Here is a 217,763-nt window from a genome sequence, read left to right as displayed (position 1 = left end):
CATGAAGAGACTCGTTCAAAATGTATTTCTAAGAAATTCATTGCGACCCAGTCTAAGCCATATATGATAAACCCCTGGGCCGTGGACCAAATGTGGCCCTGAGGGTTATCCGATGGGGCCTGGCCCCTCCTACCTAATTTTGTAAAAATGACCTAAGTGACACATTTACAGATCTCTTAAGTGACCCATGGCACAATTTCAGACAGAGCATTTAAGTGGCAGTGACACATTCACAGATCACTCAAGCGGGTCCGTGGCACATTCACAGATCACTTAAGTGACCTGTGGCAAATTAACAGATCACTTAAGTAACCCGTGACACAGTTCCAGAACACTTTAGCGATCCGTATCACATTAGCCCTTGAGTGACCTGTGGCACAGTTTTAGAGCACTTAAGAGCACCCCCAGTGCGGTTCTACATCACTTAACTTAAGTGATCCGTGGCATAATTACGGATCACTTGATTGATGCTTGTTGACACAGTTCCAGAGCAATTACGCGGCCCTGACACATTTCCAGATCGCATGGATCCGCGAAAAACATGATGTTGCTTGCTCTTTTCAAATAGACTGGAACTTCGGTTGACGAGCTTAATTCGTTCCGCGAACGTGCTCGTTATACGAACAGCTCGTTATTCGAACCAAACTCCTTAGGAAAACTATCTCCCCCATAGGAAATAATGGAAACACGGATAATTCGTTCCACAATTATTCATTCACATAAAAATGCCTAAGAACGGTATTTAATCAATAATACAATGCAATAATAATGATATATAATACAATAGAATACATATATAGGACGAGCTAATGAATTTTCAGAGATATTGACCTTGGCCCGCGCCTATCCTGGGAATGAATCAATGACCTTCCCTCTTGCGGGGAGGGTCTCCTTCCGCGTCTCAACATCATGAGCATCTCAGGAAAAGTGCAGGATCGCCGTAAGAGCCTCATCGGCTTCCCCCTCCCCCGAATACAGTCATTTTTCTAAGGCCCCCGTACTTGGATTGAAATTCCTGTTTATAGTATGCTATTCACATATTGAAGCTCTCGAAAACTTTGATCAAATATCGTTATCATGACCACTTCTTTCAAACTTCAAAGGGCCGTTCCAGGGTGGGCCCACGTATTAAGACGGCACTGACAAAGTGTTCTGGGGGTCACCCGTACTTGGCTGGAGAAAAGTAATAACTTACATCCAAAAATTGTAGTACCAGATCTCATCATGTGCCCTCCCTCCTATGGATATGAGGACCCGGACCCTGCCCATATGGGCCCGCGGATTTAGATGGTCCTAGTTCCATGCTGTGCTGGATTCAGAAAGTATTAACATTTTCTCCCACCGTAATTCACTTCAAAAATTTACCACCTCTCACGAGGGCCCCTCTTCAGCACTTGTCCTGGTTCCCTTCATCTGATTTTCAACTGTGTTCCCGACCCCAGAATATCCCAGAGACGCTAGAGGCACCATATTAAGAATCTCTGCAATCTATCTAAAACATGTTAATAACATAAATTATTGATCTAAAATATCTGCTGCCACCTAGCGAATAAAACTAATATGATTTTTCAACTGACATTAGTAAAAAGTTTTCCGATTGATTAGATATATTCAAAAAATAACATAACATGATGTAATAAAGTATTTTTATAAACAATAATATTTATTTAATTATCAAATTTTTTTCAAAATTTTAACGGTTGAAAGTTTTGTAAGTAAAGTTACATTAGTAAATTCGCAGAGCAGGACCGTCCTTGCTTTCAGGAGGACACATTTTAATTCTTGTTTACGTCCTCCTTGATCATTCGTTAAAGACGGCTACAATTTCTAAAATTTCATGATAATATATTACTGTCAAAAAATATCAATTGATAAATTTTTTTAATAAATTCGACAGTTTTATACAAATTATTATTTTCTAAAATATTATAAATACGATTATATATTTTTTTAATTATTTTATCACGCTATTCAGAAGCCGGTCAGAAACTTCAATCCGAAAATTATAACAGTTTTATTCGATAGGTGGCAGCAAAAGCTTCAGTGAAATGATTTTTCTTTGCATGTTATATAATACTGCAGTAGTTCGTAACCTGATGCCATATGGCCCTGGGGTATTCTAAAAGGCGGGTCACAAATGTAAACCACAAGTGCTGAAGGGGGCTACACACGGAAAAAGAGAGGTGAAGAATTAGAGATTTCACAATATGTACAGTATATCTAATGTAATAACGCCATAAACAAACATGCGAGATATATACGATAATGTATACAAATTAACTTACTCTAAACAACGAGAGAGAAGAGGACTATCTCGTGTTGGACGATTTACGGACTTCTTTGCATTCTTATTCTTTTCGTGTGATTTCGAAAGGAACGTATTCAATGATTTTTTTGCCTCCTTTTTTAGGATTTCACGGAGATGGGAAATTGCATTTTCGTTGAATAGATTTATTGCTTGCTTTACTGTGCGTCTATTTGATTTTTACTTTTCTACGGAATTTTGCTCGGATTCCCACATTTTACACATCTTTCTACTCAATATTTCCAGTGGGACGCGCTGACCGGACACTATATATATTACCTGCAATTCCATAGTACGTGTGTGTGCACGAAAGTGAAAAACCACCAGCTTAGTTGTGAAAACGTGACATTAATAATAAACAAAGCGCAAAAAATTTTTGCTCGTTATGCGAATTGCTCGTTAACCGAAGCTCCACTCTATGTGCTCAGTTTGCGTGTAAGTGTTTGCCGGAATCTTCACCAAATGCACGGTTTTTAGATTTGACACATTTTTTTTCCCACAATTGATTATCCACCATGACTTGAAAATGGTTCGGGATAGGACGGGGTCGGTAGGGCGTTTCATGTTCCACTTGGCATCGCCCCACTCTCCCCTTTCGATTAGGAGAACAGGTCAAGTTCACCCTGTGTACAGAGTGCATATATACATGTGCGAAAAACAAGAAAAAACTACATTTTTTGCAAAACGTTTTTGCAAGTCAAAACATGTGCTAGACTGTGATCGCAAAAACCTAACATGGACAAATTCTGGTATATTGTGTAAAAGAAAAAATTCAGGATTCTGGCAGTGTTTTCCGCGGGGACTCACATGTTCTAGACATAGGTACTTATATATACATAAAATGTGTGGTATATAGATGCAAGACAATGTGCAGAAACCATATTATGAGACATGTGCCAGATTGAATGGAAAATTATCTAACATCACGGGTGTTCAACCTTTAGGAGAATGCGGGACACTTCATTGGTTGGAGGGCGTGTCGCTAGCCAATTAAGTGATCTTGAACAACACCGCGGGTCACTTAGGAGATTTTGAAATGTGTCACGAACCGCTTGAGTGCTCTGTAACTGTGCCGTGGGTGACTTAAGTCATGTGGAACTTCATCACGGGCCGCTTGAGTGCTCTGTAACTGTGCCGTGGGTGACTTAAGTCATGTGGAACTTCATCACGGGCCGCTTGAGTGCTCTGTAACTGTGCCGCTGATTACTTGAACGATCTGTAAAAATTCCGTGGATCACTCAATTGATTTGCAAATTAGTGCCGCGGGTCACCAACGGCCCGGAAAGATGTTGCGGCCCATTTAAGTATCGCGAGACTGTTTCGTAGATCCATAATATACTACGGGTTCCTTAAGTAATCTGGAAATGTGCCGCTTGTTTAATTTTCACAAAAATCGGTTCGAGGTTACAGGTGACATCAGATAATTCGGAGGGCCACATGTGGGCTATGGGTTAAGCATGTACAACGAGATTTCGATAAGGGGACACCAGTATCAATTGTTAAGGGACAATTCCAGATTGTGGCGCATCGCAGGGAGTTTCTCTCTCTCTCTCTCTCTCTCTCCAAATAGCTTTAAAGAATGGAATAGATTACCTCATTTCTTTCGAATCATGGACCGCATTTGCGTGTGCCACTCGAAAAATGTCACCCGAACAGCACGGGTTTGCTTGGAAGTCGGCAAATAAACGTTTTTTTTTTCAGTGCCAAGAACAACATGTTAATTACAGAACGTGAAAGTCCAAGTATTTACCAGCTTCAGTTCAAAAACATTGAAGGCAGATGGCAGCACGAGCAAGAACACGATTCGAGCGCGATTCTGACAACATAAATACGTGTTGTGTGTGTATATACAAGGCTTGTACCGATTCATTATAAATTTCGTAAAGCAGGCACCTTCCACCCGTTGCTCGCGAGCACCACGTGCTCCCTCTACCAACCAGAGTGTTCGATGTTCGCGAGCACTTGATCAACAATTCCAATTAAACACATGAATTGAAGGATTGAAATCATCATGATTTCATGCATTAGTACGTCAAACTTGCTGTAAGGGTTCTCTTCTTTTTGATGATTAGTACACGCGCAGTGCTCGTGACTAGCAAAAAAGGTTGAATACTTCAGCCGTAAAGGAATGTGTAGGAGGTGCATGTAGTACATTCAAGTAACAGGAAAGCAAGAAATAACATCATAGGCGGAAATGTACTTGAAAGGTTAGGGGTATGGCAGATGCAAATTATAATATTTAATGGAAATGGCTAATGGCTAATGGTTTGGATTACGAACGACTCCATAATAGTGCGTTATACCGACCATTTTCACTAACGGCGGAGCCTATTGAGTCTATTGGCAACGTTCCCAAGCTGTAGGTCAGACATGGCATCGTATCGACATACTCCAGAATTTGAAACCGAGTCTTTTTTTTGTTTCCTCCAAAAAAACGTATTGTTTCGACTAATAATTGCGGATAATTCTGCTTATGATAATCATCATCATCATCACTGCTGCTCATATAGGAGAAGCATTTGGATGTTTCGGAAATAATGGGTTCCTGAGGAACTAGAATAACTTTTATCCAAGATACCTATACATTATTAGGCCCTTGATAGACACACGCTACTAAGAAGCACGAAAGCACGCCGCATTCGAGCAAATACAATCAATAAGATTATTGGTAATTATTCGCGCAAATGTTAAAAAGAATCTGATTGGGTTGCATATCCTCGACATGTGGCATGCTTTCGTACTATTTAGTAGCGTGTGTATCGGGGAGGGGGGGGGGGGGCTTTTAGCCGCACGTAAGGCATTCACTCTATTTGATAGTGAAAGATATATAATTTGAGGTCGCGATCGGTAATTATTGGTATAATAGCGTGCTGACAGGTTATCATTGACAACTTTCAGCGATTATGATTATCGGCGACCAACCGGTGATTACAGTCATGCACAAGAGTGTCGTGTGTTTGATAGTCATTTGTGTGAAAGGATATAATAGCGTACAGTGTGTCCGATAACCATCTTCATGATAGCGTATAAACACTACTCTAAACCACACATGTACCTCGTCCATGTTTCCTTTGCGGAAATTCTAACGAATTGGTACATAATGGAATGTGTGTGTCCGTGTTGTGAACCTAACGTGAAGCTTGTTTCTGTGTAATGCTTGCTATAGTGCTGCCATCTACCACATATTTTTCGAACTATGAACTAAGTGTAATGTTTAGCGTATAAACAGCAAGGTCATTGGGTTTGATAATGTTTTCATTGGAATAGCAGCTTGTACAAATACAAATACAACGCCACAACAGGCAAATTGCCCAACGAGGTGGTTGACTTAAGAACATCATGGATCCCCAACCCATTTTTTGGAGTCCCTACCTACTACTGCTACACCCCACATGCAACCCCCCCCCCGCGGAACCCCCCAACGAATCGGTACATGCGGGAATGTGCGTGTACGTGTAGTGCAACCTGACGTAAAGTTTGTTTCGGTGTAATGCTTGTTATGTGTAGTGCTGTCATCTGCCCCCAAATTTTCTAACTATGAGTGAAGTGTTATGGTTGAATGATTTACCGTTGTAGGACTGTTGCTCTCTGTGGCGAGACTTTTTAACGGGGAGATCGGCTCGCATTTGTGCCTTGAAGTTGGGAACCACAGAAAACCAACTTCAGCCGACCACCACTGTGGGGTTCGAACCCGGATCCTCGCATCACGAGTCCGGCACTATAACCACTCGACCACCACAGCGGCTACCAGTAGCGTATCTTGGAAATGCAACCAATAAACTTATCGGTTACATTCGAGGGAATGCAGCAGATAAACCTATTAGTTGTGTTTTTCAAGGCATTTTTCAAACTATATATGTTTGTCAACGCCAAAGCCCGAAATTGGTGGTGAGTTCGCGAATTGGCCAATTTCGTTGAATATTGACCCTTCCCAAGTACGAATTTCGGGCCTCGCCAGCCAGTTCACGAAGTGGCAAGAGATCCCCGGCCAAAGTCTGATAACGAAAAACGTGATTCGGGGTTCGCCACCGAAAGTTTCTCGTGATAATTATGTTCACGTTGGCTACGGCAACCGATCAAACTGCAGTCACGATGCGGGAACCATTTTTCCCCCTTCAAAATATGACAGAAAACTATATGTCTATATTATTACATAAATATAGTTTTTCCCTCAAATTTCTCTTTTTTTTCTAGTCACACGGAGCAATACAGCTACTATGAATAGCCATGCATCACACGTTGGCGATGAAAAAATGGATTTGGCGCTTCAGCAGATTAGACTTTGGCCAGAGATCTCCGGTCACTGCACGAATTGGCCGGCCAGAGTCCGAATCCCTTCCCCATACCGGACTTTGGCCGAAACTCTCGGTCAAATCCCGAAGTGGCCGGCTATTTCGCGAATTGGCCACACTTCCGGCTTTGCCACAGTAACATATATAATCCCCAAGAGAATGGAGTGTCCAGGAAATTACTGTGACATGTAAAATATCTCTCTGATATGTAATACGGGGATATAATAAATAATATTTATGCGGCCATAATCTAATAAAGAGCAAAGAGAAGGAGAAAAACGTAATAAAATAAAAGGCATTTTCATCTCGGTTTGATGACGTCATTTCGGCCGCAATTGATTATGAAAGCCGTAATTTACGGACCTGAAACTAAAAGGGCTTTTTCAATGTAGTCATTTCAAGGGCGACTCTGATTGATTTTTCTGCAGAAATCATAAAAGACCGTTTCTTTAGCACCGTTGACACGATTTTCTTTTGTCTATTCGAGGGTTTTTTACTTGATCCCTTTATTTGTAGAACTCTTTATGATTGGAAGGGATCGATCAGTGCCGTAATTAGCAACAGATGCACTCGCACAGGTCTCCACTCAAAAAAGAGGCCCAGAATGGCCTATTTAGGCCCATACGCTGCACCCAAGAATCGGTCAGTAGGGGACTAAACGCAAATTCTTCCAAAGGGCACAGGAATGGCCAGTTACGGCACTGGGATTGAGTAACGTAACCGCGAAAGAACCATGTAATTCACCCATCGGTTACCGCAATTCAAACTACAGCACAGTTTTTGTAGAGTATGGGTTTCTAGCTGGTGTTCCGAAGAACCCTGGGGTTCCGCGGAAGCTTTTTTTGGGGGGGTTTCGTATGATCAATCGCCAAGGAACCTATTAAAAATCCCATGATCCAGAGAGCTTTCAGAGAAGAAAACATTCTTATTACTAATACTTGCAAAGCTGTTTTTTTGCCCTCTTTATTTCAACGAGATAGTTTTTCTATTAAAAGGAACTAGATCACTCTTGCACAGTCATACAAGAGTGATTTAATGTAATTAGATAACTAACTTTTTAACGTAATCACCAGGAGAACCAGGAGCTCCATAAGTTTATGAATGCAATCCTTCGTTTCCTCAGCACATTATAAGTCGATAAAACTATGCTTTTTTGGGAAATTCTTCATCCACTAGTGATATTCTTGAGAGTGAGGCTCCTTTATGGGATCTTTACGAGCAATCTTAACGCATGAGTCCCACCCGAGAACCAGAGCCTCGCGTGCATAGGAGCTTCCACGAAAAGATCGGGCTCAATGATTTAAGACAATAAATATGTAAATGAAGAGGTGATGCCTAATCTCTCTTCTATATTGTCTTGGGGGGCTGTGCGATTCCATTAGAGACGCAATCCTTTTTTTTTTGGATGAATGTTTAAGAATTTGTTTGATTTCCGTGGAACAGATTCATCATCATCAAGGTTTGCTCGAGAAGTTTTACGTTGGAAGCACCGAACCTAGAGAGTGTGTGAGCATGTGAGTAACCAAAGGAATGATCTGGTGAGCGAAGGGCGAAAAGAGTGACGTAGAGAGAGTGAAAGCAAGTGAAGGACCAAAAGAGTGACATAGAGAGAGAGTGAAAGCATGTGAAGGACCAAAAGAGGGACGTAGAGAGAGTGAAAGCATGTGAAGGACCAAAAGAGGGACGTAGAGAGAGTGAAAGCATGTGAAGGACCAAAAGAGGGACGTAGAGAGAGGGAAAGCATGTGAAGGACCAAAAGAGGGACGTAGAGAGAGTGAAAGCATGTGAAGGACCAAAAGAGGGACGTAGAGAGAGTGAAAGCATGTGAAGGACCAAAAGAGGGACGTAGAGAGAGGGAAAGCATGTGAAGGACCAAAAGAGGGACGTAGAGAGAGTGAAAGCATGTGAAGGACCAAAAGAGTGACGTAGAGAGAGTGAAAGCATGTGAAGGACGCAGAGGTGTGAGAGAGGGGGGCTAAGCAAGCTATTGTCCAGGGCTGCTACTTTGGAGGAACGAAATGTCAAGAAAACTAGACTAGAATTGAAGGGTGACAAATTTTGTGTAGCTCACAGGCGAAAAAACTTCTGGAGGGAGCTGCTGCCAAAGCCCTAATTGAAGGGCCCTAAAATTGCGTGACCCTTGTCAATTGCTAGAATTTACACGAGGAAATAAGATGCATTTGTGCCCAGAGCCTCGGCCCCCCATCAATCATAGCACCTGATTCCATTATCGTGGAGTTCTCCTATGCACCCGGAAAAGCTATATGAGCGGTGCATGGTGGGCCCATGGGTTAAGACGGCCCAGAAGTAATTTACTCAAGAATCAGGAAATCTTTCCTTTTTTAATTCAGAAACAAACATAATGAGTGTGTGAAAACCAATTCCCCTAATAATAAAGCAATATCCTCTGTTGGAAAGCGCTGTTTTAAAAATGTATACATATTGAAGGTGGTTCTGTTCTGTTTGAAAAACTAATTGTCGTTCATTGCTGGTGTAGTGGTTCTTTCTGTTGTAAACATGTGCAAGGAAGAAAGACAAAGATGTGTGCGCATGCGTACTCATGTCCAAGTTTAGAAATACATCTCGTAACCCTACTTCAACGTTTTCACTCGTATATTGAGTACGTAAATTAATATCGCTACATTGGAACCCTTGCTGCCATCTATGAAATGTAAAACATACCAAACATCTCAGCTTGCTTACAAGTCTAGCTGAGTTGAATAAAAATACAGTATATATATTTCAGCGGTATGCAAAAACAATTAGGGTGGTGTACGCGGTATCCTTTTTTGTTGAGATGGGGGGTATATTCTGTTTTATTTCACCTGCACTGACCTGTTGTTTCTCTGTGCGCAGAATTTCAATATCTTTACGAAATGGCAAAAGAAAATTTTACATTGTACAATGTAGGGAATTTTTCTCTGCTCAGCAAAAGAAAAAAAAAACTGAACAGGAAAGAATTTTCATTCATTCCTAGACTCTAAACGTCCATGGTCTGTAAACTTGTTGAGAATGAAAATATGGTGTCTTTCTTTGTTACTTTTTCTCCATAACCAATAAACGACTAAAAATACAATTTTATGAGTGAAAATGTGTCTTCTAGAGAATATCGAAAATAACTACACAGTACAGTGTTATGTTACACGGTGAGAAACATGAATGAACTGGTACCTCTCTTCTCCCACCTATCAAATGTAAAACATAGGAAGCAACATGGATGGCCAATGCCATAAAAAGGCCGGAGCCCACAAAAAAAACTGATCAGACTTGTTATAGATTTCTACAAGAAAACCCGGACAAGGCTGAGATGATCGGACCGGACTTGGATGAGGAGAGGTCCACCACCATCGCTGTGGAGCCAAGACGCTCGGCCAGGCTGGGAGGAAGACATCAGCGATACGTCGAAGACTCAGACCCGCCAGACTAGGTCTGACTTGTGCCCTGACCAAGCTGGACCCAAGCAAGTCCTGCGCTGAAGGCCCCCGGCGAACGCTCACTGTGTACAGTTGTGTCTTCCCCCTCTTTATTTTATTTATCTGTCATCATGATTGTATTTTTTTAATGTATGTATTCTATGTACATGGAAAATAAAAGTCCCCAACACCACCTAGCCCCTTAACCGGGACAAGGGCTGAAAAACAGTGTTTCCCAACCGGTGTGCCCCGGCACCCTAGGGGGCGGCGATATTGGCTAAGTGGTGACGCGAGATATTGTGGAGATACGTCAAAAAATGTCACAACCCACTTAAGGCCTTAAAATAAATTAAGTGGAATTAATTACTCTCATGCGCGGCAGACTTATCGGATAAGTCGCCATCTGGTGGCAGTGTCAGCAATTCGAGCTGTAGTCTGAGTTACGTCTAGCTGTCCATATACGGCCCCGTTCTGCACGCACGATCTCTAAGGAAAGAGGATTCGTTGGTTTTCTAGTTTAATGGTCTAGGGTGCTCACCCGGCTAGTGAGAGGATGTGGGTTCGATTCCACGCAAGGCCAATTTTCTTTCTTGGATTTATCTTCGCATCAGCCAGCTGCCGAAACCTTCGAAATAATAACGGAGAGTGACGTTACACACACGCACACCTTCGGATAAGCTGATAAAACCTCATTTGTCAACACTTATCAACATTGCAAGATGTAACAGATATGTTAGTTTCCACTGAGAATTTTGACTGGGTCGTGTCCAGGGCTGTCTTAAGAACATCATGGGCCCCCGCGTCAATTGACTTTTCTGAGGCCCTACCTGGCGATTTCTCGAAAATTTGGACTGGTTCTCATTTTTGTGAAGCCCTTCTTTTCTTGAGGCCCCAGGCCGTACCCGGGTGGGCCCCATGTGTTAAGACGGCAGTGGTTGTGTCACCATTTCATTTCGCGGACAGTGCTGAGGAAATAGATTTCACTGCTTGCGAACGATATGAATATATGAATTTCTCTGCACCGATTCCACACTCAAAGGCAAGTTCACCAAGAGTGAGGCGTCGGTGGCCATTTTGTGGCTTGGACTCCTCACTCTTGGTGAACTTGCCTTTGAGGAGTATCTTAATCTAACGAAAAAAGCGATTTACGCACTTTTGTGCTTTTCAACATCATAACAATGCGAGCAGCAAGCCTTCTCTGCCATGGCGACAAAATACAAAGCAAAAAAAAAGACTACTACTACTACTCAACCATACATGCAGCTTGTACATACATTCCTCTAACGAAACTCTAACGAATTGGTACATGCCAGAATATGCGTGTATATGATATGAATCAAACGTGAAGTTTTTTTTCCGTGCAATACTGCCATCTGTCAAGAAATAAACTGCAAGATCTTGGGGACAATTTACTTGTTTCGTTCCCTACTGTAAGGCCTGATTTCAATGTATCCCGTATCTCTGCTCTAAACATCGATAACAAGTTCCATATTAATGATTAATCGAACAAAACATTATTGATGCATTTTTACTCGGTGATTTTTGTTGTAGTATAAACTGCATTCTGTATTCAAGGAAGGGCGTCCCGTGTTTTTAATGTTATTCCCAAGGGTGCCGCGAACTTCAAAAGGTTGGGAAACGCTGGTTTAAAAGGGGCCATTCAAGTATTACGTAAGCAGATTTTCAGCCATTTTTTACCCCCCTCCCCCCCCCCTTGTCAGCAAAAGTCAGCAAAACACTGACCCCCCGCCTCCCCCTTCCCCGTCAGCAGCTTAGAATATTTCACATCTTCAAAAAAGGGTGGTTGATGACGTAAGCAACCTTCAAACCCCCCCCCCCCCGCCATCAACAGTCAGCAAATCCAACCACCCCCCGGTGCTGACGTAATACTTGAATGACACCAAAGTAAAATAAAAAAAAAGTAGAAATCTGTGACCGGTTTCTGACTGATTTGCCGCATAGAAAAAGTCAATGCAATATGACATTAACAGATATTTCATGAATAATATTATCATCACAAAAATTACAAACTTTGCCTGGTTTTAATAATACAATAATTGCCACGTTTTCAAGACAAATAAGTCCAATTGGTCGAATGGTCCACGCGTTTCGGCTCTTCATGGCTCTCCATTGAAGAGCCGAAACGCGTGGACTGATAATATTGCTGGAATCGTCACGTTTGTTTCAAAATCGTAACTGTTGTTATTTGTGTACGGTAGTAATTCAGCATCAGTAAAAGGCGTAAAGACAACTCTTTATGCAACAGACATGACATTTTAACTGATATTGTTGCTTAAAAGATATTTCTTCAATGCCATAACTGAATTGGCTTATTGTATTCGACTCAGTCATCAGAAACCGGTCGCCAATTTCAATCAGAGAATTGCGACAGTTTCATTTGATAGATGGCACAGAAAGGGTTCATGAAGATGGATGCTCGAGTTCGCACTCGGGAGATGTCCACCGACATTTCAGATGAACACCCTATGATTCAATGATTCGCATCATGATTATCACAGTTTTCAGTCTTTCTTTCTTTCAAACCGAGCACAACTCAGGTCTATCACCATTTATGGGCGATTTACTACCTAGCGAGTTGTGCCGGAGGTGTAACTGCGTGTGTGTGTACCTAACAGTCATATATAGTGTTGTGTTTGATTTTTTTCAGTGCTGCCATCTATATTTCAGAAGTGAAGTGAGTGATGTGTTATGATTGAATTACATTTGTGCTGTTTGTAGGTCTGTGGCGAGACTTTTTTTAACGGGGAGATACAGTTTCAGCCTGAGAGAGAGAGAGCTATTGTACGGGTGGTTTTCTCCTGGTGATGGTTACAATCAAAGACCTTTAATATGCCTCCCAATAGGCTCTAACCTCGTGGCTACGCAACGAGTTCGGAGCCATCTTAAGAGGAACATGGGCATCCCGGATAAGTGTTGTTCAGATGCCCGTATCTGCTCAAGGGTTCCGCGAGAAACTGTGTGTGGAACACTGTTCTAGAGCAAGCGGTTCCCAATCAGAGGTGCATGAGCCCCAAGATTTTATATATTTTCTCTTCACATGTGTGTTTTCATATTATCATGGTTCTTTTTTCAGAAGTTGTGGGTCCATGGAAGACACCAAGATCGCTGAGGGTCCATGACTAAAATTTGGGAACCATTGTGTGTGCGGGTTCTAGAGCGACTACCACCAACCTCAACTGCGATTTCGACACGTCCTCGTAAATACGCGGACCAGTGTGCTGCATAGAAATGAACAAAATGCGGTACGATGCAATAATATGCTTTATCTTCATGCTACGTACCGACTTGAGTTTCATGCGCCTTATTATCTATATACTCGCTGCATAAATTTATAATACGGTGAACTGGAAAATAAAGTGACTGATATTATGGCGCATAGAATTTATACCAATATAAAGCATAATGACTAGGCATTTATTATAATATAGCATGCGTTATTTATGCCTCACGCCAGTTATGCCCCAAATGGGCAAAAAACTGTCGGGCAACAATGTTTTTTTCTCGGCCTCAACAATCACTTTCCGAACGTTTACCTTGGTTACCGTGGTTCCCTAGCAATGCGTTTCAGACGTGTATGTGCCTTCACAATGGTTTGTCACTTCTCTAATCCTGTTACGGTAACAGGATTAGAGAAGTGACAAACCATTCGGTGTTACCATATGTATAATAGTTTATGCCTTTATAATGGTTTGCCACTTTTTCAATCCTCCCAGTAAGTGAGAATTTTCGAATAGACGTCATAATCATCATCAGCACCACTTTGAGGGTCTGGCAAAGGATGATGCCCATTGAAATCAGTGTTAAAATTGCCGATTTTAATGTAGAAATGCGGGAATTTGTTGGGGTTTTCCGCCACATCAATAATTTGAAAAATTGTATTGAATTATAGATTTTTGAAATATTGAGTTCGCTTAGAGATAAACGAAGCCCAGTAGATTAAATATGAAGTGATTAGCCAGACCTACTTTCGAGTTGGATATCCATGCACTAACATTGATTTCAACTTTTTATTTACATCTTCTCAAGCATGAAAATTAATGTCTCCGTATTGTCTTTTGGTATTGAACTGCATCAATTCATGTAGTTTAGGATGTTTTAAAATTAATTATGGGCCCGTAAAGTACATCGAAGAAATTCCACAGCTTTAACTAAGCATTTTTGAAAGTTGGAATATGTAGATGTGGATAACTTAAAGTTCAACGGGGTGGTGGAATCGAAATACTTAGCGCCCTTAAAAAAGGAAAAAATATATATTCATTTCTACGTTTCTTTAAATCTAGATTTGTTTCTTTCATGAGTCGCGCTGGAAGTCACCATATTGGTTAACTTAGACACGGTTTGCATGTCCCTCAAAAAAAGAGGGAGATATGGCATGATCCAAAAAGCCTCATTGAAGAAAACCCGGGCAACGCCGGGTATTATAGCTAGTTATATATAAACGTGGTTTCAGCGATGTCCTTTTAGATATGAAGTGTTGTGTGAAACAAATATGGTCCAAAGGGGGCATAGGTGGGCACAGATTCCTCGACTGGAGTGGGGACGAACCACTGAAGGTGTGTGTGTGAAAGGGGTAGACGAATGACCGCGTTATCCCTCCCGCCCATGCCAACGATGCATTTTTTTCCACTGAACGTGGGGAGCGATCTCCCCCCCCCCGCCTCTGCTCCTGTATCCGACTATGATGGGGACATGGACGAAATAGTTTAAGAAAGACTGCACTAGACTATTATATTCCAAAACTTCTGAGTTATAATTAACCGTTTAAAGACCGAACTATGAACATAATCACTCACTGTTTTGAAATTTGGAATCTGAAGTCCTTTTGCATGCCTATGCATAGATCAACTTTGAAGAAAAAATTGTTTTTTCTTTGTTTTTCACGATGTTCCATTTATGGAACATTGGCACTTTGAGAGATGTGAAAGCGGAAACACTAGTATCGCCTATATTCTCGCGATTTTTTTTATTTCTGGAGTACAGTTATCTCACGAAATTTTCTATTTTGGACTACAATTTCAAATTCGCCACACATACCAATTTTTTTAGCATACAAATGAGGGAAGAAAATTCAAATTTTTTCATAATGTCCGTGATAAGAGAAGGAAAACATCTTTGATGGACCCGTTCGTCACATCGGTAGCATTTGTATATAGTGTTTTTTTGGCAAGTCGCACACCGTCCTTGCGTCTCAGACACAATAAAATGGCCATCAGATGACCTGACATCTTTTTTCAGTTGATAACGTGGACCTGGATGAATAATTAACACCTCCTTCTTTCGTAGAAGCTTCATTGTCACTCCTCTTCCAAATTCCAATAAGATCTGCTTCTCGCAACTCTGAATGAATTATCCCAACGTGCTATAATGGTTATATGGCAAATATTTTCAAATTAAATCCAGAGCTGAGGTTTTTGATCGGATTCTCTAGAAAGAATTTGTTTTATCCCATGCATTGTTTCCTTTTTTTTAGGATTGCTTAAAAAACTGCCTTTTCTTGAAACCTTCACATGAGTGTTGCACTTTCTTCTGCCCTACATGAAAACGCATTACGGGAATTTCTGTAACACCTCATCCTCGATGTTGCAAAATACATATCTAGCATTCCACATACATCAGTTGGAACTGTTGCCACTAGATCATTTTCAACAATAACATCATCATCCGCGATGTTCCCATTTTCATTAGCAAGTAATTGGCATATATATGCGAGTTGTAAATATCCTACTAATTCTGTATATATATCTAAATGTTTCTAAATATGCTACAGCTTCTAATGTGAGATATCTTCTGGACGTGGTTACGTACAGCTGAATATAAAAAGACTATCTACGATTACCGATCACGGTTTGATTGGTCTGCGGTTCACAAAAACACGTATTTCCAAGAATGCAAGAATAAAAAGTACTCAACCAATATAAATAAAACAATTCACCCCCCAGAAAGCACATTCCTCTCTTTCATATTACCCAGAATTCGCCCCCATACACATGTCGAACGATGACACCACCCTGGGGTTCGAACGGGAAAATCGAAGCAGCGTACTGCACGTTAGATATCGCTAGAATCGATCTCTCTTTGAGAGGCCAATGTTCCATAAGTGGAACATGCATATTAGAGCGCGCGTAGCTCTTCAATGTTTAACAATACAAAGAAACTAATTGATTTACTTTGATCGATGTGGTAGAAACACACAAAATAATTTCTCATTTACTTCAAAATTGAAATTTTGGCGAATTTTAATCGAAAAAGGGGGGAAAAATTCCCCAAAAATGTCAAATTTCCAAAATTCTGTCAAAAAATATTAAATCAACATAAAGTTTCCGAATTTATTTTAAAAACATACTTTGAACTTTTTTCTATTTACGATGAAAAACCGGAAATATTTGAATCAATTTTTATCTGATATTTTTGCAAATAAAAACTATGTTCCATTTATGGAACATTGGCCTTTACACGGTTAATATTTATCTCAAAAAATTAGGGCTGGCACAAACAATTTGACGGTACCTTAAGACAACTGCCTGCTTTCGGAGGTACTTTTATTTTAAAAAAAAGGCGATTTTTTGGATAAAACGAATGTAGTTTTTTGGATATGGTATAAAATTAATAAAAGAAATGTCATATATTTCATGAATGTTTTGCCAAAAACAATTTATTGCTGATTGCATATGTATAATTAGCATCTTTTCAATACTTCTACTATAAGGCATTACTTCAGGCATTGTACAATAAAAACTGCTGCTTGTATCAACATGTTCTTCACACAGACTACAGCTATGCCATTGTTCCGAGCAATGAACTAAACGTTTGAGAATTCTGTTAAAACGTTTTGAGATGTGATTGTTTAAGCGAAAAAATACACATTTTTCGTTGAAAATACTTGACATTCTGTAATTCGAAATCATTTAAACCCAAAGGTTTTCAAATACATAGCTTGATTATTAGTTCATTGCACAGTCAGAGCCATTTAAAATACAATGGGAAAAGAGTTTCATGGAGATATTTTCAAAAACATTTGAGAAGTTCGTAAATTGAAAAAGCAAACAAAACACAGATGTTTAGAAAATGCTTTCAAAAATTTAATTTTCAGACTAAACGCTTTAAATTTGTTTTACTTGGTCGGCAATAACGTTGTTTCTAGTTATTGTAGGGATGAAAATGAAAGTGTTTTGGATTCTGGAAAATAGCTGCTCTCTCTCTCTCTCTCTCCTTCCTCTCTCTTTCGAATGAACAAATACATAAAACAATTTTGAAAATTTCTGTAAAATTCGTCATTTTTTAACTCAGACAATCGCTTTTGACATTTAACGCTAATTCTTCTCCCACGCTTAGCGAATTCAAATTTCGAATAATTTTCATCAACTCCATTACTTAGACTTCCATGAATATTTTCATGTTTTTGATAATATTTTTTTCTCTCGCTCTCTCTCCCATTCGTATTACTGTAAGTCTTTAGCACCCATGAAGCGTGAGCCAAGAGGTGATCACACACCTATAAGATGACTCTGATCACGCGATTTCCTGAGATTTCCGCGATTTCTTCTATGATATCGATATTGGACTACCACGTCCCGTATCGTTAATTATCTCAATAGTAAATTATGGGACGATCCCCCGGCGGCAATGTTTGGGTCGCCATCGTCGCTATGGAAACGGATATAAATAAAACGGAGCATATTCTTCGGTTCTACGAAGACAGAGACTAAAGATGATGTGTAAGAGAGAGAGAAACTCGGTTTTCTTGTATTTATAAGCGCGTATATTTCCGTCATATTTTCACCATTTCATTTTCCTCCTATTCCCAGCAACATACGTCACGTGACTAAAAATGGCTTTCAACCGGCTCTGTCAAATTTAATCAATCCATCACGGGGATTGAAAAGACACATTCGATTATTACTTCACCAATACCCGTCAATATTTCACCACAGAAACCTCGGGTGATGGAATCCTTGACCTCAACGTATAGAGTGAATATTGAATGGCAATTTGATGTTTATGCCCACAAATTGTTTGACATATTAATATTTAATATGCAGTAAGGTCTAGAAAATAGTTTATATTAATAGAGATGACCATTATTATTAAAATTTGATTGATTTGATGGTCTCTGTAAGGACAAATTTTTACCACATCGGTAAACTCTCCCTCTAGAATTTTCTATTTCAAAGAAATTCAAGAATTATGGTTTATTCACGCACATCAGTGCAGTCAGTCGTTGTACCGTCCTTGTTCAGACACCAATTCATCCACCTCGTTGCAATGTGAGCTATTCACACACATTTGCTCAGTGTCGTTCAGGGGCTCTAGTCACCACCATGCAATTAACCCCGAGCAATTCCACGACTATAGCTAGTGAGTGGAATCACGGGAAAGTCAGTGAACAAAGTGTGCACTAATTTGCTGACTAATTTGCTCATTCGCTCACTCCTATGCTCCCTTGCGCACTGATTTGCTCATTCGCTCACTCCTATGCTCCCCTGCACACTGATTTGCTCATTCGCTCACGCTTATCCTCATTCGCTCACGCTTATCCTCACTTGCTCACTAACTTGCTCATTCACTACTTCTGTACCCACTTGCTCGTTAGCTTACTTGATCTTTCACTTCGTCAGGGATTTGTTCATTTACTCATTCTCATGCTCACATGCTGACTAATTTCCTCATTCACTCATTCCTGTGTTCACTTGCTCACTGATTTGGTCACTTAACCGACTGACGGTTTGAGGGTGTTGAGAAAATCTACTTGAAAAAGGTTCAGGTAATTGTCACAAAACTGCTTCGAAAAAAATCCAACCATTTTTCCTTCCCCCCGTACAAACTGCGGGATATCGGGATTTAGTGTTGTGTGGTTTAAAATTTTTGTTCCGCCCACTGTTGAATGCTTCTTTGTAGGAGAGGAAAAGAAAAGGTGTTTCTCTCGTAAAAGGATTCAAACTAAGTACAATACTTGGCTATTTGTGGGCTCGTCTTTTTTCCCATTCCTCTGCCAACGTATTTTTTACTTTTCAAGTAAAGATCTGGGCAAAATGGAAGTGATTACACACGAGCGCTGATTTGGACAACTACCAAATTATTTTACTCAAAAATTTTAATAAACTTACCGTATTCCCACGCATTGACCGGCATGCCGTAAAACACGAGGGGCACCAGCTTTTTGTATGTTGTGGTCTTGGCCACTTTCGGCATGCCAGAAAAAATGAGGTAATAATAGGATCACAGCATGCATTCAGCTGAATCAGTGGATTTTCCGAATAAAGTTGATACACTTATATGTATATATTTTTCTAAATCACACTTCCTCATTTTCAAAAATCGGTTTTCTTTAAATATTAATTTGTCTCGTTTTTCCTCAGGAATAAATTGAATCTATGCATTATCTTGTGTTCATAAAACTTTGAAAAGAAAGTATTTTACTTATTATAGTTCCTGAATTTTATAACTCTATGCCATCTGATATGAATTCAACTGTCAGCCTTCATTCATACACAGGGCCGCAACTAGGGGGAGCAGACGGGTCTCGTACCCCGGGCGCTGAACCCGAGGGGGTGCAAATTTCATTCTGAAACCTCTCCTTTACCATTACAAGGGGGGCGTAAAAATGCGCGCTTTCCCCGGGTGACCAAGCATCTAGTTGCGGCCCTGTTCATACACATGTATAGAAGACTAATAAAATTTTACCTTCTTTCAATTACAGTACCGACATTGAACAATATTTCTGATTCTCTCTGAAATGTTTCATTTCCTTCTTCCTCCCATCCAGTTATTCATTCTAATATTAAATATTCAACTGTTTGTTTTCACTAACATCCAGTAAGAGCCATCATTGTTGGCTCCGTGGATATGTATAATCTATTTTCCTGATAAGAAATTAATAAAAAATAAAAATATTCAAGAATTTTCCAGAATCCGTGAATCGAATTTATCGGCATTCCGGAAAATACGGATATTTTCAGCATGCTGGTCTGCCTCACTGTTTCCCAGCATGCCAGCTAATGTGGGGGAGTACGGTAATTATTTTATTAAGAAATTAGTTTTTCTCACTAATTGAATTCAATTGCTGTGGCCCGTTTTACACCCAGGAGCTGAACTGTTTTTGATCTTTAAATTTCTTCCTAAAAACATTATTGTGCAAATAAATGTTATGTTAGATTGTTTGACCTCAAGACCTTTCTATTATGTGGACAATGGTGCTATTGGAAGAGCCATAGCCAGAAATTTCTTGTGGGTTGGGGGAAGGGAACTGACAGTGCAGTACTTAGTCAAGATTTCATAATATATAAGTAAAATTCTGGCATTTAGGGGGATGACTGGCAGTGGGGGTGGAGCCAGAGGGTGCAGTGAGTGCTCGAGTACCTACAGTATTCTGTACCACTGATCTGAGCACCCCCAAAATTCATTCAGGGATCAATAGTTTCCATGTAAAGCTCAAGTCAAGCACCCACGGTTTCGTAACTCTTCCGACGTATCTAATGGCGGAATCGGTGGGTTACAGGTTTATCCTGCTTGAAAGTTTGAATTTACTCATGATCGGTCAGCAATTTGATAACATGCTTATATTTATTTCCACTTCCAAAAACTGTTTTTTTTAAATTCTTACTATAACCGATAAAATTAAAAAAAAAAAGCCACACACACGAGTGCCCTTGCCTTATTTATTTTTTAGACCATTGCTCAGCGAAGCGATGAACAATGATATAAAAATGTATATATTTGTACAGGTACTGGTATTTTGCTGTATTTTGCTGAAAATTATCAACTAAGCAATGAAATGTTGCAGAGATTGAATACATGCGTGGACTTAGGTATTGCAAATGAGCCGCATTCTCGATTTCACTGAACATTAGCATGGCATAGTTTGCAAAGCTAATAGAATTTCATACATGTTATGTACGCCTTACCACAAATGTGATGCGCATACGTTCCCATATGCTTTCTCTGTGTACGTTCGCCCAACTCTGGTTCACAAGTATGGGCTGATCCAGGCATAGTCCGGGGGGGGGGGGTATAATATCTTCATGGGGCCTACATGATAAAATTCTGGCACACAATAATTTTCGAAAGTATGTAAATATGTAAGCTGTTACTTCCATCGAAAAAGTGAACCCCCCCCCCCTTCTCGAATATCACTTTGCACGCGGGAGGGGGTGGGTTGGCGCGATCTTGGCATCACTGCCTAGCGTATAACCTTCACAAGAGGGAAGCTCGCTGGACTCTAGAGACAGTCTTGACAGACACTATGACAGTTTTTGTTTATAAAATTTTCGCTTTCACTATAAATTTTTTCAAAAAGAAAATAGTTTATATACTTAGAAATGTGGTTTAGTCTGCTGGGTGAGGTTAGGGGCCCAAGCAAAGGCGGGGCCAAGAAAGCAAGAAGTGAGAGGAAAACACGGTCCAAAGAGGGTTACAGGGAGTAGGGTAAAGGAGTTAAAAAACACTGGTATTAATTATGCTCTGCGTAAATAAACATGATATTCTTATGTATCTTATCTGTATTTTTGGTTTTCTGATGTAGGGCTTTCCAATCACATCGGATAATTGAGGTTCTGCCGTATCGTACTTGAGTAGTAATAAAGAGGTAAAGATAAACAAATGAAAAATAAAATTAAAAAATTTCGCCTATACAGTAAAAAATTAAAATCACTGGAAAGCCAGGATGACACAATTCGGGGGGGGGGGGGGGGCAATCCTGTTTATCTCTAACTTGCAGTGAATGAGTTTTAATACGAAGTAATTTTTTTTTTTTTTTCATGCCAAAATAAAAGTGAATGCCAGTACATATCCTACAATCAAGCGATAAGAATTTCTATAATAAGATAAAGATGTGCCTTTTAGGAGGGGCATTTCTTGCTGAAGAGCAGCCTTTTGTTATGCTTTCTGAAAATTCCTCTTCGTTTACAAAAGGATTAAGGCTTCTTTGAACTGACTATTCCAGAGCTGCTTGTCAAACGTCTATCTGCTAAGTTAATTGAAAACTGTCCCCTCCCGCCGAAGAGGCAGAAGCCATTTTGTCGTTTTCAACGCCCAGCGCTGTTGCGAGTACAATGGTCATTTTGTGGAGAAAAGAGAGGGGCGTATGCTAAGCCAGCTTAGTGATTCTTTATGGGGGGGAAAGCAAGGCAGTATATTTACGGCCAGGACCATTTGGAAGTCGAAAAGTTTACACGTAAAAATACGGCCTAGACCGTTTGGAAGGCATCAACTTCACACGTACATATACGTGCAGGACCGTCAGTCGGTTAATGACCCACTTGAATGAGCAAATCAGTGAGCATATACGTAATGAATTAGCAAGTTCGTGAACAAGTGGGCACAGCAATGACAGCAGGAGCAAATCGATGAGCAAATGAGCACAGGAGTGAGTGAACGAGCAAATAATTGAACAAGCGAGCACAAAAGTTAGTTGAATGAGCAAAAGAAGAACTTAGCGGTCACACACAGCAGACAGTCAATTGACAGTCATCGTTGACCGCAGATGTGTACGAAACGTCTGGAAATTCATGTTACACTGTACTAGTGTTCTTCAACCGCTGGTCAGAGGACCGGTGCCGGTCCGCGAATCATTTCGACAAATCCCTTATGGCTGTTACATAATTTTGTATTTATTTTAAAGATTATACCAACATTATATTGGTTTTCATTTCCTTCAGCAGGTCTGCGAAGTTATATTTATTTATTTTATATGCCTGTGTCTGTAAATTACTTTTCCAGTTTATTTATATTTCTCGCAAGCAGGGCCGCAACTAGCGGGGAGCAGGCCGGTCTCGTGCCCCGGGCGCTGGACCAGAGGGGCCGCAAATTTTATTTCAAACCTCTGCTTCAGCAATACAAGGGGGCGTCAAGATGCGCACTCGCCCCGGGTGACCAAACATTTAGTTGCGGCCCTGTTCGCACAAGTCAGCAAAAATTACTTCTCCCATATTTTAATTCCCATTTTTCGGGATCTGCCACTTGAAATCAAATTTTATACATCGAGAAACAGCTGTAAGACGTTATGGGCACACTGAAATTTTTTAAAAGTTTAAAGAAATTGAAAATATTGATGAAAATTAAAAAAAAAAACAAAGAATTTTCAGAAGACATGTGGAATCTAAGAATTGAAGAAATTAGGAAACAAAAAAATTGAGATTTTTGGTGAAAGAAATAATTTTAAAATTATTCAACATTCTGAAAGGATGAGAATAAATTAATAATCAATGAAAATTCATAATAAAAATGAGAGGACTAATGAAAACTTTAGAATCAATTAAAAATTAAGAATTGAAGAAAATTCAGCATCAATGAGAAAAATACATAGAGTTTAACGAAAATTCAAACTCATGATGGAAACAATTTTAGAATTAATGGAAAAAAATAATTTTAGAAACAACGGCGATTCATAACTGAGAATTAATTTTAAAAAAGTTGTTTCAGAGACAGTAAAAAATCTAAATTGATATGAGAGGTGATTTTAAAATGAATTGAAATTCGGATTTGATGAGTTAAATAATTTCAAAATGAATTGAAATTCGGATTTGATGAGTTAAATAATTTTAAAATGAATTGAAATTCGGATTTGATGAGTTAAATAATTTTAAAATGAATTGAAATTCGGATTTGATGAGTAAAATAATTTTAAAAACCAATGGAAACTCAGAACTGGGATGAGAGAGAGGTAATTTGGTATTCATTAAAAATCTCAGTTTGTGAGAGAAATTGTTTTTGAATCGGTAAAAATTAAGTATTAATGAGACAGATAATTTAAGACTTAACAGTTATCCAGAATTGATAAGAGAAATTATTTTAAATTCATTCGAAAATTCTGAATTAAGAGATTAATTAATTTCTTAATTTTGAGGTAAAATAATTTCAGAATCGATTAAGTATCAAAACGGATGGGAGAGAGAAATAATTTCGAATACAATAAAAATTCAAAATTGATGTTAGACATAATTTTAGAATCGATTAAATATCAGAATAAGCAAGAGAAATCATTTTAGAGTCGATATTAAATCTCAGAAATAACAAGAGAATTAGTTTCAGAATCGATCAACTGTCAGTATTAAAGAAGGACGTAATTTTAGAATCGACTGAATATAAAACTAATGAGATAAGTAAGTTTGGAATCGATAGAATATCAGAATTAGCAAAAGAAATAATTTTAGAATCGATTATATACCAGAATGAAAAAAGAGAAATAATTTAGAATCGATTAAATATCAGAAATAACGAGAGAAGTAATTTTTTAGAATCGATTAAATGTAAAATCAGCGAGATAAGTAATTTTAGAATCGATTAAATACCACAATAAACAAGAGGAAATAATTTAGAATCGATTAAATATCAGAAATAACGAAAGAAGTAATTTTTTAGAATCGATTAAATGTAAAATCAACGAGATAAGTAATTTTAGAATCGATTAAATATCAGAAATGATTTCAGATTTGATGAAAAATCAGAACTGATGAGAGAGATATGATTTTAGAAAGAATGTGAAAAATCTTCACAAATTTAGTGGTTTATCAAAACATTTCAGTTCTTTACTCGAAAAGGTCGCAAGTCGGAGGATTGATTGACTGTAAGCTTTACTTTAAAACTGAATACACAAGGAATGCTGAGAATGTTATTGCCATGTCCACAGAGACAGAAAGAGAGAGAGAGAGAGACCGACAGAGTAAAGGGATATCAAATTGGAAGTCGTAGAGAAGTCGGAATAAATTGAGAATTCACAAGTTATTGAACCGACGACATCTGAGTTCTCTTCGCGGACAGGCCATTTCCGGTTCCGTCTAACCTTATATCCGCTTGAAAACCAGAATAAACACATTCCACCAACAGGATTTGCATCAAACTCCCGGCAGATTTCAGACGCGGATTCTCTCTCTCTCTCTACGTTCGGCGTTTGCAAGTCGTGACATCATTTCCGGTACGTTTGCGGCACCGATCCGTTCCGCTTCCGGAATCCACTTGTCAATCGTAAATAAATCCGATTTTCTCCATGTAGCTGATGATAGATTTAAAATAACATGTGATGAGATGTGTGCGAGCTCAGCTGTCTCACTAGTCTGTTCTATCATCCATTAGTGTCCGAAAAAAATGAGAACGAACATGTTTTCTCAGGAAATATTGAGCATGAAATGATGAAATCTGACGTGACCGCAGTGTTTCCTCAGACAGACACTGATTTATACGATAATACGGAGTTTATTTATGTTGAAGGTACAGGGTGTTTCAAAAAGAATCGCCCGATTTGAAATGCGTATATTACGAAAAATATTAAACACATAGGCACTTAATATTAATTGTATATCACACGGCTAATCGTAAAATTGTTTTGCAAACCAAATTAAAGGTGCTCAACATGTCCACCTTGAGATGCCCGGCATGTGTCTATACGGTAGTCAAATTCGTCCCAAACTTTTGCTAGCATGTATTCATCCCCCCGCGAGTGGATTTCTGTGGACTACGTGCAAAACTCTGTCGGATGCGCTAAACATTTCCGTCTGACATGCGGGGACGATCAGGGGATTTCCCTTCACACAAACAACCCGTGTCTTGGAATTGTTTATACCATCACTTAATGCTTTGAGAGCGGTGGTAAGTACAATACCAGCGTACTGTCGACGCAAAGCACGATGAACAGTTGTTATGGACTCGCACTTCGTGAAGCTTAGAACACAAAACGATTTCTGTTGTGCAGTCGCCATCTTGACAAACACTGAACTGGCGGCTGGAAGAAGAGCGTTAACGCTACCTGTCGGCAACTGCATAAAACTCGAGATTCCCCTCTTTCTATCTATATACTATTCGATCAAAACGGATTAAAAGCTGAATAGTTATGATTTTTTAAAGTCGAATGATTCTTTTTGAAACACCCTGTATATCCAATCATGGTCTTAAGCATTGCTCACGAGTCAGTGCTCAAAACAAGACGTTCGCAGGATGGCACGCACACAAAATAACGTATTGTCAGTTAGTCGGATATGTTCATGATTACGGTCAATAACGGCTGAAAAAGGACCAACGGCAGCTCATCTACTTTGCATCAAAGTAGTTCTTGGATCCTGATGGTTCTCGGAATGATTCGCAACAACGATGTCAATACCGTCAGTGTCAGTTTTTGTGATAGGATATTTCAATCTCCAGCTTTGTACAGAAAGATTTGACCCCTTTACGATCAGCAGCGTAATATTGCGTTCAGACACCAGTGGAACAAATTTAATCCAGCTGACCGTTTCTTCAACCATTTCTTCATCGCGAGGGTTTATTGCGACCCTATGAAACAAAGTTGTGTGTTTTCTCACTCTCTGTTCTCCCACTCCTATCGTGATATCTCTACTAGATAGCGATCAATTGATGACGAGGAATTGAGATTAGGAGGGTGACGGATCTCCTCAGCTTTTCCCCCTCCTCGTTCTTCAAGGCATTCACACACATGCATCGTATCTTTCTCAGATATAATCCTTCTATTACATATTGCAAATAGAAGTGATACATAGAACAAGTAAAAAAACTACAAGACACGTTCGAATGTGAGGGCAAAAAAGCAAGGCACTGTATACCACTACTCTCTTATTCAATTATCTGTCTACTGTTCCTCCTCACCCTTATTTTTTTCTTTCCCTTTCTTTCTTTTTTTAACGTGGGGCAAGGCTACCACATTTATCGCATATATTTCTAATAAAGACCATTCAAATTCAACCCCCCCTTTTTGTACAGGCTTTTCGTGAAAACTTTAAACATTTTTAGTTGAAGTACCAACGGTAGATCTCCGAAACCTACATATTTGTTGACATCTAACAAAAATAAACACGTAATTAGGGAAAGAAAGATGAATGGAGAAGATATTACCTTCGTCATACTCTCTCTCTCATCAGATACTCTTCCCCTACAGGGGTTTTCACAAATGAACTCTTGGTGGGGTGGAAGCATTTTCACCTCACAAAATTGTGAAAAATATCATTCTCCGAAAAAAAAATTTGTGACATTTCGCAGAGGGTCGGTGATTTCCACTGTGGCAGTTGCACAGTTGGGAAACTGCCAACACACACTAACAAACTGGGCACACTAACAAAATTGAACACTTTCGCAGTACCAGTTTTCGCATTTTAACACTTTCGAGTACGACGGCGTATCCGAAACCAGTCCTACAGTGGAGCTCAGTTAAACCCGGGATTGCACCATAAAAGTTTGGCAAAAGATCTTTTACAAAACTTGAAAAAAAACAAGAACAACCAATAAGCTTATTGACTAAATGTATCCGATGCACTTATCGATTGTATTTTTGGAAATTTATAAAATAATTTCTCTAAAACTTTCATTGTGTAGTACCGTCGTAATTCGAACTTTGGATAATTCGAACTTTTAGTAACTAATGTTTAAAAATTCCTTGTTTAAGTCGAACTTTTTTCCGATTATTTTGGATAATTCGAAGTTGGAGGAAAAAGAACCATGATTACTGTATGAGCAAATTTAGTTTTGAAAAATTGTACAAGAAGCTAGATTTTGCTTTTCTCGACCAAGTTGTTAAAAAACAAATATTTAACCACTTTACGATCAAGGACGTAATATTGCGTGCAAACGTCATTGGGATAAATTCAAACAAGTCTATCTGTTTCCTTTCCTCTCTCCTCATCACCACAAAACTTTGTTGCAACCCTACGATAAAAAGTAGTTCTTTTTATCTCGTGTTGAGGAGGAAAAACGTCTATTCTAAGGTTAAATAGGTTATACTATATACTTGTACATAAGAGGTAAAGGATAACAGGTAGGTGAGGGTGAAAAGCGCACACGACCTCCAAGGAAGGATTGAGATATTCGTTACCTTTATAGTCCCCACAAAAGCATTTGAATTTTCTCTCTTTCCTAAATACAGGGTGGGCAAAAAGTCCTTAGATATTTTAAAAATTCATAAAAAACCGGAAAAATAACCGAAATAAAAAACGGTTTGTCCATTGTATGTGCATGGTTCCAGCCGACAGCCGGGGGTAGGGGAACCGCCTGGCATTGGGCGAAGCTGTCGTATGAAGAGTTGTTCCCGCATGCGCATCTGCCGTAGTAAGCTATCTTGAATCTTTGAAGGTTGGCACCGAAATGACCATGGTCGGTTATGACCATCGTAACCTCTCTCTCTCCTCCATTTGCTGTTTTTGGTCTTGATCCTTGGTAAAATCACCTGAATGGACCTTCCGGAGGCCTGGGGGTCATTCCATCGAGCTTGCCATCTGTCCAGGAGATCTCTCCACAGTCTGATTTTGGCTGTTGAGGCTGGGAGTAGAAGATCGTTATATTGATTCCCATTTATGGTTTTCTATTCGGCAAGTTTAACAACCTCTTTGTTTCCCAAAAAGCCGGCATGGGCTTTTAACCAAGCCAGTCTGATGATCTCAGGGTGCCGGTGGAGGGTTATAGAGATTCTTGTCATTGCGTGAGTGGTTGATGCAGTGATGCTGAGATTCCAGAACAGTCAAATATTGTAGCAGCTAAGATCAATTATTATATTGTAAATTATTGTGAAATTTGGGAAACTGTTTCGCAAGCGATGATAAAATTCTTATAATTGAAAATTATTATCCTATATGAATATTGATGTTTAAGTTGCAATTACTAGTCATTTTACAGATCCCGGATAGATTAATTGTATAATGTGAAATTTGGATTTTTCGCACTTTTTTGCAGTGATTTTGGACGTGACCAAGTTCTCACTGTATTATATATCTATTCGACAACATAACTTCCATTATTGATTGATTATTCTTTGAGAAATTCTGTGAAATGTGTATTTATAATTCTTAAACTCCCACGTACTCTCCACATGGGAGGAATTGAAAATATATATATATTTAATACATTTATTTTTTGGTTCCGGAATCAGACCCTTTGAACTTTAAATCGCCGGCAACATTGGACGGAACGTGTTCGGGCATTGTATTTGAGAATAGACGTTCTTCTTGCATAATCATATGCAAATTTTCCCATCCGGATCGTTGCGTTCTTTTATATGTAGAGTGGAATGAAATTCCTCGTACGTACTTCACATATTTACCGAAAAAAAAGAGAAGTTTTAGTGTGTTTGAAATGTTATTTCAGACACACATTCTGTAATACCTATTCCAACATCGTTCGGTTAATCCTTTGGAACTTCCGCGGAAATTTTTTTCCAGCATTAAATGCCGTGTTTGCATTCGAAAGCAAATACGTCGAAAAGGTTCGGCTATTTATCATTCAGGAAACTGGAACTACCCTATTTTACATTCGGAAAGAATATGGCGAAATGAGGTTGAAAATATATATTCTGCAATAAATGCGATAAATCGGTTGCTATGCATAATCGCCATCGTCTAGGTGAGTTTGATAGATTTATCAATTTACCCTGATTATGTGCGACACCCCAAGCGTCGTCGGTAAACTTGATAGATACTGAAAAAAATTATCTCTTCTACTGTATATTATGCGAAATATACAAGCGCAGTTGATAAATTCGATAAATACTAAGAAATTATAACTTTTACCGGTGGTTATGCATAACACCAAAACGTCGTTTTTTGGTAAATTTCAATTAAAAAAGATTGTACTAAGAAAATTTCTCAGTATAATTTTATTAATCACCAACGAATAAGGTAAATATACGGAAAATGCGAAACGCCTAATGCATTTCTACACACTATGGGTATCGTCTTCAGAGGAAAAGTACATACTTAACCCCCAATCACGCTGACTGATCCATTCGTGAGTCACGGTGGCAATGACTGATCCCACTTGGGTTGGATATCGAATCTTAACTCTTGCTTTGCTCAGGGGAAATAATTACGTCTCTTCACTTCTCAACAGAATTTTTTCTTCCGTTAATTCTGTATATATTTCATCCATTTTAAAATCATTTCCTTCCACTAATTCTCGATTTTCATAAATTGTGGACTCTTTCCTCGCCAATTCTGTATTTTAGTTCGATGACTCTGTGGATTCGTGCCTGTCAAGAGTCTCACGCTGAAAACCCTCTTTCTCGGTTCAAAAGAGTGCTATAAAGTGTTCAAAAGCCTGATCTAGGTTTACAAGGGTGGTACCGGTTATTTGGAATCCTAGTTCCGTTTCTCGAGGGTACCACCAAGTATCGGGAACTATATTCTCAGTTTCGAAGGGTCATAACTATAATCTCGGTCGCCTCATCTCGAACCGCCATGTACTATTTGAAATTCCAGTCTTGGGTTCCATGAGTGCCACCAGGCATTTGAAGTGATAATTTCAGGTTCGGAGAGTTCCATGAGATATACCAGAAATGATAATTTCGGTTTTGGGGAGTTCCAGCGAGAATTCAAATTATTAATCTCGGGTTTAAAGCGTTCTACCAGGCATTTGAGATGATAATCTCGAGCTAGAAAAGTTTCCCCCCATCCACCCCTAGGAATTTGAACGTATAATCTCGAGCTAGAAAAGTCACAACAGGTATTTGATACCTCTTATTCGGAGAGTCACACCAGGTTTGTAGAGCCCCCTTCTTTTTGTAAGGGTGTCGCAGAAGTTCGTAAGGAAAAGTGAATCCCTGGACTGTACAGTGATAAATTGACGAAAATTTATCACCCAATTGCCAATTTCGACATAAAAATAGATGGCAGCGCATCCTGAACATGCTGATCTCTCACAGAAGTGCGTACACTAGTAATCTGAAAGCACTAATCGTACAGTAATTTTACTAACTAGACGAATGAGCAAAAAGGTACTGAAATGGTTATTGGGTGTTTATGAGGATTAATTATCATTATAATCCCGGTCTATCGCCATATTTACTACTCCATCAACTAAGAACGCAGTGCACTGAATAGCAATTCCACAGAACTGTAATATAATTTATGTGAGTATGGGTTCCAATAGGCGCCGCGACTTTTCCTTAAAATTTAAAGCGAGTGAGTCTTTTAAATAATAATATACCCTTGTACAATGAAAGTACGCATTTCAAACCCCTAGTTAACGGAAACCTCTCTTTTACGGACGAATTTTTACGTCCCGCCGGTGACCGCACAAAGAGAGGTTTTACTGTAGTTCTCCGGTAGTATCAGATACTGCTTTGAGTAGAGCGCTATCTTCTGATAGTCATTAATTTTTAAAACAATACGTTTCTATAAGCGTGCGGAAAAATTATTTCTTGAAATATTTACGAAAAAATATGGAAATTAATTTTTTAAAGTGATTTCACTATAACATTCTTATAAAATTATCGAATTTTAATGTTGTGTGGGGGTGGCGAAATCATGTTTGCCCCCGGGCGGAAAAAATCCTAGTTACGGCCTTGGTGCCATCTATTGGTGGTCTATCTCGCCTCGGTAGGTAAAAACTTCATATACTCTTCTGTTATAACTAGACCATTTGGCGACTTTTTTTGTCTTGGCTAAATTTTTTTGGGAATTTATGACTCCTATTTAGTGTTAAATATGTTATTTAGTATGATAAATTTTTGTACCTTTTGTAAATAAAATATTTTTGTGTATCCATAAATTTGTTCTACTTTAAAACACGTGCAAAGAAACAAGCCATAACGCTACAATTTGGTGTCGAGAATGCGTGATATATGGTTTTAACGGGAAACTACAAACTACTCATATACTATTCTGAACAGTTTCACATCACTAAATTTCTCCGTGACTACTGTTACTTCTTAGACATTCCAGATGTAATGATGACGAGGTACCTGTGGTGCAATTAATTTGATGAATATCAGGACTTCCATAATTTCTAGACTACCATCAAGCTGTTGTGTTGTCATAGTGACGCACTCGCATCACGACGGCGGGGGGGGGGGGAAAGGAGTAATGAGTATAGCTAATAGCTGATCCCTATCCTGCTCTTTTATAATCACTGCGAGTAACAAACCATCTTTTTTTGTTCAAAGATACACAAACAATGAGTCCGCTTTTTTATGTAGGCGCCTAAGATGGGCCTGTCCTTTCTGAAGTCCGGTACACACCCGCTGAATTCCGCAGCGGAAAAAAAAAAATCTTGTTTTGAGGTGTTACTGGAACGGCGTGAGTGATTTTAATGGTTAATTTTGCGTAGCTACTCCTAGAAACCTGTTTTTACGCTGCGGAGCTTTGCGGTTGTGGACCTGGCTCAGTAAGGCAAATATATAAATACTAAGTTGGATATACACCCGCACAATTCCACAACGCGAAAATCCGTTTCGTGGACAAGGCTGGGCAAAATCGACAATTCAAATCACCTAGCCAATTGCTAGCCCCCATCTAAAAACCGGTTTTTCGTTGCAGAATTCTACAGAGTTCTGCGAGTGTTGACCCGGATTCGCGCTTTTGGTGGCATTCTTCACCATAAAATCTAAGCCAGGTCCCCCAACCGCGGCTCTGAGCAGTGGAAAAACACGTCAGTGCGGTTGACGTGGACGGTGACCGGCGCAAGATGGCAACTGAGCCATATAACAAGGGCTGCCTGCCTCATGAGGCGCTGCCAGTCGGTACCAGCTGACGTCAAGCGTGACATCATTTCCCCCTGTACAACCGAGTGCGCCCGCTTTTGCTACCTTGTTAACTACGGTAGTTTGCGCAACTGCCCAACTATACTGAATTCTTTCCAAAATTAAATTTTCGATTATTTTCATTAGTATTTGTTTGTTTATTGGATTCCTTCGTTCAGCCATTTAAAATAAGACGTTTAGCATTTGCTCTCTCTCTCTCTCTTATGAGGTAACTTCAACTAAAAATATTCTTCTCGGATACATTTCAGTTGAATCCCGTTCGTTAACTTTTATTGCCAACTCGAGAAAGATAATTTCAATTATCTCTTGAACTTTCTAATAATTTTTGATTATCGTTTTGTTTCTACTTGAATTGGGTGTAGCTTTTAGGAGCCTTGGACTCCGTTATTACCAATTCAACTACAACATAAAAACATGGGAAGCAAATACAGTCGAATCCCGTTATAACGAATGCCAAGAGACCGGAAAATTCGTTGAAACGAAATTTCGTTACAAAGGAATTCCAGGTTACCTAGCATTGTTCATTGGAAACTTATTTGGGGGATTAGAAAAGTGTTCCTTAAAACGAGATTTTCGCTATAACGGTATTCGTTAAAACGAGATTTTCGCTATAACGGTATTCGTTAAAACGGGATTCGACTGTATAAAGAGATATCCTAATATAGAATGTTTGAGGTTATTATCATTTCGGATGCCAAATATGAAAAGACATTATAACGTTCACCGACTGTTTCTTGCATTTAATCTATTTTTCAGCTTATAACATTAAAAGAAAATTATAAAAATACCTCTCCCGAATATTTGTGATACTGCAACAGCACTATGAACGAGAGATCACTCACTTAAAACAGTAAAATATGCAAATAAAATGTAAAAAAGAAAAGAAAAGAGGACGTTACTTTTTCATGTGTTGATGTCTTCGGCTATAACAGCGTTGAGCAGTGACGCCACGCGGTAGCTCCGACGCACGCCCACTACTGAACCACACACATACACCTCGTCCATATTCCTCCGCGGAACTTCTAACGAATTGGTACATGTTGGAATGAGTGTGTATGTGTAACGAACCTGTCGTGAAGTTTGTTTCTGTGTAATGCTTGGTGTGTGTGTGTAGTGCTTCCATCTGCCATCAATTTTTCTAACTGTGAGTGGAGTGCAATGATTGAATAATTGTATCGTCGGCCACGCTCACTGACCCAGAGTGGAAAGCGTGACTTCAAAGGGATAAAACAGCCCTTACTATATCAGCCCTGGGTTTTGGTAATCTGAAAATTGTTCGGCGATGTTTCCCCCATAAGATTTGAACCCCCTCATGAGCCATCCATGGGGGTTGAATTTTGAGAAATCCCGTCTTAGAGGTCCATATGTTATAAAGTACATGTTACTTTGAATCTTGTATTTGAGTGCATATTGTGTAAGGGCCCTCCAAGTACCCTAAAATAAGGCCCCCGAAACTCATTGTATAATTTGATTCTGTTCGTATTATGTCTCACCTCGCACGTGTTTTCTTGTAACTGTATTTCAATGCACATGCGTGACATTTTGGTCCCATGATATTCATAGGGACCCCAATTATTATTATTTTTTATTTTTATTTTTCCTTGCAACTCAGAATTATCTTCGGCACTACCACCCCCCCCCCCCGGGGGCAATGAGCTTTTATCGTGCAAGCGAGACAGAGCTTGGTCGTGATCGGTCCGTTCTGTTCTCTATATTATGAAATATGATACTGACCAAATTCCATATATTTGGGGGTAACAACTTTCTAATTGAAAGTTAGAGGACAAGAGGGACCGTATAAAAATTTATATTTATTTTTTGTTTTGTAGTACACTGTATTTCCCCTCTCAAACCTGGGTTCTGGGTAATTTTTGAACGCGTTTTGAGCACTTTTTAAATTGAAATCATTCCTCTAGAACGCACGATTGATGAGGTAAATGCCGCACATTAGCTATATTATCTACTTACCCTATGAACTTGAAGATAATTCATTATTGTAAGTTATTATTTATTATTATATCTGAAATAAACGGGAATTGAAACGATGATCAACATCGGAATGGAATTATTTCGTCCTCAATAGGAAAAAAAAAATGAAACATTATCAATCGCCCATTAACAAGCAAACTACGACCAGAGGCTCTTTGGAAAATGTATATAGGCCTACACCTCTTTTCTAAGAATTTATCTCGTGAGCGACGAACTCGAGTAAATTTGATTTAGTGTAATTTGATGGCACAAAAGATGGAAGAAAAAACGAATAGAGAGTTTTACGTAAGTAATTGAAATAATCTGGGCGAGAGATTTACCCATTATCTCATTAATGAGATCAGAACGAAACTCGTGATCATCATCAAAGTAGTGGACGTTTCCTATTATGAAGCTTCATGCAACACACAAACGGTTTTTCAAAGAATACCGTCGACAGGAAACAATCTCTTATTTTTAAGAATACACTGGAATGGCTGTGTGTGTGTGCTGTTTGTTCACTATTACACAGAATCAAAAAAATTATCATCGTCGGAGGAAGTAATTTTTTTCAATATGCGATAATTATTTTTGAAGGGGGAGCTCAAAAAAATAACGAAAATGTTTGGTTTTTGCTCCTTAATTACAGTCGATCCCGCTTATAATGTTCCCACTTATAACGTTTTCCCGCTTAGTAGGACTTATTTCCGTGGTCTCAACTCTAATTATCGTTAAGATATCTCGTTTAAAGGGCTTTTCCTCCTTACAACGTTTTTTCATGATTGTTTTATTTGGAAAACGATATAAACGGGATCGACTGTATTCGCTTGTAAATGACAATAGTCCGTATCACGTGGACAAGCAGTGCTCTTGAAAAAAGCAATAATGTTTATGGTCTATGGGGTTCTTTTTTTATTGCAGGCTTGAAAGAACGTGCCTCCGTAAAATTGTGCCAATTTTTTTGGGGAAGGAAATAAATTTATACTGAATAACTTCGAAAGGATTTTCAAGGAGACCTTTAAACTTGTATAGAATATTTTATGAAATTAATCCAAACGTGGTGAGACATTTCACTCTTTCAATGCGATCTTAAGAGACGTACTAACTGTTACCCCACGGCTTCGATCGCGTGGATTTGATCAGGGGAATATATTAAGGGGCTATTTCATGACTCGCCGGAGTCGGTATCGGCTGACGTCACGCCTGACGTCATTTCTCAAACAGAACCGAGTGAGCGCAGCACCTCCTAGAGATAGAAGTTCTCCGCACGGGTTGACAAGTTCATCTGTAACGTCATTAAGACTACCTAGCAAGTTTGCTACATTTTGAACCACGTCCTATTTCGTTTCCTCCTATTTTGGCGTAGAATCTTCCAAGTTGGATCACAGATACCGCACAGTGATTGGATATGAGGGCATAGAAATCGCCAATTCTGAGCTTTTCCGCACAGCGATGATACTGGCACGATCAAAGGGATAAAACAGCCCTTACTATATAGCCCTGGGTTTTGGTAATCTGAAAATTGCTCGGCGATGATTCCCCCATATAATATTATAACTCCATGGGGGTTGAATTTTGAGAAATCGTGTCCTAGTGATATTATGAAGTATATGTTACTTTGAATCTCGTATTGTGTAAGGGCCCTCTAAGTCCCTAAAATAAGATCCCCAAACTCCCCGTTAAAAAAAAGGCCCTCGCACGTATTTTCTTGTGACTGTATTTCAATGCACATGTCATGCGTGACAATTTGATTCCATGATAGGGACCCCAATTATTGTTATCACATATTTTTATTTTCCCTTGCAACTTAGAAGTTTCTTCGGCACTACCACACACTCCGAAGCAACGAGCTTATATCACTCAAGTGACAGAGCCTGATCCTGATCGGTCCGTTCCGGTTTCGGCTCGGTGGGGATAAATCATTGAATAAGTCAGTGAGTCACTCAGGACATGTTACTTTACATCTGTAGATTGTCAAAGTGTCGCAGTGGTAAGATACTCATATACCACGGTGAAGTCCGGTTCGTTCTTTGGGAAAGATATAGATCGCTATTTCTTTTCCTACAGGGACCTTCATTTCCTACCCAACTCCATCAGTTGTAAATTTTTCTGTGTTTACGCTAACACCGCGGACATAACTGGAGTTAGCATGTGCAATGAACTAGAAGGAGTAGAACTGGATGCAGAGAGAGACACATTCTGTTTAGTCTACCTTCAAGACAACGAAGAGACTGAGAAAGGCGTGAATTGGGCTTGGAGGTTGTTTCTCTCGAGGATGCTACTTGTTGAAATCATGCGTGATTTTATACAAATACAACGCCACAACAGGCAAATTGCCCAACGAGGTGGCTGACTTAAGAACATCATGGATCCCCGAGTCATTTTTTGGAGGCCCTACCTACTACTGCTACACCACACACCTAACATCGCCCAGCTCCCTCATCCGGGCAATGGCTAATATTGACAATGGTCGATAGAGCCTGGGTGGTGCACGGAATGAAATGAAATGAAATGCTACACCACACATGCACCGCGGAACCCCCAACGAATCGGTACATGCGGGAATGTGCGTGTACGTGTAGTGAAACATGACGTGAAGTTTTTTTTGCTTCTGTGTAATGATTGTTATGTGCAGTGCTGCCATCTGCCACCAGTTTTTCTAACTATAAGTGAAGTTTTATGATTGAATGATTTATCGTTGTAGGACTGTTGCTCTCTGTGGCGAGACTTTTTAACGGGGAGATCGGCTCGCATTTGCGCCTTGAAGTTGGGAACCACAGAAAACCAACTTCAGCCGACCACCACTGTGGGGTTCGAACCCGGATCCTCGCATCGCGAGTCCGTCACTATAACCACTCGACCACCACAGATATACATACCTTTCACCATAAATATACATGGATTCGAGATATCTTCAAGGTGCTGGTGGATAGCTTATCCTGATTTCCGAAATGATTCCAGCCATATCAAAGGTGTTGGAGTTGGGGGTATTCGAGCACCCACGGAAATTTGTAGAACGGGCCCAAGCACACTCCCAGAATTGAGTTAGAGATCAAAAATTTCCTACGGGAACCTCAAGACGAGCAACCACGGGTTCGAAACACTTCCGATGTATCCTCTTTGATACATGGACGATATCCTTAACTTTTTTTGTAGATGGTAATGTGAAATTTTTTTTGGGAGGGGGAGCGGGGCATTAAGGACGGGATTCTAGAGTCGCTATACTGTTCGTATGCGTCGCTCTTTCCCTGCGAAAGGTCAAGCTGGAGCACCATGTGTAAAAATTGGGGGAAATGTGCGATCTGTTCATGAGTGATTTCCTCAAGCTAAGCTAAGCTTGATATAACTGAATCAGAGGTTGGAGAAAGGGCATACGCGGCTCGTGCCCCGTCCTTAAGAAAAGAAAAAATTTTGAATACAGCAAAATCCATCTCATGCGGTCTCCCCTCTTTTACGGCCAAATAGCAATTTTTCCGTTTGTAATAAAAGTATGCTTTTGAAACTCCTTATTAGCGGTCACCCCCCCCCCCACCTTTTTTGACGGACGAATTCTTTTTGTCCTACCGGTGTCCGCAAAAGATAGGTTTTACTTATTTTTTGCGAAAATTAATAAATCGAAAGAAATTACATTTTATAACAAGAGGCTAGACAATTAGATTTCTATTAGTATCCATACTTTTAGCACTTTTTTAAATTTTTTTCGTCACACAATTTCCCAGCAAATCTATTTTCCATATGAACTAATAACCAAGAAATGGGTCGGTTCTTGAATATGAATTTGTCGCTTATGCGCATGCGCGCTGAGAATGAACACTCAATTTCTGTTAATTTAAATATTTTTTAAAAGTTAGAGTAACTCAAAACTTTTCTGGAAAATATTCATTACACCTCCCTTCGAGCATTTTGCTCCCCCTCACACTGTCCCCTTCAAATGTAGATCCTGCGTACGGCAAACAGAATCTCAAGAGATTCTCCGAGAAGATGAGCTCAAGTGAACTTTCTTGATAGCATTTTTGGTGTGTGTCTTGAAGTTGAAGCTTTCATCAATGGTGCTGCCGTAACACTCGGTAAAATTCGATGGCACGATATCCTATCGGTCTATGATGATCTTTGTGATTGGCGGGATATCACGTCTTGTGATCGTGCGCGCGCCATATCATCGCACATTCAACTTATTGTAGATATTCTAACTTCCGACATTTTTAAGAAGCTCCTGACGTGGTTACTTGGCGAATTCAATAACGTTTTCTTTCGATTGTAGTTAATATATATCGTCAGCGTATAAACCCAAGATGCCTTCTAATACCTTGGGGTAAGGCCGTAAGTAGGATTTTTGCCGCTCCCACAACTTTAAAATTCTATAATTCTATAACGCTGTTCCCACCTAAAACTGCCGCACCGTAAATTTTTTCCGCCCGGGGCAGTTGCCCCTCTAATTCCGACCCTTCCATGAGGTAATCATCCGTAAAAATATTGTGGATTAATGGTTAATTCATAATTTATACGAACATTTACTGATAATGAGTCGCTCAGTTTGACCAGTGAAGTCTAAAACGACAGACATGAACCTACTTTTAGGTTTTTCTGGCTATTGCGAAGATGCATTTTTGGGAAAGAGAAAATTCAACTGCCTTTGCGGGGAATCGAATTATGAGCTCCAATGAAAGATTCGGTGCCTTCGTAGTTCAGTGCGCTCACACCCGGAAAGGACGTGGGTTCGACTCCCCGTAACGGCAGTTGAATTTCCTCTCTTTCCAAAAATTCATCTTCATAACCTTTGTATGTTAGCGGAGGACGCGTCATGCACCTACTTATGACGGCGATACAGGAAATGGCTCATTTAGACCACCTTTCGAAGTATTTTCTTTAATAAGATAAATCCACTCAATCACGCGTTTTTTAAATCATGAGACAAATTACCCTGAAAATAATTTAATCATCATGTTTTGTTATTTATTGAAAACTATACATTTTTTTTTTCAATTTTTCTTGAACAGTTAATGGTATAGTTCGAAAATTCTGAAGGATTTACTTGAGTCAGGATTTTTAATATATATATTGTAATGCCTACTTGTGTGAAATGATTTATCGCAAGCTGGCGAGATACTAATATTTTTGTTTATGAGAGAAGGGCACAGTGATACTTTGGCTAGGGAATATTTTTCTCGTGATTTTCCTTTCTCGGCTAACGAAAATTTTCGTTGGTTTGTGAGCACGTGCTAATACAGGGTGGGCAAAAAGTCATGAATAAAAACCGACGAAATAACCGAAATGAAAAACGGTTTGCAGGGTTAGCATCGCTAGGTCACAGGATTTTTCTTTCTTTTTTTTGAAGACAGGAAGAAAAAATAAATAACTCTAAAAACAGCTGATAGATGGCACTGGTACGAGTGACTTCGGTGGAAATATGCAAATGAGACGGTTATAAGAACTTGCGCTCCTAATTCGCAACCAGTTCACCGTGGTAAACCGTGTATGTGAACCTACTGTACCCTGCCTTTGCTGCATTTGTGATTCGCCTGCAATGTGTTATCCCATGTGGTGGTGCTCATGTGGGACACATAATGCTGTAATACACGATTTGGAGGCATTCTTTTCGTTATTTGCGTTTTTTCCCTTTTGACTTGCGTACGTCAGCGCCACCTATCGGCTGTTTTTTTAGTCCCTCCCCCCGTCTTAAAAAAATTCCCGTCAACTTCCGGCACAACTCATTCGGTGCTAAATTGCCAGCGGCGATAGACCAGAGTTGCACTCGCTTTGAAAGTAAGAAAAATCGACGACAAACCCTTCAACAGTGCAAATGTTCATTCATCACACTTATAATTTGATACGTAGATGACAGCACTAACTTCGCATAGGACACTAGATGCGAACGCATGTGGTGGTCGGTTGACTATGCTTTTTCAGTATTATAGCCATAATGTGTCTAAGAAAATCTTGCTTGAGGAAATGTCTCCCCTTAGAGAGCAACCAGGCCTAAATTCAAACCGTACGTTGACATGTGACCCCCTGCAGGGGCATCTTAAAATATTGACTACGCTATAGCCTCTGCCCCATATTGTGGGGCCCTTCCGCGTTGCTGATGTCATTTTGGACTAAACCTCGCGGGGTTCTGATGTGATGTATGTAATTTAATTGTTAGTTAGTTTTTTTTCTCTACTGTTCCCTTGATTAACCCACCGGACTACCGACTGGAGTATGTTTTCCGGTACGACCGCGACCTCCGGGTCCCCTCAGCTCACATAACTAATTCGACAGAGCCTGGTTGTGCTCGGTTTGCTCAGTTGAGGCCGAAATTCAAATAAAACCCGTGAAACTAGTCATTCGTTGCCAGTTTTTCACTCTCAATCGGTAAGAGAGATGGCAGCACCTCGACATATCGATAAACCCCTTTTTTCTCACGCCTCGAATTTCCTTGACAACATCGACTGAAAACACAGCAATTCTACATTCCTTAAAGCTTTATCCCGTTAAAAATTTAGCAGCATCCCAGATTAATTCCACGGTACACTTTTTGGGAGTAACACTTCATATAACATCGAACAATATCCTCAAAATTCAGTTGTGTAGAAAAAACTTTGGTTCATTCATTTTTGAAAAATTTATTATATTTATATTCCATTTGTAGCTGGTCCCCTCAAAAGAGAGGGGGAAAAAAAATGTCCCAGAGGTCTCCTAAACATCTGGCTAAATTCAGCAGCGCCCTCTTGCGGGCAAATCGGTAAGCTCTTCCCGGTGTAGCACGCACGGAAATTTAGTGTTGACAAGGTCGCGAATATCCCGAGTTCTTCACTTCCCGATTCCCCCTTCCCTTGTTATACATACAAAAAAATATTTTTCTTTCCTCTCGCTTGCTTACTCCACTGCCGATGACTTTCCCATTTATTTAGCGGCGGCGGCGGCGGTGATACTTTGTGGTGGTGGTGTTGTATGTTGTTGTGCGAGTCTCGCCACTGCGAGATGCAGTTGCTGCGAGTGCTACTACAAACTTGCTCATTGTTATGGTTGAAGTGTCTACGCCGGCGACGGGAATTACTATTATTAACATTACGTTGCCAACTACAACTAAACACGTGAGTACAGAAACCATTCAACTTAAGTTTTACTTTATGGGATGACAGTGGCGTAAAGTGACCGGTGCACGTGTGAAGTTAGTTGCATTTACTTTGAAAATAGTCTCTCCGTTGAATAAATGCTTTAAAAAACCTTGTTCTTGAAGGTAAACGTAACTCATATATTGAAATACAGTGGCGTAGACGATGTGTGGAAGTTAAGTTTCAATCAAATATTGAGCTCTTCAATATAATTCAGTCATCAAACTTTTGTAAAAAAGAAAGTTTTCAACGCCTAATACAGTGGCGTAAGTAATTAAACTTCAATTAGTTTTTACACTCCGAATATTATTAAAATTTCTCACACCTATTAAATCTCTTTTCCTAGGAAAAAGTTTTATTACCATGCATTTTAGATACAGTGGCGTAAACGAATATCTAAACCTGCACAAGTTTCAATTTAGCGTTCCACAACTTTATATTATTCAATTACCCTTACTGTATCGAAACTTTTTTCATTAGGCAAGACGAATAATGCATTAAAATTGCAGTGGCGTATATGATTTAAGGAATGTATGTTTAAATTAGATATCAAGCTCTTCAATCATCTAACACTTATCAACTATATATATATATATATTGGAAAAGAAATGTATTAACTTCAAATACACTAGCGTAAGTGATTGCGTGAAGATAAACTTAAATAAATTATTTTATTCTCAATATTCAATTATCAAACTGGTATCAAATCTTCCTCATCAGGAAGGAAAGAAGTTTTATTATAATGGATTGTAACTACAGTAGCGTAAAGTATAATTTAAACCGGAAAAAGATTGTGTCAGCGTTTTGTATTTTATATTATTTAATTATCCAACTCTATCGAACCATTTCGGAAGAAAAGATAAAAATATGCATCGAAAATACAGTGGCGTATATGATTTCCGGAATAAAATGCAATTAAACATCAAGCTGTTTGATATTGTTCAATTATAAAACTCTCATCAACTTTTTTGTATTTGAGAAGAAAATACAGGAATTTTCTCATGATACAGTGGCGTAAGTGATTGCTAGCCAATATTTACTATAATTAAATATTTAACTGAATATTATTCAATTATCGAACCATTCCCAAAAAAGTTCTTAATGGGAAGACATTTTTAATCATCATGCATTGTTGTAAATACAGTGGAGTAAGCAGTTATTTAAACATACAAATGTTTTAGTTTATTTTTATTTTATTCAATTATCCTACTTTATCGGATATTTTTTGTTAGGAAACATGAGCAATGCATTGCAAATACAGTATCGTAAGTGATTTCTGAATGATAAATTTCATTTAATTATTTCACTCTGAATACTTTTAAATTATCAAAATATTATCAAATATTTATCATTAGGAAGAAAGTTTTATTATGATAAATTGTATATACAGTGGCGTAAGATACTATTTTAACCTGCAGAAGTTTTGACCTACTTTGTTTTGGTTTTACATTCTTCATTTATCATCCTCCTATCAATTTTTTTGTTGGGAAATAAGGTAACGCTTTGAAAATACAGCGGCGTAACAAATTTCTGAAAAGTTTTAAAAGTTTCACTAAAGTATTGCGCTTTTCAAATACTCAGATATAAAATCTTTCTCTTTTATAAAATATCACATGCATTGAAATACAGTGGTGTAAACGATTTCTTGCAGTTTTAAAAGATTTGATCTGGCATTTCGCTTCAGCATTCATTTATGGAGCTCTAACGAACCTCTTTTTTTATTAAAGGAGATAGCTATAACACATCAAAACAGTGGCGTAAGCAGTCCCCCAATCTTATAAGTTCTAATTAAGTACGTTACTCTTCAAATTATTATTCAATCATTATACACTACTTGAAACAAACATTTCTTTTTTCGGGAAAGTTAACTATTACATTGAAAATAAAGTGGCGTAAGTAATATTGGAAGTTTCAAATGAGGATTTGACCCTTCAATCGGTAAAAATAATGTAAAAATATTCAATCCCCGAAATGTATTATCGAAACCATCTTACAAGCAAATATTATTCGTACAGTGGGGTAAGCAGTAACTCAAAGATGTATGCATTCAAAAGAAAAATAATTTTGTAATCGAAAATTAAAATAATTGTATCAATAATTATATTATCAGAAAAGATATATCATTCATTGAGAATGCAGTGGCGTAGACACTTGCTTGAAAACGTAGAAATCGTAATTAAGTTTTCCCTCTACTCAATGATATTACTGCAAAAATTTTGAAAAATATCTCTTATAATAAAGAATAACTCATGAAGTGAAAATACAGTGGCGTAAGAAACGTAAACAATGATTGAAAGTTGCAAAAAAAATTACTAATTTTTAAAAAAAATCTTAATGTGTTAATAACCATGATATTATTGTACTGTAAAAATGTATTTACTATCGGAATACAGCGGCGTAGGCATTACTGAAAATTGCATTCAGTTTTATGCACTCTCCGTTATTAAATCATGAATCTGTTCTTACATACTGTTTTCATGACAATGTAGCTTTCCTTTGGAAAAATTCGTATAACATGATTCAAACATGGCTGGAACATCGATAGTCCGAAAATAATTAAGTGCAATGGTAACTTTTCAGTGCACTCCATGGTTATATTTAGTGATTATAATTCTTGATGTCACTGACATTGAAAATTATGTCTTCCATGTTTTTAGATTCATGTCATCATGTATTTTTGCAGTAGCCAAATCATGCTTGACTATGAAAAGGAGACTAATCGATTAAGATTTCAAATAAGCGTTTCTGAAGGACAAATGCTGACATTTTGTGCTAAAATATTGATTACAATTTCTTTAGTAAGGGTGTGGCGTGGTCCCCCGAAATAGGAGGCGGACACGAGTCCATCCGGGAGGGGGGCAGGACCAAACCGTCCATTAAAAAAGATTAAGTTATAAATTTACAAGGAAATCGACATGAGGGACCCACTGAATGTTTTTGCCTGAGGTCTGTCGGGGGCCGCGGGGAAATTGACCTGACAGCCTTCTGTAGCCATTTTGGATATTCCATAGAGATAGACGGCTTTTGTTCAGGCCAAGATGTCAAGGAAACAGACATTTTCTGCATTTCGTGACGAGGTGAACCAGGAAAGGAAAGTCACCTGGTCTCCACCGGGACTCGAATCCAGGCCCTCCTACATACCAGGCGAGCATGCTACCATCTACACCACTGGAGACGTGACCCCACCTCCCTTATTTCGTACACTGTGGCCAGGAAATACCTGTTTTCTTGAAATGCTGTTCACCGCGGCATAAAATCCAGAGAAAATGTATGTTTTCTTTGATATTTGAATTATTACATTAAATACAACTTGAAAAATATAGTTCTAATGGCCTCGTAATAGATCAGTTAGTTCATCAAAAACAATTTTAAAGTCATATATAATCATTTATAATTAATTAATGACGATAAATGAACCAAAATGCAGTTCGATCCCGCTTATAACGTTCCCATTTTGATGTTTTCTCGATTCCTATACGACTTATTTTGGCGGTCTCAACTCCAACTATATAAACCGCATTAAGATCTCCCGTTTAAAGCGGTTTCCCACTAACAACGTTTTTTTCATGACGATTTCTTGAAAAAACGTTATAAGCGGGATACACTGCATTTTATGAGTTTTTTCTAACATACCGTATTAATTTTTTGTATATTTGAAATAAATTCAAGAAATTTATTTTTTGTTTAAATTTCAAAAATTCAATAAATTTTTCATGTCAACTTGATTATATCCAGATATTCTCGAAGGATTTTTCTTTGATTGGAATTCTTTTTACTGAATTTAATTAAATGTCTCGTTTGAAACCAAAAGTATCTACCGTACACTCGTACAAAAGCCGACCCACATCCCCCCTCATCATCACACGAGGACCACCAAAGCGGCTAACAAATTTGGAACCCGTATGTAAGCTTATATTTCCATGCTAATTTTTAAGAATTTTTAATTAGCGTAATTGGCGTAATTTTTTTTTTTCATTTCATAATTAAATGAGGTTTTCTTTTACAGTCTCTACAAAAAATAATGAAATTATCTAGAGATTACTTGTATCGGATAATAAATCAATAAAATGAGATTAATCGGTTTCATCCAAATTGATTGAAATTGATCACCAACTCTATTACAGAAGTTTAATTTGAGGTGCAATTTGAGCACCACGTACCGGGCCATAAGCTCGAAATAAGCATTGCGACGCATATATTCTTCACAAAAAAAAGTTGTAATGGACTAGGCCAGACATCTTCAACCCGTTGCTCGCGAGCACCATGGTGCTCCCTGAAACACCCGGAGTGCCCGATGCTCGTGTCCAATTTGGTGCTCGCGAGCCCTCGATCAACGCTCCAATTAAACATTTTGTACAAATTGCATCTAAGGATTGGAAGTTTTCTGATTTCATGCATTCGTGTTTCAAACATGCCATAAGGGTGCTCTTCTTTGTATGATGGGCACAGGCAGTGCTCACGACTAGAAAAAAAGGTTGAAAATCTCTGGACTAGGGGAACCATATTCTCTCGAGAAAAGTACAGGACACTGGGGCACCATACACAGGAAAATGCGAACATCGCTAATCATTATCGCCAAAAATGACGCCGAAAGAAAATGGAAGGAGTAAAACTGCGAACTATTGCTTAAATCACTCAAAAACCGCCAATGGCGTGAATTGAAATGTATTTTTACAAAATAAAACGTTTAAGCATGGCAAATATGTGAGATGAATATTCGAGTTTATAGTCTTAATATCATATTATAATTAATGAATTGGTAAAATAATTCCGTTACATAATAATTCAAGTTTACTTCTTTGAAAATACATTAAAAAAACTGGACTTTTTTTGAAAAAAAAGTCGGGGTGATCAAAATTACACGAAAATACTGGAATGTTCCAGGAAATACGGGACATATGGACATATATTAATTCATCTCCAACGCGACCGTAAATTCGGACGAGAACATTTCTTTTTTGCATTTTAACAGTGAATGTTGGAGCCAAATTTGGAGACGTGTCGATGTCATTTGGCGAGAATCAGAAATGTCCCGTGTTTTAGTGCAAGATTACCCGTAATTTCCCGATAAAATATTGTCACCGTAATCGTTATGAAATTATATCTTCTGTGTAGTATTTGATTTAACCTGATTATATTTTTGTACAGCTGGATTCGCCGTGATATCCATTCATAGACCCCCGATAGTTTCTACTGTGTCGTTGCGACCCATCTCAGAATTCCTTGATCCAATATTTCAATATGACGAAGGCAATTTTACACTTGAAGCACTCGTATCTCAAGCAGTTACAGCCGTATTATCAGAATCAGTATCAGTCGTATTATAGAATCTATGAATAAAACTTGTTCTACAAATCCAACTCCCTAATCGGCATAGATACGCCTTCAAATTTGGCTCCTAACCCACCGCTCTGTCTTAGTGAAGAGATATAAGTAAAATATATATAAATTTGAATAAAGTAGGGTTCCGTGACAGTTTCTTTAGGGTTTCGCAATATATATAAATGTTGCAGCGACACGGATGTAATAAAATGGAAAAAAACCATTCACGTCCAAATCCATGGCCGTGTTGGAGATTTATGTATGACGTAAATCTCTCAAACTATAACGGCATAAAAGATTCAGTAAGTTTCTGTCGTTATAACCGAGTTGCCGTTACAACCAAGGTTAAATTTTTAAATCCCTTTCGAATATAAGAATATATTCAGGTAAAATCAAACACTACACCGAGACACAATTTCATGACTGTTAGGGTGACCATATTCCACAGAAAAAATACGGGACATTTCGAAATAAAACGCAGGACATCTCTGATTCTCGCCAAAAATGTTGCTCATCGTCAGCGAAATTGTAAATTGCTGTTCATAGATAGTTCTCAGCGTGAAACAAATCGTTATGGCAAGCCTGCAGTGTATTTAAATGTATTCATGAAAAGAAAGTTGAGCATGGCTCACATAGACCTATGTGTGATGAATATTTATATTTATAGCGCATTTATATGCATTATAAATAGCATATGTAGTCGTATGCATTATAAATAGCATATGCAGTCATATGCATGGTTAGTATTATGCAAATTATCTGAGTCCAAGATTTTTCAGTAAAAATTGTGAATTGAAATAAACTTCGTTAAAGAAATAGAGATGAACTGGTTATATATATATATATGTATAAGCAAAACAAATCATGCAAAAGCACTGGAAAATGTCCCGTTTAATGATCATGTGAATGTGCAAGTCAGAGTGTCAAAAATGTGATAAACAATTTTTTTATCGTTAGTATATATATAATAACATATGGACATTCTCTGAATGTGATCAACTGTAATTTTAGGAATTTCTTGGGGAAACACCATAAGTGACGAGAAATGTGTCGTTATATCCGAGTCTATTGCGATTTCATCAAAGCTATAAGCAAGTTCCATCAACGGGAATAATCTCGGACCATCAACAATTGACGTTATAGCCGAGGAGTCGTTACAACCGAATTCGACTGTAGTTCAATACAATTTTCACTTCGTAGACAATAGAAGCTTCACAATTATTATTTTGAGGTTTTTCCCTAGTACAAGGTGTACCGGAGAATTTTTTTTTTTCTGAGTATGAATTAAAACAATTATATATTGAATGGAAATAAATTGTGTTAAAATTTGGCCTTGAGAAACAAAAATTTAGAAAAATTGGCAAATTAGAAAAAAAACAAACTAGCAAGTAAACACAGGCTTATACACGGGTTTTAATTTTTTTTAGCGGTTTTGAGGGGGGTGGGGTTCCCGCCTACATGCTAGCATATACAGTAAATATTTTACATCAGGGGTGGCCAACAGTTGGCCCGTGAAGTGATTTTGTGCGGCCGGGTAAAAGTACCGTGAAAATTAAATTTGATATCATTATTTGAGGTATCGGTTTCAACAGCAGATTTCTTGATTAAAATACTGCTTACAAACGTCTCAATTGATTCAATAACTAATTATTTCAATTATTAAATAATGCAGCGACCGAAGTTGCACCACTGATGCGGCCCGCGAACAGAAAAGAGTTGGCCACCCTTGTTTTCTCATTTTAATGGCAACGTAACGTGTAACCGAATTCCGAAAAAGAATTCATTGAGAAAATTTACGTACTATTTTTTAAGAATAAGTTGTACATGTAATACATAAAAAAAATTCATGTTATTAAAATTTTTAAAAATCTATTAACGTTCAAAAATTACTGAAATTTCTGGAATTTATTAAAAATTTATTTAAAAAAATTATGCTGAAACAGTTTGATATATCAGTTACGATCATTTATTATCATTCATCATAAAAGAATCATATGTACAGGGTGCATAGATAGGGCGTATGTCATTTCCCCAAACTTCTTATTCCATCGCCCTCTCTTCTTCGGGGGAAGGGGGGGGGGGTGAGAGAATTTTTTTTCTCTCATTACCCCGTCCGCAACTCAAGCGAACCCATAGGATCTTATGTTATACCCGTGGAGACTCTATCGCCCACCAGGGGGCGATATTGCTAACTTCGAAGAAACTGTCCTAGAGGCGTACTTGCAATCAGGAAAAGTATCCAAATAACGTGTAGTACTGAGATATGGTCATTCATGTTGCAAAATGGGTTGTACAGCTATCAAAGTAAAAAAAAAAAAAAATGTTAACTTTTTATACCGTCCCCCGTGTGCCCACCTTTCCTCCGTTTTCTCGAATTCGAATATCTCAGCGAATATCGCACTTAGAAACGTGGAATGATTTTAGTTGGCAACAGAGGAGACATGGCAACAACTTTCTCTAATAAGGTTTTTAGTGCACGGGGACGGTAGGAAAAAACGGTATTTTAATAACTGAACAACCCATTGTAACATGAATGAAAGAAATAATTGAAAATGAATGAAAACTGTCATGAGAAATAATTTCAGAATTTATGAAAATTCAGAATTGAATTTGTGAAATAAATAACTTCAGAGTTGATGCAAACTTTCAATAATTCGAGGACACCCTCTCTCTCTCTCTCAGGGCCGTCATTTCAACTTTTTCCAGGTGGGGAGCAAACATTTTCCGGGGGAGGGGCAAAGCACATGTACTCAACGTATGTATATATATTTGTGCATATATATATATAACCATTTTTAGTCTATTTTCAAAGCTACCCCCTCCCCCAAATGACGGGCCTGGACGCCCTGTTTTTAACTCGTGCTCAGGCCCGTTGAGCCACCCGTAAAGACACAAGTGACTGGTTTTCAAAAATTTCAGAAACAAAACATTTTGTTAATGAAGAATATTCAGTAGCAATAACACCATTCAATTCAATAACAGTTTTTAAATTCGATATAGACGAGTGGGTTGCGAAGTTCATCGTGATTTTGGGTCGCTGCTTGAATTGAATTGAACAAACCGGTCACGACCAGGCTCAATCGCGTTAGAGATATAAGCCCAGTGCAAAGAGGGCGTGTTCGTGTCGGGAAAAACTCCAGAAGAAAGGGAAATTGCTGAAAAAGGCTAAGAAAAAATCCTTAGATTTCAAATACTCGTTGAGACATTTTTCCCGTCAGAAAAGTGCGTGACACTTTTGATGCGATCTGACATTGGATAAAATACACGTAAACAATGCTGTGCAGTCGGAACGTCTTTCCTGATAGCGTAACCACGTTTACAAAGGGATGAAGCTCAACCACCTGTCATCTGAGTTACGACAGATAAGGAAGACGACCCTTTCGGTAACTTCACACCTGCAATCAATGACAGTTGAATCACAATCGCCGGCGATTGCGGCGCTTATGGTTAACGAAATTTGTATATGTTATTGATACATAGCCTTCATTGAGCAGTAAGACTAGTGTTGCTTTTCTTCCGATGCGGAACGTACGCTTTAAAGCGGCAGTGTGGGGAAAGTTTTTCCAGAATCGGAAACATGCGTGCACTATAATCGCATTCTTAATTGAGTAGCCCGTGAACAGTTCCTGAATGACTGAAGTGATCCGCTGTTCTGCAGGAAATTGAGAACCTCTGGATTAGACCGCACAGCAGCTTCGATAAGCAATTTGCTTCGACACACATTCCAAGAAGTGTGGCTCTGTGGACCGAGATTTAATACCACAAAATGCGAAATCATTGATGGGAAAATGAAGGTTTTTTCAACGGGTGTCATGATGAAAAGACAGTTCCGTAACCTCAATGAGCCATTGTCCATTAGAATTTCACTTTTCAGATGTCCCGTTCCCATAAGTGGGGTGCATCATCTCAGTCAGTCGCCTTCGGGCGGCCGAGGAGATCACCGTGATTTCGCACCTGTCGACACTGAAGATGCTCCACAGAGATGTTGACGAAACGTCTACAAAGTCAAATTCTAATGGATCACGGCTCTTCATTCGAGAACCAACTTCTCAACATATGGTTATTACTCTGAATGCCATTTCTCATTATAATGCTCTATACCCATAATTTCTTCCGGCATTCCTAAAGGAATGGCAGAGCTCTCGTATATCACAGATGTTCAATCATTACACTTTATTTCTGAAATATAGATGGCAGCAATGAAAAATCAGACACAACACTAGATACACACTCAGACTCTTAAGCCGGGTTTTCCTAGGAGTAAAACCTTTGCGTTGTGTGCAGCGTGAAAACGCTGATTGGTTAAAAACCTGAAATTCAGGTTTTTTTTGACCAATCAGTTTTTACGCTGCGTGCGTTGAAGAAACCTGCTCCTAGGAAAACCCGGCTTTAGGTACACACGCTTTCGCCACAACTCACTAAGTAGTAAATTGCTCATGGCGATGGACCTTAGTTGTGCTCGGTTTGAAAGAAAGAAAGATCCGTAAAAAATATAATAATTGCATCAATTGCTATTTTTAAATTAATTTGATATCCAACTCTGATATTTTGTCTAATAGTGTCAATTGGAACTTCCATAGCATTCTGAACATATAAATTGAGGGATAATGCTGGTCGTCTACCGGAAGCTACTACGAGCGATAACAAGTCGCGTGCATGCGCAAGACTACTCTAGCGGTCTCGCATACGCGCGACTTATTCCGTTACTTGTTTTCGCTCTTAATAGCTTCCAAAGGACGACCGGTCCCAGACATTCGTTAAAATGAAATTAAGATTTCAAACATTCTACGGCACTATTAAACAATTTCGAAGATATTTAACCCTTTATAAGCGGTTTTTAAACTTTTCCTGATCGGCATTATTACAGCCACATTTGAAATTTCGAAACATTCCCAAATTGCCACGTATTTCAATAATTTTTTTTTTCCAATTGGGGGAGGGACGGGCAGAATAACTTCTCTCGTACCTCCCAACAAGAAAATTTACTCCACCCATCGCTTTTATTTCCCTCAGTATGGTAAAAACAAAGTGTGTGATTTTCCAGGAAGAGAAATACTTTTTTTGGGAAAAATGATTTTGTATTATTTGTACTGAGCTATATATTTCTTTCTCAATTTTTCTCGCTCCTTTTTCTTACCTAACCTTGAACAAGAGCTGACTCCACCCACTGGCAGTTGATTGGTTGGAGGAAGGGATGGAAAACATGTTTGACTAGTTTGACGATATATCTCGGGAATGCCGCTTAAAGGATTAAATAATTTCTGAAGTGCTATGATGTACCTGTATATGAAGTAAAACCCTCTCTTTTTCCGACACCCACGGGACAAAAAAATTCGTCGGTAAAAGAGGTGTGACCACGTCAGAGTAGTTCCAGTTGAAACTGTAAAATTCAATATTTACAATAACTGAAATGGTTCTTTTTTTGCAAATGAACGAAATTCTGACAATATAAGGTACATTTAAAGTCATGAAAACGTACAAATATTGCACAAATACGCAATCAAAATTACAAAAGAAATTATTGTACAAAGCTCGCACACTGCATTTATATCTTGTATTAAAACTTCTCAATTATTGGCCGCATGAAGTCCACGGACCAGCTGTTGGCCTCCCAATGCATATAGCATTAGCTGAATATTCCTCGATAATTTTTGGCAGTTTCTTGCTTCATTCTTCGCACGCTTCATCACTAGAATCTGCAGATTCACCGCACAATCTCTTAAATACCATTTCTTTACGCACACGAAAACTATTCAACCAAGCATTTGAGGCTTTGAAGTTGATGAGTTCCGAGTTCTTCTTCAACTTCTCATACTTTTTTCTTGTAGAATCAGGTCGGAAACAGGTAACTTCTCTTGTTTTTTATTGAAACAAACCAATCCTCAGAAATCACCAAAGAATAAGGAAAATAGATAATTTACAAAAGGAGCTTCGTATTTTCCGTATAGATGATCATATTTGTTAACTTCTGAGTATTATTGGGCAAAATTCATTAACTCTTCCAATAAACTAATCGTACACAACTGCAAGTCCTTCCCTCTTCGGAAATCCATTTTTTCTATCTTGATTTCTTTTTTCGGCCATTCTTGCCAATGTCCCTTTTGCTTCAGAATGGAGGACATCCGTGTCCTCCCGACTTTGAATTCATTTGCAAGAGCACGAGCTGCCATTTTACGTTTTTCATCGTATTCCATGACATCAATTTTCTCCTCTTAGTGATAGAGAATGACGATTACCCTAGAGCTGGCCATATTAAACAGCGTGAAATCATGGTAAAATACACGCGAGCACGATCAGAAAAATGACATCTGAGTTGCCAAACGTTAAAAATCTCCAACCCAAAATTTCATTGAAAAGTAGCCAAAAAAAAAAATGGATCAAAGACGCATTAGAGCATATGCTGTCATCTACTGAGCATAATTTGACTGGACAGCGAACAGGACTAACCCAGTCTAGTTCGTAGGTGCCCCGATCAGTTTGTGATTTTGTCAGCTCATTTCTGTGTCTGATACACGCAGATGGCGAAGGTAAGCTGTTAGAATGTCCAGAATGTCTAGTTTGATGCCAAAAGAGCCTTGCACTGAAAGAACACGTGCTCTGTATACATAGTCTCCCTTTTCAATGCATTCTCTATTAGCTGAATCTTTCACTTCACATGGAATCATTCGAGAACTTTGAGGAAGAGAAGTGGAGGTACCTCTTGGAAAAGACTCCGAGGCGGACGTGGGTTATTCGAGCTCGATTTACAGTAATTATGATGACGACTGAAGCTGAAATTCAGATCATGACGCGGCTGTTTTATGTTAGCGTGTGTTGCGTTATGTCAAGCGTTGTGCATATTGTATACCACTTCGTTTGAATCTCTTACTTCAATGTATGTTGTCAATGTGAATGCACATACATGACTAGGGAGTCATTTAGATTTTCTCCGGCACGACCACGCCCTCCGGGACAATGAACTTAAATCGCGAGAGCAACAGAGCCTGGTTGTACTATGTCTGTTCTGGTCTGTTTTATGTTGGCGCATTCATCCACATCAATGAAAATGTTCGTCAACCAAGGCAGAAAAGTCACAAAAAAAGTCTTCGTATTAATATTTCTATTTATTCAATATTGTTTGGTTGCGGCCTATACAAGGGAATGCGGTGGTGAAATTCGACCGAGAAGGCGATTGATGTTACAAAGTGCCCGAGTGGCGCAGTGGTAAGATGTTCGTGTTCCACTATGAAGGTTGCCGTCAAAGTCCATGGGTTCGAATCCAGTGATCCTGGGACGACCACCGATAGATGGCACCTTCATCTCCCACCCAACTCCACTAGTTGTAAATTGCCAAATGGCGATATATGATTGGAGATACACGTCGAGAAATCAGGGAGTTTATAAGCGAACGATTTCTAAGGTTCCTAGAAGATGCTAATTGTGAGGATGGGTCGTTCTATAAAATTTATAGAGCACAAAAACCACGTAGCCAAAGACTTATTTACATCCATACATGGCCCGCATGGAGTGGTATATACAGATGAAGATAAGGTAGAAGTATTTGCAGACACCTTTGAACTGCAATTCTCACCAAATACTAATACTTCAAATGTTCAGGTCGAGAGAGTGCTTAGAACTATTAATGAATATTTTGATAACCCTCCACCTGAAACACAAACAGCTCTCATTCTAACAGATATCAATGAATTAAAAACAATAATAAAAGGTTTGAAAATTCGGAAAGCATCTGGGCATGACCAGATGCTTTGAGCCCGAACAACATGGATTTAGAGATAGTCATTCTACAACCACACAATTATTAAGAGTTATAGAAACACTCCAAGAGAAGCTAGAATTTATCATGATACAGCTGCAGTTGCACTGTTGGATTTAAGTAAGTCATTTGACAAAGTGTGGCATGAGGGGTTGTTCTATAAAATGATTAGAATGGCCCTACCCTTTAGCATAATTAAAATTGTACGTCATTATCTATCAGCAAGAACTTTTTATGTAAAAATCAATGACACAATATCTACAACTAGACGAATTAGGTCATCTATAGTGCAGGGCAGTGTTTTAGGACCTTGCCTCCACAATTATCAAATGAATGATTTTCCAGTGGCCATTAAGGGTTTTACTTCGCTGTACGCAGACGATTCAATGATAATTTGTACAGATAGAAAACCACAGAAGGCATTAAGTAATTTACAAAAATTAATTGATCAATTCGAAACATGGTGCGAAACAACAGAGTTAAACTTAATGCAGACAAGACAGTATTTATGTGGATCACAGGAAAACTAGATCTACCCCCAGATGCCGGAATAGTGATTGAGGGGAAATTCATTGAACCTGTTATAAGTACTAAATACTTGGGAATAATAATTGACAAACGACTGACATTTGTGCAACAACGCAATTATGTAACATAAAGAGCAGACGTAACAAAACGCACTTTAAAACGCATACTTGCAAGCAAATCATTTAATATCAAGAACAAATTAAATGTATACAAAATGGCTATCAGATCCATACTTTTATATGCTGCACCACCAGTGTGGCTCTACTCGAGCAATCAACGCATGGCTAAATTAGAACAATATATCTACTTACCCAAAAGATCAGATATCAGCTTTTTCCAGACCCAAAAACTTCCTGGTTATGAAAAGACCGGAAGTACCGGGATTGTGAAAAATGTATATAAGAAACTATATACAGTGCAAATAATTAGAGACCAACTACAAAATATCAAATTTTGTAGATAATATATATTTAATCAAATAATCATAATTAACTGCATTTAATAACATACAATCGCATTTATTAGTATGATATACGGTTGACGCTAAATATAAAAATGAGAGTAGGTAATATATGCATTATGATGAATGATTAATGTTAAAAGAATAGCATTAATTAAAACTTAATGACGTCCTAACAGGCTGATGAAGTGACATTCTGTCACTGCCCTGTTGAGTGACACTTTCTGCTTTTTATTTCCCCTCCAGTTTTCTTTTCCCCCTATTGTAACACCTTATTGTAAACACCAATATTATTTTGTGGTCAATTTTTTCAAATATCTTTTAGTTTCTGTTTTGTATGTGATTTTGACGGTCGGTCGTGAATCTGAATAAAAGCTCTTTCTAGAACAATCGAAACTCATTAAAAATCATACAAGCCACTTTGTTTTGATTCTTCTTCCCCCCACAGAAGCATACAAACATACAAAGCGCACCATTCATCGTTACGAGAATCGCAATTGTTCATTGTCTACGCAACTGTGAGATCGACTGCTGTTTTGTGTTGTTTGATTTTTTTTTCCTCTTTTCCACTGTCTTTTCAATAAACAAGGATTCTTTTTTCTTTTTTGAGGAATCACATGCATATGAGAGAAAAGATGTGCGAACAAGAGAATCTGTCTATTTCGCAGGTGAGCCGCGGGAACTGTTCATTTCGTAATACAAATCGTTCTTTAATGGATAGTGTGAGAAATCGAGCTCGCTCTAGCGAAAAAAAAGAAGTCTCTAGAGAAAATTCCACGCCGATTCTCAGCAGGTCTCGGATAATCCACAACAGTAAAAATTTCACAACATTTTTCGTTTGGTTCTAATAATGTACCACGACGCAGTAGCCATCAGGTTAGATTTATTTCGATACTTGTCTATCTATTTGTTTCTGTATTGTTCTTTTGAGATGGGTTTTCCGTTTAATGTATGTACATTCTTATGATAGTTTGTGTTTCTTATTTTGTCTTGATGTGTGATGTTCCCCCACACCTCTTGGGGGACCCTTTCCATTCAATAATACTCGACTCAATATGCCATTGTTCTGTGTATACCGTATTTTCCTGCGTATAATCCGCGGATTCAACGTTGGAAAAAAAACCATAAGTATTTATTAGTGCTGGTTATACAGGCTGTCTGTCCTAAATTGTATGCACAGCAGATATTTTTGCAACCGTTGGCTTTAGAAACATACTTTTAAATGCAAAATGATTTCAAATAACATTATTTGAGACATTAACATTCATTTGAGGGGTCATCAACATAAAAAAAAATTATACAGTCCCCGTGCGCTAAAAGTTACAGAGAAAAAGTAAATTGAAAAAAATTTCACATTGTATTCATATTATAATGTTTATCGAGGTATAAAATCACTATGTTTTGGCGACTTTTCACTGTGTTCGCAAGTTTCCATTAGTTCAAAACTCGCCATTCTTAGGGACTGCACACAAATACAATGAACTGACCTACGTATTTATTTATTTTTTTTAACAATAAATAACAGTTACATATTTGACAATTATTTTGACGATTACAGAAGTGTAATAACTTTGAATTTCAACTACGTTTCGCAATTTCTGAGCCACACCTTTAATCATTGGCGGCAAATATTGAAAGCTTCGAAGTCAAATATCTTTATTACTATTCATTTAAAAATGTGCAAAGTTTTTGTAAAGACTTCTCAGAGCCGCATTCTAATTCCCCCATCATTGAATGTTTTAGTGTATAGGGTCGATTTAGAACGCTAATTTTTTCTCACATATACGACACCTGTGAAAATGTGAGACAATTTGAATAACTGCATGTCATTTGAAATTTTTTTCTAATTCAAAGTGTTTCTAAAGTCAACGGTTGTAGAGATATCCACTGTGCAAACAATGTGGGACAGTCTGTATTATCTGTAGCTTTCTTTTCCGACAGGCTGGATTACAAGTAAATATTATCACAATAAATCTGTAAAAAATATTCTCTTAAAGATTTATAGATGACGTGAATAGATTCTAGTAGAAAAAATAAATTTTTCCCTTGAAAACCCACTCACTAACATTCTACCATTTCGTATGGTTTCATTAGTGATGGATGAAATTTTCACATGTAGAGAGAGAGAGAGAGAGACACGATGGTATGTTTTTTGAAACAATGGAACTTGCATCTGCGGATTACGCAAGGCAGATTGAATCACATTCTACTATTCCGTAAAGCTATCTGGAAAAAAACAAATACCGGCTCCGTAACTGGCGATTAGTTTAGTTGGACCGCTAAGGGCGGTATTCACCGACATGGTTTAAGCTATAGTCACAATTGTTTGATAAGAGATCGACACGGATTGGTTAAATTCAGTGTTTTAACCAATCTATGTTGATCTCTTATCCAAAAATTGTTTAAACCATATCTGTGAATACGGCCCTAAGCCTCCCACACACGCACCTTGTAAACATTCTTCTGGGGAACTTCGAACGAATCCGTGCATGTCGGTATACGCCGTGAATGTGTTGCGTACCTAACGTTGAATTTGTTTGAGTTGTAGGAATACCTGTGTGTGTGTTTTAACAAGTTCTGCTATCTGGCTTTTCCGTCTTTGGAGGGAGAGAAAGTTTAGTTGGACGTATTTCTGCATTCGAATGGTTGAAATTTCATTTAATTCATTTAAATAAATGAATCGTTAATTAAAGTGTCATGATATGTTCCTGGAAGTCAGGGCCGCTGAAAGTAATTTGGAATCTGTGTTCTACAAATAATTTCGCAAAAGTTTGGGTGGGATATCTCCAATTTTTAAACAAATGGTATCGTAGAATTAACGAAACGAAATCAGCGGCCTTATGCCGACCTATCAGTGGCGTCATGAGGTTAAATAACACATCCGACTACCTTTCTTGTCGCTTTACCATAAAATGTAGTAACTGGAATAAACTTTAATAACATTTTCTGACAGAAAGTGTCTCAAAATGGTGAAATCGATGATACATTTTGGACTGTAGTTATGTTATTTTCGATGAAAAACTAATTTTTATGTCACATTTTAAGCGAAATTCATGTAATTTTCGAAACGCGATTGCCAAAAAATTCTATGAATGGAATGTTTTACTATTTTCACATTACATTTACATGGTAACGGTGCAGGTTATGAACTAATATTAAAAGGACCGTGTGGTATATTCATAAGTTACATTCAAATATGTTAATAAACGTGTGGATTTTTTGAAATTGGATTCATCATAGCGTGTATAAAATTGCATCACTGTAGTTAGACAAATATATGTCATAGACCTTCGATTTTCGTTCATACCCTCACTAATATATAGCAGAATATCATATTAAAATTCCGTAATGATGCAATGAATAGATTTTAAGAAAACGTGTTCAAGCTTCAAGCTCAAGTAAAATGCCAAAAATAGCATTCTTACGAAACATTAATGTGGACGTAACTTCAGTTCTAAGCATCATATAAACAAAACAAGGACTGTTTTCGAATCAAAAGAAGTGGGGCTTTCATAAAATATAGCAAAGTAGAAATTAAAAAAAATTGACGTTTTCATCCAAAATGACGTCTTAAACGCAGTCGTATGCTTTAAAAATGCGCCCAGTCGACACATGCAACTCTAAATTTCGTCTGATAAAGAGTCACGTGGTCGCAAGTATCGGATCCTTCAGAAGGAGCAATACTTTCACTAGACTGTTGCGCAACACCAGACGCATAACGAACAAGAAGATACAAAGGAATTCAATCCCATACAGAACGCGTAAGCATCACGAGTAGATGCACCATAGTCAATATACCACAGCCAGTTAATCCAACTTCCTTATTACTGCAATAAACAAGAGTGTTTCCTGCCGGTGCGTGACGCGGGAATTAGTAGCAAAGCGTACCGTGCTCTTCTTCATGGTAACCCCAGAGCAGTACCAGACGTCTAAAACTTCGAACATCATCGAAATAACGCGTTCATCTAGGTAACTACTGCCTCATATAATCAATTTACGATAAATTCAATAGAAAAAGCGTCCATTACTTCGATGAGTTTGCTTCGTCATATACATAGAACACTGGTAAAGCAAGAATATTGATCAAAGAAAACACATGATCGATACATCGAAGGTCACCAAGCCCATGAAGCTCATCAACACACATAATTCGATATGATTATTGAAAAGAAAAGAAGGTCAAGCAGGATCAAACACGATTGTTATCGATCTAATAATCGAAAAAAGCTTTTATGACAGTGTCGTGGTGAGAAGACAGGTTAATGTTAAAAAGCTGTGCCCTGATGAGTTTGAACTTCCCGATGTGTTTGCTGTTCACATCTTTGGAATGCTGCCCTTTCGGGCTGAGGTTTCGTTAAATTCTAACTTCCAGAAGTTATTCTATAGTTTCCTTTTGTTTAGTGGTTCCTCTCGCTCACCATTCAGTGCATTTTGATAGACAATTTGATAGTTTTGTGCCTCAATATATGCTCTCGTCGGAATTCCCCCATCCGCTTTTCCCACACTATCGCGGGGCGCATTTAGAGGCTGAATGAACGCCAGAACTTTGACACGGGACTTATCCCGTTGCCGAGATCTCTTCCAGCCCAGCTTCGTGACAGAGTCCGCAACACTTTATTTTGTGATGCACATTTAGAGGCTGTGCACCCCTTATTCACGGAGTGTGATTATTCTTATTATTCTTATTACCCCTTATTCTTCATCCTTTCCAATATGAGCACCGTTTATGCACATGTGCAGAAGAACAAATTCCAAGCAATACTTCACTGGGCGTTTGATTGGCGTGTTGATCTGTATCTTACAAATGAATAAGAACTGGGCATACGCAAGTGTAGTAGACTCTCGGATATTCTTAGCACCCTCTACTACACTGCCGCGAAAAATAAAAATAATTCACAAATTCAGATATATCCGTGGCCGCTGTGGTCCGTGGTCGACTGGCCGTAACGGTGGACTTGCATCGCGGGGACCCGGATTTGACCCCCCCCCCACCGGCATTGCAGTGGTGGGCGGCTGAACAGACCTACAGCGCTACAAATATTCAAGTATTGCACTTTATTCATAATTTGAAATGCAGATGGCAGCACTGAACAGAAAATTGCCGCTTTGGTGGTCGAGTGGTCATAGTGACGGACTCGCATCGCGGGGACCCGGGTTCGAGCCCCACCATCGCCACAGTGGTGGTCAGCTGAAGTTGGTTTTCTGTGGTTCCCAGTTCTCCCACGGAGAGCAACAGGCCTACAAACAGTACAAATATTCAATCATTAAACTTCGCTCACTCCACTTCTAAAATATAGATATAGCAGCACTGAAAAATCAGACACATCACTAGATACGCACTCAGCCTGTTAGGTACACAAAATTAAATTTCCAGCACAACACACTAGGTGGTATATTTCCTATGGCGATAGATCTGAGTTGTGTTTGGTTTGAAAGAAAGAAAACACTGAAAAAATCAGGCACAATACTATATACGCAGTCACGCTGTTGGGCTCTTACACTATCTGAGCTGGAAGTGATCTCTTCCACGGGATAGGTCGGGTGGCAGAGTTCTCACATTCATTCATTCATTCTGTTCTGGGACAAGAAGTGATTGTCTAGGGAAATTGAAACTTCCCGACGTTTCCTGTACATCCGCGGAATGATCTCTTGCACAGAACTCAAGATGCGTGATCGAGTGAAATTTGAAAATCCATTAATTTCGTTCACAATGAAAATAGGTGGTTCCGCGCTAATAAGGAGCTCATAGTCTAGTGCAGCGGTTCTCAACTTTTTTTCACTCGCGGAGCCCTTTTAGTATATAATTTCTATGGCGGAGCCCTGTTTGACTCGAGGAGCCCTTTTCTGTACATAATGTTTATGGCAGAACCTTGTAGGCTTCTGTTATTTACTTATCCATAAAATTTACTGATTCATTTTGTTTTCCTCGAGTTGCCGTGGAGCCCCTGGAGGGGGGGGGGTGCACACGGAGCATTGTCTAGTGCATGTTTTTCAACAGATATGCCAAGGCACACTAGTGTACCGTGAGATAATCTTAGGTGTGATGCGCAAAAATTTAAAGGGAATTAACAAAAAAAGAAATCCAAAACACGCATATTAATAAGTTAGAATTTTATGATAATAAGTAAATCAACCGAACAAATAATGATAAGGAATATCACTAGAGGCTATAATTAGTTTATTGATCATACGAGTGTAATAAGATGGAGGACAGCATATACCATCCAGGGATGGAGATGTATTACACAAGCTCCCCCTTCATTATGGAGGGTTTGAATTTTCAACGTATTCACGCAACAGGCTGATCCCCTCAGTCCGATTTTCGTCATTGTAAATGATCGAGGAAGAGGGAAGGCAGGCGGCCGCCGCAGGTGATGTCCGGGCCCGACATTGAGGAACTAAGCAGGACCGTGACTAGGATTTTTGCCGGCCGGGGCACAAACATGATTCAGCCACCCCAATAATTTTTTCCGCCTCCACAACATTTTAAAATTCGATATTTTTATAACGGTGTTCTTCGTTCCCTCCTAAAATTGTCGCCGCTAAACTTTGCCTATTAGGGCAGTTGCCCCCCCCCCACCCCGCCTCTATTTCCGGCCCTGGGGCTAAGTAACCAGTGATCGTATGTGAAAATCATGTGTAATATTTGGTTGAGAAATTGGGAGAGAGAGCGATCACAAAAATGTGTTGATTTGTGTGCCAGGAAAAACTGTTTTACTGGCGTCCTCTGTTGTTGACTTAAAATGTTAATTTCTGAACGCAGGACTGGCTAAGCCCTTAGGGATATATTCGTCTTTACTTTTTTTTAATTTTATGTTTAAGTCATTATTTTAATCAAATTTATTTTGATTGAACTCAATTATAGAGATATTTTATGCTGTGAAATAATGGTTTTAACATTTATAAAATAAAAAGTTATTTATATATTTTTTTTACATAATTTTGAAATGAAACTGTTGAATGAGTTAATATTCTTTTTATACTCTAGGTGGCCTCAAGCCGGGTATTCCGAGGAATAGGTGTTTCATAATCACGCTGCGCGTTTGTGTTTCCTAGCGGAGCGCATCAGACCAGGGCGGCTATGTTATACAGTAACATAATTATAAAGTAAAGGGAAAGAAAACATCGGCCCGACGCATTTGACTCCTCCAGAAGCAGTCTGACAATCACGCCCGACGTAAAGCGCTGTCGTAAGGCGTATTGCGCTCTGTAGGGAAACAGTCACGCTGCTATTCTTATTGGTGAGTGGATGGCGTTTCGCGCTGGGCGAATCACGTTGCGCGCGGCGCAGGAAACCTGCTCCTAGGAAACCCCGGCTTTAGTTTCGATTTTGTATCGCCATCTATCTTTGACGTTAAATATACCTTTCTAAGTTTTGCACGTGCAAATTTTTGATCATATTTTTCCCCCACTGTCCATGGTTCCTTTTATTCAAGAAATAAACTTTTCAATAATTCACAAACTACGTGATCACTTTCATAAGTTGTACTCTGTTACAAAATAATCGGATGCAGTGAAATATTGTTAATGCGATGTTTCTTCTGCCTTCATTAGCCAGAACTATTAAAAAACTTGGTCCTCCGTTGCAATATATTTCGTACTGCTCATTCATTACGTTTTGAATGATGAAAAGGGGGCTGTGGACGAATCTATTGTCAGGGTACGTAATCTCATTAGGAATCGCAAATTGGTCTGGTGAGATTTTGAATTCCTGATATTTCATCCACACCGAGAGTAGACAGTTTTGGACAGAAAAGCCCATGGTCTGGAGAAATTAGAAAATCCAGACTTTTTTATAGCCATCTGTGTGTAATAATCTCCTGTGCTAAGGAACCCTGGTTTAGTAAAATTTGAACATACTGATGTTTCGCCCACATCTGCGGTGGAAATCTTCAATTTCGGGAGTTGCGGAGTCGCTATGACCTTCTTAACTGTCCAGAAACGACTGGCGCTGAAACTACGTTTATAGGAATAGTGGCTCTGTTCCCGTCATCACTGTCGGGATCGAGGGTCATCACTGATCGAGGGTGTTCAACCTTTAGGATAATGCGCTTCACTTGATTGAGTGACCTTGAAAAGAGTCACAGGTTACTTGAGCGATCGGGGAATGTGCCGCGGGCCGCATGAGCTTTGATTGTCTGCCCAATGGCCAAGGAATATCAAGGATATTGCTCACGCGGACGACATTTCAGTCGCAGTTTCTGGTCCAGCATTGGAACGAATGAACGATCGAGCAACGTCAGTACTTTCAATGATAGTTACATGGCTTCGCGCTCATCATCTAATCATTGCATTTGGAAAACCAATTTTATTTGGATTTCTTTTCACAGACCTCCTACCATCAGAGAACTCTATCAAAAGAACGAAGGTCATGAAGCTTCTGGGAGTGTTCATCGACGGAGGACTTAACTGAAAACGACTTGTCCTTGAACAGACCACCAAGGTCAACAATCTGTTGATGAGATGAGGAGTACAGCCGGTCGTTGTTAGGGCATCAACGACTCAATTAGGCGAATAATCTATGTATCGGTCATTCAACTCATTGCTGTTTACGCGGCGGCCATTTGGGGAGACCATCTAACAAGAGCACTAAAGTCTAGGGTCAATTCACTTCAACGAAGTTTTCTAAAACATATTTCAATAGAATCTTCAACAATTCCAAATAATGCCCTTCATGTTATTCATGGCCTCCCTCCTCTCAGCCATTGGGTAGAATTCGAGGCCAAGAACGATCTACTGACCAGCCTACAGACGCCAATAACCTTGAACAATAGCAATATACTCCGAACCGAAGATTTTAAATCTAAGGATTTTGGATGATCTCATCAACCCCGCAAACTTGATTCAAAATCAAATTTCCTTGGCCGAGAAGGATCGTGTCCGGAAAATTCACCGCCATGCAATTCACCGCTGGAAAATCCATCGCTGGAAAATTCACCGACAACAGGTCGATGCGAGGGAGTAAACGATTGAGTTACTGAACTGAGTTAGTGAGAGAGGAGTGACCGAGTGAGTGATCTAGTGAGTATGTGAGTGAGTGACCTAGTGAGCATGAGTGAGGCACCTAGTGAGAATGTGAGTGAGTGACCTAGTGAGCATGAGTGAGGCACCTAGTGAGAATGTGAGTGAGTGACCTAGTGAGTATGAGTGAGGCACCTAGTAAGCATGAGTGAGGCACCTAGTAAGCATGTGAGTGAGTGACCTAGTGAGCATGAGTGAGGCACCTAGTGAGAATGTGAGTGAGTGAGTGACCTAGTGAGCATGAGTGAGGCACCTAGTGAGAATGTAAGTGAATGACCTAGTGAGTATGTGAGTGAGTGAGTGACCTAGTGAGTATGTGAGTGAGTGAGTGAGTGACCTAGTGAGTATGTGAGTGAGTGAGTGAGTGAGTGAGTGACCTAGTGAGTATGTGAGTGAGTAAGTGAGTGAGTGAGTGACCTAGTGAGTATGTGAGTCTAGAGATCATTAACTCCCTCATTTACTCACTCACTAGATCATTCACTCACTCACTTGATCATTCACTCACTCACTTATTAGATCATTCACTCACTCACTTACTCACTAGAACACTCATCCACTCAGTAGCTTACTCACTCAGTCACGGATTCAGTAGATCGGTCACGCACTCGCTCACTCCCTCGCTTTCTGGCACGCATCGAACTGCTGAATTTTCCGGCTGTGAATTTTCTTTAAACCGAGAAAAGGATGAACCACCACCATCTCAAACTAAGAACATAATCACAGATGTGTCCAGAACCATTGGCGGTATCGCCGCTGCTTTTTTTGTGGTTAGAGACAATACTATTTCAATGGTCTAGAACAGTGGTTCTCAACTGGTACTCCGCGGAGCCCTTGGGCTCCTTGTGCACTCTTCAGGGGCTCCGCGGCCACTTGAGGGGAAAAAAACAGTAAAAATTAAAAAAAAAAATGATTATAAATATTTTCAAATAGTAAAACTAAATCAGTAACTTCGATGAATAATTCAGAAATGGGCCTACGGGGCTCCGCCATATAATTTCCGCGAGTCAAAAAAGGTTGAGAACCACTGGTCTAGAACGATGTCAATTTCCAATAGCGTATTCCAGGCCGAGTTCCTGGCATTCTGGGAGGCCACTAAATACGCCGCGGGGACAAGAGAAGTAAAAAACATCTATACGGACTCTCTTTCTTCGCTATATACTATTCTGAACCCTCAGTCATCCCACTCCATGGCCAGGGATATTCGTCTGGTTTGCTCTGAACATTCCCACATATCCCTATCATGGGTCAAGACGCATGTACAGTACTGGGGAAATGAGGCAGTGGATCGACTGGCCAAAGAAACAACACAGAGCGAAGCGATCAATGTCTCATTGCCTTCCTCAGTTTCGTGGGCCAAAAAGCTGTTGAAGGAGGAACTATTCAATAGGAGTTCACGAAATCGTTTCAGCAATGGCCTTCCGGAGTCTCGGATGGACTAGGGAAATAGTCTACTTTTTCACATAGCACGGACCATTTTCCTCGTACCTTCACTGGTTTTTACCGCGTGACCAGATCTAGGAAAGTGTGGGGGTGGGGGGGGGGGCGTCCAATTAACTTTTACTAAATTAGGTTTGAGGTTTCGGGCCACATCAAATGACCTGGCCACATCTAGCCCGCGGGTCATAGGTTGAGCACGTATGTGTTATAGATGAAACGTCTCCAAATTTAATCGTCGAAATACCTTCTTATCATGATCCATGATCACATCTACGTTAAAAGGAAAATTGAATTGATATTAGAAATTATATATACAACGATGATGCGAAGGGGAGACAGTGTATTCTGAATTTAATAAAATTCATTACCACCGAACGAAGACAGCCTGAATCAATAATGTTAATTTCATTTTTGAATCCATAATACAGCAAGGAAATCTAATTAATGAATCTCAGATAAATTTAACGTGGAACTATGCACAGCATTGGTAATGTTTTCTCCGACGGGACATTTTTCGGTTTACCGACAGCCGGTCAATCGATAATCCAATATTTCCTTCTCATTATGACATGTCCGATACTTTCATTGATTCCAACACCGGTTAAAACGAGCGATAATTCAATCGTACTTTCATTATTATTACACATGCATTTTCGAAAAGAACGGAGAATATCACATGAATTATATATATAGCTATAAATTCAATTAACGTTGCTTTTGAGCACTCTCACAAATGGTAAATGTGTATTATACTTAACGCGAGAAGGTACTTTGGATGCATTAGTTGACGGTTGAGCTGGGAATCGAGTTGGAAGCATTCGGTATAATTTTGATCGGCGCTTTGAAGTGTAAAATATCATGTCATCGTCCACACATCAGCCAAGAACGTGTCTTAATGCGCCTCACGTACGGAAATCCCATTAGTAAATTAAGATTGAAATAAAAATCTAGAGTGGATAACATATATGTACGGTCTTCTATAATCTGGGGGCAGTGAATCGGACACGGCGGCACAATGGTTGCTTCCTTTATACAGCGTATAACGTTATGTTGTATGAAGAAAGTACCCATGCAGCCTGTACAGGGTGTCTCATAAATCCGTGAGTGGTCTAAAAATTTATATATATGAATGCGGTTTGTGAGAAAAGTTATTCTCACGAAAGGAATTTTTTTTTTTTTTCGCACAGAAAAATATTGGCTCAAATTTTTGTCATTAGAGGGTGTCGCGCCGAAGAAAAATCGGAAATATGCAAATCAGAGTCCTAATAAATTGATGGTGTATGATTAACATCTCTGATTTCTGAATTTTCCTGTTACTGGCGCATGCATTAAGTTTACATTGTGATGTTGACCATTTGTAGATAAAGCACTATTAATGAAGTTGTTTTACCTCAACTCCAAAACGCCGGCTGAAGTTTTACGAACGTTTCGGAAACAGAAGAGATTGAAGAAATGTTCGGGTCTAATCACTCCTGCCGGACTGGTCTCCTTGGTATGCCTGTGCATAATTGTCATCCGTATCATGTATAACTGTCCGCATGCGCCAATATATGTAACCGTCTCTTAGTTGGTGCACGGCGATCATAGTTCCTCCGCTAATATAACAAGGGGACCCCAGGCATGCGCATCTTTTGTGATTGAATAGTCTATATACTATGGATTTCTCACTATGTATAACTATTTCACGTTTGTCTTTATATATAACAGCATCCAGGCATGTCGCACATTTAATTGTATTTTCCCTCGAATATACCAAGGGAACCTCTCGCTGTAGGGTTACAATTGTACCCCTACAAGTTGCAATCACTGTAACAGCTCATACCAAATTACATAGCTAAGAGAGAGGAATTCGCAATTTGGGCTTTGTCGAAAATCGACGACGATCCACAACTACTGTTCAATATCTTGTGGACAGATCAGGCTCATATTTCACAACATGGAACATTTGATGCCCATAACTGTAGAATCTGCGCAAAGGAGAACCCACATGCCTGCATTGAAGAGACTCTGGGTTTATTATGTGTTTATTACTGTTTGGTATGGTATCACAGTGTCCATTATTATCGACACTTTTTGAAGTGAAACTCCTATAGGGACGTAAGAGTGAAAGCGGCATAAGAGTGAATTTCTTTGAGAGAATTCACTATTATGCAGAGAAAACCATCACAAAAAGTGAAACGTTTTCTTTTCCTCAAAACCCGTTCCGTAGAATGACTGTGTGATAAAGCATATGGGTTGTTGTGGTGGTGGTAGAGAGGATATCAATATACACACAAACACATTAGGCCGGGGAAGGAAATAAAGGTGGGTGGGAGGGTAGTAGCAGACACGGATTAGGGTAGGCTGACATGGCTCTAGCCCAGGGGCCCGGGACAGTTCTCCTCATTTTTTGTTTTTTTTCACGCTATAAATTAACTGCAGAAGGCGCCTGTAAAACGTCTGACCGGAAGGGGGGGGGGGTTCGCAAAAGATTCCAGCCTGGGGCCCCTCTCCAGGATGTAGGGACCATGGGTACGGAGCAATGAATATCCTAAAGTGCGTGCGCGGAGCAAGCTATTCTCCCTCGCTCTCGGAACCTATCCGTATAAGGAAGTAAATATGGGTAGAGTGGGAGAGAGGGGGGGGGGAAGAGTAGCAGCTGTAGATCGGAACACGGAACAATGAATATCTTAAAGCGCATGCGTGGAGCGAGCTACTCTATCTTGTGACGTCACAGTGATAGCTCCGAATTGGCTGCGCTGTGTTGTATATCCAGAGCGCTTCACTTTCTTTCTTTCTTTCTTTTTTCTTACTCTTGCTGTAATATACTAGACATCATTCCCGATAATAAGCACCCCCTCCTTCTGATTTCGTATGACGACAAACTCGTTAGAACTCTACGAGGGGGAATGGTGTCTTGGGGTTTAAGGTGTCAATTAGATCAAATGAGTCCAGTTTAGAGGGGGGCGGGGGCGAGGAAGTTCAAGAAAAATAAGAGGTCAACAAGATCAATCTTATTTAGAATTAAATTTGAAATTTCTAAATTCAATTTTAAGTAATTAAAATTTAATTTATTTGAGGCGAATCTCTAGTCATGCGCCAAACCTGGAAGTTTCACTTCTATCGTGCGAGATTCTCACGCAGATGTTTTGTTTGAAGAGCCCTGTGCAAAAGTAGTGAGGCAGCCATGCTCATTTGAGGGAACACGCTCCTTGCAAATGGTACTGGAGAAAGTGTACATTACAGTTGCAAAAAGCTGTAAAGCTACGGGAGAAAGTGATATCGTGCTTGTTGGAACATAATATTTTCGACACTGAGATATTCATGTGAAATGGGACACCTTCTCAAATCCAATCGATGTGAAGATTTTCCTCAGAAGAACTAGCCAGCTTAAACAGCCACCACTGTAAAAATGAATGGATTCCCTCGCTCACCGGATTTGCTACATTCTGCAGTTAACGGTGTTGTCACTCGATTGCAAACTGTCATTCGTGGTAACGGTGGACAAATAGATCAAGTACTGTAGTGCTGTAATATGCATGTAAACATTTGCCTGCATTCAAATAAACATAGTTTTCGATGGAATTCAGTGATTCGTTTCCGTGTAGCGCTTCCTATTGATAAAAGTTTGAACTAAAGTTTTTTGCTACACAAAAAAGAAAATCATTTTGTGAGAATGAACTTTTTGCAAACGGCATTTTATATAATTTACTAATTTTTCTCCATTTATAAACTATTTGCATACAAAGGTTTCTAACACAGCTGGCTGATGCGAAGATATATTTTTGGAAAGAGAGAAAGTTCAAGTGACACTGTGGGGAATCGAACTCACGTCCTTTCACTTTCCGGGTGAACGCACTAGACCACTAGACTACAGCGGCAACGCATATCGCAATCTTTCCTAGGAGCTCGTGTGCACTGAACGGGACCGTGCATGGACGGTCGGACTTAACTCAGGCCAATTGGTGACAATGCCAAGGAAAGGTTCTAAAGGTCTAGGACGTTCACCGGAAAGTGGAAGAACGTCGGCTCGATTCCCCGCAGGGGCAGTTGAATTTTCTCTCTTTCCAAAAATATATCTTCGCATCAGCCAGCGGTTAGAAACCTTTGTATGGATAGCGGAGAGTGACATCATCTTCAGATAAACTACACTGCTCTAAACAATTAGGGGAGCACATGGTTTTAACAAAATTACGCAAAGATGTATACCGATAAGTAACATAAAATGAATCATCCATAATTTAAAGCCTAGCAGGAAACGGAAGAAGAAAACTTCATATGCAAATCAAAGTTCATGACGTCAAAAACCAGAAAAAGGAGATAAGGGCAGAAATCGGGATGTCGCAGAAACGTCTGTTTTACTGCCGTAACTGTGAAATTCGATTGTGCAGTACTTTTTTTTGAGACAAGGTGACTTGAGGATGTCTCAACAACGTGATTTACCGGAATCCATGGCATGGCGTGTTATAGGCAGACTGGAATCCGGGCAAACACAACGTAGTGTCGCGGACGCTGTTGGAGTCGCCAGAAGTGTTGTTGCAAGGCTGTGGAATCGATTCCAAGAAACAGGAAATGTTAGACGTCGACCAGGGCAAGGTCGGCCACGCGCCACTACAGCAACTGATGACCGGTATGTACGGTTAACAGCCCGTCGAAACAGAACAGAGAATGCTACGCAGCTGCAAAGACCGTTGCTCTTGGCAACAGGACGAAGGGTGTCCAGCCAAACAGTACGTAATCGGCTTCATGAGGGAGGGCTCTATGCACGTAGGCCAATGGTCTGCATTCCGTTGACCCCACGCCACCGTGCGGCCCGAAGAAGATGGGCTGCTGAACATCGAGATTGAGCGACATGATTGGAGCCAAGTGCTGTTTACAGACGAGTCCCGATTCAGTCTGGAGTGTGACACCCGACGTGTTCTGGTATGGAGGGACAGGGGCACTCGAAATAACCCCGCATTCGTTCGTGAAAGGTCACAATACAGACGAGCTATTTGGATGGTATGGGGTGGAATCAGCATAGGCGGACGTACGGACCTGCATATCATTCGGGCGACCTCATGTCATCCCTTACGCTGGAGCCATTGGAGATTCCTTTGTTTTCCAGGATGATAATGCCCGACCGCATAGAGCTCGTCTGGTGGAGAACATGCTTGAAGCTGAAACAATACAGCGTATGGAATGGACAGTGTGCTCTCCTGACCTGAATCCAATCGAGCATGTTTGGACGACGCATTGCTGCGCGACCAAGGCCGCCTGTTACTGTCCGAGACTTGCAGATTGCACTTCTTGAGGAGTGGAACAGTATTCCCCAAAGTCTGATCGATAACCTCATCGCATCCATGGCAAACAGGTTTTGCAGCAGTCTTAGCTGTTCGAGGAGACCACACGCCCTATTAAAACTCATGCATCATGTCTAAACAGTACTTTTTTTTATCGTTTACATGTAACCAAATTGTTGCCCTAAATCATCTTTTCATGTTTTTTCCATATTTTCAAAGAATTAAAGCTTAATTCCAAAATTTTTTACGTCTTTTTTCTGTATTGCGCATTGATACGCGTGTACTATCCATTGTATGCCAATACGTGGCTGTCTCGCACGGTTTTCTTAACTTTTTGCTTGCTCCTCTAATTGTTTTGAGCAGTGTATTTACGAACGTATGGGTCACCTTGCATATGAACATATGAAGAAAGTATTTAAGTTTCGTACACTCACAAAAAATATACTGTTGTTTATGCTTTCACGCTTTTAAGCCGCGATTTCAATTCCCCGATATGCCTCCGGTAGGGAGTGTCGGATAGAATTTACTGCATACGTCGTCGGTCCATTAGTGAGCTAAGAGATGAACATGCCTGATCTTTATCCAACCACTCACGGGTACTGCTACGGGACCCTTAATAGACTCGTTACATGAGAGTTAATATCATGACCTTCCTTCGAGAATCCCCCCGGTTAACAGACCTATTCGTATCCTGAAGGATAACGTGGACTAATCGATTATTTGTGTCATCGTATCCATAATTTATCATGGTTGAAGATTCACGTTGTGAGATTGATGAGTTGCCCCTGTTAGGACGGATCAATTTTCTGGCTGTTTAGATCGCGTTAAGGAGTCTTTTCCAACTTCCCTGGAGACATGTTTCGTATGTATATGTATTACGCCTATTACATATCACAGCCGTTTATTTATTTAGTAATTAGACTTCTTGGAACCATCTGGTATTGAAAATTTCATTAGCAAACGAGCAGGAAAAGATGGTGGAAACGTTTGATATTATGTCAATTTACTCTGTCAGGTGTGAAATTTATACTATTACAGATACTTGTCTATGAGTGCCTTAATTCTAGATAAAGTTGAGAAACATGGCTCATGCTTTTGGTACACGTCAATTTTCCCTTTCATGTCATGATAGCATGACAGAAACTTGTCTATGTTGTGCCTTAATATTAGATTGAGTTGAAAAATATGGCTCTAGCTTTTGACACAATCCCAGTTTTCTTTGTCGTGGTACATCACTTCCAGTGAGACAGCAACTTGTCTATATAAGAAGGTGTCTTAACAACTGACTGTTAGGAAGATGAATTTTTTTTTGGGAAAAAAAGAGAAAATTTAACTGCCTTTGTGCGAGGAATCGAACCCACGCCCTTTCACTTTCGAGGTGAATGCACTAGACCAGCGTTTCTTAATCTTTCTTTGCCCGTGGCCCCCTTTGAACCATATGTTTTTTTCTCGTGGCTCCCGTCTTACCCAGTCTTCGACCCTCATCTATAAGCAAGATCCTTCATACGTATTAAATTGATTTTTTCAGTGAATTTATACTGAATGAAAATTTTGCAAATAAGATTGGCCTCGAATTTATTGAGCTAATCTGAGTTTTATTCAGGACCGTCTCAACATCATGGGCCCCCTATGCAAAATGATGCCATGGCAGTCCCATTCTTAACCAGAAATAAACAGCCTACATATTTCCTACTTATTTTCAAAATTTATTGTACTATACAAAATATCATAAGGTGGGGTCACTTATGGACATGAGACCCCGGCATGATTTAATATAGAGGAGGGGGGAGGGCGGGTCTGAAAAAACCCCATCCTATAGGGAACCTGCTGCAAAATGTAGGCAGTGAGGTCCGGGTGGGTCCATGCTCTAAAGACGGCCCTTGTTTTGTTTGATTCTGTAAGTGTGTAGTCACTAATATAAGAGCTTTATTTCTTCACACCTTAATTTTTCTTCTCGGCTCTCTGCAGCCCTCCAAACTGTCATGGCCCCTTTCTAAATTTTCTTCCGTGGCCCCCTTGAAGTATCCCTGTACCACTAGGGATGGCCCCCTGGTTGAGAACCACTGCACTAGACTACAAAGGCAACGAATCTCTCAATCTTTCCTTGAAGTTCGTGTGCACTGAAAGGGACCGTACACGGACGGCCGGAGCTGACTCGGGCCAAACTCACAAATGCTGACGCTGGTGGAAAGTGAAAGGACGTAGGTTCGATTCCCCGCAAAAAAGGCAGTTGAATTTTCTTTCTTTTCGAAAAAAAAAATCATCTTCGTAACAGCCAGTGGTTAAAAACCTTCGCATGGATAGTGGAGAGAGACGTCATCCTTTCACTTGTCTATATGATGTCTTAGTGTTAGCTCGGGTTGAAAAAGATGACTCATTGTTGGATGGCCCGGATGATTTTCCCTGTCACGAGTTGGCGCTTCCACTATGAAAGACACGTGTTGATGTGGTATTACTATTGCTTCAATTTTAGATTGAGCTGGGAAAGATGGCTAAAGCTTTTGACACTATGCCGATTTCTTCTGTCAGTATATGACACTCCAAGTGTAATAGTAACTTGTCTACGTGGTGCCGTAATTTTATATTGAGTAGAAAAATATAGCTCAAGCTCTTGATACTGTGCAGTTTCCCCTGTTATTGTATGACACGTGTAGTGTGACAGAAATGTGCCCATATGGTGCTTTAATTTTAGATCGATCACAAAGAGATGACCCAAACTCTTGTCACAATGTCGATTTTTTCCTGTCATGGTTTGATACTTGTAGTATAATAGATTCTTATTCATATCGTACTTCAATGTTATATATAGACTATCCTAACTATATTTTAAAATTGTCCAGGCTGGGGATGGTGACAAGTTATTGCCACGATGCTACTATTTTTCCTATCACTAGTTGACATTTCTGATATGACAGAAACTTGGCCTTACGGTGCTTCAATTTTAGATTCAGCTGGAAATGATGGCTCGAACTTTTAATATTACTTCCATTTCCTTTGTCATGGTAAGGCACTTCCAATGAGACATCAACTTGTTTATAAGGGGCCTCAATTTGAGATTGGACTGGAAAAGATCGCCCAACTTTTTGATACTGTGTCAATTTCCACTGTTATGGTAGGACACTTCATTATGACAGAAACTTGTATACATGGTGCCTAGATGTAACTGAGAAAGATGGCTCTAGCTGTCGACTATGGCTATTGTCTTTTTCATTGTCTACTGTGATATGACATGCCTCACTTATATGGTGCCCTAATTGTAGATTATCCTGAATATTTTTAAATACTAATATAATAAAGGCTGGAAATTTTTTTTCTAACGATTATGAAGCAATTTTGCTTTTTCCTGTGTAATGTAATAATACTTGGAGTAGGATGAAAATCTATATGATGCCTGGATTTTAGATTATCTCGGGTATTTTTAAATACTGGGTTGTGCTGAACTGGTTGTTGTCACCATGAACACTTTTATTCATGCCACTGGCTGATTCTTCTGTTTAAATGAATGTGTTCTGAACATAAACATTAATTTTCTTTAGTTCTTTGGAACCGCAAGAAGCAGAAAAAAAAAATAATTTCTTCGGTGTGTTTGGGTAAACACAGCGAACGCCACCTTGGGATTCCTCGATTTCCCTTCATTAGAAAGAAAAGAAAAACATTACTTTCTTACTTGTTCAGTAGTTCCTTGGTGTGTGTGTGTGGCTTATCAGCCATGTTTGTTCTTGCAGAGATAAACATTGTGCCAACGTAAACTTCCCATCATCTTTTATTATTCTTGTTCTTCCCCGCGAGATTTATGAGCTTGTAGCGAGAGAGAGCTTCTCTCAGCTAGGAAAACATTAGGATGGCGGACCGGAGTGTATATGGACGCGGAGCTGGGCTTATCCGATCACGGAAATGTCGTACTGGCAGGTCTGACAGGAATTCTGAGAGATTTTAAAAATTTAGCGGGAGATTAATGATGAATTTACTGACTTCCTCAACATGTAGGAGTTTTTTTTTTGGGGGGAATCAACAGTTCATGTACAGGCTAATTTCACATGTTCAAAAACCTGATATGCATTTTTGGATTTCGTAAGTTTGTCTCGACACATTGAAAGTGAACTTGTAATAGCTTAGAAAGAGAGAGAGAGAGAGTATTTGAAATAAAATCGCTTTTTACGAGTGTGAGATTCACGATTGGCCAGTTGTGATTGTATTGTTCCGACTTGAGCCAATCATCTCTTTCGATGCTTAGTTGGTTAACAATTTTTCAATTTAGTGTGACTACAGCATTGATGCCCAATTTCACATCTGAAACTTATTTGGTGTGATCCTAGCCATTTATAAATTACCTGACGGCTTAAACAGCTTGACTGAGATATACTGGATGATTTTAGTGCTAAATCTCATCCAAGAACTTATATGTATGTCTGTTGGAGTCTGCGACTGCACTTTAAATTGTAGGTCTTGAATATGGTTGTATTATCTGAGCCCCCCACCCCGGGCATTGATCAAAGCCTCTTAATAATGGGATCTGGTTCTGCAACTTTGGGGAACTTTGAAATTTTTATACTGATATTTCCAGTTTTAAAAGCCGCGGTCTATTTTGTCAGAATTCCCAATAGAGTCGCAGAAGTGGTTTTGGTCTTGAATTTATTTTTTCAGTCAAAAACAAGCAGCTTACATGCCAAGCATCATATATTGAACAGCCAAAGGGAGCCCATCAACAACCAGCATCAGACAAAAAGCACCTGACACGGCTGAACATCAAAGGACACGTTCTACTCCCGGCATCAGGTGACCAGCACTTTCAATTACAAACATCAGACGAAGATCACCTTATACCACCCAGCATGAGATACCCGTCTCTTTCTACGGTCTTGTCCTTTTAACCAGATCATGAAACGCCCGAAATCAGGCACAGATAACACTTTCTACAGCCCAGCAGCAGATCAAGAGCACCTTCTACGCCCAGCATCAAACGAAGAGCACCTTCTACGCCCAGCATCAAACGAAGACCACGCTAAACAACCAGCATCGGACAAAAAGTACTTTCTACGTCCCGGCATCACAGACAACAAGCCACTTGATATCATACCTTAAATACCATCTCTTCAACAAGCACCTTCTACAAAAGCTACTCAAGCATCTGACAAAACAAAACGTCTTTAACGAACAGTATCAGACGAAGAGAATCTTCGCCCAGTATTAGAAGATTACTCACATGTAAATCTGCTCCAAGCGAAATTATTTCATTCCAGGGGAGATATGATGAGATAACTAGGCTGACCATATTTCCTCAAGAGAAATACGGAAAATTGGGATTCCAAATACGGGTTATCGCCAAAAATGACGCCAAATGGCAAAACAAAGTTGCCAAATATTCCTGAAATTACGAAAAAGTAACAATGACGGTAAATGTATAGTTGTAATAACTATAATTGTAATTGATGAGTTGAAAAATAATTTCAATCTTTGACTTGAATATAGAATAAAAATTCAAGTAGATGTCGTGTAAAAAACTGGAAAAAAAAAACCCGGGAAACTTATGCCAAAAAGTCGGACGGTCAGAAAAACAAACAAACCGGGACTGTCCCGGAACACACGGGACGTATGGACACCAACACAATTGAGTAGCATAGTGCTTCAATCAATTCCTTGCGAGTACGAATTTAACCTTCTCTTTGGCAGTTACGAAATATCTCGCCCAACTTGATTATCCCTTAACTTGCGTGGTCGGGTCATGACCCCACGCATTTTTCATCTCGTCACCCCCTTGAGAAAGAAATGCATCTGGACTATCTTATTTTAAGATGGTTGTTTACACGTGCTTGACAAATTTGTGATGTTTTTTCTACTTTTCCTCCCCTCTATATCATTGATCGTGGTTTCGGTGGGCGACCCCACCACACCATTTGCGTAAGTCTTTTCTTGTCTGACGGCAGGAGTGTTCAGATTGAAATGGCGTATCGGAAGAGCACCAGTTTTACCGATAACAGTTTCAAATTAGTCGTGAACAAAAATAAAGTTTCCATTTCTTTTGAATGTATGTGTTAATAAAAGACCATTTTGCGAAAATAATTAAAGAAATTCGGAAAATTATTTAGTGAATTAATTGATAGATGAGTGAGAAAAGTCATGTAAATCATGCTTTTATGAAAATTTATTTTGCTGATTTCTAAAATGTATTAATACTTGCTGGGGCAAAAATGACACCACGACGCCTGTTACGCACAGAATTTTTACCCAATGCCAGTTAAGGTTTATTTGTATTTCGGGAAGATTGAGATATTTCGCATCCTTAAAACTCGGCAATGACGAGCCTTCTAACCTTTGGAAACCAAACACACCCCGAGTGGCGTAGTGGTAAGATGCTCGTTCACCACCGTGAAGGTTGCTATCACGGTCCTACTTCACCAAACACCAACTCTGGCCATATCGCTATATTGAAATTTACTGCCATTAGTGAGATGGGTTGGAAGTGAAGGCGCTGTCTATAGGTGGTCGCCTCGAGTTCGTTAGGGAAAATATCTTATCTATATCCTCCCTTGGGTTCGAACCCGGGACCCTGACAACAACCTTCACGATGGTAGACGAGCATCTTACCACCATGCCACTCGGTCCTGGGTTCGAATCCAAGGGAGGAGGATATAGATGAGATATGTTTTCCCTAAAACGAACTTTGAGGCGACCACAGATAGACAGCACATTCATTTCCAACCCATCTCATTAATGGCAGTAAATTGCAATATGGCCAGAGTTGGTGTTTGGTGAAGTAGCCCCTTATCGTTGCTTCTCCTAAGAACATGTTTTCCATGCCAACCAGATCAACTGCCAATGGGTGTAGTCAGTTTTGTTGTCATTCTGATGACAAAAGAAGAGGGATTGTGTTCGGGCGGAGCATATTACCACCTGCACTAAGATAGTTTTCATCTGAGGGGAAAAAAATATGACACTCTACATAGAGGGATTATTTATCGTTCGTTTATTTCCATTATTGTCATTACTTTGCTTATTGTTTATTGTTTGTTATTTCCCGTTGTAATGCGACTCTTTCTTTTCCTTCAAACCGAGCACAACTTCGGTCTATACCGTGGGCAATTCACTACCGAAATGAATTGTGCCCTAAGTGTGCATGTGTACCTAACAGTGCGTGTCTACTGTTGTGTCTGATATTTCAGTGCTGTTATCCGTGATTCAAATGTTGATCGAAGTGTAATTATTGAATATTTGCGCCGTTGTAGGCCTGTTGCTACAATGCGAATCACTAAAGTTTTTTAAACCACGGAAAGAGTCAAGCACAAACATTGATCTTTTGTAGTACTTCAGTGAGTACAGTGAAGCTACCTGTGACCCTTTGCTTCTTTTTGAAACATCGTCCATTCCAATGTGGTACTAATACGGTCACCGTCTTGTAAAGAAAATCTAAGTCTCACAACAACTGTTTTGTCGATTTGTTTTGACAATTTGTTCTATCTGTTTTGACAATTAATAACCTTCTCTCATAAAATACGTTTTTACCACCTTTCTGTGCATTGTATATGCGGGATCTCATCACTTCTGGCGTCGACACAGACTAAAGTGGTTTTCGTAGCAATACAAATATACCATAAATCTATGGCATATTTTATTACGTGACAAGAAATGCATTGTTCTCTCCCTTTGTATCTCACAAAGCTATTTAACATTAGCCAACAAAACAGAAAAGATACCCATCAACTCCCGCCTGCAAGAACCATGAATTTGGTCCAACCCATTTGCCCGCCGTGCATCTCGCCCCGGAAATCCCACCAATCGTAAAAACATAATGACCATCGCCATTTATCAAAGATGGCTCGTATATTCCCTTATAAACAGCTTCCGCTTCAAATGGGGATTCATTCCACAAAAATATAGCGGACACATTACTCTTATTATTCTCCTCTAGTGTGGGAACGGGAACGATATCACAGGTGCCCGTGATGGACGTGGGAGAGATTCCATCTTTGTTTTTACCAGAAAACTCTCTCTTTTCTTAGATAATCTGGGAAATATACACAGAGAGATAAGAGGACTCTTTTATAAAACAATTCTTTTGAGCGGGAATCCACGGGAAACTTTGAAGGATTTCCCAAGGATCTCTTGGTGGCTTGCGTATCTAATCTCCAGAGCAGCACGTGGATAATAAAAATATATACATGGTGTCCTGTAAGTCCTTACTCGCCCTTAACGTCATCAACCGTTTGTCGTAGAGCACGGGTTCAAAACCTTTTTTGACTCGCGGAGCCCTTTTTCAGTACGTAATTTTTATATCGGAGACCAGTTTGACTCGAGGAGCCCTTTCTGTATGTAATTTTTATGGCGGAACCCTGTAGGCCCTTTTTTCCCCTAATTTATCTGTCAAATTTACTTATTTATTTTACTTTCCTTAAGTCGCCGCGGAGCCCCTGGGAAGTGCACACGGAGCCCTAAGTACTCCACGGAGGACCGGTTGAGAATCGCTGTCGTAAAGGTACGGTTATAAATTACAAAAATATTCAAAATGTGCGTTCAGGTATTATTACCATGTAGGCCTACCAGTTTTGAAAGTGAGTATACAGTGTGTAATAAAATAAAGAATCTGAATTTTTGTACGGTTCCCCGTCCTCAAACTTCCAGTTAGAAAGATCTGACTCTTCTGAGTACACAAAAAAATTTCCATGTATCCTAGTGCAATGTCCTCCGATATGTTTGAATTTGAGAAAAATTGCGGGAAAAACAGCGGAAAAAAAACTAACGGACAGCATATTTTTTTCGCCTCAGAAGCGAAAGGACAATTCTAATTGGCAGTTAGAGGACAGGGGAGGACCGTATAAAAATTTAAATTTATTTATTCATTGCACACACTGTATTTTCCACTCTCACAGCTGGTTTAGGGTAATTTATGAACTCATTTTGAGCACTTTTTAAATTTGAAACTATACCTCTACGACGGACTGTTGATGAGATGATGACCGAATTAGTACTCACATGACACTTTATAAAGTGACACTTCAAAATTTCATTGGAAGTAGAGAAAGTCTCGCTCCTGCATGAGGGTAGGGCCCTGGAAAAGATTATGGGTCGCCACGAGAAGAAAGTTCCAAGGCAGGGCCCATGGGTTAAAAAGTTCGAGAACCATTGATACTGAGAAGTCGGTTAAAATTGCGTGATTCCGTCACATATTCCAACCCTGAATGTCCTCGAAATAAGTTTCCACGAAAACGAAAAGGCAATTCCCCCCCACCCCCAATAGTGAATAATAGTAGTTATTACGGAGTTTTTTACTCTGTGGTAAAAAGAGTTTCCATTGGAATAGAACTTTGTGTGTGTGTGTGTGTGCGTGCTTCCAATTCGAGTAATAACTCTTCTCTCCATACTTTATTAATGATAACCTTGCGCGAGTCGTTCATTCCGACGACGACGACACACACACACACACAAGAAACCGCTGCTACACGGGATGGAACTTGCCACGTGATCGACGGCACACCTGGGATATCGATTTTAGTTGTTTTGGATTTCGGAGATATATCGGCTCCCATTTTATGACCTATTTTTCTTCGATGCAGCTAATAGATAGATAAGTTATGGGAGGAAATCGGCGGTGTTTTTCCGATTGATATTGCATTTTGCTAAAGCCGTATTTTCCTCCAATCGATGGCTTTTTTTTTGTTCATTCCTTTCACTTATACTTGCGGGCTGCCGGAAAAGGAGGATTCCTATCCTTGAACTTTGATCCCTTGAAAGGGATTCTTGAACTTTTTTAAAGATCATGGCACCCACGTTAATGAGATTGAGTGTTTAATTATCTCGTGTCACTCTTAGGAATGAGTTGTTTTTTAAACTTTTGTCACAAAAGCATTTCCTTGTGAGCCACATTGTATAGCGTAAGACCATATGTAATGAAGGATCAGCATTCGTATATACATATGTGCCAAGGAAAATACACAAAAGAAAATTAATAATAATATAAAATATTAATAATTATAAAATAAAAAATAATAACACAGTAGAGAACCTCCCTTAACGGACACTCTCCGTTATTGGACACCTCCCGTTAACGGACACTTTTTCGAAGCGTCGGTCCCGTGGAAAAGGGCTTTAATGTATTCTACTCCCCGTAAGCGGACGGTAAAATTACTTACTAATGATAATTTATCATACCATATGGTGATTATTTATAAACGCAAGCTCGTATTGGTAAATATGACAATCCGTCAATTAATTACTTGATTAACTGAACATAATGCAGGATGCTGATTCCGAATGGTAATGTTGGTTTTGTTTGCACATCGACATGTGCGTGTGAAGAAAGCCAACATAACTGATAATGTTGTTATGGACGTTCATTTCTTCTTCTTCACTCTTATTTTAATTCAATTTTTATTGCAAAATATGTTAAGTGCACGTACCATGTACGTATTAATGGGTTAATAAATAATTAATGGGTTTAATGAGGAGTAGAAAGGTTATAAATTTTTCCATGTTTATCAGACTTTATTAGGGAATCATTCATAATCACCGGCAAAAGTGATATAGATGTAGTAAGATTTAATCAAACTTTCTTTATCGAGACAGTTGAGGATTATGCATAATCACCAGTGTACCACTTTTGCACACCGTAACATATAGGAACCGATTGCAACCGAATCCAAACGTCATACAAATGTGAAAGTCGTATGAACGAGGTAAAAATAATTTTAATAGATATATTTCAATAGAATATATTTCCCGATGTGACTTGCGTGTGGGTGTATATTTTATTATGCACCCAACATGTGCCATTCAGAAAATACAGCGAATTTGGAGCTTAAATATTGCAGAATACGAAATATTGGCAATTTTCACCAAAAACTTGGTTGAAAGACAGCGAAATCAGCAGTTATTGCTCATAAATTATTAATTAAAGGGTTATGGAGAATTTACTGGAAATCGCAATGTAGTCCACGGGGTATAAAAAACTTAGAACACAACAAATATATTTAGATGAATATTTATATTTATACATAATTATATATATCATAATATAATTTACAAGTGATGAAAATTATCTTCATTCATAATTTCAATAGAGAATGCCGCTACGTTGAAAAAAAAAAAAACAAACCAGAAAATTCTACTGAGAAGTGAGAACGACCAAAAACACAGGAATATCACTAAAAATACGGGACATTCCTGTGTAATATGGCCAAGTATGAATTGTTTCAGACATTACGCTGGTACGTCAATCACTGGCCTTTCTTCTCAGTGTGAAATCACGGGGGGGGGGGGAGAGGGGGTTATCTTGATTGACAGTAATCCAGGGAAGTTCGAGGGGAAAGAAGAGATCGGATGAAACGGGACTATTTTGACCTAAGAATGAATCGGGAAAGGACCAAACGGTACCTAGCCCATATGATGTATCCTTCGACTATATACACATAAGAGTAAAAGAGAACAGATAGGTGAGGATTAAAAAAATCTTCGTACATATACTACTCTATCTTATATCTATCCTCCCATCTCTCTCTTTTATCTGTACTTATGCTACACTGTTTTCCTTTGATGTTTTTTCTTCTCCTACTTTTTTTCTCTTCAACTTCTGTCCCTTCTTCTAGCTTGAGGTTAGGTTAGGATGAGACTACCATATTTATCGCCCATTCGACAAAATAGAGATCGTCCTAATTTCTTGCCAATACGTTGTAAGCGAAGCGGTTAAGTGATCCACTGAACATGTTACAGATCACCTAAGTAACCCGCGATGCAGTTACAGAGCACTTAAGCGGCCATTGGTGCAGGTCCACGTTACTCAAGCAGCTGGCGACACAATTGCAGAATACTTAAGTGACCTGAGAAACACTTTCATAGCATTTGAGCTACCCGCGGTGACGTTCCACCTCACCTATGCTAGCCATCGCACAGTTGCAGATCACTTAGGCGGCGCTAGTCACATGTTCAGGAATAATTTATGGATCACGTAAGTGACTTGCGGTGATGTTCCAGAATACTTAAAGGGCCCGCGACACGTTTTCGAACCAATAAAGTGTGACCCACACTCTCTTAAAACTTGAGCACCCTTGTTTCAGATAACTAATGGAGCTCTCGGTGAGAAAATGCTGGTCTCGAAAATAATAAGTATCGTCATATGCGCAATGTTATTGGAAATTTCGGGTGAGTCTCAGAATTATTGGGGTATTGGGGTGGGGGGGGGGGGGATCAAACCTAATATTTTCATAGGCTAACTATGGAGATAGTGACAAATGTTGGGGGCTCGGACCCATGGGCCGGATACAAGTTTACTCCTATGAGTATCATCAAACTCAATTCAAAACGTATACACCAAAAAAGTAGCAATTCATTGTCCAGTTGACTCGACCTTCATCCGTAGTTTGTATTGTCACTCAAGAAACCTACCATACAACACAGAGAAAACGATAATATTACATTGCGTGGTGTCATTCAACTAAACCAACCGGTTTTTATTAACGTCGACTGTACCATCCGGGATTTACATCACCGTGGCGTAAGACCCACCGTGCACCAGAGGTTTGTGCAAAGGTCACAATGCTGCCATTCTACTTTCCTCGATGACTATTGGCATCGGTAGCCATAACGGCAGGCACTATTAAGCTTTAATCACGTTATAGAGAGACCGGTTTAATTACGGCCCATTAAAGAATTCATCTTCGGCGAATTAAAAGCCTCGTAAAGTACCTGATGCAGCAAAAAAGCAGTGTCTATATTTCGCATATTGCAGTTCGAAAAAGCTGTTGTTTACAGTGACGTGCCTGGACGATCGCCCAGTGAATTTTACCGTGAAAGCAAATAGAGCTGTTTGCTTCTCTTTTAAATGCCTGCATGAAAATTCAAGGATAAGCCACGTATTGCAAGTTTTTCTCGCTTCGTCTACTAATAGATACGTTCCATTTCGCGCAATCTCAATACTGCTGCGGAATGCAAAAACTTATATTTCCATTCCATATACCCACTGTTTTCTTCTTTGAATTCACGCACTGGAGTAGTGTTTACCCGCCTCATCAGTGTTTACTCAAACTGAATTGATTAGATATGATTCATCAAATTTGCGTTTTCGGCTAGTTTTCATTGAAGTTGTTACAAAAATGACGAGTAAAGATCTGAGAAATTATGAGGTATTTTGTCGAGCTATGGCTCTGGGATATTCTTCAGTGTTTCTTTTATCTCGGCACGTTTTGTGCGAGAGACCATGAAAATGCATTGATGAGTTGTTTCCTCTTGGAAGAGAATACATTTTAATGAGTGACTTGTTCTCATTATATACGCCGAGATTATCGAAGTAATGATTCAGGGCATTGTCCAAATTCATGCACGAAAGTACGTGAGTTATGAGCGTAATTACGGGGTATTGAGACGGAAACGGCTTGTTAGTGTCTAATTTCTCCTTCATTTTCTTAGACGGAATAGTTATTAAAACGTTCAAATTTACGTATAAGACTTGTAGAGGGTGTCCCAAAAAGGACTGACGGCTTATTTTGAAATGTTCTAAATCGAATGGCATTTAACTAGATAATTTCAGATAAGGCACTGAAAACATGTGCAATTTTCTTGTAAATATGAATTTATAAAAATTTCAAGGCACTTACCCATTAAAGACAGACAAATTGGTTTAATTCCTGGTGGATGAGTAACGTTAATTTTTTTTTTTCCTGTGCTTAAAAAATTTCTTTCAGCGCCATCTATCCTCTCTAAAATGAGATAAGAAATCTCTTAACTACCAGGAGCTCTCAAAGACGTCGAGATGGTTTGTAGCCTACAAAACATGTTTCTACAGCTAACGGACGGCTATTACAACGACCATGAATATTGAAAAAAAAGAAATAGTGAAGGTAATTCCTGTAAAATATTAAAGTGAAATATGGCTAACAGCATTTTGAACTGCTGCTATCTGCATAAATCGATAATTCCAAGTCACAAGAAATCGTAGCTAGTATTATCATGCAAATACAAGATTTTTGCTGATCAAGATTCAGATACCAAGGAAGCCGTAGAAGAAAAGACGGACATAGTAGAATCCGTGTTGCGTCTTGTCAAGTCGCTATCTGCTGATGCCGTCATCATATCGGACATTCCACAAACAAGAAGAACATGCAGGGACGATCTACTGTTCAGGAGGACCTTCGAGATTGCAAGCCACATGAAGAACCTGGAAACACCCAAGGATAAGGAAAGGCTCTCTGATTATGTCTTTGAGAGCTTCCTGACACTAACGACTGTCTGCCATGTGACATCGTCCGGAAGAAGAATCCGAAAATGAAGACGAAACCTGCTAAAAAATCGGTGGCCCCGATTTTTTCTCCAGTCCCGTTTCCTTCGCCAGGAGCAATTGAAGCAAGTGAAAGCGATCTAACCATCCCTCTTCAGCCTCTGGAACAACCTGCAGTGGTACCAGATCAAGTTGCGGCGAAGAGTGATGAAAAAATCGCTGATCCAATTTCCGTAATAAATCGAGGTCAAAGAAGGAAGATACCCCCAGTTCACATCTCCAGTCAGGGAAATTGGAGAAGAATTTCCAAAGACTTGGATGCCATATGCCCCTCTGGTTTTCAAGCGAAGATCGTGAACAGCAGAGTCACGGTAGTTCCAGGGTGTGCTAATAATCACCGCCTCATTACCCGTTACTGTGAGGCAAATAACATTGCCTTTCACACATATCTCTTGGATTGTGACAAACCTGACTCATACGTCATCAAGGGCCTGGAAATTGACTCCTCTAACGAGGACATTTTGCTATCATTACAGGACTTAAATTTTCAGGTATCCAAGGTCCAGCAGCTGAGACGACGTCGTGACGGGAGGAAGCTACCCATTTGAAGGTGGACCTCCCCCAAGTCCCGTAGTCGGCGAGGATCCTGGACCTAAAGGTCATAGATCATCTCAAGATAAGGGTCGAGAAGTTCAAGAACAGAAATGCACAGAAGAATATCATCTGCTACCGCTGTCAAAGATGGGGGCACCACAGCTCTGGATGTGAGGCGCCGGAGAGATGCGTAAAGTGTATTCTCCCACACCCGTCCCGTCTGTGCCCGAATGTACGCGGAGTGGATACCTTGCAGTGCACGAACTGCTTACTGTTCCATACGGCGAACTACAGAAAATGTAGGTTCTCACCGTACAGCAGGCAGTACAAGCAAGCCGAAAAAGAAGCCCAGTTTAATCAGGGACTTTCGAACAAGCCTAAGGCACGTATTCAAGACAGAGCGGCCGCAACCCTAACCCATGTGACAAAAAAAAATTGAAAAGGAGCGTAACTGCCCAAAGAAAAATGCATCTCCTAGTTACTCACCGGGTACAAGCTTGGACAGCGTTGTCGATCCAATCGACGAACTGGCTACAGATATTCAGCCCTTCATTATGAAGTTTATAGGGGCCAACAGTGGGCCTAAGCCTAACCGAACTCGTTCAGCGGTTGCAAGCCAGCGTTGGGAGATCGGCTTCGGTCATCGAGAAGTCGTTCTCAACGATCAAGAAGGACTAATTTTTAAGAACTTTGGGGTCTTTTGCGTTACAGCCCGCAAGAACTATTGTTTTTCCCCCAATTTCCACCCTGAACAATCGATAATTTCGACTTGTATCATGTTTTTCAAGTGAAAGTGCTCCTCAGCCAATGGGGAACAAGCTGCAGTTTGGACCAATGGGAGAACTCCTGCTGTGACGTCACAGGCTTAAAGATGTGTTGTGGCGGCATTTTCGTGTCTCCGACCAAAATTTGACCAATTTCTACCGGATTTGACAATTTTTTTTCTTTTTCTCACTTACATGCACGCATTTACTCTGACATCCACTTTTCTCCCTTCTTCATAGGCTCGTCTTGGGCCCGTTCTTAATCCCAATGCCCGAGTGGCATGGTGGTAAGATGCTCGGCTACCATCGTGGAGGTCGTTGTCAGGGTCCCGGGTTCGAACCCAAGGGAGGATATAGATATCTTCCCTAACGAACTCGAGGCGACCACCGATAGACAGCGCCTCCACTTCCAACCCATCTCACTAATGGCAGTAAATTGCAATATAGCGATATGGCCAGAGTTGGTGTTTGGTGAAGTAGTGAGAATCCATGTCTTTTTCGCAGTTCAATTATGAACTTCTGGAAAGATTCAATTCTGTTTTCCAATTCTTCTAAGAGTTTTTGTGCGATCTTTGTTCGCTGGCGCAGGCACAGGTCGAAACGGTTCATGAAACGAGTGCACCAACCTGGGAATGCATAGAACTTTTCTGGATTTGTGTCTTTGAATTTAACACTCATCTAGTTTCGATGATTTTGGACGAATGACTGTCCTTGTGACGATTGTACCTTTCAGTCTGAGGTGTAGCACCCATTCATTCAATTCCTTCTCAAGAGTTCAGGGAACACCGATACTTTTCCTCGAAGAGCCTTTTTTGTCTTCCGCATGGCTGAAATTTTCTTTGATTTTCCGCCATTCTCTCACTTGTTTCTCATTGATGTTATACGTCCGAGCTGCAGCACAGTTATTGTTTTCTTCGGCAAATTCGGTAACTTTTCGCATCATACGCAAATCTTTTTGCTTTCTCCATTTCTGATCGTTGATACTTACTGATACAACACTAGATCAATGATTTTTCTGTGGGTTATCACGACTTGTACTGCCCGGAAAAAAAATTACCACGTGGATTTAACCTGGAAAGTACTAACACTACTAACACAACCGCCATCTATAGCTACAAAAATCACTCTGATGATTGCAACACCATCCATCGCTACTAATCATTAGCGCCATCTATAGTTACAAAAATGACTACTGATTGCGGGGGTCAATATTTTCTCCTCAAAAACTGACCCGTGTATAAGCCGACCCACCCCCCACTGGAGAAACGAATTTTTCCACATAAAACTCGGCTTATACACGAGTATATACAGTATATCTTCGCATCAGCCAGCTGTGAAAAAACCTTTGTTCTTTGCATATTCCACTCTCAAAAGTTGTGTTGGGTGATTTCTGAAGAAATTTTGAAATAGAACCATACTTCTACGACGAACGGTTGATGAAGTAAAGCCCGAATTAGGACTTATAGGACACCCTGTATATTCGACCATATATCAAGTAACTGCGCCCAACAGAGACAAGCCATTGGTTCTGAATCATTGAAAATAGTTACTGAAATAAAATCAAAATTTTTCAAGGTAATTGTTATCCATTAACGATTCAATTGCACACTGATTCTATTCCATGTAGATAAGTTATGCCTTTTTTTTTTTTCGTTTGCTGTAAACATATCGAGTTACAGTAAAACGTCGATCACCGTCTAGTTAGGCCGTTAGAGCATGTGCCGCGCACCACAAAAGTGACCTGGGACTGTGCGATGGCTAACATAAGTGATGCGGAACTGCACCGAGGGTAGCTTAAATGCTCTGAAACTGTTTCGCAGGTCACTTAAGTGATCTGTAATTGTGTCGCCAGGTGCTTGAGTAATGTGGAACTCCACCAAGGACCGCTTAAGTTCTCTGTAACTGCATCGCGAGTTACTCAGGTGATCTGTAACATGTGCTGTGGGTCACTCACTTAACCCCTTCACTTACAGGTATTGGCAAGAAATTAGGATGATCTCTATTTGACGAATGGGCGATAAATATGGTAGCCTCACCTTAACCTAACCGCACGTTAGAAAAAGGGACAGAAGTTGAAGGGAAAAAAGTAGAAGAAAAAAACAAATCAAAGGAAAACAGTGTAACATAAGTACAGATAAGAGAGAGAGTTAACTGTCGTCACCGTCCGGACCGGAGCTGAGACAGATAACCGAATAGACGGATAACAGAAATCTCTTAATACACATGTGTACAGCAACGTGATTTCACTGTGAGCTTGGGACGAAAATGAAAATAAAATCATTTAAACTGTGAATATTACATGCGTATTGTATTTAATTTTACAAAGCGATCGATATAAACTCCAATATAAGAGTAGTAATGTACAGAAATGTATTGTAATACTATAAACCTTCGTTACAGTACTTTAAAATAATTTGTCACCTCCTTCTTTGTCTTTGAGGCTCGAGCTTTCTACGCGGTGAAGTTCCGTATCTTACGCAGAAGTATGATCTATGTTGCATTTGATTCTTGCATTTCAAACCAGTCGATTCACTTTGGTAACCTTGTTTCTGCTTCTGAGTGGCTAGTTGTAGGCTTTCGGTTAAGAACTGATCCTTCATCCTTATCAGTTTCTTCTTCAATGGTAGTCACACTAGAAACAATTTCATCATGCTTCGAAATTACAGGCCTCCATTTATTTTGTCACATTCCAACCAATCTGTTACTTCTGGTGTAATGTTTTAACTCTGTAGTCCTACATAGTTGCACAATTCTGTGGTGTGTGGTTTGCGATCTAAAAGTAAGTCTTGTTAATTATAACTGATTAGAAGTGAGATAAATTCACAAATAAGTGCGTACGGCTAAAGAGCATGCCGATGTATGATATTTTCATTTGTATTTGGGTTTATGCTGTATTTTTGATTTTTAAATGACAGTGAAAATGCTTGTATCCCAAAAATGTGGTTTTGGAGTTATCATGTTCTGACCAAACACCACAGAATTTCGTCAACACCAACAGTATCAATTCCTTCAGTTTCGTCAATAGGTTCAGGCAAGAGTTTATTCCACCCATTCTTTAGGTTAGGCAATGTAAGGTGAGCCCAGGCAGCGGCGACATTGAAAACAGCTTCCTTTATATTGTATCTCTTCCAAAATTCTTTGGTAATCATGGCATCATCAGATGAGAGCAAGACTTCGATAAAATATTTTCTGTAACGCCGGCATAATTTTGAATTATGCCCTGGTTATTAGGAGTTGTATTCGCTAGGGAAAAAGAGGCGTGCTATTTTGCCATCATCACTTTTGATTTCACAAGAGGGCTGCGTCGGGCATTGTCGATAAACAGCAATGCTTCCCGCGGCGACTGACGATGACGGATAACCGAAACTGAGGGTTAATCAAAGTTTTACTGTATCGCCGTCTATCGTCTATAAAATGGGTTGGAAATCTTCCAGCTGTGAAGAGAGAGAACGTTAAAAACGCCGAGAGTTGGTTTTGAACCTACGAAACAGATATCTCTATAGATAATCGACGGCTCCTAAAATGGTAATGATTACTCATCAAAAGAACCGCCTAATGTTGACATGAGTTGTACTTTTTCCCAGTTTCATCTATCTTATTTCCCTTGAATTCATAATTCATCAGATATGTCAGAAATCTATATCTGTCATGCTCTCCGGCCTTTTACTTCAGCCTATTCTATGCGAGAGGTAATAAAAATTTAGTAATGAGTTATTTTTTTCTTGGAATTTGAAGAGAATACATTTTAATGAACGACTTGTTCTCATTACGCTGAGATTATCAAAGTCATGCTTCAGGGAATTGTCCAGATTCATTCAACAATATACGGGGATTACGAACGTAATTACACGGTATTGAGACGGGAACAGCTTGTTAGTGTAATTTTTCTTTGATAGTCCTGAAAAGGATAGTTATTAAAACGTTCTTATAGAGTACATATAAGCCTTATACAGTGTGTCTCAAAAAACACGGATGATTATTTAAACCTTTAATTGGCAAGCATCGAAATATACAGAGGGGAAAAAAAGTGTTATATGAAGCAAATGGGGGACCCAGAATACTATTCAGGGCCGTCTTAACAGCATCGGGTTCCAGTGGGCCAACTGATTTTTCTGAGGCCCTACCTGGCGAATTCTTGAAAATTTGAACCGGTTCTCATTTTTGTGAGGCCCCTCTTTTCTTGAGTCCCCCGGACCGTCACCGGCTGGCTCCATGTGTTAAGATGGCATGTATTGTCAGTATTTAAAAATATATGGGATGTTGCACTTCAGGGAAAGCCCTATATTTATATGATTTACATAGATTTGAATAGCATAAAAATGTCCTTTATTGTTGTGAACTTATTTCTCTATTATTGTTGAAGAATGTTCTCAGGGATCCGCAGAAATATGTATTTTCCACTCATGGCATTTCCCTCCATATTACGCAAGAGTCAAAAATCATTCTTGCTTATCTTGCCAATAAATAGGAGAGACGTGTACCTTTAAGCCATTCCGCTGCTAATTATAGGAATTCCATTAACAGCTGACAAGCAGAAATCTAATACAAGATTCATCGAAAGACTGGTTACTTGTGGAGATGAAGATTACAAGGAAGAAAATTCATCACTGCCGCCACGGGGACTCGAACCCCGGTCTTTCGCTTGCCGGACGAGTGCTCTACCATCTAAGCTATGGAAGCAGATAGAATATTTCAACCTTGGAGCGTATATATATATGTTGAAAGGAACCGTACATGGACGGCGTCAACAATCAACTAATAGCTCGTGAATGACAAAGGCCAACCAGATGGCCACATGCATATAGACACTCCCCACTTGTCAATACAAGATTCATCGAAAGACTGGTTATTTGTGGAGATGAAGATTACAAGGAAGAAAATTCATCACTGCCGCCACGGGGACTCGAACCCCGGTCTCTCGCTTGCCGGACGAGTGCTCTACCTCTGAGAGTGCTCTAAAAATCTAATGTTCAGAATTTGTTTAGAGGCATCAAAATGCTGAAACGAGCTCAAAATATGCAATGCCTTTATTTGAAAAATATAACAAACTCATGTTGCTTGAGAGTGTTAAAATGAAAATAGCAAGCAAGCAAGTGATAGCTATTGTAGTTCTTCTTGCTGGAGATAAATTCTTGATGTCGGGATTATACAGGGTGTCTTGTAAGTGATAATGCGACCTTTATCTCTTCAACCGTCCGTCGTATAAGTATGATTCCAAGTTTGAAACAAAATGCTCAAAAGTCGTTCAAAAATTACCCTGTACTAGTTTTGAAGGTGAAAACACAGAGTGTAACAAAATACAAAACTCTAAATTTTTTATATGGTCCCATTGTGCTATAGCTTTTAATTAGAAAGTTGTTGCCCTGTTCTCCTGAGGCAAACAAAAAAAAAATCCAGGTTTCCAATTGCAATATTCAAAAATCGGGGATAACTTATGAAAGAACAGCAAAAACTAATCGACACACACAACGCTCCTTTCCCTCATTTATGCTGCGCTTTCCCAACTTTTCTCCGATTTTTACATATTGCAAAAATTGTAGAATATTTTTGGGAATATAGCATTTTTTTTGAAAAATCGGAATACTTTTGGGAATATCGGAACATTTTTGGGAATATTACATTTAGAAACTTGGATTTTTTTTCACTTGGAAGAGAATTCCAGAGGCCATAATTTGTAAAACTTATTGGTTTTTTTGAGCATTGAGAACAAAAGAACTATTCCTTCAAAAATTTTCCAACTCGCAGTACTAATTATCATCACAACCTACCCCTCCCCCCACCCACACATACACACACACTCCCTCCAATCCAATTTAAACGCAAATAAGGGAGATGTAGGGAACTTGGTGTTGCGATGCACTAACTTTGCTGTGACCGGATGGTGTTAGACGTGAATGATTTTGTTTCTGAAGATCTCAGCCCATGTTAGAAAAGCAGAAGAAAATTAGGAAATTTTCTTTTCTTCACATGCTCCGTCTTACATCTCTCGCTCAGGTATTGGACTGCCTTATATGTCTAGCTGCCTTATGAGTTGATGTCACCATCACAATTTGGGATAGGTGCAGATAGGGCTCTGGGGCCTCATGTTGTTTTGATTTTTTTTTTACACCATAAGCGTACTGCAAACAACCCCATGGCTATTTATTTTACATACATATTTAGTATACGGTTAAATTGACCATAGTTGCCCTCAGGGGTGAGTGACGGGTGTGGCCACGCGTGCCCCCGCTCTTGAAGGAGTCTAGCATGTGTAATAATATAAAAAAGTTAAATTTGTTTTTACTACAATATAATAAGGTAGCTATGTTTCAACTATAGAAATAATAATTATTATTTTAAATACTACAACAAATAGACGAGAATAATTCCCAACTCGAAGGAGCCCCCACATATAATTTTTTCTACGAGCTCCGCGTCTGGTAATGGTGGCCGTGGAATTAACCTAATCCTGAGGTTCTACTGACATTTTATTTTGGGCTTGAAATCGATTTAACTTTGACAAAAATTCAGTTATTTTAAACAATAATTAAAGCAGTAGCTGGATGTGTGCAACCAATTTTTTAGCTACAGTTTTTAGAACCTTAATACTTTGGTTTTAGTTTTAGTTGGTTTTTCTTTCCCCATTTTCTACCTGCATTCTAATAATAAGTGCATTTTTAGTGCCTATTTTAGGTGTTTTTAGTGCTTTCTTTGCCTTTCTATTTCGACCATTTGTAGTGCTTAAACTTCCAAGCTCTGGTGATGAGACTTCTCTTTTATAATATCGAAGAATAACATACGCCTGTCACCAAGTGATGAACTGCAAGTCAAATATTAACAGAAGCAATTTCCAGGTCCCGGACATGAAAATTTTTTTTTTTTTTTTTTTATTGAAGTGATTCCGATCGATATTCTTCTCGGTATATTCCTCATATATATATTGGCTCATCTTCGCATTGAATAAAAGACTAGACACGGACATAACTGAAGATAAGACCCAGCCGTTCGCGTTCAAAAGCGAATTTGTGGACTTTTAATGCATTCCATGTCATTACTGTATAGCTATTGATGTTTTGACATTCTTAAAGCTGTCTCGACGATATTGCTCAAGATCGGGATTGAATACAAATACTACTGCAAAGGCGACAACAGGCAAATTTCGCAACGAGGTGGCTGAAAAACTACGCCCGTAAAAAATACGGATATCAAATATGACAAAAATGTCCAATATAAAAGCACATGCCACCAAAAAATAATAAGTGATGATAATTAATAATATATAATGCACTGCCCATAAAAAAGATTATAGTTGTCTTATTTAAGCATGAATAGCTTCTCGATTTATCCCACTATGTATACCGTACGTCTACTATAAACACCAGAGATATATGAAAACCGCGTTAATCTAAATGCTGTGCCTATGCAGGCTGGTTCAAATTGTTCATACACAGGGCTATTCCTGCAACCATTCACTTTAGAAGTGTACTTTCCATTACAGAAACTTTTCCAATATTGCTCGGCTTCTAAAAATGGCTAATTTATTTGACGGGTCGTAAAAATAATAGTAATATAGTTACAAAATTAATCCTATCTGAATACACTTAGATAATAATAATTCTATAATTAGATCAAATGATATTTAATAACAAATAATATCATATTTAGATCAAATAATTCTATCTGAATGCACTTATTATTAGATCCCGAGACCCAAAACTCCCAATAAGTGAAATGCCGAGCCTTCTCCTAAATGGCATTTGCAACAAACTCTATATTTTTAAATATGATCTGTCTTCACATCTGCTGTTGTTAAAGCTCTAGATGAAATTGGGGTAGAGAAGATATATATGTCAGTGATTCCCAACGTGGGCGTTAACGCCCCCTCCCCCTGTGGGGCGATGGAATGTTCCGGGGGCGGTAGAAGCTAAGGGTATAACATAGGATCCTATGGGTTAGATTGCGTTGGGGGGTGATGGGAGAAAAAAATTTCTGAAGAAGGGGACGATTTTGGACAAAAAAGGTTGGGAAACTATGATATATATATAGATCAATATGCTATGTATAAGAAAATATAACACAAAGCAACTGCAGCCACATTCGTTTGGAGAAATAATTAAAAAAGTTCCACATCATCAAGAAAACATCATTTTTCAACATAAAATTGCAAATAATTCTGAATAAACACTTACCCAAATGTTGTATAAATATTTAAAAATGGTTTTTATTAAAAAGAAATATCATCTCTTGTAAAATTTGTTTCAGTATGGTACACTTCAAAGCACATCTCCGCACAAAGCAACACCCCAAGTTTCGCAATAAGTTCGAGCTTTTTTCCTGAATCTTTTTCCAGTTTCTGCCTTTGATTTGCTCCGTTACTCCTTTTCATCATCTCTAAAATGAATAATATATATATCTATGTATACTATATATATAAAATTGATTTTCTGTGTGTGTGTGTGTGTGTATGTTCTCTATACAAATCTACAATTTTAGATCGATCGTCGCCAAATTTTGCATATATACCAAATGGGACCCGACTTGAGCGATAGGCTACTTTAAAATTTCGTCAGCCCAGGGCAAATAACCCAAATGGGAAAAAAACTGTCCGGCAACAATGGTTTTTGGGCCTCAACAATCACTTTCCGAACGTTTACTTTGGCTACCGTGGTTCCCTAGCAATGCGTTTCAGACGTGTATATGCCTTTACAACGGTTTGTCACTTCTTTAATCCTGTTAGTATATGTATAATAGTTTATGCCTTTATAATGGTTTGCCACATTTTCAATATACTCTCAGTAATGAGGCTTTTTGAATAGACGTCATAATCATCATCAGCATCGCTTTGAGAGTCAGGAAAAGGGTGATCCTCATAGAAATCAGTGCTAAACTTGTCGATTTTAATGTAGAAATGCGGGAATTTGGTGGGGTTTTCCGCCCCCATCAATAATTTTAAAAATTGTATTGAATTCTCGATTTTTGAAATATTCAGTTCGCTTAGAGATATACGAAGCCCAGGAGATTAAATATGAAGTAATTAGCCCCGGACCTACTTTTGAGTTAGACATTCATGCAATAACATTGATTTCAACCATTTATTTATGTCTTCTGAAGCATGAAAATTAATATCTCCGTATTGTCTATTAATATTCAACTGCATAAATTCATATAGTTTAGGATGTTTTAAAACTAATTATGGGCCCATAAAATACATCGAAGAAATTTCACAGCTTCAATTAAGCATTTTTGAAAGCTGAAACAGGCAGATGGATAAATTAAAGTTCAGGTGGGGGGGAATCGAAATACCTAGCGTCCCTTAAAAAAAGGAAAAAGTCGCTCAGGAAGTCGTCATATTGGTTAACTTAGACACGGTTTGCATGTCCCTCAAAGAAAGAGGGAGATATCACGTGATCCAAACAGCCTCATGGAAGAAAACCCGGGCAGCGCCGGGTATTATAGCTAGTATATATATATATATTAAATATAAGTCCTAAATCATTTGAAAAAAATAAATAATATACGCAAAAATGTTTAAACGTTCAGAAAATCGAATATATTTACCGGTGCTATTGTCGTCATCTGAGAACTGCGATTTTGAATCTCTTATGCAAACGAGCTGGTTATTCTGGATCATCAGAATCTGATAACTCTGACAAAGAATCGTGTGCTAAATATATCTCTAAGTTCGGCCAAATCATCGGCATCGGATAAGTTCTGCTATTGTTTCTCTCTTAATACAGTGATACTTTAACTATTTTTTCACACATTTAACTACACATTTTCATAAATTATGAAATAATTTTTTCCAACAATTCTGAAACTATTTCTTTCATTAAGGTGTTTTTTAGCATTGCTTTAAATTCTGTAATTACGTATACCTTTTGGATGATGAATTCGGCATCTAGAAAAATACAGGGTGATTATAATTAAAGTTCCGGTGTACCCTGATTGGTTTTTCTTCAAAAACTGCTCAGTCAAATGCAGCCAAATTTTTAGGATATTTTAATGAAACCATGGGGGAGAGATTTATGAAATTAAAAGACATAAAAAAACTTCGAGTTTTGACCACTAGGTGTGAAAAAGTGGCTCTTTTTCATTGCATTTTAAATTTTCGTATAGACCATATTGTACCAAGTTTCAATGGATTAGCTCCATCAGAACGGGCTCTACACAGATCGAAGTAGTGTCAGTATACTGAAATTAGTCAGACCTATATAGCGCCCGTTCTGGTAGACATATTCCATTAATCTTGGTATGTACGCTATACGGACCATGAGAAAATATAAAATGCAATGAAAAATAGCCACTTTCTCACCTGGTGGTCGAAAATTGAACTATCGTTTTTTATTGCATAAATCTATGCAATAAAAGCCTCATGTTATAGCCTCATTTAAGATATCCTAAAAATTTGGTTGTATTCGGATAAGCATTTTTTAAAGAAAAACTACTCAGAGAATACACGGAAACTTTCATTATAATCATAGGCCCCAAAACTGTTTTGGCTCAGGGTCCCCCGACGGCTATTTCAATAATCCAAATGCAGAACTTTACTATTGAATAATGGAAAGTATTTCACATCGCTAGATACAGCGGTACAGATTTCAGTAACTATAATACTTCACACCGTCCGCCAATTCCAGTCATATATCGCAATTTCCAACTAGTGGAGAAGGGTGGGGGAATGAAGGCGCCATCTATCGGTGGTCGCCCTATCCTCGATGGGTGTAGAGAACTATTTCTCGTGATCTTTCAGCTGGATTCGAACCCATGGACCTTGACCTTCATAGTGGAAGACGGGCATCTTACCGCTGAAATAAAACTTCAATTTTCGATCAGAAGGTGAAAAAGTGGCTTTTATTGCATTTTTCCCTCATAACTACAGAGTTTGAATGAGATACGTCCAACTCTGAGCGTGCGATTTTATTCGGGTACATCCAGTCCGAGCTATATAGGTCTGAGTAGTGTCAGTATACCGACGGGCGTTACATTGTTCCGAGCAGTGTCATGTCAGTATACTGAAACTACTCAGACCTATATTGCGTCCGTTCCGGACACATTCTATTGAAACTTAATATGCACGCTTCATGGACCATGTCAAACAGGAAAATACAATAAAAACCGTTGCTTTTTAACATTTTTGCAGAAAAACATTAACTATTTTCTATTGCATAAATCTCTGTCCTATGGTCTCATTGAGATATCCTGAAAATTTGGCTTGTATTCGGGTGAGTAGTATTTGAGAGAAAATATTCAGTGTACTGGAACTGTAATTATAATCACACAGGTTATATAAAAAAATTAAGAAAATAAATCTGTACAGTGGGTTTTTTCGACCATGTATTTGATATTTGTTTGTTAAAATATACAGGGCACCGTAGAGGGTTAAAACCAAAGATGGTAATCGCGTGGTATTGCTATGGAGAGAGAGTTTGTGCTTATTCAAACACAATTTCACTATGATGGTACTGTAAGGACAAGTTAATTATAAAACGTTCCAGAATAGGTTTAAATCGTATAAGTCAACCCCATCTGGAAGCCATTTCCGAAAACAAACGAAAACTTCACTGTCCGGGACACACGCAAACACAAAATAAATTTCTCGACACGTGTAGTCGTATTCGATTAGCGTATGCTTCTGTATGGTGTCCTTGTAGGACGTGTGTCTCTGAAAATAGACGTAGAAAGTGAATTCAAACAGACAGTCACGTGTTTTTTTTGCAGTATCGTAATATACACAATGTTCGTGATGAGAGTGATTCCTTGTAATCGCAAAGAATAACACGTGTCGATGCCGTCACCAAGTGACGAACGAACAGCTAGCCAAATATTAACAGAAGCAATTTCCGGGTTCCTGACATGGAAAAAAAAATATGCATCTTATTTTCTCCGAGAAGCGAATATACGATCGATATTCTTCTTCATATTTATTTATTATATACAGGGTGTATAGGTGACAGGGCGTATAGTATTTTACTGGCGAACCGTTGATCCTAAAGGCATACTTCCAATTGGATAAAGTATCCAGATAACGGATAGTACTCAGACATGTCACTCATGTTGAAAAGGGTTGTGTAGTTATTAAACTAAAAACATTAACGTTTTATATAGGTCCTCTGTTCTCTGACTTTCAGTTAGGAAGTTGTTGCCCCCCTAGCTCTCCTGATGCCGACAAAAAACATGCCATGGTTCTAAGTGCAATATTCACTGACGGCCGTATTCACCGACATAGTTTGAATCGTAGGTTAAAGGATTAGCGATCGACACGAATTGGTTAAAATCCGTGTCGATCTTCAATCCTTTCACCCGCGATTGTAGTTTAAACTCTGTCGGTGAATATGGCCGTGAGATATTTGAATGCAAAAAGAGGGAAGGAAGTTGAGAAAAAAGAGCATTATATGTAGTTAAGCATTTTACTCACATTTAATGCTGTTTTCCCAACTTTCCTCCGTTTAGAATTCAAATACCTCAGTGAATATTGCCCTCAGTAACAGGGTAGATAGATAGATAGATAGGACCGCTCACAGCCCCGGACTGATGCAAAGCACCTTACTTCCGTTACCTCAAAAGAGGCTGAGTTGTGTCGGAAAAGTTAGCAAATATTTATAGTGGTGGCTCCCCGTGCTCGCAAGTTTCGAATTACTCGCGTCGTTCTCCCCATGAAGACAGCCATCAACTCAATGCAACATATAAGCCATTTGACAAAAATGGGTGACTGAATCCAATGCCTACGGAGAAAAATTGCACGTGCGCCCAGTGGCACATAAGGACCGAAGACCACAGCCTGGGATTTCGAAAGAAGTGTGGAAAAGACTTGTGGGCAAGAAAGAAGAAAAAGAAGCTGGCATGTTGAAGTGGGAGAGATTTGAGAATGGTCTAAATACACAATGCATACAAATTACATATATACAGCGCCTCGACTGTGACGGGAAGCGAAGAAACAAAGCCTCCGTCCACAGTGCTGAGCAGTTCTGCTCTCCCTTCCCCTTACAGAACATGCAATATATACACACACACAGCCCGCATTGCGAGGGGAACAATCAAGCAGAGCCTCCGTTGGCAGTGCTGGGCATTCACCGCAGTGGTGGTTTTCTGAAGTTGGTTTTCTGTGGTTCCTAGCTTCGAGGCGTGACTGTGAGCCGATCCCCCCCCCCTTTTCACTCATTTATGCAGTTCTTGTGTAATTGTATATTGTTTTAATTTTTTACATAAATACAAGATGAAACAAAAAATCAGCCAGGGCGTCACCCTGGATGAAATGTACTAAGTTTGAGTCGATGGCACGACATCTTGTCGCTCTATGATGATCTTCGTATTTTGTGAGGGATATCTCGGTTTGTGAGCCACATCATTACACATTTCTTTACATTCAACTTGGCATTGTTGTATGAATTCTATCTTTCGACATTTGTGATCAGCTCCTGGAGGTTACTTGGCGCTTTCAAGGGCTTCCTGTCGGTTGAAATTAATATAACATCGTTAGCGTATAAACCCAAGATGTCCTTTGGTACCATGGGATAACACATAGAAATCTTCAAATCTTCGTGCAGATCGATGAGGCGACAAAATTTTGGTGCTCGAGTGAAGCGCCTGCGGATGCAATTCTGGAATCGTTGTATTTTGTAATCCATGAAAATATTGTGTATCGTCGGGCCCAAGCTGGAGCCTTGGTTAATTCCGGCGGTTATTCCGGCTTCTTTCTGATAATGAGTCGTTTGTCTTGACCTGAAAGCATCATTACCCAAGATTTTCTTTTGGACGATATGGTAGAGGAATGCCTTTTCGTCATCCTCGCTACCAAGCCAGAGAACAGAAAAGCGCCACTAGAGGAAGCTCTTTTAAAGGTCCTAATTTGCAATATGGGGATCACGTACGTGGTATTGCGATCGAAGCGACTTGCTATTAAAATAATGATTTATCCACGATGGTCCTAGAACATACGTACTCAACCCAGCACCCCCGCGGGCGAAACGCGACCCTCAGAGTCATTTGATGTGGCCCGCGATGAATAACCAAACCCAAGAAAGATTGCGAAATCATATTAGCACATTTCTATACTACTTCAGTGGCTCGCGGTGTGTTTCCAGATCATTTAAGCTGCCAACGGTGCATATCCAGATCGCCTAAGCGGCCCCAAGCACATTTAAAAATCACTTGAGTGACCCACAGCCCACTTACAGATCACTTAAGCTTCCCGCGACTTATTTACAGCTACTTCACTTAAGGGCCGTATTCACCGACATGGTTTAAACTGTAGTCACAATTTTTGGATAAGAGAGCAACATAGATTGGTTAAAAACCTGAATTTAACCAATCCGTGTCGATCTGTTATCAAAAATTTGTGACCATAGCTTTAAACCATGTCGGTGAATACCGCCCTTAAGCAACCCACTGCACTTTTATAGTTGACTTCGGTGTCTTTCGACACATTTCCAGATCATTTGCATTGCCTCAGACACATCTCACAGTTCAGTTAAGTGGCTCACTGCATTTTTATAGATTACTTATTTGGCTTCACGCACATTTTCAGCTCAGTCAAGCGCTCCCCGTCACACTTTCAGATAACTCGAATGAATCCCGGTACATTTACAGATTACTCATGTGGCTCACAGCACACTTCCAGATCACCTAATTGGCTCCTGGCACACATTTCTAGATTATTTTAATTGCCCGAAACACGTTTCCAGATGACTCGAGTGATCCGCAGTACCCTTTCAGATCTGATCTGAGTTTCTCGGGGCTCTTTCCAGGTAACTCAAGTGGACCGCGACACGTTTGTAAACGGGCGCTCCCAGGGAAGTACGGGGTAATTTGTCCCCGCACAGAGAGAGAGCCCTTGTACTAGAAGGACTGGTTTTTAAAGCGTTCCGGAATATGTGTAAACCGTGTAAAATAACAATCTCCAGAGCAGAAGCAATTTCCAAAAACAAACGTAGACTTCACTGTCCAGGGTAAACGCAAACACACACACACACACATTAGATAATTTTTGATGTACTTTTGATTAGTGTATGTTTATGTACGGTGTCCTTGATTTAGTTACGAGATATCTTCAGTATTGCGGGACGTGCGTCTCTAGAAATAGACATACAAACCCGGATGTTCCACAGTCACGTGTTGTTTCTAGTATTGGGATCTACACAATGTTTGGTGATGAGACTTCCCCTCGTAATCGCAAAGAATAACACGCGCCGATGCCGTCGCCAACAGCAAGTCAAATATTAACAGAAGCAATTTCCGGGACCGGGATTCAAAAAATGATTTCATTTACTGGAGCGGATGCGATCGATATTCTCTTTATATAGATTCTTCCACAATACATATTGGCTTTTATCACTTTTGATAGAAGAACTACAGGCCAATAGAATTGAAGATACGGCATATTCCCGCTAAGAGTCGCCCTTAGGGAACAGGGCCCTGCACTCACGGTAAAATTGCAGGGTTTCGATAATCCTTAACATATTTTCCTCACCAATTCTGAATTTTCACCCATTTTGGATTCATTGCGTTTATCGATTCCTAATTTTTCCATTAATGCTGAAATGATTTCTCTCATCACAATTCTGGAGTTATTTCTTTCATTAATTTCTGATATTGCCTTTGTTTCTGTGTAATCGATTTCTGAACTAGTTCTTTCATCAATTATCGAAATGTTTATTTCATTATTACTAGAATTGTTTCTCTTTTATCAATTCTGTAATTTTTTCCCATCAATTCTGTAATTATTTTTTCATCAATTCTGGAATTATTTTTCCATTAATTCTGTAATCATTTTTTTTCATCAATTGTATAATTATTTTTTTTCATCAATTCTGAAATTATTTTTTCATTAATTCTGTAATTATTTTTTTTCATCAATTCTGGAATTATTTTTTCATCAATTCTGGAATTATTTTTTCATCAATTCAGGAATTACTTTTTCATCAATTCTGGAATTATTTTTTCATCAATTCTGGAATTATTTTTTCATAAATTCAGGAATTACTTTTTCATCAATTCTATAATTATTTTTTTTCATCAATTCTGGAATTATTTTTTCATCAATTCTATAATTATTTTTTTTCATCAATTCTGAAATTATTTTTTCATTAATTCTGTAATTATTTTTTTTCATCAATTCTGGAATTATTTTTTCATCAATTCTGGAATTATTTTTTCATCAATTCAGGAATTACTTTTTCATCAATTCTGGAATTATTTTTTCATCAATTCTGGAATTATTTTTTCATAAATTCAGGAATTACTTTTTCATCAATTCTATAATTATTTTTTTTCATCAATTCTGGAATTATTTTTTCATCAATTCTATAATTATTTTTTTTCATCAATTCTGAAATTATTTTTTCATTAATTCTGTAATTATTTTTTTTCATCAATTCTGGAATTATTTTTTCATCAATTCTGGAATTATTTTTTCATAAATTCAGGAATTATTTTTTCATCAATTCTATAATTATTTTTTTTCATCAATTCTATAATTATTTTTTTTCATCCATTGTGAAATTATTTTTTCATCAATTCTGGAATTATTTTTTCATCAATTCTGAAATTATTTTTTCATCAATTCTGGAATTATTTTTTCATCAATTCTGGAATTATTTTTTCATAAATTCAGGAATTACTTTTTCATCAATTCTATAATTATTTTTTTTCATCAATTCTGAAATTATTTTTTCATTAATTCTGTAATTATTTTTTTTCATCAATTCTGGAATTATTTTTTCATCAATTCTGGAATTATTTTTTCATAAATTCAGGAATTACTTTTTCATCAATTCTATAATTATTTTTTTTCATCAATTCTGAAATTATTTTTTCATCAATTCTGGAATTATTTTTTCATCAATTCTATAATTATTTTTTTTCATCAATTCTGAAATTATTTTTTCATCAATTCTGGAATTATTTTTTCATCAATTCTGGAATTATTTTCTCATCAATTCAGGAATTACTTTTTCATCAATTCAGGAATTACTTTTTCATCAATTCTATAATTATTTTTTTTCATCAATTCTGAAATTATTTTTTCATCAATTCAGGAATTATTTTTTCATCAATTCTGGAATAGTTAATTTCAATAATTCTACATTCCCATCATACCTGAAATTATTATTAGTTTCGTGAATTTTTAATTTTCATCAATTCCGGAATTATTTCTTCTAACCATTCTAAATTTTCGTAATTTCTGGGACAATTTTCTTAATGCTCCAGCGCACGATCTCCGATTAAGCGTCGTATTCGTATATGCGGGTAAAAATTTTCAATTGTCATTTAATACCGTAGTTTATACATTGAAAACTGATGAAGAATCAACATTAATAATGCTTCTTTGATAAATAGTACATCGAAATGAAATGAAGATTACAATGAATTACAGAGATTTCCTTAACTATATTCTTTGTCAAGATTATCTCTCGCGCGTGTATAATATTCTAAATAAGTCTAAAATACAGGGGCGTAGCCAGAAATTTCGTTCGGGGGGGGGGGACCACTTTCATTTCGGGGGGGGACCAAAGTGACAGAACAATAGATTTGGCCATCTTTTTCCTTTTTTCGGTCATTTTCTCACATTTCGGGGGGGGGGGACAGACCCCCAAGTCCCCCCCCCCTGGCTACGCCCTTGCTAAAATATAATGTTGTGGTTATACGAAATTCGTGGAAATGTTTTGTTTTTGCAACGGCTCCGGTCTGTGGACCGACAAACCAGTCACGACCCAGGCTCTGTCCCTCCAGGGATATAAGCCTTTTGCCCTTGCGGGTTGGGTCGCGCCGGTCCGTGGACCAGCAGTTGAAGAACACTGTGCAATGTAGCTACTGGAATCTCATCGAATTTACTTATGATAATACATGTAGATAGACTAGCGGTTCTCAACCTCTTTTTACGCGCAGAGCAATATTTACTTTAAAATTTCTATGGCGAACTCCTAGGTCATGGAACTTGGATCAATTTTGTGGCGGGGGGCTGGGGTGGACCTTCCCAATAATTACTGTATAAACAATGCAACGCATCCCTCCACTCCCCACCCGTGCTTGAGACCTGCATGTAAGGGACGCTATTAACTTTCAGCTTCCCATCCCCCCCCCCCTATTTCATACTGGCGCCTCTCACCCAAAGGCCGCTTTTTTAGAAATTTATTTATCTTATCCGATGATTTAGTTTATTGTCCTTGTCCGGCCACGGAGTCCTTGGAGAAGCACACAGAGCACTGGTTGAGAACCCCTGACCTAGAGAGTTTGCAAGCATGTGGACAAGGGCGTCGGAAATGTTTCGAAACTGTGGGTGCTCGTCTTTAGTTTTATATCAGAAATTTTAATTTATGGATCAATTCTGGGGGTGCTCGGATCCATGTCACAAATTACCGTGGGTGCTTGAGCACCCACAGCACCCCCGGCTCCGACGCCACTGCATGTGGATGATTGAAAGAGGGACCCAGACCGTGAGGTACCAGTTCGGTGAATGAGCGAAAGAGTGACCTAAAGAGCATATGGGCAGGAGAGTGACCAAAATTGTTATCTAGAGAACGTGTAAGCATGGGAGTGACCGACAGAGCAACGGAGCAGGTCAGTGATAAAAAAAATAATGATCAAAAACCTGTGCAAGCATGTAAGTAACCAAAACATCTAAGGTTTGTAACCTTTATTAACTCGTCTTTTTATTATAAGATTTCTATTGCGTAACAATCCCCCTCCCCCCCGCCACGTAGACCTTTCTTAAGAAACAACATTTACTAATTTATTTTGTTTTCCCCGAACGGCCTCGGAACCCCTGAGAAGTGCTCACGGAGTACCGGTTGAGAACCGCTGATGTAGACTTTACCCAGTAAAAAAAAAGCGTCTTATTTTGATACGAGTTATCTTCAATAATCAATCAATCTTATTCCTCTTGGGCACCTTACCCATCAGATGCGTCCGAACAGTGCGTTTGAGACGATGATGATTTATGCCGGCACGTTCCATGACTGACAATGAAATACGATGATAACTTATTTCTATATTGAGAATACTGTATTTAGAGATAGACTTGATATCATCATCTAAATTATTGCTTCGGCATATATATAATCCCTCTCATCTAATCCTCGTACACTGTCAAGTCGCATCGATGTGACCATTTATCACCAGCATATATCTAAAAAAACGATTTTATGCAGTCTGGGCAAGTTGGTCTGGAAGAAACATAATAAGATGCTTGGGAAAGTTTTCACATTTATCTAGATCAGGGTTTCTCCACTTTTCTGAAAACAAGGGCGAGTAAAATGTCTGAAACAATTTGACGAACCACTCGTGTCCCGTATTACGGGACATTTATGTAATTTTCTTTGTCCCGTTTTTTTTCTCACGATATTTATTTGATTTTGTAATAGTTATACCAAAGCCGTAATATAGACAGCGTATTCATAATATAAGTTATATTATGATGATTATGGCAGAAATTATACATATTATGTGTGAATATTTGTGAGGTCTAACTTTCAGTCGTGGAATTTAAATTAAGATTGGTGATTTTGCCTACTTTTGACGATGTCTTTGATGACAACTGGCGATGTCCCGTATTTTTAGAGTTATTATTTATAAGATCTCAGTTTACCGAATTTTTATTTTCTTCAATGAAATATCGTGGTCATCAGATCATTCCAATATTTCTTTCATGAAATACATTTTTGTTTGCTGCGATTTGTAGTAGCCCCTTATTTTCCGTACCCTTCAGCAATTTTAGCAGCAATTAGCAAATTTGCATGCAAAGCTATTAACTGCATTTTTTTTTTTACAAATTTTAGTGTTGAAATCGTATTTAGGATCGCAACTTCTAGCATTCTCCTTGATGACGCATAGGTGAAACTATGTATAAAGGCGTAATTTTATTCGAACCAATATGGATGCCATTAATATCAATTACCAACGGATCAATAATTTTATTAACGGCAGTATTCACCAACACAGTTTAAACTGCAATCGCAGGTGAAAGGATTGAAGATCGAAACGGATTATTTAAATTGAGGATTTTAACCAATCCATGTCGATCGCTAATCCTCTAACCTGCGATTGTACACTGGAGAGCCAAAAAAACTGGTTCACCTGCCTAATATCGTGTAGGGCCCCCGCGAGCACGCAGAAGTGCCGCAACACGACGTGGCATGGACTCGACTAATGTCTGAAGTAGTGCTGGAGGTAATTGACACCATGAATCCTGCAGGACTGTCCATAAATCCGTAGGAGTAAGGGGTGGGGTGGAGATCTCTTCTAAACAGCACGTTGCAAGGCATCCCAGATATGTTCAATAATGTTCATGTCTGGGGATTTTGGTGGCCAGCGGAAGTGTCTAAAGTCAGAAGAGTGTTCCTGGAGCCACTTTGTAGCAATTCTGGACGTGTGGGAATGTCGCATTGTCCTGCTGAAACTGTTCAAGTCCGTCGGAATGCACAATGGACATGAATGGGTGCAGGTGATCAGACAGGATGCTTACGTACCTGCCACCTGTCAGATCGTCGTATCTAGACGTACCAGGGGTCCCATATCACGCCAACTGCACACGCCCCATACCATCACAGAGCCTCCACCAGCTTGAACAGTCCACTGTTGACATGTAGGGTACATGGATTCATGAGGTTGTCTCCATACCCGTACATGTCCATCAGCTCGAAGCAATTGGAACCGAGACTCGTCAGACCAGGCAACGTGTTTCCGGTCCTCAACAGTCCAATTTCGGTGTTGTCGGGCCCAGGCGAGGCGTAAAGCTTTGTGTCGTGCAGTCATCAAGGGTACACGAGTGGGCCTTCGGCTCCGAAAGCCCATATCGATGATGTTTCGTTGAATGGTTCGCACGCTGACACTTTTTGATGGCCCAGCATTGAAATCTGCAGCAATTTGCGGAAGGGATTCCCGATATTCACGGTACGCTCGTGAAATGGTCGTACGTGAAAATCCAAATTTCATCGCTACCTCGAAGATGCTATGTCCCATCTCTCGTGCGCCGAATATAACACCACGTTCAAACTCACTTAAATCTCGATAACCTGCCATTGTAGCAGCAGTAAGCGATCTAACAACTATGCCAGACACTTGTTGTGTTATATAGGCGTTGCCGACCGCAGCGCCGTACTCTGATTGGTTCCATATCTCTTTATTTGCATACGCATGCCCTGTACCAGATTTTTTGGCTCTTCAGTTTAGTTTAAACTCTGTCGGTGAATACGGCCATTAGTCTGCCTACCTATGCCATCGTAGCGGACCACCTATTGGTTGTTAAACGCTGATCTAGATTCATACCGACTGCTGTCCGTTGAGAGGCTGCAGGAAAATACTTGTCGGAATATACAGGGGGTCAGGTAAGTCCTAATGCTACCTTCATCTCATGAATTTTAAATATATATGTTACGGTAAAACCCCAAGACTGGCAAAACCTAGGTTTTACCAAGGCGAGTTGGTAAAAGCCCGAAAAAAACGTGTAACCGTTTTCACTTCGGACTTCCACCGAGTCAAAGCCTGTTTTTAATGAATCACTAAACCATCATGAACTAAAAAAGTTTCCTGATGCTTATCAATTTATTATTAATTCTAATTATTGAATGATGTAAATTAATTAATAATTAAAATTTTTAGTAACTTTCTAACAAATGCTGCTTATAAATAGATAATTATAAGTATTTAAGTGAAACTTATTTTGTCATGAACCCATTTAACTTATTAAATAAATTAACTAAATAATTGGTCATTAATCAACCCTTAATTATAATTAATTATTAATTAAGTGACAACAACTAATAAATTCATGATGGCCAATTGATTCATTAAAAATGGGCTTTCTAATTTAGTCTCAACACTATATATATATATATATATAACTTTAAATCAATTAATTAATAGAAAAAAAATTATGGCAATTATTACTTGCATAGTTAGCGTCAAGAACTGAAAAATTCATGTTGATTAATTAATATATTTGTTAATTATTAATTAATTGTAATTACTAAGCAAATATAATTATTAATTAATGAAGGACAGGAACATGATGTAATCAACTGATTAATTAAGAACGGGCTTTGACTTGGTAAAAGTAAAAATGACAACGTTTACAAGTTTTTTTCGGGCTTTTACCAGGTAAAACCTAGGTAAGAATAATTTCACAAATTTAACTACAATTTGTATCTTTTTCGGCAAAAAACCTTCACAGTTAATCATTGTGTAAGGAATCCATACATGAGATTCCCGTCTCAGTATAGTTTCTGTGTGTTTTCATGCGTGTGTATATATTGCATATTCCTTAAAAAGTAAGGGAAGCAAAACTACTCAGCTCCTCCTCCATCTTTACTTCCGAAAATGGAAGCCAGATGGCAGCATGAACACGAAACAACCGCAACTCAACAACATAAATAATACATTAGGGCCACACATTCACTCAGAACACACACACACATGTGCCGATTTGTTAGAAATTCCATTGAGGAATGTATATGAGGTAAAGTAGTTTTAGTAGTAGCATTTATGTGCCGCTGGTTGCACGGTTTCTCCCTGGTCATTGGGTTCAGATATCCAATTTCAGTCAAAATTGCTTGTACGTTACATCGACTTGATAGCTGTCTTCATAGGGAGAACGACGCGAGTGATTTGATACTAGCGAGCAAGGGGGACCACTACTATTAATCTTTGCTTTAGTTGCTTTGCATCAGTCCGGGGGTTGTGAGCGGTGCTATCTATCTATCATATCGGAGATTGTGATCAGTAGATTTTATTGGACATCTTGAATCATTGATTTAAATATTGTTTTTACGATTATCGTCTCATTAGTGATGAGGTAAAAAAAAATTCTTAATAATTATAACTCCATAGTTGGGGCTTTATAATTAATCATCCATGAAATAATTAGATATTCGTGAACGTCACGTCGGATTTTGTTGTTAATCTTTTTCCGTCCAAAATAAGATTTAATCGATTTTCTAAATTTTTCCCCCAGTTATTCATCCTTCTGGTCATTTAGTTCAGGAATAGATGCCAACCAGAAAAATGTATGAATGTTTTCTGGACTTGGGCCTTGTCCATAGAAACAACATTGGAATCAAAAACCAGAAAAATTAAGTTTTATTCTCCCTTAAAAATAGGTTATTTCAAAAGCAATTAAATTTATGACATAAGTAAAGAAATGAGTGAAATTTTTGTTTTGTGTGAATTAAGATTGGAATCTCAGACATTTCTTCAAAATAAAATCACTGCTTTCATGTAAGGAAACTATTTTTTTACAAACTAATAAAAAGGGATGTTCTCGATTGTAACATTCGCCTTTAAAAGATTAATACAGAGGAACCTCCCATATAACGAACGAACCTTTTCTGATTCGCGGTCCAGTGGAATAGGGTTTTAATCAGGAGCGTAGCCAGAAATTTCGTTCGGGGGACACCACTTTCATTTCGGGTGCGGACCAAAGTGATAGAACAATAGATTTGACTATATTTTTCCCTTTTTTCGGTCATTTTCTCACATTTCGGGGGGGGGGGGACTAGATCACCGAAGTCCCCCCCCCCCGCTACGCCGCCCTTTTTATTAATATATTTCACTGCCCATTAGCGAACACTCTCGATAGCGGACAGTAAAATAAGAGGAAAACTGAATTTCTATTTTCCAAACTATAACTTATAAATTTTTGGTCAAGGGGCCATTCAAGTATTACGTAAGCAGATCTTCAGCCAATTTTGACCCCCCCCCCCCTTGTCAGCAAAAGTCAGCAAAGCACTGACCACCTCCCTCCCCCAGTCAGCAAAATTTCGTCAGCAGCTTAGAATATTTCATATCTTCAAAAAGGGGTGGTTGATGACGTCATCAAATCCAAACTCCCCCTCTCCATCTTGTCATCAAAAGTCAGCAAATCCGAAACCCCCCCCGATGCTGACGTAATACTTGAATGACCCCCAAACACCGAGAATTTATCATATTCAGCTAAGATTATGTCCAATCCCAAGCTCGTGATAACCGTAAATCAATTACTTAATTTACTGAACATAACTATGGTCCAGGATGGTAAATTCGAATGATGATGTTGGTTTTGTTCGTTGATAACGTGTGAAGAATGCCAACATTTCAAGACTGATAATGTTGTCATGAATGTTTTTATCTTCTTCACACTTATTTTAATTTAATTTTCATTGCAAAATATATGTGTAGTGCACGTATCATGTATGGGTAAAAATAATTAATTGGTTTAATGAGGAGAAGAAAGGTTGTACACACATTTTACCATATTTGCCATTTGGGAATCATGCATAATCGCCGGTAAAAGCGATAGATGATGTGGAGTTGAATCAAACTTTCTTTATCGAGATGATTGGTGCACCTAATTAATTAGACGTAATCATGATCATAACCACCGGTGTATCACTTTTACAGTAACAGTAATATTTCAACATTAAAATCTATAGAAACCGATTGCGACCGAAACCAAATGTCGTATAAATGTGGAAGTCGTATAAACGAGGTTCCGCTGTATATCACACCTCCCCATAAGCGCACACTCTCCGTTAGCGGACAAAAATTTTGGTTTCATGGGTGTCCGTTATCGAGAGGTTCTCCTATACACTCCAAAAACCTAAGAAATTGCCACAATAATTTATTAAATGGTGAAAACATATTTTAACATATGCAATTAACATGAGAAAACATATTTTAACATACGCAATTAACATGGGAAAACATATTTTAACATATGCAATTAACATGGGAAAACATATTTAGTTATGAATTAAATACTATTTTTTATGTAAGTCCTAATAGGTTTTAATTAATGTAATTCATTTTGATGTTTCATTGATTTCAAACAAATTTTGATGAGGAAGAGCATTGTGATTCAGAAGATAATGTTTATTCTTCGATAGTGTTAACTTTATTAGGCGATAAAACCCCTCCGGAAGATCTCATCCAATCGGCCCGCTTCTTCCTTTTTGTTACATTGAACATGAGTCATTCTCATGTCAATGTTTCTTTTATGATGTAAAAGATCTGCAAACTTGAATGTTCTGTGTGGGCTAAGTAGAAAAGATTAACTACCAGAGTACCTATAACATGTGTTTTTCCTCGTTGTCTAAATTGGTCGTTTCTCGAGAACTGATCCAGTCCGGATCAGAACTCGTTTCGAAGAACCTTGACCTTCAATGAACGGAGGCTGCTTTCTAAATTTCTATCACCGCAGTCCTCGGAAAATCGCCAAAAGTCACAGCCAAAATCATTCATCATTGTTACACACGCTAGTTATGTGAATGTGAATTTTTTTAAAAATAGAATACTGTTATTTCAGTCATTATACTTTTTTATACCAAATTAATCGTAATCTTCATTAAGCGGGTATATAACACAGGGATTTTATTGAATACAGGTATCCCTCGCTTTACGAGATTTCGCTATAACGCGATTTTGCAAGTGTGGGATTAGAAGTCGTAACCTGCTAAATTTGACCTGGAGTTTGATGTTAATCTTGGGAATGGGCTTGCAAATGACAAAATCCATTGGATTTTATAATTTAGATGAGACAGGTGTGGGACTTCACTCAAATCCAATTCACCACATTTCATAAATCAACACCCTTTGATGACATTGACAATGCTATCAGAATTTCAATCAACGCAAAAGATGCCTAATGAGACTAGAATTGTCGCATTTGCGAAGGGTATTCAGAATTGTCTGATAATTCTATTGGTACTGAATTTTTCATAGACACGAAGAATGCAGCTTGTCACCTGAATCTCGACTGTTTCATCAAAAACAGTTATCAGTCCATCATACTAGACTCTCTTCAGAAAAGAAAACATACACACTTAAATCAATCAAAAGTAACGACTAAAGACACCAGAGGCGCTGACATGAAGAAAACATTGGGGAGGGATGAAATTTGCATGTTGTCCCGCACATACTGACCCGCACTGAAATGCGTACACAAGAGAGGGAAGAAGGAAAGGATGATGGGGAGAAACTGTTGCATCGCTGCCGATTAATCGTAACAAAAACACGAAAACGTTTTAATTTCATGACTTTTTTTTACGTGCCCGCGTCAGGCAAGTGTGTGAAAATAATACATGCCCGGAAAGAATTTTTATATGCTCCGGGCATGTCGGGCCCATTTGTTTTCAGCCCTACTTCTTCATGTATTTCCTAATAGTCAAAACTATATTATATTCGTATAGGTGACAACAATAATAATTTGCATTTTTAATAAGCTCGGTAACCACTTCATCATTTCCAGATGACTCCTTCAGTACATCAAATATCCTACATCATTTTTACCTAAAAGGAAAAAAAAAAACAACAACATATTTTCTGGAGTTCCCAAGAAACAAACGAAAATACGCAATTATCATTCAGCGATAATCAATTACGAGCATTCATGAATATTTAATCATTATAGATTATCTTTATATGATAATAGAAAGAAAGACAGATAAAGACCATCAATCATATTTCGTGCGTCTCTTATTTAGGAACATAAAAGACACTCCACGTGTTTTGTTTTCTTTCCGCGACGCCCATTTTACTGTAAAGAAAAAAAAAAAATCTTAGCACATAGCTGTCCTCACATGTTGCATAATAGTCAATGGTGAGAATTGGTATGTCCTTGGGAATATGTGCCCAGTTGATTCGCGTGGACCGTGGCCTCTGGCTTCGTTTCAAGGGTACGCACAGCAACAAGGACAGAAAAGAAACTGAAAGTGGTCTAATGACTACTGAATAGACCATATTTAGACATTTTCGCTTGACATTTTATGGCTTGACCTTCGATGGAATCCACTTTTCACCAGACATTTCTCTACTGATTATTGGACGGAGTTGCGCAAGGTTTGGTTCTCGCTCCGGTGGAATCGCTCTCATTTCGGAATAATACAATTGGGGATGTTAGAGAGGAGAGATAATGTATTCCGAATATTAATGAAGATGGTATTGATATGGTAATTCGCTTGGCATTTAGGGAAAATTGAATTCAAAATTATTATTTTTTTAAAGTATCGTAAAATTTGCTATTAGAAGATATTCAGCCTTTTCAAGAATTACTATCCAGAAAACAATAGATAACAGCAATGGTATACAGTATTAACAGAACTATTTTCTCTTAATTTCCAACATATTTATTACTTTTCCAGATTCAAGAGTTTACTTTAGTTGCACCAGTGGTTATTAATCACCCTCTAGGCTTAAAAATCACGCAGTGAGAAAAATACACTAATGCCTCTGTCTATGATTGTCCATTCTAGGTCAGCGTTTCTCGACCTGTGGTCCGCGACAATGGCATAGGTAGTTCGCAGACAGACTTTATAAAATTATTTACCCGTTGTAATATTGATATTAGTAAGGCCGATATTACACTATAAAAGTTCTCTAAAAGACCTTCTATAAAACTTGAAAAATTCAACCAATTAGATTATCGGTTGCATTTGGTCGAATGTAACCAGTGAGCTTTATTGGTTGGATTTTTTGAGTTTTATAAAAGGGATTTTATCAAACTTTTATAGTGTAATATCGGCCTAATATCCATATTCTGGGTTCAAGTAAAATGATACCTACATACATCATCGAGGAGTATGCAGGAAATTGCGATCTTAAATATACGAGGTATCACTAAATCTTGCGTCAAATCGCAAGTTATTTCTTTTGTAAGAATTGCAAATTATTGCTATCAATAAAATTTGCTAATTACTTCTAAAATTTCTGAAGGGTGTGGAAATGAAATGCTAGTACAAATCGCAGTAAACAAAAATTTATTTCACGAAAAAATATTCAAATGATCTGATGACCGTATTTCATAGAGAAAAATGAAATTCGGTAAACTGGGATCTTAAATAACAATCCCTAAAATACGGGACATCGCCAGGTGTAGCCACAATCACCCCAATCGTGATTAAAATTCCTCAAAAATCTGAGTTCGAAACGTTAAACCTGATAAATATATGAGATGTGTGAGTGAATGTTTATAGTCTTCGCCATAATTTTCATAACACAATCTGTATTAGGAAAACGATGTCAGTGTGTGTGTGTGTTCCAGACTTTAATAAATATATTTATAACGAATTCAAATAAGTATCGTTGAAAAAACAGGGAATATATAAAAAAAATCGGAATGAAAATTACAGGAATCTCCCGCAATACGGGACACAAGTAGTCCGTCAGATTGTTTCAGAAATTTTACTGGTTCTTGTTTTCAAGTTTAATAAATGTATTTTATTCACAAATTTTTTTTTAACAATAGGAATATTCAGAAAAGATTAAAAAATTACAAAAAAAGGGAAAAAAATGACATCAAATGAGCCCCTCCGGGGATAGGATTCGCATCACAAAATTATCGTATACTTTGTTTCAACTTTACCAGAGCTGGACACTGACGGTCTGCTTTTCTGACCAATCCCGTACCATTTGGGTTGTCTTAAACAATGATGATACACGCACCATTCTAATATCAGGCTTGTCGTCCTTTATAAATGACATTCACCTTGGAAAAAAATGTCGTGCTTGTTGCTGATAGTGGTTGGGAATCACTAATTCAAGTCCTGTATCGTATGGTATATCATTTTTGTAGGATTATAATAGGGACAATGTGTCTTCATATCCAACTACACTGAAGAGCAATCGAATCAGATACAGCTGTCAATGTACAGAAGAGGTGTTGTGGGCGGCCCCTGAGAGATCAACACCATCTATAGCAGAAGGCCCCCGCGCGAAGCTCGTGACATCTCTGAAGAAGGTCATCTCCTATAGCCATCTCCTATAGCAGGCCGACGCATGAGGCATCTTTACCTTTTTTTTAGTATATCCAATGGCTATAGGCGAGATTACCGTCTTCAGTGACGTCACGAGCTTCGTCTGCTGCAGATGGTGTTGTAGCAGAAGAACCTACAGACACGGACATAACTTAAGCAACACTCCGGCAATAAAAGGAACGCTACTCACAGGAGCAGTCATAAATGAATGTATTATAATTTATCATAAAGACGGAGGATCTAAGTGCATTTGGTGGTGGTCAAATTGTCCGGCCTCACTCCTCGGAACGCGCAGACGCTGGGATTTTCACATTTCAAGGCGTCGAGGGTCAATCGTGAGTACATCGATTTCGGTAAAAGAATCCCATGCCAATGCCACCTGCCGTGTACATCAGCGTCTGAATGAGTACGGTCGACCTTAGCTAGTTTGCATTTTAACTGCGGGTACACAGCTCATGGTGTGCAACGAATCACTCTCAGCTATACAACGCTGACGCACCAAAACGAGTAAACAATTTCATCTTAAAGACCGATCTACTTGCCATGTGATAGAGAAACCGTCGTTCCATCCTAGTATTTTTGCCGTCGTCCACACGTCGCAAGGTACAACGATTCGCCTGGGCACGGGGACATTGCCACTGGACCCTAGAAACCTGGAAAAAAGTTACCTGTGGATGAGTGGAGTGCATACAGTACAGGTACAGTTCAAATTTCATAGATTTATGGTTCACTCATACCAGCAGGGTAACGTTGAAGCTAATGAAATTCTTGTATGGGGTATTGTTTACGTACACCGAAATGGAACCTCTGATGCGAGTGACGTCTGAACATCTTTGACAATGATATGCCCTGTTCGTAATGCTGCACAAATCCATTGACGGCCCTGTTCCTTAACAGGACAATGCAATAGGACTAGACATATCGCAGAAAAAATCTATCCGCGAGAAAAAAAAATTTTACCAGAAGAAAAGAAGTCTAAAATAATGTTTGTTTTGACTTTTGCAGGGCAGAGTGACCGTCTTTCGTATTGACAGATAAGCTACTATGAACTTTAAACATATTTTGTGATGCTATCATCTTCAATTTAAATAACTGCACAAGTAAAGTTTTGTGTAGCTAGTTTTTTAGTCGCCATGGTGACCTGGCGCCTGGAATTTGTCCAGCCCTGCAATGCACCATCTCATTACTCCTGCATTGTATCCGAATGGTCGGAGAATTACTCTATGGACGTTATGTAGATTCCATGGTTAGCTTGGTCACCAGACCTATCGGACACATTTGGGTTGCCTTTGAGGCCGACATTATACTATAAAAGTTTCATAAATGTTCATTTATAAAACTTGGAGAATTCAACCAATAACGTTACCGGTTACCTTCGAGCAAATGCAGTCGATGCCCTTATTGGTTGCATTTGTTAAGTTTTATAACTTTTATCAAATAAAAGTTAATACTGTATATTGATAAAATAACTTTTATCAAAATTTTACAGTGTAACACCGGCCTAACAGAGATGTTTAGGCCGTGCATGCCCCTACGCATTTCAACATGTCTTCTTCACGCTCATCTTTGTACAATGTTGAAGACTTTGTAAAATACGGCATTCGTACGTCGCCCGGACACTTCAGGTGCCTTGTCGACAAGAGCGAAAGGTGGAGATCCACAATAGAAAAAGGAAATATGGTTGATTTTATATATTTATTTTTTTCTTTAAACAACTTCCATTAATATCAAATAGAACAATATTTAATAAATGAATAATTATTTTGTGCTATACAGTTAGCATAGTTAATTGATTTTTTGATTCGAATCAGAATATCGTGAAACATTTCAAATAATAATATTCGCTACCAGATGGCACAACAAAAACTATACAATTTTCTTAACCTGTGATTATCACTATGACCAACACAAAATCCGTAAAATTTAGAGAGAGAGAGTCTACTATTTAAATATTTATTTGACTCCTCTCACTATATATTCTCTAATCTTAAATCCGATTCAATTTCATTCAGTGATTCGATAATAGAGGTTCTCTTCATGTGATCTTGGCCTAAAAATTTTATCCTCGTAATTGCACCAGTTGTGTTAATAGAAAGTCTAAGACTTGGTGCCAAATGATAAAAATCGCATTTGCCCCGTCGTCACCATATTTATAACGTCTGCCGGGATTCATTTTCCCATCTTTTCGCACTCGTTGTAGTCTTTCTTTTTTTCCCGTCTCCTGGCTCGTTTACAATATGATAGAGATCAAATCTATTTCAAGGAGAGAATAGCTTGGAGTAATGTCTCTGAGAATAACGTTGCATGACACGTTGGTTGGTTGATTGGTTGCTTTATATGTTGCGAAGTATAATCATGCGCGTGATATCGTGACAGCTTTTGAGAATCATCGGTTATGCCGCAAGGATTGAAAAGACTTCAATGTGGATCATTGTTTCGAAAATTGCGAAATCTCACAACAAGTCAGTAGTTCCAAAACATTTAAATAGTTTTCGAGTGAATCGGAGGAATCTTGGGAGCCGAAGGAAACGGTCAGAGGTTCGGCTGGTCAAAGTCCAAGTTCTTGCTGATAATACGGTTGTGATATTTTCTTGCGTCCAGCCGTACCCTTCAGAACCATTCGTTGAAAAAGGATCCATTCTAGACCACAACTCCAGTTGTAGCAATGAGCATAGAGGCATAACATCATTCCTATACCTCGCAACATATAAAGCAACCAATCAGCCAACCAACTTGTCATGCAACGCTATTCTCAGACGTTTCAACTGCGGTGGTTTAATCCTTCAAGCAGCGTAGTAGAATTCACTAAAACCATTGTAATGTCATCTGATGAAAAGTGCATGGTCGCTTATTTTCGTTCGAACAACCCACGTTTCTCTCACGACTTGAATGATGTCACTATCCCGGATGTTACCAGGGTCACCGATTTGGAAATTTTCATTCACGAGCGGCTTAGGTTTTCTGAAAATTGTTCAGCGGTGGCCAGAAAATTGAACAGAATGCTCGGTTTCATTCTTGAAAAGGGTGTCTTCGCGTTCTCCTAAAGTTATTATTTTACTTTTCCAGGGCTTAGTTTGACTTGGAATGGAGTATACCGTCAAGTTATAGAGATCATAGCTACAGAGAGAGACTGATTTGGTCGAGGGAGGAGGGTGCAGAGCATGTCTTTGTTGGCACATGGAGCTTGTGTTATGAAGGGAGAAGATTTTTTTGAAAATATTTACATTAGAGTGGCGCAGATGTCTGGGGGATGTGATCGAAGTGTTTAAAAATTTCAACGGCATTGATAAAATGAGCCATGAGTTATAACTATTACACTGTGAATCAACTGTTTCGTCAAGAGGACACCCGTGTCGTTGGGTGAGGGACAATTCTAGATTTTGCTGTCGCGTCGTTGGGACATTTTCCCTAATATAACTGTTAATTACTGGAATTGCTTACCTCGAGGCTGGACAAATCGCAAAAATTTCTATGCATCAGAACAGTTTTTTAGGCGTAAATTTTTTTTTTTGAAATCGAAAAAGAAATGTCTAGAAAAATTATTATTTTTTTACTTTTTGAGGGCTTAGTGACCATCTTTCATGTTGGCAGATATGCTGTTGTAAATTCCAAACATTTTGTGCTGTGCTCTGAGACTGCAATTTAGTAACTACACACAAAAAATTTCCGTCATAAATACCAGTTTTTCATTCGACATGGTGACCTGGCGATTGGAATTTGTTCAGCCCTAACTTTCCTCCGGGGATCGTGAATTCTAACACAATTAACACGTTCAAAACGAATACGATAAGCATATAGGGGTGAATCGAGAAGCTATCCATACTTAGAACAAGACAACCATTTCCTTTTATTTTATACTTTATCATAATTATTGTTTTTGGATATAATTGCTCTTTTATAGGGTTGCTGTTTGGATATATTTGACGTCCATATTTTTGTGAGCATCTCTTTTCAGCCACCTCGTTGGCTATTTTGCTGTTGCGGTCATTGTGTTTGTATATCTTCATTTTAATGAAGTAGCTTTTCTTCCGACTTTCATCAGGTACAAACAATTGGCTAAAGGGAAGAGTGTTTCATTGAGAAATACACTCTACTAAATGTCTGGGTTTGTTAATGCTGAAATAAGAGACTTCTGAGGAAGCGAGACGCCTTGTCAATGCCCTGGGGTCAATTAAAGGGTTAAGTTGGGCTGATGATTTTACGTATTGACACCTGCTTGGTAAGTTACCGTAGTCTATTGTAGGGAATCTCACCCCGGAATCGTATAAAAATGTATAGGCTATTTCGCGAAGGACATAGATGTGAAGCATTAACTAGGTGATATATGGTGGGAGAAAGTAATTGCAACACAACAAAGAAAGTTACTTTCTGGGTGAATAAGAATTGAAATGAACTTGAAGAAAGACAATACTGTTGCTTCCCCTCTGTTCATTTTACGATACGGGCAAGAGCGGCAACCAACATACCAGAAGGACACACAGATACTTCTTTCCTCATATATGCACAATAACGTGATACGCTGAGTAGTAGCATAGTGGTCTCCCTTATCCGAATGACAGGCCTGGAGGCACGTGTAAAGCACTACTTCTGTTCCAGCCCTAAGGCCACGTGGCTAAAGAGGCGTCAGTGGATCTGTGTTTAGAGTATCAGAAATCAACTTTATTCAAACAAATTTTGATTCATACTACACTCATGTTCATAAATTAAGGATAATTCAGAATCACACGGAAATTGAAATCTAAAGTAAAAATTTCACCTGTAGAATTATCACACACATCTGCAAGAATGATATGCAAATTTCAGGAAGCCACCAGATGATGCCGATAGTACGTCACAATGACGAGAGTGTAAGAGGGGGGTATATAAGGAATGGTGGCAAAGAAGTGAAATTGTTCACAGGAGTTCTGTTAGGCGCTCAGTGCCATAAGCGAATAGTTATGACACAGAGGACGCATGTGGATGATTTTTGACGTGGTAGAATTATCGGCCGCCTGGAATGTGGGCGTACTCAGATGGAAGTATCCGAGGAACTTGGAATTGCCCAAAGTGTCATCTCTAGGCTTTGCCAACGATTCCAAGATAACGGAAATGTCAGTAGACGTTACAGTACAGTCGCCCCCGAGTTACAACGCCGAATGAAGACCGGTATTTGGCGGTAACTGCCAAAAGAAGCAGACGGAGCACAGCATCCGACCTGTCTCGTCAGCTATCTGCAGCCACGGGTACCACAGTTTCAAGGCAAACCGCGCACAGACGTTTGGGAGATATTGGTCTATATGCTCGCAGGCCTGTCAGATGTGTTCCGCTCACGGCAACTCACAGTCGGCAACGATTAGCCTGGAGTAGAGAACATGCAATGTGGACATCGTCACAGTGGGCTTGTTTGATGTTTTCCGACGAGTCCAGGTTTGGCTTGCAGTCTGATTCACGTCGGACTTTCATATGGAGAACGCCAGGTACCCGTTACCACCAAGACAACATCACTGAACGACACCGTTACGGTGGTGCAGCATTGCTCGTTTGGGGTGGAATTATACTCTTGTCAGCTACTACAGTAGAGTTATAGACACTTACTAGGTTCCAGAACAGATCTGCATGTTCAAACCGGAACCATGAAAACCCAAATTTATCGGGACATCATTCTGGAACAACATGTACGTTTGTTTAGGGGTGCCATGGGCGCCGAATTTGTGTTTATGGATGACAACGCCCGTCCTCACCGAGCAAACATCGTAAACGAATGACTTGAATCTGATGATATAACCCGTATGGAATGGCCAGCATTCTCACCTGACTTGAATCCGATAGAGCATGTGTGGGACATGCTTGGCCGACGAGTTGCAGCCCGTCAACCACCTCCTACATTTGTACCAGAGAGCATTGCTTGCTGAGTGGAGTGATCTTCCCCAAGATCAGATCGATAATTTGATACTCAGCATGCCTAGGCGTTGTACGGACTGTATTTCATCGCATGGGAGACATACAATGTATTAACAATCATACCAACCATGTAATAGTAAGTTTTTGTAAAGGAAATATTTTTTACAATTGCTCCAGGGAGCAAAAAACTTCGTTTTTTATGAATGGTATCATACATACACCATAGTTTTTGGTCTTTATCTTTTGTTTAATAAATGGGCTTTATGAATAAGTAACGTTTGTTTTGTTTCTGAACCTTTATTTGCCGGAGCTGGCATTATCCTTAATTTATGGACATGAGTGTATTTTAAACCTCCAAGCGGAATGAGCGAGATGTCTCGTCTCATTGAAGAGGACTCTTACTGTATTTTAACATTATCAAGCCCAGGTATTTTGTAAACTTTATTTCTTAATTGAACACCTTCCCCGAATACCTCTTAATTTGCACCTTCTCTTATGCCGCAGTATTAGTTAAGAAGTACACAATGTCTTAATCCTGAATAGCTGAAAGTCCTGGTTGAAGGTGGGGGGGGGGGGGGGGCTCACAAAAAGGAAATATGGCAAAAAAAAAAAGCCATGAATGAAAAAAAAAAAACAAAACGAAACGTATTTCGCTTTTTCTGGTGGGGTTTTGATCTCTTAAAATGAATACTTATATCACTAGCCGCTCAATCAGCTTCATAGATATATATACCTCACTCTATCTGCATATGAGAAGCATCAGAATCAAATAATCCATTATAGACATTTTAGAAGTGAATTCTTCAGTGGCGTACAGCATTGCGAACTGCGTAAATATAGTAAAATCTCTCTAGTTCGGACACCGGCAGGATGGGAAAAATTCGTCCGTCAAAGACGGGGTAGGCCGTTAATCAGGGGTTTGAAATGCATGATTTTATTATATCCGATGAAATTATAATAATTATAATAGGAGTGACCGCATGAGAGGGGTATGTTAAGAGGGGTTTTAATGGACTAGAAGTTCAAAGAATAAAGGAAATGCATAATAAGTATATACAAGGTGGAGCCTCAAGTCCCTGGAAACTGGAGAAAACGAGGGGAAGAAGAAATTTCATCGTAATTTAAAACGGATGCACGTGAATAGAATTAATTTGATAGGAAGAAAACGCTTTTAATGGGCTTGATGCCATTTCGAAACCACAAGGGAAACGAAACCAATTACTTTAATATGGATTCAATGCAAAATATTAATAGAAAAACTGATTAAAAAAATATTTATTATTTTCAATAATTAATATTTGAATCTCGCTTTTATCCAGTTTGCAAAATGTGAAATTCATCCAGTTCACATCGCGTAAGCTTGTCTGTTTCGACCGTCATCTTATAACATCAGCGTTCGTTATACTACGAGCTGCATAAGTTCCGTTAGATGTGATAACACGATGAACCCTAATGAGGAAATCACAAACCAAACGTCCTACTCAAGCTAATCAAAAGCACATTCAATGGAATCATATTTAAGCATCGTAAAAGCCTCAGTGTAGGCATCAAATGCTATTTGGGCCATGTAGTAGGATTTCACTGTATTAGTGTCATTACGATGCGTTATCGCAAACGTGAAATGTTATAATTAATGTAAATGCAATAGTCAGTAGACAGTTATTTTCGAGAGACCACTTTCCACCCCCCCCCCTCAAACGTATGAGGGAACCATGTTATTGTATAAAATTCAACATGCGATGACAGTATTGCGTGTTATTTTACTTCTCTTTCTGAAGAAAAGTTTCTCTTTGAAGCGATATATTGATCTTTAGGTCTGCGTCCTTGAGATGCTCATTCTTTATGAATAGTATCATTAGGATATGGGTTTGAAAAAAAACGCAGACTTGTGACTTTAATCCGTAGTTTGCGCAGAAAAAAAAAAGGCTTATGCTTCGGACATGACTGGATTTTCAAAAGGAAAACCCTTTCGAATATTAAATGAGGAGAGAGAATTCCTTAATCTTTTGATCTCAGTTCGGAAAGCTTTCGTCATTGGCTGTTTTCTGTAGAAAAAAAAAAGAAGCTCAGTTCGCGGAATGAATTTCCGCAGCCTGTGATTGATGTTCCAAGTAGTGCGTAACATCATTAATTCAAATTTTTCGGAATCCGAAATTTCACGGAGTCCAAACTTTGTGTTGGAGAATGTAATTGCATATTTGGATCTTTATTTGATAACTCAATGATTGGAAAACCGGCAAAATCAAGTTGTTCTGAATATATAACAACTATCCAAGAGATATGAATCCGACAAATAGGTTTGGGGAGTTTTATTATCTAATTTCGCAAGGACAATTTCAATGTTTATCGGCAAGTTCGTGCCAATTTCAACTCTCATCGGTCGAAGTGCATTGATAATTTATACCTCCAACCTGATACAACATTTGTTGTTCAGTCTGCAGATGAGTGCACTTGGTATAATCCGAAATCTAAAATGTTCTTATCGCAGCTATGAATATGTAAAATGTTGGATATCATACCATGGACATAATGACCATTTTTCCTCTCCCGGGTTGAAACTAAGTGTTGAGACTTCCCTACAAGCCTGACACAGTTAATATTAATTGATATGGAAGGTCATGATATGTATAAGCCTTCTCATGCATCAAAATTCCACCCTGTGCATGTCTGGGTAAGCCGATGCGTTAATATTATCCTGACCATGGCCCCAACAAAGTTAGTGCTGGCAGGGCTCAAGCTCAGAGACCCTCGAACTCCATCGTTGACATAGTGGTGGCCGGCTGAAATAAGTTCCCAACTTCGAGACGTCAATGCGAGCCAATCTCCCCATTAAAATGTCTTGCCACTGAGAAGACCATCAGGCCTACACAACGGTACAAATAATAGATCATTACACTTCACTCACAGTTTGAAAAACAGATGTCAGCGCTTAAGAATTCACACAGGGTGCTAGATACTCGCTGACACTGTCAAGTGCACATGCGCCCTTCTGGCACAACTCATTCCGTAGTAATTTCCCCGTGGAAGACATTTCCCCGAAAGAAAGAAAACATAAAAAGCTATAAGGCAATTCTTACTTTTTTTGTTATTAGCAATTCTTATATTTATTCACACTTTAAATTCACTAGGGGGGAAAAAAAGCTCAGCCTATGAGGAAGCCCTTTCCCAGGATATGGGGGGCAGAGTCATGGATATATGACTTTGACTAAACACGGGCGCCAGAACTATGCTAGCGAACTCTTCCCGTTGCCGAGATAACGCCCAGTTCGATTTCGTGGAAAATTCTCCAATACTATGGTGACCCCGACAAACATCGTCTCTGAATTCTACGTGAATATCGAGGATGACGATATAATTTTGATCAACTATCGGCTTTTCTCTATTGATGAATTAAATGACAGTTTTTTTTTTTTTTTTTTTTTTTTGCACACACACACACAGTGCCCTTTAGCTTCATTTTATCTGCATATGACAGACGCGGCGTTTCCAAAGCATTCTGCAGTGTTTAACAGCAGCCGCTGTGGTGGTCGAGTGAAGTTGGTTTCCTGTGGTTCCCAAATTTGAGGTGCAAATACGAGCCGATCTCCTCATTGAAAAGTCTCGCCACGGACAGAAACAGGCCTACACACACAACGATACAATTATTCGATCAATACACTTCACTCGTAGTTAGAAAAAACTGATGGCAGATGGCAGCACTACACATGACAAGCATTACACAGAAATAAACTCGCGTCAGGTTTCACTACACATACTCGCACATTCCAACATGTACCAATTCGTTAGAGGTACCGCAGAGGTATACGAACGAGGTACATGTATGGTTTAGTAATAGTGTTTAACAGCAGTAATTTCTTGAAAATGATAATGAGATCACGACGGTGGGAAATTTTCACCATGTGATGATGATTCCCCAGTTCGTGTACGTTTTATTAACCTAGAAGCTGACTTGAAAGTAATATTTACCACGAGTAGGCACACGAAAAACTGCTATTTCAAGCGTCTGCGTCGAAACAGTAAAATATTGTTCAATGCTGCCTATAAATAAAGGAAGCGTCTCCGCGTCATATTAACATAGTAAGTAGACATTGCTGACTCGAGTCTTTTTTTTTCCCCCAACAGAGCTCCCGCGGATTTGGTGTTAGTAGTTTGTGGTCTTTACATAGAACAAATTCGACCCTTGCCTATTCATCACGCGTCTACGAACAAACTCGTATTCAAAAAAAACAACAACAACAACCATAATCATGGCTCGACTCCCCCGCAAACTTAAAAAACTACAAGCCGGAATTATTTTTAGGGATTCCTTTTCTTTCTTTCTGTGCTGGCAGTCATACAGTTGCCAGAAAATAATGAACGACCACTTAACAACTCGCACCACGTTCTTCCGTGTGTATGTCCTTGAAATACGAATAGGAATCTTCAAACAACGAGGAACTCAGAGCAGTAGTTTGTTAACCTCTTCCTGAGAAATTTTGTTTCTTTCCGCTTAGACTGTATTTCTTCGAAGTAATTTCCATCTCGAGTATTATTCTGGTTAACCCAACAGCGTGCACGCGAATGGGGTCCGAAAGATCGCGATCCTTCTGGAATCGTCCTCTCAATCCATGCACGTGAGCTTCTTCGTTTCTTCAGTGGCTGAGTTCAACCTTTTGCCGTCCTATGTCGAGGTGGACTCGATATAACTTCGTTTTTAAAACGGCCCCTTACGATTACAGGAAGAAGAATTCGGCTTCTCGGCAGAACTTATGAGCAACTGTATTCGAAACTTGCGGGAGCTATCATACACGGGGCCTTCCGTTTTTGTGGAAAGAGGCTCCACAAAGTACAAACTGCCCCAACGAAATACCGGAAAGTTTGGATAGTTAAAGGTTAACGACGTTATCTTCATAGTGCTGTTGAAAAACGTGTCATTTTGGTCATAAATTCGTTTTTCGATAAAGTAACGAATGCAGGTATCTAGAGCAAATTTTTGCGCAATGCATAATGTGTCTCGAAAAGATGCTTCATAACCAATTACTGTGGAGATGAAATAAGGTGGTGAAAGGCCATTTTGCTCACCAAAAATGGTGCAGAAGAAGAACTTCTTCCAAGCAAAGGAGAAAGTAAGTGATGAAGTAATTTTTTTCAGCGAGCATGAGACTCCCCTACAATTTAAAATGTGATGGAGCAGTGTTTGAATGCGCGAGCTGCCAGGCTGGCAAGTCTCATTCCGTATAGAAGAGAGGGTGATAAACCCGCTTGCGCGTGTACCACAATTAACATGTCATGTTATCAGGACTGTGACACGAGAATGCTTTTAAGAAGTTAAAAGAAATTTTATTTCATTTTTCACACGATCAAACTAATTCTCTCCTACTCTTAAACAATTATTTTCTTATAAATTACGCTCTTGTTCGCTGCCAAAGCTATATTTTGTATGGTAGGTACTCCTAAAATAAAAATTGTGTGATGACTTACTGTTCGATGCGAATCTGTTCAATTTTTCATGGGGCGAGATTCAGGATCGTACACATGATGGACATGCATTCTATGAAACAATAGTACTTTGTATATATATCCATAAATGCTTGCGGAGATGTTTGGGGGAAGGGTCCAAGCTCTCTTAGAAAAATTGTTGGTGAGCCGAAGCACCCTGAGTCCTCAGGTTCCGGTGTCTATGCCCAACATGGTGTAGGTAAGATGGACTTTTCTACCGATACAACAGTACCTAAGCTATACATACACAATCTACATTGCAATAATCGAATTCATGACTCGAAAACAAAAACAATTTGGAACTCAAAACAGTGACAAATTGGACATTTTTTACAAAAATAAGAACACAGCTGAACAATATTTTGCAGAAACGGATAGAATGCTAGTTTCCCGTAAAAACGGGACCCATGATCTGCTTGCTAAAGTTTGTAGAGTGGCATGCATATCGAAAATAATCTTGATTTTGGCACGGCTTGGAAGAAGGTTGGCAACTCCTAGTATAGAATTCTCACCTCAAAATGCTGAGCACGTTTCTAAGGCATAAAAATATTCTGGAGCTTACCATGTGCTGCCAAAAGCTATTAAATAGCTGTGCATGAATATATTATTGGCATTGAAGACACATTTCTTTCGAAAGAAAACACCTTTATATGTTGATAGAATCAATTTCGGTTTATTGCAATGCTATTTTGAAGGGTGAGTACTCAAAATTTCTCTTTAAGAAATTCATTGCAACCCACCCTTTAAGCCATATATGGTAAACCTTTGACCCAAGGACCAAATGTGGCCCTGAAGGTTATGTGATGTGGCTTGCCACCTCAAAACCAATTTTGTAAAAATGAACTAAGCGGCGCATTTACAGATGGCTTAAATGTCCCATGGCACAATTCCAGAGCATTTAAGTGGCCCGTGGCACATTCAAAGATCACTTAAGTAACTGACACAGTTCCAGAACACTTAAATGATCCGTGGCACATTTAGAGATCCCTTGAGTGGCACGCACAATTTTGGAGCTCTTAAGCGTCCCCCCCCCCCCAATTCGGTTCTACATCACTCAAGTTACCCACGGAATATTCCCAAATTACTTAAGTGATCTGTGGCATAATTACGGATCACTTACTTGAGTGATACGTTGCACTGTTCCAGAGCACTTAAGCGGCCCGAAAACATTTCCATAGCACTTAAGCAGCCCGGACACATTTCCGGAGCACTTGAAGGATCCGCGGAACATTTAAAGATCGCTGAAGTGGCTCTGTAAGGGATCTATCATTAGGGAGAATGTTGGTGCAGGTGCCCACAAACTATTGAACGATTTTTCTCGTTTCTGGCACACCGAGTAAGATGTCATTAAGAATATTTCATATTTCCATAAAGGGTGGTTGATAATGTAAGCATCATCCAAATCCCCCCCCCACTCTCCCTTTTCTCATCAAAAGTCAGCAAATCGAAAACCCCTTCTTCATCGATACTGACGTAATACTCGAATGATCCCTAACCCCACACACACACACATAAAGACTCAAAAAGTAGTTACAACACGACACATATACGAACGAATACTTACAACGTACATGCTCCACTTCTGTTGTGCCCTAAGGGACCATCGCGATCCGTCCAGGGCAAGCTATAAAAATTATCTATGCTGGTGGCAAATATTTATGTAAAGAAGAGTGAATAGCATGGTTTTCGCAATCACAAGCCAATTCCAATTTCAATATAGTTTTAAAAAGTTTCCGAATCTAATTATTTTTGATTTAAAGTAAATAAATTTCATGTTGTTAGTAATTTATATAGTTGATAATAGATTTCTTAAGAGTTTAAAGTTTTTAATAATTTTTTAGATCACCGTTCAAGTTGTTGTAGTTCCTGGGAGCGAGATTAATAGACTGCTTTTGGAAAATGGTTTTCTTAAGTTTGTGATCGGAAATTCCCCGTCTACTCTCCGGGTTTGAAATAATTTTTATTTTGGACCATGTATAAAACGTTAATATTTTTTACTATATGTAGTTTTCTGAGATTTAAAATGAAGAACATATTGATAACGAGTTTCATTTGAATGGATGTTGTGCGATGTCATTGTTCCTCCTTTTACACAGAAGTCCTCAGCTTTTCAAAGGTTAATCCGTTCCTTGACTATGCATTTCGTTAGCTCTGGAATACATTTTTCTACGTAAAAATTCAATTTTTATCAATTCTGTGATTCCCTTTACATTAAAAATGATTTTTATCGATTCTTTAATTTACGTTAATTGTGAATTAATTACGTTAATTACGTTAATCGCGAATTAATTACGTCAATTACGTTAATTGCGAATTAATTACGTTAATCGCGAATTAATTACGTTAATTGAATTAATAGATAATTAATTACGTTAATTACGTTAATCGCGAATTAATTACGTTAATTACGTTAATCGCAAATTAATTACGTTAATTACGTTAATCGGAAGTTAATTACGGTAATCGCGAATTAATTACGTTAATTACGTTAATCGCGAATTAATTACGTTAATTACATTAATAGATAATTAATTACGTTAATTACATTAATATGGAATTAATTACGTTAATTACGTTAATTGTGAATTAATTACGTTAATTACGTTAATCGCGAATTAATTACGTTAATTACGTTAACCGTGAATTACGGTAATTACGTTAATTGCGAATTAATTACGTTAATTACGTTAATTGTGAATTAATTACGTTAATTACGTTAATCGCGAATTAATTACGTTAATTACGTTAATCGTGAATTACGTTAATTACGTTAATTGCGAATTAATTACGTTAATCGCGAATTAATTACGTTAATTGAATTAATAGATAATTAATTACGTTAATTACGTTAATCGCGAATTAATTACGTTAATTACGTTAATCGCAAATTAATTACGTTAATTACGTTAATCGCAAATTAATTACGTTAATTACGTTAATCGGAAGTTAATTACGGTAATCGCGAATTAATTACGTTAATTACGTTAATCGCGAATTAATTACGTTAATTACATTAATAGATAATTAATTACGTTAATTACATTAATATGGAATTAATTACGTTAATTACGTTAATTGTGAATTAATTACGTTAATTACGTTAATCGCGAATTAATTACGTTAATTACGTTAATCGTGAATTACGTTAATTACGTTAATTGCGAATTAATTACGAATTAATTACGTTAATCGCGAATTAATTACGTTAATTGAATTAATAGATAATTAATTACGTTAATTACGTTAATTGCGAATTAATTACGAATTAATTACGTTAATCGCGAATTAATTACGTTAATTGAATTAATAGATAATTAATTACGTTAATTACGTAAATCGCGAATTAATTACGTTAATTGAATTAATAGATAATTAATTACGTTAATTACGTAAATCGCGAATTAATTACGTTAATTACGTTAATCGCAAATTAATTACGTTAATTACGTTAATCGCAAATTAATTACGTTAATTACGTTAATCGGAAGTTAATTACGGTAATCGCGAATTAATTACGTTAATTACGTTAATCGCGAATTAATTACGTTAATTACATTAATAGATAATTAATTACGTTAATTACATTAATATGGAATTAATTACGTTAATTACGTTAATTGTGAATTAATTACGTTAATTACGTTAATCGCGAATTAATTACGTTAATTACGTTAATCGTGAATTACGTTAATTACGTTAATCGTGAATTAATTACGTTAATTACGTTAATCGTGAATTAATTACGTTAATTACGTTAATCGTGAATTACGTTAATTACGTTAATCGTGAATTACGTTAATTACGTTAATCGTGAATTAATTACGTTAATTACGTTAATTGTGAATTAATTACGTTAATTACGTTAATTGTGAATTATTATTTCTGTAATTATTTGTTTGTCGTCAAAAAATGAATTTTTATCAATCGTGGAAATATATCTCTCTTTAATGCGACTTTATCCGTATTTTATTCATTTATGTTTCTTTGAATACGAATTATCTGATATGGAATTATTTAATTTTCATCATAAATAAATTTTATCAATTCAGAATTGATAAAATTTCAATTTCCCTTCTTTCTAAGGGCATATTTTTCTCAGCCACCTCGTTGGGCATTTTGCCTGTTGTGGCGTTGTATTTGTATTTATGTGAAGTTATATAAAAATAAAACGTAATAAAAGTAAATTTTATCACTTTTGAAACTGTTTCTTCCATTACATATGAATTTTATCAATCCTGATATCATTTATTTTTCCTTCCCCAAAATTGATTTTTATCAATTCTGTAATTATATCTTTTTGGGCGGAAATTAAATTCTATCGATTTTGAAATTTATTTCTTTTTAACGAGATTTTATATCAATTCCATTCATTTATTTTTACTTAAATACGAAATTCTTATTTTAAAAAAATCCGATATTAGGTCTATCCTTACTAAAACATAAAAAAAATATTAATTGGAAAATAATAATAATTATTAAGTTCTTAAAATTACTTTTAATAATTCTGAAATTATTTCTTTGATAAAATTCTGAACTTATGTCTTTCATTAATTCTGAAATGTAATTTACCAGTAATTCTGAAATTTGTTTCTCATTAATTATAAAATTAGTTTCTTATTATTCCTTGCATGGATTGTGGGAATTTCCTTTTTTTCAGAATAGTTTTCGGGCTTCGGGAAAAAGCCCCATATGTATCACGGGCCATATTATGTTAGAGGCTCCTTAATTTCCAATACGAAAGGCATTTTCTTGCTCCTTTTATTTTTGGCGTCTCTGCAGTAGTGTTGCCACATATGGGAAACTAAACCTCGTTCTTCTTCACATCCGCGTGCATCTCTATAGGCTTTGTACAGAAGGGAATGCATTTCTCTGGCTAATGTTGGTTTCTTGGCGCAGACAAAACAAAGTCATCATTTGAAATGGAATTTTATCGTCCGTGAAAAATCACTATTTTCAAATCATGTCCCCTCCCACATCAAAATAGAGGTCATAGAGCATATTAACATCTGCATTTCATGCTGCAGACAAATAGTGACTTCACACAGTGATGCGTTTCCGTAAATCAAGCTTCCGCATCCGGGTTATCGCGTCCTAACCCAAATGGGTCTGTTTTGAAGAAGTGATGAGAAAGGAAAAGGACTTGGATGTGATCCAGAAAAGTTACAGAACTGCTCTTTCTGGAGTTTTCATAGATTTATTTTTTAGTTGTTGTGTTTCGTGAGAGTGGGTCAAGGGCAAGGCCTGAATAATTCGTTAGGATACATATATATACGTATATATTTTTGTTTTCTTGTGGGGGAGGGGGGGGGGCCCCCTCGACGGGACTCACCGGCGACGATCCGAAGTCGTCTCGAGACGTATTGAGTGTTCCGCTCGATTCTGGGACGAGTAACGTGGCTCCTCTCGAACGATTTCTCTGGCAAACAGCTACATTTTTTTTTTCCCGCCACTCGAGCCATTTCTCCTCAAGCGGAAGATGGTGTTAATTTATGTGCCAATGTGAAACACGGCGGCCTTCAACCACAATAAGAAATAATCCATCAAAATTTATCATAATCATCGCATCGATTCAAACTTCTTTCGGTATGTCCTGATTCACGATAGCGCCACAATGTGTCATTTCCAGGGATATTCGAATATAAATGATCAGTATAGTCATTGATTGGTTTACTGAAATGAACATTTTTATGAGATTATTTCGATCAAATTAATGGCACATAGAGAGGCATCAGGTCCGTGAGCAATGGAAGTAGTGACTGGAGAGTGTGCAATAATTTGAGTGACCGAAAGAGTGTAAAAGCATGGTAGTGAGCAAAAAAAAAGAGTATGTAAGCATGAGGGTGACCACAAGATGACCTAGAGAGCGAGGAATCAGGTCGGTGAATGGCAAAAGAGGGACCTACAGTGCGTGCAAACATGAAAGTAATTGAAAAGTAAAGGAACTTGATGTAGAGTGACCAAAACAGTAACTTATAGAGAGGGATCAGGTCAGTGTGCAACAAAAAATATGACGCATAAGAGAAGGGATTAGGTCAGTTTGAAACCAAAACAGTGACCTAGAGAGCGTGCAACTATGGGAGTGACCTATAAAGTGTGCAAGCATGTGATTGACCTAGAAGGTGTGCAAGCACGCTAGTGACAAAAACAGTGTACAATGAATGAATGAATGAACGCCAGAAATTTGCCACTGGACTTATCCCGTTGCCGAGATCTCTTCCAGTCCAGCTTCTTTTGACACAAAATAAAGTCTGGAACACTTTATTCTGTGTCAAAAAAAAAAAAAAAAAACATACGAAATTTTTACAACATATTTTCCCCGGACAATTGGGTCAATGTCGCGATTAACAAATTTTGTGGTGATTACAGACGAGAGGGGATTGGGAGCAGGAGAAGTCACGGGGTTTAGTTAAAATAAATGTACACATATTAGGATGGAGGTATGTTTTAAAAGCAATTGAGAGCCCCCCCCCCCCCCCATGGCATCTCATCTGTTATCTTACACTTCCCATATTATATATACAGTATACAAAAAGAAAAATGAATGAGAATCTTATTGTGTGAAATAAAAAAAATATATATACATATATATATATATACAAATACAAATACAACGCCACAACAGGCAAAATGCCCAAAGAGGTGGCTGATAAAAAGATGCCCATAAAATATCTATGGATGTCATATATTTAAAAAAAAACAGCAACCCAATCAAAAATGCAATTAACACAAATTATAAACAACATATACACATGATAAAATATTATACAATGCACATAAAGAATACTTATGGTTGTCTTATTCTAAGTATGGACAGCTTCTCCATTTACCCCAACATGTTTATCGTATTTCTTTTTAAACGTGTCAATTGTGTTACAATTTACTACCTCAGGGGGTAAGCTATTCCATTTATTAACAACCCTATTAGAGAAAAATTCCCTGCGACACCATAACCTTGCATTGTCCCTCACCAATCGATACTGGTGTCCCCTTGTACAAGCAGTTGATTGGCGGTGTACTAAAAGTTTATGGTCCATCCTATCCATCCCATTGAAAATTTTGAACACTTCGATCATATCTCCTCGACACCTGCGTTCATCCAATGTAAACATATTCAAAAAATGAAGTCTCTCTTCATAACTCAAGGCCTGTGTGCGAATAAGGACACGCGTAGCTCTTCTCTGCACCCCTTCAACCAAGTCTGTGTCCCTCTGTAGGTATGGTCTCCAAAACCTTACAGCATACTCCAGTCCAGGACGAACTAAGCCTCGAAAAAGCGGAAGAATGACTTTAGGAGAACGCGAAGAGACTTTTTTGAAAATGAGACGAAGCATTCTATTCGCTTTTTTGACCACCGCTCAACAATGTTCAGAAAACCTAAGTCGCTCGTCAATGAGAATTCCCAAATCGGTGACCCTAGTTGCATCCGGGATAGTGACACCATTCAACTCGTAAGAGAACCGTGGGTTGTTCGAACCAAAATGAGCGACCATGCACTTATCTACGCTAAACGTCATGCTCCATTCATTTGCCCATGCTGCAATCCTGTTTAAGTTGGTCTGGAGCAACTACTATCGCTTTCATTCCCGATTACCCCCCATTAGCTTCACATCATCTGCGAATTTGCTAGCAATCCCATCGATACCCTGATCGAGTTTATCGATAAAAAGTGAAAAAAGTATGGGGGGCCAAGGACAGTTCCCTGAGGAACTCCACTTGTGACGTCTGTCCAACCAGAGAATTCCCCGTTCACCATAACTCGTTGCGAGCTATCTCTTAACCACGATTCTATCCAACTATCCAATTCAGCAAGTTGCCCCCAATTCCAATCTCGTGTAGACGCTTCAAGAGTTTGCCATGTTGGACCCGATCGAATGCCTTCTGGAAATCAAGGTAAACAACGTCGACATTTTTGCTCTTACCCAAAGCCTTAGTCACGTAATTATAGAAGCAAAGGAGGTTACACATGACTTCCCCTTCCTGAACCCCTGCTGATTATCCGACAATACATTATTCTCGTCTATCCACTTCACAAACTGCCTTTTGATGATAATTTCCAAAATTTTCGAGAGGGAGCTCGTCAAACTCACTGGACGATAAATCACTACTACCCTTCTTAAATATCGGAACAACGTTAGCAAGTTTCCAATCTCTTGGGACGATACCTTCAGCAACACTACTCCTGTATATCTGTGCGACTGGCCCCAACAATTCATTAGCACCTTCCCTGAGAACCCTGGGATAGATATCATCTGGTCCTGGTGCTTCGCTTGCACATACATTTCTTAGAAGATTTATGACCTCCACGTCTCCTACTTGAATATCGTTGAGGGTTTTATTACCCCATGCAACACCCCGTATATCGAATATCATTATCTCCATTAAAAACCGATGCGAAAAAGTCATTGAAAGCACTACACATGCCTACATTGCTCTCTAGCCTAGAGCCTCCTATCGAGAGGGGGCCGACTGTCCCCTTACATCCATTATTGACGTATCGAAAAAATGATTTTGGGTCAGAGCCAATGTTATCTGCCAACCTAGATTCAACTTCCTTTTTACTATCCCTTATCGCTTTCTTCAACAGTTTTCTTTTATCAGTAAACAATGATAGGTCACCTCGTCCACTTTTATACTCTCTGAATGCTCTTTTCTTTTCAAGATAAAGGTTCCGCACACTATCCGTGAACATAGAGGGTGCGATGTACAAACACGCTTTTTTCGATATATATCCATCGGAGTGAGTCTCAATAAAAGAAATTATTTCTTTTATTGATTCTCAAGTTATATATTTCTCTAATTATGAAGTTATTTGTTTCAGTAGTTATGGATTTCCTCTTCCATTAATTAGAATTTTTTATGAAATGATTTAAATAATTCTGAAATTATGTCTTTTATTAATTCCGGAAGTTGTTTTTTATATACCTGGAGATTATTTTCGATTTTCATCAAGGTATTTTTCGGCATTTCGGAAATTTCTGTAATTACGTAGGCCTTTTGGATGCAGGCATTCCTGTCCTAAAATATATGTAATCTCAGGGCCCAAAGCATTATTCGGGCTTCGGGGACCCTTAACTTTTTCAGTAACTTGCGGGATTTATCAAAGTATTTTTTGATTCAATCTTTTTAACGATTTCATTAATGTTTGGCGGGTCGTAACAAAAAGCTCCGAGGCCCAATTGATGGTGCTCAAAGTTATATAATTAAAATGCTCAATGTCAATGCACATGTTCAATCAGTATGGTCGATGGCGGAACCATAAATCGCTTTTGCATAAAGATCATAGGTCACTAAATAACAAAAACAACGACCTGGGCGGCGTGCAAGAATGTAAGTTATCAAAACAACGTGCAAGCATGGTAGTGACCAAAAACAATGAGTGTGCAGGTATCAAGGTGACCAAGAAAAGTGACCCGGGAAGCGAAGAATCGTGTGAGTGCCAAAGGAGTGACTTACAGTGTGAGCAAGAATGAAAGTGACCAAAAAATCGAGGAAACGTGTTATTGAGTGACCAAAAGCGTGGCCTAGAGAATGTCCAATAATCTGAGTGACCACAACTGCTAGAATGTACGGTAGTGACTAAAAACGAGTGTGTAAACACCAAGCGCAGATCCAGTGAGGAGCGATCGCCCCAATCGCCCCGAAAAATACGGGGTGATCCAATGCTACAAAATAAGTCACTTCTCCAGAACGCGTCGCCTTGTGTGTGGATCCGCCTTCCTCCACTTATTCGCTGCTGAAGATGCTTGTTTTCGCCTCCATTTGAATCCGAAGATGCCTGATTCTGAGCTGACGATATCTAGCTTAGCTTGATTCGTGAACTAAGATGCCTGCCTTCGCTCAGGCTATGAGCATAGGTACGGGAGAGCACGGGGAATGCCCCCTTCCCCGCGTCAATGATGGAGTTGACTGATCTAATGAGTATGCATATATATATATATATATGTAACTTGGCGTGTTCACCATCATGGTCCCCCAAGCTTTCATTATCACCCTCCAAGTCTTTCATGTCTGACCTCTTTAATGTCACAGGAACGAATCTAGAGGGGAGAGGGTGATAGGAACGAACACCCCTCCCAGCAGACGAATAATATCGGACAATTTGTCTGTTCCGTAAAATACGGGACGATCCAACCGACTTACAAAATTCGCCCCTGCCGACACATCGTCCTGGATTCGCGCCTGATAAGTATGGAGATGACCAAAAGAATGGCCTAGGGAGGAAGTAATGAAGTCGTTGAGCGACCAATTGAGTGACCTAGGGAGTGAGGAATCCGGTCTTTGAGCTACCGAAAAAATTGACCTATAGTATGTGTAAACATGAAAGTGACCTAAAAAGGAAAAATAAGCATGTTAGCAAGTGACCAAAACAGTGATATATTGAGAGGGATCAAGTCAGGGAGAATCCAAAAGAGTGATCTGGAGAATGTGCAACTATGTGAGTGATCTAGAGAGTCTGCAGTCTTGTGAGTGACCAAAAGAGTGTGCTAGCGTAGGCGTGATCAAAAGAGAGAGAGAGAGAGAGAGAGAGAGAGCTTGAGATTTTTGCAAACATGTGAGTGACCAATAGAGTGACTGAAAAGTGTGCAAGAATGAGTTTGGCCGAAGGAGGGACAAAGCAGTTGCAGTGAATGGCCAAACGAGTCATCTATAGAGTGCAAAAGCGTAGTGATTTCTTTGATATTATTTTGCTTCCCAATGAGAAACATGGCCTTCACCCCCAATAAGAAAGAATCCATAAAAATTTATCATAATTATCATAACTTCGGTCGAAACTTCTTTCGATATCCCCTGATTGATTTATGATAGTCACAATGACACTTTCAGGGATATTCGAGTATAAATGATGAGCGTAGTCATTAGTGGTTAACTTGGATGAATTTTTACGAGATTATTTGCAGACGTAACCTGATACTATGGCTATCATTGCTTCGACAAAATTTGATAATGAATCGTATATATTTCGATATAATTCTTCAACAAAGAAGATGCTCCTAACCCTTTTTAGACCACGCACCACCAAAGCATCTCTGGAATCCTCGTACCCCCCTCCCCCGTCAGAGAACCATAACTTGAACCTTTAAACACGTGAAATTTCAGAAGCTCTCAAAAAATGACACCAACAAGGAATCAACTCTTACTAGGGGAAAATAAATGTGTTGCACTTGTAACAGTATTTTGCAATGAGATGGCAGAAAACGATGCACTTTCTAAAATTTCAGAAAAAAATCGAAAAATATGTTTGTATAATGTAGATGTTGTTTTTTTGACCGTGTATAGTCGAATACCAAAGTCAAATATACGAGAGACCATATAGAGCAGGTATTTTCAACCCGTTACTCTCGAGCACCATGGCGCTCCCTGAAGCAACCAGAGTGCTTGATGCTCGCGTCCGATTTGGTGCTCGCGAGCATTTGATCAAAGTTCTAAGTAAACCACCTTGTACCAATCGCATTCAAGGATTGAATTCATCCTGATTTCATGCACTCGTACACAATTTTTCACAATCTGCAAAAACCTCGTGCATTTGATAGTTGGAAATGATGTCTAAATGCCAAAGATTTGGAGTTCGACTCGAAATGAAAATGTCAAATAATTTGAATTGTGCTTCGTATAAATGTAATATTTTAATATTGAAAGCTTCATATAGAGATTAATCGTGACTGTAGTCATACGTCTCATAAATGTGAAATTTTGTCATAAAACTGAGAGTGAGGCGCGAATCCCCTTGCGCACAAGTGGATTTTCAAGGCATTTACGCACAAACGAGCCCCTCTTGGCCATTTTTCTTTTTTTCTCCCCACCCTTTCTTTCTTTTGTTTCCTTCTTAAATTTATAAAAGTAAAATGACATAATTATTATAAAAAGGACTGCTTTCACATCAAATTGCAGATTTTTTTGGTGCGAATACAGTCAACCCCATTATAATGAACTCCAAGAGACCGGAGTAATGAAGAAATTTCGTTACAAGGAATTTGAGATTTTTATATTGTTCCTATGTAAACTTATCCGGGGGATTAGAAAAGTTTTCGTTAAAACGATATTTTTTTCCGTTATAACGGTATTCGTTAAAACGAGAAACGACTGTATTTCGTCTCAAACTATTTTTTTACGTGTATATGCAGGCTGCATGGGTAACGGGGAGTATGACACTTTACTGGTGAGCCATTAGTCTTAAAGACATACCCAACTAGAAAAAGTATCCAAATCACGTGTCCAACTCAGATATGTCATTCATGTTGTAAGGGGTTGTCTAGTTATAGAATTAAAAAACAACTTTTTATACCATCCCCGTGGGCCAAAAAACCCAATTAAGAAGTTGTTTAGAGAGATATAGATGGCTTCTTTCTCAGCCAGAGATATCAAGGAAACAGTTATTTTTCGGATATTATGCTGAGGTGAGCTCGGAAAGAAAAGTCATCACGTCTCCGCCGTGACTCGAACCCAGGCCTCTGGCAGCATGCTTGCCCGGTATGCAAGAGGCCTGGGTTCGAGTCCCGGCGGAGACGTGATGACTTTTCTTTCCGAGCTCACCTCAGCATAATATCCGGAAAATAACTGTTTCCTTGAAGAAGTTGTTTCTCTGTCTTTCCCGATGACAACTAGAATAATTTCTCGTTTCTAAGTGCAATATTCACCGAGATATGCGAATTCGAAAAATTGAGGAAATTTTGGGGGAAAAAAAACAGCATTAAATGCGGGTAGAATAGTTTCCTCGCATTTAATGATGTTTTTTTTTTTCAACTTTCTTCGAATATCTCAGTGAATATTGAGCTCAGAAACGATGAATGTTTTTGTTGGAGACCGGGAAACAACTTTCCAATTGGGTTTTGGGGCACAGGGTGTACGCATAAAAAGTTAACATAACCCCTATATAACCCCTGGAAACGTGAATCAAATATCTGAGTACTACACATTATTCGAGTACTTTTTCCAACTGGAGGTATGTCTCTAGGACCAATGGTTCGCCAGTAAAATGTCATATGCCCCGTTATCTACGTGCCCTGTATATTAAATATAGTACGGAATATTATGTGAAATATTGTGTTGTGTTTAAGCCAACAAGCACGTTGCTTCGTTTGCCTGCGAGGGAGCGGCCACATTTTGAACCAAAAAGCCACTTGAAGGTAGCTTGTCACATCCAAAGAAATATCAGATTTTCACCGTATCGAAATTGAAGTCAACAAACTGATAATTTTATTATTTGAAAATCTGATTATTTATATTATCCGATGGGCTTGAAATCCAGATAATGAATCATTATTATGATCACATGAACAGTTTTTTTCACTGCGTTACGCAATGACAAAACCCATATATACCGGGTGACTCGAAATATTACGCCGTCCGCTAAAGCAGTTATTTTTTTTTGTTGCCTTGTAGCATTTGCAGCGAAATCACAATGGCACTAACAATTTTAAGGGAATTAAAATTACTTTAATACTCCAGAATACTTTAAGACATTCATTTTTAAAAATATTTGACATGAATGTCGCTCTCCACTTGTTAATACAAGATATACGGAAGACTGGATGTTGTGAAGATATTTATTATTTCAGATGTTAATTTTTTAAGGAAGGAAAAAACTCATCTCTGCCTCTACCGGGAGTCGAACCCGGGTCCCTCGATTGCCGGACGAGTGCTCTGACCACTAAGCTACAGAGGAGATAGAGATTTTCCTTCGCTAGAGCGTATATAGTTCAGAGTGTTCAGAGCACTCGTCCGGCAATCGAGGGACCCGGGTTCGACTCCCGGTAGAGGCAGAGATGAGTTTTTTCCTTCCTTAAAAAATAAACATCTGAAATAATAAATATCTTCACAACATCCAGTCTTCCGTATATCTTGTGTTTAAAAATATTGTTGGTACTGCTATCTACTTTCAAAATCAGAAGTTTGCCTTATGTAGTGATGACGAAGCTCAGGTATAAAAAACTAAAGCCTTCATTCAGCTTTGCTCCTTATAAACTCACCTGAAAGATCAAACTTCCAGTTCGGTTTTTTCAAGATCCAAGGAGACATCCAAAACACAAGCAGATGACAGTTAAAATCGTAAAAAGTGAATTTTTCCACACTCCACTTTATAGTAATGTGCTTCCATCTAGTGTCAAATTTAAAAGTGACTCACGTGGTGATGATGAAGTTCAAATTAAAAAAAATATATTCTTTATTCCGCTCAGTTCCTTATAAACAAAGCTCGTGAACTGAACTGGAAATTTAAACTATACGTTCGGTTATTTTATTTGAGCGTAAGGAGGCGTCGAAAACAAAGAGCCTCTTAATGAGCAGACGACAGACAAAAAGTCGGTTCCCTACGAGCTAAAGCTCACAAACAGAACTGGAAGTTTGAACTGTCAGTTCAGTTATTTTTTTCAGGACACAAGGAGACGTCCAAAACAAGTAACCTGGGGAGAAGCAGACGACAGAGATTATATTACTGGAGGGAGCAGCATCCAGCCATCGCGACTGCAGCGACATCAAATGCAACGAAATGACGTGACTCGGTCAAAACAAACTTCTTGCCTGGCAATTCGTCCATAGAAATGTACAGTTCGGTCTCTAAATATTGGGTTTTAAAGATTTAAAAAAAGGATAGAGAACTCATCTAATGATGAAAAAAGATTAAGTTATTTATTTCATTAATACTGGAATCATTTCTTTCATTATTTCTTGAATTTTCCTTCATTATTTCTTGAATATTCTTTCATTAATTCTGAAATTTTCCTTCATTATTTCTTGAATATTCTTTCATTAATTCTGAAGTTTTCCTTCATTATTTCTTGAATATTCTTTCATTAATTCTGAAGTTTTCCTTCATTATTTCTTGAATATTCTTTCATTAATTCTGAAATTTTCCTTCATTATTTTTTGAATATTCTTTCATTAATTCTGGAATTATTGCCTTTATTAATTATTATTTCTTTCGTTACTTTTGAAATAATTGCTTTCATCAATTCTGGATTTGTTTCTTTCATTAATTCTGAAATTATATTTCATTAATTTCGGAATTATCTGTCTTTCATTAATTTTATTATTACATCTTTCATTCATTATTTCATTAATTTTATTATTACATCTTTCATTCATTATTTCATTAATTTTATTATTACATCTTTCATTCATTATTTCATTAACTTTATTATTATATCTTTCATTATATCTTTCATTAATTCTTTCATTAATTTTGGAATTATCACTTTTGCCTATGCTGTAATTATCTCTTACGTTAATTCTAGAATATTTTCTTCCATTAATGCTGAAATTATAACTTTCATTAATTTTGGACTCATCGAGATGCTGAAATTATTTTTTAATTTATTGTTTTAAACTCCTATATTCTATGCCATAAGAAAATAACGGGGGATCGTGTTTGTTTCCTCCGAGTCACGTGATGTTCCGACGAAAGATGTTGGGGGACTCAGCACTGCTACTCAAGGCGGAGACCGCTGACGTCATACTCTCTCCGGAGGCTTGATTTACATACTGTTGGTGCTGCCATTTAATCTCGAAATTTATTTGTACAAAAACATTCGGACAATATGGATGATCGAACAAATAAGTGAAAATACGGATTATGTGGCCTTCAGATAGGGTTACCAGATTCAAAACTGAAAAAGGAGGACGCCTGGTGCGAACCTTAGGCAGTGCCGTCTTAACGCATGCTTCTCGCACCCCGGGCAGTGCTCGAGGGTCCTCAAGAGAAGAGATGCCTCAGAAAAATGAGACACAGTTGAATTTTTTGAGAATTTTTCAGGTAGGCCCTCCAAAAAATCTCTTGGCTCGGGGCCTATGATGCTATTTCGACGATCCTGCCTGTCAGCCTTATTCTTGCTTGTGGGGGTCATGGAATTCCAGTACTTGATTCCTTTACTTCTATTAATTTACATTAATTATAATGTTGAAGATATAATAAAAATGATCGAAGTTATCGAATTGCAACGTATATTTGATAAAGAGATGATGATGAAGCGCTTTAAAAGTATGACAAAAATTGAAAAATCTGTTCAATATGGTTCGAGCCACGATGAAATGTCAGCAGGTGGACCACGCGCTAATTATTATTAATAATTTATGAATTTTGTTAAATTAATTTAAATGTCATTCCCTCTTAATGGATCGTGTTTGATTACGATCCAGACTATCGACGCGTTCCTGAAATAATGAAAAAAAATGAGAGTAATAGAAAAAAAAAATTCCCCTGCAAGATTTACATCCGTAACTCGAAAAGTTTGTAAGTCGGGAAGCAACTACATAAATAAAAAAGTTTTATAGGGAACCCCAAAAAAATTTTTTTTGCATTGGGCCGCAAAATTCTCCTGAGCCCGGACCTGTCTGAGATTTTGAATTTAAATACCTCAGGGAATAATGCAGTTAAAAACATGTAATTTGCTTGTTAGGCTCAGAAGAGAAAAAGCAACAACTGTCTGATTGGAAGTTAGAGGACGGGGGGATCGTATAAAAATCTTCATTTTGTGTACACTGTATTTTCATCTTCAAAACTTGTACTGGGTGATTTCTGGTCACATTTTGAGAATTTTTAAAATTAGAACCATACCACTACGACGAACGGTTGATGAATAAAGGCTGTACCAGCACTCCAAGGAGAAACCATTGAATCTTAGAATGGCCATATAGTGGGAAGGGGGGCGCAAATTTCACCATTCAACCTATCCTTCAGCATTACGAGGGGCGCCTAAATGAGTAGTTGCCCCGGCTAACCAAGTATCCAGTTGCCCTGCCAGTAGGTATCTTATTTCTGACGAATCACCCCGTTATATATCGGGTATTTTTTCTTTTTAGATACATTGTCAAGTTCGTAATTTACACCTGGTAGCATTTCTTTTACTTCTATAGATCAAAATACATTGTTGATCCACTAAAATCATGTCCTTATTCTGTAGAACTTGGTTTACTGCATGGGGGCCCATCTGGTCTCTTCTGGCAACCAAGTGACAATTAGATCTGGTTCCGATTTTCAAGAGTAAATATGCAAACAGGTAGGTAGGAATTTTTTAGCAAGGTAGTAGTGCCTCTTTCAGAAAAGTCACTTTGTATGTGGGCATATGATGATGTTAAGACAGCCCTGGGCATACTTTATGAAAATTGTGAAAAGCTAACAGCAAAAACTTGGCAATAATGTGAAGTCTAGTTTGCAATATTATTAGTTTCTCATCTTTCGTGCCATTCTTGTGATAATGATCTTCAACTATACAACAAAGTGTTCTTTAAATTTCAGGATCTTTAATTCGGAAAATTCACCGCCAACAATTCACCGCCATGCAATTCACCGCTAGGAAAATTCACCGACAACATTTCGATGCGAGTCAGAAAGCGAGGGAGTGAGCGATTGAGTTACTGAGTCAGTGAGTGAGGGATTGAGTGAGCGAGAGAGTGATTGAGTGAGCGAGCGAGCTACTGAGCCCATGAACGAGTAAGTGAGGGAGTGAATCAATCATTTGTGACACTACTAGGTTAAAACTAATCAATTCACTCACCCCCTCACTCACTTACTCACTAGGTCACTCACTCACATACTCATTAGATCACTCACTCACATATTCACTAGGTCACTCACTCATATACTCACTAGGTCACTCGCTCACATACTCATTAGGTCACTCACTCACTCCTCTCTCACTGACTCAGTAACTCATTAGGTCACTCACTCACTCCTCTCTCACTGACTCAGTAACTCATTAGGTCACTCACTCACTCCTCTCTCACTGACTCAGTAACTCAATCGTTCACTCCCATGCTAACTGACTCGCATCGAACTGTTGTCGGTGAATTTTCCGGACACGCCTAAGCACGTGCTTATTTTGCTTAATGGTTAATCCGGCCCTGACTGCGTACATGATTTCTCTGGAGTATGAATGTTTCAAAAAAGTATTTAAACATTTTTCACACGTATTTTAGTTCATTTTTTTTTTTTAATTCATAGTAGGGCTACAACATAAACCTATATCCTTCATATATGTATTATCGTTGAAAACGATGTGAAAGGTTGGACTTTTCAATTGTGATTCATTTCTGTGTGGCTACTCCCTCATTACTACTTTTATCCGCATCAAGAGAATAAAACTAATAAAACTGCTTGCTACCACTTTTTGTGATTTTTATTATAAGAATGCGTATTGTGGAAGCTGCACAACTGACATTTTCTCAACGAAACCATAATAATTTACACAAAAATAAACTAATTTGAAATAATACAAATTTTCCATCCAGTACAGTGACTTGATGACATTGTGTCGTCTTCAAGGGCAGAATTTACATTGATTAAAAATAATTTATTCTATTTTTTTCACTGTATTCTATTACGTTTATTTTGCTCTTTCGTAATTTTCATAAATTAAAAACTAATCAAATTAAATTCAAACATATTTATATACTTCAGACAATTTTTGAATAACTATCTTCTAATGGAAAAACGGGCGGGATAGAAAATTATTCATGTTCGAAAGAGGGGGGCCACAGGAATGAGAAATGGTTGAAGCGGGGCCATGGACAAAAAAAGGTTGAGAACCACTGGTCTAGAGCAGTGGTTCTCAACCTGGGGCCATAGGGCCCCCTTGTGGTCCTGGGATATTCTAGGGGAGCCACGGGAGAAAATCAGAAGAAAGGTGATCCACGGTAGGTGGTGAAGGGAGTCATAGAAAGCTGTGAAGAGAAAAAAAGCTTTAAAAGTGAAACATGGTTGAAAAAAATATTACTACTTTCAGAATTCATCAGATCCGTTCATAGAACCAGGGTCATCTTAGCCCTTGGGTCTATGTGGGCATGATCCGGGTCTTCATGTCTATAATGGAGATAGGGGAACTGCACTACATGGGATCTGGTACTATGATTTTCATCCATTACTTCCAGCTAAGTGGTCGATTTATCGTGCATGTTCGTTGGATCGTACCATATTTTACACAGACTGTTTTTTAACATATAATTTGACTCCTGGGAGAGATGATAATCCGTCATTTTTGAGTCCGTGCCTAGCCAGGATTCCAGAGATTGATCTGATTTATTAAAATTTCACTCATAATAAAAAAATAGAAAGTATCTCAATCTTTGATGAGGGTAGAGGGGGGCCCTGGATAGGACAGGGGGGGGGGGCCACGAGAAAAAAATGTGATCCATAGGGGGCCATGAGCTGAAAAAGGTTAAGAAACACTGGTCTAGAGTATGGCGATCAGAATTCACCTCCATACTTATTAATTGCGTATGGATGAGACTTCGCATAGTTCGCAGTAAGGAATTATTTCGGTTGGATAGTTGACGCTGTAAGTCAGCCATCTTCGCCCTGTTGCTCGCGAGCACCACGGTACTCCCCCGAAGCACCGAGAGTGCTCGATGAGCATGCCAGATCTCGTGCTCGCGAAGACTTGATTAACTCTTCAGTTAAATACCCTGTAAAAATTGCATTAAGTAATTACGATTATGCAGATTTCAAGTATACGTTTGTAAACGTTGTTGCCGTAAAGCGTAGATAATCGAGTCGTGGCCCGTGGGAGTAATGTGATGTGGCCCGCAATCTCGGACCCTAATTTTTTGACAATGGACTAAGTGGCACATTTGCAGGCCACTCAAGTGACCCGCGGCATATTTACAGATGACTTAAGTGGCTCGCGGCATATCTGCAGATCACTTGAGTGGCCCGCTGCATATCTCCAGATCACTTGAGTGACTCGCAGCACATGTACTACTATAGTCACTATAGTCACACAGTGATGGCATTGCTGTCGTAACGCATGGGCCCACCCGCACACGGCCCGGGGGGTGTCAACAGAATAGGGCCTCACAAAACTGAGACTTGGTTGAAATTTTCTAGAATTTATCTTTTAGGGCCTCACAAAAATCACTTGGCCCGGGGGCTCCACGATGCTCTTAAGACGGCCCCGAGTGATGGTTGGCCGAATTGCCTTTCCTCTCCCTGAAAAAAAAAGGAAAATCTACGCAGAAATATCTCGTAGGCGTGGAGATCACTTTGAACACTCCAAGTCCCCCCCCCCCCCTCAGAAACAGTGGCGTTTACTGCGACCAAAGAGGCAGTGACCAAAACAGTGTGTATGGTAGTGACCGAAAGAATGTAAAAACATGGTAGTGACCCTACACCGAAACAGTGTGAAAACATGGCAGTGACCAAAAATAAAAATGAAATAATGTGTAAGTAGAGTAGTGACAAAAATATTAGTGGCTTAGAGAGGGTGGAATTTTGTCGGTGAGCGACAAACCGAGTCACCAAATGAGTGACCTGGAAATAATGTAAGCATGGAAGTGACCTAAAAAAGCAGAGACGATCTTAGTTTGAAAGCGATGTTAGTAAGTGACATATAAAGCGGAATCAAGTCAGACCAAATCGGTCAAGAGTGACCTAGAGAGTGTGCAGGTATTTTAGTGACCTAAAAAGGGAGTGTGCAAGTATTTGAGTGACCTATAGAGTGTGCAAGTACTTGAGTGACCTAGAGAGTGTGCAAGTACTTGAGTGACCTAGAGATTGTGCAGCTAAGTGAGTCACCGATAGAGTGTACAGCTATATGGGTGACATAAGTAGTGTTCCACTATGTGAGTGACCTAGAGAACTTGCGACAATGACCTAGAGAGCGTGGAATAATGTGAGTGACTTAGAGAGTGTGCAACTATGTCTTGGTCTTCAACTTTTCGGACACGGCGGTTCAAATTGAAACTCCTCCACGAAATCAACACAAATTTCTTAGATATGCCATTTTCAACAGCTGCAATCGCGAGTTCTATAATTGGAACACCGGTCTATGTCGCTATTGCGTCTCAATTACATTCCCAGACGGATAAACGGTCTATGTTACTCTCGGGGGAGGGGGGGGGGGCGAAGATTCCCCTTTTTAGTGATAACTTTAGTCGCATCTCCTTTGAATGAAGTTTGAAAAAGTAGTGCAGACCGTTACTCGTCCGAACCCTTCAATTAATTATTTCGGCAATTCTTAAATTAAGGGGAACACAGGACCCGTGAAAGTAGAGAAAAAGCAGAAAACTGTAGCATATACAGGGCCGTCATTTCAACTTTTTCTGGGGGGGGGGGGGAGTCAAAGAACATGAACTCAATGTATGTATGTGTATATGTATAATTATATACGGCGATTATGCATAATACCAAAGCGTCGCGTCGTTGGTAAGAATTATAAATCGTACTACATATATGATAAGCTCATGCATGTATTGTATCAATATATCGGGGTACGATCGCGAAATTCGTTATCGCTATCAGAACTGTCTAAAGAGCATCATGGGTAGCCCGGGCCAGGCCAAGTTATTTTTCTGAGGTCGTGTCTGGCGAATTCTCGAAAATTTCTGCTGGTTCTCATTTTTGATGGGCCCCGAGCTGTGTGCGGGCGGTCGGGCCCATGCGTTAAGACCGTATTGATGGTTTTATCGGGGTTTCCGCCTATATTCATCACACACTAGATTTATTTGGATTTTTTTTTCCACATTTATCAAATTCACAAATTATACATGGGTGTTATGCATAATCACAGGTAAAGGTGATGATGTTCAAGTATTTATCAAATTTATCAACGACGATTGGGTATTATGCATAATCTCTGGTAAAAATGGTAATTATTTTAGTACTTATCAAACTTACTAACGGCACTTGGGTATTGTGCACATTCGCCGGTGAAAGTGATAAATTTATCATACTTTCACCAAGACGATTGGTAAGTATGCATAATAACCGATTTACCACATTCACCGTAACATACAAGGTGATTGTAATTAAAGTTTCCGTGCTCTGAGTAGTTTTTCTGAAAAAGTGCTAATCCGAATATGTACAAATTTTTAGGATATCTAAATGAGATCATTTGAAAATAATTTATGAAAAAAAAGTTCAGTTTTCGGCCACCAGGTAAAAATATTGCTTTTAAATAGAATGTTCCTATTTCAGAATGAATCATACAATGTATATACCAAATTTCAATCAGATATATCCTCCAGAACGGGCGCTAAATAGATAGGAGTACAGTATTTTCAGTACTGACAGGCGCTACATTGGTCTGAGCAGTGTCAGTCTACAACACTACAAAAACATTATAATGCATATTTGGGATGAAAATTCGCTAGTTTTCTTGCAATACACGGTTCGCAACAAAAATTACAAAAGGAATTCATATTTCCTTTGGTAAAAATTATTTCAGCGTTTCATCGATTTTCTCTCCCATGGCAATCGACTTAGATCGTGAATTCCTGAAGTTTGAAACTTCGTGTTACTTTCATACACCTAATGGAAATTATGAATTCAAATATATCGAAAACGAAAGTCAAATTCAATGGTTGTTTTTTTTATCTTTCGCGATTGACCAAATTGCGAACGATTTCCGCTCTGACGATCACGATCGACGAGTTGCCGATCGCTTCTCCTAACCTCGCGTATTAAGAGAAAACTCTGGAAGGAGTGACCGGTATGCCTGCCGTTCACTTAGCTCAGTCAGAAGAAAACCAAGAAATGAATCCAGCCGTCTTCTAAGGGCAAGCCCAATACCTCCGAACACTGTCAACCTAACGATCCCGATAGGCTGACACGAACCTAATTTGTAATAGGCCTTTCGTGGAAGAAGGAGTCCTTCTCACCCAGACATCGCATACAAAGAATTTGCACTAAAACATTCTTTTTTATAATGTTTGTATCATTCTTCAACAATGGACGCGATGGGTTCAGAGTGCTTATTGTTGATAGTTGAGGAATGTATTTCAACAATGTAGATAGAATTAATTTCCTTGGCATTGTTGAAATTCTCTCATTCTTAAAAGTGAAACTTTTCTTGATAATTCAATTCCGTTTCATTCCCGAACAGGTGAGTTGCATCGGAGTATTTTATTGTGAGATACGGTTAGCAGATGTACTCATTTCTGACGCCGACAGTGGTGCGTTTTGCGAAAATCGTGGCCGTTCTTATTTGTCATTTACAAAATCTGTAAAGCCAATTGGTGGGGAGGGGGTAGGAAGAAGTTACCTTGCGATGGGCATGTATCCTGAAAAAGATAAATGCTTATTTCGTGCTGCCTTTTGTCTGCCTGTCGATATATATTACTATTTTCTTTTCTTGTGATTCGTTTCCAACTACGTTTCTGATACATAAAAAGGATTTCCTTATTTAAGAATTTAATTTCCGTGCAGAACTCTCATCGAATGAATGATAAATTAACATGTCGATTATCAAATTCAAATTTCTCGAAAAAATCGCAATCAAAGAAACGCATAAAATTTTCTGAAACTCAAAGGAAAAATTGAAATCTAGAATATGTTTACGAAGAAGAAGAATATATCTCGATGGAGAATACGGAAGAAAGTATGAAAAAAAAAAAATCAAGGGCGAAATCTAAAATGAACGAAGGGAGTGGAAAGCGAATTTAAATTTGATTTTATATTTGGTTTCTCTTGAAACTGTCCACATGAAGCTTCTTGTGTTGACGGCTACCATTTGTTCCTGGATTTTTCTTTCATTTATTCCATATTGGATTGCCACCCTGGTATGAAGAACACCATTTATTTTTTGTGTTTCAAATACTTATGGCGATCTATATAAATTCTTTTGTGAAATGTATTCTCCTGAATATAAAATACATATTAGAAATAAGTTTCTTAAGAAACCAATGGGGACCGAAAAGAAAGCAATAGAATATAGAACGTTTCATTTTTCTCATAATCACTTGTTTTTTCATTAAAGCGAAATTTGGGCTGATTCGCGTCATCTCTCTAACCGTAACGTACCGAAAGAAACGGGGAGTCGATAAATTAGAATTAAATTTAAGAGTTTTTTTCTGGTTTTTTTTGGCCGACGTGAAATACAGTTTTTGTCTTCCGACGTTTCGTTCGCACGAGTGGCGGGCATTTTCAAGAATTGCGAATAATGCATAGGGGTAGAAAGAGATCTCGAGTTTCACGCAGTTGCCGACAGGAAGCGCTGACGCTCTTCCTTCGGCCGCCACTTCAGTGTTTTTCAAGATGGCGACTGCACAACACAAATCGGTTTGTTTTCTGAGCTGCGCTCTCTCTTGAGTCCGTAACAACTGTTCATCGTGCTTTCGTAGGCAATATCCTGGTATTGTGTAGCATCCTACTGCTATTGTTTAACTTCCTACCGCTCAAAGCATTAGGCGATGGTATAAACAATTCCGAGACACGGGACATCTGTGTAAAGGGAAATTCCCTAGCTGTTCCCGCATGGCAGACGAAGCTGTGGAGCACATCCGACACATTTTTGCACGTAGTCCGCAGAAATCCACTCGAGGTGGATGCAAACACGGTCGCAAAAGTAAAGGACGAATTTGACTGCCGTATAGACGTATGCTGGGCATCCCAAGGTGGACATATTGAACACCTTTAATTTGGTTTGTAAAGAAACTTCATGATTAGCCATTTAATATGAAATTAATCTTAAGTGTCTATGTTCAATATTTTTCGTAACATACGCACTACAAATCGAGTGATTCTTTTTGAAACGCCCTGCATTACGTTCAAACACCAATGGAATAAATTCAAGCAAGTTTTCTCTGTGTTTTCTTTCCTCTTTTTTCACCATTGCGAAGCTTTATACTGATCCTATCTTAACGGAAGTTGCACTATTTCTCTATCTTTTCACGCCTTTATTTGTATGCAACTGTTATTGATTTGCTTTCCACACATATAATGTATCTTTCGACTTAATACATATATGTACGAAAGAGAGAACATGGGGTGAGGATAAAAGAGGACTCTAAAAAAACTCTCTTATCTACCTTATCTATTATTTATTTTTCTCTTTTATATATATATATATATATATATATATGTATATTTCCCCCCCTTTTTCTGACGTACGGTTACGCTAGCACAATGTAACCATATTTATTACCGATTCGTAAAAAATAGATAATCCGAATTTCTTGCCAAAACCTTGTAAGCGAAGTGGTTGAAGGCAAAGAATACTCACCAGGCCAAGAAGAGAATATAAAAAAAAAGGACTATTTTCCACACCACTCAGGAGGTATGGTGCCAGGCGCGTTACCCCTTTGTGTACGGCGGGTTCCCACGTAGGCGTATTTCCGTCTTTATCCTGCGCAACCCATCGAAGACCTCTCGACGGGCCCGACAGCAGCAACCGCAAGTTGGTTGGGTGCCCTGGTAGAGGACTCGCCCGTACACCACATTTCGGCCGAGCCCCGGTTGAGGTCGTATGGTTCGGCCCAACGATGGAAAGAAGCCTTTCGACATGGTTTGCTTTTCCTCTGCCCCGGCTTTCTTGACAGTCGACCATCACGCCCGCGAGTGAAATGTCGACAGACCAGCTGCACACGGAGCCAAACTGAGGAATTGGTCCTACAAACTCGGCGTCACGAAGATGGGACGGGCAAAAGCCGTGGACCGCTCCTCAGAGGCGATGGATGAAAATGAAGCAATCTGGAAACATAATGTTTCCAATCAAAACAATGGAATTTTTACATTGTTTAAGAAATTTGTTCTAAAAACTTCAAAAATAGCACTTCATTACTCATTGTTCGATTTCTAAACACAGAAAAACAGAGTTGGGCTTCAACATACATGTACTACGCAGGGTTTCCTTCACCTATGGGTCATTGCTGTGCTTCCGAGACGAGTCGTAGAAATTCATTTACGGTCAGGGATTCTTGAGCTATGGGGCCATGATCCAAACTTAATCAGGGACTTCCGATATGGGTCGTTCAAATCGACTAATAGCCAGTGTTTTTTGACCTATGCATCGTCACCAGGGCCGCAACTAGAGGTACAGAACTTGAGTCTGGTGCCACGGGCGCTGGACCAGAGGGGGAGGGGCTCAAATTTCACCATTTAACCTCATCTTCAACCTTACAAGGGGGCATCAGAATGCGTGCTTCCCCCGGCTGACTCAGCATCTGGATGCGGCCCTGCCTTCGGATAGCTCTTTCAAGACTAATCTGATTATAACTCATTTAATATGGCAGCAAAGGATTAAAAGTAGAGTCCAAAGTTCATAATTCCGTGTGTTATTGTTCAGGTTACCCAAATTGAGGGTTTACAAACTAATATTAAACAGAAAGAAAATAATTATCTTTTGCAGAAGATATTCGTGTTAAGCTAAATCAAGGGTTCCAATTCAACCTTAAAGACTACTCCATTCATTTGAAAACGTATCGCGGGCCAGATGTAGATGTGCCGCAGAGAGATAACTGCAGTGAACTGGAAATGCGCTGTGGATCACTTAAGTGATCTAGAACTGTGCCGCGTGCCGCTCAAATCCCAGCAGAACTGTACCGTGTGTCGCTTAAATTCCACAGAAATATGGCTGCAAGTAACGATCCTCCCTCTTCGTGGTCGAGTAACTGAACACGTACTCATTGATGAGTCGTCTTTCAAAACAATAATCATATTTATTTTGATTAAGGAGGATAGAAAAAAAATGCTACACAACGAGCACATCACACCTTACAACCCCACCCTCATAATAATAATGAAAAAAAGACCCCAGGGGGGAGCGTTTCTCTTTTCTTCTCCCTGTGGCTCCCGCGCTATTTTTTTCAGGGTAGTTTTTCCCTCTTTTGCTTCTTCGTTTAGCAGCTTCCCTGACGATTCGTCCCGGAACCTTACTCGTCCCCCCTTGGGAGCTCATTGTCTATTTTTTTTTTCAAGACAACTGAGCTTACCACATTTAGGAAAAGAAATGAACAAAGAAAAACATGTTCAAGCACACATACAAAAAAAAATCACAAAATCAACAATTACCATCGTGGGATCAATGAAAATACCATACTGAGTACACATTAGTAATACATATGCACTGAAATGCATTCACATTTACAAACATTTTCCGTGTACTTTCCTAATATATACATTTCCCGACTTTTGCTTGTCCAGGCGTTCTGCTGAACACGTCTAAAAATTCTTTCGGTTTCGAATAATTGCCGTTGCTGTGAACTTCCAGCTTATTAGATAACCCCATTACGTGGTTCTGAATGTCCTGGACTGATTTCATTTTATGTGAACAGGAGCGTAGTCCACATCTCCAAATTCTACGTCCTGATCAAATATCAGTCCTACGTGTTGTACTCTGGCAATGTATGGCCTCTGCTTGACTTGGGTTCTAAGAGTCCAATATAGTCAACGCTCCAGACCTCGAATGGGTTTTCGGGTCTCACGATTGGTTGGATGGGTAGGCGATCTCTATACGTGACGGTGCGTCTGACTTGGCATTCTCGACGACTCCTACGAAACTTCTGAACATCCTTTTTGATGGTAGGCCAGTAGGACGAATACTTCATGCGTTGTTTCGTTTTGCGCTCCCCTAGATGTCCTGCCAAAGGTATTTCATGGGCCATCCGAAGCATTTCCATTCGTGTGCAGGTGGGAACGACAACCTGTACGATATTTTCGCCGTTTACGTTCTCGGAGTGAGTGAGAACACCATTCCTTACGCCATAAGATCTTTGGCCCAGACGTACGAAGTCCCAGCCCTCCTCGAGATCGCCATCTCCAATTTCCAAACCGATAAAGTCTTTGTCTCCTTTATCGGGGACTTGTGATGCATCAGGGATGCAGTTCCCTCCTTCCACGTTCGAATCCAGGAGTTGTACGACCGACATCGTTGAGTCTCCGGTATGCCGAATGGACCCAGTGAGTTGCACACTTTCTGACAGCGCCTCGTACGCAGTTGAGCATATTAACATGTCGTTAACAAGTTTCTTCGACACGGCACAAGTTACACGAATGTCGCTGTGCATACCATCATCGATTCTCATCGGGATAACTTTCAGTGCCGCTACCTCAGTTTCCCCGAACGCAGATATTATTCGTATAGTACCTTCTCCGTCGCAGTTCAAAGGCACCAAATCCTCTCTCAGTACTGATATCTGAGCTCCATTATCAATAATCGCTTTAAATTTTTTCGTTCCGCATTTGATGGGTGCAATTTTAAGTTCATCGATTTTCCCCGTGACCTTCGCAGAAGACACAGGAACCGAAACCTTCACCGTCAAAATATTCGAGGCTTCACTTGGTTCCACCGTCATTAATTGACTCTGTGCATTCACAACGGCATGCCCTTTCGCATTATGGTTGCAAACCCTCGATATGTGCCCAACCGAGCCACAAGAATAGCAAGTTGGCTTCACAAAGGTTCTACGCGTTTCGGTTTTGAGTCCTGGCCTGGAATTCGGTGCTTTAGGAGGAAAACTTCTACTGTTACCATATTTGCCTGCTTCATCTTTCACGTTATCATTGCCTGAGACCACCTTCTTGAAGTTTGACCGCACACTTTCGTATTCATCTAGCTTGTCAGCTAGGATAGACGGAGATATGAAAGAGGCCCATTCGTCCACGAAATGGTCACGTATATCGCCGGGAACTCGTCGTTTTAGTTGGTCAGTAATGACAAGGCTCTTCAGTGTCTCGAAGTCACCAACGTCTAGACCCCGGATCCACTCTTCGAAGAAATTCGATATTTCGAAGACAAATTTTCGCCATGATTTCGCCGGGTTGCGTTGATGTTTGGTGAATTTTTGCCGGAAATGTTCCGCACTTAATTTGAATTTCCTAAGGAGGATCTCCTTAATGTACTCATAATCATCAAACTTCTCTTCCGATTCTCGGGCGATTAATTGGGTTATATCTGACGGCAATAAGGTCAGCAAAGCTGACACCCAGTTTCTTTTGTCCACCCCGATTCTGTTCGCCTGGCGTTCAAATATTATGAGAAATAAGGCGATGTCATCCTCCTTGGCGTCAAATTTTGGAACAAGCCTCGTCAGTTCCGTACTGAATGAGATTAAATTCTGTCGTCCATTTGTGGATGCGTTCGTCCTTTCCATCTCCAGGCGGAGTTTTTCCATTCGAAAGAGGTGTTCTCGTTCTTCACGCATCCTTCCTTCAGCTAGGTCACGCTCTTCTCGTGCTTCCCTGTCTCCCTTGATGACGGCTGCTCTCGGATGAACTCCTCGTCATAGCCGTCACATTTGAGAATGCTATTCCTCAAGTCCAATATGTTCGATCCGTCCTTGACCACCAGACCCAACTCCTCTGCCAAAATCACCAAATCATCCCTCCTTGCACGCCCGAGATATGCCATGTTGCTTGGTATATCGTTTTTTTTGTTTTTTTTTTTTCGCTTATAAATGTTCACACTTAGTCTACGTGTATACGTCCACCGTCATATGTTAATGACTAATCATTCGTAAAAAAAAAAAATATACATATATAGATAGATATATGCTCAATAATACTGACGTATTTCAAACAAACCCAAAAAAAATTAAAAAAAATAAAATCGTACATTCAAAGATAATTGTAAAAAAAAAATTAGTATGTGCGATAATACCGCTGTTAAAAAAAAAAAAAAAAAATCACATTCTCAATAATAAACTGACGTTTCAAAAAAAAATATCATTTTCTGAGCGAATAATACTGACGTATCTTTCCAAAAAAAAAAAAATCAGTACTCGCGTAATTACCGCCGTTTCAACACACAACAGAGCAATGATGCTCTCACTTGATAAACAACAGAGCAATGATGCTCTCACTTGACACACAACAGGGCAATAATGCTCTCACGTATATCACTAGAGCTGATGCTCGCCACACGAACCGCCGGAGCAATGATGCTCGCTGAATACGCCACTGGAGCTGATGCTCGCTGAATACGCCACTGGAGCTGATGCTCGCTGAATACGCCACTGGAGCTGATACTCGCTGAATACGCCACTGTAGCTGATGCTCGCCACCTACGCCTCTGGAGGAATGATGCTCGTCAACTATGCCGCTGGAGCTGATGCTCGCTCAATACGCCACTGGAGCTGATGCTCGCTCAATACGCCACTGGAGCTGATGCTCGCTCAATACGCCACTGGAGCTGATGCTCGCCACCTACGCCTATGGTCGCTGAATACACCACTGGAACTGATGCTCGCCACATACGCCTCTGGAGCAAATGATGCTCTTTACCTTTCAACTGCAGAGCAATGGTGCTCTCAGGAACCACCCGTCATCAGCAGTCCATGCTTTCTCTTTCAGCTTGACAATGGAGGAACGCTGTGACCATTTTGTCCTTCTTCATAAGTGTTATTCTTCAAAATGTTCCCCCGATTTTTTTTCAGTTCTAAATCCTACCGACTGCGCCAGTAACGATCCTCCCTCTTCGTGGTCGAGTAACTGAACACGTACTCATTGATGAGTCGTCTTTCAAAACAATAATCATATTTATTTTGATTAAGGAGGATAGAAAAAAAATGCTACACAACGAGCACATCACACCTTACAACCCCACCCTCATAATAATAATGAAAAAAAGACCCCAGGGGGGAGCGTTTCTCTTTTCTTCTCCCTGTGGCTCCCGCGCTATTTTTTTCAGGGTAGTTTTTCCCTCTTTTGCTTCTTAGTTTAGCAGCTTCCCTGACGATTCGTCCCGGAACCTTACTCTGCATGTCGCTTAAATGCCACAAAACTGTGCCGTGTGCCACTTAAATTCCACAGAAATATGGCTGCGTGTCGCTTAAATGTCACACAACTGTACCACGGGTCACTTAAGTGATCTGTAAATGTGCCATGGGATGTTTAAGTGCTTTGGAAATGCACGATAACCTCAGCACTAAAACATACCAACTCAGGTGATCTGTAAATGTGTCGCTTAGTTCAATTTAGTTTTTACAAAATTAAGTTTGAAGTCGCGGTCCACATCAGATGAATCCAAGGGCCGCAACTTTCCCGTGGGTCATGGATTACGCGTATATGGTATAGACCGTTCCAAAAGAGTGGGTAGAGGGTCGCGAGAGATTTTATAAAATAAAAACAAAAGACCGGAAAAAACAACCGCTAGGTGGCGCTGACGTACACAATTCAAAGAGAAGACGCGCAAATAACGAACAGAATGCCTCCAAATCGTTAATTACAACAGTATGTGTTCCACATGACCATCAATAGCAGACGAGGCACTAATCTAGCAACGGCAGAGTGCAGCAGGTCCACATACACCCACGGTTTATAACGGTGAACTGGTTGTGGATCAGGAAGCGCAAGTTCTTGTAACCGTCACATTTGCATATTTCCACCGAAGTCACTCTAAACGAGCTCCACCTATCGGCTATTTTTTGAACTTTTTTCCTGTCATAAAAAAAAAAAAATTCCCGTGACCTAATGACGCTAACCGTGCAAACCGTTTTTTATTTGAGTTATTTTTCCGGTTTTTATTAATTTTTAAATTTTTTACGGACTTTTTGTCCGGTTACATTCGAGAAAATTCAACCGATAGTCTTTCTGCTAAAACTTTTCGAGTTTTACAAATGAAATTTTATGAAACGTTTATGGTGTGATACCGTACTTAAAGCCCAGTCTGGTGTCGCGGTAACCCCCTTTCCCCCCCCCCCCCCCACAAGAGATCTTCTTTCTGTGAATAAATATTTTTTTCATGGAGATCGAATAAAATTGCTTGAATTCACGAGAGTTTAGTCTGGCTTTTGACGAGGTTTCATGTTGAGGTACATTTTCGATCCGTTTCGTGGATAAGCATGTCTGGAACATGACAGAAACTAATCTTGACTTCGCGGTGATTTTTAAGCCAACGAAATCTTTCTCTAAATAGAAATTGATCAATTTCTTTCTTCGAAAAAGAAGATTGTACCGTGACATTTTCCCGATGTAATCATCGATTGATCCGTTCTTTACGATGTGGACACTTTTCCGTGTGAAAACATGATGATCGCAACTGCGGTGTTGCCGGCTGTCCCGTACGTTGTATGAAGTTATTCTTACAGGGTGGCTCAGAACCGGAGACCGTACGCTAAAATCAGGGGAGGTCCTGGTTATTCGACTTGGATGACCCAGAGTCATGCTCCCATTCAGACACGATTTCAAAAACTATATGCGAGGACAGGCATAACGAAAATAAACAGGTTATACAACCGAGTTCGGGGAACTCTTTGAAAATCATGTATTCAAACTACAATTATAAAATATAGACTGCACAAAAAACTATAAATAAATTAAGTGCCCTGGAGTATAACCTCAAGGACACCGAGTCATGTTCATTCATTTATAATTTCAATACGAAAATAACCATGTAGTATAAGGATTTCGGGTAGGGGCTATTTTTGGGTGTTTAGAGGACCTATTGACAATATAATCGCATTTGAATCTATATTATTCTGGTACGATTTCCTGATACAGCAAAACCCATCAGTTTGGACACCGTTCTACATTGGGCGGTATCGAATGGGAACATAATCCTATTACACGGAGCTCTCACAAAATTGTACCCCCATTTCGTGGACGCCTCTCCAACTTAGACAGGGGTTTTAATGGCACCGTAGATGTCTAATTTAGATAGGTTTTACTATACATGTGCTCAGATGCACCAGACACTCGTGCTTCACGAGTTTCTGTGTAACTAGCCCCACTAGCATTTCTTTTACCAATCTGCTACGGAAATACATTCCATCCCGTGTGAAATGCATGTAATTGAAATATTAGTTGAAAATTTCCATTATCCTAGTACTAATTGTTTTCCTCTGATTCATGTTTTTCAGGTACATGTGAAAAATACATTGTCATGTTTCTACATTCCTTAGCAATCGTGTGTTTGGTGTTCGTTGGTATATCAGCATTGAGTGACCACACCCCTTGGAGTAAGTAATATTAGTAGTAGTAGTTGTAGTACACGATTAGGGGCCACATTCAAGTATTACGTCAACACCCATGGGAGTGGCGGGAGGGAAGAGGGTTCGCATTTGCTGATTTTTGATGACGAGGTCCGTTCAAATGATGATTACGTGAGCAATAGTGTATAAAAATATGAAAGTGGAAAATTATCTATGATCACCGGTAGTAAAAAATTAATGTAAATTGGAAAGCCTTAGAGCACATAGTAGGCAACCCAGGTCGATAAGATACTCGCCTAAAGTACCGAAAGGGGTGTTTAGAGGTGTCGCAAGTTTGATGACCGATTCCTCCTAGCCAGCAACTTTCCTGACGCTAGGGTACAACAGAAAAGGTAACAACATGACCGGTGAGTATAAAAAAGGGCGAGAAAATCTAACGCTGCCGTTCGGAATCAGCAATAAATTGTAGATCCTGGTCTACTTGGTCCTCGTTCGTGCAGAAAATGACCGTGATGCTACAAATCGATTGGGAGGTCTTGTCTTTGTCGTACATGCAATCAGGTAGAGCTGCCCCGTTAATCTCGCCACAGAGAGCAACAGGGCTACAACAGTGCAATTATTTAAGCATTAAACTTCATTCATGGTTTTAAACGTTGATGGCAGATGGCAGCACCATACAATCATTACGCAGAAACGCATTTCACGTAAGGTTCACAACACATACACGCACATTTCCCGACATGGCCTTGGTCTTCTTCGACCGCCAGCTTATATCTCTTCATTGATACGTTGAGGCGGGCCGTGATCCGGTTAGGATGTGGAGATGCCGCAGAACATAACTTAGCCTGGTTGCCCCCATCCTGTTGAAGGTTTACAGGCATGGGTTATAGGAAGATCGAGGATAGACGGGGGGCAATAGAGGTTACATGTCGTGGATGGCAATCTTGGCATGGGAACGGAAAATTTTAGGGGGGCAGGACTGTTTTCAAGTTTTTCTTCTGGGGGGGGGGGGCACTGGTGGATCGGAGGTTTGTCGGAGATGGGGAGTAAATTTTACACAGAATTTATCAGTTACAACCTCTAAATAGGTTTTTAAATGAACAAAAAATGATTAAAACAACTGATAAAGATATATTTCTTCGACAATATTTAACTATTTGCAACATAAATAACATTTTTTTTTGTCGTAAGGCAAGGACACGTACTCCTTTGGGGGTGGGGGAGTCAGCGAAAATTTTACTAGATGGGGGCCAGTACCAGTCTACGAGGATTTGGACCAGACTTATTGCAGATGTGAGCCAGTACTTTGCTCACAATTGCTGACAAGGACAGGGGGGGGGAATGGGCAAAAATGACCAAAATTCCGTTGACGTGATACTCGAATGGCCCCTTAACGATTGGAATAAAAAATTCCGAATCTTAAATACAGATAAGCGTTTGATTTTACATTTGAAGATGACCCGAGTGAGAACGAAGTCCTTCCGACCTACACATTGGCTGCGGAGTCTGCGAAGTACCTCAAGAAAGAAGTGGTCACCCATAAGGAAGGTCTTTTCGAAGATGAGGAAGAAGAAGGGGCAGTGGGAGGAGGAGGGAGTGATCCCCACCACGAAGACGTGTGGGACCGAAACGTCGACGCCAACGCTTCGGACATCAGCACGCAGAAAAAACACCACGGTGACGAACATTCCACTATTCACGTTGCGTCCTGGCAATGGGATTACGTGAAAACGCCGCTCATCTACACGGTCGTGGTCATCGTGGCCGGACTGTGCAAAATTGGTGAGTACGTTTCATTAACAGTTTGTTTCGAAATTCATGCCATTTCTCGAAGATTCAGACACTCGGGATACTTATCCCATGGATTGGAGAGTGCTATCAAAGATTTATGTATCGATCTAACTAAGGGTCGTATTCACCGACATGGTTTAAACTTCAGTCACAATTTTTGGATAAGGGATCAACATGGATTGGTTAAAAACCTGAATTTTATCAATAAGTGCCCCACAAACCTTAAACGAATCCACTCATTCCACGGAATCTTCTTGCATTATGTCAGCTATTCGCAAACGTCTGGTGCCTTTGCACTAGTGATAATTGAACCGTGGCTCAACTGACTTCAACCCAAGGGGGCACTTAAATTTTTCTTTCTTTGAGTCGTGAAATATCGGCAAAAAAAGAGCAAAAATACTGTAATTTCCGAATTTGTGATGCCGCTTACGGAATCAAACACTACGCGATGCCTCAGAGAACACGTTGCCATGTTGAACATGTCGTGGAGAGCAACAGTTTAGATAAAGAGCTTAGAGTCACATATATACTCACAGTGCTCTCGGGCAGGTAACGGTAGGGAGAACAGTGATCTCCTCACGGGGTGACTCTATATTCATTCTGAATTTTTTAGTGTGCGCATATCTCTGAGTAACCATTTTTAAGTGGGTATTCTGAGTGCCCCTTGATCCCTGCACAAACTCGTAGAAACGGTCCTGCTGGTATATCTCGTACAAAAAAGCGTACATATATATTCTAGTTATCTTTTTTTCTATTTTCCTTCTCTTCCAGGTTTTCATCATGCCGGTTTCTTGTCGTCCATTTTCCCCGAGTCATGGTGAGTGAAAACATGAAACATTAGTCGAGAGTCAGTTTAGCAATTACAGCTGCTTTATTTAATTGAAAATAAACATGCTTGTAACTATATTTAACAAACATGTTGCAGATAAAAAGGAAATCATTCAACACACCCATGTGTAATTTTCTTTTCCCCCTTTTTTTTCCAGTATGCTCATCATGCTCGGCATCGTTGTTGGAACGATTGTCCAGTAAGTTCATGTTAAATTGCTCATTGTTCAGTAATTGTTCATTTACGGCCAAACCTCGCCAATTCGAACTAATTATAAATGTTCGAGTTTGAGCAATATTTCTAATTAGTTCTGATTTTGCTTGTTAGATTTGAATTAGCGGCGTTCAATTCTCAGATCATGATTTTTTTAAAGTGTCTATCTATGTGTGGGTATCTCAATTTGTAAGATGATAGTTACAAATTTTAATAATTCTGTTTGATAGGGGGCCGTTCTAATGAGATGAAGGAGCCAGGGCCACAAGAAATGTTTAGCGGCTACTTTTCAAGTTTTAGCAAGAGTTACTTTTGAATTTATTTTTACCAAGATCCTTAACAATTTGCTTAGAAAGTCGGAAAGAATGTGCCGGGTAGCGTTATTCCATCCTATACGTAGGATTTTAGCATGGGATTATGCTCATTGGCTAAGATCATAATTACGTCACTAAAAAGCGAGTTTTTTTGTGTATTATAAAAGCGTCATCTGGGCTGGGGGGTCAACTGAAGCCTGCTTATACTATTATAGCCATACAAGTTGTAATGCATAATAACCGCCTACTTTTTGGTATTTTATAAATTTTCATTAGGCAGTGATTATGCATAATGCACAAGCGTCGTTGATGAACAGGATAAATCGTTATAAATTCCTCACATTTGATATAAATTACGAGTATTTATCAAATTGTACGCTTGGGCATTATGCATTACCGGTAAAAATTATGTATTTTTTTGTAGTACTGTATTTATGAAATTTACCAACTATGCGTGTTATGTCGGGATGACTACACAATAAAAGTTTCCTAAAAAGTTCTTTTATAAAATTTGAAAAATTCAATCTGTAAGATTATGGGTTGCATTTGCTGGAATGTAACCTATGAGCTTTATTTGTTGGATTTTTCAAGTTTTTTTAAAGGGATTTTATCAAACTTTTTTATACTGCAATCTCGGCCTTGTGCATAATCGCCGGAATATGTGGAAAAATGGTCAAACTTACGGAGGCGGTCAGCAAATAAATCTACTAATCATACGTAATAACTGATTCATTACACATTTGTCAGTGTAACATTTGTTTGATAGTGTAACACACTATCACATACTAAAATATTTCGAGTCCCTTATCTCTTTAGCCCCGCTTTCTCTTTTAGGTGACGTAATAGTGATCTCGGTCAATGAGCTTAACCAGCACCTTCAAGAGATGGAAGGCCTCCGCAGTCTGCTTGTGACGTCAGTAAGTAGTCCATTTTCCCTCAGAATATTCAGAGAAAAAAATCCCCGCCGGTATCATCGTTGTGAGGAAAAGAAATGATCGGGCTCAGAATTGGCGATTTCTATGCCCCACATCCAATCACTATGTGATATTTGTGAGCCAATCAGGAAATTTCTAAGCCAAAATAAGGAGAAACGCTAATAAAGCGATAAACGCTAAACGAGAATAGGATGCGTTTCAAAATGTGGCAAACTTGCTAGGTAGTATGAATGATGTTTAAGGCAAACAGTGCAGCCTTCTATCTCTAGGAGGTGCTGGTTTGGTACATTAACTGCAAAAAGTAAAGAAAAAAAATTGAAAGCTATGTTACTGATTCTTTGATACTCGTAGTGATCAGTAGAACGAAGAATAATTTTGTTTATACAGTGAGTAATGGTTCAAAACAGTTTACACTGCATAAAAACTTTTCATTATCACATTAGTTCGCTAAAACTAATGTTGCTAAACAATTTTAGGGCATATTTTCCGTTTTATTGGGAATATTCAGTTAGTTAAGGGCGTTTATATGCATTATTTAGATGTTAACCAGTTACTATGAAGTTGAGATCCCACAAGGACTGGGTGAAGGCATCGGCGTGGGGGAAACCAATAATTTAAGGCTTTTAATACAAAGGCCATAGAATAGGCATCTTCAACCTGTTGCACGCGAGCACCACGATGCTCCCTGAAGCACACATACTGCTTGATACGAAAAAAAAATCCCTGTCAGTATCATCGTTGTGAGGAAAAGAAATGATCGGGCTCAGAATTGGTGATTTCTATGCTATGCCCCACATCCAATCACTATGCCGTATTTGTGAGCCAATCAGAAAGACTCTACGCCAAAATAAGAAGAAACGAGATAGGCTGCTGTGCTTCAAAATGTGCCAAACTTGCTAGGTAGTCTGAATGACGTTTATGGCAAATAGTGCAGAGGCCTTCTATCTGTAGGAGGTGCTGCCTAACCCCATGTGTAAATTCTATGTATAGGAGTGCATAACACTGCCATGTAGCCAATATCAAGAGAAGCGCATGGTGATGATATCTTATATATAGTGTACCAGATCTTGAAATTTTTACGCGACTGTACTTCGAGACGCCAGGCGACATAATGATGGACGAAATCATTGAGACGTTGTTGTCGGTGAATTTTCCGTGAATCCATTCAAACTGGACTCACACCGATCAAAAGAATTACCTCACATATGCGTTTACGGGAGCGGAAACTTCTAATCATGCAGCGTACATCACTTTCCGATCGATATCTCAAAGATAACGACGAATATCGATAGTCCCGTGCATGATATTCACTCGCGATATCGATTCAATGTCTACCAGGAAAACGCATTAATGCAATTGCTTCGAATGTTTTTCAAACATGTATATATATTTTCGAGATTGAAGAAATAATAATCTCGAGTTGTCATTTCATTTCCCAGGACTTTCCTTTTTTTTCCTGTTACCAAGACGGTAAAAAAGCGTCGTATGTGTATTATTTCTTCAAAGGGCGAAAAAACCGCGATCCAATGTAATAGATATGGCAATACCCCGCCCAACGCTGTTTGCTTTTTCTTGCCTACGTTTGGCAAAATGGAAGTAACTGTGTCATAGCGTTTTATTTTTCGAGTTCCTTTTTATGTGATAGGATTTATCATGGCTTCGCCTTTTTCCTATTATTAAGAGAATCGTTTTTTTTCAAACCTCTTTTTTTCATTTCTTCCCCTGAGATGGGTCAGAAGCTTCTTTTTTTTTTTGTGCGAGGAATGATGGATTCCACTCTATTTTAATAACTAGAGCCCGGATTATATGCACTAAAAACTCGAGAAATATGCTCCGAAAATATGAAAACATACACTCACAAAAATATGCAAATAAGCATTTAAGAATGTGCACACATGCACTTAAAAATGACACAATATGCACTTCAAAAGTTGGAAATATGCACTTGAGGTCGCAATTAGAGCAAAGGTCACAGAGGTCAAAATTAGCACTAAAAATGACAAAATATGCATTTGAAGAAAGGTCCAAATTAGCACTAAAAACGCCGAAATATGCACTTAAAAATGCCAAAGTATGCACTTAAAAATGCCAAAGTATGCACTGGAAAATGCCAGGTAGGCTTTCCCAACTTAAAACATGAGTACTTCTAGAAATGCGTAGAATGCTTTGCATTCCGCTTGAAATGTGCAGTATGATTGTTTACCCTTCAGAGCCATGTAAAAACGTAGGAGGCTCCTCAAACATAAGGAAAAATGTGTTTTTTCTCGGATCCTAAAAATACTAATTGAGTTTAAAAATTAATCTTGTATACCGTTAGAGACAAACAGGAGGCGTGTATACCTTCAAAATACTCTGAGGTTCAACTCCTCAGAAACACATAGCAGACATTTTCACCCATTATTTATGTTTGCACAGTCGACGCTCGTTATAACGACCCCACGTTACAGGATCCTCTTAATATGACGCCTGTTTTAACAGCACGAAGGGGGATCGTTATATCGAGTGTTGACTGCATTTGTATATCTTTTCGTATACAGTGCCTTAATTATTGTTTTTTTCCTGATTTGTTATTACTTCGGTTTTTTTATTCCACCATCGCTGTTTACTTTTCATGAACCCCCCCCCCCGGATGGCTCATAACGTTCCTCGAGAAGTGCACAGACCACGTACCGCATGTTAGAGACCTCTGCGTTAGGGCAATTATATCGAAAATTCTCGAAGTAAGGTTCACGAGGAGCATGTTAAGCCAAAATTGACAGTTGTTTATTTTTTTGTTTCTTTATCAAAACGCAACTCTCGCCGCATCTCGTAGCTATATTACGGTAGTATAAAGTTATACTGACGGACTCGCATCGCGGTAATCGGATGAAGTTGATTTTTTGTGGTTCCCAACTTCGAGGCGCGAATGCGAGCCGATCTACCCGCTAAAAAGTCTCACCACAGAGAGCAAGAGGCCTAACAGTGCAACTATGCAATCATTTTACACTTCACTCATTATTAGAAAAAATTGATGGCAGATGGAGGCACTAAACACAACAAGAAAGCATTACACAGAAACAAACTTCCCGTCAGGTTCACTATACATACACACGCATTCCAGCATGTACCAATTCGTTAGAAATTCATAACAGGAATACGAGGTGCATGTGTGGTTCAGTGGTAGTAGTATATAAATTAATTAACGCTTGAACGACCACGAGTGGAAGACATAAATATTACAATCGTTACCTTCGAAGGTACCGATATCAAGTAGACTAGATATCAAGCCATAATAAAAGCTTATTTATTTCTTAAATATATTATTAATAAATTTGTTTCAAAATATGAGTGACTTACCATATTAATTATCTTAATTTATTGATATTATAATAATATTTTTAATCAATTTAAGTTCAATTATTTGGTGAATAATAGGTATTAATTATCAAAAAGAAAGAAGATCATGAGAATATTATTTACTAGATGTCGCTAAATATAATCCCATGAAATTTCAATTTTGCTATTTATTCACTTATTTATTCATTCGTTTTTCATTTTGTTAATTATTTTACGCGGATAATCAAAGATGGTTAAATTTTTTAAATCATTATAACGAATTTGGGTGCGGTCGGCTGAAACTGGTCTCATGTAGTTGAATAAGGGCTTCGTTTTTGAAAACCTACGGTGCCTTATCCGTCATCTGTGAGCGAAAGTGTGACGTCAATATTATCACTACAATCAATCACATTTTTTTTTCTTTTTTAATGATTTGTGTGACATCACTTTGAACAGAAAATTGGTATATGCCATTCAAAGATCGAGGACGCCACTCTAGGCGCCTTAGGCCGAACACATACTGGGGAGATGACAAAGAGAGTGATTTCAAAAGAGAAAATACATCGAGATCAGCATCGATGTCCCGTAACATACTGAGGAGGCAGAGGAGAGCGAAAATGACCGCAGGCGTTCTGAAGGGTAAAGAAGAAAAGCCTTTGAGCGGGAAACATGACATCTCGCCAACTAGTAACCCTACCAGCCTGTTCATGCCAAATCAATCAGTTTGGCAATATTGGAGGATTCCGATAAACCAGCGGTTCTCAACCAGTGCCCCGCAGATCCCTTAGGGCTCCGTGCAAACTGCCAGGGGTTCCGTGGCCACTCGAGGAAAATAAATAAAAAAAACCAGTAAATTTGAAAAAAATAATTAATATTTTTGAATAATAAAAATAAGTCAGAAACTTTGATGAATAAATAAAAAAAATAGGCGTCTGGGGCTCCGCCATAGAAATTACATACCGGAAAAGGGCTCCGTGGGTCAAAAAAGGTTGAGAAGCGCTGCAATAAACGCGTTAATCCTCAAAAGACTACAAGTCCTGTTTATATATGTTTTTAATGACTTCTTGTATCAAACCGTTGTTTCGAAATTGCATAATATGTATAAAGATTGAAATAATTATACTTCAATCAAGATAGAGAGACAATACAATTAGTTAGACACTACATGCCTACAATCCGCAGAAGCTAATTTCGATACTTTCAAAATAAAATATCACCGTTAATGAGATGAAGTGAGAAGTTATCCATACACCTCGATGATGAAACCGTAATTTTTTTATGGCCAGCGTATCATTATGAAAATGATTGTTATTAGCGATAAATGTATACGTGGTGGTTAAGCACAAATTATCAGTGTGGATCCATTATTTATGAAATCCCAGAATTACAGATTCCTCCTATATGCAGGGCCGTCTTAAGAGCATCATGGGCCCTACAAGGCAAATTCCCGAAAATCTCAACCACATCTCACTTTTGTGAAGCCTTTTTTATCTTGAGGTCCCACGGTCCTTGCCCTGGTGGGCCCCATGCCTTACAACGGCACTGCTTATAACCGGCATGTTCTGTGCATAACCAATTTCAATGAACGCACGGATGCTGCAATCAACTGGTTTCGATTTTTTAAGAAATACAGAAATATGTATTGTGTGTGAGATGTTCATTATTTGCATCAGAAAAAAATCTTGTGTCTCTTTCATAACACACGACATTCCAATTCAAATCCACGGAAATAATAGATACAGTATTCAGTATAATAAAATAAAAGAGAAAAACCAGAAACCATGTTTCGACAATGTTAGTAAGCGATGAGCAATCATCACGGTGTTTATTCGTTTTCCTAAAAAACGGGATCTCAAACATTTTCCACCCGCGTCACCCATTTCCCTTATGAAGAGCCATTGGCATACGCAAAGGGGGGATTTGGGGTTCTAACCCCCCCCCCCCCACCTAAGCCAAGATTATAGTGTTATTTTGCCGGAAAAAACGTAAAACCTCCAGAAGGAAAAACAAATTTGAACCCCCCTCCCCGAGAAAATTCTGCCGTACGTACGCCTATGTGAAGAACAGTTGTAAGCAAAGCATTTCTTTGAAAAACCTTTGTCAAGACCACTGCGAAGCTGCACCCCTGACGAAGGTTGGCGCGCACAGTTTGAGAACCCCTGCTAATCCATCAATGTATTGACAAATCCAGGGGCGCAGTTCGAGGGAAGGGAGCTTTTGAAAATACAATAAAAATTTTATATGTACATACAAATATATATATATACTAAAATATATATATACTAGGGGCTCTGTGCCCCTACAGCCTTTGGCGGCCACCCCCCCCCCCTCTCATCACAACATGTCTTGTTTATTTCGTCCCACTTCATCAGCGTTATGGAAAAGGACATGTGAAAGCACCAGCTTACTGAAGAAGCGAATTTTACAATAATAAAACAACAGAAAACAAATGTGATTCATCAAGTACCCCCGGAAAACTTGCCTATGGGGTCCCCAGACTCCAATTCGCTGAATTTTAGCGGGGCCCAGACTGGATTTATCTCGGGCTATTGATGTGTTGCAAATTTCACAATGTTAAACGACAGAAAAGAATGAGATTCATCCAGGGCCCCCAAAATGAAACCTGTAAACATGGGGCCCCGACTTGGAAGCTTGTTGGTCATTCCCCGCTGCAAGTGCCATGAAAAATTTTCATTTGTATTCATTTTACCAACGAATAAAGTCCAAGGCCCCCAACCAATTACCTGGGACACCAGTTCGCATACTTTTAGTGGGGGCCCCCAGATTGGCTTTATCTCGGACTTTCGCTGTTGCAAATTCTAAAATGTTAAATAACAGAAAAAAATGAGATTCATCCAGGCTCCCAAAATGAAACGGTCCTCTGACTCGGAGCTTGTCATACATCCCCCCTGTGAGTGCCATGGCAAATGTTCATTTGTATTCATTTTACCAACGAATAAATTCCAGCCCCACCCCCCTCAGTTACCCGTGACCGAATTCGCAAATTTTATGGGGTCCCCAGACTGGATATATCTTGGGCTTCCGCTATCGCAAATTTTTCAATGTTAAAGCAGCAAGAAAACAACGAGATCCATCAAGGGCCCTGGAAATCAAACCTTTTAACTTCCCCATTAAGGTATACGTGCAATCCCCCGGATACCCCGACCCTGTGTGTTGGGAGCACTGGTGTTATATGTATATTATACCTCTCGACATGCCCCCCCCCCCACACAAGGGCAGGGCTGACAGGGGCCGGAACGATTCTTATCACTTTTTGATTTTTCACACTATAAATTAACCATAGAGGGCCCCTGAAAAGCTGGTTTGGGGGCTCGAAATCTATTCCAGTCTAGGCGCCCTACTGTAGGATGTGGGAGCCTCTCCGTAAATGCACGTAACTTGGTCCCGATGGGTTAAATGGGTCCCGAATATGCTAGAGTTAAATGAATACTTGACCCAAAATCGTAACAGATTTCCGCCACTCAAAAAACGTCACCCACTTCCATAACATAGAATCGTCACTAATTTCGGTTGCTTAGAAACAGGCACTTTTCGAGTTTGTGTTTTATATTATAGAGTAGATATACATACATTGAGTTCATGTGTGTTTTCTCTCTTTGCCTTCCCCCCTACCCTGGAAAACGTTGAAATGACGTTCATGGAAAAATCTCTACAAATTTTTTTGTTGAAATTCTAAGAACATGTTCAGTATTGAGTAGAAAATTAGTGTCGACCAGCAATTCTCAACCTTTTTTCTGAGTCACGGAGCCGTTTTTAGTATATAATTTCTACGACGGAGCCCCGTAAGCTACGTTTTTTTTTTTTTCATTTGGTCATAAAATTTACTGGTTCATTTTACTTTCATCGAGTGAACGCGGAGCCCCCTCAACCAGTGCACGTGGAGCACTGGTTGAGAACCGCTGGTATAGACAGTACATAGATAGTTTTCTTTGTAAAAGATTTTTGATGTCTTTGTGGGGAAGAAATGATTTTTCCGCCCCAGTGACTGCATAATGATTTATAGTGGTATATAACTTATGATCTTTTAGTGGTTTTCCAGTTTCCGACAAAAATTTGCCACCCTTTACATTTTGCAGCCCAGGGCAAAGGCGTGGGAAGGGGGTTCTCAGCCCCCAACACAAAATTTATTGGGGGGTTGAAATAGCCCCCCCCCCCCGCCATGTTCTGGTGCCTATGTCCCATGGCAGTACGTTTGTTATTAAAAACTATTCAGGGACAATTGAAAAGATGAAATTTAAGTGATGGAATTTGCGCCCCTTCTGATACTACGCCCGGGAAACCATACCCCACCCCCCCCTGCCCCTTTCCTAGTTGCAGAACTGTTCGTTCGTCAGAAGGAAGTTCTCTTGCACATAGTGTAGTTTTCCATGCAAAAAGCGCAATGGGATGGGCGGAAATTTGCGAAATATCTATCTCGTAGTCCCAGTAAGATTTTGAAAAATATTCAAGTCTAAAAAAATGACGGGGTAATTAATCCGTAAAATGCTACCACAACAATCGTCAAACTTTTAAATTAGGATAGATTGGGTTAAGCACAATGGGAATCGAAAAGAAGAGAGAGCGCCAAAAGTGGAAAAACATCCGAAAACCCCCTCCAAACCAAATGGGTGATGATGATGATGATCCCCCTCAGAAGTTCTCTTTTTTTTCCAAGAGAGTGAGGAGAAAAAAAAAGGGGAGAAAACTGACCAATCCCCAAATAGCGTCTGATTTTACCTCGCGATGAAAACAAACCGGCTTGAAAGAATCGCGTACCTCTTGAGCCGCCTCTTTCTCCTCCTCGTCTCGCTGCCCGAGTATGTGAGGCGCAGAACAAAACAGTACATTTGTTTTCGCCGCTATTTCGTACCTCTCCGCTCACATCCCCAGTATGTGTTCGGCCTTAGACCGTGCACACAGTGAGACGACCCAGAGGTACCGGAGTGCATAATAAAGACTAGCGACGAAAGTCTTGTTTCGTTGTACACCGCACATAAAAGAGGAGCGAGAGGAAGGGGCCCACACACACACACACACACAACGAGGTGCGCGACTTCAAGAATTTGGTTTGTTTTAACCTTGATCTGCTAGAATCCAGAATTCCCCTCCTCTTCTGCGAAAAAACTGGATAACAGTAGATCCCAAATGCATAGATCCAGTTGGAAAAATTATCCAAACAAGTATTCGGATACGTTATTCATGATGCGAAGAGAGTTAGTTGTACAGTTATTAAAACATTTAAAAAAATCATACGGACACAGTGTCCTCAGAAACACATGACACATTTGACTTAAAAAATTGGGGAAAAAACACCCTCGACGAGGAGAAAAAGCATTCTTCATCATATAGAAATAGGGAGGTTATACTGACAACTCCACTGGAAAAGCTGTTAGCATGCAATTCTTAGGCCCCTAGTGTTTTCCGCTGGAGAGAATAACTTCACGTCATCAGAGCGAATTGCAATAGAGAGATGGGTAACACAGCCTCGGTAACATCGTAAGTGTAAAAAGTAAATAAGATCGAGATTTATTAGTGGTGAAATATTGTTTTCTTCTGAAGAAGACACCCTCTGTGTGTCGAAATGCATTAAGAGTTTTGTGTTCTCCGTACGTTTGCCTTAATTGTTGTTGATTTTTAGTGCAACTTCCCAATGATGCTAATCATAAGAGTTGACCTAAAAGGTTGAGAAGAAAATGGTACAATTTTCTCAAAAAGTACTCGTACCAACAACTGCCTTTGGCCGAGAAACTCTTTCAATTGACGGATCTTCCCAATCAAATTTACCGTCTGTACCAGTTTCTCCCTGGTACATCAGGTTTTATAATACATACATTGAATTACGTATATAAATCCCGCTTAAAACTATAATCTAAAAACGTCAAATCTTCAGAGACAAATCCTTACAATATTTCAATCCCATTTTCTTTACTACGAAGTAACGCATGTCGCAATTTGAATTCCAAGAAAAGTAAATATTTTCCTCGAACATATTCTTTTTCTTTCGATACTTTCCATATCTTATCGCGGTAAAAATGTTTTTTCCTAAAGCTGTAAAGTGCATTGTAGTTTCTTAATGCATCGAAGGGTAAAAAAAAAAAAACAACAACTAAAAATGCTTTTTGAAAGCATTACCGTGAGGATCGGGATGAAAGAAAGGAATAGCTGGAGGGTAATAACGTTCCTCTCACAACCCCTACCACGGCTTCACTGTTCCACGAATTTCTACGGATTTATGTTTACCCTTCTATTATGAAGCAGTGGATAGAGCTCTGGCATCGCGTTAAAATTATGCTATCCCATGCGCGGCGGTGATATCGAAGCTATCGCCATATACAAAAGGAATTTATCGAGCCCTGTAGAATGAATGCCTCTCTCGTCTCTCTCTCCATTGAAGAGAATCTTTTAGCTTTCTGTCAACTTTCGTGATAGAGTCTTGGAAATGTTACAGTGTGTCAAAGTAAACATTACGTGCCGTTTATATTTTTAACAAAAGAAGGGGAAAAAATGCTTCCGAAGGAATACATATCTTTTCTTAATCAATATTCGTCCTTAACGGGATGATTTGAAGTTTTGATAACTCGTTATTTTTCGAGGTAATGAAAAATTAATCGTTTCACGATGCAATGTGTGGTTGTGATCAGAGTCGCCCTTAGAGAGATGGGAGACAGGTGCGGTCGCACACGGCCTTAATCTTTATACGGCCCCGCACCCATGGTAAATTATTGGAGGTTTTTCTCACCAATTCTCAACTTTATTTTCATTAATTCTGAATTTAAGACTTATCCTTTTAGTGTCTAGTTTCGATTCAGTGTTCCTTTGTAGGATTTTTTGTGGAGACCTGGAAGATTTTTGGTGAATCTTTCTAGTGGCTGTTCAAGCATTTTAATGTCTCCAATCTGGTAGCGCGGATCGTCAAACCGAAAGATACCCAGGCCACATCGCCATATGGCAATATCGGCTCATTGTCCTCACGGACTGGATACCTCTGGCAATTTATTTATAAAAAAACATACATTACAAAATATACATTACAATCATAACACAACTGTAAAATCATAATCTAAGTGTAAAATCAATTGCGAGATCACGACATCTATGTACACAATCGGAAATCAAGCATATAATCCTATATTCCATATTTAACCTTAACTCGAATATAAAATCCTAAATCGCATATTGAAATCAATAATAAATCAGATATAAAATTAATAATCGATTTTATTCTCAATTCAAATCGTTCGATTTCCACGGCATTATACTGTTCTAGTGTCATCAGCCAGTTTTGTTTATAGTTGATGAGTTTTCTTTGTGAACGGCGAGGTGGTGCAGTTTGTACTTGTGCCATTGGTTGATATGGCGTCTGTGGGATCACCCCTTGTCTTCAATGTCTTCTATCCATGTAATTATTTTCTCGCATTTTTATTTACTCTACTTTTTTTAAAAAAATCTCTCTGATCCAGAGTGTGGCATTTTTAGCAGCGGGCACAGCCATGTGCCTTAAATGTGCAGTTAATTTACATGTTGTCAAGTAATGTGGATGGGAGTGCTGATTCACCAAAATATCTGTTCCTCGTCCTCGTTTTTTGAAGCAGCGAAGGTAATTTGGAAAAGGTCCGTGATTGGTTGTAAAAAATACAAGTTCTCCGCTCCAATTTTTTGCGTTGTATGAAACTTTTGGTACTATTTTGTGGACACTTCTTCCAGTTTCGGCATCGTTCCTTCGGGTTTGCCATCAGATTAAGTGTTTCTTTTCTTGCCTTTTGTTTGGCTATAGATGATGGTAATAATAATTTTTATTGATTGCGTGCCAAAAAAAAAATTATTATCGCCGCTTTGGCTATTGCGTCTGCTTCTTCGTTCCCCCACTCACCCACGTGGTAGTGGGGACCGTACGGGAGAAGCATATTCTAAAATAGGTATTATACAAAGATGTTGAATGAAAATCGGAGTCCCAAACAGCAAAGTGGACCACCCCCGCCCCTTCCCCTAACTTACACCTCCGTTAGCGGACAATTTTCTGATCTCCGGTCCAGTGGAATAGAGCTTAATGCATTTCACTCCCCGTTAGCGGGCACTCTTGATAGATGATATTAAAATCCGGCAAACTAATTTTTCCCTACTCTAATTTATAATTTTTTGGTGATAAACAAGTATTTATCATATTTAACTGAGATTATGTTTAATCTCAATCTCGTGTTGGTAAATAATCAATTACTTAATTAACTAAAGGTAACTGTGGGCCTGGATTTCGAATTCGAAGAGTAATGTTGGTTCTTCTTCACACTTATTTTATTTTAATTTAATTTGCAATATGTTCAGTACACGTAACATGTACGGGTAAAAATTGGTTTAATGAAGCTACCGGAGAGAAGGAAGGTCTTTCCAACTTTATTTGGCAAGTATGCGTAATCTCCGTTAAAAGTAAATGGGGTGAAATTTAATCAAACTTTCTTTATCGAGACGATTGGTAATTATGCACAACCTCCGGTAAACCACTTTCACACAGTAGCATACAGAGCCATTGAACGTTTACATTTATACGACGTTTGGCTTCGGTAGCGATTGGTTCCCATACATTTTAATACAAACACAACGCCACAACAGGGAAAATGTTGGAAAAACGCGGTGGTTGAGAAAAAGATTACCATAACAATTATGGATGTCATATGTTTCAAAAAACACAGCAACCCACTTAAAAATGCAATTGCAAACAACATATATAGATGATAAAATATTATGCAATGCCCATGAAGAATACTTATGGTTGTCTTATTCTAAGTGTGGACGGCTTCTCGATTTACCCCAGTATGTTTATCGTATTTCTTTTTAAACGTGCCAGTTGTGTTAGAATTTACTACCTCCGGGGGTAAGCTATTCCAATTATTAACAACCCTATTAGAAAAAAATTCCCTGCGACACCATAACCTATAATTGTCCCTTATCAATCGATACTGATATCCCCTTGTAAAAGCAGTCGATTCACGGTGTGCTAATAATCCATGGTCCATCCTATCCATCCCGTTGAAAATTTTTAACACTTAGATCATCTCCCCGACACCTGCGTTCATCCAATGTAAACATGTTCAAAAAAAAATGAAGTCTCTCTTCATAACTCAACCATGTTTGGTGTTTGCATAACTCAAGTCGCCGTCTGCCAATAAGGACACTCGTGGCTCTTCTCGACACCCCTTCAACCATGTCCATGACGCTCTGTAGGTATGGTTAAAATATATTTTACCAGAGTCCTTGGAAGTTTCATGCGCCTGTGGGTGCTCGGCTTGAGCTTTATATGGCTAATTATGCTTTTTGAATGAGTACTGGATGTGTTCACACAGGTGGAACACACACACACACACAAACTACTGCGGGTGCGCCTCCAGGTAGCATATATATATCTTGACATTAAAATGTATAGGAACCAATCAGCACCGAGGCCAAACGTTGCATAAATGTTAAAGTCGTATAAACGTGATTCTAATGTATTTTTTACCTCCCCATCAGCGGACAAAATTTGTGATCCCGTAGGTGTCTACTTCTACATAACTCAATAGGCGTTTGGTAACCACTTGCCGAGTATACAGGCAAAGTAATCTTAACAAGGTAGTCTTGATTCAACTTACATTAAAAATATGGTTATTTTTTTTAAATTTATTTAAACTTCCTTTAATTTTCACTCACTGCAAAAGAACTTTCTATACTGAAAGATGAAACAATTTTGATGTCAATAAACTTATACGCTTAAAGATTTGAGGAATAATCGATTCATTATTTGCTCATGCTTTTCGGTTGTTCATATTTTAAAATTAGTCACGTAACTGCCCAATAGATAGCGCTAAAGAAAGCTGAAAAAATTTAGTTTTTCGGAACTACGTGCATAGAGAGCCTTTTCGAAAACCCTTCTATGTCCAATGCAATAAGGGAGCCACGTTAATTATGGATAGCTCAAGGGAGAAAAACCAATTCAAATTTTTCTACATTTTTCCCGATATTCCCGATCCAAATTTATGTCAGTAATTGGCCCAAAAAATTGGTGTATTTTTTTTTTCTTTTTTAAATTCTCTTATTTTTTTTTTTCTAGTTTTACTAATTCCAGGGAAATGTTGCCACAGTTTACGCCAAAGGCATTTTTCCTGTTCCTTCTTCCACCGTAAGTAATGTATTTTCCATTCATTTTGCTCTTTGAATAATAATAATAATTCTATTCAATCCTCAGAGGAAAATACACTCGCGGCTCTTGTTACGTATTTCCAAATCACATAAATCATTGAACATGGAAAAGGAGGACAGGAGGACAAGAATATAACTACCGCAAAGGAGAAATAGAGGACAAGAAAAGAAAAATTTATGCGAAGTTTTCTAAAACTTCTACTCTTCACAATTATACCGTTCACCTCTTTAAGACTTTTATTCCATATACACATATCAACCTTGAAAGTAAGGCTGTATTCCTGGAGCAGAAAAGAGCTTATCCGGCATATTTTGAAGTACAAGAAATCTATAACTTGGCTGAATTCAAAGGAGAATCCATGACTATCACTTGCAAAATCTTTGTAATAATGAATGTAGTTGTGTTTGCAATGATCTTCTCCCCAACTCGTTACGAATGCAAATCTCTGGAGAAGTTTTACGGAACTCTGTTTTTTTTTGCACTAGGAAAATATCTCTAGAGATATTCTTAAATTTTATATCTGCAAACCGGAGTCGCCCGTAACTAAAAGAGGTGGAATATTAGATAACGAAATCGGGATTTATTCGTGGCTGTTCAAAGTTCTTGTCTGAATATTGAAGTGAGTCGTAAGTTTTGAAATATTTACGTTCGACTATATACCAGGTTGTCTTCTAAGTGCTAATGCGACCTTTTCCTCATCAACCGTCCGTCGTAGAGGTATAGTTTCAATTTAAAAAAAAGAGCTCAAAAGGCATTCAAAAATTACCCTGCACCAGTTTTGAAACTGAAAATACAGTGTCACGTAGTAAGAAATGTAAATTTTTATACGGTCGCCCTACTTCACCACGCACCAACACAGGCCATATCGCTTTACCCAATTTACCGCCTTAACGAGCTGGGTTAGAAATGGAGGTGCCGTATATCGATGGTTGTTTCAAGATCGTTAGGGAAAATATCTCATCTGTACGAATCCGGAACCTAACGGCAACCCTCGCGGTTGTCGACGAGCGTCTTACCACCTCGCCACTCGGGCGTTCGCCCTATCCGTTGACTTCCAATTAGAAATTTATTGTGCTGTCTCTCCTGAGCCATACAAAAAGTGTTCCAAGTGCAATATTCGCTGAGGTATTCGATGTCAAATATCGAACAAAATTTGGAAAATGCTGCCTAAATTAGGGAAAGGAGCGTTGTTCGTTAGATTTTTGCTATTCTTTCATATATTTTCTTCGCTTTTTTTATTCAAATATCTCAGAAAAATTTTCTTGAAAACATGGAATTATTTCTGTTGACCTCAGGAGAGACGGTGCAACAACTTTATAATTGGAAATTTGAGGACAAGGAGATTGTGTAAAAATTTAGATTTCATTTTGTTCCATTCTGGAAATGCTCAAAATGTATTTTTTACGCTGGTACAGAGTAATTTTTGAACGTCTTTTGAGCATTTTTCAAAATTAATAATGCCTCTACGATAGACTGTCGATGAGATAGAGGGCCACATTAGCAATTACAGGACACCCCTGTATATATGATTCAAAGCGTGCATGTTATGTGATCCAAGTAAATCACACGACTGTGGATAGAATAGCTGACTATCGTGATCGATTATTTAGGCCCATGTGAGATTCGAGTGGTGAAAAAATGAACTTACATCGACACTAAAAACTATTTGTTTTGGGAAGTCGATGATTTTGCTGAAATGCATTTAGAAGCAGCGTATATCTTGAAATGAGTAAAGTCGTAGTATCTCTAGAAATGCACGGGTGGCGTGCGTATCTCATAAAAAAGTGTAATCGGCTCACGTATCCGTTGAAATGAGAAGATGGCTAGCTTATCCGTGTTAATGAGTAGGAGGCATGCCTACACCCTTGGCATGCGTAAGCCTAAAAATAATTGAAAAGGTGCGTACAAGGTGCAAGAAAAACTGATACACCCACCTAATATCGTATAGGGTAGGCTTCTCATCGAGCACTCAGAACTGCTGAAACACGACGTGGCATGAGCTCCACTAATGTGTGAAGACATATTAAAGGCAATTCACACCATGATCCTCTCGTGGCAGTCCAAAATTTCACAACGGTGCGAGATAATTTTGTACTACACGTTGCAAGGCATCCCTTTACGTGCCAATAATATTTATGTCTGGTGATTTAGGCGGACAACAGAGGATGTTGAAATAAGAAGAGTGTTTCTGGAAGCACGCGGTAGCAACTTCCGACGTGTGGGGTGTCGCATTATACTTTTGCAATTGTCCAAGCCCGTCGGAATGCACACAGATCATGAATGCTTGTTAGTAATCGGAAAGAATGTTTGAGCACTGTTCTTCATTCAGAGTTGTCTGTATGAAGTCATTCAGAGTTGTCTGCTCTATCAGGGAATCTATAGATTTGTCGTTCCAAATAAACACGTCCGATACCATGGCAGAGCTTCTACTAGCTTGAACAGTCTTTTGATGATCTGCAAGGTTCATGGTTCTATAAGATTTCCAGTCATCAACAGGCCAATTGCGATGCTGGGGAGGCGCATAGTTTTGTGAAGGGTACTCGAGTTGATCTTGGCTCGAAAAGCCCATGTCAAGGAGGAACCTATTTGCAGTTCACACGCTGACACTTGTTGATGCCCCAACATTGTAATCTGTAGTGATTTGAGGTAGTATTGCTCGACTATCTCACGAAACGATTCTTGTCACCAGTGGTTCCGTTCCCTCAGGGACTTTTTTAACCCTCACCTTTGTCGGAGATTTTATGCTTTTCCGGACTCACGGTACGTTCTTGCGATGGTTGAGTCGAAAAATTCAAATTTTCATCTCTACCACGGAAACGATGTGACCCATCTCACTAACGTGACATTCAAAGTCACATAAATCGTGATAACCGGTCATTTTAACAGCAGAAACCAATCTAGCAGCTTCTCTAGCCTCCTGTTGTTTTATATATAGACACTGCAAACCATATCAAGTTACCGTTAATTGGTTGCATTTATCTTTTGTTTCCAAATATATTCCGTATATTCCATTTATGCTGCAAAATTATTCTCGAAAAAATTGAATACTTCAGGTACTACAATTATCAGCCGGGCATTATCAACCGAGCTTAATATTCCTTAAAACACACACACGCACACACAAACTAATGTTAATTACTGGTGCTAGCCGAAAGCTATTGTCAACCTTACACCAGAAATAGACCCGTGCAGAGGAGCCTTTCTCCTCGCTGTGTTCGACCGATGGAAAGTCAGTGGTGCCGGGTAAGTGTACAAAAAAAAGCATCTCTTATCTTTGACAAGAAGCCACGGAACGCGTGTGAAATTTTAATTGCGAGACATTCCTTCCTAAAAAAACAAAATTTTTTCATAGTCCTGCCAAGACTTCAATTTTTTCAGAGATTTTTTTTCGTGATAATTAAATGTAATTAATCAAATCATTTTTTTTTTCTCGATTTTTAAAGGATAGTGCTTGAATCTGCATATTCTCTTCACGATCGAGCTTTTTTCAGTAACCTGGGCACAATTATCTTGTACGCTGTCGTGGTGAGTTTAATTTCTTCTCTTTTTTGTAATTGTTGAGAAAAAAAAACAAGGATAATATAAATTTTTTTAATTATTCTTATAAATTTTATTATGTAGAAAAATCTTAATACATTTATATTCTCTACATAATGCACTTCGTAATCGGATGTTTTCAACGCGCCATCTAGTACGTCGGCAGTGAAACAAAAACCGAAGTCTGATCTTGATGATGACTGTCATGATTGAGGACATTTCAGAAGATCATTGATAAATAAGACGTAGAAATGCAAAGTTTAACGTCACAATAAATTTTTATAGCTGAGTTTGATGTCAAAATTGTGATTAGTAGTTTTTCAAAGTATATATTTTTCTGTATATAATAACAATGAAAAGTTTATTTCGGGTGTTAAAGCTCTAATTAATTGCTAGCATAACGCTTACAATATGTCTGTAAGTTTGTATCCATTATAGTTCGAAACTTCTCCTGAAGAACATCTGTTTTGTATGTCATGGCTAATATCCGAAAGTAGGGCAATTCACTGAAATGAAGATTAACGAACGTTTCAAAATCTGCGTATATACAAGGTGAATCCGACCTATTCTGCGAAACGAAAGGGGGTGATAGACGAGCCGAAGTGGATCATGAGACAATCTACCAAACTTTTCCTATACCAAACAATTAGAGTTATACTGTATAATAAAAAGCGCGAAGTCTGAAAAACCCAAAATTGTGAAGTTTCTGAGAGACCTACACGCAAACTAAGCACATATTTGGAAAGCACAATCCTATAAGGTCTCCCCCAACTCCGTTGAAATAGCTGGTTTTAATTGCGAGGTACAGAGGCTGAAAGATTGGTCAAGTTCAAAATCAAATTGTCGCCAAATATTTCAATTGCCAATTCCGCAAACACCTTTCTAGCTAAAATCAGTCAAATTAGACAAGAACTTGTCCATTCTACCAGCTTTCGAAAGAACCTTGAATAAACTAAATTGGCCTTCTAGTTCAGGAGCGTTAGTCGTTTGCTCGCAATACATCACTGAAATCTGCGTTCGTCGAAGTACATAAGTTTAGGAGGTTACGGCGACAGTTTCACTTCACCGATCTCTCAGCGTTTGTAGCTCTCCATTAAATACGGATATCCTGTAGATAATGTCACCATATAGAATTTTTTGTGAGAAATCGACACGATTGGTAGTGTTTGATGACCGACTTGGGCTCGTCTATCAACCCCCTCCCCTTCGTTTGGCAGAATAGGTCGGATTCACCCTGTATATACAATACAAGGCTACAACATGCTAACTACCTTACGAGGAAATGAGAAATAGCAATTCTTCTCTTCAGCTTATGCTTTTTATGCAACTATAAGGCCACCCCTTGTATGTTTGACTAGTAATTCTAAACAATACTAGATAAATACTTATATATTCATAAAACAGGAAAAAAAACATGTGCTAGCAACAAAATAATTCAAGACAGGGTAGAAGACTAGATACAAAGACTAGGTAGATTCAGTGGTGTACCGCGAGGATGCCTACTAACCTACGACCCAAGGGAAACACCAGTTGGATCTAGTAAACTAAATATGCAGTGCACGCCCCTTGTCAATTAATGCTGGGAACTGGAAGGTATATATTGGAAAGAAGACTTTCTTTCCTTGAAACTGAGCACAATTCCAATTGTCTCTCAGATTTCTGGCTTTATATCGCATCACAAATTAACGTTTGTAATCCATATATATGAAAGTTCACTGAAAAAATTTGGCGCTAAACGGGGTTAGCTTTAATTCGGGGGGCACTACAACGGGGTTTGGCTGTACTTCTGCGACAGACTGTAACGATTACTCAAAAGGAAACGATGAGACTGGCTCAACCTTAGTTCCCAAATGTGCAAGAAGAAAAAATTCCCGATGAAAATAAATTGATAACATAAACCAAAGTCTTTTTTTTTGATAACTATAAAATAATTTTTCCCATATTATGATATTGGTCCATTCTGTACTCAGCAAAAGGGATAAAATACAAGAATGATAACATTAGTCGTGATTCTAATATGCGGCGTTGACTGTATCTGAAAGTATTTGCTTTCGTTACTAATATTGTAATTTCTCATATTATTTCTTTGGATTGTGCTCGATCTGACTTTAATGTCTCTTTCTTCTATTTTCATTTCTCTTTGCTACTGCGGCTGGTCTCCTAACAATGTAACAGGGAACTCTCATTAACTGCTTTGCTATAGGTAAGTGTATTAACATTGCCTATTGTTACAGTACTATCATGTACAACTAAAACATAGTTTTACCGGCTAGGCCTATAAGAACTAAAACAATTCTCCGAGAGCCAAATATCAAAACAAAACACTGGCAGAATACATTTGATTATGATTGTTTTTCAAATTGCTCCGCGAGCTGGGTCAAGTTTCAGAATAAGCTGTCGTTTGTGCACCTACGAACTGTATAGTAAGATAATTATATAGTAAGGAACAGTATCTCTTTTCTGAATGCTAAATCTGCGATGCGTCATCAATCGACAAGATGGTCACAAATCTAATAATAACTGACCAATTAACTACGCATTGCAGTTTCGCGGCCTCCGGCAACGCCTTCTATAGCAGAAAGCCTCCACGCGAAGCTCGTGACGTCACCCAAGTCGTCAATTTCACCTATAGTCATTGAATATAATGCAAAGAAAGGTAAAGATTTCGCATACGTCGGACTCTATATTCAATGGCTATAGGTGAAACGGACGACTTCAGTGACGACGTCAAAGCTTCGCGCGGAGGCTTTCTGCTACAGAAGGTGTTGCCTCCTTAAAGCTAACCAACGACACCCTAATGCTTTGCGGCCTCATTATAACTATTTGGTTTGGATATTATATAAATGCACTTGATAACTAATAAATAAATCAATAAGTTAACAATATATCAAAATTGCACATTAGGGCCACGCATATAAATACACACACACACAAGTTTTCGGCATGTGCCTGATCGTCAATACTTCCCCCAGAGGAATGCTCAAGAGCTGCATGTATGGTTGAGTAGGAGTAGCAGAATCTGTGAAAATGTATAATAACGTTTTGAAAGTGCTCGTTCATTGTTCTATTTCAGGGTTTTCACTGTACGGTCTGGGCGCGGCCGGTGCTGTGTCTGGTTCATTTCCATTGATCGAGTGCCTTGTCTTCAGTGCTCTTATATCTGCCGTGGATCCAGTTGCTGTAAGTACCAATACACATTTTCATCACAGAAAAAAACAAAACGAAGTAAACATTTATACAGGATGCACCTAAATCTGTGCGACCGTGTCCGGAAAATTCACAGACATCAATGAATGAATGATCGAGTGTGGAAGTGAACGAGTGAAACTGCCTGTCACTAGAATTAACTCGCGCTCACTCACTGATAAGGTCACTCAGTCACACACTAGGTGTAGCTCATTATATCATTCATTCATGGGGTCGTTCTCTTGTCTCTCACTTTATGACACTCTCTCACTATATCACTAACTCTCAATGTCCTTCACTATGTCACTTGATCGCTCTCATTGGGATGGTCACTCACACTCACTTTGTAACTCATTCTATCATCAATTCTCTAGGTTGCTCACACTATTATACACTCAATCACATGTCCGCTTACTCTGGCACTAACTCACCATGTCGCTCATTTTGCCACTGCTCACTCACTCAGCAGGTCACGCTCTTAATCACTAGGTCACTCATTCTGTCACTACTTTACCGCACACCAATTCCTGTCATATATCGCCACAAGGAAATTTCCAACCGGTGGAGTTAGGTGGGAAATGAAGATGTCATGTATCGGTGGTCGCCCCAGACTCGGTAGGTAAATAAATTGTTTCTGGTGTTCTCGACTGCATTTGACCTAGGGACCTTGATGACTACTTTCGTAGTGGAAGATGAGCATCTTACCACTGCGCCACTTGGGCGCGCTCAGTACATCCCTCGGTCTACCATCGGTTCGCTCATCACGACACTCATGCACTAGGTCGTCCACTCACTCACTACATCACATACTCTTTCTCAAGGTCGCTGCCTCTGTCACTCGCTCACTCATTAGTTTGCCCCCAATTACCCAAAACTAAACAATCTGTCACACACTCACTAACTACTGCTTCATTTACTAATTCACTCACTCGGTCATTTCTCGCTAATTTACTGGCCCATTGACTCGTGTCGAACAGTTGTCGGTGAATTTTCCCAGCAGTGAATTTTCCGGCGATAAATTGTTGTCGGTGAATTTCCCGTAAGCACTCTGTAACATTGCAGTTAAAATTTATCCCGGTTTCTTGCACTGCCCTCTCACGCTGTCCCCTAAGTGGGATTGTGACATAAATCTACCAATGTTTATTCGATGCATTAGAATGTATAGTGAGATGTTTTTTGATTCCAAGCTTTTTTAATTTTATTTTCAGGTTTTAGCAATTTTTCAAGAAATTGGGGTTAATAAAAATTTATATTTCTTAGTCTTTGGTGAATCTTTGCTAAACGGTGAGCACTATTTATGATCCCGATCATGATGCACACGTTGATGAGTTGTGTATCAAGGTGGGTCGAAAGAAAAGAATAAAGTTCTTATTTTCAAATCGCTATAGAGCAAAAAAGTTGCCTCCTTTAATGAGAAGAGAAACGACGTAAAAAATATTGAAATCGGTTGGTATCTTCCGGTCGCGCATCGTACGGAACTGAAGAAATTGAACACTTTTCTTATAGAAAATTTTAAGTAATATTAAAAATTTTACGATCGACACGCAGTAGTTTGTCATGCTTATTTTATGGTTGAATTAAAGTAAAAAAAAATTAAAACGTCATTATTACTTCAATGTTTATTGGTCGCGCAACGTGTTCGAAAAACAGGAATTGATCAAATTTTTGCGTTTCATTGTGCAGCTCATCGCCCGTTTTGTCAGAGCAAAACGACTCAGAATTCATTACAACGAGGTGCTACTACTACTTAACCGAACATGCACCTCGTACACATTCCTCTACGGAATTTCTATCGACTCGGCACAAGCCGGGGAATGTATGTCTGCTTGGTCCTAACGTATTTATGTTGTTGAGTTGCGCTTGTTTCGTGTTCATGCTGCCATCTGGATTCCATTTTCTGAAGTAAAGATGCAAATGCTTGAAATTTCATGTTTTGTCAGTATCGTGTTGTAGAAACACCACCTATAGAACAAGGCCTCCGCACGAAGCTCGTGACATCACTGAAGAAGGCCATTTCACCTATTACCATTGGATATAGCAGGCTGACACATGCGATATTTTAAATTTTTGCAGTATATCCAATGGCAATAGGAGAAATGGCCTTATTTGTTTTTGTGTCAAGCTTCGTGCGGAGGCCTTGTCCTATAGATGGCGTTTGTTGGTTGTAGGAATGTCTGCTCTCTGCGAAGAGACTTTTTCAAATTGGGGACTGGATTCGTGTCTCGAAGCTGAAAAACCGCCTTTAGCCGATCAAAACTGTGCCGTCAACGGGGTTCGAACCTGGATTCTCAGGGCGAGAGTCCAGCACGATGCCCACATGCCGCTGGCACGTCGAGTTCCAACCACACCCTACCCAAACAACCATCCAAAGTAGGCGCGCGTATGTAATTTACATTATATTTGAAGACTAGTTAAAAGAATTGATACTTTCAAAATCTGACTTTTGGTAGGAATCAGGCCTGATCGTGATAATAACGTAGATCTGATGTAGCCAATCTCTAGCTTCTCGTCTACAATAGTTGAGGCATCGATAACAAGTTTGATACAACTTTGGACTGTCTGAGTAAGGCCGGTATTACACTATAAAAGTTTTCTAAAAGTCCTTTTATAAAACTTGAAAAGTTTAGCCGATAAGATTATCGGTTGCATTCGCTCGAATGTAACCTATGAGCTTTATTGGTTGGATTTTTCAAGTTTTATAAAAGAGATTTTAGAAAACTTTTATAGTGTAATACCGTCCCAAGATAGGAAAACGTTTTGAGTGTCGGAATTGATGAATGATATAATATCATCATCACGTACATCATTCGCATATTAAATCGTAGCATTGGGGGCGGGGGGGGGGATCAACAGGCCAGCATTCCAGTAAATAATCTCAAAGTAATCGGTAGCTTCAAAGTTTATCTTAGGTAGCACGAAGTGTCCAATAGTTTTTCCTTCAAGCCGGGTTTTCCTAGGAGCAGGTCATCTGCACCGTGGAAACGCTGATTGGTTAAAAAACCTGAATTTCAGGTTTTTAACCAATCCCCTCCTTCACGCTGCATACGGCGCAGAAATTCTACTCCTAGGAAAACCCGGAGTGCGGGTTAGCTTGCTTATAAAATTATTCCATATCCAAGCTCTCTCGAATGTATTCTGTCACAAACGATCATAGACAACCATAAATTTCCAGGGTGTGCAAAGTGTGCCACCAATAAACATTGAAATATTAATAATGATTTGATTTATTTCACTTCATTGAACCACAAAATAAGCATAGAAAACTTTTGCGTGAATCGATCGTAGAATTTTAAGTAATGTTAGAAAAAAATTAAGAAAAATGCCCGATTTCGTGAATTTCCATAAACTTCAAGTGCGATGCACGACCAGAAGATATCAACCGATTTTAAAATATTTTACGCCGTTTTCCTTATTATTATTAGAGGAGGCAACTATAGCGGTTTGAAAATAAAAACTTCATTTATTTTCGCGACCCGCCCTATTATGTACATTCTTGGTGTAATGAATATCCGTATTTACAGATGCTGTTACAATTGTTCTTTATATGATGATGGTTGGATTTTCTAAAGCCGAGTATATAACTGCCGAACAGGTGCGTATTTGAGTACAGTGAGTGCAATAGTGCAGTGTACGTGTAATATCATTCAATGCGAAACATTTCCCAATGTGGTGTTCTGATTTTTACGTGCAGGTTGGTCTTGGTGTAGCAGCATTTATATGCGTCAGCTTAGGAGGACTCGCTATTGGGATACTAATGGGAGTCGTCACGGCCCTCATCACCAAAAATACGGCCGATGTTAGAGGCGAGTATCAAACCAATCTAGATATACTTTTTCTGTATTTGCTTCGAATTTTGCCCAACCTGTAATTAAGCTTTCTGTCGCAAAAAAATCCATATCATTCCCATGGTCAAACAAATCATATAACTTGAACATCATAATATTATAAAATTTCGCCGCTGTGGTGGTCGAGTGGTTATAGTGACGGACTCGCGATGCGAGGATCCGGGTTCGAACCCCACAGTGGTGGTCGGCTGAAGTTGGTTTTCTGTGGTTCCCAACTTCAAGGCGCAAATGCGAGCCGATCTCCCCGTTAAAAAGTCTCGCCACAGAGAGCAACAGTCCTACAACGTTAAATCATTCAATCATAACACTTCACTCATAGTTAGAAAAACTAAAGGCTTTAATGTATTTCCCACCCCGTTAGCTTACACTAAAATTATGCAAAAGCTCTGATTTTTTTATTTTCCCATACTCTAATTTATTAATTTTTGGTCATAAACCAAGAATTCATCATATTCAACTAAGATTATGTTTAATCCCAGAGACTCGTGTTAGTAAATTATTAATTGCCAAATTAAATAAACATAACTATAGTTCAGGATGGTGAATTCGAATGGTAATGTTGTTTCTGTTTGTTGATAACGTGTTAAGAAAGCCGACATTACCAGAAGACCGATAGTGTTATGAATGTTTTTTTTATCTTCTTCACACTTATTTAAATTTTTTATTGCCAAATATGCGTAGTGCACATACCATGTACGGGTAAAAATAATTAATTATGGTTTAATGAAGAGAAGAAAAGTTCTAAATTTTCCCATATTTATCAGACTTTCCAAATTTATTCGGGAATTATGCATAATCGCTTATGAAAGCGATAAATGTAGTGTATAATTCGATCAAACTTTCTTTATCGAATCGATTGGTCATTATTAGAGCTTAGATTTTTATGAACTAAAGATGAAACGTCGTTTGCCGCAGTGGTGGTCGAGTGGTTATAGTGACGGACTCGCGATGCGAGGATCCGGGTTCGAACCCCACAGTGGTGGTCGGCTGAAGTTGGTTTTCTGCGGTTCCCAACTTCAAGGCGCAAATGCGAGCCGATCTCCCCGTTAAAAAGTCTCGCCACAGAGAGCAACAGTCCTACAACGATAAATCATTCAATCATAACACTTCACTCATAGTTAGAAAAACTAGTGGCAGATGGCAGCACTTCACGTAACAAGCATTACAGAGAAACAACAAAAACTTCACGTCAGGTTTCACTACACGTACACGCACATTCCCGCATGTACCGATTCGTTGGGGGGTTTCGCGGGTGGTGGGGGGTGCATGTGTGGTGTAGTAGTAGGGCCTCCAAAAAATGGCTCGGGGATCCATGATGTTCTGGGCAATCAGCCACCTCGTTGGGCAATTTGCCTGTTGTGGCGTTGTATTTGTATCATACGTTGAAAAAACCTGAAACTTAAGTTTTTCAATTGATCAGAAACGGCGTTTCATATTTAGGCCATAAAAATCTGAGCCCTAGTGATTATGCATAACCACCGGGGTATGCCACTTTTATATAGAAGCTCGTACACATTTCAACATGATGTAATTGCTACCGAAACCAAACGTCGTATAAATGTAAAAGTCGTATAAACGAGTTTCCACTGCATATCGCTCCTCCTCCCAAACAGCAGAAACTCCCCGTCAGCGGACAAGAGTTTTGGTCCCATGGATGTCCGTTATCAAGCGGTTCTACTGTATACATTTATATGTAACTATAATAATTCTCAATTTCGTTTACATCTTTATTAATTCTCAAATGTATTTTGTATACGTCGCTATGGCATACTTTTTCCAGTTAAATTCTAAACAATGCCTTTGATATGTTGAATACATGGCGTATACATTATTATCGTTATTATTTTATTTGTACAGTCGTAGAACCACTGGCAATGCTAGGCGTAGCTTATTTATCTTATTTATTGGCCGAGATGGTGCACTTTTCAGGAATCATCAGGTAAAAACCCAAAAGAATAACTCAATCGCATTATGATTTTACCATCCTGTAAACGTAGTGTTTTCCAAGGGCTCTGAAACATCGTCGCATGTTTATTTTGCAGCATCATCGGCTGCGGAATCGTTCAAGCTCATTACGCATCAAAAAATATATCGCGGAAATCGAACACGACTGTAAAGTATTTCACGAAAATGGTCAGGTAAGTGTATCCATCACATCGCCATCACATAACATACGATTCTCTTAGGATGTACATGCAAATTCAGAACTTTTACATATTTTCGAATTTCACTTTGCTTATACGGTACTGTACGCAATTTTTCAGCGCTGTATGTGATACTGTGATTTTCCTATTCCTGGGTATGGTGCTGGTGGACGATTCTCACCAGTGGAACACTAGTTTCGTGTTGTGGTCGGCTTTGCTGTGTCTACTTTATAGGTTCATGGGTGAGTTATAGAAACAATATTTTTATTTACTTGACATTTTCCACCAGGGTTTGTGCAGCCCGCAGTCTACGTGCCAAACAAGCGTAAAAATTCCTTCCATGCCATCATGGAGGCCAGAGTTGAATATTTTTTCTTAAAGTCATCATCTCCAAATATAACCAGTCTTTCGAGGAATCTTGTACAAAGAAGCATTTCCCAAAATGACGTCAAGAAACACTCAAGTACTTCTTTTTCGGGTTATTTAAAGTGTCTTCCGCTACTATGTGAAGAAATAAAGAGCTCAATTCATTGCTCTCTTTCGACTTGAAATATTGAATTCAACTATGAAGAGCCTGTCATTGGCTATACTTAGAATTTTGAATTCACCTCAGAATAATTCTTATCATATCGGGCGCCGAAGAAAACCAGGAGAATTTGTTTTACTTAATTAACCAAAGGTAAGGTGTCACCAACACCTTACCTCGGAGCTCTTTAGTGGCATCCTGGATTTCCGTAACACATTGGTTGCGAATAATATCTTTGAACATGCTTCAATTATTCAATATTACTTTATCCTAAAAACTATCAAGGCACCATAAAATGCAACGGAGTCAAGAATCGTTGTTCCAGGACGTTACAAGTTCATTTATATATTTTTTCTTTACAATTTGTAAAGTATACAGTTGTCGCTGATATTGCTATATACATTATTTCAGGAGTTTTCCTCCTCACATATTGTGCCAACCGACTGGAGAGAACTCGAAGAATCGACGCCGAAGAACAATTCATTATGGTGAGTGACAATTCAATATAACATTGAATCATTCATTATCAAAGAGCGCATTATATCATTGGATGTATTTAGAATAATTACCTACACAAATCACTTGATTTGGAGATCGATAAATTTGCAACAGTGATTCGATTTTCTGCAGCTTCTTTATTAATACTACAGGGTGATTCTTTTACAACCGGCCCAACAAATGAGAGAAAAACATCACAAAAGATACCATATATAAAATATGTGCTTGATATGCACTGAAGCGCCAAAAGTCATGGGTTACCTCTTAACATCGCTGAACTTCGCGGGGTGAAAGGAGGTTCCACACGATATTACGAGGTATCTCATGACTTTTAGTCATGCCGCTGTGGTGGTCGAGTGGTTATAGTGACGGACTCGCGATGCGAGGATCCGGGTTCGAACCCCACAGTGGTGGTCGGCTGAAGTTGGTTTTCTGTGGTTCCCAACTTCAAGGCGCAAATGCGAGCCGATCTCCCCGTTAAAAAGTCTCGCCACAGAGAGCAACAGTCCTACAACGAAAAATCATTCAATCATAACACTTCACTCATAGTTTGAAAAACTGGTGGCAGATGGCAGCACTACACATAACAAGCATTGGAGAGAAACAAAAAAACTTCACGTCAGGTTTCACTACACGTACACGCACATTCCCGCATGTACCGATTCGTTGGGGGTTCCACGGGGGGTTGTGGGCGTGGTGCATGTGTGGTGTAGCAGTAGTAGGTAGGGCTCGTAGGTAGGGTAAAAAAGGGCTCGGGAATCCATGATGTTCTCAAGTCAGCCACCTCGTTGGGCAATTTGCCTGTTGTGGTGTTGTATTTGTATTTGTATTTTGACACTTCAGTGTACAACTGACCTTGGATTGTGTAGCCTACTGTACCTTCAAGTGCCATTCATTTTGATTAAAGCAGGTTTTGAAAGTGGTGGCCGTTTTCTTGAAGGCACGCGGCCACTCGATATTCCATATTATCAGTGAGGTGTTGCAATGTTCCTTCGGTGATTGTATTGATCGCAGCAGAAACATTATTTTTTCTTCAAGTGCTACCATGTCTTCGCGCCATTCGTAAATTGTTCGAATATCCCACCTTACATAGCCGAGAGATTAATAAGTCCTAGTTTTTAGCTGTTACACGAATGAACTAGGGAATTATGAGCGAATTAGCCCCCGTTATAAGAATCACCCTGTAATACGAACCCCTTCGTTCTGCTGCTGAAGAGTGTCATGCACATAAGTTTGTCGCATACTCAATGTCTTTGTTTGGGACATTTTCTTGGGGAGATACCGTTGTATCGAGAACGTTTTTAAGCTTCGGGTGCTTCAGAAATTCACGAGCATCATAATTAAAGATCCCTCTCAGGTGTAGGTGATAAGACTTCTACTGTTTCTTGAAGTAATTCCAGGACTTTGTTTCGGCGTAGTCATGCACAGAAGACACTTTCAACTCTTTGCGAAGGTTGTTGATGCGAAAAAATTTCGGGGCTCCAGTGAGGTTCACCATTCATGACCAAAACTTTTGTTCATACGGAAAGGATGCTGAAAAATTGGGCCACAAAAGAAAAACCCCACACACACTTTGTACATCCAGGCATAGATGCAATGGATCGAATATGAAATGATTAAATATTTTGCGTGTTTCTCCCGGCTAGTTGATAGCACAGACAGTTGACACTGCAAATACGGTGACGACACTTTCTAGTAAAAATTTGTGTGTGTGTGACTGAAAAAATTGCTTTATTTATACATAGGCCTATGGTGGTCTACGAGGTGCTGTCGCATTTTCGTTGGTCATAATGCTGGATGACATACAGAACAAGAGGCTGTTTGTAACGGCAACGCTTTTTATTATCCTATTCACTGTATTCATTCAGGTAATTGTTGAAATTTTTAAATTAATAATTTATTTGAATATACTCGATTTCGAACAAAATATTATATATTTTTGAGAAAATAATTTTGCTGAAACTTAAAAGACGAGAACATTCACAAAATTCACGAACTTTTTCAGCAGTTTTTCTCTCCTATGTGAATGCAATCCTTAGTTGTTCTAAAGCAGGCATGTTCAATCTAATTACCCTGGGCACCATGTTAGGCACTGAAATATCTTAGTGTGATAAACGCTAAAGTTTCATGCTCTAGATTGACGTGTCAATCATTCAAGTGACATTTGATGTGGTTATCAAAAAATACTACAAATTAACCTCATTACGATAATTCAAGTTTAAGGGCACATGTTACATTTACTGCATGAGTGCCTTTCGTTTCACGACTGGCATAAACGGTGCTCATACCTTAAAAATGTTGTTCTTCATCAGTGATTCTCAAATTTTGCAGTCATCCCCCCCCCCCCCCGAGTCCCAGTGAACGTTCCTACGCGATATATTAAAGAATCATACCAAAGAACCGAACAGTCGCATACCAACATCAACAGCTTGCCGCGACGTCCGTGACATAAGTTGGTGATATCTCAAGGAACCATGACGCACACTTAGAGAACCAATATATTCTAGACTTATCTTTAACCAAGAAATTTGCTACTACTTACGGTCAGGAAAGAAATAAGTTTGGGGGAGGATTTTCGAAATATATGACATCCATATTATTCATGGTCCATCCTATATATCCCGTTGAAATTTTTGAACACCTCGATCGTATCTTCCCGACACCTGCGTTCATCCAATGTAAACATTCAAAAACTGAAGTCTCTCTTCATTACTCAAGCCCCGTGTGCCAATAAGGACACACTTTTGTACTCACTTCGGTAGTACATATACTAAAATTGGAACGATACAGAGAAGCATAAGGACACGCGTAGCTCTTCTCTACGCCCATTCACCAAGCCTATGTCCCTCTGTAGGTATGGTCTCCAAAACCTTAAAGCATACTCCAACCGAGGACAAACTAAGTCTCGGAAAAGCGTAAGAATGACTTTAGGAGAACGCGAAGAGACCTTTTTGAAAATGAGACAAAGCATTCTATTCGCTTTTTTCACCACCACCACCACGGTTATCATTTCTGGCAATGTCGACTGCCAAAATTAGGATAAAAAATATTCAAATCACATCCAAGTTCATGTGAATACTTGACTTTGTCCTCTGGTGTCTACCGTTTATACTTCTTTCAGCGTACAATACATTTAGTCTCATAGTTCCATTTAAATTATATGACGTTGAAATTGATAGAAGACAGTGAGTTTTTTGTTCAAGTTCAAATTTCCCGACGTTGGCGGTGGTAGTAGCGAAGAATTTACTATTTGTCAGTGTTAATTTAATTCTTATATAATCAAATCACGTGATAAATTTATTTTCTCATGCTTCTCCCAACGTGCAGGGATCAACAGTCAAGCCACTGGTTAAATTACTGAAGATTCGTGGGCACTCGACGGCCACTTCCAGTATGTTCACGGAAGTTAACAAAAAGGTAATTCAGTTAAAAAGATGGATTCCATGGTTTTTTTTATGACTTCAGGTTCAAAAGTATATCGCCATCGATTAAAATGTATCACTGAAATTAAAACGTCCTCTGTTCCCCGGGTCTTATAAGGGTCCCTTATTTCCCTGAAAAATTAAAACGCCACAATCCCTTTATTTACACGTGCCACTTCCTTAGTTGATGACGTATGATGATTCCCACGTTTCATTGCAGTTACTCGATCACGTGATGGCTGGAGTTGAAGAAGTGACCGGTGATCACGGAGGTAACTACTGGAAGGTGAGTTTTTGTTAGCTCTGAAAAAATAATAAACTTGGTTGTGTGTGTGAGAGACAGAGAGAGAGAGAGAATGAATGAACAAATGAATGAACAAGCATAATATAAATGAGAAAAACAATATTGTTAGCATGAGAGCTATCTGGTGAGATTTCATAGGAAATGTTATGAAACGATGTAAGCCATGTATAAACAAAATATCAGACTTGATATCAAAAACAATAATTAAAAAAAAAATGATATTAATATTATTGAAAACTTCTTCATTTTAAACGACGTTTAAAATAGTTTTAATTTTTTTGAATACATAATTTAATTCTTAGTTATACATGAGCAGCTTGTGCTGTCCGCTTTCACTAAAATTATGGTCGGAGTTACGATATTACTGGATCAGGAGTGTAAAGGTATTTCGGGTTGAATATGCAACTACTGTATAGTCAGAGTCAGGGTAATCCTGCATGAGTTGCATTCTGCGTAACAGTACACCATAAACATGATAACTTCATCATAAAATTATCTAAATTATGAATATTAAAATGAATATTTCCTCTCCGACCTTTTCCAGCAACTGCTATTCCACTACAACAGCAAATATTTGAAGAAATGGCTGATGTGTAACTACAGGGAGAGTAACTTGACCAGGGTCTACACTAGGATGATGTTAGAGTAAGTCAAATATATTTTTCGATTGTTATAATTATACAATGGAATACAAATTAAAGTAATTACTTCACTCTGCTGATGTTTCATTAGTGATTGTTTTCAAAGTGTGCGTGCGTATGTGATTTTTGTATTTATAGAGACCATTTCGCACATTTGTATGGTCCGGCGACTGTGATCGAAGAGAAGAAGCCTCTCCTCCTTCATAAGTGAGTACATTCCAGATAGACATAATTGAATTGCTAAACTTCATTTCATTTAAGATGATATCCATGAGCCCAAACGATAGCATGGAGAGGAATGAACATAAGGAATGCATTTTAGAACATGTTTCGAATTATTAACTGTGATCGCTTTTTTATTTTCATACCATTTCAGGGTGTCAGCAGGTGATCAAGGGGTTGACATGCTCGCCTGCCTACCGCCATTGGACGAAGGCGAAGAAGAGGACGACGACGATGACGAAGGAGTGACCATGAAGATCGACCAGGACGACATGCAGAACGACGTGCATGCCGCGGATATGACCCTGGACGACCGAGAAGCCGAGACCAGGCCACTCAGAAGCAAGTCGATAGGTATAATGGAAAACTTTTTTTTTCGAATCATGATGAATTACCCAATATGATTGTTGCATTCAAAGCACTACTTTGATTCGATGCGTATTTCATATAAACACGTGAATATATTTTTCTGTGTAGCGGGCCGTCGGATATCCAGGTTTTTCTTCAGCGTCGGTGAGTATAAAAAGGTCCATAAAAAAAACCCCGCAGGAACAGCATGTGTTATTTCCTCTTTGGGTGTGAGTCTGCATGCGTCCAAAAAAATAAGAACTAACGTCTGATATTGGAAACGTGCCTTGTGTATATGTGGTGTGTTGTGTCGATGTTGGTGGTGGTGATCTTGATGCATTTTTATAATTTGCATGGCTATTCAACAATCACGATGTAACCCGTGGAATATATGGGTTCCCCCATTATTAACATCCAGGACCATTGGAAAATGCATAAGGTTCGATTTCGATATTTTGATTGTAATCATGGTCATCCCGAATTCATATTCTGCATAACCCGATTGATCATGGCACAATTTTACGTATGCCATGATTTGCTCAGTTCGCTACGGCATGTGATGAGATGCGAAGAGTGATTAAAATACCGTTTTGTGCATGCGTTTGGTGTTTAATTAATATTTCAATTTGTTCTGTGATCACAGTATATATATACACTTCAAATATTCAGTCATGAATGTTCCTCGTGATATCTCTCTCTCTCTCTCTCTCTCTGTGTGTGTGTGTGTATGTGTGTGCGTGCGTGCGTGTGTATATGTCGGAATTGTCAAACTCAGTGTTGTTATGGTCATTTTGTGGACACGCTGAACCACGATTGCCAAAGAGTGTGAGGTGATACTTATCGTATCAACCACCCGCAATTTATCGCTTCCGCTTTGGCAACGACAACTGCTAGTACTACTACTTAACCGCACATGCATCTCATACATTTCTCTGCGGAACACGTTGATGTTTCTCTAACGTATTTATGTTGTCGGAATTTTGCTTGTTTCGTGTTCTCACTCGTGCTTCCACCTCGCTTTCATATTTTGAAGATGGTATACGCTTGAATTTCCATGATATGTAAGTATGGTGTTTCAAGTCTGCCTGCTCTCTGTGGAGAGACTTTTCCACATGGGAGACCGGCTTGAAGGTAGGAAACCGCAGAAACTCAACTTTAGACGAGCACCACTGTGCTCCGAACAGAGGGAAAATCTCAACGACCTCTAAGATACTGACTATCATTTCTGGGCATAATGGGAAAAATTGAATTTCCAATGATCATTCAAGTATTACGTCAGCATCGGGTGGGGGGGGGGGGTTCGGATTTTCTGATTTCGATGACGGGTCATTTTTTAAATTGGAATCGTACTTTTACGACGGACGGTTGATGAGATAAAGGCCGTGCTAGCACTTACGGGACACCCTGTATAGTAAAGCATTATTGTAATGAGTAACACAGTCACATTTCAAGAACAAGAACTAATTAGCATTTTCCATGATGATATTCATGTTCAGCAACTAAAAATCTTTCAGAATGATAGCTTCGTGTTGGACGTTGTTCAGAGTAATTATCCCAGCTGGGGCACATTCTTTCTATACTATGGACATTTCCGGGATACCGCCCTGTTTTCTTCAATGTATTTGCACCGAATACACTCATGTACGAATGCAAGACGGTCTCCCAATTGAAAACGTATCTCTACAGAATGAAGGTAGATCAGTAACACGAGTCTCTTACATAGCATGAAAATTTGCTATTTTCAATATAAAATATGAAAATAACGTAACACAACACAAAACAAGCATAACTCCTACAACATAAATAGGTAAGAACCAATCTTATACATACACACAACACGTTCTCGCGTGTAGTCAATTCATTAAAAATTCCACAGAAGAATGTGTACGAGATGTATGTATGGTGTAGTAGTATATTTAAGCCCCTGGGGTGAACAATAAATCCAGCATTTCTCATCATTTATTCCCTAGCTGTTCCATTGAAATGCATAGCATTCGTTTTGTGGGCAACTCTTAGGACATAATCAGAACTAATCGCCAATGAAATTGAGCATAAGGCGTTAGAAAGATTCTTTTGGCTGAAAAAACTGCTTTAGACTCTTACAAAAACGACACGATTCTTTGATGATTCAAAACGGAACATTTCTATGTAATTCGGGAAGGATTTCTAACGCTGATTGCTCGCGATTCCGATCCAAGTGATGATTGTCTTCTATCACACTTGAAGGACTTGATGTTCGAGACATCCTCGTTAGCTTCAGGCCTTTGTGGACCTCCGCATCAAAATTTCACGTGACTTACAAAAGCAAACATATGACGGCTGAGCACCTCATTTTGGGCGGATGATTCATAGTTTGGGAAGTCCGTAGTCTAACGGCTGATGACCAAATGTCTGGTTTTGTGAACAACACACAGAAACGGTATAAATTCCTATTTATAGACGAAACTCTGTTGAAAAAAAGCGAGTTTTATACATAATATCGGGCTATTTAAATATATCTTCATAACATGGCCAGATTTTCAGATAGAAATTCGGATATGTCATATTGTTACGTCATTGACACGTATCTTTCGAATTCCAGACAGGCCGAGGTCGTCAAGTGCAACATCTGGGATCCGAGCACCTCCCCTAAACCAACGGGAGACGACCCTGTCTCTCTTCAAGAAATCCGAAGACGACGATCCATCCCGGCTACTCCAGAAAGCGCTTCACGATAACCCTTACAATAAGGTGATTCTCATATTGCCTACATAAGTACTACAGTGGAACTTCTAGATAACAGACACTCTTTGGACCAAAAACCCTGCCGCTAATAGGGAGTGTCCGTGAATAGATAGTAAAATACATTAAAGCACGTTGACGTATTTCAAAAATATGTCCATTGCGGGCAGGTGTCCGCATATAGGAATTGGCCGTTACGAGAGGTTCCACTGTCGTGCATTTGGTGAAAATTCCGACCAGTATTGAATTGTATTTTTTTTTTCTTTCTCTTAAGCTTCATTTGAAGTACAATCCCAATCTTGTTGGCGAAGAAGACCAAGAAATGGAAGCCCACTTGAGACTACGAAGGCTTCGAGCCCGCCGACTGACTCTCCTGGCCATGTCGAACCAGCAATCGAAAGCCAGCTTGCCCACCGACCGCAGGCCGTCGTCGTCCGGAGAGATGGCCGCCGCTGCCCCAGCAGTGATCACGGCCGCCACGTTCTTCTTGGAGAAAGCTCAGAAAAGGCGGTCCATGAGGAAGAGCGGGGACTTCCAGAAGAAGGACGGCGATTCACCTTCGGAAGGACCTTACTCCCCGTCCGCCAAGGCGTCCGCCAAACTCGAACGACAGACAGCAATAAGTGAAGCGACCAGGGAACTGGGCAATGAGCTGGAGAGGGTCATCGAAATTGAAAACGACGGAAATGCCTCGGACAACAACGCTGTTACAAAGAGCAGTTCTCCGTCGAAGACTCCCAAAAAAGGACGTAACGTGTCCATTGAAACGAAAGTATAGCAGATGGCCTGTCACGTGAATGAATAGTTCTCTAAGTATTCAAAGGCCTTAAAACGTTTCCCATATGGCCTTGCGCGAACTAATTGCTATCCTGTCGGAATGTAAAATGACAAGCTAAAAAATGACAAAGACTTCTTGATCCAGAACAAAATATTATACTATAAATTCTATCTTTTTCCATTCAATCATCGATTAATCTTCAACTTTAGGGTAATGACATCTACAACGATGACACACATGAGGACATCGTCGTACATGACATTTAACCAACTTCTTTCTCCAGCTACAATTAGGGTTGTCAGATTTCCTTTGGACGATTGACAAAACGGGACACTGGGCTATCCAGTATTTTGATCGTTGGAGGAGATGAATGATTTGCAGAAATTAAAATTTTTGAGTATTGATAACTGCTTATCAGGTGCTATAAAGCCTCTTAAAGTTATTCACTATTTCAAATTTTTATTTGAGAAACAAAAACTGCGGGAAAAAGTCCCAGTCAAATTTGAAAAATTAACGGATCAAATGAAATTCAACCGATCGGCATAAAAATGCGTGGTTTGCATTGAAGTAGAGCTTACTTATTTGGTGGACTTAATAAGAGTAATATACTACTTACTTAAATAGAGCTTACTTACTTTTCACGCCATTGATGAATTTGAATAAAATAGTTCAAAACTTCACTCACACAGACAGTTCTATATCACAAAATATGCAACCCATATAATGCGACACAAACAGTGCATAATTAGTATTCATTACGATTTGCGTTACATAAAACTACCGCATTTACAAGGTGACCACTCTTCTATTAGTTAGATGTAGTTCAAGCTAAAAAGGGTGCTCGCGATGAAATGAAGTGTTATGCAGCGCAAATCGTAATTCCCATCAATTGAGTTAAATTTTTATGAATTTGTCATCATGCGAGTTTTTAGTGATGCAGCGCCATTTGTAAGTGTAATTTGGAACTTTCTCCCATTATTAATTTGAAAAAAAAAATTGGTCTTGGAAAGTATTTTTTTGTGCAAACCGCACAAAATTTTTTATGTCAACTGGTTATTTTTCATTAATTTTTGAGATGTGCCCAGTCTTCGCCCAACATGTATAAAAGAATTAAAAAAAAAAAACCTTCGCCGATAGATGGCGAATCTGTTTGAATTCACCGAAGGGTTTCATTCAAAGCTGAGTAAAAAGGGGCTTTAGACTGAAAAACTGAGTCTAAAGTCTCCTGTTTACTCGGCTTAATTCCCATTCGAGTATCTGCTGCAATCTTCAAGATTAAATGATTCTCGTAAAATCTAAGTCAAGCGCGAACCACTTGAGACACTCGAAGGCAATCTGAAAATAAAATGATTTCTATTTAATTTTATTCGATTGAAAAAAAAAATTCACTCCAACTTTTGATCTTTTCCCCTATTGACAATGTTCTTGGGCCGCTGAAATCTTTTCGCCTAATTACGGTAAGTCTTTGAGACCATATATAATTAAATGAATATATTTTAATTCAATGCGTTTTCAATATACCTCTACCGAATATACAATTGGAAAATGATGAAACATTTTCCCTCTAAAAAAACCCTGACAAAATCAGCATTTGTATGTAAATGACAGGACAAAAGGAAAATTGTGTCCCGTTAAAATGGGAAGTATGGTCATCCCACAAAAAATTGATAATGGTATGACTGCTGGACAGGTTAAAATTACAGTGTGATGCAAGTCAATAGTTGAGAATCTGATTTTTGATTTCAGAATTTCGAGGCGAACTATTGATGCTGTGGCTCAATTAATTTTTTCTTTCAAAACGATTAGCATTTCTAGATTTCATATCTGGACTAAGTCAGAATTATTGAAAATATGACTTAACCAGTCCAATTGTCTACCAGCAGGTGCTGTAGAAAGAAAAGGAAAGTGTCCCGTATTTTATTTTATTTTGTTTTTCTTTTGAAAAGGGGAATCTGGCAACCATGAACCGTCGTATAGAAATCATCTATTTAGTATGCTCTTTTTTCTCGGTGGATTCCATGACCTGTATGCATTTCGATTATCTCCAAGCTACAAAATAGTTATTGAGCTAAATCAGTAGCTTGGAAAAGCAACAACATTTACTAACCATTATTATACCACAATGGTGCCAAAATGTGTATATCCTCTATTTGAAACCATTTATATGGCCTATCCCGCAAGAACACACTCAGGTTAAGAACTTCTGGCAATAAGGGAGCGGTAGCCCATGTCGATAAGATACTCGCCAAAGGATATTTAAAGGTGTCGCAAGTTCGATACCCGGTTCATCCTTGTCAGAAACTTTCCTGACGCAGGGGTACGGAAAAAGATTCCTACAGAAGGGAGTCCCACACCGAGGGATTAGCAGTAGTGGGAAAAGGGGGTTACTGGAACAAAAGACTTAGTACAGTCAAGGCTAGGACCGGAAAAAGGCGCAAAAGGCGTTCGATGTACGCATGCGCGTCAGGAGGTCCCGGTTTTATCCCCCCCCCCCATTATAAAAGAGGAATGAACCCGTGTTCCACTTTCACTCCGATTAAAAAAAAAAAATGGAAGATGTATACCGAAATCCGAAGAGTGAGGGTAGTTATGGTGGTGTCGAACCATTATATCGAGCTCTAAAAGGGGAATTTTCTCGAACAAAAATAAGAAAGTGGTTAGAAGGGGAAAAATCTTACACACTCCATCGTGAAAGAAGAAAAAAGTTCCCCAGGAACCGTATTATAGTTGGTGCAATGAATCAACAATTCCAGGCTGATTTAGTTGACATGAGAAACCTGGTAAAATACAACGACGGTTATCAGTATATCTTAACGTGTATTGATGTGTTGTCTAAATATGCTTGGGCCATCCCGCTCAAAGACAAAACGGGGCGGAGCGTGGTGAAAGCGTTTGATCAAATATTTGTCGAAAGGCAACCACATGTTCTGCAAACGGATAAAGGCACCGAATTCAAGAATAAGGTCTTCCAAAAGTTTCTGAAGGAAAAAGGGGTCAAGTTCTTTACGACAGAGGATGACGTCACAAAGGCTGCGATAGCAGAAAGGTTCAATAAAACGCTGAAATCGAGGATGTGGCGATACTTCACAGAAAATAACACGCATAGATACATAGACGTGTTACAAGATCTGGTTTTTGGGTATAATAATAAGTTTCACAGGAGTATAATGATGAGTCCTACCGAAGTTAATAAAGAAAACGAAAAGAGGGTGTGGGGCAACCTCTATGGGAAGAAAAAGGTTAAAAAAGTAAAACAAAGGTTTTTTATCGGTGACCAGGTTCGTATTTCTCGTACGAAACACCCTTTTGAAAAGGGATACGAGTCTAATTTTACACATGAAGTTTTCGTGGTGGATGAATACATACCGAGGGAGATACCCGTCTACAGACTAAAAGATTTGATGGGTGAAAAAATTAAAGGGACATTTTACGAACATGAAATGACGAAGACCACACTAGAAGACACCTTTCCTATAGAAAAAATTCTAAGAAAAAGGAAGAGGCAAGGTAAAACAGAGCTACTCGTAAAGTGGATGCATTATCCAGAAAAGTTTATATCATGGATATAAATACAGCGACTCAATCCATCTTTACTCATTTCAACAAGATGGCTTCGTTCTACTTAACGCTCCCAAGCGATTCGAGCATGAATTTCTTTCCTGATAACACCCTTTCCAACTTCGTCACAAAACTCCCCAGCGCGTTAGAGTTTGATTCGGATATGGAAGTAGCTCTATCAGAGCTGATATTTCCCCATTCTTTCCACAACATAACGGAACGGTCTAACAGCTTTGAATTTAATTCTGGAGATGGAGTGATAAAAAAAGGTGTCATCCCTTGTGGTTTCTACGAGAGTACCACAGACCTGATTAAGGTGATGACGAGAAATTTTAGAAAGGAAGATATTGATTTGATTTTCAACAAAACCACGAAAAAAGTGAAGGTGGCTACGAGGAAAGGTGCTAAGTTAATTCTACATACAGGAATAGCAGAGAATCTAGGTTTTGAACCCGGTGAGATAAAAGGAATGATGATAGAGGGGCCTTTCACGGCTGATCCGAAACTAGACTTTCATCTGTTGTACGTTTATTGTGATATAGTCGAACCGCAGATTGTCGGCAACACCTTTGCCCCGTTATTAAGAATCGTAAAAACCGAAGGACACGATGGCGACATCGTCAACGCAGCCTTCGAGAGGGGTCACTACATCCCTCTAGCCCGAAGGAGTTTTGAAACAGTTCACATTCATATAAGGACGCACACAGGTCATCTCGTGTCATTTGAACGTGGGAAGGTGATAGTTAAACTCCACTTCCGACTGAAACATTTATGATGTCTTACCACCCGTATCGCTGTTGTATAGATAGCGTAACTGATTATTACGTCAACCAAGCGGGTCAAGGTCTTGGATATTATCAGGGTATACCACTGCAACGGGGTTACGGTTTCGGTTCAATATTCAGCTCCCTTTTCCGATCGGCTATGCCTTTGTTCAAAAAAGGAGCGAAGGCTCTTGGCCGTCAGGTTCTCAGGTCAGGTGTAGATTTTGCCAATGACGTCGTACAAGGTAGAGATTTGAAAACAGCTGCGGTGGAAAGAGCAAAAGAGGCTGGTCGCTTGCTGAGTGATAAAGCTTCTACGAAAGTTAAAACAATGCTCGGAGGACATAAAAGGAAACGCTTAGCGAGAAAAAACGTCATTCGTAAGAAAGCTAGGAAGGCAACAGCACCCGATATTTTCGATTGAGAAGATGGCTCTCATCATGACAAACTCACCCGAGTGTCTCAAAAGCGAAGTAGATTTGTTCGCTTTACCCCCTACTCAAACCGCCATAGAAGGTGGAGAATGGATTGAATTTCTCCCACTTTCCAGTATTAAAGACGGTCCGATTGAGTTCAACATTACAGGTAGCACCGAAGATTACATAGACCTATCTTCCACACAACTACACGTCAAGTTGAGGGTCACAAAGAAGGACGGTAAACCACTTCTTGATACCGACCTAGTTTCTCCTGCGAATCTACCGCTACATTCCCTCTTCTCCCAAGTGGACGTCTCTCTCAATGGTAGGAATATCACGAATTCGTCTCACACCTACCCTTACAGAGCCTATATCGAAACTTTGCTGAACTATGGTCGAGATGCGAAGATGGGTCCCCTCACTATGGAAGGTTTCCACAAGGACACTGCAGGTTCCATGGCCGACCACGAAAATAACGAAGGTATGAAAGAGCGGTCAAAACACATTGCAAACAGCAGATCTTACGACCTATTGGGAAGAGTACACTGTTCACTTTTTTTTCAACAAAGACTGTTACTCAACTTGGTAGATGTTAAACTTAGATTAGTGCGTTCGAAGCCATCGTTTTTTCTAATATCCTCGACAGCTGATTATAACGTGCACATAGATCATGCCAGCCTCTTTGTAAGGAAGGTGAGAGTTAACCCAGCTGTTGCCATCGGGCATGCTAAAGCATTGGAGAAGACCACTGCGAAATACCCTATCAATAGAGTACTTTGTAAGGTTTACTCTGTGGCACAGGGAAGCATGTCATTCGTCCAAGACAATGTGTATCTGGGTGCAATGCCTCAACGAGTTATCATCGGCCTAGTTGACAATGAATCTTTCAACGGTACATTTAGAAGCAACCCGTTCGATTTCAAGCATTACGATCTCAACTTCGTCTCCGTATATGTTGATGGTCGACCAGTCCCCCACAAACCCCTAGAGCCTAACTTTGAGACCGGAAACACCGTAAGAGCCTACAATAACCTGTTTCGAGTCGAGGAAGATCGTGGCATAGACATAACCAGAGAAGAATTTCATAGTGGTTACACTCTATTTTGTTTCTCCCTACTCCCCGACCAGAGCGACTGCGGACACTTACACTTGGTGAAACATAGTAATCTACGTGTGGAACTAAAGTTTGCGAAAGCACTACCTAAAACCATCTCGGTAATCATATATGGTGAGTTTCAGAACCTTATAGAGATAACAAAATCGAGAAGTGTATTGTGCGATTTCTCTGGCTGATGGATTCCGAACAGATTCGTCGAGCACTCCGCAGAGACCCGAAAACGAAAAAAGTTTTCAGGAACGTTTACGCTAGTGACGCGTTGCCTTCGAGAATACGAAATTATCCTACAGCTCTGATCGTTAACACAGATACCAGTGCAGAGTCTGGAACACATTGGTTGGCTATATATCTTCATGACAATTTGACCGCGGAGTTTTTTGACTCATTCGGAAGACATCCTTCAAACTTTCAGAAAGGTAATATCACGAAATTTCTGAGAAGATATCAACGACTCACCTACAATGACGTGGCGCTGCAGTCAGCTGATACCCAAGTTTGTGGCTATTATGTTATTTATTACGTGTACTGTAAATGTATGGGTGAAAGTATGAATTCTATTGTATCTCGCTTCAATGTGAACAACGATTTACGTGTGTTTAACTTTGTAAGAAAATACTTTTCTTTTTAATAAAATTGATTTGCACAACTCATGTCTCATCATTTTTCACGATGGAACCGTTAACGTTACACCATCCATTCACTGCCGTCTGTGCAGGTGCAAGCGGTAGCGGGAAAACATATTTTTTAAAGGGTCTGCTCGAACATCGTGAAAGGCTTATCAAACCTTTACCGAAACGCGTGATATGGTTTTACGGAGAATCTCAGCCACTGCACGAGGAAATTAGAGATGTTGAATTCCGAGACGATTGTAATTTCGAGGGAGTCTCCAATGCCTTACTGATTTTCGATGATTTTATGTCAGAGTTATCGGGAGAAGAGAAAATGGTTAAGCTATTTACTAAGTATAGCCACCATCGAAATTTATCGGTTATCTTTGTAACTCAGAATTTCTTTCATAAGAAACTGCGGGAAATAACGCTAAACGCGCATTATATTTTCCTGTTTAAAAACCGGAGGGATTTGAACCAAATCACCCATTTGGGGAGACAGTTGTATCCTACGAAATTAAATTTTTTCGAAGAAAGTTACGCAGATGCAACGAAATCTCCGTATTCATATTTATCGATCGATCTTAGGCAAGAAACGGATGAAAAAATGCGTTTACGCACCAACGTGTTACCCACGCAAACGCAGTATGTCTATCAACCGAGACGTTAAAAGACTGGGTACGTCAGCGACACTATTTATTCAACGATATGTCCGCGAGGAAGCAACAAGTGCTGAGATTGTTAAGCGGATGTCCTCAAAGACAACGTAAAGAATTATTGAAGCGGTTACCAAATTCTGACATCAAAACCGTTTGTGAATGTGCATTGAATTTACTGCATGGTAATATCCCAATATCCACCCTCCAAAAAGCTAAACTTCAAAAGTATAAAGGTTTGCTCCGTACGTTAGCAAAGAGGAAAACACCTCTTTATAAAAAGAGAAAGATCCTCATACAAAAAGGTGGTTTCCTTCAAGTTCTTTTACCCGCTGCAATCGGTTTGATTTCAAGTCTGATAGGACATGGAATTCGCTAAAAAAGTTATGGTACTTGTTCCAGAAGATAGAATGAACCGCCATGTTATTAAAGAGCCGCAGCTTACGGAACTAGATACTGAAATGGCGAAGATACTGAACAGTGAATTACCGAACGAGGTTAAAATAAAGTTTTATCAACAGATTTTGAACAAGAGGAATACTGCCTTAGGAAACAATTCGCCACTCGACCGTTTCGATGAAGAAGAAGAAGAACCTAAAATGCGCGATCTCAGTAAACCGCCGTTGAAGAAAAGTGCAACATCTGATATATTGTTAAATTTACCGAAATCTCACCGTGAAATATCGGGAAAAATTATAAGTCACCTTAAAGATTACCCAAATGTTATCAAATGGTCACCGAGCGGTCAGCTTGTGTATAAAGGGGTGGAGATAGATAATACAAATATTTCCGAACTGTTATCCAGTGTCGTGAGCATTCAAAAAAAGAAACCTGTTCCGGGTGAGAAAGAGTTTCTTCAAGGTTTATACGAGATAAGTTTACCGCATTATTACATAAGAAATAAAAAATATATGAAAAGATGGCTTGAGTTGTAAAAAACGTACTGGAAATAAAGATTTTCTTCTCTGAATTGTGTCTCCTGTTGTTAAAAAAAAAAAAACACACACACACAATCGTTTAGAAACATGTACAATAAGCATTTATTTTTCTGTTGGTTACATCAACTTTCTTCTTCTCCGTGGGGATTAATCGCGTGGTGTCCATAAGCTAATGTTGAAACCCCATCATCTAATATATAGCGTTTGTCATCAAGGGGACAAAGACTTACTTTTCGTACCATGGTTGTGTGGAGTTGGTGCTTAGTGTTCGTGATTTTTACCATCGTATGTCTGTACCGCACTTGATCGAAAAGCGAAGACTTGTACAGCTCATGATGCAGTTGATTGCAGGAAACGGTTTTGCTGACTCCCTTGGCCGTTTTCTTGTTTTCCTTAGCCGTAACAATGCTGTACATTTTTGAACGAAGACCGACAAACGATAGAATGGGGTCACCGGGGCATTCGTCCTTCATCAGCCCGAGCACTGCTTTGTTATGAGGGTTGTAAAGGGTGTGATTTGGAGGAAAATTGGAAGTGTCGAATTCGTCCATGTTGGATTTTATCACGCGGTGTAGATTTTGGGTTTCGATTGCATACGTTAACGAATCTGTGTCGGTGAAGAGAAGTTGCGCTTTTTCTCCGAACCGTGATTTAACCCACCGATAGTGAAAATCATAAATTTTGATTTTACTCACGTCCAGAACTACGAAACCCACATACATAGGACGAACTAATTTCAGTTTTAACCTTTTCATTTTTATGGCAACCAATCCATTGCTAAAAATTCTGAAGGCTTCAAAGGCTGGGGATGCAATTAATTTTTTAGCTTTTTTCTCCTTATGCACAATTTTTACGTTAACATGCTTCCGCTGGTTTTCCATGGTTTTCCCGAATACTGCATTGTTCATCAGTTTGAAGAACGATTTTTCGAAATCGTTCGAAGCTGCTTGACGGCGTTCGGTATTAAAGTCAATGTACGGTTTCAGCCACGGTTTTTGATTGAACTCTATAACCCTTTTTATATATTTTATTTTGAGACCGAGGGTGAGGTAGAGTTGGAGGTTGCGATAATGTACTACATAGTTTTCTTTGTCGTATAAATTGGGAACTAGCTTTGTGCATTCGGACGGTTTCCCCTCCGGGTTAATTTTCCCCCACACGCTCTTCATATGGTTTGAAAACAACTTTTCTGTTATCACCATGTTTTCAGGTGCTAGCGGATAATCGTTATGGTCATTGTGAAGTTCTTTGGGGTATTCTAGCCCGACTTCTAAGACATAGCCTTTCGGAGAGTCCTCGGGAACGTTTGCGATGTCTATGTTAGATATTTCCTCTGTGCTCAACCATCGGAAACCTGAATATGGTAGGTATTGGGACATAGCGTAACCATAAAGGTTATTTGCATCCCAATACACTATTTCTTTGGTCGGTTGATTGGGTTCAAACTGTTCGCTGTATCGGCTGTTAGCCTCAGCGTAACGATGGGTGATCATAGAAACACCTCCTCTAATACCGGATTCAAAAAACAAATGCATGTCTATGTCTGTGAGAAGTTCCAAATTAATATCGGTCATCCTCAGACATGCCGAAAAAGCCAAACCAGGGCCTGTATACATATGCGCAGGGTCAATTTTGTAATAGCTCATGCTAAGGTTCCTGAAACGTTCGAACACGTCTGCTAGTAAAAGCACGTCTGATTTTACGTAAAGGTCATGATAATCACCGAGATGTTGAATGCCGAATTTTTCCCATACGAGTTGTGCATGAGTGTAATCATCCACACTTATATCGGTTCCAGTTAGACTGCTGAAGAAAGCTTCGCGGGGTGGTAATTCAGTCTCTGAAAATCGAGAGAACGAGTCGATGTACTCGTACGGGTACACCCCTTTCCTCACAAGTAGGTCAGCATCTTCGAAAATGCTGTCAGTCAATCGAAAATCTGAACGGGTAAGATTGCCAACCAACTTATCTAAAGAAGCCGGTAGGAATTGAAATGAGTCTAAGAAACGTAAATCCCCAATCGAGAAAGAAATGTATTTCTCCAAATTATTAGGGATGACTGAGATATCCTGATCTTTGAAGAGCCCTGCCGCCTGCATGACTAGATGACTGTCATACCCTCTCAAATTATGTATTATTACAGGTACATGGTTAGAATATTTCAGCTGTAAATTGCACGCGTTATGCAACGCTGCAACGAACTCACCCGATATGTGGTCATGGTGTCGAACTCTATCACCACCCAACGGTTTCTCACACGTCATACATACAACAGCATCCTGAAATTTTTTCTCGTCTTCTTGGGATATGTTAAGGGGCTTCACGGTGTTAAGAATGTTTTGAATGCTAGCGTTCTCCTTCACCAGCATGTGAAGGAATACCTGCACGCAATCTTCTCCTCTATACACCACTGGGGGTTTATAAAGTGTGGTGTCAGGGCCTACTATAATATAACTGAAACCACTTGGTACATGTTTTTCTGTGTGGGTAGTGGATGAGTGTGTTGGGTTCGGAGTACAGCAAGAAATTTTCTCTAAGATACACTCAAAGTCAGCGTAAATCGTGAAAGGAACACGTAGCTGATACTGGTGCTGAGTGAATCTAAGCCATTTTTCATCTTCATTAGGCATACATATTCGTTGTAGACCGTGAGGTTTGCAATACTCTTTATGTTCGACCAACAAATTTTCTCTAGAAAACCTGTGTAGACAGTAAGGACAATAGAACCGAGCACCTTTATGCTTAGTTAGAGGGGATAACAACCTACTCATGTTTTTTATTAGACTGTAATGACTGGTATTTTCGTTACATATGTATAGCAAGTCAACGTGGTGAAGACGTTGGGTTGCCTCTGTCACCCTCATCGTGAAGATTTCATTATCCGCTAACCCATAGACATTGACAGAAATGTGTGGGTTCTGTTCTTCAAAGCGATTTATTTGGGTTATTTTGACTGGGAGCTCTATCCCACCCATGTTCAACTCATGCTCGAACTGTAGATATTTTGATACTCGTTGCGGATTCTCGTCTTGGGGGTGAAGGGCTGCTAATACACTCCAAATAAAACATTTATTATCCGTGTTTGAGATGTTTATAATCGCTTTTCTGTTCACGATTGATGGAGGTATGGGTAAGTAAGAAGCTGCTGCTAATGGGTTGTAGGCAGCTATATTCAGGTCTAATTTTAAAACCTTATCAAAGACCCACCCGCTGCCCATTCTTGTAAACTCGTCGAGCGAAGACAGAATTTTTTTGATAGCTGAATCTATCTTATCACCGAGTTCATCCTCAGAATGTATGAGTTCCACTCTCGAGCGGAAAAAAGGTTGTATAAATTCAATTTCATTGGATTCTGTTCTTCTTGAGAAGAGAACGTTCAGCACAATATAAAATTTAAGAGCCTTTTTCACACCTACTTCCCGGAGTATGATGTTTTGTATTTCGACTCGAACCTCGTTAAAGAAAAGAATGGGGTCATATGCGTTATCGGAAGTTGGTTCTATCACTATAACTGTGAAAGTGTTCAACGCATCTTCCTGTTGGTTTGGGGGAGCACCCGCCCCATGAAAGCATTGCCGCTCGTGATTTCGTCTGTTATCGCCTCGGGAAAAGCGTCTGCTGCATTTTCTACAAGTAAAAATTTTTTCTTTTGAGTGGATTCTTGTATGTCGACGTAAATCATGTAACCTTTTAAACACCTTACCACAAGTCTTGCAAGAGTTCGGTTGCGCATCCTGAAAGCAGAAATGCAACAACGTCTGAGAAATAATAATAAAATTCTCGAATCCTTTCATGTGTTTAAGTTTTTCCCTCAGTAATCTATAAACTTGATTACTTACCGTCTGTTTCGATGTGCCCGGCAAACAACCATCTTGTTCATGAGAATTCGATTGCGCATCCTGAAAGCAGAAATGCAACAACGTCTGAGAAATAATAATAAAATTCTCGAATCCTTTCATATGTTTATGTTTTTTCCTCAGTAATCTATAAATTTGATTACTTACCGTCTGTTTCGATGTGTCTGGCAAGCAACCATCTTGTTCATGAGAGTTCGATTGCGCATCCTGAAAGTAGAAATGCAACAACGTCTGAGAAATAATAATACAAACAGATAAAATACCTGACGAAGTGGGTACAAAAAATCTATTCATTTTATCTGAAATAATACACTATTCATATAAATAAAAATAGTTGTCTTATGGAAAAACAAAATACGTAAACATCAGGTACCCATAAGATTAAATGGCAACATCAAACACTATAATGAAAGAAACGGTCATGGTTGACGATATGGGAGAAAGACATTAATTTTATCGTTATGTGATTTTTATCTCAATCGATTCTTATGTCAGACATATCATTCACTATCCATACTGAAGTTGCCTTGTGCAGACATGGTTAATTATTATCTGTTTAATATGCATAAAAATGTGGAATTTTGATTTATGGTTTTTAAGTTTTTTCTCTTCTGGGAAAAAAATATTTCTGACCTGTTCTCAATTAATGTAACTCTTAAGTTGTTCACATCTCTCATATAGCATATCGATTTGAGTCACTGAGTATATAAGCGACTTTGAAGTAATATTCACAGGAAAACTCTTAGGGAAACATTGGAGTTCATTCTCCAAGATCAGATCTTGGTTTACCAGAAAATACCGGTCCTTTTTTATAAAACTTTTACTTCGTTTCTTAACCCATTAACGCCGGTTGGTATGGAAATTTGTCATTCGAAATTTTAATTTTTTCCTTTGTCAATAAATGGCTGAAGTGGTATCCTCATTATTTTTGTTATTCTCCGTTAATGGGTAAATACGAATTTTGAAAATATGTCTAATAGATTTGATTAAACGAGTAGAAAAATCTAACGCTAACAAACGTCAATCCGGAAAAGTTTTGCGCTTCATAAAATACTAGCTATAATACCCGACGTTGCCCGGGTTTTCTTCAATGAAGCTTTTTGGATCACTTGATATCTCCCTCTTTCTTTGAGGGACATGCAAACCGTGTCTAAGTTAACCAATATGATGACTCAGAAACGTAGAAATGTATATATATATTTTTTTTCCTTTCTTAAAGAGAGCTAGGTATTTCGACCCTTCTTTTTGAACTTCAAGTTATCCATCTGCCTATTTCAGCTTCCGCAAATGCTTGGTTAAAGCTGTGGAATTTCTTCGATGCACTTTATGGGTCCATAATTAATTTTAAAAACAACTTAAACTATATGAATTTATGCAGTTGAATATTAACGGAGACATTAATTTTCATGCTTGAGAAGATATAAATGAAAAGTTGAAAGCAATGTTATTGCATGAATATCCAACTCGAAAATAGTCCCGACTAATTACTTCGTATTTAATTTTTTTGGGCTTCGTATCTCTAAACGGACTCAATATTTCAAAACTTGAGAATTCAATACAATTTTTTAAATGATTTATGTGGTGAAAAACCCCACTAAATTTCTGCATTTCTATAGTAAAATCAGCAATTTTAACACTGATTTCAATGAGGATCACCATTTTCCAGGTCCTCAAAGCGATGATGATTATAACGTCTATTCGAAAAGCCTCATTACTGGGAGTATTGAAAATGTAGCAAACCATTATAAAGGCATAAACTATTATACATACACTGACAGAAGTGACAAACCATTAATAAAGGCATATCTGAAACGTATTGTTAGGGAACCACGGTAACCAAAGTAAACGTTCTGAAAGTAATTGTTGAGACCCAAAACCCATTTGTTGCCAGACAGTTTTTAACCCATTTACCCAGGTCTGACAAAAGTAGCCTATTGTTTAAGTCGGGTCCCATTTGGTACATATGCAAAATTTGACGACGATCGATCTAAAATTGTAGATTTCCATAGAGAATATATACACACACAAAATCAATTTATATATAATGATATCCCCCCAAATACTTCAGATCTCATGTGACCAAAGTATGATTATTTTGAATCAAACTAGCCCCCTCCCCATTATAAAACCCTTTTTTCGGTGTTGATAAATATTTATTGTTCAATAAAATATAAGAGAATTTATACTCAGTTGGATACATAATATAGTAACCGTCAATGCTTTGCAATGTTCTAGAAACTTGGGAATTCATTGTCTATTAAAATATTTTGATTCAAATGCACAATGACAGAATTTCATAAATTCTACGAAAATTTTTTTTTCTTCCTATTATTTGAACTCTGATTTGTGAAAGTTAAAATGTTACTGGGTTGGATCTAATGTTTAGAGTTCAACCAGTCTTCCATATGGGTAACGTGTAATCCAGTATTAGAGAAAAATCCCTGTATTTGAACCGGAAAATTTAAACATTTCAAAATCAAGTCTTTCTTCAAACCCAAACATAATATATACTAATTAGAATTAATTGTAAAATAAATTTGAAGTAATAATATCAAAAGTACTTACAGTAACTTTCTGCTTTTTCGGAGAAGACGGTGTATCGAAGAAGTCTGGTTGCACTTCGCTAAAATGTTCTTCGATTTCGTAGAAGTCGCACAACGCGTTCAGTTCGTCAAGAGGTATGCCAAAGTCCAGAAAATCTTCGTTAAGATCCGACATCTTTCAAGTGAGGAGAGTTCATCAAGCGGATGGGGTTTTTATTCACCTAAGGGGGGGGGGAAGAAAGTTGATGGGGCTATTTCCCTCATAGCATCCAACAGGGTAGGGGATCTTTACGTGAATAGAGGTCCTTCACGCGTAAAATAAAGTTTTCAAAATCTAACTTGTTTAAAAAGTTCGGATGAACATTCAAATCCCTAGCAATACTCTTCATGTTAATTTTAGCGAACGCCCGGTTGAAATATCGCACGAGTCGTATGTCAAAAGATTGGCTTAAACAATCATGAGAACTCTGACCCGGGGCATCAAGATCACATCCATCACATTGGAAGATGTCGTTGATACATTCCTCGAGCATGTCACTGAGTTTTTCAGCATATGCAATTTCAGGATCCGCGGTCTCTGAAAATGATCCGTTTTTCTTCATGCAATCCTGCATGAAGTCGATGCACTTCACACGTCTTAAATACGACGAGCACTTCGCTGCCGGATCAGCTAACTTCATGAAACAATCGCGGTAGATTGTTATATAGTTCTTAGCCGTATTGAATGTACCGTCTTCTTTTTTGTAAATCGGTTGAAGCAACACCTTTTCTCCGTCTGACTTCACCAACAGATCTTCGCATACCACAAAAAAGAATACTTTTCGGGGTTCATTCGACATCATCTCCCGTAAGGTCTCAAATACGTAGGGCGTCATCGATATCCCTTTCTTTGTAGGGATAAGGGATCCATCTCCACCAGATTCAAACATTCGTAAGTGAACTTTTAAAGTATTTTTGAAGATGACTACCGATAGGTGTACGCCATCACATACGGGAAACATGCTCACTTCGCTGGGTGCTATTTTCGGACGTTTCATCGAGTTGGTCTCATCTTCCTTCTGAACACGTTTTACGGCGTTCATAGTATCCTTGCTGGATGTTGTTTCCATGGCAGATAACTGAAAATATAATGAAAAATATTTTATCGTCTATCTATAATTATTTAAAACGAAAATAAAATAGAATATAAGAAATATTAAATTTTTACTTACACGAGAGTTCGTGAAGACGTGGAACTACTTCAGGAGCAGCAGATGAAGCAACTGAAAATGAGGGTAGCACCTGTATAAATAGGTAGTTGGCGTTATCCGCTTGCGGAAGAAAATGCAGTGATTTAATATGAGAATGCTAGTGCGTTAGCAGGTGTTCGGACCGAAAGTAAAAGTGGCTTTTTGTCAGCGGTGAAAGTTTTCTTGGAAAAAAAGTATATGCTATATTCCCACAGGTTAACAGGTGTTCTATATCCAAAGGAAAGGCCAGCAAAAGTAGGTCGAGCAAGGTGCATCTTCTGAGAACGTCCCCCTTGAAAAAAAAGTATATCCCATATTCCCACAGGTTAACAGGTGTTCAATATCGAAAGTAAAAGTAGGTCGAGCAAGGTGCACCTTCTTGAGAACGTCCCCCGGGTGAACAGGTGCATAACGATCTTCTCCGAAAGTGAAAGTAGGGGACAGGTGCGATTTTCTTGAGAACATCATATTGGGTATTCTTTTATAACGGATCAATTATAATTTTCGTATGAAAAAAAGTCCTGTAGAATATATTCCCGAAGTTCAAGGACCCTATGAATAATCCCCCCCAAGAAGCACCTGACGCGCATGCGTACATCGAACGCCTTTTGCGCCTTTTTCCGGTCCTAGCCTTGACTGTACTAAGTCCTTTGTTCCAGTAACCCCCTTTTCCCACTACTATTAGCGCAACAACCGCTCGGTGTGAATATAAAACAGGCTGCCGATCGGAATCGGCCATAAATTTCAGGTCCTGGCATAATTAGCCCACGTGTGCAGAAAACGACCTTGGTGAGAGAAAAATGATCAAATGACCTCCGATAATAAATCACAATACAAACAACTAGAAGATCTAGTTGCGTAAAGAATTTTCTAGGCATTTTCCTATTACAAAAAAGCAATTTGTTCTGCTAAACAGGTAGCAAATGCACATAACAATTGCGCATTAACAAAAAAAAAAGTCTTTCACGTCTAATTGGATGTTCAGTTCCATGTGAACACATGTGTTATATACGTACTATGTTCGGAAGGACACGGGAAGTGTTTCTTGACTGTTCGAGGAAGAATCTTGTTCGCGCGTGTGTAAATAACTTGGAATATTATACTTGTTGGTGACGTTTTGAAGAGAGTATAAATTATGTATTTGAAAGGGAAAATAAAGTGGAATTATTTAGAAAATAATTCGGTTATATAGTCTTTTCTTGATTTTATTTACTCGGTAGCAAATTGCCCGGGAGGATGGATCAGAACTGCGCTGGGTTTGAAAGAAACAAAAAAGAAAAGAATAGGTATTTTGTGTCGGACACTGCCGTAGTTATTTTGGTGGAAACATCAACCGTCTATAGTAAATTGAAACCACAACCGTGGTCTATCACAGTGGACACTTTGCCACTGGTTGAGTTGTACCGGAAGTGTGATGTGTTTACCTAACAGTCTGAGTGCGTATCTAGTGTGGTGGCTCACTCGACTATCACAGCGCTAAACTTTTTCGTACTATAAAATACTGTCATAGGGAGGTTTTAGCTTAGGTTTAGATACGGCAGCAATGTTAAAACGAAATTGCAATCTAGCATCCGTACTTGACCCGAGCTCGTCAGCTGCAGCCTAAGATGTCCGACCGCGCTTACATTCCCTTTAGGTCCTATATGCCTTAAGCCATGCTGGATGGCAGTAGGAGTGACGACACCTTTTATAAAAATATATTTTATTTAAATATAAATACAATACAAATGCAAGGCCACAACAGGCAAAATGCCCAACGAGGTGGCTGAGAAAAAAGACGGCCATAACAAATATGGGGAGATGTCATATATTCATTATATTAATATTTCAATAATTATCTGAGAAAGCAAAAACAGAAATAACTTCTACCCACGAACAAAGAAAAAGTTGCTTTTTCTTTGTTACACACTGTTATTGGCACAGTGGATCTTGCTTGTATACGACAGGACTATACATAGTAAATTAATATAAAAACTTTCCTCTCTCAACAACAAGCTCGGCCAATCATCAGCCCGTTCCAAAACCAACTAACTGCGCTTCCTTGATGGCCTTCACTCCTGTGGTCGGTTTCGACCGATTCCCCACAGGTAGTCCCCCGCCATCGATAGCGAGAGAACTACTTGCAGGGCAACCTGAACCTACCCGAGCGGGTGGTCATGAAAGGTTGGCCCTTGTCACTGGGAGTCTGTTGCTCTTTTGAAGTTGTTGCCTGCTGATGCTTTGCAGTTGTTGTCGTTGTTGCCTGCTGATGCTTTGAAGTTGTTGTCATTGTTGCCTGCTGATGCTTTGAAGTTGTTGTTGTTGTTGCCTGCTGATGTTGTGAAGTTGTTACTGTTTCCTGCTGATCGTTGGAGGGCTTGTGGGCATTGAAGGGCAGGTCATCACCGCAGATGTAAGCCGGTTTGACTCTGTCTATGCTTACAGGTACTGGTCGACCTTTTATTAGTATTTCGAACACCTTACCCGATCTTGACAACACCTGGTAAGGTCCCTCGTACGGAGGTTCTAGGCCTTTCTTCACTCTGTCCGTGCGGAGGAAAACGTATGAGCAGGACAGCAGGTCCTTGCTGACAAAAACAGCGCGTTTTCCGTGGCGAACAGTCTGTTTAGGGCTTAAATTTTCCATGGTGGTCTATAACTGATCAACGAAGCTTGATGGATCTGAGTGATGACGACTAGGTATGAAAAACTTTCCTGGAAGTCGTATAGGTGCACCATGCACCATTTCCGCAGTTGTAGCTTGCAAGTCCTCCTTCCAGGCTGCTTGAAAACCCACTAGAATCGATGGAAGTACTGTTATCCATCGGTTAGTT

The 217,763-nt window shown here is 39.1% G+C and overlaps 4 protein-coding genes across 7 annotated transcripts; 2 read left to right on the top strand and 2 right to left on the bottom strand.

Annotated features, from left to right (window-relative positions):
• The first annotated feature begins 41,237 nt into the window (after positions 1-41,237).
• Positions 41,238-201,621, top strand: LOC149077872 (putative Na(+)/H(+) antiporter nhx-9). 4 transcript variants are annotated; one of them, XM_089241475.1, is made up of 25 exons: positions 41,238-41,534; positions 159,453-159,551; positions 160,980-161,306; positions 162,087-162,132; positions 162,302-162,343; positions 177,000-177,068; positions 180,533-180,614; positions 182,802-182,829; positions 183,700-183,806; positions 185,021-185,096; positions 187,334-187,404; positions 187,504-187,615; positions 189,515-189,596; positions 189,700-189,795; positions 189,922-190,043; positions 190,739-190,815; positions 192,571-192,693; positions 194,153-194,242; positions 194,468-194,533; positions 195,096-195,196; positions 195,331-195,399; positions 195,569-195,768; positions 195,892-195,927; positions 198,344-198,492; positions 198,758-201,621. In XM_089241475.1, the coding sequence occupies exons 2-25, from the start codon at positions 159,476-159,478 to the stop codon at positions 199,259-199,261; spliced, it is 2,751 nt and encodes a 916-aa protein (XP_089097601.1). In that variant the 5' UTR covers positions 41,238-41,534; positions 159,453-159,475; the 3' UTR covers positions 199,262-201,621. The 4 variants fall into 4 exon arrangements, with proteins under 4 accessions (XP_089097601.1, XP_089097604.1, XP_089097602.1 ...); XM_089241476.1 differs by lacking the exon at positions 41,238-41,534 and adding an exon at positions 56,330-56,494; XM_089241477.1 differs by lacking the exon at positions 41,238-41,534 and adding an exon at positions 126,028-126,577.
• Positions 153,978-155,798, bottom strand: LOC149077873 (uncharacterized). The gene has a single exon (XM_089242073.1). It carries the CDS (start codon positions 155,796-155,798, stop codon positions 153,978-153,980), a length of 1,821 nt encoding a protein of 606 aa, XP_089098199.1.
• A 2,390-nt stretch (positions 201,622-204,011) lies between the features above and the next one.
• Positions 204,012-205,295, top strand: LOC149077871 (uncharacterized protein F54H12.2-like). The gene has a single exon (XM_089242072.1). The coding sequence runs from the start codon at positions 204,012-204,014 to the stop codon at positions 205,293-205,295; it is 1,284 nt and encodes a 427-aa protein (XP_089098198.1).
• Positions 205,296-207,390: 2,095 nt separating this feature from the next.
• LOC149077870 (uncharacterized) lies at positions 207,391-215,625 on the bottom strand. The gene is made up of 5 exons (XM_089241474.1): positions 214,933-215,625; positions 213,744-214,839; positions 211,326-211,385; positions 211,161-211,220; positions 207,391-211,055 (listed from the first exon to the last, which is right to left on the bottom strand). Exons 2-5 carry the CDS (start codon positions 213,894-213,896, stop codon positions 207,444-207,446), a joined length of 3,885 nt encoding a protein of 1,294 aa, XP_089097600.1. The 5' UTR covers positions 213,897-214,839; positions 214,933-215,625; the 3' UTR covers positions 207,391-207,443.
• Between the last annotated feature and the right edge of the window lie 2,138 nt (positions 215,626-217,763).

Source organism: Pholcus phalangioides, unplaced genomic scaffold (assembly GCF_987345545.1).
Source record: "Pholcus phalangioides strain wild (caught in Gottingen) unplaced genomic scaffold, Ppha-v1.0 ptg000014l_1, whole genome shotgun sequence".
Lineage (NCBI taxonomy): Eukaryota > Metazoa > Arthropoda > Arachnida > Araneae > Pholcidae > Pholcus > Pholcus phalangioides.
Note: the sequence above shows the minus strand (reverse complement) of the source record. Positions and strands in the feature narration are given on the sequence as shown.

Excerpts from the sequence above, each read along its gene's own strand:
- LOC149077873 (XM_089242073.1), bottom strand. The coding sequence starts at position 155,798 with ATGCGTGAAGAACGAGAACACCTCTTTCGAATGGAAAAACTCCGCCTG.
- LOC149077872 (XM_089241475.1), top strand. The coding sequence starts at position 159,476 with ATGTTTCTACATTCCTTAGCAATCGTGTGTTTGGTGTTCGTTGGTATA. Across the intron at positions 185,097-187,333 it reads TGGTGAATCTTTGCTAAACG|ATGCTGTTACAATTGTTCTT; the intron begins GTGAGCACTATT and ends CCGTATTTACAG. Across the intron at positions 189,796-189,921 it reads TATTTCACGAAAATGGTCAG|CGCTGTATGTGATACTGTGA; the intron begins GTAAGTGTATCC and ends GCAATTTTTCAG.
- LOC149077871 (XM_089242072.1), top strand. The coding sequence starts at position 204,012 with ATGGCTCTCATCATGACAAACTCACCCGAGTGTCTCAAAAGCGAAGTA.
- LOC149077870 (XM_089241474.1), bottom strand. The coding sequence starts at position 213,896 with ATGTCGGATCTTAACGAAGATTTTCTGGACTTTGGCATACCTCTTGAC. Across the intron at positions 211,386-213,743 it reads CGAAAAAGCAGAAAGTTACT|GATGCGCAATCGAACTCTCA; the intron begins GTAAGTACTTTT and ends TTCTACTTTCAG. Across the intron at positions 211,221-211,325 it reads CAGACACATCGAAACAGACG|GATGCGCAATCGAATTCTCA; the intron begins GTAAGTAATCAA and ends TTCTGCTTTCAG.